This window comes from Macaca fascicularis, chromosome 7 (genome assembly GCF_037993035.2).
Source record: "Macaca fascicularis isolate 582-1 chromosome 7, T2T-MFA8v1.1".
Classification (NCBI taxonomy): domain Eukaryota; kingdom Metazoa; phylum Chordata; class Mammalia; order Primates; family Cercopithecidae; genus Macaca; species Macaca fascicularis.
The window spans coordinates 59587639-59875996 of record NC_088381.1 but is presented as its reverse complement, the minus strand read 5'-3'; the positions used below and the strand labels follow the sequence as shown (position 1 = coordinate 59875996).

At 41.2% G+C, this 288358-nt stretch overlaps 4 protein-coding genes, 1 long non-coding RNA gene and 2 pseudogenes across 10 annotated transcripts; 2 read left to right on the top strand and 5 right to left on the bottom strand.

Moving 5' to 3' along the window:
• Positions 1–34065: 34065 nt before the first annotated feature.
• LOC141407386 (uncharacterized) lies at positions 34066–41509 on the bottom strand. Its single transcript, XR_012416275.1, has 2 exons — positions 41368–41509; positions 34066–36312 (listed from the first exon to the last, which is right to left on the bottom strand). It is a non-coding gene; the product is annotated as an uncharacterized lncRNA (long non-coding RNA).
• Positions 41510–71394: 29885 nt separating this feature from the next.
• LOC135971701 (golgin subfamily A member 6C-like) lies at positions 71395–82386 on the top strand (annotated as a pseudogene).
• A 3716-nt stretch (positions 82387–86102) lies between these two features.
• Positions 86103–101644, bottom strand: LOC141407387 (A disintegrin and metalloproteinase with thrombospondin motifs 7-like). The gene is made up of 2 exons (XM_073998497.1): positions 100094–101644; positions 86103–88885 (listed from the first exon to the last, which is right to left on the bottom strand). The coding sequence occupies exon 1, from the start codon at positions 101518–101520 to the stop codon at positions 101182–101184; it is 339 nt and encodes a 112-aa protein (XP_073854598.1). The 5' UTR covers positions 101521–101644; the 3' UTR covers positions 86103–88885; positions 100094–101181.
• A 464-nt stretch (positions 101645–102108) lies between these two features.
• LOC102130786 (A disintegrin and metalloproteinase with thrombospondin motifs 7-like) lies at positions 102109–114052 on the bottom strand. The gene is made up of 8 exons (XM_073998449.1): positions 113905–114052; positions 112982–113166; positions 111681–111860; positions 110989–111081; positions 108886–109440; positions 107447–107533; positions 102794–102919; positions 102109–102321 (listed from the first exon to the last, which is right to left on the bottom strand). The coding sequence occupies exons 1-8, from the start codon at positions 114050–114052 to the stop codon at positions 102307–102309; spliced, it is 1389 nt and encodes a 462-aa protein (XP_073854550.1). The 3' UTR covers positions 102109–102306.
• On the bottom strand, positions 105190–106196 carry LOC135971871 (A disintegrin and metalloproteinase with thrombospondin motifs 19-like; annotated as a pseudogene).
• A 2044-nt stretch (positions 114053–116096) lies between the features above and the next one.
• LOC107126553 (stabilizer of axonemal microtubules 2) lies at positions 116097–145539 on the bottom strand. Its single transcript, XM_065548293.2, is given in 8 exon segments — positions 116097–116345; positions 116347–116412; positions 116414–116689; positions 116691–117150; positions 136541–136717; positions 136720–136739; positions 142597–142776; positions 145425–145539. Coding segments are annotated over 8 exon segments (1359 nt in total). The 5' UTR covers positions 145478–145539; the 3' UTR covers positions 116097–116218.
• Positions 145540–145663: 124 nt separating this feature from the next.
• Positions 145664–276267, top strand: EFL1 (elongation factor like GTPase 1). Of its 6 annotated transcripts, none has more exons than XR_010588201.2 (20): positions 145664–145747; positions 146558–146667; positions 147214–147281; positions 153967–154051; positions 165699–165832; positions 166545–166682; positions 168572–168786; positions 176313–176436; positions 178168–178244; positions 178961–179097; positions 179702–179824; positions 181991–182090; positions 187053–187204; positions 187451–187617; positions 192401–192539; positions 241808–241939; positions 248319–248466; positions 253779–254751; positions 267375–267559; positions 275939–276267. XR_010588201.2 is itself a non-coding variant. In XM_005560278.5 (20 exons), exons 2-20 carry the CDS (start codon positions 146577–146579, stop codon positions 276125–276127), a joined length of 3363 nt encoding a protein of 1120 aa, XP_005560335.3. In that variant the 5' UTR covers positions 145664–145747; positions 146558–146576; the 3' UTR covers positions 276128–276267. The 6 variants fall into 6 exon arrangements, 5 of the variants coding, with proteins under 5 accessions (XP_005560335.3, XP_065404364.1, XP_045253332.2 ...); XM_005560278.5 differs by having other exon boundaries at positions 253779–254737; XM_065548292.2 differs by lacking the exon at positions 153967–154051 and having other exon boundaries at positions 253779–254737.
• Positions 276268–288358: the final 12091 nt, after the last annotated feature.

Sequence of the window (288358 nt, the reverse complement as noted above, 5' to 3'; positions counted from 1 at the left end):
TTACATTCCAAAAAAAAAAAAAGGACTAGCAAACAGCTCCACGAAATACACCGGTAACTCAGTGAGTTGAATTCACACATCACGGCGCAGATTCTCAGAAAATTCTTTCTACTTTTTATCTGAAGATTTTTCCTTTGTCACCGAAAGCTTCATTGGGCAAAGAAATATTCCATTGTAGATTTGACGAAACAGTGTTAGCAAACTGATCAAGGAACAGAAATATGTAACTCTTTGGAGTTGCATTCACACGTCACAATGCAGTTTCTAAGATCGCTTCTTTTCAGATTTTATCTGAAGATATTTCCTTTTTCACTGTAGCCCTCAATGCGCTCCCAAATATCACTTTGTAGATTCCAAGAGAAGAGTGTTAGCAAACAGCTACATGAACACAAAGGTGGAAATCTGTTAGATGAATTCAGAGATCAGAAAGACATTTCTCAGAAAATTTCTGTCTCATTATTATCCGGGGATATTTACTTTTTCTGTATTCTCTAAAAAGCGATCCGAAATATCAGGTCTCAGATTCCACAAAAACAGGACTAGCAAACAGCTCCACGAAATACAGCTGTAACTACAGGTGTTTGGTTTTCTGTTCTTGTGATAGTTTGCTAAGAATGATGGTTTCCAGCTGCATCCATGTCCCTACAAAGGACACAAACCCATCCTTTTTTATGGCTGCATAGTATTCCATGGTGTATATATGCCACATTTTCTTAATCCAGTCTGTCACTGATAGGCATTTGGGTTGATTCCAAGTCTTTGCTATTGTGAATAGTGCCGCAATAAACATACGTGTGCATGTGTCTTTATAGCAGCATGATTTATAATCCTTTGGGTATATACCCTGTAATGGGATGGCTGGGTCATATGGTACTTCTAGTTCTAGATCCTTGAGGAATCTTCATATTGTTTTCCATAATGGTTGAACTAGTTTACAGTCCCACCAACAGTGTAAAAGTGTTCCTATTTCTCCACATCCTCTCCAGCACCTGTTGTTTCCTGACTTTTTAATGATTCCATTCTAACTGGTGTGAGATGGTATCTCATTGTGGTTTTGATTTGCATTTCTCTGATGGCCAGTGATGATGAGCATTTTTTCATGTGTCTGTTGGCTGTATGAATGTCTTCTTTTGAGAAATGTCTGTTCATATCCTTTGCCCACTTTTTGATGGGGTTGTTTGTTTTTTTTCTTGTAAATTTGTTTGAGTTCTTTGTAGGTTCTGGATATTAGCCCTTTGTCAGATGAGTAGATTGCAAAAATTTTCTCCCATTCTGTAGGTTGCCTGTTCACTCTGATGGTAGTTTCTTTTGCTGTGCAGAAGCTCTTTAGTTTAATGAGATCCCATTTGTCAATTTTGGCTTTTGCTTCCGTTGCTTTTGGTGTTTTAGACATGAAGTCTTTGCCCATGCCTATGTCCTGAATGGTACTACCTATTTTTTCTTTTAGGGTTTTTATGGTATTAGGTCTAACATTTAAGTCTCTAATCCATCTTGAATTAATTTTCGTATAAGGAGTAAGGAAAGGATCCAGTTTCAGCTTTCTACTTATGGCTAGCCAATTTTCCCAGCACTATTTATTAAATAGGGAATCCTTTCCCCATTTCTTGTTTCTCTCAGGTTTGTCAAAGATCAGATGGCTGTAGATGTGTGGTATTATTTCTGAGGACTCTGTTCTGTTCCATTGGTCTATATCTCTGTTTTGGTACCAGTACCATGCTGTTTTGGTTACTGTAGCCTTGTAGTATAGTTTGAAGTCAGGTAGCGTGATGCCTCCAGCTTTGTTCTTTTGACTTAGGATTGTCTTGGAGATGCGGGCTCTTTTTTGGTTCCATATGAACTTTAAAGCAGTTTTTTCCAATTCTGTGAAGAAACTCATTGGTAGCTTGATGGGGATGGCATTGAATCTATAAATTATCTTGGGCAGTATGGCCATTTTCACGATATTGATTCTTCCTATCCATGAGCATGGTATGTTCTTCCATTTGTTTGTGTCCTCTTTTATTTCACTGAGCAGTGGTTTGTAGTTCTCCTTGAACAGGTCCTTTACATCCCTTGTAAGTTGGATTCCTAGGTATTTTATTCTCTTTGAAGCAATTGTGAATGGAAGTTCATTCATGATTTGACTCTCTGTTTGTCTGTTACTGGTGTATAAGAATGCTTGTGATTTTTGCACATTAATTTTGTATCCTGAGACGTTGCTGAAGTTGCTTATCAGCTTAAGGAGATTTTGGGCTGAGACGATGGGGATTTCTAAATATACAATCATGTCATCTGCAAAGAGGGACAATTTGACTTCTTCTTTTCCTAACTGAATACCCTTGATTTCTTTCTCTTGCCTGATTGCCCTAGCCAGAACTTCCAACACTATGTTGAATAGGAGTGGTGAGAGAGGGCATCCCTGTCTTGTGCCAGTTTTCAAAGGGAATTTTTCCAGTTTTTGGCCATTCAGTATGATATTGGTTGTGGGTTTGTCATAAATAGCTCTTATTATTTTGAGGTACGTTCCATCAATATCGAATTTATTGAGGGTTTTTAGCATGAAGAGCTGTTGAATTTTGTCAAAAGCCTTTTCTGCATCTATTGAGATAATCATGTGGTTCTTGTCTTTGGTTCTGTTTATATGCTGGATTACGTTTATTGATTTGCATATGTTGAACCAGCCTTGCATCCGAGGGATGAAGCCCACTTGATCATTGTGGATAAGCTTTTTGATGTGCTGCTGAATCCGGTTTGCCAGTATTTTATTGAGGATTTTTGCGTCGATGTTCATCAGGGATATTGGTCTAAAATTCTCTTTTTTTGTTGTGTCTCTGCCAGGCTTCGGTATCAGGATGACGTTGGCCTCATAAAATGAGTTAGGGAGGATTCCCTCTTTTTCTATTGATTGGAATAGTTTCAGAAGGAATGGTACAGGCTCCTCCTTGTACCTCTGGTAGAATTCAGCTGTGAATCCATCTGGTCCTGGACTTTTTTTGGTTGGTAGGCTATTAATTATTGCCTCAATTTCAGAGCCTGCTATTGGTCTATTCAGGGATTCAACTTCTTCCTGGTTTAGTCTTGGAAGAGTGTACGTGCCCAGGAAATTATCCATTTCTACTAGATTTTCTAGTTTATTTGCGTAGAGGTGTTTATAGTATTCTCTGATGGTAGTTTGTATTTATGTGGGGTCGGTGGTGATATTCCCTTTATCATTTTTTATTGCGTCTATTTGATTTTCTCTTTTTTCCTCTTTATTAGTCTTGCTAGCGGTCTATCAATTTTGTTGATCTTTCCAAAAAACCAACTCCTGGATTCATTGATTTTTTGGAGGTTTTTTTGTGTCTCTATCTCCTTCAGTTCTGCTCTGATCTTAGTTATTTCTTGCCTTCTGCTAGCTTTTGAATGTGTTTGCTCTTGCTTCTATAGTTCTATTAATTGTGATGTTAGAGTGTCAATTTTTGATCTTTCCAGATTTCTCTTGTGGGTATTTATTACTATAAATTTCCCTCTACACACTGTTTTAAATGTGTCCCAGATATTCTGGTATATTGTATCTTTTTTCTCATTGGTTTCAAAGAACATCTTTATTTCTGCCTTCATTTCATTATATACCCAATAGTCATTCAGGAGCAGGTTGTTCAGTTTCCATGTAGTTTAGCAGTTTTGATTGAGTTTCTTAGTCCTGAGTTTTAGTTTGATTGCACTGTGGTCTGAGAGACAGTTTGTTATAATTTCTGTTCTTGTACATTTGCTGAGGAGTGCTTTACTTGCAACTATGTGGTCAATTTTGGAATAAGTGCGATGTGGTGCTGAGAAGAACGTATATTCTGTTGATTTGGGGTGGAGAGTTCTATAGATGTCTATTAGGTCTGCTTGCTGCAGAGATGAGTTCAATTCCTGGATATCCTTGTTAACTTTCTGTCTCGTTGATCTGTCTAATGTTAACAGTGGAGTGTTTAAGTCTCTCATTATTATTGTATGGGAGTCTAAGTCTCTTTGTAAGTCTCTAAGGACTTGCTTTATGAATCTGGGTGCTCCTGTATTGGGTGCATATATATTTAGGATAGTTAGCTCTTCCTGCTGAATTGATCCCTTTACCATTATGTAATAGCCTTCTTTGTCTCTTTTGATCTTTGATGGTTTAAAGTCTGTTTTATCAGAGACTAGTATTGCAACCCCTGCTTTTTTTTTGTTCTCCATTTGCTTGGTAGATCTTCCTCCATCCCTTTATTTTGAGCCTATGTATGTCTCTGCATGTGAGAAGGGTCTCCTGAATACAGCAGACTGATGGGTCTTGACTCTTTATCCAGTTTGCCAGTCTGTGTCTTTTAATTGGAGCATTTAGTCCATTTACATTTAAGGTTAATATTGTTATGTGTGAACTTGATCCTGACATTATGATATTAACTGGTTATTTTGCTCGTTAGTTGATGCAGTTTCTTCCTAGCCTCGATGGTCTTTACATTTTGGTATGTTTTTGCAATGGTTGGTACCGGTTGTTCCTTTACATGTTTCATGCTTCCTTCAGGGTCTCTTGTAAGGCAGGCCTGGTGGTGACAAAATCTCTAAGCATTTGCTTATCTGTAAAGGATTTTATTTCTCCTTCACTTAGGAAACTTAGTTTGGCTGGATATGAAATTCTGGGTTGAAAATTCTTTTCTTTATGAATGTTGAATATTGGCCCCCACTCTCTTCTGGCTTGGAGAGTTTCTGCCTAGAGATCTGCTGTTGGTCTCATGGGCTTCCCGTTGTGGGTAACCTGACCTTTCTCTCTGGCTGCCCTTAAGATTTTTTCCTTCATTTCAACTTTGGTGAATCTGGCAATTATGTGTCTTGGAGTTGCTCTTCTCGAGGAGTATCTTTGTGGCGTTCTCTGTATTTCCTGAATTTGAGTGTTGGCCTGCCCTACTAGGTTGGGGAAGTTCTACTGGATGATATCTTGAAGAGTGTTTTCCAACTTGGTTCCATTTTGCCCCTCAGTTTCACGGACCCCAATCAGACGTAGATTTGGTCTTTTTACATAATCCCATACTTCTTGCAGGCTTTGTTCATTTCTTTTTCTTCTTCTTTCTTTTGGTTTCTCTTCTCGCTTCATTTCATTCATTTGATCCTCAATCGCTGATACTCTTTCTTCCAGTTGATCGAGTCGGTTACTGAAGCTTGTGTATTTGTCACGTATTTCTCGTGTCATGGTTTTCATCGCTGTCATTTCTTTTATGACCTTCTCTGCATTAATTACTCAAGCTATCAATTCTTCCACTCTTTTTTCAAGATTTTTAGTTTCTTTGTGCTGGGTACGTAATTCCTCCTTTAGCTCTGAGAAGTTTGATGGACTGAAGCCTTCTTCTCTCATCTCGTCAAAGTTATTCTCCATTCAGCTTTGATCTGTTGCTGGCGTTGAGCTGCGCTCCTTTGCAGGGGGAGATGTGCTCTTATTTTTTGAATTTCCAGCTTTTCTGCCCTGCTTTTTCCTCATCTTTGTGGTTTTATCTACCTCTGGTCTTTGATGATGGTGACGTACCGATGGGGTTTTGTGTAGGTGTCCTTGCTGTTTGATAGTTTTCCTTCTGACAGTTAGGACCCTCAGCTGTAGGTCTGTTGAAGATTGCTTGAGGTCCACTCCAGACCCTGTTTGCCTGGATATCAGCACAGAGGCTGCAGAAGATAGAATATTGCTGAACAGTGAGTGTACCTGTCTGATTCTTACTTTGGAAGCTTCCTCTCAGGGGTGTACTCCACCCTGTGAGGTGTGGGGTGTCAGACTGCCCCTAGTGGGGGATGTCTCCCAGTTAGGCTACTCAGGGGTCAGGGACCCACTTGAGCAGGCAGTCTATCCCTTCTCAGATATCAACCTCTGTGTTGGGAGATCCACTGCTCTCTTCAAAGCTGTCAGACAGAGTCGTTGGCTTCTGCAGAAGTTTCTGCTGCCTTTGTTGTTGTTTAGTTGTGCCCTGTCCCCAGAGGTGGAGTCTACAGAGACAGGCAGGTTTCCTTGAGCTGCTGTGAGCTCCCCCAGTTCGAGCCTCCCAGCGGCTTTGTTTACCTACTTAAGCCTCAGCAATGGTGGACACCCCTCCCCTAGCCTGGATGCTGCCTTGTGGTTAGATCGCAGACTGCTGTGCTAGCAATGAGGGAGGCTCCGTGGGCATGGGACCCTCCTGGCCAGGTGTGGGATATAATCTTCTGGTGTGCCCGTTTGATTAAAGTGCAGTATTGGGGTGGGAGTTACCCGAGTTTCCAGGTGTTGTGTGTCTCAGTTCCCCTGGCTAGGAAAAGGGATTCCCTTCCCCCTTGCGCTTCCCAGGTGAGGCCATGACTCACCCTATTTCAGCTCTCACTGCTTGGGCTGCAGCAACTGACCAGCACCGATTGTCCCACACTCCCTAGTGAGATGAACCCAGCACCTCAGTTGAAAATGCAGAAATCACCAGTCTTCTCTGTCGCTCGCACTGGGAGTTGGAGCTCTTTCTCGTTTTTATCTGGGGATATTTCCTTTGGCTGTATACTCTTCAAAGCGATCCGAAATATCAGGTCTTACATGCCACAAAAACAGGACTAGCAAGCAGCTCCACGAAATACAGCGGTAACTCAGTGAGTTGAATTCACACATCACACAGCAGTGTCTCAGAAAGCTTCTTTCTACTTTTTATCTGAAGATATTTCCTTTGTCACCGTAATCTTCATTGGACAAGGAAATATCCCATTGTAGATTTGAAGAAAACTGTGTTAGCAAAGTGATCAAGGAACAGAAAAGTGTAACTCTGTGAGTTGCATTCACACGTCACAATGCGGTTTCTCAGAACTCTTCTTTTCAGTTTTTATCTGAAGATATTTCATTTCTCACTGTAGCCCTCAAGCGCTCCCAAATATTACTTTGTAGATTCCAAGAGAAGAGTGTTAGCAATCAGCTACATGAACATGAAGGTGGAACTCTGTGAGATGAATTCAGAGATCAGAAACACATTTCTCAGAAAACTTCTTCCTCATTTTTATCTGGGGATATTTCCTTTGGCTCTATACTCTTCAAAGCGAGCGAAAATATCAGGTCTTATATTCCACAAAAAGAGGACTAGCAAACAACTCCACGAAACATAGCTGTAACTTAGTGAGTTGAATTCACAAATCACAAAGCAGTTTCTCAGAAAGCTTCTTTCTACTTTTTATCTGAAGATATTTCATTTGTCAGAGTAAGCTTCATTGGGCAAAGAAATATCCCACTATAGATTTCTAGAAAACTGTGTTAGCAAACTGATGAAGGAACAGAAAAATGTAACTCTATGAGTTACATTCACACGTCACCATGCGGTTTCTCAGAACGCTTCTTTTCAGTTCTTATGTGAAGATATTTCCTTTTTCACTGTAGACCTCAACGCGCTCCCAAATGTCACTTTGCAGAATCCAGGAGTCGATTGTTAGCAAACAGCTACATGAACAGAAAGGTGGAAATCTGTGAGATGAATTCAGAGATCAGAAAGTCATTTCTCAGAAAACTTCTTTCTCGTTTTTATCTGGGGATACTTCCTTTGTCTGTATACTCTTCAAAGCGATCTGAAATATCAGGCCTTAGATTCCACAAAAGCAGAACTAGCAAACAGCTTCACGAAATATAGCTGTAACTCAGTGAGTTGAATTCAAACATCAAAAAGCAGTTTCTCAGAAAGTTTCTCTCTACTTTTTATCTGAAGATATTTCCTTTCTCACCATCAGCTTCATTGGGCAAAGAAATATCCCATTGTAGATTTGAAGAAAACTGTGTTAGCAAACTGATCAAGGAACAGAAAAGTGAAACTCTGTGAGTTGCATTCACACATCACAATGCAGGTTCTCAGAAGGCTTCTTTTCAGTTTTTATCTGAAGATATTTCCTTTTGCACTGTAGCCCTCAACGGGCTCCCAAATATCACTTTACAGATTCCAAGAGAAGAGAGTTAGCAAACAGCTACGTGAACAGAAAGGTTCATCTTTCTGTGAGATGAATTCAGAGACCAGATAGACATTTCCTAGAAAACTTCTTTCTCGTTTTTATCTTTGAATATTTCCTTTGGCTGTATACTCATCAAAGGTATCCGAAATATCAGGTCTCACATTTAAAAAACAGGACTAGCAAACAGCTCCACGAAATACAACTGTACCTCAGTGAGTTGAATTCACAAATCACAAAGCAGTTTCTCAGAAAGCTTCCTTCTACATTTTATCTAAGAAAATTTCCTTTGTCATCGTAAGCTTCATTGGGCAAAGAAATATCCCATTGTAGATTTGAAGAAAACTGTGATAGCAAACTGATCAAGGCACAGAAATGTGTAACTCTGTGAGTTGCATTCACACGTCACAATGCAGTTTCTCAGAACGCTTCTTTTCAGTTTTTATCTGAAGATATTTCCTTTCTCACTGTAGCCCTCAACGCCCTCCCAAATATTACTTTGCAGATTCCAAGAGAAGAGTGTTAGGAATCAGCTACATGAACAGTAAGGTGGAATTCTGTGAGATGAATTCACAGATCAGAAAGACATTTCTCAGGAAACTTCTTTCTCGTTTTCATCTGGGGATATTTCCTTTGGCTGTATACCCTTCAAAGCGATCCGAAATATCAGCTCTTACATGCCAGAAAAACAGGACTAGCAAACAGCTCCACGAAATACAGCTGTAACTCACTGAGTTGAATTCACACATCAAAAACAGTTTCTGAGAAAGATTCTTTCTGTTTTTTATCTGAAGATATTTCCTTTGTCACCGTAATCTTCATTGGGCTAATAAATATCTCAATGTAGATTTGAAGAAAACTGTGTTAGCAAACTGATCAAGGAACACAAAAGTGTAACTCTGTGAGTTGCATTCACACGTCACAATGCACTTTCTCACAACGCTTCTTTTCAGTATTTATCTGAAGATATTTCCTTTTTCACTGTAGCCCTCAACGCGCTCCCAAATCTCACTTTGCATATTCCAAGAGAAGAGTGTTAGCAATCAACTGCATGAACAGAAAGGTGGAACTCTGTGAAATGAATTCAGAGATCAGAAAAACATTTCTCAGAAAACTTCTTTCTCGTTTTTATCTAGGGATATTTCCTATGGCTGTATACTCTTCAAAGCAATTCGAAATATCAGGTCTTACATTCCAAAAAAAGGGAATAGCAAACGGCTACACAAAATGAAGATGTAACTCATTGAGTTGAATTCACACATCACAAAGCAGTTTCTCAGAAAGCTTCTTTCCACTTTTTATCTGAAGATATTTCCTTTGTCACCGTCAGCCTCATTGATCAAAGAAATGTCCCATTGTAGATTTGAAGAAAACTATGTTAGCAAACTGATCAAGGAACAGAAAAATGTAACTCTCTGAGTTGCATTCACACCTCACAATGCACTTTCTCAGAACGCTTCTTTTCACTTTTTATCTGGAGATTTTTCCTTTTTCACTGTACCCCTCAATGCGCTCCCAAATATCACTTTGCAGATTCCAGGAGAAGAGTGTTAGCAAACAGCTACATGAACAAAAAGGTGGAAGTCTGTGAGATGAATTCAGAGATCAGAAAGACATTTCTCAAAAAACTTCTTTCTCGTTTTTATCTGGGGATATTTCCTTTGGCTCTATACTCTTCAAAGAGATCCGAAATATCAGTTCTTAGATTCCACAAAAACAGATTTAGTAAACAGGTCCGTGAAATAGATCTGTAACTCAGTGAGTTGAATTCACACTTCGCAAAGCAGTTTCTCAGAATGCTTCTTTCAACTTTTTATCTGAAGATGTTTCCTTTGTCACCGTAAGCTTCATTGGACAAAGAAATATCCCATTGTAGATTTGAAGAAAACTGTGTTAGCAAACTTATGAAGAAACAGAAAACTGTAACTCTGTGAGTTGCATTCACATGTAACAATGCCGTTTCTGGGAACCCTTTTTTTCAGTTTTTATGTGAAGACACTTCCTTTTTCACTATAGCCCTCCATGCACTCCCAAATATCAATTTGCAGATTCCACGAGAAGAGTGTTAGCAAACAGCTACATGAGCAGAAAGGTGGAACTCTTTGAGATGGATTCAGAGATAAGAGAGACATTTTCCAGAAATCTTTCTCATTTCTATCTTTGGATATTTCCTTTGGCTGTCTACTCTTCAAAGCGATCCAAAATATCAGGTCTTACATTCCACAAAAAAAGGACTAGCAAACAGCTCCACGATATACAGCTGTAACTCAGTGAGTTGTATTCACACATCACAAATCGGTTTCTCAGAAAGCTTCTTTCTACTGTTTATCTAAAGATGTTTCCTTTGTCACTGGAAGCTTCTTTGGGCAAAGAAATATCCCATTGTAGATTTGAAGAAAACTGTGTTAGCAAACTGATCAAGGAACAGAAAAGTGTAACTCTGTGAGTTGAATTCACACGTCACAATGCAGTTTCTCAGAAAGCTTCTTTTCTGTTTCTATCTGAAGATAGTTCCTTTTTCACTGTAGCCCACTATGCGCTCCCAAATATCACTTTGCAGATTCCAAGAGAAGAGTGGTAGCAACCAGCTCCATGAACAGAAAGGTGGAACTCTGTGAGATGAATTCAGAGATCAGAAAGACATTTCTCATAAAACTTCTTTCTCGTTTTTATCTGGGGATATATCCTTTGGCTGTATACCCTTCAAAGCGATCCCAAATATCAGGTCTTATGTTCCACAAAAACGGGACTAGCAAACAGCTCCAAGAAATACAGCTGTAACTCAGGGAGTTGAATTAGCACATCACAAAGCAGTTTCTCAAAACGCTTCTTTCTACTTTTTATCTGAAGATGTTTCCTTTGTCACCGGAAGCTTCATAGGGCAAAGAAATATCCCATTGTAGATTTGAAGAAAACTGTGTTAGCAAAGTGATCAAGGAACAGAAAAGTGTAACTCTGTGAATTGCATTCACACGTTACAATGCAGTTTCTCTGAACGCTTCTTTTCAGTTTTTATCTGAAGATATTTCCTTTTTTACTGTAGCCCTCAATGCAGTCCCAAATATCACTTTGCAGATTCCAAGAGAAGAGTGTTAGTAAACAGGTACATGAACAGAAAGGTGGAACACTCTGAGATGAATTCAGAGATCAGATAGACGTTTTTCAGAAATCTACTTTCTCGTTTTTATCTGGGGATACTCCTTTTTCTGTATACTCTTCAAAGCGATCCAAAATATCAGGACTTAGATTCCACAAAAACAGGATTAGCAAACAGCTCCACGAAATAAAGCTGTAACTCAGTTAGTTGAATTCACACTTCGCAAAACAGTTTCTCAGAATGCTTCTTTCAACTTTTTATCTGAAAATATTTCCTTTGTCACCGTAATCTTCATTGGGCAAAGAAATATCCCATTGCAGATTTGAAGAAAACTGTGTTAGCAAACTGATCAAAGAACAGAAAAGTGTAACTTTCTGAGTTGAATTCACACGTCACAATGCAGTTCCTCTGAACGCTTCTTTTCAGTTTTTATCTGAAGATATTTCCTGTTTCACTGTAGCTCTCAATACGCTCCCAAATATCACTTTGCAGATTCCAAGAGAAGAGTGTTAGCAAACAGCTACATGTACAAAAGAGTGGAATTCTGTGAGATGAATTCAGAGATCAGAGAGACAGGTCTCAGAAAACTTCTTTCTTGTTTTTATTTTGGGATGTTTCCTTTGGCTGTATACTCTTGAAAGCAATATATAATATAAGGTCTTACATGCCACAAAAACAGGACTAGCAAACATCTCCAAGAAATACAGCTGTAACTCATTGAGTTGAATTCACACATCACAAAGCACTTTCTCAGAAAGCTTATTTCTACTGTTTTTCTGAAGATATTTCCTCTGTCATGGTAATCTTCATTGGGCAAAAAAATATTCGATTGTAGATTTTTTTTAAAATTGTTAGCAAACTGATCAAGGAACAAAAAATTGTAACTCTGTGAGTTGCATTCACAAGTCACAATGCAGTTTCTCAGAACGCTTCTTTTCCGTTTTTATCTGAAGATATTTCCTTTTTCACTGTAGCCCTCAATTCGCTCCCAAATATCACTTTGCAGATTCCAAGAGAAGAGTGTTAGTAGACAGGTACATGAACAGAAAGGTGGAACACTCTGAGATGAATTCAGAGATCAGAGAGACATTTCTCAGAAAACTTCTTTCTCGTTTTTATCTAGTGATACTTCCTTTGGCTGTATACTCTTCAAAGCAATCCGAAATATCAGGTCTTAGATTCCACAAAAACAGGATTAGCAAACAGCTACACGAAATAGAGCTGTAACTCAGTGAGTTGAATTCACACATCACAAAGCAGATTCTCAGAAAGCTTCTTTCTACTTTATATCTGAGGATATTTCCTTTGTCATCATAAGCTTCAATGGGCAAAGAAATATCCCATTGTAGATTTGAAGAAAACTCTGTTAGCAAACTGATCAAAGGACAGAAAAGTGTACTCTGTGAGTTGTGTTCACACGTCACAATGCAGTTTCTAAGAATGCTTCTTTTCAGTTTTTATCGGAGATATTTCCTTTTTCACTGTAGCCCTCAATGCGCTCCCAAATATCACTGTGCAGATTCAAAGAAAAGAGTGTTAGCAAACAGCTATATAAACAGAAAGGTGTAACTCTGTGAGATGAATTCAGAGATCAGAAAGACATTTCTCAGAAAATATCTTTCTCGTTTTAATCTGGGGATATTTCCTTTGGCTGTATACTCTTCAAAGCTATGCGAAATATCAGGTCTTACATGCCACAAAAACAGGAGTAGCAAACAGCTCCACGAAATACAGCTGTAAATCAGTGAGTTGAATTCACACATCGCAAAGCAGTTTCTCAGAAAGCTTCTTTCTAATTTTTATCTGAAGATATTTCCTTGTCACTGTACGCTTCGTTGAGCAAAGAAATATCCCATTGTAGATTTGAAGAAAACTATGTTAGGATACTGATCAAAGAAGAGAAAAGTGTAACTCTGTGAGTTGTATTCCCACGTCACAATGCAGTTTCTAAGAACGCTTCTTTTCAGTTTTTATCTGAAGTTATTTCCTTTTTCACAGTAGCCCACTATGCGCTCCCAAATATCACTTTGCAGATTCCAAGAGAAGAGTGTTAGCAAACAGCTACATGAACAGAAGGGTGGAACTCTGTGAGATGAATTCAGAGATCAAAAAGGCATTTCTCAGAAAACTTCTTTCTCATTTTTATCTGGGGATATTTCCTTTGGCTGTATACTCTTCAAAGCGATCCGAAATATCAGGTCTTACATGCCACAAAAACAGGAGTAGCAAACAGCTTCAGAAATACAGCTGTAACTCAGTGAGTTGAATTCACACATTGCAAAGCAGTTTCTCAGAAAGCTTCTTTCTAGTTTTTATCTGAAGATGTTTCCTTTGTCACCGTAAGCTTCATTGGGCAAAGAAATATCCCACTACAGATTTGAAGAAAACTGTGTTAGCAAACTGAGCAAGGAACAGAAAAGTGTAACTCTGTAAATTCCATTCACACGTCACAATGAAGTTTTTCAGAACGCTTTTTTCAGTTTTTATCTGAAGATATTCCCTTTTTCACTGTAGCCCTAAATGCGCTCCCAAATATCACTTTGCAGATTCCAAGAGAAGAGTGTTAGCAAACAGACACATGAACAGAAAGATGGAACTCTGTGAGATGAATTCAGAAAACAGAAAGACATTTCTCAGAAAACTTCTTTCTCATTTTTATCTGGGGATATTTCCTTTGGCTGTATACTCTTCAAAGTGATGTGAAATATCAGGTCTTAGATTCCACAAAAACAGGACTTGCAAACAGCTCCACGAAATACAGATGTAACTCAGTGAGTTGAATTCACACATCACATAGCAGTTTTTCAGAAAGCTTCTTTCTACTTTTTATCTGAAGATGTTTCCTTTTTCACCGTAAGCTTCATTGGGCAAAGAAATCCCCCATTGCAGATTTTAAGAAAACTGTGTTCGCAAACTAATCAATGAACAGAAAAGTGAATCTGTTGGGGTCCGTGCCGGGGGTGGTGGAGAATGAAAGAACACACAAAGACAAAGACACACAGAGAACATGGCGGCTGTGCTCAGAGCCTCCGCCTCACTTTATTTATACTCCATAAACACCACGTCAGCTGAAAGAATGCAATGCAAAACAAACTTTCTTTTCCCACATGTAACCTTCTACTCAGTTCCTTGTTTCTATGCTCTTTCTTATCTGCCTGCCTTCTTGGCGCCTACGGGAGTTCATTAAAAGTTCAATTGGAGATACTGTCCTTGAGCCCTATCTATTCTCAGCATACTGTTTTCAAAGGCCCCTGCATTTCCCCCCTTTTTATTTTGTTTTGCCTCAATCCTAAAAAGGTAGTCCATATTTGTTCCTATGTTTTCTTTTGTTTTTGGAGGCGACGGAGGGAGCATCAAATCACCAAAAGAAGTAGACCCAATTCAAGTGCCCAAAGCAATATACTTCTAGAGATTGTAGAAATCCATGCTTTTATCTGGGTCCATGGGTTAAAGGCAGCAAGGCGCTGCCCCAGCTCCTGCAGAGTTACGGTTTCAGACAACACATGTAGTTGTTGTCGAAATATTTCGGAAATGTTTTGAGTGAGCTCTTGAATGTCCAAACTAATATTTTTATGGCCTACTAATAATTTTCGGATTACAGTCCAATTTTGAGAGATGTTAAAAGGCACAGGCGTTACACAAAATTGAGCGGAATTCCAATCACATTGTAATGTTACCCAAGTACTGAGTACAGTGAGCTGATTTCCAAGCCATGTCAATGCTTGCTCCATGTTTTCCAATCTTTTAGCAAGTTGAGAATCAATGTTTCGTTGTTGAAGCCATAACCGGTGTAATTGTTTATGCCATTGTTGTACAAATTTAGTATTTTGTATGCTTTGATGAAAAGTGAGCCCTGCTACAGCCGCAGTGGAGGCGATGGCAACAAGACTTATCACCGAGGCAATTATAAGTCCAAGGGCATGGCAGGTTCGTTGAAGAGAAGTCCAAATATAAGTTTCAAGAGGTGATGCCCCCACGGTCACGTAAGGTTAACAGGTAGCCAAATTTTCTTACGAGCCCTGAGGATATAAATATCCCCAGCAAAGTTGTGTCACCATGAATGATTGAGGCAAGACAAAAATGTACATGTATCTGTACAATTAACAATTTCAGTATTATTATCCTATGTCAAATTTCCTGTTAATAATAGGTAGGGCTTACGGACACAAGCAATAATATATCGGGAGGTATTTCGATATAACTGAATATGAAAGGAGTTAGTTGGGTTAGAAAGATTAAGGGACATATTCCCCACAAAAGTGCTAATAGCATCGCCTGTAGCTAACAACTTCCAAAGATGACTTTGTACTTGTAAAGAGTGTTTAAGATGTGGCATAGGTGGCGACAGGCCTCCTTCATGCCAAACCAAGGTTTCATTACCATCAGCAGTAACACTTTTATTTACCCGGTGCCATTTTAAAGGTATGTGACTAAATTTTGTTTGAAAATCACCATGCACACTCTAATCAGTTATTTGCATCCCATTATATTTTAATAAAATCCGGGGTTTATTTCCCCTACATTGTTGCCATTCCAACACCTCTATATTAGGGGAAACCTCTGGAATAGGACAAACAGGTAAAGAACTAGGAATAGTCTTACTACTATATACAATATGATTATACTGAAAGCTTCTAGTTACAATAATAACAGTATTAGCAGCCACGTGACTATGATTATAGCGAACAGCCCAAGCTTCATGTGATTTTTGGAGACAATGAGGACTATTTCCCATACATATTGGAAGTCCTTCCACTCTAAATTGGTATGTGTTGTTTATAATTCCCGTTTTCCGTTCTATATTGTCCTTGTCTATATAGGGGGATGGCATCCAAGTAGTGTCATTGGTGAAAACTTTAATTTCCGCCTCTCCCCAGGCGACTTCTTGATACAAGGGTGGAAAGGAAATATAAGTCCAATATTCATACAAAGCCTCACTAAGAGAAATAAGTCCCCCACCGAGGCACATCCAACAAAGGAAGAAATGTATGTTGAATCCAATTTTCTTTTCAACAGGGTTTCAATCGTCTTGTAGGAAACAACTCAGGTCCGCTCCCTGTAAGGACAAGAGCATAGCCCCGTCCCTGCTTTAGAACTTGCCCCTGAACATACTTACCTTCATCATTAGGATACCAGACCTTTAAATTGTCAGCAGGGACTATCACCGAGGGAGGTGAGGAAAGATGAGTTACAGCAGCGGAGTCTTGCAATTGTCTCCACTGATTCAAAAAATTTAAGGTGAAAAGAACCTTCAAAATCTGGTTTCTGGGGGGCTCATTTCCCCCTTTTTGTTTTAATAGTTGAGTTTTTAAAGTTAAATTTACGCGCTCAATGATGGCTTGACCTTGACTGCTGCCCGGGAAACCGGTGATATGTTGAATATTGTATCGTTGTAAGAAAATTTGTAATTTATGAGAGACATAAGCAGGAGCATTATCAGTTTTAAGTATAAGAGGAATGCCCATGATGGCGAAACAAGCTAGGAGATGTGTAATAACAGAATTAGCTTTCTCGGATGGCAACGGACTGGCCCATTGAAAATGAGAAAAGGTATCAATGGTATGATGAACATACTTTAATCGTCCAAAAGAAGGAACATGTATGACATCCATTTGCCAAATCTGATTAACTTGAGTACCTCGCGGATTAACTCCAGGATGGAAGGATGGAATGCTCAAAGGAGCACAGGAAGGACAAGCTCGAATAAGAGAACGAGCTTGTTTACGAGTTAAATGAAACCGTCATTGAAGGCCAGAACTATTAGTGTGATGTAGAGCATGTTCTTGTTTTGTAGTCTGCAAGTGGCCAATTAGAAGTGAATCAATCTGAGTATTACCATGAACTAATGGTCCAGGAAGTTGAGAATGAGAACGAAGATGAGTGATGAATAGAGGAGCTCGACGTTGGCTCAAAGTAGAAGATAACAAGGAAAAGAGTTTTTGAAGAGAAGAAGTAGTACAAAGAGGTAAAGTGGCCTGAGAAATATAAGAAGTAACATAAACGGCATATTGAGAATCACTAACAATATTACAACTAATAGTAGGGAAATCAAGTAAGACCATGAGAATAGCAAACAGTTCTCCCTGTTGTACCCAGGGATAAGGATAAACTGTAACTCGAGATTGATGAACACTCCAATATTCAGCCTTACCATTGTTACTAGCATCGGTAAAAAAGGTAGGACCTTGAACAGGAAATACAGAAATTGGTGAGAAAGGCAACACAGAATGTTGCCTTAAAAAATGAAAAATGAAAAGATCGGAGACTTAGGATATTGGGTAGAAAATTGTCCAACAAAAGAAGCGCAAGCAACTTGCCAAGAATCAGAAGTTGCAAGAAGATAAGTGATCTGACTATTAGTGAATTGAGAAATAATTACAGAAGGATCTCCTCCCCAAAGTTGTCAACAATGATGTCGTCCTTTGATGATCAGTTTAGCTAAATGATCAATATAAATAGTTAAGCGTTTAGATGTTTTATTGGACAAAAAGATCCATTCTAGCGGCTGATTGGTCTGATGAATCATTCCTGTAGGAGAATGTAAAGTATGAAATAAACAAAGGGAAAGGGGAACATTGGGAAGGATGTAATGTAAATGGGCCTTTTGAAGTTGCTCTTCCACAAGCTGGAGTTCCTGTAAAGCCAAAGGAGTTAAATAACGTGAGCTGTCCAAGTGACTGTCTCCTTCCAGAATAGAAAAAAGATGTTGTAACTGATATGTTGGTATTCCTAAAACAAGACGCATCCAATTAATGTCTCCTAGAAGCTTTTGAAAATCATTTAATGTTTTTAAATGATCATGTCGAATTTGAATTTTTTGGGGTCGAATATTTTGTGCCCCCAAGGTATAGCCTAAATATTGAATAGGAAAATCCAGTTGAATTTTTTCTGGGGCAATATTAAGTGAATAAAAGGAAAGCTGAGTTTGTAATGATACAAAAGCATCTTGCTGCTTTTCTCTGGTGGGTGCAGCAAGAAGAATGTCATCCATATAATGATATAAAAGAACAGAAGGATGACGTTTTCGAACAGGATCCAAGGCCCTATGGACAAATTTTTGACACAAAGTAGGGCTGTTTAACATACCTTGAGGTAAAAATTTCCATTGATATCGAGAAAGTGGTTGTGAATTATTAAAAACAGGGACGGAAAAGGCAAAACGCTCACAATCTTTTTGATCCAAAGGAATAGAAAAAAAAAATCCCTTAAATTAATAACCATGAGGACCCAGTCTTGAGGAATTATAGAAGGATTAGGAAGGCCAGGTTGTAAGGATCCCATAGGTTGAATAAATGCATTAATAGCACGAAGATCTGTTAATAATCTCCATTTTCCATTTTTTTTTATGACAAAGACGGGAATTTTATGTAGAAGTACTAGGCTCTATATGGCCTAAGGATAATTGTTCCTGAACTAAGTTTTTCAAGGCCTCAAGCTTCTCACGTGTTAAAGGCCACTGTTCAACCCATACAAGAATATTAGTTTTCCACTTTAAAGGAAGGGCTTGAGGCTGCTGAACAGTGGCTACATGTTTAAAGACTTTTTAAGGGGATTGTAGCCCATGCGGAACATCATATTCTTGGCAGAATTAGAAACATGAGGAATAGAAACAAAAGCTCCAAATTGTTGTAATAAATCTCGCCCCCATAAATTTAGGGCAATAGGAACAATATAAAATTGGACTTGGGCCATTTGACCATCCGACCCTCGACAATTCAAAGACTGGGAATTTTGATATACCTCTGAAGCGGAACCTAATCCAGTAAAAGACACATTAACAGGCTGTTTAGGCCATTGCAAAGGCCATTGGTCAGAGGCAATAATGGAAACATCAGCTCCTGTATCTACCAAGCCCTGAAAAATTTGTCCCTCTATTTCGAGAGGAAACAAGGGTTTTTGTTGAGTTACTAAAGTTTCCCAAAAAATATGTTTACCGGTGTTTCCAAAACCTCCAGTTCTTTCTTGCCTCCGTGAGGGAAACTGAAAATAGGGTAATAAAAGGAGCTGTGCAATTCGATGCCCCTCTTTAAGGGATATGGGTTTATGAGCCTGTGCCATAATTTGAATTTACCCTTTATAATCAGAATCTATAACACCCAAATGAACTTGTAAACCTTTTAAAATACTACTACTACGTCCTATAAGCAATCCAACAGTATGTGGAGGTAATGGCCCAAAAATACCTGTAGGCAATTTAACAACTCCCGTATCTGGGGTGAGTTCAACAGCCTGTAAAATTGACACATCAGCAGCAGCGCTACCAGAAGTAGCGGAGAAAAGTTGAGTTAGTGAAAATCGGGGGTTAACATTGACTGATTGGCCTGCTGATGTTGGACCTCCGAGCTGATTGGAAATTGCAAATGAAGAGGGCTTGTATTGTTGCTGGGGTCCCAAGCTGAAGGGCCCCTCTGCAAGTTTCCCGATTCGGAGGTTAAAGGGTTACCGTATTTACTTTAGAGTGACATCGATTAGTCCAGTGTCGCCCTTTGCCACAACGGCGACAGAGCTCAGTGGGAAGCTTTTTAAATCCTGTTTTAGGGGAGTCATTCTTATTAAGTAACTTACGACACTCCTTTTTAAAATGACCAGTCTTTCCACATTGAAAACAGACCCCCTTTTTTTCCATGAGTACCTTAGATAAAGCTCCAGTAAACAATTGTGCGTTATAGGCAGCCCCTCCCACTCTGGCACAGGCTCTAATAAAATCTTCTATTTGCAAATTTCCAGCAGCCTTTAGAGGGCGCAACAACCTCTGACATTCTTGATTAGCATTTTCGAAAGCTAGTGTGGTTATTAGGATTTTGCCTGCTGTCCCATTACCCACAGTTTTCATTACAGCATCTTGGAGCCAAGCAACAAAATCAGGGTAAGGTTCGTTAGCACCTTGTAAGATCTTAACAAAAGACAAAGCAGTTTTTCCCGATGGTACTACTTTACACCAAGCTTTTAAAAAAAGTCCTTTAACTTGTGATAATGTTATGTCATCGAGTCCAGATTGAGCCGCTATGGTAACAAACTGACCAGTACCTGTTACTTGCTCCTCTGTTGGTCCTGGAGGATTTCTAGCAGCATTGCAGCAGGCCTGTTCTTTGGCATCCTCCAGCCACCAACTATGTAACTGGAGCCACTGAGAACGGTCCAAAACAGCCTTCCCCAAAGTCTCCCAATCAAGAGGCAAAAATAAATTTTTAGAGGAGAAAGAGTCTAAAAGCCCCATGACAAAAGGAGATTGAGGGCCATAATTAGCAACAGCTGCCTTCATTTCTTTAAGGAATTTAAATTGAAGGACATTATACTGCACATTCACACCTCCTTGAGGAAATTGATCATTAGGGCCAAAAGGTTGCCTAGTAATGGGGAACAATTGTAAAGGATCCTCATCCTCTTGAGAATCCAATACCTTAATTACAGCTTTAGCAGTAGAAGCAGGGACAGTAAAAACCGTGCCTGAACGAGGCAACATTTCCACTGGCGGTGGTGGTGGTGGAAAACTATCCTCCTCCACCGCTTTAGGTGCTGACAGGGATGGATGAACCACGGTAAAAGTAAAAACAGGAGTGGCTGGAGGAGAAGGGTGAGGGGGAGATAACTGCAGTTGCAAAATTTGTTGTAACAATTGAACAACGGTCTGAAGCTCCTTTTGAATTTCTGATTCCTTTTCCTGAGACACATCATTATGCAAAGGACCTTCCCCCTCAGTTACAGAATTATCTAAAGGAGGGGAAATAGCTATCGGAGACTTCAAAGATTCCTCATCTCCACCCTCCTCTTTTTCAGAATCTGTCTCTAAGAGCTCCAAAGCCTGAGTAATAGAGGCACAGAGGGCCCACAAAGGTGCCGGCATTACATCACCGCTCTGATGCGCTTGACGAAGGGTCTTAACAACCTGTTGCCAATCTCGTTTATTTAATTGTACTTCAGTTTAATATTGAAACCAATCACAATGTTGTTCCACATGAGCAAACAATTTCCACAAAGTTCTCTCTTTTGTATCAACTCCAATTGAAAGTAAAAGCCCTTGTAATAATCTTAAATATTCTGAGGCCAAGGAACTGGAATTCCCCATAATGAAAGCTTAAGAAGGTTCCCCTTAACAATATCCGGGCCTTACCCGCCCCTAGGGGGTCCCCCTTCTTGTTCTCCCCTACTCACCCGTGCTGACCCTGCTCGCTGCGCCACTTGTTCGGGTCCGTGCAGGGGGTGGTGGAGAATGAAAGAACACACAAAGACAAAGACACACAGAGAACATGGCGGCCGCGCTCAGAGCCTCCGCCTCACTTTATTTATACTCCATAAACCCCACGTCAGCTGAAAGAATGCAATGCAAAACAAACTTTCTTTTCCCACATGTAAACTTTTACTCAGTTCCTTGTTTCTATGCTCTTTCTTATCTGCCCACCTTCTTGGCGCCTACGGGAGTTCATTAAAAGTTCAATTGGCAATACTGTCCTTGAGCCCTATCTATTCTCAGCATACTGTTTTCAAAGGCCCCTGCAGAATCTCTGAAAGTTGCATTCACACGTCACAATGCAATTTCTCAGAACGCTTCTTTTCAGTTATTATCTGAGATATTTCCTTTTTCACTGTAGCCCTCAATGCACTCCCAAATATCACGTTGCAGATTCCACGAGAAGAGTGTCAGCAAACAGCTACATGAACAGAAAGGTGGAACATTGTGAGATGAATTCAGAGATCAGAAAGACATTTCTCACAAAACTTCTTTCTCATTTTTATCTGGGGATATTTCCTTTGGCCATATACTCTTCAAAGCGATCCGAAATATCAGGTCTTAGATTCCACAAAAACAGGACTAGCAAACAGCTCCACGAAATAAAGATGTAACTCAGTGAGTTGAATTCACACATCACAAAGCAGTTTCTCAGAAAGCTTCTTTCTACTTATTATCTGAAGATGTTTCCTTTGTCACCATAAGCTTCATTGGGAAAAGAAATATCCCATTGCAGATTTGAAGAAAACTGTGTTAGCAAACTGATCAATGAACAGAAAAGTGTAACTCTGTGAGTTGCATTCACACGTCACAATGCAGTTTCTCAGAATGCTTCTTTTCAGTTTTTATCTGAAGATATTTCCTTTTTCACTGTACCCCTCAATGTACTCCCCAATATCACTTTGCAGATTCCACGAGAAGAGTGTTAGCAAACAGCTACATGAACCGAAAGGTGGAACTCTGTGAGATGAATTCAGATATCAAAAAGACATTTCTCAGAAAACTTCTTTCTCGTTTTTATCTGGGGATACTACCATTGGCTGTATACTCTTCAAAGCGATCCGAAATATCAGGTCTTAGATTCCAAAAAAACAGGACTAGCAAACAGCTCCATGAAATACAGATGTAACTCAGTGAGTTGAATTCACACCTCACAAAGCAGTTTTTCAGAAGGCTTCTTTCTACTTTTTATCTGAAGATGTTTCCTTTCTCACCGTATGCTTCATTGGGCTCAGAAATAATCCATTGCGGATTTGAAGAAAACTGTATTACCAAACTGATCAATCAACAGAAAAGTGTAACTCTGTAAGTTACATTCACGAGTCACAATGCAGTTTCTCAGAACGCTTCTTTTCAGTTTTTATATGAATATATTTTCTTTTTCACTGTAGCCCTCAAGGTGCTCCCAAATATCACTTTGCAGATTCCAGAAGAAGAATGTTAGCAAACAGCTATATGAACAGAAAGGCGGAACTCTGTGAGATGAATTCAGAGATCAGAAAGACCTTTCTCAGAAAACTTCCCTCTTGTTTTGTCTGGGGATATTTCCTTCGGCTGTATATTCTTCAAAGCAGTCCGAAATATCAAGTCTTAGATTCCACAAATCAGGACTAGCAAACACCTCCATGAAATACAGATATAACTCAGTAAGTTGAATTCACACATCACAATGTAGTTTTTCAGAAAGCTTCTTACTACTTTTTATCTGAAGATGTTTCCTTTGTCACCGTAAGCTTCATTGGACAAAGAAATATCCCATTGTAGATTTGAAGAAAACTGCGTTAGCAAACTGATCAAGGAACAGAAAAATGTAACTCTGTGAGTTTCATTCTCACGTCACAATGCCATTTCTCAAAACGCTTCTTTTCAGTTTTTATCTGAACATATTTCCTTTTTCACTGTAGCCTTCAATGCGCTCCCAAATATCACTTGGCAGATTCCAAGAGAAGAGTGTTAGCAAACAGCTACATGAACAGAAAGGTGGAACTCTGTGAGATGAATTCAGAGATCAGAAAGATATTTCTCAGAAAACTACTTTCTCGTTTTTATCTGGGGATATTTCCTTTGACTGTATATTCTTCAAAGCGATCCGAAATATCAGGTCTTTCATTCCACAAATACAGGACTAGCAAACAGCTCCACGAAATACAGATGTAACTCAGTGAGTTGAATTTACACATCACAAAGCAGTTTCTAAGAAAGCTTCTTTCTACTTTTTGTTTGAGTATATTTCCTTTGTCACCCGAAGCTTCAATGGGCAAAGAAATATAACATTGGAGATTTCAAGAAAACGGTTTTAGCAAACTGATCAATAAAAAGAACACTGTAACTCTCTGAGTTGCATTCACACATCACAATGCAGTTTCTCAGAACGCTTCTTTAAAGTTTTCCTATCAGGATATATCCTTTTCCACCATAGCCCTCAATGCATTCCCAAATATCACTTTTCAGATTCCCCGAAAACAGTGTTATTAAACGGCTTCATGAAGAGAAGTGGGTGACTCTGTGAGATGAATTCACACATCACAAAGCAGTTTCTCAGAAAGCTTCTTTCTGGTTTTTATCTGAGGATGTTTCCTGTGTCTGAGGAGTCTTCATAGCGATCCAAAAAATCACTTCTCAGATGCCACAAAAACAGGGCTAGCAAAGGGCTCCACGAAATCCATGTGGAACTCTGTGAGATTAATTCACACATCACAAGGCAGTTTCTGAAAAAGCTTCGTTCTGGTTTTTCTCCGAGGATATTTTCTTTTGCCGTGTAGTCTTCAAAGTGATTCGAAATATCCGCTCTCAGATTCCACAAAATCAGGGCTAGCAAACGGCTCCACGAAATGCAGGTGGAATTCAGTCAGTTGAATTCGCACATCACAAACAGTTTCTCAGAAAGCTTCTTTCTTTTTTCAGCTGAGGCTATTTGTGGTCTGCAAGCAACCCCGTGTGTCTCATCGCACAGTCTGCTAAAACACTCCTAGCAAGCTTCTCACTGAAAACAATGATGTCACTCTGTGAGCTGAATTCACCCACAACAAAGCAGTTTCTGAGAAGGCCTCTCTGCAGTTTTTATCTGAGGATATTTCATTTTTCACCATGGGATTCAACGATATTCAAGCTATCACTTCTGAGATTCCACAGAAATGGCACTAGCAAACTCCTCCATCAAAGAGTGGTTTAACTCCCTGAAATGAATTCACACATCACAGAGCAGTTTTGCAGAAAGCTTCTTTCACGTTTACAATAGAGGGTATTTCCCTTGTCCGTATAGTCTTCATAGCGAACCAAAATATTCCTTCCCAGATTCAACAAAAAGATTGGTAACAGAATGCTCCATGAAAGGAAAGTGTATCTCTGTGAGATGAATTCACACATCAGAGAGCAGTTTCTCAGAAGTCTTCTTTCTAGTTTTCATCTGAAGATATTGCCTTTTTCACCACAGGCCTCAATGCGCTCCCAAATATCATTTTGCAGATTCCACGAAAACAATGTTAGGAAACTGCTTCATGGAGAGAAACGTGTAAATCTGTGACACGAATTCACACATCCTAAAACAGTTTCTCAGAGAGCTTCTTTCTCGTTTTAGTAGGAGGATATTTCCTTTGCCACGGTAAGCTTCATGGTGCTAAGAAATATCCCATTGCAGATTTCAAGAAAAGAGTGTTAGCAAACTGCTCAATGAAAAGAACACCGTAACTCTGTGAGCTGCATTCACACATCACAATGCAGTTTCTCAGAACGCTTCTTTAAAGTTTACATCTGAGGATATTGCCTTTTTCACCATTGCCCTCAATGCGCTCCCAAATATCACTTTTCAGATTCCACCAAAAGAGTGTTAGCAAACTGCTTCATGAAGAGAAAGGTGTAACTCTATGAGATGAAGCCAGACATCACAAAGAAGTTTCTCAGAAAGCTTCTTTCTAGTTTTTCTCTGAAGACATTTCCTTCGTCCGAGGAGTCTTCATAGCGATTCAAATGATCACTTCTCAGAAGCCACAAAAAGAGTGCTAGGAAATGGCTCCACGAAATAACAGGTGTAACTCTGTGAGATGAATTCACACATCACAAAGCAGTTTCTCAGATCGCTGCTTTCCAGTTTTCATCTGAGGATATTTCCTTTTTCACCACAGGCCTCAATGTGCTCCCAAATATCACTTTGCAGATTCCACGAAAACTGAGTTAGGAAACTGCTTTATGGAGAGAAAGGGGTACCACTGTGAGATGAACTCTTTCACCACAAAGAAGTTTCTCGGAAAGCTTCTCTCTAGTTTTCCTCAGAGGATATTTCCTTTGTCAACGTAAGCTTCATGGCGTTAAGAAATATCCTATTGTAGATTTCAAGAAAACGGTTTTAGCAAACTGATCAGTGAAAAGAACACCGTAACTCTGTGAGTTGCATTCACACAACACAATGCAGTTTCTCAGAACGCTTCTTTAAAGTTTTCATATGAGGATATATCCTTTCCCACCATAGCCCTCAATGCCTTCCAAAATATCACTTTTCAGATACCACGAAAACAGTGTTAGCAAACTGCTTCATGAAGAGAAAGGGGTAATTCTGTGAGATGAATTCACACATCACAAAGCAGTTTCTCAAAAAGCTTCTTTCTGGTTTTTATCTGAAGATGTTTCCTCTGTCTGAGGAGTCTTCATAGCGATCAAAAATATCACTTCTGAGATGCCACAAAAACAAGGCTAGCAAACGGCTCCACGAAATCCATGTGGAACTCTGTGAGATGAATTCACACATCACACAGCAGTTTCTCAGAAAGCTTCTTTCTCGTTTTTATCGGAGGATATTTCCTTTGTCACGGTAAGCTTCATGGCGCTAAGAAATATCCCATTGCAGATTTCAAGAAAAGAGTGTTAGTAAACGGATCAATGAAAAGAATACCATAACTCTGTGAGTTGCATTCACACATCACAATGCAGTTTCTCAGAACGCTTCTTTAAAGGTTTCATCTGAGGATATATCCTTTTTCACCATAGCCCTCAATGCGCTCCCAAATATAACTTTTCAGATTCCAGGAAATCAGTGTTATCAAACTGCTTCATGAAGAGAAAGGTGTAACTCTGTGAGATGAAACCACATATCACAAAGAAGTTTCTCAGAAAGCTTCTTTCCAGTTTTCATGTGAAGATATTTCCTTCGTCCGAGGAGTCTTCATAACGATTCAAAATATCACTTCTCAGATGCCACAAAAAGAGTGTTAGCAAACAGCTCCACGAAATACATGTGTAACTCTGTGAGATGAATTCACACATCACAAGGCAGTTTCTAAGAAAGCTTTCTCGTTTTTATCGGAGGATATTTCCTTTGTCACCGTAAGCTTCATGGCGCTAGGAAATATGCCATTGCAGATTTCAAGAACACAGTGTTGGCAAACTGATCAATGAAAAGAACAGTGTAAGTCTGTGAGTTGCATTCACACATCACAATGCAGTTTCTCAGAACGCTTCTTTCCAGTTTTCATTTGAGGATATTTCCTTTGTCACCACAGGCCCCAATGCGCTCATAAATATCACGTTGCAGTTTCCACAAAAACAGTGTTAGCAAACAGCTCCATGAAGACTAAGTTGTAACTCTCTGAGATGAATTAACACATCACAAAGAAGTTTCTCAGAAAGCTTCTTTCACGTTTTTTTTTTTCTTTTTTTTTTTATTATTATACTTTGAGTTCTAGGGTACATGTGCATAACGTGCAGGTTTGTTACATATGTACACTTTTTTAATTGAAGATATTTCCTTTCTCAGCGTAGGCTTCCGTCCGATCCAATATAGCCCTTCTCACATTCCTCAAACACAGTAGTAATAGACTGCTCCATGGTGTGAACGTGTAACTCTCTAAAATGAACTCACACATCATAAAGCAGTTTCTCAGAAAGCTTCCTTCTAGTTTTCATCTAAGGATATTTCCTGTTTCACCATAAGCCTCAATGCACTCCCAAATATCACTTTGCAGATTCCACGAAAACACTGTTAGCAAACTCTTTCATGAAGAGAAAGGTGTAACTCTGTGAGATGAATTCACACATCACAAGGCAGTTTCTCAGAAAGCTTCATTCTGGTTTTTATCCGAGGATATTTCCTTTGGCCGTGTAGTCTTCAAAGCGATTAGAAATATCCGCTCTCAGATTCCACAAAATCAGGGCTAACAAACGGCTCCAAGAAATACAGGTGTAATTCAGTCAGTTGAATTCACACATCACAAACAGTTTATCAGAAAGCTTCTTTCTTTTTTCAGCTGAGGCTATTTGTGGTCTCCAAGCGCCCCCGTGTGTCTCATTGAACATTCTGCGAAAACACTGTTAGCAAGCTTCTCACTGAAAACAATGATGTCACTCTGTGAGCTGAATTCACCCACAACAAAGCAGTTTCTGAGAAGGCCTCTCTGCAGTTTTTATCTGAGGATATTTCATTTTTCACCATGGGATTCAAAGATATTCAAGCTATCACTTCTGAGATTCCACAAAAACGGCGCTAGCAAACTCCTCCATCAAAGAGTGGTTTAACTCCCTGAAATGAATTCACACATCACAGAGCAGTTTCGCAGAAAGCTTCTTTCACGTTTTCAATGGAGGATATTTCCCTTGTCCGTATAGTCTTCATAGCGAACCGAAATATTCATTCCTGGACTCAACAAAAACAGAGGTAACAGAATGCTCCATGAAAGGAAAGTGTATCTCTGGGAATGAATTCACACACCAGAGAGCAGTTTCTCAGAAACCTTCTTTCTAGTTTTCATCTGAGGATATTACCTTTTTCACCACAGGCCTCAATGCACTCCCATATATCACTTTGCAGATTCCACGGAAACAGTGTTAGGAAACTGCTTCATAGAAAGAAACGTGTAAATCTGTGAGATGATTACACACATCATAAAGCAGTTTCTCAGAAAACTTCTTTCTCGTTTTAATAGGAGGATATTTCCTTTGCCACGGTAAGCTTCATGGTGCTAAGAAATATCCCATTGCAGATTTCAAGAAAAGAGTGTTAGCAAACTGCTCAATGAAAAGAACACCGTAACTCTGTGAGCTGCATTCACACATCACAATGCAGTTTCTCAGAATGCTTCTTTAAAGTTTTCATCTGAGGATATTGCCTTTTTCACTACAGGCCTCAATGCGCTCCCAAATATCACTTTTTAGATTCCACGAAGTCAATGTTAGCAAACTGCTTCATGAAGAGAAAGTTGTAACTCTGTGAGATGAAACCACACATCATAGAGAAGTTTCTCAGAAAGCTTCTTTCTAGTTTTTCTGTGAGGACATTTCCTTCGTCCGAGGAGTCTTCATAGCGATCCAAATGATCACTTCTCAGATGCCACTAAAAGAGTGTTAGGAAACGGCTCCACGAAATACAGGTGTAACTCTGTGAGATGAATTCACACATCACAAAGCAGTTTCTCAGATCGCTGCTTTCCAGTTTTCATTTCAGGATATTTCCTTTTTCACCACAGGTCTCATTGCGCTCCCAAATATCACTTTGCAGATTCCACGAAAACTGCGATAGGATACTGCTTTATGGAGAGAAAGGGGTAACTCTGTGAGATGAACTCACTCATCACAAAGCAGTTTCTCGGAAAGCTTCTGTCTAGTTTTTCTCGGAGGATATTTCCTTTGTCACTGTAAGCTTCATGGCGCTAAGAAATATCCCATTGTAGATTTCAAGAAAACAGTTTTAACAAACTGATCAATGAAAAGGACACTGTAACTCTGTGAGCTGCATTCACACATCACAATGCAGTTTTTCAGAACGCTTCTTTAAAGTTTTCATATAAGGATATATCTTTTTTCACCATAGCCCTCAATATGTTCTCAAATATCACGTCTCAGATGCCACAAAAACAATGTTAGCAAACAGTTCCACGAAATACATGTGTAACTCTGTGACATGAATTTACACATCACACAGCAGTTTCTCAGAAAGCTTTTTCTCGTTTTTATTGGAGGATATTTCCTTTGTCACCGTAAGCTTCATGGCGCTAAGAAATATCCCATTGCAGATTTCAAGAACACAGTGTTGGCAAACTGATCAATGAAAAGAACAGTGTAAGTGTGTGAGTTGCATTCACACATCACAATGCAGTTTCTCAGAATGCTTCTTTCCAGTTTCCATCTGAGGATATTTCCTTTGTCACCACAGGCCCCAATGAGCTCCCAAATATCCCGTTGCAGTTTCCACGAAAACAGTGTTAACAAACTGCTCCATGAACACTAAGGTGTAACTCTCTGAGATGAATTCACACATCAGAAAGCAGTTTCTCAGAAAGCTTCTTTCTGGTATTTATCTGAAGATGTTTCCTCTGTCTGAGGAGTCTTCATAGCGATCCAAAATATCACTTCTGAGATTCCACAAAAACAGGGCTAGCAAACGGCTTCACGAAATACATGTGCAACTCTGTGAGATTAATTCACACATCACAAGGCAGTTTCTCAGAAAGCTTCATTCCGGTTTTTATCCGAGGATATTTCCTTTGGCCGTGTGGTCTTCAAAGCGATTCGAAATATCCGCTCTCAGATTCCACAAAATCAGGGCTAGCAAACGGCTCCACGAAATGCAGGTGTAATTCAGTCAGTTGAATTCACACATCACAAACAGTTTCTCAGAAAGCTTCTTTCTTTTTTCAGCTGAAGCTATTTGTGGTCTCCAAGCGCCCCCGTGTGTCTCATTGAACATTCTGCGAAAACACTGTTAGCAAGCTTCTCACTGAAAACAATGATGTCACTCTGTGAGCTGAATTCACCCACAACAAAGCAGTTTCTGAGAAGGCCTCTCTGCAGTTTTTATCTGAGAATATTTCATTTTTCACCATGGGATTCAACGATATTCAAGCTATCCCTTCTGAGATTCCACAAAAACGGCGCTAGCAAACTCCTCCATCAAAGAGTGGTTTAACTCTGTGAAATGAACTCACACATCACAGAGCAGTTTCGCAGAAAACTTCTTTCACGTTTTCAATGGAGGATATTTCCTTTGTCCGTATAGTCTTCATAGCGAACCAAAATATTCCTTCCCAGATTCAACAAAAAGAGTGCTAACAGAATGTTCCATGAGACGAAAGTGTATCTCTGTGAGATGAATTCACACATCAGATAACAGTTTCTCAGAAACCTTCTTTCTAGTTTTCACCTGAGGATATTGCCTTTTTCACCACAGGCCTCAATGCGCTCCCAAATATCACTTTGTAGATTCCACGAAAACAGTGTTAGGAAACTGCTTCGTGGAGAGAAATGTGTAAATCTGTGAGATGAATTCACACATCTTAAAGCAGTTTCTCAGAAAGCTTCTTTCTCATTTTAATCAGAGGATATTTCCTTTGCCACGGTAAGCTTCATGGTGCTAAGAAATATCCCATTGCAGATTTCAAGAAAAGAGTGTTAGCAAACTGCTCAATGAAAAGAACACCGTAACTCTGTGAGCTGCATTCACACATCACAATGCAGTTTCTCAGAATGCTTCTTTAAAGTTTTCATCTGAGGATATTGCCTTTTTCACTACAGGCCTCAATGCGCTCCCAAATATCACTTTTTAGATTCCACGAAGTCAATGTTAGCAAACTGCTTCATGAAGAGAAAGTTGTAACTCTGTGAGATGAAACCACACATCATAGAGAAGTTTCTCAGAAAGCTTCTTTCTAGTTTTTCTGTGAGGACATTTCCTTCGTCCGAGGAGTCTTCATAGCGATCCAAATGATCACTTCTCAGATGCCACTAAAAGAGTGTTAGGAAACGGCTCCACGAAATACAGGTGTAACTCTGTGAGATGAATTCACACATCACAAAGCAGTTTCTCAGATCGCTGCTTTCCAGTTTTCATTTCAGGATATTTCCTTTTTCACCACAGGTCTCATTGCGCTCCCAAATATCACTTTGCAGATTCCACGAAAACTGCGATAGGATACTGCTTTATGGAGAGAAAGGGGTAACTCTGTGAGATGAACTCACTCATCACAAAGCAGTTTCTCGGAAAGCTTCTGTCTAGTTTTTCTCGGAGGATATTTCCTTTGTCACTGTAAGCTTCATGGCGTTAAGAAATATCTCATTGTAGATTTCAAGAAAACAGTTTTAACAAACTGATCAATGAAAAGGACACTGTAACTCTGTGAGCTGCATTCACACATCACAATGCAGTTTTTCAGAACGCTTCTTTAAAGTTTTCATATAAGGATATATCCTTTTTCACCATAGCCCTCAATGTGTTCTCAAATATCACGTCTCAGATGCCACAAAAACAATGTTAGCAAACAGTTCCACGAAATACATGTGTAACTCTGTGACATGAATTTACACATCACACAGCAGTTTCTCAGAAAGCTTCTTCTCGTTTTTATTGGAGGATATTTCCTTTGTCACCGTAAGCTTCATGGCGCTAAGAAATATCCCATTGCAGATTTCAAGAACACAGTGTTGGCAAACTGATCAATGAAAAGAACAGTGTAAGTCTGTGAGTTGCATTCACACATCACAATGCAGTTTCTCAGAATGCTTCTTTCCAGTTTCCATCTGAGGATATTTCCTTTGTCACCACAGGCCCTAATGAGCTCCCAAATATCCCGTTGCAGTTTCCACGAAAACAGTGTTAACAAACTGCTCCATGAACACTAAGGTGTAACTCTCTGAGATGAATTCACACATCAGAAAGCAGTTTCTCAGAAAGCTCCTTTCTGGTATTTATCTGAAGATGTTTCCTGTGTCTGAGGAGTCTTCATAGCGATCCAAAAAATCACTTCTCAGATGCCACAAAAACAGGGCTAGCAAAGGGCTCCACGAAATCCATGTGGAACTCTGTGAGATTAATTCACACATCACAAGGCAGTTTCTGAAAAAGCTTCGTTCTGGTTTTTCTCCGAGGATATTTTCTTTTGCCGTGTAGTCTTCAAAGTGATTCGAAATATCCGCTCTCAGATTCCACAAAATCAGGGCTAGCAAACGGCTCCACGAAATGCAGGTGTAATTCAGTCAGTTGAATTCACACATCACAAACAGTTTCTCAGAAAGCTTCTTTCTTTTTTCAGCTGAGGCTATTTGTGGTCTCCAAGCGCCCCCGTGTGTCTCATTGAACATTCTGCGAAAACACTGTTAGCAAGCTTCTCACTGAAAACAATGATGTCACTCTGTGAGCTGAATTCACCCACAACAAAGCAGTTTCTGAGAAGGCCTCTCTGCAGTTTTTATCTGAGAATATTTCATTTTTCACCATGGGATTCAACGATATTCAAGCTATCACTTCTGAGATTCCACAAAAACGGCGCTAGCAAACTCCTCCATCAAAGAGTGGTTTAACTCTGTGAAATGAACTCACACATCACAGAGCAGTTTCGCAGTAAGCTTCTTTCACGTTTTCAATGGAGGATATTTCCCTTGTCCGTATAGTCTTCATAGCGAACCAAAATATTCCTTCCCAGATTCAACAAAAAGAGTGCTAACAGAATGTTCCATGAGACGAAAGTGTATCTCTGTGAGATGAATTCACACATCAGATAACAGTTTCTCAGAAACCTTCTTTCTAGTTTTCACCTGAGGATATTGCCTTTTTCACCACAGGCCTCAATGCGCTCCCAAATATCACTTTGTAGATTCCACGAAAACAGTGTTAGGAAACTGCTTCGTGGAGAGAAATGTGTAAATCTGTGAGATGAATTCACACATCTTAAAGCAGTTTCTCAGAAAGCTTCTTTCTCATTTTAATCAGAGGATATTTCCTTTGCCACAGTAAGCTTCATGGCGCTAAGAAATATCCCATTGCAGATTTCAAGAAAAGAGTGTTAGCAAACTGTTCAATGAAAAGAACACTGAAACTCTGTGAGTTGCATTCACACATCACAATGCAGTTTCTCAGTACGCTTCTTTAAAGTTTTCATCTGAGGATATATCCTTTTTCACCATAGCCCTCAATGCGCTCCCAAACATCACTTTTCAGATTCCACCAAAACAGTGTTAGCAAACTGCTTCATGAAGAGAAAGGTGTTACTCTGAGATGAAACCACACAACACAAGGAAGTTTCTCAGAAAGTTCCTGTGTAGTTTTTCTGTTAGAACATTTCCTTCGTCCGAGGATTCTTCATAGCGATCCAAATGATCACTTCTCAGATGCCACTAAAAGAGTGTTAGGAAACGGCTCCACGAAATACAGGTGTAACTCTGTGAGATGAATTCACACATCACAAAGCAGTTTCTCAGATCGCTGCTTTCCAGTTTTCATCTGAGGATATTTCCTTTTTCACCACAGGTCTCATTGCGCTCCCAAATATCACTTTGCAGATTCCACGAAAACTGCGATAGGATACTGCTTTATGGAGAGAAAGGGGTAACTCTGTGAGATGAACTCACCGATCACAAAGCAGTTTCTCAAAAAGCTTCTGTCTAGTTTTTCTCGGAGGATATTTCCTTTGTCACCGTAAGCTTCATGGTGCTAAGAAACATCCCATTGTAGATTTCAAGAAAGACAGTTTTAGCAAACTGATCAATGAAAAGAACACTGTAACTCTGTGAGTTGCATTTACACATCACAATGCAGTTTCTCAGAATGCTTCTTTAAAGTTTTCCTATGAGGATATATCCTTTTCTACCACAGCCCTCAATGCTTTCCCAAATATCACTTTTCAGATACCACGAAAACAGTGTTAGCAAACTGCTTCATGAAGAGAAAGTGGTATCTCTGTGAGATGAATTCACACATCACAAAGAAGTTTCTCAGAAAGCTTCTTTCCAGTTTTCATCTGAGGATATTTCCTTCATCCGAGGAGTCTTCATAGCAATTCAAAATATCACTTCTCAGATGCTGTTGGGGTTCACGTGTTTCCTAAACAAAGGAATGAACACACAAGACAACACAGGACAAGACATACATGGTGGCCACCCCGAACAGCACACTCTGCTTTATTTTATCCAGCCGTTTGTGGAATTTTGCCAAGTCACGGGACATGTGTTGCTTCTCTGACCTTTCCTTGACTCGCAAGATCAGTAAACATTGACCAGTTCCAGAGCCTGCTGTTTACAGCTGGCTCCTTTATCCTTCTTGTTTGCAGAGAAGGAATGTCATGTTTTGTTTGCAAGAGCAGGGCTTATCGGGAACATCTCATTTGCGAGCACACAGTCCTCTACATCTCCCCCTTCTTTATTTACAGGTTTGAATTTTTTAAAAAGCCATCATTACATGTTGGGCTCGCTGGAATTTGGTGTTTGCCCTTTGGCTCCATTTCCAGTAGACTGTGAAAATGACCAGGGCAAAAACAACAATCAATACATTACTAGAAACAGAAGTCAGTAAAGTTTTTACAGGACTCATAGGGTTTAAAGATTTCAGGCTTTGTGCAATACCAGTCATTAAATCTGCACCAGTCAACAATGGTAACTGATTATGAAACGTTTTAGAAATATTGTGGGTGAGTTCTTGTATTTCCAGGGAAAGATTGTTATGGCCAATTAAAAGCCTTTTTATCTCTGTCCAGTTATGTACAGTGTTGTTAAAAGGAACAGGGGTAATACAAAATTGAGTAGTATTCCAGTCACATTTTAACAAGGCTCGACTATTTAACACTGTCAGCTGATCCCCTATCCAAGAAACCACTTGTTCTAAGTTATTTATTCATTCAGTCAAATGAGCATCGATGTCTCGTTGTTGTTGCCACAACAAGTGAGATTGTTCGTGCTATTGTTGCACGAACTCTGCTTTTTGGATACTCTGATGTAATGCCAGTCCAGCAACAGCAGTGGTGGAAGCAATGGCCACAAGTCTCACTACTGCTATTACGACAATCCCAACCGCTCTCCAGCTGTGGTGGACAAGATCTTGCATTACTTTGTAAATTTGAATAACCCTAGCAGATTCACTCCAAGTTTGTGTCAAGTTTATAGGTAACCAGGTTTCTTTTTCAGTTCTTAAAATATATATATCGGAGTGAGTCTCATTCCAATTATTATGCCACCAAGTAGTATTTATACAGCTTAAAAATGTACAATTGTCCGTATAGTTAACTACTCCTGTATCATTATCTCATTTAAAGATTCCTGCTAACAACAAGTAAGGTTTTTTTTAAACACAAACAATGACATTTTTAGATCTGTTTCGATGTAAAGATATATGGAAAGGATTAGAAAGATTAGTGGTATTTAAGGACATGTTTCCCATAAAAGTAGACATTGGTTTGCCAGCAGCTAGTAACTTCCATATATGACTTTGTATTTGTGAGGTGTTGGCCAAATGTGGCATAGGGGGCGACAAGCCACCATCATGCCAAATAATAGTTTCATTACCATCAGCATAAATGCTGTGATTATTTCTATGTCATCGTAGGCTAATGTGGCTAAACTTAGTCTGAAAATCTCTATGCACACTCTAGTCAGTGACAAGGTATCTGTAATTCCTACCTTTTACCTCTAATAATAAATGTGGTCCATTTTCTCTACATTTAGTCCACTCTAATTGGGAAACACCTCCGGACACGTCAGGAATAGGACATAAGGATAATATAGTAGGCAAGGTTTCATTAAGCAGAGCAGTATGATTATATTTAAAACTCTGAGTAACAACAATCATAGTAAAGGCAGCAGTGTGACTATGATTATAGCGCACAGCCCAAGCCTCATGAGAAGGATGTAAACAATGTGGACTATTCTCAAGACATATAGGTAACCCTTCTATTCCAAATTGATATGAACTTTTTACTGCACCCATGTCTAACTCAGGATCCTAATTTTAAAAAGGTGATGGCATCCAAGCATTATCATTAGTAAATACTAAAACTTCTTTGTCTCCCTAGGCCACACCTTGATATAAGGGTGGAAAGGGAATGTAAGCCCAATATGTGAAATTTTCAGCTGTTATCTGGCAACTCACTACAGCTAGCATAGCCAGAAATAAGGTCAGTGAGGTTTTGGGCTGTCCAGCTTGTTGAACAACCCCTTCAGCTTCTTGAGTAAGTGTTTTCAGCTGACCCCATGTCGGGGGTGCCGCTCGACGAGTTTTGAAGGTGAAGGTTCTCTGAGCACTCAGATTTAATTCCTGAAATGCCACCAGGAAGTCCTCCGGCCGGCTCCTCTTCACCATGGCACTGCTTCAACCGTCGGGATGGGAACCACTCATCTCCGGCACCTGTATGAACGAGAGCATAACCTCAATCCAATTGTAAAATTTTTCTTTTAAATGTTGGCCTTGTAGTGAAGGATAGTACACCCACAAATTGCTAGCTTGTGGCTTTTTTAATGGTTGTTGAAAATGTTTCACTGCTGCAGATTGATGTAATTGGTACCAATAGTTAAGAAAATTTAAAGTAAAAAGAGCTTTCAGAATTTGATGTTTGGGGGAATCTCGTCCATTTCCCCCTGTTTGTTTTAAAAGTTGTAATTTTAAGATAGCATTAGCTCTTTTAATAATTGTTTGACCTTGACTGTTAAATGGAATGTCAGTGGAATGACGAATGTGGTATGAAGAGAGGAAGGCACCCAATTTATGAGAGCAATAAGCAGAAGCATTGTCAGTTTTTAATTTAGTAGGAACTCCTATAACTGTAAAGCAAGTAAGTAAATGAGTAATAACAGAATCAGCTTTTTTAGAGGGTAATGGTGTAGTCCATTGGAAGTGTGACCAAGTATCAATTGTATGATGAACATATTTTAAACGACCAAAAGAAGAAACATAAGTTAAATCTATTTGTCAAATATGATTTTGTTGAGTGTCTTGGGGATTTATATCTGGACTTAAAAAGGGTGTAATAATAGGAGCACAAGATGGACAAGCTCTGACAATAGCTCGGGCTTGACGGCGTGTTATAGAAAATCGCCACTGTAATCCTAAACTGTTAGTATGATGTAATTGATATTTATTCTGAATCTGTTGGACATTGTTAACAAGTAAAGAATCAATTTCGCTATTGCCAAAAGTTAAAGGTCTCAGTAAAGCTGAATGTGAATGAATACGAGTGATAAAAAGGGGGGTTGTATGGGAAGTAAGAATCAAGAACAATAAGGAAAATAGTTTTTGTAAAGGGGTTTTTGGGAGTAATGGTAAAGAAGTTTGAGAAATATACTTACTCACATATATAGTATATTGGGAATTACTAATTATATTACAAGGGGTTTGAGGCCAATCTTGCAGTACCATAAGAATGGCAAAAAGTTCTCTTTGTTGTACAGATTTAAATGGATAGTAAGAAATTTTTGAATTATTTGATGCCCAGTATTTAGTTTTTTCATTGTTAGAAGTATTAGTAAAAAAGGTGGGACCTTTAACTGGAGTATAAGAAATAGGATTATAGGGCAGGAAAGAATATTGTTGTAGAAAAGTAAATAATCTATGACTGGGATAGTGCTGAGAAAAGGAACCAGTATATTTAGTGCAAGTCACTTGTTATTGTTTATGAGTTTTTAGTAAAGATTTAATGTATTGATTAGATAATTGGGTAATAATTTTTACAGGGTCAGTTTCAAGCAATTGACGAGCTCTATGTTGTCCTTTAATAATTAATTTAGTCAATTTATTAATATAAGAGTAAATTTTTTAATGGCTTTATTAGCCAAAAATAGCCACTCTAGAATGTTATTATCTGATGTAAGATGGCTGTTGGTGAATGAGGAGTATGAAAAAGACATAAAAAGAGTGGAAGATAGGGTATAATATAATCAAGGTGAGCTTTACTAATTTTATTTTGTATAAAAGACAATTTCTTTTTTGTATTGGGGATAATTGCCAAGAACTGTTTAAATTTGAATTTCTTTTTAAGGTAGCAAACAAATGTTGTAATTTATAAGTAGGAATATTTAAGATGGGATGAAGTCAATCAATATTTTTCAAAAATTTTTGAAAATTATTAAGAGTCATAAGTTGATTTCTCTTAATTTGAACCTTTTGTGGGCGGATTTATTTTTGAGTCAATAGATACCCCAAATATTGAATGGGGAACTGAGTTTGTACCTTTTTAGGAGATATTTGTAAATTATAATGAATTAACTGTTGTAAAACCTTAAAAACTTAATTTTGGAGGGTTACGTCAGGGGTAGCCAATAAAATATTATCCATATAATAATAAATTAACACAATTGGAAACTGATTTTTCACAGGATTTAAAGTCTTATGTATGAATTTTTGACATAAAGTAGGGCTATTAAGCATATCCTGGGGAAGAATCTTTTACTGATATCTTTGTGTGGGCTGCCCATTATTACATTTAGGAATGGTAAAGACAAACTTCTTACAATCTTGATGTTGTAATGGAATAGAGAAAAAACAATCTTTGAGATCCATGACCATTAATTTCTAACTTTGTGGGATAAGGGCAGGATTAGGAAGACCAGGCTGCAAACTCTCTATAGGTTGAATGTAAGCATTTATAGCTTTAAGATCAGTTAATAAATGCCATTTTTTTTACTTTTTATTTTATTTATTTATTTATTTATTTATTTTTATTTTTGTATAACAAAGACAGGGGAATTCCATGCGGAAGTACTTGGCTTTATATTCCCCTCAGCCAATTGTTTTTTGACTAACTCTTTTAAAGCCCCAAGTTTTTTGTTTTTTTTTTTTTTAGATAATGGCCACTGTTTCACCTAAACAGGAGTGGTAGTTTTCCACTTTAATTATAAAGCTTGAGGCTGGCGAACAGTGGCTATAAGTTTAAAGGATTGTTGCCCATTTTGAACATCATATTTTTGGCAGCTGAAGAAATATGAGGAATGTTTTAAAAAGCACCAAATTGTTGTAAAAGATCTTGTCCCCAAAGATTAATATTGATAGGAACAATATAAAAAAACACTTGACCTTGTTGACCTTTAGGACCGACACAGGTTAAAGGTTCTACGCTTTGATAAACCACAGAAGCAGCACCCAAGCCAGTGAGTGTAACTGAAACTTGTCTTTTTTTCCATTGCATAGGCCACTGATTTAAACAAATGATAGACACGTCCACCCCCGTGTTAATTAACCCTTTAAAAATTATTTTATTAATGTGTAATGAACATAAGGGCTTTTGATCAGAAACTAAAGTTTCCCAAAAAACAGTTTTTCCTGTGCTATCGAACTCTCTTTGTCTAGATGCTTCTCTAGATAGGAACGAAAAAAAGGCAACAAAAGTAATTGTGCAGTACGCTCCCCTGCCTCTAGGCACATAAATTGTGAGACTTGTACCATAATAAGAATTTCACTAGTAAAATCAGGATTAATGATTCCTGGAATCACCATTAACCCCCATATAGCACTGTTGCTTTGACCTAACAAAAGTCTTACATGTCCTTTTGGCAAAGGGCCACACACTCCAGTAGCTAATTTATATACTCCTCCATTAGGAGACAAGGTATAAGGCTGAGTAATAGCTAAGTCAGCAGCGGCGCTCTGCTTAGTTGCCGCATAAAGCTGGGAAACTGGGGTAAGGTGTGGGATCCTTAAGGAGGACTCGAATTTATTTCTTGATGTTGTAGGCCATTGCTCACTGGGTATTGTAATAGGTTTGCATTGTAATTGTTGGGGCCCCAAGCCTGTGGGCCCCAGCTCCCATTTCCCAGGAGAGGAGACAGTAAATTTCCACTTTTATCAGTTTTGGAATGACATTCACTTGTCCAATGTCAACCTTTGCCACAACGTTTGCACACCTCTGAAGGCTTTCTGTCTTGAGGGATAAAAGTGTTCAATTTTTTACGACATTTTTTTTTTGAAATGTCCAGGTTTACCACATTGAAAGCAAACACCTTGTTTGTTATTTTCTTTTAAGGCTTTAGATAGGGCTCCAGCAAATAATTGAGCATTATAAGTAGCCCCTCCAACACCAGCACAAGCCCTAATATATTTATCTAAATTGGCCCCACTGGCCTTTAATGGTCTCAACAATTTTTGACAGTCAGCATTAGCATTTTCAAAAGACAATGTTTGTAACAAAATTTTTGAAGCAGGGCCAACACCCACAGTTTTCAAGACAGCATCCTGAAGACGGGCTACAAAATCCGGATATGGTTTATTTGTGCCCTGTAAAATCTTCACAAAGGAGAGGGAAGATTTTTTTGCTCTCTCTACCTTATTTTAGGCCCTTAAAAACAAAGTCTTGATTTGAGTAAGGGCGACATCATCTAGGCCAGCCTGAGCATTAAGAGTAGCATATTGGCCCATGTCTGTGAGTTGTTCCTCAGTGGGCCTTGGGGGATCACGCATAGCATTTTTCCTAGCCTGCACATGTGCCACGTCATCCACCAGCTGCACAATTGTAGCTACTGAGAACGATCAAGAACAGCCTTCCCCAAAGTCTCCCAGTCTATAGGAATCATCAAATTTTCTGATGAAAAAGCATCAAGAAAACCAAGGACAAAAGGAGATTGAGGTCCATAGTTAGAAATGGCAGCTTTCATTTCTTTCAAAAATTTAAATTGTAAGGCATTAAATCGGACATTATTGCCACCATTTGGAAACTGAGCATTAGGAGCAGAAGGAGCAGGAATAATTGGAAACAGATCCAGGTCCTCAAATTTTCTTATCTTTTCCTTTTCTCCCTCCTCCAATGGCGGGAAAGGCACTGAGAAAACTTTGCCAGAAAAAGGTAAGGAAGCTGGCGGGGTTGGAGGCACTGGAAAATCCCCTTGTAATGGGGCAGAAGGAAGAGAAACAGGGAAAGCTCGCAAAAGTGAATTAGAAGAATGTATCTGTAATATCTGTTGAAGCATTCCCATAATACGCTGCATGTCAGAATTCCCCTTAGATGAAGGAAGAGTTGGCTCTTCCTCTTCTCCCCCTTGTGCTATCCCCCCATCCTCTGTTACCCTGGCATAAATGGGCTCCATTTCAGATTCATTTTTTCCCAAATCCTCAGATGCCCTTCCTCCTGTGGCTATATCACCACACTCTGAATCAGTCTCAAGTAACTCTGATGCCTGAGTGATAGAGCTACACAAGGTCCACAAATTTAAAGGTATAGTATCCCCTAACTGGTGAGCTCTACGCAAAGCTTTTACTACCTGTAACCATGCTCTCCGATTCAGCTGCACTTTAGTGTGATACTGAAACCGGTAACAATGTTGTTCCACATGGGCAAACATCGCTTCAAAGTCTTTTCTTTCACTTTTACTCCTATAGACAGCAACAGTCCTTGAAGCAGCCGTAAATATTCTGAGGCTTGAGAGGTGGAATTCCCCATAATTTTCCCATGGGTCTCCCTTTTTTTTACTTACATACCCGGGATGCTCCCCCTCCGGTTCCTTGCTGTCTTGGAGCCACGGACCCTGCTCACTTTGCCAGTTGTTGAGGCCTGTGTGTTTCCTAAACAAAGCAATGAACACACAAGACAACACAGGACAAGACATACATGGCGACCGCCCCGAACGGCACACTCTGCTTTATTTTATCCAGCCGTTTGTGGAATGTTGCCAAGTCACGGGACATGTGTTGCTTCTCTGACCTCTCCTTGACTCGCAAGATCAGTAAACATTGACCAGTTCCCAGAGCCCGCTGTTTACAGCTGGCTCCTTTATCCTTCTTTTTTGCAGAGAAGGAATGTCCTGCTTTGTTTGCAAGAGCAGGGCTTATCGGGAATATCTGGTTTGCGAGCACACAGTCCTCTACAAGATGCCACAAAAAGAGTGTTAGCAAACAGCTCCACGAACTACGTGTGTAACTCTGTGAGATGAATTCACACATCACACAGCTGTCTCTCAGAAAGCTTCTTTCTCATTTTTGTCACAGGATATTTCCTTTGTCACCGTAAGTTTCATGGCGCTAAGAAATATCCCATTGCAGAGTTCAAGAACACAGTGTTGGCAAACTGATCAATGAAAAGAACAGTGTAAGTCTATCAGTTGCATTCACACGTCAAAATCCAGTTTCTCAGAACGCTTCTTTCCAGTTTTCTCCTGGGATGTTTCATTTGTCACCACAGGCTTCAATGCGCTCCCAAATATCACGTTGCAGTTTCCAAGAAAACAGTGTTAGAAAACTGCTCCATGAAGACTAAGGTGTAACCCTCTGAGATGAATTAACACATCACAAAGAAGTTTCTCAGAAAGCTTCTTTCACGTTTTTAATTGAAGATATTTCCTTTCTCAGTGTAGGCCTCCATGCGATCCAATATAGCCCTTCTCACATTCCCCAAAGACAGTGGTAATAGACTGCTCCATGATGTGAACGTATAACTCTCTAAAATGAACTCACACATCATAAGGCGGTTTCTCAGAAAGCTTCCTTCAAGTTTTCATCTAAGAATATTTCCTGTTTCACCATAGGCCTCAATGTGCTCCCAAATATCACTTTGCAGATTCCACGAAAACACTGTTAGCAAACTGCTTCATGAAGAGAAAGGTGTAACTGTGAGATGAATTCACACTTCACGAAGCAGTTTCTCAGAAAGCTTCTTTCTGATTTTTATCTAAGGATGTTTCCTCTGTCTGAGGAGCCTTCATAGCTTTCCAAAATATCACTTCTGAGATTCCACAAAAACAGGGCTAGCAAACGGCTCCACAAAACCCACGTGTAACTCTGTGAGACGAATTCACACATCACAAGGCAGTTTCTCAGAAAGCTTCATTCCGGTTTTTATCCGAGGATATTTCCTCTGGCCGTATAGTCTTCAAAGCTATTCGAAATATCCATTCTCAGATCCCACAAAATCAGGGCTAGCAAACGGCTCCACGAATAACAGGTGTATTTCCTTCAGTTGAATTCACACATCACAAACAGTTCCTCAGAAAGCTTTTCTTTTTTCAGCTGAAGCTATTTGTGGTCTCCAAGCGCCCCCGTGTGTCTCATTGAACATTCTGCGAAAACACTGTTAGCAAGCTTCTCACTGAAAACAATGATGTCACTCTGTGAGCTGAATTCATCCACAACAAAGCAGTTTCTAAGAAGGCCTCTCTGCAGTTTTTATCTGAGGATATTTCATTTTTCACCGTGGGATTCAACGATATTCAAGCTATCACTTCTGAGATTCCACAAAAGCGGCGCTAGCAAACTCCTCCATCAAAGAGTGGTTTAACTCCCTGAAATGAATTCACACATCACAGAGCAGTTTCACAGTAAGCTTCTTTCACGTTTTCAATGGAGGATATTTCCTTTGTCCGTATAGTCTTCATAGCGAACCAAAATATTCCTTCCCAGACTCAACAAAAAGAGTGGTAACAGAATGCTCCATGAAAGGAAAGTGTATCTCTGTGAGATGAATTCACCCATCAGATAGCCGTTTCTCAGAAACCATCTTTCTAGTTTTCATCTGATGATATTGCCTTTTTCAACACAGGCCTCAATGCGCTCCCAGATATCGCATTGCGGATTCCACAAAAACAATGTTAGGAAACTGCTTCATGGAGAGAAACGTATAACTCTGTGAGATGAATTCACATATCACAAAGCAGTTTCTCAGATCGCTGCTTTCCAGTTTTCATCTGAGGATATTTCCTTTTTCAGCTCAGACCTCAATGCGCTCCCAAATATCACTTTGCAGATTCCACGAAAACTGCATTAGGAAACTGCTTTATGGAGAGAAAGGGGTAACTCTGTGAGATGAACTCACCGATCACAAAGCAGTTTCTCAAAAAGCTTCTGTCTGGTTTTTATCGGAGGATATTTCCTTTGTCACGGTAAGCTTCATGGCGCTAAGAAACATCCCATTGCAGATTTCAAGAAAGACAATTTTAGCAAACTGATCAATGAAAAGAACACTGTAACACTGTGAGTTGCATTCACACATCACAATGTAGTTTCTCAGAAAGCTTCTTTAAAGTTTTCCTATGAGGATATATCCTTTTCCACCATAGCCCTCAAAGCGTTCCCAAATATCACTTTTCAGATACCACGAAAACAGTGTTAGCAAACTGCTTCCTGAAGAGAAAGGGGTAACTCTGTGAGATGAATTCACACATCACAAAGAAGTTTCTCAGAAAGCTTCTTTCCAGTTTTCATCTGTGGGTATTTCCTTCATCTGAGGAGTCTTCATAGCGATTCAAAATATCACTTCTCAGATGCCACAAAAAGAGTGTTAGTAAACAGCTCCACGAAATACATGTGTAACTCTGTGAGATGAATTCACACATCACACAGCAGTTTCTCAGAAAGCTTCTTTCTCGTTTTCATCGGAGGATATTTCCTTTGTCACCATAAGCTTCATGGCGCTAGGAAATATCCCATTGCAGATTTCAAGAACACAGTGTTGACAAACTGATCAATGAAAAGAACAGTGGAAGTCTGTGAGTTGCATTCACACATCACAATGCAGTTTCTCAGAATGCTTCTTTCCAGTTTTCATCTGAGGATATTTCCTTTGTCACCACAGGCCTCAATGCGCTCCCAAATATCACGTTGCAGTTTCCACAAAAACAGTGTTAACAAACTGCTCCATGAAGACTAAGGTGTAACTCTCTGAGATGAATTAACACATCACAAAGAAGTTTCTCAGAAAGCTTCTTTCACGTTTTTAATTGAAGATATTTCCTTTCTCAGTGTAGGCCTCCATGCGATCCAATATAGCTCTTCTCACATTCCCCAAAGACATTGGTAGTAGACTGCTCCATGATAGGAAAGTATAACTCTCTAAAATGAACTCACACGTCCTAAAGTGGTTTGTCAGAAAGCTTCCTTCTAGTTTTCATCTAAGGCTATTTCCTTTTTCACATAGACCTCAATGCGCTCCCAAATTTCACTTTGCAGATTCCACGAAAACAGTGTTATCAAACTGCTTCATGAAGAGAAAGGTGTAACTCTCTGAGATGAATTATCACATCACAAAGACGTTTCTCACAAAGCTTCTTTCTGATTTTTATCAGAGAGTATTTCCTTTGTCCGTCTGGTCTTCATAGCGATCCCAAATATCCCTTCCCAGATTCAACAAAAAGAGTGGTAACAGAATGCTCCATGAAAGTAAAGTGTATCTCTGAGAGATGAATTCACACATCAGATAGCAGTTTCTCACAAAACTTCTTTCTAGTTTTCATCTGAGATTATTTCCTTTTTCACCACAGGCCTCAATGCGCTCCCAAATATCACTTTGCAGACTACCCGAAAACAGTGTTAGGAAACGGTTTCATGGAGAGAAACGTGTAAATCTGTGAGATGAATGAACACATCACAAAGAAGTTTCTCAGAAAGCTTCTTTCTAGTTTTTATCTGAGAATAATTCCTCTGTCTGAGGAGTCTTCATAGCGTTCCAAAATGTCACTTCTGAGACTCCACAAAAACAGGACTAGCAAACGGCTCCATGAAATACAGGTGTAACTCCGTGAGGTGAATTCACACATCACAAAGAAGTTTCTCAGAAAGCTTCATTCTGCTTTTTATCCAAGGATATTGACTTTGGCCGTATAGTCTTCAAAGCGATTGGAAATTTCCGTTCTCGGATTCCACCAAATCAGGGCTAGCAAACGGCTCCACGAAATACAGGTGTAATTCCGTGAGTTGAATTCACAAATCACAAACAGTTTCTCTGAAAGCTTCTTTCTTTCTTCAGCTGAGGATAGAGTGGTAACAGAATGCTCCATGAGGGGAAAGTGTATCTCTGAGAGATGAATTCTCACATCACATAGCAGATTCTCAGAAACCTTCTTTCTAGTTTTCATCGGATGATATTGCCTTTTTCACCACAGGCCTCAATGCGCTCCCATATATCACTTTGCAGATTCCACGAAAACAGTGTTAGGAAACTGCTTCATGGAGAGAAATGTGTAAATCTGTGAGATGAATTCACACTTCACAAAGCAGTTTCTCATAAAGTGTCTTTCTAGTTTTTAATCTGAGGATATTTCCTTCATCCGGGAAGTCTTCTCAGTGATCCAATATATCATTTCTCAGATTCCACAAAAACAGTGCTAGCAAATGGCTCCACGAATTACCTGTGTAACCCTGTGAGATGAATCACACATCACAAAGCCGTTTCTCACAAAGATCCTTTCTCGTTTTATCTGAGGATATTTCCAGTGTCACCATAAGCTTCATGGTGCTAAGAAATAGCCCATTGCAGATTTCAAGAAAACAGTGCTGGCAAACTGATCAATGAAAAGAAAACTGTACTTCTGTGAGTTGCACTCACACAACAGAATGCAGTTTCTCAGAACGCTTCTTTCCTGTTTTCATCTGAGGATATTTCCTTTTTCACCACAGGCCTCAATGCGCTGCCAAATATCACGTTGCAGATTCCACAAAAACAGTGTTAGCAAACTGCTTCATGATGAGAAAGCTGTAACTCTGTGAGATGAATTCACACATCAAAGAGCAGTTGTGCAGAAAGCTTCTTTCTGATTTTTATCTGAGGGTATTTCCTTTGTCCGTATAGTCGTCATAATGATCCCAATTATCCTTTCCCAGATTCAACAAAAAGTGTGGTAACAGAATGCTCCATGAAAAGAAAGTGTATCTCTGTGTGGTGAATTAATACATCATATATCGTTTCTCAGAAACCTTCTTTCTAATTTTCATCTGTGGATATTTCCTTTTTTACCACAGGCCTCAAAGCCCTCCCAAATATCACTTTGCAGATTCCACGAACACAGTGTTAGCAAACTGCTTCATGGAGAGAAACGTGTAAATCTGTGAGATGAATTCACACATCACAAACTAGTTTCTCAGAAAGCTTCTTTCTCGTTTTTATCTGGGGATATTTCCTTTGTCACGGTAAGCCTCATGGCGCTATGAATTATCCCATTGCAGATTTCAAGAAAACAGTGTTAGCAAACTGATCAATGAAAAGAACAGTGTAACTCTATCAGTTGCATTTACACATCACAATGCAGTTTCTCAGAACGCTTCTTTCCAGTTTTCATCTGAGGATATTTCCTTTTTCACCACAGGCCTCAATTTCCTTATAAATATCACGTTGCAGATTCTACGAAAACACTGTTAGCAAACTGCTTCATGAAGAGAAAGGTGTAACTCTGTGAGATGAATTCACACATCACAAAGAAGTTTCTCATAAAGCTTCTTTCTCATTTTTATCTGAGGATATTTCCTCCATCCGAAGAGTCTTCATAGCGATCCAAAATATCTCTTCTCAGATTCCACGAAATGAGTGCTAGCAAACGGCTCCACGCAATACCTGTGTGACTCTGTGAGATGAATTCACACATCACAAAGCAGTTTCTCACAAAGCATCATTCTTGTTTTTATCCAAAGATATTGACTTTGGCCCTATAGTATTCAAAGCGCTTCGAAATATCCTTTCTCAGATTCCACCAAATCAGGGCTAGCAAAAGGCTCTACGAAATACAGGTGTAATTCAGTGAGTTGAATTCACACATCACACACAGTTTCTCAGAAAGCTTCTTTCTTGCTTCAGCTGAGGATTTTTCTGCTCTCAAAGCGCCCCCGTGTGTGTCATTGCAAATTCTGTGGAAAAACAGTTAGCAAGCTTCTCACTGAAAACAATGATGTCACTCTGAGAGCTGAATTCACCCACAACAAAGCAGTTTCTTAGAAGGTCTCTCTGCAGTTTTTATCTGAGGATATTTCATTTTCTACCATGGAATTCAATGATATCCAATATATCACTTCTGAGATTCCACATAAACAGTGCTAGCAAACTCCTCCATCGAAAAGTGGTGTAACTCTGTGAGATGAATTCATACATCACAAAGAATTTTCTCAGAAAGCTTCTTTCTCGTATTTCAGTTCTTAAAGCACTGCCGTATATCTCATTGCAGATTCTCTGAAAACACTGTTAGGAAACATCTCAATGAAAGCAATAGTGTAACTCTGTGAGGTGAATTCATACACCACAAAGCAGTTTCTGAGAAGGCTTCTTCCCGGGTTTTATCTGTGGATATTTCAATATTCACCATGGGATTCTATGATATGCAAAACATCACTTCTGAGATCCCTCAAAAACGGAGCTGGCAAACTCCTCCATGAGAGAGTGGTGTAACATTGTGAGATGAATTCAAGCATCATAAAGGATAAAAACACATCACAAAGCAGTTTCTCAGAAAGCTTTTTTCTCGTTGTTATCTGAGGATATTTCCTTTTTCACCACAGGCGTCAATGCTCTCCCAATTATCACTTTGCAGATTCCACGAAAATAGTATTAGCAAACTGCTTCATGAAGAGAAAGGTGTAACTCTGTGAGTTTAATTCAGGCATCACAAAACAGTTTCTCAGAAAGCTTCTTTCTGGTTTTTATCTGAGGATATTTCCTCTGTCTGAGGAGTTTTCATAGTATTCCAAAATATCACTTCTGAAACTCCACAAAAACAGGGCTGGCAAACGACTCCACGAAATACATGTGTAACTCTCTGAGATGAATTCACACATCAGATAGCAGTTTCTCAGAAACCTTCTTTCTAGTTTTCATCTGAGGATATTTCCTTTATCACCACAGGTCTCAATGCAATCCAAAATATCACTCCTCAGATTCCACAAAAAGAGTTCTAGCAAACGGCTCCATGAAATACTTTGAGATGAATTCACACATCACAAAGCAGTTTCTCAGAAAGCTTCATTCTGGTTTTTATACGAGAATATTTCCTTTGGCCGTATAGTCTTTTCAAAGCAATTTGAAATAGCCATTCTCAGACTCCACAAAATCAGGGCTAGCAAATGGTTCCACGAAATACAGGTGTAATTCTGTTGGTTGACTTCACACATCTCAAACAGTTTCTCAGAAAGCTTCTTTTTTTATTCAGCTGAGGATATTTCAGGTCTCAAAGCGCCCCCGTGTGTCTCATTGCACATTCTGCTAAAACACTCTTAGCAAGCTTCTCACTGAAAATAATGATGTAACTCTGTGAGGTGAATTCACCCACAACAAAGCAGTTTCTGAGAAGGTCTCTCTGCAGTTTTTATCTGAGAATATTTCATTTTTCACCATGGGATTCAATGATATCCAAGATATCACTTCTGAGATTTCACAAACACAATGCTAGCAAACTCCTCCACCAAAGAGTGGTGTAACTCTGTGAAATGAATTCACACATCACAGAGCAGTTTCACAGAAAGCTTCTTTCACGTTTTCAACTGAGGATATTTCCTTTGTCCTTGTACTCTTGAAACCGATCCGAAATATCAGTTCTCAGAACCCACAAAAAGAGTGCTAGCAAACGGCTCCACGAAATAGTGGTGTAACTCTGTGAGATGAATTCACATATCACAAAGTAGTTTCTCAGGAAGTTCTTTCTGATTTTTATCTGAGGGTATTTCCCTACATAGGCCTCAGGATGCCACCTAATATCCTTTCGTGGATTCCTGAAAGACAGAGTTTCCAAACTGTGCAATGCGATGAAAGCTTTATCTTGATGAGTCGAATGAACATATCACAAAGGAGTTTCTCAGAAAGCTTCTTTCCAGTTTTTATCTGAGGATATTTCCTTTTTCACCATCGGCTTCAATGCGCTCTGAAATATCCCTTGGTAGCTTTTTCACCAAAAGTGTTTCCATCCTGCTCTATGAGGAGAAATGTATAACTCTTAGAGTGGAATGCACACATCACAAAGCAGTTTCACAGAAAGCTACTCTCCAGTTTTTATCTGGAAATATTTATTTTGGAAGGTAGGCCTGAAAGCGCTACCAAGTATCACTGTGCAGTTTACACAAAAATACCGTCAACGAACACCTCAGTGAAAGGCATCTGTTAACACTGCGGGATTGTTTCTTAGTGTGGAATGCACACATCACAAAGCAGTTTCCCAGAAAGCTTCCTTCTAGTTTTCATTCGAGGACGCTTCTTTTTCCACCATATTTCTCATAGCATTCCCAAATGACCCTTCCTGGATTCCACAAAAACAGCCATTTCAAACTGCTCAGTCCAAAACGTGGTTTAGCTCCATGAGGTGACTACACACATAACAAAGCAGTTACTCAGAAAGCTTCTTTCCAGTGTGTTTCTGAGGTTATTTCCTTTCTCACCATTGGTTTCAAAATGCTTTGAAATATCCCTTGTTACCTTTTACACAAAAAGCGTGTACACAGTGCTCGATTAAAAGGGTAGTATAACTCTGCGAGTGGAATGCACACATGACAAAGCAGTCTCACAGAAAGCTTCTCTCCTGTTTTCGTCTGGAGTTATTTCCTTTTTCACCAGAGGCCTGAAAGGGCTCCCGGTTATCCCTTCTCAGACGACACAGAAACAGTGTTATCAAACTGCTATGTGAAAAGAAAGGGTTAACTCTGCGAGAAGAATTTACGCGACCAAAAGCAGTTTCTCAGAAAGCTTCCTTCTAGTTTTCATCCGAGGACGCTTCCTTCTCCACAATATTTTTCATAGCGTTCCCAAAGTTCCCCTTTCAGATTCCACAAAAACAGCGATTTCAAACTGCTCAATCCCAAGGGTTGCTCAACTCTAGGTGACAAATACACGCATCGCAAAGCAGTTTCTCAGACAGCTTCTTTCCAGTTTTTCTCTGAGAATATTTCCCTTCTCAACAGAGACTTCCAAGTTCTCTGAAATATCCCTTGGTACCTTATACACCAAAAGTGTTTCCACAGTGCAGTATGAGAAGAGAGGTATAACTCTGTTAGTGCAGTGCACATATCACAAAGGAGGCTCATGGAAAGCTTCTCTCCAGTTTTTATCTGGAAATATTTCTTTTTAGACCATAGTCCTGAAAGTGCTCCCGAGTATCGCTGTGCAGTTTACACAAAAACACCGTCAGCGAACGCCTTAGTGTAAAGAATCTTTTAACTCTGCGAGATTGTTTCACACGACACAAAGCAGTTTCTCAGAAAGTTTCTGTCCAGTTTTTATTTGAAGATAGTTCTTTGCTCAACATAGGTCTCAGGGCGCCACCGAATGTGCTTTTGTGGATTCCTCAAAGACAGAGTTTCCAAACTGTGCAATGTAAGGAAAGCTTTATCTCGATGAGTCAAATGAACATATCACAAAGGAGTTTCTCAGAAAGCCTCTTTCCAGTTTTTATCTGAGGATATTTCCTTTTTCACAATAGGCTTCAATGCCCTCCGAAATATCCCTTGGTAGCTTTTTCACCAAATGTGCTTCCATTCTGCTCTATGAGAAGAAATGTATAACTCTTAGAGTGGAACGCACACATCACAAAGCAGCTTCACAGAAAGCTACTCTCCAATTTTTATCTGAAGGTATTTCCCTTTTCATCATAGGCCTCAAAGCACTCCCGAATATCCCTTCGCAGATTACACAGGAAGAGTCCCAGCAAACTGCTGAAAGAAAATTATGCATTCACTCTGTGAGGGGAATTCACACAACAGAAAGTAGTTTCTCAGAAAGCTTCCTTCTAGTTTTCATCCGAGGATATTTCCTTTCACACTGCATTTTTCATAGCGTTCCCCAATTTTCCTTCCAAGATTCCACTGAAACAGTGATTTCAAACTGCTCCTTCCAAAGAATGGTTTAACTGTATGAGATGAATAGACCCATCACAAAGCAGTTTCTCAGAAAGCTTCTTACCCATTTATCTCTGAGGAGACTTCCTTTCTCACCACAGGTTTCAAAGTGCTCCCAAATATCCCTTGGTAGCCTTGAAACCAAAAGTGTTTCCACACTGCTCTCTGAAAAGAGAGGTATAACTCTGTGAGTGTTCAATGAAAAGAAAGGTTTATCTCTGGGATAAGGAAAATATATTATTACTGTACTGTTAAATATCACGAGATAAGTTGTTCCCCCACCAATTTTCTTTTTCTTTCTTTTTCTTATTAAAACTATATTTTATTTATTTATTTATCTATATTTATTAATATTTCCATATTATTTTAAAAATTAACATGCTATGTTAAAACATAACAAAAATTAGCCGGGCATGGTGGCACATGCCTGTAATCCCAGCTACTCAGGAGGTTGAGGAAGGAGAATCGCTTGAACCCCGGAGGTGGAGGTTGCAGTGAGCTGAGATCAGGCCAGTGCCCTCCCGCCTGGGTGACAGAGTGAGACTCTGTCAAAAAAGAGAAGAAAAAAGAAGAAGAAGAAGAAGAAGAAGAAGAAGAAGAAGAAGAAGAAGAAGAAGAAGAAGAAGAAGAAGAAGAAGAAGAAGAAGGAGGAGGAGGAGGAGGAGGAGGAGGAGGAGGAGGAGGAGGAGGAGGAGGAGGAGGAGGAGGAGGAGGAGGAGGAGGAGGAGGGAGAAAAGAGAAAGGAGGAAGGAGGAAAGAAGAAAGAGGAAGAGGAAAGAAGAAAGAAGAAGAAAAAATACAAAACCAACTATTTATAGTAGACAGTTTATCCCCCAGAAAGCATTTCAGGCTGAAAATATTTCTGCAGATTTCAGATTTCCTTCTGATAGCTAAATTTTTTTTTTCTGTGTAACAACAGAGTAGTGCCCTATAAGCCAATTCAGTGCACATTAAATGGCTGTTCTTAGAATTATGAATCTGAGGCTTGCAAGGTGAGGCTGTAGCTCTCTGGAGTCAGTTGGCCAAGTGGGATTCCTGAGGACTGAGCAAACACATGCTCAGCAGGGTTTTTCCTAAGTTTTCTTAGGGATCTTATCCAAAAACACCATTACTTGAATTTCCCAGCTTCCTTTTACAAGGAGATTTCCTTGCTAGGTGTACTCCCACCTCTGTACATCACATCATTTTCTCAAAGGAAGTACAGCATAAAATAATAACCAACGTTTGTAGAGCACTTCTTGTGGGCCTTCTTGGGCAAATAGACTTTCTCGTGGAATGCACTAAAATTGTTAAGTTCTCGCACTTGCTCTGAAGTCATTTATAATCTAATTGCTGGTCTTCCTGGTATGAACAAAGTTGTTTGCTTGGTAATAAATTCTTACCATATGCCCAGACTTGTGGGGTTTTTTCTATCTAACTATGGAAAACACTAAAGAGTTTTCTAACAAGGAAGAATGATCTGAGTGTCTACCTGCTTTGGAAAAGATGTCTGCTGTGGATAGGAAATGATAAAAATGATTTTGTATCCAAAAATCCTAGTACTAATTTCGAGTGTTGTAAAGGTCAGAGCAGCAAATGCTAGAGAATGGTATTAATGAAAGGTGATAGTGTTCTGCATGCCTTTGAATAATGAATTTTTACTCCATTTTGACTAGCTTGCAACAAAGTAGGTTAAGTGCTGTACTTTTAAGGAAGTCCGTGTACAAGTCTGTGCCTTACAATGCTCAAGTGGTTGCTCACTAACCAATGGAAATAAGTGACTGTTGTTTCCACAAAATTGCTTCACAGATTCTAAATGCTGTCTCTGGGACACTGGATTGTGTGCCCTTCAAGATAAATCCATGATCAAGGGCTTGGCCTTGAATAAGTTGGAACCCCAAAACCTCACTGAAGCAAACAGATAACAGGCCAGTAAAGAGTCAGAGACAAACACTCCTGGAAAAGGAATCCACTACTCACCTTTATTTTAAACTGATATATAGAAATTTGTATTATTACAAAATGTACACATTTTAAGTGTTAAGTCTGATGTTTTGACAATTGCATACATCTGTGTAATAACTACCAAAAGAAGACATAAATCATTACAATTCACTCAGAAAGTTCTCAAGTACCTTTAAATCACCCCTGAGCACCTCCACACTCCAGTGATCACTTCCTGATTTTTGTCACTAGAGTTGCTTTACCTGCTTTGGATTACATATAAATGGCATCATATAATAATGTACTCTTTTGCATCTGGCTTCTTTCACCAATAATGCTTTAAAGACATCCGTATTGTATGTATCAGGACATTGATCTTTATTGCTGAGTAGTATTTCATTCTGTAAATATACCACAATTTGTTTATTCATTTTCCTAGTGAAAGACTTTTAGGTTGTTTCCAGTTTGGAGCTTTTATGAATAAGGATGCTATCGATATTGTTACACAGACTTTTGTTTTTATTTTTTGTGGATTTATGTTTTCATCTCTCTCGGATAAATAACAGTAGAAAATTACTGGGTCATATGGTAAGTGCATGTTTATTAGAAACTGCCCTCTTGTTCTCCAAAGTGGTTTCACCATTTTGTACTCCCATCAGTGATGTATGAGAGTTGCAGTTGCTTTACATATCTGTCAACATTTACATTGTCAGTGTTTTTTATATTAGCCATTTTAGCACACATGAAATAAATGATTTTAATTTACATTTCCCTGATGATTAATAAATGTTGAGCACTTTTTCATATGCTTTTCACTTGTCTATCTTTCATGAAATGTCTTTCATGTCTTTTCTCATTTTAAATTTGGGTGTCTTTTTATTGTGGGTGTTATTCTTTGTATTCTGGGTATAAATCCTTTGATGGATAGATATGCTATGATTTTTTTTAAAGACTCTGGTTTGTATACTTATTGGGATCTTTTGATGAACAATTTTTTTGATAAAATTCACTTTATCAGTTTTTTATTTTATGGGTTTATGACCTCAAAGTCACAAAGAACATATTTTCTTCTAGAAGTTTTATGGTTTGGGATTTTATATTTAAGTCTGTGATCCATCTCAAATCAATTTTTGTGAACAGAATGAGGTTCAGTTTTTTTCAACATGGATGCACAGTTTTTTCTAGTAAGTCTTTAAAATAGTAAATCCTTCCCTTTTGTTCTTTTTCAAGATTGCTTTGGTTATTCTTGATACTTTGGATTGTCATAAAAGTTTTAGAATTAGCTCATCTTGTTTTTCAAACTTAGCTGTGCTGGGTGAGCTGTGATCATGACACTGCATTCCAGTTTGGGTGACAGCAAGACCCTGTCTAAAAAAAAAAAAAAAAAACTGCTAGAATCTTGATATGGGGTTTTGTTGAGTGTACAGGTCCATTTAGAATGAAAATTTTAAGAGTATTGCATTAGCTAATTCATGAACACATTATGTCTTTTCATTTATTTAGGTATTAATTTTTTTCTCAGGATTGTTTTGTAGCTTCCCTTGTATAGAACTTGCATATTTTACATTAGACATTTTCTTAAGCATTTGATTTTTTAAATATTTTAAATTTTCTTTCTTGTTTCCTTTTTTTTTGCAATGGAGTTTTACTCTTGTTGGGTAAGCTGGAAAGCAGTGGCACAATCTCGGCTCACTGCAACCTCTGCCTCCCAGGTTCAAGTGATTCTTCTTCCCCAGCCTCTAGAGTAGCTGGGATTACAGGCACGCACCATGACCGGCAAATTTTTGTAGTTTTAGTAGAGACAGGGCTTCATCGTGTTGGTCAGGCTGGTCTCGATCTCCCGACCTCATGATCTGCCCATCTTGGCCTCCCAAAGTGCTGGGATTACAGGCATCAGCCACTGTGCCCAGTTAATTTTCATTTTTAAGTTGTTTATTGCTAGCATCTAGAAATACAATCGATTTTTTTGTTTGTTTTTTAGAGCTGGGTCTCGCTATGTTGCCCAGGTTGGTCTCAAACTCCTGAACTCAAGGGATTCTCCTGCCTCAGCTACCCAAGTATCTGGGACCTTAGGCAAGTGTCAGTGTGCCTGACTGATTTTTGTATGCTAATCTTCAATCATGCCAACTCGATAAATTCATTTATTCTAGAAATAGTTCTTGTAGATTCCATAGAGTTTTACATTAAATACATGCACAACAGTCTAGTCTGCAAATAATGTTTTTACTTCTTTTTCTGATTTTCTGATTTTATGCCTTTTCTTCTTCTTCTTCTTCTTCTTCTTTTTTTTTTTATTTTTTTTATTTTTTTTTTATTTATTTTTTTTTTTTTGCCTTTATGCACTGGCTACAATATCTAGTGCAATGTTTAATGTGTGCTGAGGACAGACACCTGGCCTTGTTCTCTCAATCTTAGGGATAAAAGTCTTAACGTTTCATCACTAAGTATAATGTTAACTGTAAGTCTTTCATAGACCAGCCCAAAGAAGTTCCTTTCTATTCCTAGTTTGTTGAGTTTTTATTAGGCAGGGTTTTTAAATTTTGTGAGTTGCATTTTTAGCTTCTAATAAGATTATTACGTATTTCTCTTTTTTATTTTGTTAAGATGGTATGTTATAGGGGTTGGAAAACAAGTGGGGCCCATGGGCCAGATCCAGCCCATGGACAGTTTTGTTGTTGCTGTTTTAGAGACAGTCTTACTCTGTAGCTCACGCTGTGAGGCTGGAGTACAATGACACGATCATATCTCACTGCAGTCTTGAGTTCCTGGACTCAAGCGACCCTCCTGCCTCAGCCTCCTTAGTGGCTATGTCTACAGGTGCATGTCACCACACCAGGCAAATGTAAGAAATTTTTTGTAGGTCCTGCTGTGTTGCCCATGATAGTTTCAAACTCCTGGCCTCAAGCACTCCTCCTGCCTTGGCCTCCCAAAGTGCTGGTATTAGAGGTGTGAGCCAGCACACTCGGCTCCCATGGACTGTTTTTGTTTTTGTTTTGAGATAGGGTCTCTGTCACCCAGGCTGGAGTGTAGTGGCATGAATGTGGCTCACTGCAGCCTCAACTTTCTCGGCTCCAGCAATCATCCTGCCTCAGCCTCCTGAGTAGCTGGGATCACAGGTGTGTGCCACTACACCTGGCTAATTTTTCTTTTTCTTTTTTGTAGACATGGAGTCTTGATATGTTGCCCAGATTGGTCTGGAACTCCTAAGCTCAAGTGGTCCTCCTGCCTTGCCCTCCCAAAGTGTTGCCATTACAGTCATGAGACACAGTGGCCAGCCTATTGCAGTGGTTTTTGTCTTTTCTGTTTTTTTGTTTTATTTTTGTTTTTGTTTTTGTTTGAGACTGACTCTTGCTCTGTTGCCCAGGCTGGGATGCAATGGTGCCATCTGCAACCTCCACCTTCCAGGTTTAAGTGATTCTCCTGCCTCAGTCTCCCAAGTAGGTGGGATTATAGGCACATGTCACCAAGCCGAGCTAAGTTTTATATTTTTAGTAGAAATGGAGTATCACCATATTGACCAGGCTGGTCTTGAACTCCTGACCTCAGGTGATCTGCCCGCCTTGGCCTCCCAAAGTGCTGGGATTACAGGTGTGAGCCACTGCACCTGGCCCTATTGCAGTTTTTAATACACATGAGTTCTCTCAGCTTTTGTCTATCAGAGAATGTCCTTACTTTTATTTTCGAGGGGTATTTTAGTTGGATATAGGACTCTATGTTGACCTTTTATTTCTTCTTTCAGTACTTTAAAGAAGTTAATGTATTGTACTCAGGCCTCATTTATTTCTGGTGAGAAATCATTCATCATTTTAATTTTTATTTCCCTTTCCATAATGTGTGGTTGTTCTCAATGGCTGCATCTGGGCATTATATTTACTTTTCAACAGATTGACTAGGATATGTCCAGGTATGTTTTTCTTTTTATAGAGTTTACTGATCTTCTTGGATCTGTGTTGATGTCTTTCATTAATATTGGTTCTTTCTTGGCCGTTGTCTGTTTACATTTTTCTCTTGTCTCATACTCTCTAGCTTCTCTTCTTTGGAGATTCTAGTTACATACTTGCACTGAATTATTCATTTCTAATATTTTTATTTCTAGAATTTCATTGTATTTGTATGGTTACCATTTTCTGCTGAAATTTACTATTTCTTCATGCATGTTTTCCACATTTTGCACTCTACTTTTCAGCATTTTAATCGGTTATTTTACTGGGGATTTTTTCCTTTTTTTTTTCCTTTAATCAGTTGTTTTAAAGATCCAAACTGATAATTCAACATCTGGATCTTTTCTAGTTCTGCTTCTATTGAGCCTTTCCTTTCCCTTACCGTGAATCTTATTTTCTTGATTTTGCACCTCTTGTATATTTGATTGGATGATGGACGTTTTTTGTTGGGAAAAAAAAAAAGAAATTGAAGCAAATATTTACTTCTAAAACAGGGCATACACTTTGGTTTTTGTTTTGTTTTGTTTTGTTAGGCCAATTTAATGGTGGCTCAATCTGACGTATAAGAGTTCTAGTTTGGGGCTTCATTGCAGTTTCAGTTTAGTTTGATTCAGTCTGTGTCTAGCTTCAAATATATTGAATGAAGATAGAATCAGAACTCTCATCTCATCAGGGCCTGAATTTGGGGCTTTGGCAAGATTCCAGAGATCTGACTTTGCTTCATAGCTAAGCCACCAGCTTTCATCACTGTGGGAGATCTTTCCCTGCTTTACAACCTTGCTGCCAGGATTTTTTTTTTAATCAATGGGCTGGGAGACAGAAGGATATTTTTCTCAGCTCTCATGTGTGTCCTGTCCTTTTGGAGAGGAATGCCCACAATGCCTAGGAGACAGGTTTCTCAGCATTTCTGACCCCACTTAGCTTCCAAGAGTGCCTCTGTTGGATTTCACAACAATCCTGCCTCTGCTTTCATTTTTAAAGGGCGTTTTGCCCTTGGGAGATGTCAAACTCTCTCAGCTTTCCTTCTATTATCCACACATTTAGTGTACTACACCTTGCTATACCTGGTCATCATTTAAGGGGTAAGATTGGTTAGAAGCCTTCATCTGTGAATTTGGGTCCTCTAGGTTCTAATGTCAAATCAGCCTCCAAGGGGTTGTGAAAATTTTGTTAAATTTCAACAGGTTTCTCTTTTCTCCCCCATAGTATTACTCCTCCTACCATAGTTCAACTCGAAATAACAAGAGCTAGGGGATTTCTTCTCTCCTATGAAGGACTTGGCAATTTCTGGAGTTTGGATCATTTAGGTTTCTTGGGTTTTGGTTTTTGTTTTGAGACAGATTCTCACTCTTACCCAGCCTGGAGTACAGACTGTAGTGATCTCAGCTCACTACAGTCCCTCTGTCTCCCTGGCTCAACTGATCCTTCCACCTCAGCCTCCTGAGCAGCTGGGACTACAGGTGTGTACTACCACACCCAGCTAAGTTTTGTATTTTTTGTTGAGACAGGGTTTTGCCATGTTGCCCAGGCTGATCTCAAACTTCTGAGCTCAAGAGATCTGCCTGCCGTGGTGCCCCAACTTCCTGGGGTTACAGGCATAAACCACTGCACCCAACCTAGATTTCTTTGTGTCCTTAGCTTTCTGATGAGTTAAACATATTTTTTATTTTCTAGCTCATCTGGCCTGTTGTTGTTTGCTAGAGTGGGAGGTATATTCCCTTGTGACTTCATATCAGTAGTGAATTTCAGAAATAGGAGTTTATTTTCATAATAAAAACTTTTTTGTAGGTCAGGTGCAGTGGCTCATGCCTGTAATTCCAGCACTTTGGGAGGCCGAGGCAGGTGGATCACCTGAGATCAGGAGTTTGAGACCAGCATGGCCAACATAGTGAAACCCTGACTCTACTAAAAATACAAAAATTAGCCGGGTGTGGTGATGGTCACCTGTAATCCCAGCTACTTGGGAGGCTGAGTCAGGAGAATCACTGGAACCTGGGAGGCAGAGGTTGCAGTGAGCCGAGATAATGCCACTGCACTCCAGCCTAGGTGACAGAGTGAGACTCCCTCTCAAAAAAATAGAAAAAAATGTTTTAGGAACAGGTCTCACTGCCATACTGGCTGTGGAGTGCCATGACATGATCATAGCTCACTGCTGGCTTGATCTTCTGGACTCAAATGATCCTCCTGCCTCAGTCTCTTGAGTAGCTGGGACCACAGGCATGGGCCACCATGTCTGGCTAATTTTTGTATTTCTTTGTAGAGTTGGGGTCTGCCCTTTTCTCCCACTGCCATTTTCTCACTCAGATGGGGACACTGAGGTCTACAGGAAAAGTCACCTGCCCAAGGTCACATATGTGGGAGGTGATCCAGGTCCTATCATGCCATCAGGACACCTATCTAGTCAGTTTTAAATTTTTTGGAGATAGGATTTCGCCCTGTCAGCAGGCTGGAGTACAGTGGGTGAGATCACTGCTCACTGCAGCCTCAACCTCCTGGGCTCAAAGTGATCCTCCAACGTTAACCCGTTGAGTAGCTAGGACTACAGGCATGTGCCACTACCACGGCCAGCTATTTTTAAAGTTTTTGTATAGAGATAGGTCTCACTATGTTGCCAACATGGTCTCAATCTCCTGGGCTCAAGAGATCCTTTTGCCTTGACCTCCCAACGTGCTGGGATTAGAGACATGGGGCACCCTGCTCAGTCCCATGTTATATTTCTATAGGACAGCTCTGGTCTGAACTGTGCCACTCTCCCTGGACCTGGTCCTATAGGGCTGGTCGGCAGCTACCCTACTCCAACATGGCCACTTGCATCCCCAGTGCCACAGGAGCCCCCTGCCCCCATGAGGCAGTGCATGCACACTGTTGACCATGAGATGCATGGTGGTCTTTGGTATGAGACCAATCATGAGGTCACACACAGTCTTGTTGACAATGGCCATGTAGGAGTCCACCAGGCTCTCTGTGGTCTCCATTTGCTGCACCAGCTGTGGGTCCATGGAATGCATGAAGCTGTCGGAGCCATTCTCCTTGGCCTTGTGGGCCTGCCATGGAGAACACAAGGGCATCAGGATGGCCAGGCCATGCAGCCAGGTTCCAGGAATTCCCAGGATCTCAACCCCTCCAAGGGTACATGGAACATTGAGGCACAGAGAGAAGAGACTGGACTGAACACAGACCCAGTTCCCCAGATGCTCTAGAGGGTTTCAGGTCTCTGCATTTCAGGACCCCAGACTCCCCTGATCAAGCCTCATCTTAGTTCTCACTCTAACACCCAGAATTTGCCTCCATTTCCCAATCCAGAAATTAGAAAAGAACATCTCCAGGTCCCTTGCTTGACTTCCTGGCCAGCTGGTGCCAGGCTGCAGACACCTGGCAGGAGGCAAGAGAAGGGCATACTCACTTTCTCCTTGTCCTGGGAGGCCCACGCACCAACATTTTTACCACCACTGCCACTAGGAATCACAGCCAAAGTAGACGCACACAATCCAAGGAAGGGTTGAGTGAACCTGGGACACTGCACCCCAACTTTAATGTGTTGTTGAATTCAATTTGCTCATATTTTGTGGAGGATTTTTGCATCAATATTCATCAGTGATATTGGCCTGTAGTTCTCTGTTTTGGAAGTATCTTTGGTGTTGGTATATTGGGGTAATACTAGCCTTGTAGAATGAGTTTGGAATGGTTGGGTAAGGTCTCTAGTTTTGGAATAGCTTGAGTAAGGTTGCTATGAGTTCTTCTTTAAATGTTTAGTAGAATTCAGCAGTGAAGCACCAGGTCCCAGGCTTTTCTTTGCTGGGAGACTTTTTATTACCAGTTCAATCTCATTATTTGTTATTGGTCTGTTCAGGTTTTGGATTTCATCATGGTTCAATCTTGCTAAGCTGGATGTGTCTAGAAATGTATCCATTTTTAGTAGGTTTTCCTATTTCTTTGCATATAGTTGCTTGTAATAACCACTACTGATCCTTTGAATTTTTGCAGTATCAGTTGTAATGTTTCCTTTTTCATATTTGATTTTATTCACTTGGGTCTTCTCTCTTTTTTTCTTAGTCTTAGTTAGGCTAAAAGTTTCTCAATGTTGTTAATCCTTTACAAAAACCAACTTTTCAATTCATTGATGCTTTGCTTTCTTCATTGTATTTATTTTGCTCTGATCTTTATTATTTTTTTTCTTCTACTAATTTTGGGTTTGGCTTGTTCTTGCTTTTCTATTTCTTTAAGGAGCATTGTTAATTTTTTTATTTGATGCTTTTCTACTTTTTAAAAGTAGGTGTTTATAGCCATAAACTTCCCTCTTAGTCTTGCTTCTGTCATGTCCCATAAGTTTTGGCATGTTGTATTTCCATTATCATTTGTTTTAAGAAATGTTTCAGTTTCCTTCTTAATTTCTTCATTGACCCCCTGGTCATTCCAGAGCATATTATTTAATCTCCATGTGTTTGTATAGTTTCCAACATTTCTCTTGTTACTAATTTCTAGTTTTATTCCATTGTGGTCAGAGAAGACATTTGATATTATTTTAATTTTTTTCAATTTTTTAAGACTTGTCATTTGACCTAAGATATGGTCTATCCTTGAGAATGATCAATGATCCGTATGCTGAGGGAAAAAAAATGTGTATTCTGTAGCCCAAGGGAGAAGACACCTGCCCCCACTCTGTGGCAACACACAGCGCTCTGCTCAGGGATGGGGCAGTGGTGTGCTGTTGTTATACAAGGGGTTCTGTTGGAGAGGGAACAGAAGTCTGTTCTGTAGTGTTTACCATTTTCCATGGTGCAAATATTCCATGGCTCATGTCAAGCTGCCACCATCTTCTCAGCCTGAGCTTGTTTGTACCCACCCTTGGGAAGGCTATCCAAGTATTTGAAAGGAGGTGGGTGTGGTGATCTAAAGTGTATCTTTATTAGATACACTCCAAGCCCAATTATGCTATGGTTCTTGCAGACTCATAGAGGAGCTACTTGGTGGTCTTGGATAAGATCTGGAAGAATTCTCTGGGCTACCAGGCAGTAGAAACTCTTATTCCCTACCTGTAATTTCTCTCCAAAAAAAATTGTCTGTGTGTCTGTCTGTCTGTTTGTCTGTCTCTCTCTCTCTCTGTTGAGCCACTCGGAGCTGGGCCACTTGGGCTGACACAGCATCCCTATGGCCACCACCACTGGGACTGCACTGGGTCAGACCTAAAGCCAGCAAAGCACTGGGTCTCACTCAAGGCCCACTGTCAACGCTACCTGGCTATTGCCTATGTTCACTCAAGGTCCTGGGGCTCTACAGTCAGCAGGTGGCAAAGCCAGTCACGCTTGTGTCTTTCCCTTCAGGGCAACCAGTTCCCTCAGGCCCTGGTGCATCCAGAGATGCTGTGTAGGAGCCAGGGACTGGAGGCAAAAAGCTTAGAAACTTACCTGGTGCTTTATTCTACAGCAGCTGAGCTGATGCTGAAACCATGAGACAAAGTCCTTCCCACTCTGCCTTTCCCTTTCCACAGGCAGAGGAGCCTCGCCCTGTGACCACCACCACAGGCCCACAGGGAGTGCTGCCAGGCTACTGTTGATGTTTACTTAGGGCCCAAGGGCTCTTAAGTCACTTGTGATGAATGCTTCCAGGCCTGGGACTCACCCTTCAGGGCAGTGGGCTCCCCTCCAGCCCAGGGCAGGTCAAGAAATTCCGTCTAAGAGACAAGGCCTAAAATCAGTGACCACAGGAGCCTATTTGGTGCTCTGCCCCACTGTGGACAGGCAGGTACTTAAGCTGCAAAACAGAGTCCCTTTTACCTTTCCCTCTCCTTTTCTCAAGCAGAAGAGGTCTCTCACCACAGCCACCAAAGCTGGGAATGTGCTGGGTCCCACCTGAAGCCAGCATGTCTCAGAGCCTTATTCCAGGCCCATAGCAGACTACCTGGGTACCACCATTGGCTGTGCAGGGTGGTGCAAGCATTTGGACTTGGGAAGAGGGAGGAAAAGAACATGCACAGGAAGGTCACAGTGTAAGCAATAGTATGGAGGTGGGAAAGTTCAGCTCATGGATAGAAAAAGTTGATCCAATTTGGCAGGGCCCACAGGGAGATGTGGTGGGGTGGTGAGAGGTAGACCACATCAGAAAGAACCTTGAATGCCAGGCTGAGGTGGGAGGCATTTCCTGTTGTATAGAAGGTGCCATGAAGTGGTGGGGAGGGTAACATGATGAAAGGATATTTGGGAGGATGGATCTGGCATCAGTGATGGGTAGGGGTAAGCAGTGAACAAAGCCAGAGGCCAGGAAACTGGACAAACAGCCCAGAGTTCAGGCTTAGCTGTTCAAAGGCAGTTTCTACACTGAATTTCAATGTGGATCCAAGCATGCATGGAGTCGATGATTTGGAAAAGCAAAACCATTCCCTTCCCATTACAACACAGTTTTCCAGCTGAGCTCATCACCAGAGTCCTACAATGCAGACAGTTGAAGTACCCCAAACTCTGTCCCTAGAAGCTGTGACTCAGAGGGAGCCCTTGTCCAACTGTAGCCTGAGGACACTGCAGCCTGGGCAGGACTGCACCTGTTCCCTCCCAGGAGCCTCATCTCTGTCTGGCCAGGCTTTCGCTTCAAATGTCCTCAACTTTGGCTTCAAAATTTGTTGGGTCAGATTCATGAGAGCTCTGGACTTCTTTGGGTTAGGGATTTTTAAATAGTGTTTTCAAGCAGGCAGTAGATCAACTCTGCTTGCTTACTTCTGTGTGCATCTACTGTTCCCTGGCCCCAGATCTTCTTTTTCCTTGTTTTATCCTCTCATTGTGTTGCAGCACATCTTCCAGTAGCTCCCTGAGACAGAGTGAATGGAAGCCAAGCTTTCTGACATTCACGTAGTTTAGAATGTTACTGTTCTACCCCAACTTCTGATTAATAGTTTGGCTGGATATAATGCTGTAATTTAAATGTAACATCTCATCACATTGGGAAACATTGCTCTATTATTTTCTAGTTCCCAGTGTTGTTGGGAAGAAGTCGGTGCCATGTGGAGTCTTGGCTCTTTATATATGACCTGTCTTTTCTCTCTGGAAGATTTTAGGATTTTCTCTCTGTTAGTTTTCTGAAATTTCCCAATTATGTGCCCTGTTGTAGATCCTCATTCACCGTGCTAGTCACTTGGTAGACTCTTTTGAACTAGAAAATCATGTCCTTCTATTCCAGGAAGCCACCAGAAGGTTTGTGTGAGCTCAGTAATCACATTATTTTCTTCCAAGGACAAGAGGTATCAAGGCTCTGAGGACCTTACAAGTGGATGTGGGGAAAGTGTGCCTGAAGTGAATCCAACAAAGCTGCAGCACCCACTGAGCTCATGTCCTAGGGCCAGGCTCTGCCTGAGGACAGTAGACATGGGTGAGACCCACTTCCTGCCCAGTCTCATGGTAGGGCTCAGGACACACATGGTCCAGGAGGCCCCCAGCCCCGGGCTACATTTACATGCAGCTGCCTGCATGTAGCAATCTGTGAGCCACAGGACAACTTAGGGGAAAGGGCAGCACCAGAGAGCAGGATAGGAGGGAGGTAAATAATCACAGGGTGGGGAGTGGCCTTGTTGGGAAGGGACAAAGGCAGGACCATGGTGTGTGTGTGTGTGTGTGTGTGATATGTATTTTGGGAAATGGAGAGAACAATTTTTCTGCCCCTTTTCTGGCCACTGCACCCCATTTTTCATGAAGTTTTTCTTCCCATCATGGACTGAGCATCTCTATCTCCTCTAAATTCATATGTTGAAGCCCTAACCCTCTGCATGGCTGTATCTGGAGATGAGGCTTCTCAGGAAGTCATTAAGGTTAAATGAGGTCCTAAGGGTAGGGCCCTGATTCAGTAGCATTAGTGTCCTTATAAGACGAGACACTAGAGAGTGCAGTCACTCTCTGTCTGCATAAATACAAAGAAGAAGTCACGTGAGCACACAATATGGCAGCCAGCTATGGGACAAGAAAAGAGGCCTCAGAATGTAACCTACCTTGCTGGCACTTTGGTCTTGGATTTCCCAGCCTCCAGAACTGTGAGAAATAAATGTTTGTGGTTTAAGCCACCCAGTCTGTGGTATTTTGGCATGGCAACGTGAACTAATACATCTCCCTACCCTACTTCAACCACATGACACTAGAGGGGTTGGTAGTTTTAGTGTCCCAGCTCCCCAGCCAACCCAGACCACACCAAGTAGAAACTTTCTTCTGGAGTTTTCTGAATAGGAACTAATGGAGGGGAGCACCATCCTTTGTTGGGGGCAAAGCCAGGAAGACGGAAGTCTCATGCTACCAATAGCCTGACTCCAACCTTGTGGGAAAAGTTTCTCTGAGAGCACAAAACTGATCTACAGACTGAGGTGGAGACAGAGACAAGGGAAAGAGCCTGCAAATCCTGACAGCACTGGTGACTCTGAGACCAGGTATTCCTGAGGCCCAGCTGTTCCCTGCCCTGCATGTGGCTAACTTACTAACCAATGAACTTCCCTTCTTGCCTAAGGCAACTCAAGTGAATTTTCTGTCACTCACCCCCAAAGAGCCCTGACTGCAATGGGAGGGCATGGCAGGGCTGGGCTGGCTGTGGTAGAGGACAGTGTGGGTGGAATCAGCTGTGACAGGCACACAGGAAGTGCAGTTATCAAGTGGACTCCATGAGCTCTTCCTCCAGCCCTGACTATGAGCAAGGCTAGGCTCATACGCTCAGTAGGTCAGAGTGAGGAATTTGGTCAGAGGTGCCATGCTCAGGGCCATCTTTCTATGAGTCAGACTCTTCAGCATCAAAGGCTTTGCCATCAGAGATAGTTTTAGTCATATCTTGGGTTCACTTTATCAATTGCTGTTCCCCTATTTTCAGGATCTTTACACTAGGCTGCCCCACGTGGGTGTTAGGAAGCCAGAGGCATCCTGGCCAGAAGCCCAGACCACAAAAAGGACTTCCACCAGCCTGCCCCGGGCTCCAGAGGGCAGGACCAAGGGCTGGTGGGAGGATCCCAGCCTGGGCAGTCATGACATGTCCACCACTCTTAATCTGTCTTCTGGAACTTTTCACCTCTCCAGTTTGGGTCCTGGTGGGGCATACATGGTAAAGACAATGAATGTCCATGACTCCGATTAGTTTTCCCATCAGAAGTGGTCGTTGCACCAATCACCCTCCTCCACTAAAACTGGACAGACCAAGGGCCACTTTCCTAGTGGATGGGTCTTCTTAGTCCATCTCATGCTCCCAAAAGAGTTCCCTCCCTACGATGGGAATGTGCCATGCCAGGACAGCCCTCTTGACCCAGCCTCCAGCCAAAGCCAGTCCACCTGCCAAGCAGGCCCTGAAGTTACACTGGAGGGTGACAGGCCTCACCTGGAAACGTCTTGTTGAATATTGTCAGTTTCCCACACAAGTGCAGCCTGGCAGTTTAATTCAAATTAAAAACAGAAGGAGACAGCTGCTTCAGTCTCAACTGCTTGAAAATTAGGCAGTGTAGAGCTTTTGTTTGCTGGAAATTGTGGAGTCAGACATTGTGCAGATTGACCCAATAGCTACAGCAGGTACACACATAGGGCGCCAACCAAGGACAAGTGTGCACACGCACACATGCACACAGCAGAAAATCGAGAAATAAACTCTTTTAATTTCAGCTGTCATGGCAGTTTTGTGTCATTTCCCCAAAATATACAAATTTTATTTTATGATTTAGTCTTTTTATTTAGAATTACTTAAGGAAAAGGAGATGTGAGTGCAGTGGCTCATATCTATAATCCCAGAACTTTGGGAGGCTGAGGCAGGAGGATCACTTGAGCCTGGGAGTTCGAGACCAGTCTGGGTAATATGGTGAAATCCCATCCCTATAAAAAATATGAAAATTAGCCAGATGTGGTAGCATGAACCTGTGGTCCCAGCTACCCAGGAGACTGAGGATCCCTTGGGCCAGGGAGGTGTAGGTTGCAGTGAGCTGAGATCACATCACTGCACTCCAGCCTGGGTGACAGAGTGAGATCCCAAGTGAAAAAGAAAGAGAAAGAAAGACAGAGAAAGAGAAGAGAAAAGAAAAAGAGGAGAAGGGAAAAGAAACAAGAGAAGAGAAAAGAAAGGAGAAAAGAAAATAGAGGAGAGAAGAGAAAAGAGAGGAAAGAAGAGAAAAGAGAGGAGAGAAAAGAGGGGAGGGGAGGGGAGAGGAGCAATGGGATCCTGATATCTGGTATGGGGAAACTTAAGTGGATACATCTGAGAACTTCGAACTTCCAGTTTCCACTCAATGCTCTAGGCTAAAAGAAGTAGCCTCCTTTCCTTACTAAGAGAAGCACAGCTGTCCCTTGCCTGGAGACTAGGCAAAGAGCCTCCAACAAGGCCTTACAGCAGGATGAAGTGTGTCATCATTGCTGCCCCACATTGACACCAGGCTACGGTCATTCCTCATCATGGCCCAAGGTCACAAGCACAGTCTGCTCTGGGAGAATGATTTTTTGCCAAAAAGGTTGCAGTAGCTTCCGAGTGTGTACTGGCAGAATCTGGGAGAGGAGGTGGAGGACTGGACATAAGGATGTTGGACCATGGGGAGACTAAAGGCTGTATACATGAGAATACACTGAAGTGGGAGCACTCTCAGGATTTAATGGCTTGGCAGGGACACCTGGGGCTCTAACATGCTGCTGCAGTGGCTCCTTGAAATGTGGATGGAACAGTTGCTGCAGGGAATTAGGTGGAGATTATAGAACTACATTTGCAAAGCATCAAAGAAGCTGGAAAGTACAGGGAGGTAGGAATGTTGGAATGGTTCATTATATGCCAGCAGATTCGGAATCTACCACTTCACTATGTGCCCTTGGAAACCTCACAGCAACTCCCCTCTCTAGGCTAACAAGGAAGGCACTAGTGAGAAGGGCACCTGAATCTTTCAGAGACTATCCTTTTTAGGCCAGGATTGACAAGAGGAGATGCTGCCGTTAGACCAGGCTTCGTGGTGTCAGTGGGAATGGTGGAAGGCCAGAACAGCAGATGCCAGGTGGTGGCACTTCACCATCATCAACAACGTGGATGTAATTAACTTAATTGGTAGGAAGGCTAGAGTGATAACCAGGATGAGTTGACCTCCAGGGATCTGTTGTATTGGGTAAAAACTGATGGCAGGCCGGGCGCGGTGGCTCAAGCCTGTAATCCCAGCACTTTGGGAGGCCGAGACGGGTAGATCACGAGGTCAGGAGATCGAGACCATCCTGGCTAACACGGTGAAACCTCGTCTCTACTTAAAAAAAAAATACAAAAAACTAGCTGGGCGAGGTGGCGGGCGCCTGTAGTCCCAGCTACTGGGGAGGCTGAGGCAGGAGAATGGCGTGAACCTGGGAGGTGGAGCTTGCAGTGAGCTGAGATCTGGCCACTGCATTCCAGCCTGGGTGACAGAGCCAGACTCCGTCTCAAAAAAAAAAAAAAAAAAAAAAAAAAAAAACTGATGGCATTCCTGGGGAGAGTTATATAGGCAGTTGACTAGGATATTTTGTTGTTTGGAGACAGGATCTTACTCTGTAGCCCAGTTTGGAGTGCAGTGGCACAATCATCTCTCTCTGCAGCCTCAACCTCCTGGGCTCAAGTGATCCTCCCACCTCAGCGTCCCAAGTAGTTGGGATTACAGGCATGCACCACCATGCCTGGCTTTTTTTTTTTTTTTTTTTTAATTTTTAGTGAAGATGCGGTCTTGTTATGTTGTCTAGACTGGTCTCAAACTTCTGAGCTCAAGCAATCCTCCTGCCTTGGCCTCCCAAATTGTTGGGATTACAGGTGTGAGCCCTAGGATATTTCCTGATTTTTGTATTCAGGAAACAACAATAAGATCTGGCACGCAGAAGGCTGCAACAAAAAGTTACAATTTCCTACCCAGTTTTCAGACTGAGACAATTGAGACCTATAGCTCATTGATTGTTGGGGAGGCTGGGTATTCTTGGAAAAAGATCCTGCAACATTACCACATGGTATTCATTAATTATTCTCCAAAGGGATGTGGGGTCTTTGATGAAAGTAACTGTAGCTGATGAAAAGGGAATACCCAGACTGTTTGAGGGCCGTTTATATAGGATTACAGCTGACCCTGACCCCAGAAGACCCACAATGCCACGATGTCCCCTCTCCAAAAGACTGAGGATGTGTGAAGATTAGGTAATAAATGAATCCCTGGATTAAGAGGCTGCAGCCCCATCTGGTGGTCATTTATCTGTCCCTAAATATGCAATTGATATAAGTATGCTTAGAAGGTAACAGAGCTCTCACTTTACTCCCTGAGCTGTAGGTATGAGCCACTATAGTAGGAAGAGCCCGGGGGAAGTCTCTGAAACTTCCTCTTCCCACTTTCAAGAGCAACGCAGTATTCCTTATTTCTAGACATCAAAAAATGAGAAAATAGGATCTTTCTATTTATCCACGTATTTATTATGTCAGTGGTCTTCATTCCTTTGTGTAGATCCAAATTTCTACCTAGTGTCATTTTTCTTCTGACCAAAGAACTGTTTTGAACATTTCTCAGAGTGCAGGCCTGCTGGTGATTATCCTGGCTTTTCTTTGTGTGAAAAAGTCTGTATTTTGTCTTCACTAAAGTTTTTGAAAATGTTTTATTCCGTTTTTCTTTTTCTTTTTCTTTTTTTTTTTTTTTTTTTTTTTTTGTAGAGATGAGACCTCACTATGTTGATCAGGCTGGTCTTGAACTCCAGGCCTCAAGCAATCCTCTTGCCTCAGCCTCCTAAATTGCTGGAATGATTACAGGCATGAGCCACCCCACCTAGCCTCACTGACTTCAACTGCTTTTAATCCCATATCTGCAGAGGTAACTATTTCATCTCTAGTCATTCTTTTTGTTTTATTTTGAGACAAGGTCTCACTGTGTTGCCCAGGCTGGAGTGCAGTGGTACAATCACAGCTCATGGCAACCTCGACCTCCTGTGTTCAGGTGATCCTCCTGCCTCAGCCTCCTGAGTAGCTGGCACTACAGGTGTGTGCCACTATGCCTGGCTATTTTTAAAAATTGTTTATAGAGATAGGTCTCCCTATGTTGCCCAGGCTGATCTTGAACTCCTGGGCTCAAGCAATCCTTGCATCTAAGCCTCCCAAAGTGCTGGGATTACAGGCGTGAGCCACTTCACCCAGCCAGGGTTTATTTTTTATTTTTTCGTCAATATATCTTCCATTTCTCTCTTCTCATCATGATCAAACATTTTAGCCTTCTTGAACATATGGAGCATATTTATAATATGTCTTTTAATATCCTTGTCTGCTAATTACATCATCTCTGTCATTTCTGGGCCTATTTCTATTGATTTATTTCTCTCCTGGTTATAGGCACAATTTTACCTGTGGGTTTTTTGTTTGTTTGTTTGTTTTTTGGGACAGGGTCTTACTCTGTCACTCAGGCTGGAGTGCAGTGGTGTGATCTCATCTCACTGCAATCTCTGTCCCCCTGGTTCAAGTGATTCTTGTGTCTCAGCCTCCCAAGTAGCTGGGACTACAGGTGTGCACCACCATGCCTGGCTAAGTTTTATATTTTTAGTAGAAACAGGATTTAGTCATGTTGGCCAGGCTGGCCTTGAACTCCTGACCTCAGGCTATCCACCCAACCCAGCCACAGATCCCCTCCAATGACAAAACGGTTACCAGAGTCCATACCACTCCTGAGGAATACCGGACTGGGCCACCCAACCCTGGTGCCTCTGGGCTCCCCTCACCAAAGTCTTGTCAGTCAGCCCCCCCCTTCACCAAGCAGCCAAGCCCCTGACCTCGCCAATCACCCCAGGGTGATGTTGGGCGGGTGACTCCTGGGGCTCCCTGTTCCATATTCAGCCCTCACATCCTGCTATGCCAAGCCTGACCTCCCTGGATTTTTTGGACTCACCTCTCCAATGACCTGGGTCCCCCAGCCCCAGCCCCAGCTCCCACCCCCATCGCCAGTCATCCCTTGGTGACTTTGGGCTGGTGACTCCTGGGGTTCTCTGCTGCAGACTCTGCTCTCCCCTCCTGCTGACCCAAGTCCGACTTCCCTGGGCTCTTTGGACTAGTGTCTCTAAGGACCTGGGTCCCAGCCTTATGTCACCTTCCCACATCGTGGTTCAGTGACTCAGCCATTGCACTGATGTGGTTCCTCCCACCCCCAGGAGGAGTGGAATGTAGTGATGTCACAGTCCCCCTAGAAACTTTCATTACTGCTGCAAGACCAGCCTTTGATCTTACGACCCAGTCCTCTGAGCATTCTCACCCCATTTCTGGTTCCTCTGGTTGCAGCACAAATTTCCAGCTGGAAGGGAAATGGGGAATATGGGACCTAGGAACAAGAGGTTACTGGTTGTCTTATTCCCTTCTCATAGACATTGACAGTGGGAAAAGCCTACTCATCCCCCATGAACTCAAAACGTTGACAGTATCTCTGGGTGGCAATGGGGAAACGGGTTTGGTTTGGTTTTCTCCCAGGCTTCTACTCTCCAGAGAGACTTTAACATGTTTTTCTGAGTTCTCCACCTCATATTCTAATTCTCCACAGTTCTGGGACCCGACTGCCCTTCAGTCAGTGGTCTCTGAAGTGAGATTTGCTCATCTTCTGTGGAATAGGTCCTGGGAAACTGAATTTGACAGCTTGAATCTTCCTCATATCATCTCAACTTGGGGTACTTTGAGTGCCATGGGATAAATGTGGGAGATCTTTCTGAAGCATCAGTTTCCCTCAATTCTCTTGAGAGAGAAAAAACATTAATGTACTTAGAGATGACAGTCACATAGGTTTCTAAGAGTATACCAGACCTCTCTCTGAAATGAGGCTTGGGTTGTCCTCTTTCTGAAAAATTTCCAGATTTAATAAAAAAGCTGCCTTCTGCCATGAGGACACATTGATATAAAAGTTTGAGAGGTACTGGTGCACTTCTTCACACTAACAGACATGAGAGGATGTATGACTAAACCACAGAGTGCAGTTCCTGCCTACTTAATGTTTACCTTTCTACCTCTGACTCTGGATTTGGTCCCTGGCAGCTGCTGATTCATGGCAAAACCCCAGAGCTTGGAGTCAGAAGACCGAGTTTAAGTTCCATTATTGCCCCCCTCTTTTTTTTTTTTTTTTTTTTTTTTGCCCATAATATCCATCCCTCTCAGTCACTAAGTGACTGTGACAACACTTGTACAGTTGTTGGTGGCATTAAATCAGATGGTGTATAAGAGTATTTTGAAAAACTGTAAAGGAGGATGTGGCTGTAGGGGCTGGTAGTTCTCATGAGTATTACTGCTCTTCTTTCGCACAGCTTTAAGAATATCAGCAGAGGAACAGCCCTGGTGTTCCGGCAGGAGCAAAGACAAAAAAGAAAAAAACTGGAAGTAGCCCTGAGAAAACCATTTCTGGTGGTTGTCACTCACCTGGGGATGTGAGTCTTGGCTGGCCAGGCTCCTGGGTAATTGTTGAGATTGCTGGGTAATTGTAGAGAATTCTGTGTTTGAATCCTGCCTCTCCCTCTGCTAGGGATCTGATTTATGGCAAATTGCTTGAGCTGTTTGGGCCTGTCTTTTCACATCTATAAAATAGGGGTAATATTGTTTGACTTCCAGTTGTGAAGTTTAAATGAGATTCCTTGTTGTTGTTGTTTTTCTGGTAATCCCTAGTACATGGCCTGCTGTAAACACCCACGATACCCAGGAAATGGTCATTGCTGTTTGATTTTCCTCAACCCCCGTCTCAAGGGGAAGCTGGGCCAATGAGGACAGCCACTTGCCATTAGGCTGTCGCTTTAGGAGTCACTGAAGGGGGCCCAGGCTGTGGTGAGGAGAGCCACAGGCACTAGGAGTAAGAGAAGATCTAACTTGCCACCAGCTTGCTGGGTGATCACAGAAAAATCACTTCTTCCCCTGGGCCTCAGTTTCTTCCTCTGTAAGATGATACTGGAGAAGATCAGTGTCTTTCAAACTTATTTTTTAGCTGGAGCCCCCTTAGTTCAAGTGAACCCTTACTCAGAAGTCTGGTTTTTTAATGGAGGTGGAGGTCTGGAGCTCTACCAGATTCATCACCCACATCCCGGGCCTGAGAAAAGGGAGCCAGTGAGCGTATTAAGAGCTGCATTGGTCAGGTGACTCCACTCTGTGACTGCACCACTCAGGGGACTTTTCCATCTATTTGTTCCTGCCCCTGGCAAGGCAGCAGGTGGCCGTTTGGAAGAATGGCACAGGCCATGGTTTTAATCTCCTCTGCTCTTCTTCAGCATTTCATTTCCTGAACCCACATCTTCCTCCCACGCTGACTTTCTTGTTTCTCTCTAAGCCGCTTCTGTCTTTCTCCCTGTCCTTGTTTCTCCCTTGTCATCTCCTATAGATTCAGGACATTCAGAAGGTGCTTGTGTCCAACCTTAACCATTCCAACGGGGTAGCACTCCCCCATTGGACAAGTGGAAGGTTAGGCAGTGCTGAGATCCCTCTCTGGCTTGCTGTCTCCAGCTGTGCATGCCCCTGAGGCTTCTCTAGTTTGGGGAATAGTTTGCCTCTGGCTTATTTTATGTTGCTGCCATTAATCTTTGGCCTGTTTATGTCTGCTTCTTCACCTGCTTGATTGATTGGGTTTTTTCCTTCCCTGCATCTTTTATCATCTTGGAAATGGTGAGACCTTAAAGTTTAAAAGTAGTTTGGGAATAACATACAGCGCAAGCATGTGGGATTTGGGGCTTTTTTTTTTTTTTTTTTTTGACAGTCTCACTCCGTCACCCAGACTGCAGTGCAGTGGTGCGATCTTGGCTCTTGCCTTAGCCTCCTGTGTGGCTGGGATTACAGGCAACTGCCTCCACACCCGGCTAATCTTTTTGTTTTTAGTAGAGTTGGAGTTTCACCATGGTGGCCAGGCTGCTCTTGAAATCCTGACCTCAAGTGTTCCTCCCACCTCAGCTTCCCAAAGTGCTGGGATTACATGTGTGAGCCACCGTGCCCAGCCCCTTGCTGTTTTTATAGTTTCTCAATATCTATAGTTGTTTCCCATGTAAGTTTCTGTTTTTTTGAATTTCTCATTTTTATCACTCCTGCATCATCTGTTATCCTGAAGGATCTGGAGGTAAGGGGCCCTAGGCCAAGGTGCAGTGACACTACAGGCCAGCCCTCCAACCTTCTCTCACCAGCAGGGGCTGGGTGACCCTCTGCCAGCTGAGACAGCTCACATACACCCCAGCCCTAATGATTGTTCTCTCTACCTCTCCCTGCAATCCTCCTCCAACTCATCTTCTTGGCATGCGCCTCAGAGCCGGTACCAAGAACTAGCAGTAGCTCTGGAGTCAAGCTCCACAACAATCAATCACCTCAATGAAAACATAGAATCATTGGTAAGAGTCCAGTGGGGTCCCCTGATTCCATGCTGCCAGTCCTAGGCTTTCGTTTCCCCATGGGGCCCTAAAGAAAAGGGCTGGGGGCCCCTGGTGCCAAGGGCAAATGGGGAGCTGGAGCACCCAGGCCTCACCTGGAGAGACCCCAGAACAAGGAGCATGCAGCATGGCTCTTCTGTCACTGCCCTTTTTGCCAACTCTCTCTCCTCCAGATACCCCTGCTCTAGTCCTTTCCACACACACACTGGGGTTGTCACCTGTCAGGGAAGCACTAGCCTGACTCATTGTCAAGGGCCCCGAATTTCTGCTCTGACTCTGTCCCTAATTTGCTCTTTGATTCTGTACAAGCCACCTCTTCTCCTTGGGCTTGTGTTTCGCGGGGAGGTATGGCATCAAAGGTCTCTGTTAGCTCTGAGAGTCTGAGATTTAAAGGCCCCTAGAATGGAAACCTCACGGTCAAGGGCTCCTGTCTGTCCTTTTCCATCCTATATCTGCTGTGGAGAACCATACCTGGCCCATATGTGCTCAGTAAATGTCTGTTGAATGAACGCACCTTTCTAAATCACAAGCTGGCAGATGGGTGGGCCTTTCTCAGACTCCATCTCTAGAGATTTATGTTACTGTCCTTTCAAGAGAATCCAGATTCAGACTTTGAGTTCTGTGTCTATGGGCAAAAACCAACAAAGACCCAAATCTTCTGTCCTTGGGAGCTTGAAGAGAGTTGACCAGTTCGTGTTGCCATTGGGTCTGAGAACATTGCCTTTAAAATCCATTCCTGGCCCCGACTACTGCTTCCTGGTCTGGGGAATAGAGTTGGAGGGGCCACCCTTAGTCACCTGAATTTGACTCTCTCCACAGAAACAACAGAAGAAACAAGGGGAACATCAGTTGGAAGAAGTAATGTGATTTCTTTGTTTACTCACAACATGACTCCTGGGTTTGGGGGGCACTCAGATGTAGAGGATGTAGAGGGGCCAGTCTCGTCTCACCCACTCCCAGCCTGGGGAAGAAGGCTCAACCCTCAGATTCCATCCCATCCCCATAGGGTCCCTGATAACTTAGTCCCATGAGTGGACCTGTCCTGGGGCATTGGTGGCATTCTTGGGGTACTATCTCTACCTCCCCGCGGTAAGAGCTCTGTATTCCTCTTCCTACAGGAAAAGAAAGCAAACAATGACATACACAAAGCACAGACGGAGCAGTTAGAGATGAGTGGAGGGTGGGGAGTTTTCTCCTGTCTTTTGGAGAATGTTTCTTTCCTTCTCTTTCAGCACTTGCTTGGTTTTTCTCCCAAACGTTCAATTCCAGACAATCAACATCCTCACATTGGAAAAGACAGACTTGAAGACCACCCTTTACCATACTAAAGGTGCTGCCAGACACTTTGAAGGTGGGAATCTGGGCACCCCATCATCCTTCAACCTGGCACTTTGACAGGTCTTTAGGGGGAGTCCTTTTGGGCCCCATCTCAACCTCTGTCGTTACAGAAGAGTCCAAGGATCTGGCTGGCCACCTGTAATCCTCCTTACAGCGTATTCAAGAATTGGAGCGGGCTCTCGCTGCTGTGTCTACACAGCAGCAGGAAGAGGACAGGGTGAGTCCAACCAGCTGCCCCATCCCTTGGCAGCCTGGCTTGCCAGATGGAGGAGTGAGCCTAAAGGTCCCTGCTGCAGGATGCAGTGTCCTGCCCAGAAGGCAGCAGGATCATTTCAAGCTGCTTTTGTGTACGGTTGTTAGAGGCAGCCTGGGGCTGAGTCAGCTGCTGTGGGTAAGTTGGGGGCACTGTGGGGAGTAAGCACTGGACACAGAGCTCAGAGGCCAAGTGCCTGCCCTGCCTTTACCTGGTTGTGGCCTTGGCCAAGTCCTAGGTGGGGTATTGGGTACCTGTACTGTGAAGGTACAGAAGAGTACCTTTACTATGTTACCATTTCTGTAGAGAGAGGAAAGGGGTGTGTGTGTGTGTGTGTGTGTGTGTGTGTGTGTGTGTGTGTGTGTGTGTGTACTATGATAATGTACATAAAACATGTCTCCAAGTGTTTGTAAAAAACTCAGGAGAGAGTAACAAGGTGCTTGGGAGACACTTCCATGGTATACCTTCTGAGTTTTGGACTAAGCGAATGTATCATCCTTTCAAAAAGCAAACAAAAGATTAATTTCCCCCTCCTACCTGTGTCCCCACCCCCAGCAAGAAAAATGGGCTTAGAGAATGGGATAGACCTGGGTGTTCAAATCCCAGCTCTGTCTATGTGATCTTAGGCAAGAACTTAACCTCGAATACTCCATGTTTTTCATCTACACAATAGAGGTAATCCTAGTAACTGTCTCATATGGTGGTAGTGAGGATTAAATGGGATTGTTAGCGTGGTACCTGGTGAAGCACTCCGTAAAGGTTAAAAGTGGTAGTAATAACAGTAATAACAATAGCAATATTATCTGATCTCTCTGGGCCTCTCTTAGCCAGCTGTAAATTTGATCTCTTTCCTTGTGCCTTCCAACTTTACTGAGTTCTTTAAAAACCAGGACATGGGCTTGGAAATGCCTTGATCTTTACTGACTGAGTTGTATATTGAGTCTAGCCCTAGCCCTTTTAAGGGGCACTGCCCCAGCTCCCCAGATCGAAACTTCTCACTCTTCACCATCCAGTCCTCGAGCCACAGTGAAGCAGTCCTTCAGCAGCAGTTAAGGCAGTCCTCAAAGGAGCAGGCGCTGCTGAACGCACACGTGACACAGGTGAGGCTTTGCAGAGGAGGGATGTGGAAGGATGATGACCCCAGCTGGCCAGGAGCAGTTGAGGACCAGTGACAGCCCTTCCTAACTCCTGTGCCCATTCTCGCAGATGACAGAGTCACTTAAACAAGTCCAGCTAGAGAGAGATGAATATGCTCAACATGTAACAGGAGAGAGGGCCCAGTGGCAGGAGAGGATGTGGAAAATGTCGGTGGAGGTGAGACCTGACCCTTCAGCCCCCCACCTTAGATAGGTCACCGGATCTTTCTGGGCATCTGTAAAATGGGAATAGTACAGCCAGAGGTGGTCATGGTGGGCTTTGTGGAGGTGGGGGCAGAGAGGGAGATGGTAGCTTTTCCAGCCACCAGCCCCTCTCTCCAGGGCCCTTCCCCTCTGTGCTTTGGGCAGGCTTGCACATTGAAGGAAGAGAAGAAGCGTGACATACATCAGATACAGGAGCTGGAGAGGAGCTTGTCCGAACTCAAACCCCAGATGGGTAAGATGGGGCTGGTGTGACGTGGGAGGAGGACCGGCATCAGAGGACTGTGGGGGTGGCTTAGAATGCCCCAGGGAGATGGGTGGATGGAAGGGCTTTGAGGCAGAGGGAAAGAGGTCTGTGCCAGGAGACAGCAAGTTTTGTCATCTCCATGAGCCTCAGGGTCCCCATCAGCAAAGAGGGAGGAGTGCCCGTTGTCAGCCACCCATAGTGCTCTCTATCTGAAAGTGACTTGGCAATTGGCTACCATCAGGTTCAAGGAATCATTAGCAGTGAGGCCAAGTTTGGAAAGCCTGAGAGGAGCTGTGCATCAAGAGGAGGGCTTTATTTTTTTCTTTTTGGGTAGGGGGTGGTGGTTGTGGAATCCAGAGGCCCTTATTGTCTGCTTCCTTTCTCAGCTGACCCCCTGTCCCCAGCACCCCCAGCAGAGATATCTGAGGTGAAGCAGCTACAAGATGAGGTCAGGTACCTGAAGAAGAATTCCCAGGTGGAAAACAATCAGGCCTTGAGTCTCCTGAGCGAGGAACAAAAGGAGAGGCTTCGGGATCAGGAGGAGAGCCTCTGAAAGCAGGAGGAGAGGAGGCTGCGGGAGCAGGAGAGGCTGTGTGAGCAAAAGGAGAGGCTTCGGAAGCAGCAGGAGAGGCTACAGGAGCATGGTGAGAGGCTGTGAAAGCAGGAGGAGAGGCTATGAAAGCAGGAGGAGAGGCTGCGAAAGGAGGAGGAGAGGCTACGAAAGCAGGAGGAGAGGCTATGGGATCAGGAGGAGAGGCTGTGGGAGAAGGAAGAGAGGCTGTGGGAGAAGGAGGAGAGGCTATGAAAGCAGGAGGAGAGGCTCGTGCTCTCCCAGAACCACAAGCTCGACAAGCAGCTGGCTGAGCCACATTGCAGCTTCGAGGTGGGTTGCCCCACCTGGGGAGCCTGCCCTTATCCCTAACCCTCCAGGCCTTTGTTTCCCCACCTGTAAAATGGGGCAGTGTAGCCCTCACATGAAATGGTACTTCTAAAGTCACCTGTGAGCCAGAGCTCATCAGGCCCTGCTCTGATGGCTGTTGGGGAGACGGGATGGTTTTTCTAACCTGCCTCCACCCTTCCCGGTGACATGGGAGGTAGACACCAAGTTCTGGGGTCTCCAGCTGCAGTGGCTGGCCACTGATTGCTTCTCTCTGTCCAGAACAATGAAAACCAGAGCGCACTGCAGTTGGAGCAGCAAGTAAAGGAGCTGCAGGAGCTGAGCGATGTGAGGCAGACGGTAGCCCCCACCCCATCCAAGGAGGGCTGGGAGGCAGACACCAGCCTCTGGGGAGGGGAGGTGCCAGGCCAAAGGCAGCTCCAGCTGCGGGGCAGGTGACCCCAGCACTCTCCAGGGCAGCCCTATGACTGTTTCTTGCTTCCCGCCCTCTGACTTTTAGAGGTGGGTAGCCCTGGGCTCCTCCCAGGTCTGGACATCATCATCCCAACTAGAGGCTTGGATTCCCCCAATCACAGGGGAAGAGACAGTGGTATGAAAGGCTTCTTATGCCAGGCAAGGTGGCTCATGCGTGTAATCCCAGCACTTTGGGAGGATGAGGCAGGAGAATTACTTGAGGTTAGGAGTTTGAGACCAGCCTGGCCAGCAGGGTGAAACCTCATCTCTACTAAAATTACAACAACAACAAAAAATAATCCAGGCATGATGGTGCATGCCTGTAATGCCAGCTACTCAGGAGGCTGAGGCATGAAAATCGCTTGACCCCAGGAGGTGGAGGTTACAGTGAGCTGGCATTGCACCACTGCACTCTAGCCTGGGCCACAGAGTGGCACTCTGTCTCAAAACAAAACAAAACAAAAAAGCCTCCTTAGATTCAAACTGGATTCTGGCCTCAGTTCCACTGGACACCATTCAACTACTTTTCATCTCTAAGTCTCTGTTTCTTTAACTTCAAAAGGAAGTTAGCATTTTCCTTACGGAGGTGCTGAGGATTAAATGAGATAATACATGGAAAGCATTAGGCATGTAGCACACGTAGCAGATGGTGGTTGGCTCCCTCTGCTTTTCCACCAGTCTGTGGCCTACAGTTTAAATGGTGGGAAGAAGGACATGAGATTTGAGGCTGGGGAAGGAGGCACGAGGTTCTAGGCAAAGTGGGGAGTCTCTTAGGCCTGGAGCAAGAGGCCAGGGGCCTGGGCAGGTGACAGAGCCCCACAGTGCCCTCGCTACCCTATTAATGGAACCAGAATCTGGAAGCCAACCACCACATGCCCTCATTCCCAGGGTCTTCCTGCAGATACAGCTGAAGACCCAAGAGTCTCAGAGTCTGCAGCAGCAGTGAGACTAGTACCTGGGTCACCTGCAGCAGTATGTGGCCACCTATTAGCAGCTGACCTCTGAGAAAGAGACACTGTACAGGCAGTTACTGCTGCAGGCCCAGCTCATGGACCAGCTGCAGCAGCAGGAAGCTCAGGGTAAAGCGGTGGCTGAGATGGCCCACCAAAAGTTGCAGGAGACCAAGGGGAGGGAGTTACAGAGGATGGAGTCCTGAGGGGGACGACCTGGCAACCTCCGTGCCTTCTCACTCTGTTTGTTTTCCGTCCCCTTAGGAGCACCTAGAAGCTGCCAGCCAACAGAACCAACAGCTAGAGACCCAGCTGAGCCTCATGGATTTCCCTGGAGAAGGTACAGGAGACCAGTTAGAGGAAGACGAGAGAGCCCTAGGAGGAAGGGGGGATTGTTAGCAGCATAGGATTGAAGAGTTGGAAGAGACCTTTAGAACAGCTGATCGTTGTGCCAACCGGGTGTCTGCACTGAGTTCGGCATCAATATGGTAACTTTCTGGGAGCAGGGGGCCACCAGGTTGCCTAAGGATGAGTGAACTGGCCCAGATCAGAGAGGGAGCAGGTCAGAATTCCCGCACTGACCGGTAATGTGACTGTGCCTGGGCAATATAGCAAGATCTTGGTTCTTAAAAGGAAAGATAAAGAACAGCAGCTCATTCCCCTCTGGGGAGGGGCTGGCTCAGGGTTACACAGTGAGGGTGGGGACAGAGGTGGGCCCACAGTACTTCCCTTGTTGGGTTGTCTGAGGACCCCTCTGGCCACCTCCCCACAGGAGATGGAGGAGGACATCTGGACAGTGAGGAGGAGGCACCTCGGCCCATGCTGAGTATCCCACAGGACCAGGAGAGCTGGGAGGCCATGGTGAGCCTGACTTTCCCCGCCTCCCCTTTGCCACCTTCCTCTGTGGTCCCTCCCAGACTTCCTTATGCTCTTGGTTTCCCTACCTTCTGATTTCTCTGGACCCTCACCCCTTCTGGGAGCCAGTGGTCAGACACCATTTCACCTGTGACCAACAGGTGCACTCTCTGAAGCCCCAAGGGAAGGATTCGCACTCCACCTCCCTGCCCCGTTTGTTCTATGTATGCCCCTACAAGAATACTCACTTCTTGCCTTCAAGTGACATTTTCAACTCCCCTGGAGCCAGTGCCCAGGAGGAGCAGGCACGGCCATGTGGGCAGCAGTAGGTGGAAAGGCTGTGTTGCCCACACCTGGTTTACCTGATGGCCTCAGCCTGGAAGGAGCCAGAGGCAGAGGACCCAGCTCCAGGGACTGGGAGTGAGTTTGTGTGTGGGGAGAGTTACCGGGCCCTGAAGAAGGCCATGGAGAAGGTGAAGGTGAGTGATTCCTGGCATGAGCCAAGAAAAGTGGTAGCGGGACAGACAGGTCACTCTCGAGATGTGACCCCATTATTTTGGCTCCAGAGTGGCTTTATGGACCCCCCGAAGGAGAAGGCAGATGGGAAGGAACAGGTGGAAAACCTAGAGCGTGGATTCATCCAGCTCTCTGGAGCGACAGATGGCATGAGTGATCGGGAGACCTAGGCATGGCAGGGGGAGCTGCAGGGCCATTGGAGGGGCCCCAGTGTCTGAGCCCTGTCCTCTTGCAGGAGAGTACATCACAGTATATGAGAGCCAAGGGGTGGTGCTAAACATGTGGCACTGGGAGATGGAGGATGTCATCAGGCTGGCCCAGAACAAGGAAGAGATGAAGGTAGGGTGTGCAACACCTCTACAGGGGTGGGGGTGGGCATGGGCACTGGCACTGTCTCTGGTGTGGCAGCTGAGCACCCTTCCATTCAGGCGAATCTTCTGGAACTTCAGGAGCTGGTGTTGCCGCCCGTGGGCAACCATGAGAGGCATGGCAAATTCTTCACTGCTGTCCAGAACCCTGCTAATGAGCCCGCTCCAGGGGCTCCGGCCCCCCAGGAACTTGGGGCTGCTGTCGAGCAGGGTGGTGAATAGAGCCCTCAGGTAGGGTGGGCAGGCAGGAGCAGGGGAGGCTAGCCCTGCACTGAGATCCCCGCCTCCCTCTCTCCGAAGATTTTTGTGAGGTGAGCCTGGACGACAGCATGGAGCCTGCATCAGGAGAGGCCAGGGAGGGTTCTCCCCATGACAACCCCACTGCACAGCAGATCGTGCACCTGCTTCCTGTAATGCAGGACACCCAGGAGCACTCAGGCTTGGCCAGCAAACCCTGCATGCCATTCTTTTACTGGGCAACTGAGAACAGGGAGATAAACATCATCATCTAAGACCTGGACGAGAAATTGAAAACAAAACAAAACAAAACAAAAAAACAAAAAAGAAAACTTTGGGGTTAGTTTCCTACACAATTCATTTACTTCATTTGAATGTTAGAGCCACTCATGTTTATTTGTGTTTCTAATTTAATTTAAATTTATTTGTAAAAAGGTAAGGGAGAGTGGATCTTTTCCTGATGTTCACTCTGACATCCTTTAGCATTTTTGTTTTTTAATTTGATAATTGTAAGTCATTAGCTCACATATCGAGTTTGCCCTTACCTGGTGGGAGTTCAAGCACACAAAGACCCACTATTTGCACAAAATTATTCTTGCTGGTTTGGAATAGGCTGCCATGCTTTTTTTGATGTTATTGCGGCATGTATATTCATTATGGAATTCAGATAAAATTTGCTTATGCTCTGATATTATGTTTGATCGGATCCTAATCACAGTGAGCTCTTCATTAGTTCAATATGTGGTTTTCCCTCAAGTGCGCACTGTTTCTTACTTTGTAATATGCCACTGTGAGTACTGACATTTAGAGTTGTTTAAAGGCCGAGAACTGGAAACAGCCTTTCCCCCTTATTCTGTGTGTTGGGGATGGGACTAATAACATTTTGGGGAGCTTTTTAAATCTCACAGAAGAAGAAAGTGGCCTGCTCTGGCAGGTGTGTGCAGGATAGAATATGTTTCATTTGTTTCGTTGCCAAAAAGGAGCGCAGTACTATGGTAGTTCCCTTAGGATTTGTGTGTGCTCTGGGCTTATGAAGATATTGCATCATGATCTGCAGCAATTGTACTCTTTGCCGATGACCTAAAAAGAGATCTTATCTGAGGAATGAAAGACTCCCATCATTGACTGTGGATGTAGAAAACCTTTTCCAGCCTAGAGCATTTTATGTCTACAATACGTTTTAAAGTCAGAGTCCATGTTACCTGTTTTAATCACATGACTACATGTCCCAGTACACAAAAGGGCACTGGTTGGCTTTCTTCTTAATGTACTTAGTAAAGATCATAAGAAATCCTTTCAGAGTTTAAATGTCCCTGGAACAGGCATACAGGCTCTAGTCAAGAATGAATTCGAGTGAAGGAAAGCTGTGTGACACCTGGCATTCCTCTATGTTCATGGAGCTTCTTTGAGGCTAGAAGATTGATTTTACCATCTAGACCTCTCTGGCTATTCTTCAACCACATTGGTTACTCTGACAGAGGAATTTACTTCTTTTCTTTGAATGGAAAACACTTTAATAACAACCATTATTATAAACCAATATATGTGAGAGTACTTAGTTGAAACAAAAAGGAGTTTTTAGTAGACAGTATTATACTACATTTAAAAATCAAGGAGATGTTTATGCAACTTAAAATGTTTACAAACTGCAGTGCAATCTACTGTTTGTGAATATCACAGTATCATGAGGAAATGTGTCTACACATTCACAGAGTTATATTTCCTCACAAAGTTCTTTATGAACAGTGAAATATGTTTTTATACCTCTCGATTTCAGTTAGAGGTATATTGTGCCATATTTATGTTAATGTGCCTATACATGATGAATGAATTATTTCAGTCATATGTTGCCTAAATAATAACTTTATGATGCTTGGGAAAGAATTAACAGCTAAAACTTCATGGACTTAAGTTCCTGTTCTTGCCTTCTATTTTGTGAACTTGCCGTTTTCACATTATTTGAGTTCACTTGAAAGACAGTTACTTCAAGTCCATTTTAAACCCTCGGGCTAGAAAGCGTACCACTGTTAATTAGCCATTTTATTTGGTCTAACAGTTTTTCTTTATCATTCTGAAACTGGTTTTACCTAATACATTGATATACTAATACATTGATGTATTATTTCAAAGGCATTTTTATAGTTCCAATCACTTCACTTTTGCTCTGACACATATAAATGACTAGGAATGACCTTCAGATCGCGTTTAGCATCTGTAACCAAACTGACAATAATGTGTTCATCAGGGACCTATGGATTAAATCACATACTGTCATATTGTCATATTTAAGTTGAATGTCAATCTGGAAAATAAATGTACTGTATTAGCTGAAATACTGCTCTTTGTGTAGGTATACTGTCGTATGTTTAAGACAAAATTAAAAAGAATGGAAATCATATCACAATAACTTAAGTCTTTCATCAAAGTGCATGAAGTCTTTTGCAATACCTCATTCAGCAAGTATTTGTTCTCTTCCTCACTCAGTATAACGCAGCTTTCAATTTGCTTAGAAGACAACATTAGAAGTTTAGAGATCATCAGAAATATAGAATTTTAAAATGTGAGTTCAACTGAATAAATTTGAATTTCTGTAGGAAGTAAAGAATCAAAATACCTATTTAAAGATTGCAATATATGGTCATTATTTTTAAAGTATCTGATTAAACCTGATAGGTTTTCCAGAAATGAAAATAATCAGTTCTAAAACCAATGCTGATTTTTAGAAAATGTGAAAACGTGCATCAGCCCTATCCATAGTAGTTTCTCTAAGACTTTATGTTACAGAGTCACTTTAAAATAATATAACTATTCAAAAATGTAACTGCTATGTTAATATTTTGAAATAAGTTACAACATTTTAAAATATGAATTCTGTTGTTTAAAACAAAGAAACTGGGGGAAGGAAAAGTAGAGAAAGAAATGGCAATTCCAGTCCAAAGCTTTATTTGCCAAGTTTTCTTAGAATGACTTTTACCAATTTATGAATTCTTGTAAACAGAATGTATAATGGAAATACTGAAAGACTGTTGTCTAAAGTGCCATTATTGACAGCTGCTGTGATGCTACTGTAATGTAATAAATTATGAAATTGTTGCAAACTGCCATTTTTGCCTTAAAATTTAGTGTGTCTGAAAACTATAGTATTAAAGGTATTGAGACTGTGCAAATGCTGGGCACTCTTGGCATGAGCACATCAGTTTTTATTCTTACAAAATTGTAATTATGAAAGTGTGTTTATTAAAAGAATGCAAACTAAAAAGAAGTAATGGGCATTTTAAAAAGTTGTGGGATGAAAAAGTTATAGGGTGAAAATGCTGTGGAAACGTTGTGACAAAACAAAAGTGGAAAAAAGTTTTATGAAAAGTGTTTTTTAAAAGTTATGAAAAAAGAGTTATGGGATTTCAAAAAATGTCATGGGATAAAAATAAAACTAAATAAAAGCAGGCCCCTATCAGCATAAGCCTAGAGAAGTGGGTCTGGAGTCTTTGCCCCCACCATGTACCAACCACACCTTTACCATTAGGGTCTCAAGACAAGACCCCTGTCTAATGGAGGAAGACAAACAGACCCTTTGCCACCTTGACCAGGGCTGAGTCATTAAATTTCTGGATGATGTTTGTTATTTAAGAGCCAGAGGCTGGTGGAGCTGGTTTGTTTGGAGGAGGCCTGATGGCCTCTCTACTCTCACCAAAGCAACTTTTCCCTCAGGGGGCTCCCATCTTCTTATTCAGGGAGGCAGCTGAGGTGGGACAGTGGGGACCAGGTAAGGGCACAGGCTGCTGGGGTGACCCCCTTCCCCAGTGTACATACAGTATCTGTGTAACATTTTGTATATTCCAGGGGGTAGGGCCACCCCCTGTACCTTACCTAGTGGAGGTTGGAGCTAGCATATGAGGAGGAAGTTCTAAGCATTTGTGGCTGGGAAACTTATTTATTGCTAGCATAGGAGGGAGGAAGGAGGCAGGTCGTGGCTGCCTGGTGATGTGACTCCTGTTTTTTTGTTTGTTTGTTTGTTTGTTTGTTTGTTTTTATTTTGGAATAAACGGATTTAGCCATACTGCTCGGCCTGGTATATTTCCGTTTCCCTCACTGGGTCCTGCAGTTTGTCCCACTGAACGAGGAGCCCCAGAATGTCTGAGCATGTCCAGATGGCTGTTGGGGACCTTCCAGGCCTGTTACGTGTATGCTGCCTGGTGACACCTGGTGGATTTCACGAGGACTGCCATGGTGCCTATGGGGCACAGTCCAGCCCTGACAGCCAACAGGCTCAGAAGCCTGATATAGTGGTGGCCAGGAAGACAGACACCAGCACCCAAGGCCACTGACTTCCATCCACCCCAGGCATCTTCCGTTCTGTCCCCTTGCCTCCCTCTCCTGTCTGCACTGGGTGGCCTGTTGTGTCTCTCCCTCCAGAGTGACAAGTGCCCTTCAGGCTTCCTTCAGGCTGAGTTCATGTCCCTGCTTGCTAATGGCCAGAGCTGGCTTCACAGGATAAGAGTCAGCTAAACTCCAGGGGCTTTCCAGGAAGTGTCCCTTGGAAAGGGTTTGGCCTTTTCAGTGCTCCCAACAGCACCCTAGAAATGGCTTGACCTTTTCCCTCCCCTGAGCTCCACAGAGAACACAGCCAGCAGAGGACACATTCCCCGTCATCCAGAAATGGGTTTGATTCTCAGCCGAGGGACAACAGGACTAGTAGAGACTGTCAGGCCACACGGCTGCCTGCACAGCACCCTCATGCTTGGTGGAGGGTGGGAGGGATGGTGGGGGCTGGCTGTCCACAGGCCGGGCATGACAGGGAGGCTCACTGGAGGTGGTGCACTTTGGAGGGGTGATATTGGGGGACAGCTTTCTCTTGATGAGCCACAAGCCTCCAAAATGACAGCACGGTGACTGATTCCCAGCTCTGGAGGTGAGGCGGTCAACCACATGTGTGTGTGTGTATATATAGCTATTTATAGAACAGGGCAGGGACATACCACGGGGGGGGCACAAGTTTTCAGCAACAGTCATACCTGGATGTGTCAGCTCAGCACTACAATAGACTAAGTCAAGGATGAAAGGGGCTGACTTTGGGGCTGGGGAGCCACTGTCAAGTCACAGGACACCTGCCCAGGCAGGCTTGGAAAGGGAAGCCTCCGAGAAGAGGAGGATCTGTTCGGAGATTGAAGGGGGGCCTTGGGCTCTCCAGACAGGATGGACTTGCCTGACCCATTCAGCTGGTAGTTGGAGAGAAAGCAGAGAGAAAATGGGTTAAAGAAAAGCCAGAGCTGGTGAGGCAAGCACAGAGCACTGGTGCAGGAGCTGTGGGAGGGCCAGGGAGGGAAGGGCGTAGGTGCGGGTTTGGCAAGGATCCTGGAAAAGAGGGGCTGGAAGTGAAAGGGGAGGAAGATGGAGGGAGGACCCGGAGCTTCACAGGTAGTGCTTGGGGGCTACAGCAGCCCTCCACACTCCACACACGCCTCTCCCATGGCATCCAGGCAGTGCACCCACAGTTCAGACCAATGCTCAGTTCCCTTGGGCTTCTTTCTTCTCTGGTCATCCTGGTCACCATGGCCCGGGGCCACATCTTGCTTGGGGAACCCCACCCAACAACCACCAGGCCTGATAGAGAAGGAACACTGCTTGAACTAAAATGGTGAAGCTATAAGGGATGGATGGCTGGAATGAGTGCCAGAGGCCTCTCTCTGTGCAGTCAGAAAGCCTAGGGCCCTCTGAAGGGAGCCTGGGGAAGGCAGGGAGGAGAGGTAGCTGGATGCCACTGGCCATAGACTTATAAATCTAAGAGGGGAGCCTCAATTAGTTGGGCTCGGAGGGGCTGCAGGTTGCATAGGTGAGGTTGGGCCCTTCCTGCTGGGAAAAGCAGAAGAGGGAGAGTCTGTGGCAGAAGTGGCAGGTAGGCTTACTAGGTAGAGCTCAGCTGGGCCAGCAGGCACTGTGGTCCCCTTGGCTGAATAGCACAGGTGGCCCCTAGGAGCAACAGACCAAGGTGCGTGAGCCCGCTGGCCAGTTGTAGTACTTCAGTGGGGGCCAGGGACCCTGCCTTTGGTCACATGCTAGCAGCTATGATGGTACCTGGGAGAGAGGGAAGGGGGCTGTGTGTCCCTGCCTGGCCTGTGGAGTGTGTTGTGGGATGACCATGTGCATGGGACTCTCACCTAGATCGCCACTGGATTGCCAACAGATAGAGGAGGTGGGACCCTGACAATCACCCCTCCTCTGCAGTGGATTTGGCTCTTGGCACTCCCAGGTTGGGAGCTGGATGCCCTGCCCTGGCAGCATGACTCAGACTGCACGACAGGTACGGCATGCCCAGGATGATGTTCCTAGGTGTCTGGCCACCTTAGAGTGCAGCCCCACACTTAACCCCCTCCAAGCTCCCAGCCCCTATGCCATAAACCACAAGCTCTCTGCCCTCTCTGACGGCTCCAGAGAGCACTCACATTTGCTAGCTTGGGCACAGCACCTGTTTCAAGAGCCCCCAGGCCCAGTCATGGAGGCTGGGGGACTTTGAGCTCATGGGGTCCAGCCCTGGTACCTGCGTCCGGCCAAGACACTCTGCACCTGCAGCCAGAAGACATCCATGGGCCCCGTGGGCGTTCTGATGGTGGTTGTGTTGGTGTCACCGATGATGCTGGGTGCCTCCATCAGCATGTGGTACATGTACAGCATCTCATTGCCCCACTGTGCCTGCTCTGCTGACTCCTCCATCAGCGTGTTCTGATCCCCATGCAAGTATAGGTTGGACAGCAGTTCTGAGAAGATGAGCTTCTTGGTCTGAGAGTGGGCAAAGAGGGAAGGAGGTTGGGACCTGATGCCTGTGCTGCCCTGGCCGTCCCACCGGGCTCTGCTGATGTTGTGTTATAGAATGAGACCACCACTTCTCCTGCTGTCTTTCTCAGCTTTTCCCCATCTCCCCTTTTCCCTAGTTTATAAGACAGGAGAAGGGGGAGAAAGCAAAAAGTTGGAAAGAAACAGAAGTAAGATAAATAGCTAGACGACCTTGGCACCACCACCTGGCCCTGGTGGTTAAAATAATAATGATAATATTAACCCCTGACCAAAACTACTAGTGTTATCTGTAAATTCCAGACATTGTATGAGAAAGCACTGTAAAACTTTTTGTTCTGTTAGCTGATGCATGTAGCCCCTTGTCACATTTTCCACGCATGCTTGATTTATCATGTCCCTTTTACATGGATCCCTTAAAGTTGTAAGCCTTTAAAAAGGCCACGTATTTCTTCTTCAGGGAGCTCGGCTCTTAAGACGCGAGTCTGCCGACGCTCCTGGCTGAATAAAAAACCTCTTCCTTCTTTAATCTGGTGTCTGAGGAGTTTTGTCTGTGGCTCGTCCTGCTACAGTGTGCTGGACTTGGAGCCCCAAATGTGGCTTTTCAGATGTGGTTTCTACACTGCTTCAACTCGAAGATTTGCCTCCCCACCACCTTTTCTCACTCAGATGGGGACACTGAGGTCCAGAGGAAAAGTCAGCTGCCAAAGGTCACAGATCTGGAAGGGGACCCAGGATCTATCATGCCACTAGGACACCTGTCTACTCAGTTTTTAAAAATTTTTTGGAGATAAGATCTTGCTCTGCCACTGGGCTGGAGTACAGTGGGCAAGATCACCACTCACTGCAGCCTCAACCTCTTGGGCTCAGAGTGATCCTCCAACGTCAGCCTGTCAGGCAGCTAGGACTACAGGCACGTGCCACCACCAAGCCCAGCTAGTTTTAAAATTTTTGTGTAGAGACCAGGTCTCACTGTGTTGCCCAGGCTGGCCTTGAACTCCTGGGCTCAAGTGATCCTTGACTTGGAAGAGCCCTGGGTTTCTGGCCTGGGTGGCCAAGTGTTCAGGAACCCTCCCTGGCCACACGGTCTTTGGCTGTTCTGGGCCACCTTCGTCCATATGTCCACAGCTGTTGGCTGCGCTGACCCTGACAGCTGATTTGGACACAGGGAGCTGAGGTGCTGACTGAGGCCATGCTGGAGGTCATCACTATTTTCAGGGTATTTTATTGGGAGAAGGTTTGTAATAGTTTCAGGCTTACTAATAGCACCAACAACAGTGTCCTGATTTCTGCCAAATGAGGAAGGATATGAGAAACATATTTGCTGGGGAAAGTTTGATTCTGAATTGTGGGGTGAGCCTGGAGAGTTTCTGTTCATCTCATGTTGGGTCAGGATTGCTGAGAGTGATATGGAGTAAGCTCACCCATGCCGACAGCTGCAGCTAGGGCTGCTGCCCTCAGTTCTGTACTGGGTCCCAGGTGCTGCCAGGAGGCGTGGAGGTGAGTGGGCGTGGCTCTGGTGAGTGCCCGCCCCTTCCCTGGCACCACAGGCCGACCTGGCCCCTCCCACACTGCTAGGCCTTGCGTGCTCCTGCAGTGCCTCTTTGTGAGTGGCTCCTGGTATGGTCTCCCCTGCAGCTTGCTTTAGAAAGTGGGCTCGCCAGACCAACAGGTGCTTTAAGGAGTGCCAGGCTATGGCATCAGGCTCCCCAATGTTATCAAGACTGCAGGGGTCCATAACCCGCCTCTGGGCTGGAGCCTCAGTGTTTTAATGCAACCAGACTGGTGGTTGCAAGGAGGCCAGTCCTGCAGCACAGTGAGTGGCCTTCAGAAGCACAGGGAGGGAGTTTTGTGGTCAGCTGCATTCAAGAGACAGGGGTTAAATAGGATTGAACCAGGCTCTGCAGCAGGACTTCTGGGAGCCTTTCAAGGTGCTGAGCATCGTCTCCCAAATTTATCTAATCATGAGGCACCTTCTCATCTCCCAGCAGAACCTTCCAGGCCTGAGGCAGAGGTAGGGTCTGGCTTCCCGGGTGCCAGCCTGGGCTCAGAGGCCTCTGTCAGCTCCTGACTGAGGAGCAAAAGAAGAATTACACTTCGGGATCATGTTCTGCAGCACAGAAGGGGTGAGCGCTATAGGTTTGGGGTTTGTGGGGGCTGTGGGCTGACAGCTATCGGGGAGAAAGTGTTGGTGAGTGGGGACCCCGTGCCCCATTCACTCGGAGCCTCCTCCCACCTGGTGGGGCTGGCAGCTCAGTCTGCAGAGCCAGGCAGGAGGCGGAACCTGAGAAATCCACATGCAGGGACCCCTGTTCTTGGGCCTTCCCTGTTCTCTGATGCTCCCATGTACTAGAACACATGCTGGGGAATTCAGAATTTAAATAAAGCTGGCCTTTCTGACCTTGAGCCTGTGGACAAGAGTGAAGCCTGTCCAGGGAGCGGTGTTAGAAACATAAAAGGCTGCGCCCTCGTGTGCGCCTGGTGTTGACAGGAGCCCAGGCAGCTGACGGCAGCAGGAGCAAATGGCCTGCTCTGATGGGGACAGGCAGGAAGTCCTTCAGGGCATTTCTGTTTCATCACAGCTTTTCTTGGGACTGGTGTGTCTGTTGGGGCTTTGGATGACAGGAAAGCGAATGAGACCCTGTTGCTGGATGCAGAGCATCTGGAGCCTGGCAGAATCGAGAGAGGGGAAGATGGTGGCCCCGTGTTGGAGGAACTGGCTTATTTTGTGATCCCCAGAGACCAGCATGGCTGACCCCTTAGTGCTACAAATCCATAGCCAGGTCTCAGGACAGCTTTTGGTTTTGTTTTTATTAAGCCAAATAAATAAGTGGTTAGGAGCAAGTGATCACAACCTTAACATTTTTATTGTAAATTGGAGCCATGACCTGGGGATAATTTGAAACCCACAAACTGCACATTTCTCTGTAGTCTGCATCTGGACACTTGTCACATCTGACAGTCATCGCCAGGACTGCCTGGGCCTGTGCTCATTCCCAGTCAATCAGTCCTGGGACACAGACATCCCGGACTCATGCCTGGTGCCAGGCCTCATGCCTGCCAGAGGATGCAGACACACCCGCACCCACCATCACCATGCAAGTGCTGGGCACTCTTCTCAGTGCTTATATATGGGAACTCAAGTAATCCCACACCCTAGGAGGTGGCAATACTGTTATCCCAGTGTGCAGATGAGGAATCAGAGGCCAGAAAAGGTGGTGACTTCAGTCACACAGCAAGCATGTGGCAGAGCTGGAGTCCAGGCTGTCATTCTGAGCCTGCCCCTGGCTGGGCCATTGTTCCTTGTCACCTCTCTGCAGAAGGTGGGCCTCATTCCCTACATCAGACCCCCAGCCTGGCCAGCGCTCTTCCCACCCTGCCCCAGGCCACCTGCTGTGCCTGTGAGGGCTGTGTGTGAGCACTCATGCAAGCGCTGCTGATTCTCTTGTCTCTCCCCTGTGTCCTGCCAGGAAGCTGATCAGCATCTCCTTTGGGGACCTGAACCCCTTTCCCCTATGCCAGATCCGGAACCGACGCACCTACCACTTGGAGAAGGTCCAGGTGGAGCTGACCAAGCTGGAGTCCATCTGATAGGACTTCCTGCATGAGCAGGACACCAGCCCTGACAAGGGTGAGCTGGTCAGCGATGAGGAAGAGTATACCTGAGTGGGCTTTGGGACACTTCTCTTCCTACCTTCACAACCAAAATGTGCCCAAAGGTTGAACGCGTGCTTAAAAGCCAGAACATAACATGTATGGCCTCTGGGACATCTGCTGGGCAGATGTCCAAAGCCAGACTGCACTTCCTCATTTCCCACTGTGTGGGGGCAGGGGTGGGAGGTCTCATCTGTTTACAGCCATTTCCATGCCACGCTTTTGGTTACACGTATCTCAGTCATGCTTTCTGCCTGATTGGTGGATCCCCAGGCTTACCAGTGGCTATTTGCAAGAGCCTGTTTCCAGCCTCCATCAGCCTGTCGGTGCTCTGACCCCAAAACTTTGCTTTTCTGGGCATCTCTCCATGTTCTCTCTCCTGTCCATGATGGGCAGTGGTGTGTGGTTTTGAATGGCAGTGCTGTGAAGGATGCCCACTGTGCTTCAGGCACCTGTAGGCCAGAGGGTTGCTGCCTCAGGCATAAGGTCAGTATGAAAAGGGACTGCCTTAGAAAAGCAGGCACATCCCTTGTTCAGAAATGGCCACTGTAGAAAGCCCATGAACCTCCCACCAGTGGTTTTAAGCTGTTAGCCATGCCCCATTTCTAGAATAGCCTTTGCTCTTCCACACACAACTCTTCCAACAGTGGCTCCCAACCTGGATGGGGAGGGCCTGGCTGCCCAGACACCCACCCTCACTTCTCATGGCCAGCCTGCATTTGCAGATCACTGGGTTGCTCTGCCCCAGCTTGCCGCGTGCCTGGCGTGGCTCAGTGAGATTCTGTGGAATGCCCTTCTTGACTTGTGGGAATCATTCACCAAGTATGACGGTTCGGGATTCCAATTCAACGGTGGAATGCAATTTTGAGGTACTTTTTTCCTATTATATTTTGCTGTCAACTTTCTAGCAGTGCCACAGCAAAGCTGGCATTTCAGCACACTAGATTGAGCCCCGGCTTCATGTCTTTAGTGGAGCTGGTTAACATTTCACTGGGTAGAGGGGCTGGCCTCTATATTTAGCCAAAAGCCTTTGCCTCTTTTCAGGCAATAAAAATGGGTTTTGCCATTGTCTTTGTCTTTGAGAGCAGCAGTTTGAGGTCTGACTCCTTCAGGAAGTTGTCCTGTGAGCTGAGCCTTGCAGTCTGCTCAAATCAAGTGTTGGAACTTCCCACTCCCTCAGCCCATCAGAAACGACAGCTGTCAGCCTGGGGGGCAGCTGCTGAGGAGGTACAGCAGGAATGGGGCTGGGCCCATGGGCCAGCACCAGCTGCCCTCAGGTTTTACTTTCCAAGCTGATGGCCCCTAGAACATGCCAACACACACTGCCATGTCCTGGGGCTAAGACGCTGCCTTTAGGGACAGGCTCATGTTGTCCAGTTTGCCGAGAGATGCACCTGACCAGGGTCCCATCATGGCTGCAACCCATGGTAGTATGTTCGTGTTTCCAGGCAGTTGTCAGCAGCTGCCTGGCAGTGTGTGTGTGAGAGCAGGAGAGTTCCTGGAGGAAAGGGACTGGGGACACTTTCTCAGCGGTTCTCCTACCTGGAATCAAGTGCCGCATGTCCAGGAGGCAAGAGAGGGCAGCTCTCCCGGTGCCGGATGGGGAACAGGATGGAGCCAACTCCTCCTTCCAGGACTGTGGCCTCAATCTTTAGCGCTAACACTTCCCCACTTCATGTCACTGAGGAAAGAGCTGTTCTGTCCCCTCCAGTGCCCTGAAGGTCCCTGGCCTCCACTGGCTGCCATGGCAGGGGGCCCTTCTGGCAGGGGCTGCCCCACACTGCTGTTCCTCCTCCGAACCTTCGCCCCAACACCCAGCCCATGGCCCCTGCAAGGGGGACTTTGCCAGCTGGGAAACCCAAAGTCCTGTCCAAATACACGCACAAGGACCGATGGGAGCTCCCTCCCCACACCTGCTGGTAGTTGCCAACCTTTAAATGGATGGGGTTTTTTGATGGGTTGAACCTCTGTTAATACTTTTGTGTGCTTTCACTACAGTTTATATTTTTATAGGCTATTTGCCCAAGATGTTTCTGGATTCCACATATCTATTTTATATAACAAGTGCTTATGTGTGTGACTCCCTTGTATCTGTGCCAGCCTGAGCCTCCGAGTTGCTCTTCCCTCTGGCCCTGACTCTCACTGACTTGCTGATGTGATGTGCGGGCTGGCCCACTTCTTACCTCAGGTAGCCTGCGGCACTGCTGATGGCTACGGTAGCCGCCATCATTTCAACTACAGTATACTGATATAGGAAGTATCCTAGACAGATGCCTGGTTGGGTTTTCTAACTACATGTTGGTATTGCACAGATCCCCACCCGCCATCCTATAGTGTTGTCTCCCTGCATGTTCCGGGGCTTCTGGGCAGCTGGGCCTGCCTGGGGAAGTCCTTGCAGGTGGAAGGCCATACAGAGACCTAGTGTGTGCCACTGAGCATCCCACCACTGCTGGGCAACTGGAGGACTGCAGGGGGCACAAGATGACTCTATCTTTTTATGTCACAGCAGCTACTTTGCTGACCTTCCAGTTACATTTTGGAACTGTAATACTAAGGAAGAAATAAACTAATTTGTATGATATTCTGCACTGAAATTCCATTATAGTCACTAGTGATGAGGCTCACCCCAAGGGCTTGGAGGGTGGGCCAGGGCTTATTGGTGTTGGGGGGCGAGGAGGGGCTCTCTGACCTTCCAGCATGGCATTTCTGGGTGTCCCTTGGTTCGCCCTGGGGCAGTTGCATCAGGATGGCTTTGCCAGCAGGGACAGCCTTGGGAGGCCCCAAGAACCATGACCAAGCTGCAGGTGTGGGCTGGGGGCACTGAGGTAGGAAAGCCAGGAGCTGGAGGTTCCCTATGTCCTGATAACCCCCCACCCAGCCACAAAGAACAGGCACGCCTCCTTCCGCCAGCTGTGCCATGCCCTGTCTGAGTCACAGGCTTGTTTGTCTCCTGCCTGGGCTGACAGCTCAGGCCCAGCTGCCACTGGGACAAGCCCAGGCATCAGTGGAAAACACCCAAGAATGATGATCAAATGTCATCCCATAAGGGTGTTTTGGGGTGGCTCCAGCATGGATTCCCAGACAGGGCAGGCCAAGGCCTGACAGGGTTTTCTCTTCTGGGGACATGGATTCAGCAAGGCTGGGGGTTCCTGAAGTCACACAGCACAGCAGTGGTGGCAGAGTTGGGACAGGGACTGGCTCAGTGTGTGGGTCAGAAGCAAGTCAGCAGGCCCTGCTCCCCACCCCTTGGAAGGGATTGCCACCACGGGCAGTTCTAACTAAGGCCTGGGAAGCCATGACTCAGAGAGTGGGTCCCCAGGGTCTCTTTGGGCCAGCCGGGCTGCTGTAGACAGACAGGAAGCATGCCTGACACTCCTCCACCCGCGGGCAGCGCAGCGGGGCTGGACTCACGCTAGCTTGCCCAGCAACTTGCTTTCCTGTGTGAACTCTGGCAGGCTGCCTCTCTGTGCAAAGCCACAACTGGGGCCTGCCTGGGGTCCTTTCCCTCTTCCACCTGCTCAGGGTGGCCTGGAGCTTGGAGGTGGGCAGTTGGAGCCTAGGATGGGCCTGTGTCAGCAGGGCATGTGCCCTTGGGCCAGTTACTTCTTCTCAGAGCCTTGGGCTCCTCCTCTGAGGATGGGGCATGTTGGTGTGAAATGAGTTGAGCATGTTGAGTTGGGGAACAGCAAGACAGGCACCTTCAGGCAGCCCCCCTGGTCACGCTCCCTCCCTCCCTTCCAAGTCCTGGGACAGACATTCATCACAAAAGGGTTCAGCCTCTGATACTGTTTCTTGGTCTCAGTCCTTAAGGAGTAATTTTTTTTTTTTTTTTTTTTTTTTTTTTGAGATGCAGTCTTGCTTTTTTGCCCAGGCTGGAGTGCAAAGGTGCAATTTCAACTTACTGCAAACTCCGCCTCTCAGGTTCAAGCAATTCTCCTTCCTCAGCCTCCCAAGTAGCTGGGATTACAGGTGCCCACCACCGCAACTGGCTAATTTTTGTATTTTTAGTAGAGACGAGGTTTCGTCACATTGGCTAGGCTGGTTTAAAACTCCTGACCTCAGGTGATCTGCCTGTCTCAGGCTCCCAAAGTGCTGGGAGCCACTGTGCCCAGTCAGGAGTGATTTTCAGTGGTGTCCACTCCATCCTCAGCATACACCCAGCCCTGAGTGTGCGTGGCTGCCACATGCAGACTCCAGGGCCACACTCCCCTTTTGTCCAGGGATGTCATATGCTGGAGAACAGAATGTGGGAGGTGACCCCTGTAGGCTGCAGGGCAACCTCTCTGAACCTTAGTGTCCCCACCTGGAGAAGGGGTGTAACACCTTCCAAGGGGAGAGCTGAGGAGGAAATTGTCAACGGCTGAGTCCAAGGCTCACAGACAGAGGGCAGGGTTGGATCCAGGGCTGGGCCTGGGCCTGGGCCTGGGAGGACAGTGTCTGCCCCTTCCCCAGCCTCCCACCCCTGGCCAGGACAGGACCCTTTTCAAAGCACATTCATGCCCCTCTGTTCCCTGCTGTGGGCACCACTGTCTGGCTCCATGGGACTAGATTTTATGGGAGGGGAAGGGGCTGTGGGTAGGAAGGTGCCAGGTGCTGGACCATCGATCAGCGTGGTAGGAACCTGTTGCTGGGGCTGGTGGTGGGAAAGGGGCCACTCTGAGGTGGTAGCAATTAGCCCAGCCCTATCTCTGGGCACAGAGATGAAGGGACACGTGGGGACAAGTAGGGCACAGCTGGCCAGACTGCTCTTCCCCTCTCTGCCTGCTTTTTCCAGAAGAGTCAACAGATAGAACAGACAGGGTCAGGGAGGAGCCCACGGGGGACCCAGTCCCCACCACTCCAAGGGGCAGTCCCTGCAAGTGACAAAGTGGGCTCAATCCCTGTGGAACAGGTCTCGGAGGACCACAGAGTGGGGCCCCAGGGGAGGCTGGGAGCCTGAGCTGGAGGCAGGCAGCAAGTAAGGGCCAAGCTGTGCCCCTGCTCAGAAGACCTTCCTGCCCCCAGCACCCCACCCTCTGCAGACAGGCCTCCCTGGGCAGCAGCCCCCCAGCTTCCAAGGCGCTCCGTGCCTCACCAGATGCCACGCTCTCATGGACTCGATTGCTGCTCTGCCCCCTGCAGATCTGCCCCAGAGGAGCAGGTGAAAAGCCACACTGCCTGCAGCGGCCTCTGCCCCCAACTCCCCCCACTGACCCCTGCCCCAGTGCATCTGTACTGCCAGGCCTCCGTGACCACCTCCAGCCACAGGGACTGTACTCAGCCTCGAGTTCTGCGTCACAGGGTCCCATCTCCCAGACCAGCCTCCCACTTCTCAGGTGGGCCACGAAGCCTAGAGAGAGTGGGCCTTACAGGCTGTCAGTGGAAACCAGGGACTGAGCCCAGGCCCACTGGGGAGGGAGGCCAGCTCCAGGCTGTGCTCGTCAGGGCTGAGGCTTGGCTGGGCCCTCCTGCCCCAGGTTATCAGAGCTATTCTGGGAAGTGGCTTGTTTCCAGCCTCCTGGCCTTGCTCCTGATGCCACTGCCACTGCTGACAGCCCCCAACTGCTGCCCGGGCCCTGCTTACTCCAGCAGACCTCCCTGGGGAGGAGGAGCAGGAGGGCAGCAGACATCCCCCAGGCCCAGCAGAGGGCACGAGGCAGCAGGCAGGGTCCTCCACCAAAGCTCCAGGCAGAGCTCCAAAGCGCACATCTGCAGGCTTGCATCTTGGTCGCCCAGGGTGACTTCAGACAAGCTGCTTCACCTCTTGGGCTTGACAGACCTCCTCTGTCAACCCCACCTCCACAGCAAACAGATGTGGCCATGCTGTGTCACTGCAGCGACCACACACTCTGGAGTTTCCCGGCTTTCCACATGTCCCACCAACTGTCCCACAGACCAGCAGGACATCCTGGGAATTCCGGGTCTCAAAGTCCAAGACACCTTCCCAGCCGCCCCTCCACTGTTCACTGGTGGCAGAAAACTCCTCACATAGGACAGCTTCTAGTTCAGCCACCTAACCAGCCCCCATAGCCCACTCCCTGCAGCCCCCTCACACCCGCCCCTGGGAGACCTTGCAAGCCCAGGGCCTCCTGGGCCATCCGTCCTTGGTTCTAGGCCCCCAGGTGCTTCAGTTCCTGTTCTCTGCCCCATCTGGTCCTCACCCCCAGGGATCATAACCACCCCACCACCCTAGCCCTGAAGGTGAGAGACATGGTGCCAGCACCCAGCTCAGGCAGCACACAGGAGTGCTCTGAGATGCTGGCTGGGTGCATGCTGAAGGCAGGCAGGACAGGGTGGGGGCACTGCCACTGGGCCTTGAGGTAATGGAGTTTGAGGCAGGAAGGCCACCCTTGCCAGATGCAGGGTAGCGAGGCATGGCAGGGGCCACGCTGAGCCCGAATGAGGGCTGCCCAGGAGCCAGCACAGGTAGAGAAGTCTGCGTTGGACAAGGGGAGAAGGCAGACTGGAGAGATTGCAGGGGGCCCCGAATGCCAGCTTGAGTGCCCTGGCTGAGGACTCTGTCCTAGGGGCAGAGAGCAGACAGTCAATAGCACAGGTGCCGAAGCTCCTCATACCACAGCTTCTGGATTCCTTAGATTGGCGGGGGGGGGGGGGGGGGGTCCCAGGCCCTCTCCCTGACCTTGCAATTGGGGATGACAGTGGCTTTCGGGGAGAGGAAAAAGTCACCTTTCCTGAGCCCATGCAGTGCTGGGCCCTTCATGCCCAGACCCCATTTATGGAAGGATGGGGCTTGGTGGCCCCTTTATTCAGCACATGAAGGCCCTGAGAGGGAAATGGAGCCCAAAGCCACTCAGCTGGTGAGGGGAGCCTAGATGAGACTCCAGGGCCACCCTGTTTCCTGCCATCAGCACTGCTGAGAGCGGCTGGGACTCAGGAAGGAAGTGTGTGAGAGTGTGTGTGTGTGTGTGTGGGTGCGTGTGTGTGCGTGTGTGTGTGTGTGTGTGTGTGTGTGTGTGTGTGTGTGTTGGAGGCGGGGGGGCAGTGGGGTATCCAGAACCACCTCTAGCTCAGGCCCTTCCACCAGGACCCAGCTGGCCAGGAAACCCCCTACTACTTGGATTATCAGGACCCTGGAAGGGAGGCCCTTCCTGCGGGTCCATTGCTCACTCTAGGCAGTCCTCTGGCTGAGGAATGGACAGGCCAGGGCTGGGGACAGGGACTCACCCAGGCCCAGTTTTCACACAGCCTCAGGGACATCCCTGGTCTCACTATGGGAAGACTGAGACCCAGAGGGGGAAGAGCTTACCCAGGTTCACACAGCAAATCAGGGGCCAGGGCCACTCCCTCTACTCCCCCGAGGTCAGACAGCTGCCTGCGGGATGTTGTGTGACTGCGACTACCCTTGACTGACTCCCAGCACAGCCCAGCCTCCGGCATGGCATCCTGTGGCATCAGGATTTTCAGTGGCCACGTGGCTCCTGAGCCCAGACTACAGATGGAGCCAGCCGGTGCGGTGGATGCAATGGTTTGACGACCCCATTTCCCCATCGCCCTCCCCGCCCCACCTCACTTCAGCAGAGATCCTGGGGTCAGGGGACTCACGGTGATGCAAGACAGGCTCACAATCCTCGGTGCCACACGGCTGGGAGCTCTCAGGCCAGGCCTCGTGGCCACACTGGTCGCTGTCTTCCTCGGGCAGCCCCGTCTGGGTGTTGACACACTTGACCAGGCGCCGCTGGACACCACCGCCACAGGGGGCTGAGCACTGTGAGACACAGGGAAGGAATGAGTGTCTCCCAGGCCAGCCCTAGCAGTGGCGGCAGTGGGGGCCTCTGGGAAACCATCCCTGTGCCCTGTGCCTGACAGGCCTGCCCTTGCTCCCAGCCGCCCCCTCAGTGCCTCCTGGAGGACCTGGTCCCACTCCTAGAACCCACTTGGTGCTGGAACCCCACTCTCACTTGTGGGATCGGCTCCTGCAGAGGGGAGGGGCATGAGAACAGTGGGACAGCCCATGGGGCTGCCAGGCAGTGAGCCCCTCACATGGGACACACCTGAGAGGCCTGGGCAGGGGCCCTGGGATGGAGCCCTGATGTAGTAGTGGGCAGAGACGTGGGCAAGACAACGCTGTGCCTGAGGGACAGGGCAGAGGACCTGCAGCAGCCCTTGGGCAGGAGGGGAGGAGACAGGTTTCACAGCCAGGGCCCAGCCCACCAGGCTTCGTTGTTATTAGGTGTGGGTCTGAAAACCCTAAACTGAGTCTGTGCCAGTGTCGTGCTGTGCCTGGCCCTGTGCTTCATTGAGTTCCTTCATTTAATCCTCCCAACCCTCCTCTCCCAAGCTGTCCCAGTTTTGCAGATGAGGAAACAGGGTCCCAGCAAAGCAAAGCAACCTGCCCAGAGTCACTCAGCAGCCAGTGGGACAAAGACTCAAATGCTGGCCCAGCTGACTCCAGGACCCAGCTCAGGGCCCAAATCTGAGATTTCTGAACCCCTGAATTCCAAACAGGCCCAGCAGAAGCTGTCCTGCCCATCTGAGGCCCTTCCTCCACCCGCTTCTGCCACTGGCCTTTGCTGGGCTCCCTTATCCCCCCAAGCTCATCATTCCTGCCTCAAACTTCACACCTGTAGGGCAGGCTGGGAACCCAAGATCTGGGGCACCCCTGGGGGCATCTTCTTCAGGCAGGAAATTGATCAAAGGGTTCCCAGGGGTCTGCTCTGAGGGTGGGGGTGGGGAGCAGCCAGCCTGGCTGGGTCAAGGGCTAGGGGACCAAGATCCCGGTGCCCCCTCCCCTTGGCTGCAGGAGGCTCTGTGGCAGGCACGGGGCTACACATGGAAGGCACAGTAGGACGGCTGTGTGGTCGGGGAGTCCGATCCCCTGTCCACTCCAGGTCTAGATATGGCTCCTCAAAGGGCCCATAGGACAGATCCTTGTGGAAGTTGATGAAATTGTAGTCATAGTAGAAGTTGTCCACAAACACGGGCCCCGGCGTGTCCAGCTCTAGGGCCTCCTCCTCAATGGCGTTGCCCATGGTGGCTGGCTTGAGTGATGAGGCAGGTGAAGGGCATGGGGCCAGGTGGCACAGGATGAAGTCAGCCTCATTGAAGAGCTCATGGCTGGAGGAGCCGCTGTCTGAGCCTTCAGGGCACAGTGTGTCCAGGGGCCACCGACAGGGTGGCAGAGAGCAGATGACTTCGCTGGCTGGCTGCTGGGCCTTGTTACAGGGGACACCAGTATCACTGGTGCAGAGGACATTTCAGTGCTGAGTGCCCTCCCCACATGTCACTGAGCACTGCAGGGGAAGCCAGGGTGAGGGGCTTAGGCTGGGAGGCAGGCTGCCAGGGGACACTGGGGCATGGCTGGGTAACCTGTCCACTACCCTATGTCAGAGTGGCAGAGACCCCAGCCAGCCCTCTCTGGTCCTGCCCAGCTCAAGGCCATGGCTGTGGACATGGTTGCCAGGGGCTTCCTGATCCCTGAGGCTTTAGAGTCAGGGGCTGGACCCTGGAATGCCCAGGCTCCCTCCCACCCACGAGGGCTCCAGGAAGGCTGTCTGCCTACCTGTAGCCAAAGACCAAGGGTGGAGCTGGAGGCGAGCCCCCTCCCATCCCACACTCACCTAAGACCAGTTCCCCACAGCCCAGGTGGCCAAACAGGGCACATGGCGGTTTCAATGGGTTTCAGTAGGGGTCCAGGGAAGGTGTTCACAGGCGGGTGACTCCAGGGCACTCTGCTCATCCAGCCCCATGCTGGGATGCAGAGCATAGCCCGGCAGGAGAGGCCCCCAGGCCCACAGGAGCTGGAGCACAGCTGCCACTCACCTGCCCACCATCTGGTGAGGGCACATGGGTGGCATCACCATGGCATCAGATGAGTGGCATCAGCAGGCTCACCAACAGGGAGGGCCAGGCTGGGCTTCCAGGCCCTCAGGGTTTGGGCAGAGCTGGGACTGAGGCCAGTGGATGATTCTCCAAAGCTCCAAGCCCAGGTAAGTGTCCTGCCCTCAAAGCCTGGTGACATGGCACAGCCCCTCCACTCCTGCCACCCTCCCCTCAGGGAAACTGAGTGTGACCTGAGGCCTATTTCCACATCCAGGGGCCCAAAGAGGAGGACCACAGGTGTCCAGGCTGGCCCAGGCTGGGGTGACGGGGACTGGGGGCTGGGGTTTCAGCCTTGGGAAGAGAATGAAAGCCCGGCTCCCTCTGCTCCTCCCCAGGGCCCCCGGGGACCCAGATGTAGGGGCCTGTGGCAGACCCAGGATGCCTGGGGGTGGGGAGTTGGTGGCGGAGTGGAGGCGGGCTCACCTGGCAGGGCAGGGCTGCTACTGCACTTCCTCTGGCGGTCATCGGGCTGGCCCAGGGGGGCACAGTTCTCCTCGTCCACGGGCCCTGCTTGCTGCTCCGAGCAGTATCCATTCTGCCTCTGCACACCTAGGGGCCATGGGGCTCAGCCTGGGACTGGCACCCAGGTGCCCACCGCCCAAGACCCAAAGACACCCTTTCTGCCAGACCCTCCCAGCGCCTTACTGCCCATGTCAGGATGAAGGCAGACCTCCACCATCGCCTCCTTGCTGTCCTGGTTCTCACTCACACCCTCTCCTATGTAGCCTCCCCTCTGACTGCCCCTGGACGGGTGGCAGAGTGTGGAGGTTTCGTGGGTTGGGTGCCCAGACCCTCTGCTTCCTAACTGAGATGCCTGGACAGCTCATTTGGCCTCTCTGAACCTCAGCGTCCTCCTCTGGGAAGTGAGAGCAACAATCCTGCCTCCTCCAAGCCCTGGAGGGAGGACTGCGTGTGTTCTTGCATGTGCAGGCTCGGCCTGTGCCCCGCACATCCTAAGAGCTCGATCCGTGCCAGCTGCTGCTAGCATGCAAACCCAGTCATGGCATCAAGGCCGTCCCACCGTCCACACCTTTCCCAATGGCTCAGAGAATATCTGGAAAAGAAATTGGGCAACAAGGGGCAGCCCCTGCTCTCCACCCCTGCACCAACCTTGGCACTGCTCCTGTCCTTCACACTCTCCGCCACTGCCCATCCTGGGGCCTTTACATCACCACGCTCCTCACCTCAGACACTCACTCCCATACTGCCTGTTGAGGCCCAGCCACAGGACCCCCTCTGCAGGTGGCTCTGCCTTCGTGGCTCCACCCCCACCCTGTGGTCCAGAGTGTAAGTTGTCCCTCCCCTGAGCTGCCAGTTCCACACCCGTCCCCCTCTTTCCTCACCAACAGATTCTGATTTTGTTCAAGGAGCAATGAGACCAGCTGAAAACACAACTCCCTGACACTCCCTTGCAACTAGGGGGTTTTGGGACACAGTCCTGGCTGGGGAGAAAAAGGCACAAGTCCCTCACTAGGAGTCAGCCCTTTCCCCTCTCCTTCCTGCCCAGTACAGGATAAGAGCCCTGGAAGGGAGGAAACCATCTGTGACAAGCAGGAGTGAGGGGAGGCTGCTGTAGCAAGGACAGTATGGCTGAGGGCCAGTCAGCTCCAGATCCTGCCAGCTTGGACTGTGCACCTGGGACTTCCTGCCCGAGACAAAGAACCCCTGTCTGTTCCAGCCACCATGGGGCACTTGCCTCTGCAGACACTCCCAAGTGGTCCACCTGCGAAGCAGCCAATTTGCTGAAAGACAATTCCCCGAATGTCTAGTGCTGTAAATGTATGTGTTGGTTTTCATGTTTGTCCAATTAAAGACACCTGTGTTAGGCCAGGCGCAGTGGTTCACGCCTGTAATCCCAGCACTATGGGAGGCCGAGGAGGATGAATCACCTGAGGTCAGGAGTTCGAGACCAGCCTGGCCAACATGGTGAAACCCCATCTCTACCAATAATGAAGAATTAGCCGGGCATGGTTGCGCATGCCTGTAAATCCCAGCTACTCAGGAGGTTGAGGCAGGAGAATCACGAACCTGGGAGGTGGAGCCAAGATCGCACCATTGCACTCCAGTCTGGGCGACAGAGTGAGACTCCATCTCAAGTGAAATAAAATAAAATAAAATAAAATAAAATAAAGACAGCTGTATTAGATAACATGGGTTTCCTAGCTTTGGAAGGTATCTGTCCAGTTCTCCATTTTCGTTTTGTCATCATAATAGCATTTTAAGGAATGCTCAAATGTCTGCATCTCAGACTCCTGATCCTGAGACCCTGAGGACACTGAGTGTCAACGATGGGAAGACCGAGGGGAAAAGGGGAGGACTAAGAGACAAAGGGGGAGACTGAGGTGTGGGGAGACCGAGGAATGGCGGGGGAGACTGAGTGGGGGGAGGAAGATTGAGGGGCATGGGAGGGACTGGGGGGTGGGGGAGACCGAGGGGTAAGGGGGGAGACTGAGAGGCATGGGGGGAGACTGAGGAGTATGGGACAAGACAGAGGGGCAGAGGGGGAGAACAAGGAGCAGTGAGGAGGAGACAAAGAGACAGAGAGGGGAGACTGAGGAGCACGGGGGGAGACTGAGAAGTATGGGAGGAGATGGAGGGGTAGAGGGGAAGCCGAGGAGCAGTGAGGAGGAGACAAAGAGAGAGCAGGGACTGAGGAGCATGGGGGGAGATAGATAAATATGGGGAGGAAGAGTCGGAGTTAATGAAATTGCCCTGCTTTTTACAAATAGTTCAGGGAAATAAGTCAGGGTGGTGAGGGGACACTGGGCTGGTCTCCGGGACACAGCAGAAATGCAAGCATAAGACCTGCCAGAGGTGAGCAAGGACACAATCGAGAGGGAGCTGTGTCTGCTGGAGGGAGAACACCAAGAGCTGGAGCACACTGAGCACGCGCCGCGAACCAGCACCCACCTGCCTCATCCATTTACCCTCCCAGTGGGCCTGGGACATAGGGCAGTTGCCAGCCTCATCTCATAGATGGGGAACTGAGGCTCAGAGAAGCCAACTTCCAAACCCGTGGTGGCCCAGCAGTGAGCTGGAAGCTGAAGCCAGCGTCCCTGTCCACAGACGAAGCCCCTGCCGCCGGGGCTGTGCCTGCCCCACTTCTCACCTCTGCCACAGGTGACTGTGCACTTGGTCCAGGGCCCATAGTGCCAGGAGAACTCGGGCGGCAGGACCTTGCCATGGCCACCTGCCTCCCTGTGGATGGTGTACTCGTAGCGCACCCCGGGGTTGCTCTCCTGCAACAGCAGCTGGGTGGGCAGGCAGGAGCCCGTGAGCACGAGGTGTCTTCTCCATCCACCCAGTCCTAAAGGAGCCAACCCCAGCCACCTCTGTGAACTGTAGCTACACCATTGGGCCATTTTAAAGATGAGAAAATTGAGGTAGAGGCTGCAGCAGGAGGGCCTCGCTCAGAGCCAGGCTCTGTGACTGACCCAGGGCTCACTCTTCCAGGACGACACCTGCCATAAGGGGTGCTGGGCCTGGGGACTGCGCCTCCGCTCCCCCACCCTGGGCCTTGGGAGGCAGGTACCTGGATCCAGACAGGCTTGTTGGTGGGACCCAGGGATGTGAGGTTCTCCCGGTTGCCCCTGCGTGTGTATGTGAAGGTGATCCCTGCCACCTGGTAGTCCCCGTCCCACTGGATGGTCCAGCCATCACTGAAGAAGTACTTCTCTGGGTCCTCGCTCTGCAGTGCCAGGAAGTTGGCAGCCTTGGCCACCTCCTGGATGCAGATCTCACGTGTGCCGGCTGGGATCAGCCCCACGTCCACATACCCTGTCAGCCAAGGGTTGTGGGTAGGTTGTGCCCAGGATGAGAAGGTTGCTTATCCCCACCCGCTTCCCTCACGTCTCTCCCCACTTGCCTCCGCCTGCTGATGCCAAAGATTTCGCCATTAGCTTTAAAGTCTGAGCTCCCCAAATTGCTCAGATCTGTCATAGACCACCAAAACCTCGCAGAGGTGCCACAAATCCTGACCCCGTGGCCATGCCCCATCACCCCTCACTTGGGGACCTAAGCTGGTCTCATCACAAGGCTGGATCCATTCCCTACACTAAAGGCCAGCTGGCATTCTCTTTCTGAAAAAACCAAAGAGCCCAGGCCTTTCTCCTGGGACACCCTCCTCATCCCCATGCGGCCTGCTTTTATTCATTCACTTCCATCACACCCGTCACATGCCAGGCACTACTCTCAGCACTTCATATGTGTAAGCTCATGGGTAACGGCCCTATAGCCTAGGTACTATTGTTATCCCCATTTTACAGATGAGCAGAGTGAGGCAGACAGGGATAGTAACGTGCATGAGCGTCCTGCTGGGATATGAGCAGCCTCCAGGGCCAGTGCTTTATCCAACACACTGCACTGCTCTCTGGGATGAAGTCTAAGCTTCTCAGCCTGGGGCTCGAGGCCCTATAGCTGGTCCTGCCTTCCCTTCTTGCCTCCAGGCTCTGGTACAAGCTCTTTCCTCCATTTGGAAGACCACTTCCATCTCTTCTGAGTTTTATGATTCAGCTCAACTTCCACCTCCTACAGGAAACCTTCCCTGACTTCCCCAGGCCAGGACCTTCTTCCTCGGTGCTCCCACAGCCCTCTGGGCCTACTTCTACTGCACTGGTCACACCAGAAGGTTCTGTCCCCTTGCAGGACTGAGCACTTCACCTGCATGTCCCCATCACCTAGCACACAGTCAGTATTTGAGCAACGTGTGCAAAACAGACCAAAGGTGAGGGCACGGAGGTGGGCATCTCAGAAGCTTCAGGAGGAGACTACCATTCTTTGAAAGGCCCAGGGGCCACACGCAAGCCGAGCTGGCCCTGCCTGGGGTCTCTGGGACAGGAGGACTCCCCGTGGGGACAGCTCTCTGCATGTGGGCCAGGGGTCCCCTGACTCCTGCAAGAATTCTACCCCAGCAAGGCTTCCCTGCTTAGCCATCTCTAGTCTAGGTGGGGACCACAAGACGAAGGACAGGGGCCCAGGGGAGATGGGGAAGGGGCCACCAGGTGAAGAGCACACCCCTCCCCAACAGCGGTTCCACCCCATACCCAGGCGCTCGGCCTCCTCAAAGGTCCCACTCACGGTGTGGCAGGTGGAGTCATTGCCGTGACACACGCCACAGTGATCCTCCATAGCACCGGAGTCAATCTTGAAGTCACAGCCCACGTTCTGCAACACACAAGGAGGAGAGGCCCCTGGTGCTGGTGGTCAGCCCTGTGTGGCCCCAGTCCCGGGGGCCAGCCAGGGTCAGGAGGAGAAAGCTGGGAGTGGGGGTCAGGAGGCCTCTCTCTGGCCCTGCCCCATCCCAGCTGTGCCTCTGACTCAGGCGAACTTCTCTACCTCCCTGAGCCTCAGTTTCCTCACATGTGAGATGGGGAGATCCACCCCTCCCTTAAAGGCATGTCGTGAGCATCACATAAGACAAGAGAAGGGAAGAGTTCTGCAAAGGCTGTAGGCAGGCAGGGGATCTGATGCACTCCTGACCAGCGCATGCAGGGAAGGCACTGGGGGTTGGCACCTCCCTGCTGGTCCTCTTCGGAGCCCAGGCCTTGATACACCAGTGGCTTAGAGGGCAAGAAGCAGGGAAAAGTAGGTGGCTGGGGACATGGGCAAAGAGGAGAGGCCATGATTGTTATTAAAAATAAGAATAGAAATTGTTACCAAATACTGAGTGCTACTCTTTGGGGCTCAGAGCCCTTCAAGTCACCTATGTCACCTCATTTAACCCCTTCTATCAGGGAGCAAACCACTGCCTGGGGTCAGCCAGCCAGCAAGAGGTCAAGTCACTGCCTGGGCTCCAGTTTCCTGTCTGGGGTGGTGCTGGTGCAGGCATCCAAGGAGATGCAGGGAAGTGAGTCCTGACTGGGAGGGGTCCCCAGTGCCAGGAGGTGTGGCAGGGGCTTTGCCTTAGAGATCATAGAGGGTGGGGGCTGGGAAACCCAATGGTAGAACATGGGGAGGGTGGCCTGAAGAGGACCAGGAGGGACCCAGGAGAGAACCTGGGGCCCGCCAGTGGGGCTGGGGGCAGCCAGTACTGGGAGAGCCTCTTCCTAACCAGGCACACCTTGCAGATGCTGTTGATGCAGAGGTCCCAGCTGGCCTGGACCTGGTAGCAGGGGGTGCCATCGACCACGGCATCCCACAACTTCTTGGCAAAGTACTTATTTGAGGGCCAGCAGTACAGCTCACAGGGGTTCACTGGAGGCCCAAGTAGAAGAGCCATCAGCAACAGCTGGGGCAGGAGTGTGGAGGCCACCAGGAAGACCCCTCTGTGACACACATCCATAGCAGGCTAGAGGCTCCCAAGCAGCACCAACATGCTGGAGGCTCCGGCTGGGCTGGTAGCTATCTGCAAGGTCGCAGACTGGGGAGCTAGGGGTGAGCAGCAGCCCCAGGGGACAGTGGGAGTGGCCCAGGCTTGGGGTGGAGACTGGGCCTCCTACTTGCATCACAGGGTAACCTTGGACCCACACATCCCCAGCCCTCTGGGCCTCAGCGTCTCCATGGGAGGCAGCACTCACCGTCATTGACCACGGGCACCCTTGTGTGCAGCTGGCCCTCGTAGAGTGTAGCGTCAAAGTGGCTGCACTGGACGTGGCAGAAGGAGGGGCGGCCAGTGGGGCAGGCCTGCAGCTTGCAGAGGTGGAAGTGCTTCCGCTCACCCACACAGTATCTGCCTTTGTATTTGGGTCAGTGGGGATGAGAGGGGTGGGCCCCAGGGCCTGGTGAATACTACTGCCTGGCCACAGCCCAGAGCAAGCGGCTTCCTCCTGCACCCACACCCCGAGATCCCTGCCACCCAGCTTTGTGCACAATGCTTCCCTCCCTTGGGCTGCCCACCCTCTGGCCCAGACACACCCTCCCTGTTTGTAAGGACCTGTGGGGAGGTGGCAGCAGGAAGCCTGAGCTCTGCCCCCAACCTGCTGTGTGACCATGGGCAAGTCTTCGGCCAGCCTCTGGGCCTCAATTTCCTCCTGTATAAAGTGAGGTTTGGGCTGCCTCTGCAGAGGGCTGTTGAAAAGCTGGGACAAGTTGCAGGCATGACTGGCACTGGCTGGAGGGACTGCACCGAGTCTCTAGCCCATGACACCAGCATCCTAACGAGCCCTTGAGTCCTCAGCCTCCCTCCTGGTGGCAGTACCCCAGCCCGGGCCTAAAGGAAGTGCCCAGGGCCCCAGCCAGGTGAGAGGTCTGACCGAGCACAGCTCCTGAAACCCTCCGCATCTAGGCCAGGGTTGCTGGCCCCCACCCAGCTCAGACCTGGAGGTCAGGAGGCAGGGAGGGCCACAGGCCAGTCTTGGATAAGCATAGTGCCCTGGCTGGGGCTGGCTGTGAACCCCATGTCTGCCCCAGGTGGCCTCCTGAAGTGAAGATTAGCCGGGTAGTGCCTCAGGTCTACGGTACCACTGGCATCTGTGTCTCAGCAGATCTTCACACCACCCCGTTTAGACGGGAAATAGAGGCCCAGAGAGGTGAAGTCATTCACCTCAGGCCATCCCTTCAGCGCTGGCCCATCCTCCCAGCTGCCCCCAGTCTCATCTCAGACTCTTGTTGTGCCTCTGAGGCCACCAAGCCCCTCCCGCTGAGTGCCCCCTACAGACGAGCTGCAAGACTGAGGGCCTGGCCTGCAAAAACTGTATTTGCCCCTGACTACAACTTTACTGGATGGGTACTGCTGTTATATAGATGGGGAAAACGAGGCCCAGAGAAAGGATGAAGATGGGATTCGAACCTGGAACCATCTAAGGTCTGGGACCCATGCTCTTCCCCACTGCCCTCTCCTGCCTCCTTCCAGCCAGCAGCTGCTTTGCCATGTGGCCTCTGATGAGTCTCTCCAGTCTCTGGACCTCAGTGTCCCCCTCTCTGGAAAGAGGTCAGCAGTGGGGACCCTGTCAGCCCCCAGAACACTGCTTGAAAGTGACTCAAGGTGGCCTGGACACTCGGACTGACCATTATGAGGACATTTCTCAGAGCCAGGGGCTGGGACAGAGCCAAGCTCCTGCAATCGGCTGACTGCTTGGGTCCCTCTGTCCCATTGCCCAGGGCACCCTGGGCCCCACACTCACGTAGGCTGCGTGCACTGCCGCTCAGCGCTCTGTACGCCCACGCCACAGCTCCGGGAGCAGATGGACCAGGCACTCCAGCCGGACCAGCCACCATCCATGGCCTTGAACCAGAAGCCCACAGACATGCACTCCTCATTGAGACACCACTACCGAGACAGATGGAGGTAGAGCCACCCCACCCCCCAGCCTATCAGTAATCCTCACCCTAGTGAGAACAAGGTGGGTGGGAAGGCTGCGAAAGGCACAGAGGGGAAGGATGGAAGGTGAGAGAGGCCCCTTTACAATCATCACAATCATCTGTGACCCAGACCACAGGGAGGAGCTGAGCAGGGAGTAAAACGGCCCACATGCTGACTCAGCTGAAGACCTCCGGGGGAATCATGGAATCAAGCCCTGGCCCCAATGCCTCCGCTTTGCAGATGGGGCCTTGGGCTGCAGAGAGTGCGGGGCTCTGCTAGGAGCACAAGCAAGACTGTGAGCCAGGGCTGACCTCAGGGCCTGGTTACAGCAGGTCTGGCGTCTCACACACCCACCGCCAGGACTGGGGACATCCCCTACCTTATTCTCCCCACACTGGGTGCTGTCCACGGCTGCATCCAGCTTGGAGTGACAGGTGGTCCCCACAGAGCACCAGAGTGTGTGGCAGACATTCTGTGAGGAGGAGGGCATGGGCCATACCCTCACCCTCTCCCAGTGCTGCCACCCACCCTGCCCCCTCCCTGTCCCCAAGGGTCCCCTGGGCACCCCTCTACATGGCAGGGGCCCACAGACCCCCAGAGGTCCCTTCTTGTGTGTCTGCTCCCACCTTCCTCCCTGGACCATGTGGTGGTGTGGGGTGCTCGGGGCTGCACTCCTCAGAGCGGTCCCCAGCTGTCCCCACCTCTCCCAGCCTAGCCCCTCCTCTGGAAACACTCCCGTTAGAAGATCACTTCAGGCAATCTTCTCCAGGATAAATAGACCCTCCCCACTGGGGTTCCTTTTCCCTCTCATGAGCCAGCTCCAGAGAGGCTAAGGGACTTGCCCAAAGTGTCACACTTTGTCCATGGTTGACCCAGAATTCAGAGCTGGGTCTGTGGCCGCCCATCCCTGGCCTCTCCCACAGGTCACTTGGCGTCTCACAGTATCACTCGGGGGCGCAGCCCAGGCCAGGTGAGGTTACTCTCAGGCTGGCATCCATGGGCTGGTGAGAGCTGTCCCCGAGCCCTCCTGCCGGGTCCCCACACCCCCACACCCACACTGGCCCCACTCACATCCATGTCCTCGCAGAAGGCAGAGTAGGCCCCATACTGGAGGCGGCACTGGTGGCTCACATCATAGAGGATGCCAGGTGGCACTGAGGAGAAGTCGATGATGTCCTTGGCAGGAGGGTCATCCAGGCATAGGCCCCACCCATGGCTAGAGATGGGATGGGAGGATGGAGGGGGCGCAGCCTGGGAGACCCATTGGAGAAGCCTTGGTGGGGCGAGGAGAGGTGGGAGGGGACACAGAGTCCTACAACTGTAGGAAACTCTAGCCTCCCCTCTCTGCTCAGCCGATCTTCCACCCACAGCCAGCAGCAGAGGCCCTCCCAGCCTCTCTCATCTCACCTCCTGGGCACTCCAGCTAGCTAAACAACCCCAACACCAATCCCAGGCCTCTGTACACACTGCCAGGGTCCTTCCCTCAAGGCCTCCTGAACCACAAAGTGTGGGTGGCAAGTCATCCAGGTGCCGAGGCAAGAGATCGAGGGTATGAGCTGTTCCAGTATAATAAAATATATAAAATAACAATAGTTATACTAGATATAGATAATAGATATGACTGTGTATGAATATCATTAATCATCAGTTTGTAGCAATTACTCTTTACTCCAATATTATAATAATCCTTGCTCTACAATTATAACCTAGGAAAAACCAGGCCATACAGAGACAGGAGCTGAGGGTACATAGTGAGAAGTGACCAGAAGACAAGAGTGTGAGCCTTCTGTTATGCCCGGGCAAGGCCACTACAGGGCTCCTTGGTCTAGCGGTAACGCCAGCATCTAGGAAGACACCTGTTGCCAAGTGGACCATGGTCTAGAGGTAGCATCAGTGTCAAGGAAAAACACCTGCTACTTAGCAGACCAGGAAAGGGAGTCTCCCTTTCCCCAGAGGAGTTCAAAGAAGACTCTACTCCTTCACCTCTTGTGGAGGGCCTGACATCAGTCATGCCCACCCACAATTATCCGGAGTCCTAACCATCTCTCTCTGATGCTGTGCTTCAGTGGTCATGCACCTAGTCTGCCTTCATGTTCCATCCTGTACACCTGGCTCTGCCTTTTAGATAACAGTAGTGAATTAGTGAAAGTACTAAAAGTCTCTGATATGCAGAAATAATGGTGTAAGCTGTCTCTTTGTCTCTCCTCTCTTTCTCTCTGCCTTGGCTGCCAGGCAGGGAAGGGCCCCCTCTCCAGTGGACACGTGACTCACGTGACCTTTTCAATCATTGGAGATGATTCACACTCCTTACCCTGCCCCTTTTGCCTTGTATTCAATAAATAACAGCACAGCCACGCATTCAGGGCCACTACCGGTCTCCGCGTCTTGGTGGTAGTGGTCCCCCGGCCCCAGCTGTCTTTTGTCTCTTTGCCTTGTGTCTTTATTCCTACAATCTCTCGTCTCCTCACATGGGGAGAAAAACCCACTGACCCTGTGGGGCTGGACCCTACATACGGCACCCAATGTGGGGCTCTCTCTCGCTGTGTGAAGTTGCACCCTGAGTGCGGAATCAGCGGAGGATTTCGACCAGAGATTCCTGACGATTGCGGTCAACAAGCTTGGTGGTAAGCTTGAGCACTCACAGTATTCCGGGGACACCATGGGACAGGCCAGTGCTAAGTACTTGGCTTATTTAAACTTTATGAAAACCCTCCTGTATTATCTCAACCCTGTCCATGTTCAACCCTGCTGTAGGCCTCTCAACCTTCTGCCTGTTTGGCCCAGTAATGAGGCCTGCAACCCTATCCCTCCACAGCCTCGTTTTCTCATGCCTGTTTCTTTTCCTCCGAATCAGACTTGGCTAGAGTCACAGGCTCCCTTGAAGCCTGGCTCTTTTCCTAAGTTATAGTTGTAGAGGAAGGATTATTATAATATTGGAGTAAAGAGTAATTGCCACAAACTAATGATTAATGATATTCATACATAATCACATCTGTTTATATCTAGTATAACTATTCTTCTTTTATAATAATTTATTGTACTGGAACAGCTCGTGCCCTCAATCTCTTGCCTCCGCACCTGGGTGGCTTGCTGCCCACACAGCACTGTTAAAATGTTTTTTGTGTGACTTCCTGCATAGTATTTCAAGGTGGCCTAGCAGGAGAATGAATCAGGGATTGCTAGCTTTCCACCAACATAGCTTGGAAGTTCCTTTAACTCTTTCACAGAGATAGAGTCCCTCTGTACCTAGTTTTATGCTGTTCCCACCTTCCCATTTTTCTTGGAAATTTCCTACTTATCTTCGAAGATTCAGCTCCCCTGTCTATCCTCTCCATAAGGAAGACTTTCCTGAACTCGTAGGCTGAATGTCTTGCATTGTTCTCTGTTTCAATCTCTATTTTCACACCTGTTATATCGAGTGTTAGATTATGGGGAAACACCATTATTCATCTCCAATCTTTATCCCATGGCAAATTGCCTCCGGAAACTCTAGTAGATGTTTTATTAAGGGTGACCTTCGTCCGGAAAGGAGACCACCCCCATTAAATTACAGAGGAATTTGAATATCCAGCATTGGAATATAGGCCAGGATGACAGAATGCTGTAGTATTTCCTTATTTTTAATTCTGATTATACAATATTGTTTTGTATTTTAAAAGTAAGAACATCTACTTATGTATAGGTTAACCTAGACAAGATTTTATTAAAATGCTCTCTTTGAAAAAAATTAGGTACAGAAATGATTTCTTGAAAATCTATTCCTTTTATTGATTTTATTAATGTTGCATAGAAATATAAAGTTTCACACACCATACTTTTGCTAATAAATGTAAATAAGAACAAATTACTTTTGAACAATTAAAATAATGAAATATTGATGATTTTCAATAAAGTAGTTTTGGAATAATTCTGAAGCCATAAAAGACTAAAATTCACTTTATGCTAAAATAAATAATATTCTCCCATAATGCAATTATTTAATTTTTTTTAAAAAAAGAAACCACCCAATAAGAGTTTAATTCATTAGGAAATTTTTAGCATTTCTCAATGCAATAGAGTGTTTCTACTATACTTCCTGGCATCATTCCTTTCCTTAGCACTTATCTTCACACTGGAAGAGGTGAACCAGGTGATTATGCCCCCTGTAGGGGCTGGTTCTGCCTCTGAACAGTGACTTGGCATGACAATTAGGTTCAAAATTACCTACATTTACCCTACAGATTTCTTCAGAGCTGTCAGTCTTCCTGAAACTTCCTAAAACTACCCTAGCAAATACTTTTTCCTTTCTGCAATACTCTTACTCAAACCACTGTATTTATCCCATTCCAAGCTTTCCATTCTCTGTTAACAATTTCTCAGGTGCTCATGAAGTTTTAAAGGACAAGACTCCTCTCAGAAGCACATACTACTCAGAAGCTCAAAGCAAATTAGGTTAGTTTACAATCCTTGCTACAGGCCAGAAAATGAGGATTGAGTAAGTGATTTTCCTCATTTGAAAAGGAGAAAACAAGTACAAAAAGAGATTGAGTGATTTTTTTTAACAATCCTCTACACTTATACTTGTACTTTAAGGACTAAAATGTACCATATAGTCTGATGCTCAAAACAAACTCTTTTTGAGAACAGACATCATTTTACAAATAAAGATACTGAGGCTCAGAGATATGAGTCACTGTCTAAGGTAATAAAAATAGAAATCTATATTATTAGAACTTAAACTCAGGCTCATCCCTGTAATACCAGTGCTTTGGGAAGCCAAGGCGGGATTCAAGAGCAGCCTGGATAATATATTGAACAGCCTGGCCAATATAGCAAGAACCTGTCTCTACAAAGTATATTTTTTAAAAAATAGCCAGATGTGGTGGCACACCCTTGTAGTCCCAGCTACTTGGGAGGCTGAGGTAGGAGGATCACTTGAGCTCAGGAGGCTGAGGCTGCAGTAAGCAGTGATCACATCACTGGACTCCAGCATGGGTGACAGTGAGACCTTGTCTCTAAAAATAATGATAATTAGTTAGAACTTGAACTCAAGTCCTTTGATTCCCAGCACACAGAGCCTTTCCTTGCCACACCACAGTGCCTCTTGCTAACCTGAACATGGTGAGGAGCAGTGCAGCAGTCTATACCACCAACCAAAACTTGACTCAGTAGATGCTATGCAGATGCACAAAGTCTGAGTAAAATGAATCCTATTATCTTGGAAGAGGAATCCATGTATCATTTTCAATGTCGTTCTAGATAATCTTGATGTGCTTGATAAATGACAACTGGTATGTGAATAACCATACAATTGCCATAATTATAAACAGAATTACAAATGATAATAGACTGGGGACAAGCTACTAAGCAGTATGTTGAATATTAAAAGAGTTCACATGGGAATGTATATTATTGAACCTTCTGAAATGCATATTAAAGAACAATCTTGATTAAAATATCAATACAAAATGGTTTTAAGATTCTGAGTTTTTATAATACATTTTCCAATTTTCTTGTTTAAAAATATAAAAAATGATTTATTATATCATTTTTTTTCACTCCAAAAATTGAGTTTTCTCTTGGAAAAACAATTACTTGCTAGTAGCTTCCTTTTAAGCATATTTTGGTTATTAGAAGGCCTTCACTGCAGGAGAAATCTTGCGAAAGAATTTATGACCTTGGGAACTGGCATTTTCAAAAATATAACCTGGAGGAGACGAGTAACTCGCTGGACAAATTTCCTGTTTTTTCGGTGTTTACAGAGTAGATGGTCACATCATCAAATGGAACAGAACTCTTAAAAGCAATATTTAAAGGTTTGCAACTCTGTTGGAATCAATTTGTGTGGCACATAGTGAGATCTGAAAGTGCTCAAACCATCAAATTTTCCAGATGGGTTGGGAATCTGCTCCTGCTTCTTAATAAGTCCTTGACGACAATTTTCCCATGCTGGAAAAACTTCCTTCATGGTGCTTTTTCCTTGGAAAGGAAAATTATTACTTCTTCTATGAGAAACTGGCCTGATGGGAACTACACGATTGGCCTGATATGGAACATAGTTAAGATGGCTTGTGATGTTTAATAGCATGCTACCTGTAGGAGTACTCTGGTACTTTCTTGACCTCAGGTGGTGGGATTTCCCATGGTTGAAAACATTCATGGAATTCAGTGCTTCCTTCAAACCGATCATTCTGGGTCACTCTGGTGTGTACAGGTCTGCAAATTTTTGCAGTTTCACCAATAAGACCCTGAAAGTCATACTGGTGAGTTGTGAGATCCTCAAAGCGTTGGTCAGTTGGTTTGCAAACTTCTTTTGGCCTTTCAAACTTGAGTTCAAGCTGATGAGGTATATAATCAAGGCGATGACTTGTAATGCCATTAAAAGGGGCTGTAGAACGTCTGACCACAGAGGAGGTTTTAAAGATTTGCCTAGGCTTTATCTCCTGAGGAACAAAGTCATCCTGAAATGTAGTTTAATTTCCAAATTTCACAGTAGGGGGGTGGAAAGTTTGTTCTGGCTTATAAAGTTCACTTTTATGAAGGTCATAAGCTCTATAATCATCTTGAAAATTAAAACAAAGTAAAAACATTTTTAAATGCTGAAGAAAACAACCATCTTCTAAAAATCATAACTGATTTCTCTCATTGCCAAACATCTTTCCATTTCCTTTAGAAATCTAAACAATAGTATCAGAATACAGTTTCTCTGATTCCTTTCAGATTTGTTCTTTTTCTTCATTTCCACCTTCCTCTACCCATCTCCTCACTTTAATAGACATAACTTTCCACTTTCAGATTCATCTGATTACATAACAAAGGAAAAGCATATCTGAGCCTGATTGTGGATAGTTCTTGAAAGCCAAAAGGACTGTGTTGTAGGTGAGGACAGAGTTTAGGAGATTAAGGTTGTATTCCTAGGAAGTGGTTGGGATTTTAAGTACAACTCACAAAATGCTAAAGTATGTCTAAAATCCAGGGCTTGAAATAAAATCAAGTGCCCTCATGTGTGGACAAAAGTAATACAGACATTACTCCTTGCTTTGGAGAGACTCATCAAAGGAGAGAAAATTTTAATTCTGGTATACTCTAGGAAGCTACAGAAAGAAGTCCTTGAGCAAAGATACAGGGTAACTTGTGCTATCCCAGAAAGATCTCTGGCTTCAACTTTCCCTCATGAAATGGACTTTAAGGCATTCCCAAAAGATAGAGGGCCATCTAGAGGCCAGAGGCCTTAACTGAATGCCTTCAAAGGTGTTTGAAATTGTAGAATTTGAAGTGACCATCAGAGCAAAGATCTGGGGTTTGGAAGTTAAATAACCTTAAGCCTACTTCCTGCAGTTTACCTAGACTGTGGAGCATTTTCGTTCACTCTGGTGTCTACAGAGTGATGACTTGTAATACCATTACAAGTTGGTAATGGTACACTTCACTAAAACTGAAATGTTTATATTTCAACTAAGGATTATTTGTGTTTTCTATTTCTAGATGAGGACGATAATAAGCTAGGAAATACCATAAAAGTGACTTCACCTCAAAATATGTATTTCTAAATACCAAAAATTAATTTATAAAAGATATAAATTTATTATACAAGATAACATACTAAAATCAGAACTAAAGTCTAAGCAGTATTTACAGGAAAGGTCAAACCTTGAAAACTTATTATGTGGATATCTTCTTCAAAGAGATAAAATGTTTATCCATTTCTGCCAAAATGGCCAACTTTTGGACTAAATGATCAAGTTACTGATGTTTGGATGAGAGAGGGCACCTGACTCAAGAATAGGTGACCTTCAGGCCAGCAGAGACCTTGAAGACAAACTGACAGAAAAGATAAGCTAGATCAAGCATTCTTATTCCTGTAAACCCAAAATTGAAAATAATGAGTGAGATAGAAATGGGAGAATTGAAAAGGATGCCAGGAGGTAGTGCTGAAGAGCCATGGAAAGCTGAAGTTACATTCAAAACAGACCTGTAAAGAAATAGAAATGATAACTAGGCAGAGGCGGCCAGTTAGCAAAGTGGCAATCAGAGCAGATGAGTGAAGGGAAGTGAAGGTGCTGTGAGAGAAATCATGTAGCTCACTGTGGAGATGAAGGGAAAAGCTCTTCCTTGAAGCTCCCTGGCACCTGAGAGGTTTTCATTTTCAGTTCACCTGAAGCTTTACCAGAGTCTTTTTTTCTTGAGGTACCATGAGGGAATCTCTCTTCTTTGCAAACTAAAGTATAAAAGTATAACACCATTTTTCACTAGCTAAAAGAAATCACAGATGTTATTAAAGATCTACAGTTCCACACAATCATATAGGGAGAATTCTTGCTACCACACAAGAGAAAAAAGAATTTCATTGTAAGAGAATAAACAGAAGACAATATTTTCCCTCACCAAACCAGCTTTGGTTTTCAAAATGGAAGCAAGAATTTGGACACTGAGAGATGGATGTAATAGCGTACAATAGTACGAATGTCAGTTCTAGCTAATTGCAGAAAATTGATTTTCTCCCCATAAATATGCCTATGCTCATATACCTGGAATACTTATTATCTGTTCTGGAATATTTATTGACAACATTCTAGCAATACCTTTAAAACAGCATAATCTTTATCATGTGTTTTTAGTGTTTCGTGATACTTAAAGAAAAAACAAACATTTAGTAATTTGCTGTTTAATTTCCAAATATTTGGGGATTTTTCTACATTTTTTCTATTATTGATGTCTAATTTAATTCTGTTATGATCAAAAACACACATTGCATGATTTCAATTCTTTTATATTTGTTAAGGTTTGTTTTATGACTCCAAATATAGTTTATCTGGATGAAGCTTTCATGTGCACTTGAAAAGAATGTGTATTCTGTTATTGTTGGCAGAAGTGTCAATTTGGACAAATTGTTGATAGTGTTGTTCAGGTCTTTATATTCTTACTTATTACCTGTCTATGTTCTACAGATTACTTAAAGAGAGTGTTGAAGTGTCCAACTACAAATGCATATTTTTACATTTCTTATGTTAGTAATATAAGTTTTTGCTGCTTTGTATATTTGAAGCTCAGAATCTTGTGTTTGGGAAGTAGAAGGTGGGTGTGTGGTGGTTTCTCTGTTGTCCCAGTCCAGCTTCAGTCTTAGGCAGGCCCTGTGCCCCTGGGTCTCAGAAGCAGGGCTCTCTCAGTGTACCTGCCCCTTCACTAAATGTAGTAGGTCTCTAATTGTTGGTCCCAAGACCGTTTCCTGTTCTTTCTTCATTTTCAAGGTTCAGTTTTATTTTGCTCCTTGTTGTTGTTTTTCTTTATCTTTCAGCAAGTTGCAATACATCTTCACCTATTCATTGTGGCTGTCACAGTGATGCCTCTCCTGCAGTGGATTTTTTATATTATTATTATTATACTTTAAGTTCTAGGGTACATGTGCATAACGTGCAGGTTTGTTACATATGTACACCCGTGCCATGTTGGTGTGCTGCACCCATCAACTCGTCATTTACATCAGGTATAACTCCCAATGCAATCCCTCCCCCCACCCCTCTCCCCGTGACAGGCCCCGGTGTGTGATGTTCCCCTTCCTAAGTCCAAGTGATCTCATTGTTCAGTTCCCACCTATGAGTGAGAACATGCGGTGTTTGGTTTTCCGTTCTTGCGATAGTTTGCTGAGAATGATGGTTTCCAGCTGCATCTATGTCCCTACAAAGGACACAAACTCATCCTTTTTGATGGCTGCATAGTATTCCATGGTGTATATGTGCCACATTTTCTTAATCCAGTCTGTCACTGATGGATATTTGGGTTGATTCCAAGTCTTTGCTATTGTGAATAGTGCCGCAATAAACATACGTGTGCATGTGTCTTTATAGCAGCATGATTTATCATCCTTTGGGAATATACCCAGTAATGGGATGGCTGGGTCATATGGTACTTCTAGTTCTAGATCCTTGAGGAATCGCCATACTGTTTTCCATTATGGTTGAACTAGTTTACAATCCCACCAACAGTGTAAAAGTGTTCCTATTTCTCCACATCCTCTCCAGCATCTGTTGTTTCCTGACTTTTTAATGATTGCCATTCTAACTGGTGTGAGATGGTATCTCATTGTAGTTTTGATTTGCATTTCTCTGATGGCCAGTGATGATGAGCATTTTTTCATGTGTCTGTTGGCTATATGAATGTCTTCTTTTGAGAAATGTCTATTCATATCCTTTGCCCACTTTTTGATGGGGTTGTTTGTTTTTTTCTTGTAAATTTGTTTGGGTTCTTTGTAGGTTCTGGATATTAGCCCTTTGTCAGATAAGTAGATTGCAAAAATTTTCTCCCATTCTGTAGGTTGCCTGTTCACTCTGATGGTAGATTCTTTTGCTGTGCAGAAGCTCTTTAGTTTAATTAGATCCCATTTGTCAATTTTGGCTTTTGTTGCCGTTGCTTTTGGTGTTTTAGACGTGAAGTCCTTGCCCATGCCTATGTCCTGAATGGTATTACCTAGGTTTTCTTCTAGGGTTTTTATGGTATTAGGTCTAACATTTAAGTCTCTAGTCCATCTTGAATTAATTTTCGTATAAGGAGTAAGGAAAGGATCCAGTTTCAGCTTTCTACTTATGGCTAGCCAATTTTCCCAGCACCATTTATTAAATAGGGAATCCTTTCCCCATTTCTTGTTTTTCTCAGGTTTATCAAAGATCAGATGGCTGTAGATGTGTGGTATTATTTCTGAGGACTCTGTTCTGTTCCATTGGTCTATATCTCTGTTTTGGTACCAGTACCATGCTGTTTTGGTTACTGTAGCCTTGTAGTATAGTTTGAAATCAGGGAGCGTGATGCCTCCAGCTTTGTTCTTTTGACTTAGGATTGTCTTGGAGATGCGGGCTCTTTTTTGTTCCATATGAACTTTAAAGCAGTTTTTTCCAATTCTGTGAAGAAACTCATTGGTAGCTTGATGGGGATGGCATTGAATCTATAAATTACTTTGGGCAGTATGGCCATTTTCATGATATTGATTCTTCCTATCCATGAGTATGGTATGTTCTTTCATTTGTTTGTGTCCTCTTTTATTTCACTGAGCAGTCGTTTGTAGTTCTCCTTGAAGAGGTCCTTTACATTCCTTGTAAGTTGGATTCCTAGGTATTTTATTCTCTTTGAAGCAATTGTGAATGGAAGTTCATTCCTGATTTGGCTCTCTGTTTGTCTGTTACTGGTGTATAAGAATGCTTGTGATTTTTGCACATTAATTTTGTATCCTGAGACTTTGCTGAAGTTGCTTATCAGCTTAAGGAGATTTTGGGCTGAGACGATGGGGTTTTCTAAATATACAATCATGTCATCTGCAAAGAGGGACAATTTGACTTCTTTTCCTAACTGAATATGCTTTATTTCTTTCTCTTGCCTGATTGCCCTAGCCAGAACGTCCAACACTATGTTGAATAGGAGTGGTGAGAGAGGGCATCCCTGTCTTGTGCCAGTTTTCAAAGGGAATTTTTCCAGTTTTTGCCCATTCAGTATGATATTGGCTGTGGGTTTGTCATAAATAGCTCTTATGATTTTGAGATATGTTCCATCAATACCGAATTTATTGAGTGTTTTTAGCATGAAGGGCTGTTGAATTTTGTCAAAGGCCTTTTCTGCATCTATTGAGATAATCATGTGGTTTTTGTCTTTGGTTCTGTTTATATGCTGGATTACGTTTATTGATTTGCGTATGTTGAACCAGCCTTGCATCCCAGGGATGGAGCCCACTTGATCATGGTGGATAAGCTTTTTGATGTGCTTCTGGATCCGGTTTGCCAGTATTTTATTGAGGATTTTTGCATCAATGTTCATCAGGGATATTGGTCTAAAGTTCTCTTTTTTTGTTGTGTCTCTGCCAGGCTTTGGTATCAGGATGATGTTGGCCTCATAAAATGAATTAGGGAGGATTTCCTCTTTTTCTATTGATTGGAATAGTTTCAGAAGGAATGGTACCAGCTCCTCCTTGTACCTCTGGTAGAATTCAGCTGTGAATCCATCTGGTCCTGGACTTTTTTTGGTTGGTAGGCTATTAATTATTGCCTCAATTTCAGAGCCTGCTATTGGTCTATTCAGGGATTCAGCTTCTTCCTGGTTTAGTCTTGGAAGAGTGTAAGTGTCCAGGAAACTATCCATTTCTTCTAGATTTTCTAGTTTATTTGCGTAGAGGTGTTTATAGTATTCTCTGATGGTAGTTTGTATTTCTGTGGGGTCTGTGGTGATATCCCCTTTATCATTTTTTATTGCATCTATTTGATTCTTCTCTCTTTTCTTCTTTGTTAGTCTTGCTAGCGGTCTATCAATTTTGTTGATCTTTTCAAAAAACCAACTCCTGGATTCATTGATTTTTTGGAGGGTTTTTTGTGTCTCTGTCTCCTTCAGTTCTGCTCTGATCTTAGTTATTTCTTGCCTTCTGCTAGCTTTCGAATGTGTTTGTTCTTGCTTCTCTAGTTCTTTTAATTGTTATGTTAGAGTGTCAATTTTAGATCTTTCCTGCTTTCTCTTGAGGGCATTTAGTGCTATAAATTTCCCTCTACACACTGTTTTAAATGTGTCCCAGAGATTCTGGTATGTTGTATCTTTGTTCTCATTGGTTTCAAAGAACATCTTTATTTCTGCCTTCATTTCGTTGTGTACCCAGTAGTCATTCAGGAGCAGGTTATTCAGTTTCCATGTAGTTGAGCAGTTTTGATTGAGTTTCTTAGTCCTGAGTTCTAGTTTGATTGCACTGTGGTCTGAGAGACAGTTTGTTATAATTTCTGTTCTTGTACATTTGCTGAGGAGTGCTTTACTTCCAATTATGTGGTCAATTTTGGAATAAGTGTGATGTGGTGCTGAGAAGAATGTATATTCTGCTGATTTGGGGTGGAGAGTTCTGTAGATATCTATTAGGTCTGCTTGCTGCAGAGATGAGTTCAATTCCTGGATATCCTTGTTAACTTTCTGTCTCATTGATCTGTCTAATGTTGACAGTGGGGTGTTGAAATCTCCCATTATTATTGTATGGGAGTCTAAGTCTCTTTGTAAGTCTCTAAGGACTTGCTTTATGAATCTGGGTGCTCCTGTATTGGGTGCACATATATTTAGGATAGTTAGCTCTTCCTGTTGAATTGATCCCTTTACCATTATATAATGGCCTTCTTTGTCTCTTTTGATCTTTGATGGTTTAAAGTCTGTTTTATCAGAGACTAGTATTGCAACTCCTGCTTTTTTTTTGTTCTCCATTTGCTTGGTAGATCTTCCTCCATCCCTTTATTTTGAGCCTATGTATGTCTCTGCATGTGAGATGGGTCTCCTGAATACAGCAGACTGATGGGTCTTGACTCTTTATCCAGTTTGCCAGTCTGTGTCTTTTAATTGGAGCATTTAGTCCATTTACATTTAATGTTAATATTGTTATGTGTGAACTTGATCCTGCCATTATGATATTAACTGGTTATTTTGCTCGTTAGTTGATGCAGTTTCTTCCTAGCCTCGATGGTCTTTACATTTTGGCATGTTTTTGCAATGGCTGGTACCGGTTGTTCCTTTCCATGTTTAGTGCTTCCTTCAGGGTCTCTTGTAAGGCAGGTCTGGTGGTGACAAAATCTCTAAGCATTTGCTTATCTGTAAAGGATTTTATTTCTCCTTCACTTAGGAAACTTAGTTTGGCTGGATATGAAATTCTGGGTTGAAAATTCTTTTCTTTAAGAATGTTGAATATTGGCCCCCACTCTCTTCTGGCTTGGAGAGTTTCTGCCAAGAGATCTGCTGTTGGTCTGATGGGCTTCCCTTTGTGGGTAACCCAACCTTTCTCTCTGCCTGCCCTTAAGATTTTTTCCTTCATTTCAACTTTGGTGAATCTGGCAATTAAGTTGCTCTTCTCGAGGAATATCTTTGTGGCGTTCTCTGTATTTCTGACTTTGAACGTTGGCCTGCCCTACTAGGTTGGGGAAGTTCTCCTGGATGATATCCTGAAGAGTGTTTTCCAACTTGGTTCCATTTTCCCCCTCACTTTCAGGCACCCAAATCAGACGTAGATTTGGTCTTTTTACATAATCCTATATTTCTTGCAGGCTTTGTTCATTTCTTTTTCTTCTTTTTTCTTTAGACTTCTCTTCTCGCTTCATTTCATTCATTTGATACTCAATCGCTGATACTCTTTCTTCCAGTTGATCGAGTCGGTTACTGAAGCTTGTGCATTTGTCACGTATTTCTCGTGTCATGGTTTTCATCTCTGTCCGTTCGTTTATGGCCCTCTCTGCATTAATTATTCTGGTTATCAATTCTTCCACTCTTTTTTCACGCTTTTTAGTTTCTTTGCACTGGGTACGTAATTCCTCCTTTAGCTCTGAGAAGTTTGATGGACTGAAGTCTTCTTCTCTCATCTCGTCAGTCATTCTCCATCCAGCTTTGATCCGTTGCTGGCGATTAGCTGTGTTCCTTTGCAGGGGGAGATGCGCTCTTATTTTTTGAATTTCCAGCTTTTCTGCCCTGCTTTTTCCCCATCTTTGTGGTTTTATCTGCCTCTGGTCTTTGATGATGGTGACATACTGATGGGGTTTTGGTGTGGGTGTCCTTCCTGTTTGTTAGTTTTCCTTCTAACAGTCAGGACTCTCAGCTGTAGGTCTGTTGGAGATTGCTTGAGGTCCACTCCAGACCTTGTTTGCCTGGGTGTCAGCAGCAGAGGCTGCAGAAGATAGAATACTGCTGAACAGTGAGTGTACCTGATTCTTGCTTTGGAAGCTTCCTCTCGGGGGTGTACTCCACTGTGTGAGGTGTGGGGTGTTGGTCTGCCCCTAGTGGAGGATGTCTCCCAGTTAGGCTACTCAGGGGTCAGGGACCCACTTGAGCAGGCAGTCTGTCCCTTCTCAGATCTCACCCTCCGTGTTGGGAGATCCATCGCTCTCTTCAAAGCTGTCAGAGTTGCTTGCATCTGCAGAGGTTTCTGCTGCTTTTTGTTGTTGTAGTCGTTGTTGTTGTTGTTGTTTAGTTGTGCCCTGTCCCCAGAGGTGGAGTCTACAGAGACTGGCAGGCCTCCTTGAGCTGCTGTGAGCTCCACCCATTTCGATCTTCCCAGGTCTTTGTTTACCTACTTAAGCCTCAGCAATGGCAGGCGCCCCTCCCCCAGCCTCGCTGCTGCCTTGTGGTTAGATCGCCGACTGCTGTGCTAGCAATGAGGAAGGCTCTGTGGGCGTGGGACCCTCCCGGCCAGGTGTAGGATATAATCTCCTGGTGTGCCCGTTTGCTTAAAGTGCAGTATTGGGGTGGGAGTTACCCGATTTTCCAGGTGTTGTGTGTCTCTGTTCCCCTGGCTAGGAAAAGGGATTCCCTTCCCCCTTGCGCTTCCCAGGTGAGGCGATGCCTCACCCTGCTTCAGCTCTTGCTGGTCGGGCTACAACAGCTGACCAGCACCGATTGTCCGGCACTCCCCAGTGAGATGAACCCAGTACCTCAGTTGATAATGCAGAAATCACCTGTCTTCTTTGTCGCTCATGCTAGGAGCTGGAGACTGGAGCTGTTCCTATTTGGCCATCTTGCTCCGCTCCCCCGCCTGCAGTGGATATTATTAATCCATTTTTGTTCTGTAGGTTACAGGCATCCAAATGGAGCTTCCTGCTTTTTTTTTTTTTTTTTGTCTTTGCAACAACAACCATTCTTCTTTCTTTCTTTTTTTTTTTTTTTTTTTTGAGACGGAGTCTTGCTCTGTCGCCCAGGCTGGGGTGCAGTGGCCGGATCTCAGCTCACTGCAAGCCCCACCTCCCGGGTTTATGCCATTCTCCTGCCTCAGCCTCCTGAGTAGCTGGGACTACAGGCGCCCGCCACCTCGCCCGGCTAGTTTTTTGTATTTTTTAGTAGAGATGGGGTTTCACCGTGTTAGCCAGGATGGTCTCGATCTCCTGACCTCGTGATCCACCCGTCTTGGCCTCCCAAAGTGCTGGGATTACAGGCTTGAGCCACCGCGCCCGGCCTAAGCCTGCACTATGAAGGAAATTTTCTGTGGTCTCCAGCCTTTCTCCCAATCTTCTGATGATCACACAGTGAACTCCATAGGGAACAGTCTACGAGTAGTTTTGAACTCCCCCTTTAGTGTCTGAAGTTCTCAGAGCTTCTATGCTCTCACAGTAGCTCACACTCAAGTCTTTAGCAAATAATATGTAAATTATTTGATACACTTGTGTAACAGCTCGTCTTCATTCCATGCCCAGCTTTGGGTGAAACAGTGCTTGTCTCCTGTCTCAACTGGGTGGAAGTTTTTTTTCATTAAATGTCAGGCTAATTGGTTAACGTGTGATCTCAGCTTTCTAAAGGATTCATACACATTTATGATTTTGTAGATTAGCTGCCTTTTTCTTATTCTTATGTTGGGAATATAATCTTTCTGGCCTTCTGCATCTTACACAGAATCTGAAAATTCTGGATTTCTTTAAGGCGAGGTTTAAAATTACACCTTGAATTCTACAAATTCAATTTCCTTTACAGATATAGGGCTATTTTGACTTTTTATTTCTTCTTGAGTTACTTTTGTTAAATTGTATTTTTCAAAAAATTTATCCATTTTATGTAACTTGTAACTTATTGGCATTTTTTAAAAATATCTTTTAATGTGTGAAAAATCAATCTTTGAGTTTTAATCACAATATTTTGTTCATTTACACTTAATGTAATGATCTAGCTGGGCTTAAGTTGACTGTATTGCTATTTGCTTTTGATTTTTCCCTCCTTTGTTCCAATAACCCTTATTTCCTGCCTTCTTTTGTATTAATAAATGGCATTTGTATTATTCCACTTTACTATTAGAATTTTTTCTATATTTTAAAAATAAAAAATGAATGTTTGACTTATTTTGAGATTTTTCTGGCTCAAACGTAAATGGATATTTTTGCCATTTCTAGCATGGAAGAACCTGTAAGCAATTTAATTCTATTTAAATCCTCTTGCCTTTTGTACTACTGTTCTAACATACTTTACTTCTATATTTGTGTAAAAACATAATATAGTAATTTTAAGTTGTCAATATTATTTTATATTTACCCACATATTTACCCTTTATGTGTGCTTCATCCCTTCCTGCATTTCATGCTTCTCTCTGGAATAAGTTTCCTTTTAACTGAAGAATGTCCTTTAATACTTTCTGTAGTAGGTATCTCAGCTTTTTCTTTTTTTGTCTGAAAACATTTTTACTTGGCTTTAACTTTTCAAGGCTATTTTTACTAGATACACAATTCTCAGGTTTGCTGGCTTTAAAATTCTAGACCCTTCTCACACCTTCAGCACTTTTAAAGTGTCATATCATTGTCATTTAACTTCCATAGTTTGTGTTGAAAAGTCATGTATCATTCTGTTTAAAAGTCAGATATAACTTTTTCTTTTTGTAGATAATGAATAGTTTTTCACTTGCTACTTTTAAGAATTTATCTTTACTTGGTTTTCAGAAGTTTGACAATAGTTGTCTAGGATGGTTTTCTATGTGTTTATTTTGGAGTTTGCTGAGCTTCCTGAATCTGTGGGCTGATTCTTTCAATTTTGGAAAAGTCTTGACCATTATCTCTTCAAATATCTCCTGATTCTTCATAGGCCTCATAACATTTTACTATGTGCTGGATGTTGTGTATAAGAGAATCATAAAAACTAAAATCAATGTTATTTTCAACAGGAGACAGTTTACTCTTTCCTATGTTAGAATATGGGGGAGATCACCTCATTCTTACCAGAATCTGAGCTAGATCAGTGCTCAATGGCACCTTCAGTTAAACATAGTCTTACTCGAGTTTCAAATGTCTCAAGAGCAAGACTCAAGGTGTGTTTGTAGTAAGGCCCTCATTCTAGTGGAGCTTTGTCTCCTAAGCATTTACTCCCAAAAAAGACTGTGGGATATTCCTCTGGAATTTTTCTGGCCCAGTCTCCCAGCACACCATGCCCCCTCCCCTACAAACTCTCAGTGAATGTCTCACATTGAAAACCAGCCATGTATCTGGGGCTCTTCTAGATTTCAATTAGTCCTATCAGCCCAAATTCAAGTGTTCCACTGCTTTCTTTTTCCTCTACTAGAGTTTATCTGCTTATGCCAAGCTCAATCCTCAGCACAAGCCTAGGACTTGACAAGTGTTCCCAGAGAAGTAAATGGCTGGCCATATCGACTCACTGAGGAAGGGCTCCTAGCTCTCTGAAATTTTTGTATTTTGCTTCTACAGCTGTCTGATGTCCTTCCAAGAAGATTTTTAAAAATCTATACTTATGTCAAGTCCCCTCAGCCTGGCACTCAAGGTTCTTCCCAAACTGATCTCAATCTACTTTCATGGAATTACACCCCAATCTCTCATCCCTGAAAATTTCTGGTCCTCACTATGTCTACTGAATAACTGTTTTATTTTTCTGATTCTATGCTTTTTTACTCATTTCGTACTAGTTTTCAGAATATCCCTCCTCTTTCTACATCTCAATACTGACTAGTGTCTGATGCATTCCCAGGCTGGCCTGAAGTGATAACTTACCAAGTATAAATTCTTGAAGCACTGTTTGCTCCACTATTTTTGTAGTAAATAATGTCTTCCCCTGAGGATATCTCATTTTGGTGTCTAGTATGGCAATTTCATTTTTCATGCTATTGCTTTTTAAATTCTCAATTATAAAGTTTCTTTTTAGATAGTCAATTTTATTTTTAAATAAACACTGTATATATTTAAAATGTACTTGGTCTTTAACGTGTATACACACACAGTAAAATGATTACTAAAGTGAGAAACATATTCATCTCCTCACAGTAACCTGTGTGTGTGCATGCATGTGCGTGTGTGAGTGTGTGTGGTGTGAGCACCTGAAATCTATTCTCAGCAAATTTCCAGTATATAGTACAGTATTATTAATTATAGTCATGATGCTGTACATTAGATCTCTAGATTTACTCATCCTATACAACTTCAACTTTATACCTCTTGCCCAATATATCCCCATTTCCCCCAGTTCCCTGCCCCTGGTAACCATCATTCTATCTTCTGCTTCTACGTATTCAACTCTTTCAGATTTACACATTATTATGCATATTATTACTTAATATATAATAGAATATATGTGTACTATATATATGTTCATACAAATATTTACACATCACATTTATTCATTCATTGATGCACATTTAGGTTGTTTCTTATCTATATTTTTGTGAATAATGCTACAATAAATAAAAGTGAAGATATTTCTTCAAAATACTCATTTCATTTCCTTTGGATATATACCAGAGAAGTTGCTGGATCACATGAAAATTCCATGTTTAATTTTTTGAGAAAACTTCATATTGTTTTCCATATAGCTATACCAATTTACATTCAAACCAACAGAGTACTAGGATTGCTTTTTCTCCACATCCTCACCAACACTTGCTGTCTTTTATCTTCTTTATAACAGACATCCTAACAGGTGTGAGATGATATCTCATTGTGGTTTTCATTTGCATTTATCTGGTGATTGGTTGAGTATCTTTTCATATATCTATTGGCCATGTGTATGTCTTCTTTGGAAAAAATGTTTATTCAGGTACTTTGGTCAATTTTTAATCCCCCCCTCCCTTTTTTTGCTATTGTCTATGTTCCTTATTTTTTAAAATATTAACCCCTTATGTGATACATGGTTTGCTTATATTTTCTGCCAATTCATAAGTTCCAATTTTCTTTTGTTGATTGTTTCCTTGCTGTACAGACACTTTTTAGTTTGGATGAACCCATCTGTCTATTTTTACTTTTGTTACCTGTGTTTTGGGAGTCATATCCAAAAAACCACTGGCAAGGTCAAAGTCAAGGACATTTTCCATGGTTTCTTCTAGGAATTTTATGGTTTCAGGTCTTGTGTTTAAGACTTCAATTCACTTTGAATTGATTTTTGTTTATGGAATAAGGCTCCAATTTCATTCCTTCACATGCGGATACTCAGTTTTCCCCATACCATTTATTTCATTTATTTGAATTTCAGATTCAAGGATTATATGTGAAGATTTATCACTTGGGTATATTACGTGATGCTGAGGTTTAGGCTTTTAATGATTCCATCATCCGATTAGTGAACACAGTACCAAACAGGTAGTTGTTCAACCTTTGCATGCTCCCCTCCCTCTCTCCTTTTGGAATCTCCAGTGTTTATTGTTTCCATCTTTGTGTCCATGTATACCTAATGTTTAGCTCCCACTTATAAGTGTGAACATTCAGTATTTGGTTTTCTGTTTCTGTGTTAAATTGCTTAGAATAATGACCTCCAGTTGTATCCTTGTTCTTGAAAATAACATGGTTTTATTTACTGTGGCTGCACAGTATTCCATTGTGTATATATACTGCATTTTCTTTATATGATTCACCATTGATGGGCACCTGTGTTGATTCCATGTCTTTGCTATTGTGAAAAGTGCTACAATGAACATACAAGTGCAGACAGAATGATTTATTTTTCGTTGGTTATATACCCAGTAATGAGATTGTTTGGTTGAATGGTAATTCTACCTTTAGTTCTTTGAGTAATCTCCAAACTGCTTTCCAAAGGGGCTGGACTAATTTGTATTCCCACCAACAGTACATAAGTGTTCCGTTTTCTTTGGAACCTCACCAGCATCTTTTTTTTTTTTTTTTTTTTTTTTTTTTTACTTTTTAAATAATTGCCATTCTGACTGGTATGAGATAGTATCTCATTGTGGTTTTCATTTACATCTCTCTCATGATAAGTGATGTTGAAAATATTTTCACGTGTTTGTTGGTTACTTGTACGTTTTCTTTCAAGAACTGTCTTCTCACGTCCTTTGCCCATCTTTTAATGTTATCTTTTCTTGTTGATTTATTTAACTTAGTTATAGATTCTGGATATTAGTCCTTTGTTGGATGCATAGTTTGTGAATATTTTCTATTATGTAACTTGTTTGTAACTTTGTTGGTAGTTTTTCTTCCTGTGCAGAAACTCTCTAGTTTAAGACCCATGTGTCAATTTTTATTGCATTTGCTTTTGAGCACTTAAAATATAAATTCTTTGCCTAAGGCAATATCTAGAAGAGTATTTCCTAGGTTTTCTTTTAGGATTTTTAGAGTTTGGGGTCTTACATTTAAGCCTTTACTCCATCTTGAGTTAATTTTGGTACACAGTGAAAGGTAGGAGTCCAGTTTCATCCTTCTGCATATGGTTAGCCAGTTTTTCCAGCATCATTTATGGAATACGGAGTCCTTTCCCTATTGTTTATTTTTGCCAATTTTGTTGACGATCAGGTGGTTGTAGGTGTCTGGCTTAATTTCAGGGGTCTCCATTCTGTTCCATTGGTCTATGTGTCTATGTTTGTACCAGTACCATGCTGTTTTGGTTAGTGTAGCTTTATAATACAGTTTGAAGTTGGGAGATGTAACGCCTCTGGCTTTATTCTTTTTGTTTAGGATTGCCTTGGCTATTCAGGCTCTTTTGGGGTTCCATACAAATTTTAGAATAGTTTTTCTCTAATTCTGCCAAAAAAAAAAAAAAAATATATATATATATATATATATATATATATATATATATATATATATAGGTAATTTGTAGATTGTTTTGTGTAGCATGACATTTTAAAGATATTGAATCTTCCTATCCATGATCATAGAATGCTTTTCCATTTGTATAGTTTATGATTTCCTTCTCCTTACAGAGATCATTCACCTCCTTCATTAGATGTATGCCCAGGTACTGTGAGTGTGTGTGGCTATTGTAAACGGGATTATGTTCTTGATTTGATTCCCAGCTTGAAGATTACTGGTGTATAGAGGTGTTACTGATTTTTGTGCATTGATTTTTTTATCCTGAGACTTTGCTGAATTCATTTATTAGGTCTAAGCGTCTTTTGGTAGAATCTTTAGGGCTTCCCAGGTATAAATTACATTGTCAGTGAAGAGACATAATTTCCAACACTAGCATTCCCAACACTGTTAAATATGAGTGATAAGAGTGGGCATCCTTGTCTTATTCCAGTTCTCAAAGGGAATGCTTCCAGTTTTTTGTCAATTCAGTATGATGTTGGCTGTGGGTTTGTCATAGATGGCTCTTATTATTTTGAGGTATGTTCCTTTAATGCCTAGTTTTTTCGAGAGTTTTTATCATGAAGGGATGTTGGATTTTATCAAATGCTTTTTCTGCATCTACTGAGATGAACATATGATTTTTGTTTTTAATTCTGTTTATGTGGTGAATCACATTTATTGATTTGCATATGTGGGACAATCCTTGCATCCCAGGAATAAAACCCACTTGACTGTGGTGAATTAACTTTTTGATATGCTGCTGGATTTGGTGTGCTAGTATTTTCTGAGGATTTTTGCATCTGTGTTCAGGTACAATGGTCTGTAGTTTTCTTTTTTGTGTCTTTGTCAAATTTTGGTATCAGGATCATACTAGTTTCATAGAGTGAGCCAGGAAGTAGTCCCTCGTCCTCAATTTTTTGGAGTACTTTCAGTAGGGTTGGTACCAGCTGTTCTTTCTATGTCTGGTAGAATTCAGCTGTGAACCCATTTGGTCCACGGCTCTTTTTTTTTTTTTTTTTTTTTTTTTTTTTTAACTGATTCAATTTCCTTACTCATTATTATCTGTTCAGGATTTGTTTCTTCCTGGTTCAATCTTGGGAATTTGTGTTTCCAGGAATTTATCTATTTCCTCTAGACTTTCTAATTTGTGTACATAGAGATGTTCATAATATTCTCTGAGCATCTTTTGTATTTCTGTGGGATCAATTGTGATGCTACTTTTGTAATTTTTGATTGTGCTTATTTGGATGTCTTTTTTTGTTAATCTAGCTAGTGGTTTATCCATCTTGTTTATCTTTTCAAAAATGAACTTTTTGCTTCACTGATCCTTTGAATGGTTTTGGGGGTCTCCATTTAATTCAGTTCTGCTCTGATTGTAATTATTTCTTCTGTTAGCTTTGGGTTTAGTTTGTTATTATGTTGCTAGTACTTTTAGTTGCAAGGTTAGGTTGTTAATTTGAGCTATTTCTATCTTTTTGATATAGGCATTTAGCACTATAAACTTTCCTCTTAACCCTGCTTTTGCCACATTCCAGAAGTTTTGGTATATTGTGACTCTATTTTCATTTATTTCAAATACTTTTTTTTTTTTTTGAGACAAAGTAACGCACTGTTGCCCAGGCTGGAGTGCAGTTCTTGGCGCACTGCAATTCCACCTCCCAGGTTCAAGAGATTCTCCTGCCTCAGACTCCTGAGTAGCTGGGATTACAGGCACCTACCATCACGCCCAGCTAATTTTTTGTATTTTTAGTAGAGATGGGGTTTCACCATGTTGGCCAGGCTGGTCTCGAACTGCTGACCCTGTGATTCACCCACCTTGGCCTTCCAAAGGAGGACAGTGAGAGTACCTTCCCACTGTGACTTCTCTTCAGCTGCAGAATTGTTCTTAAATAGGTTATCTACAAAACCTGCAGTACAATCATACAGAGTATGGAAGTAGAACCTTGGCTCTTAGTGTTTTTGTTGTCTCATGCCTGAAAACCTGAAATACAAAACATCACCTTTGCTGACTAAGAAAGTTCAGTAGTGAGAATGCCAGAGGAACTCAAAATTCCTTATGCTTGAACTATAACCACAGGAGTGGAAGTATCGGAATCTACAGGAAACTCAGGTCATGGAAAGCTAGTAGTGTTGGTATAAGTGTGTACGTGTGTTGTGTGTCCATGTTCCCAGCATCAGGGGACAACAGTATTACTGGTATATTTCTTATGGATCTTGTAGAAAAAAAGAAAATCTTAATATGATTGTATAAGAGACCAAATATCATGGCTCATGCCTGTAATCCCAGCACTTTGGGAGGCTGAGGCAGGTGAATCGCAAGGTGAGGAGTTCAAGACCAGCATGACCAACATGGTGAAACTCTGTCTCTACTAAAAATATAAAAATTAGCCAGGCGTGGTGGCTCATGCCTGTAATCCTAGGTACTCAGGAGGCTGAGGCAGGAGAATTGCTTGAACTCGGGAGGCGGACGTTGCAGTGAGCCGAGATCGTGCTACTACACTCTAGCCTGGGTGACAGAGCAAGACTCCATCTCAAAAAACAAACAAATGAAAAAAGACCAAATTCATCTTCATCAATTATTCTTTATGTCAAATTTTACACAGTACATTCTCTCCTGTGCATATCAATCTATATCAGCAATTGCTCTATGCTACATTTAATTATACTTCTTCAACATTCACAGTCTTCACAATTTGTTCTTTGTGTAGTATGTTATGTGCTCAAAGATTTAAAAAACAGAAAAAACATTTTCTTGACCTCCCTAATGGGTAGGCTTATAGATGAAAGTATATTGATATCCTGCACTTTAGTTACTCGTTGAACAGGTAGGCATGAAATTTAAAGAAAAAGTATGCATTTAACTATTACCTAAATAAAGTATGAATCATTACTTTGATTATTGATGGTATCACTCTTACAAAAGTGTTTTATATTAGGACATATCCATTCAGCTATTTTACATAACCAATGGAAATAATGTAATCCTATATATGTAATTATATCATTAATAAAAGGATATAAAAATAATACCTACTATCATAAATCAAAATCAATATAAGCCTAAAATAGCCTATTTTTAGGCCAGGTGCGGTGGTCACGCCTGTTAATCCCAGCACTTTGGGAGGCTGAGATGGGTGGATCACTTGAGGTCAGGAGTTCGAGACCAGCCTGGCCAACATGGTGAAACCCCATCTCTACTAAAAGTACAAAAATTAGCCAGGTGTAGTGGCGGATGCCTGTAATCCCAGCTACTCAGGAGGCTGTGGCAGGAGAATTGCTTGAACCCAGGAAAAAGAGGCTGCAGTGAGCCAAGATTGCACCACTGTACTCCAGCCTGGGCAATAGAGTAAGCCTCCATTTTGGGTTGGGGGGGGAAGCCTATTTTAAAAAAACAAAGACCCCACTCCTCAAAAGTATTAGAGTATTTTAAAATCAGGTTTTTGGACCAGATGCAGTGGCTCACGCCTTTGATCCCAGCACTTTGGGAGGTTGAGGTGGGTGGATCACTTGAGGTCAGGAGTTCGTGACTAGCCTGGCCAACATGGTGAAACACCATCTCTACTAAAAATACAAAAAATTAGCTGGATGTGGTGGTGTGCACCTATAATCCCAGCTACTTGGGAGGCTAAGGTGGGATAATTGCTTTAACCCAGGAGGTGGAGGTTGCAGGGGGCCAAGATCATGCCATTGCACGCTAGCCTGGGCGACAGAACAAGACTCTGTCTCAAAAAAACCCAAAAACAACCACAACAAAAAAAACAGGTTTCTGGAAAGAAAAACATACATGGCTCAACTCGTACTCCTCTAAGTCAGTTGCCTGCAAAGAGAAAGTATTCACACCCTTCCACCATGCCAGAATTCTTAGAGGAGCAGGACCCAATTTGGCACTGTCTATCATGGGGTAGATAAGCCTATCTAATTCTGAGGTTCAGTATCAGGAATCGCCTGCATACAGATGAAAGCTTCATTCTCTATTTTATCCTTTATCAGTGTAAAAGTAACATTTTGCTTCTCTATCTGGTAACTCTTTTGCTTTATAGGTTGGTTCAGGACTTGAATGCAGAAAAGCATTGATATTTATTTGACTTCAAAGATCCCAATACTCTCGGAAGCATTTCAACTTTTTCTAGGATAGGAAGAAAAGAATAATGCCAAGTAAATGTGACATGAAGTGACAAATGTGACATAATGCTTGTTTAATGGCATTCTTTGTTTTTCACGTTTTGAGACAGCGAAAACTAATAAAGTAGATGAATTTGGATGGGAATGTGGGTCTTTTACCTCTCAATCAGACAAATGGTTTACTTTCTTTTGTTACTATACAATACTATTTTGCCAAAGAGAGAAATGTTCTTTCCTAAGCCATGGAGGCTAAGTTTGGCAGCACACCAAAGTTATAATTTGATACTAGATGTTAAAGCTGGAAGTGAATTTTAGTTTTTTGGCTCCTTCATTTATGAAATGGCAAGTTACCTTTATAAGTTGGGACAGTGTCCAACCTTCCTTTTTTAACTTGTTGTCTCTCCAAAGGCCGGACTATTGCCACAGGCTGCACTTTGTATGAATTAAAATCCCGTTTGTAGGTAGTACCAAGATCAATCTTCTCTTGTTTTGGTTTATATTCTTCTGGCACATGGTGAGGCTGTTTATTTCATAAGGATGATAATCCAACCTGAAATATATAAATTTGAAACATAGCCTCACAAGTTCTTTTATTTCTAATTATTTCAATGAAGTATGGAAAATGTCAAGGCTTTTTTTTTACTTGGAAAGTCTGAGAAGATATTAAAATCATAATAGTTGATAAACTACTTGAAAGAAGTAAATGAATTTTCATAAGGTCCTATCCAGTGACTAAATATCTTCAGAAAAGTAAATATATCAAAAATCCTAGTTTTTAAAACATCATTACAATAGATCTCAGTTAATTGGATCTTCAGTAAACAATATCCTCAAGTATTTGATTGTTTTCTAACCTGGAAGGAAATTTCAGGTAAACTTTACTAAACCTGAAAAGTTTAAAAAATATATTCCCCCTGAGTCCACTTTGTCAAAGTCCTTATTCATCCTACTTAAAGTCTCCAGCAAATTATTTTGGCATACTTTCTTCTTTTTGAATTCATGCTGTTTTCTCGCTTATTGTTAAATGATTAGTAACTCTCGTCTTTAGACATAAATCACATTCAGATTATAGATATGAATGTTCCTCATCTTTGGATCTCCCAGAATTCCTTGTCATGGATGGATGCCAGCTGGTAATGCAGCCAACCTGGGTGCTATATAACATTATGTGACAGAAGTAGTACTGCAGACCCTGAGGTAAAAACTGAGGAATGGAGAAGAACACAAACTTAGACTGATCAGACCACCTACGTCCAAATCCTGGCTCTGTCATTTACTAGCTGCAGGACCTTGGATAACTTCATTAACCTGTTTATGCCCCAGTTTCTTTATATATAATATGGGACAATAATATCTTCTATCTCACAGAGTTGTTTTTAAGGATATACACACATGCTTTTAAGACTGCTTGGTACATAGTAAGATCAATATGGTAGCCACTACTGTTACTACCCCAAGACTTCATGGATTGCTTTTTTCTTCTGGACTCTATTGGCACATCACTCATTTTGTGATTAAACTATCTTGTATTAATCAATATTTGTTGCATATGTCTGGAAGTTCTCCAAAGAACCCAAACCCCTCACTGAATTCTTCTATTTACAACATAACTTCTTAGACTAATTAACTGTTTTCTCACCACTTCCAATCCATTTCACTCTGGTTTCCAGGACTGCCACTTCCCTAATACAGCTCTAAGGTTCGCCATGTCTTCCATGTGATTAAATTCATCGAACATTTTTAATCCTCATCTTACTTGACCTCTCCAGTAGTAACTGACATTATTGTCCACACTGTCTGTTTCTAGGAAACTTGCTCTTCCTGACTTCCTTATTATTTCTTGCCAGTCTCCTATACAACTTCATCTACCTTTACTCGGTCATTAAATACATGTTAGCATTCCTCAAGACTTGGACCTACCTACACATACTTCTTTTCATCCACTGTTCACTCCTGAGGATAACTCTTCTACTCCCACTGCTTCGATTACTACCTAGATTGAAATAAGCCTCAAATTTACATCTCAGCTTAGACCTCTTCTCTGAGCTCCATACCGGCATCTATGATGGTCTCTTGGATATTCAGTGGCAACTCAAAACTTAGTATGTCCCAAATCAACTCATTATTTCCCCTTAATAAATGTGGTCCTTTTTGCTTGCTCTCTATTTAAGTGAATGCTATCACCATCGCTTCAGACACAGAGTCAGAAATCTAGGACTCTCCCTTCATACTTCAATTCTCTCCCCTATCTAGTCCATCGTCAACTACTGTCAATTTTGCCTCATAAATCTCCCTCAAATCTAACCACTTTTCTCCACATCTGCCACTACCATAATATGCAAAGTTTTTGCAACAGCTCATTTGAATCACTTCAATAACTTTCAAAACTCATTTACCCACATCCACTCTAGTTCTCCCTCCAATCTTTTCTCCACATGGCACCTGAGTAACTCTTTCCCGTGTAAATCTCATCAGGTCATTCTTGCCCTTATCTCCCTGGCCTCTTCCTTAACTTCCTTCCTCCCCAACTCTACCCTCTACCAAAAAAACAAAGCAGAAAAATTTTCATGGCTTCTTATTACTGTAAGGACATAGACGACACTGAACATGGCTTAAAGGCTCTGCCTGGTCTCCTTCACTAGCCTCAGCTCTCACCACGCTTCCTCTTGCTTTCTCTGCTCCAGCTGGCCCTCTTTGATACTTTTCTCCCTTCCATGCTCCTTCCTGCTACATGTTACTCTCTCTCTCTCTGCTTGGAATGCATTTCCTTCCCCCTCTTAATCCAGCTAATTTAATATCCTTCAGGTTTTGACTTATTTTTCTTATTTCCCTGATAAAGTCAAACTCTTGTTCTGGATGTCAAGGTACCTGTGCCTATCCTTCATAGATCTTATCACTGTTGCAATTTTAGACTTATTTTGAGTAATGTTTTTGATTACCATCTCTAATAGGTTGCAACATCTGTCAGCACAGAGATCATGACTGCTTTTGATCACCACTGTATCCCAGGTGTCTAGTATAGTGCTTGATGCTTAACAAATGCTTAATAATTTTTTATTTAATGAATGAAGAGTAGTAGAAATCACATACCTCTGCCTCCCAAGACATGTCAGTTGTTCTTTGCTCTTCCCAAATACTAACTAGAGGGGAATAGGCTAAAATGCAGTCAGGAAGTGAGAGAATCAGGAAGGGAAAAGCAAAGCAAAAGCTTAGAACTCTCAGTTTCTCTGGTTAGACTAGTTAAGTGTTAGAAAGTATACCTCCAAACCCAAAGCCGCTTTCTATGTAGTAGTAGAGGGTGAATGCAGTCTTATTCATGTGATATATCCTGAAACATTTGATGTGTCTAGAATCCTACTCCTTCAGGGCAGGCTTCCTGCCAACTCTGGCAGTCATCTAAGTGAGCTACAACAGTACTGCTATAAAGGATCCAAAATCTTGTACAAGTTCAGACACCTCTTTACACAGTCACTTCCTGTACTATACAAAGGTACAGAATGCTTCTTTGTTTGTACAGATAAATCCACTTCCTACTGCATAGTCAACACAGTCAACATGAGGGAGTCAAGCAAGAGTTTCAAGCTTCTAGATTATGACTCTTAGAAATACTGCTAGTTTCCCAGTGAAAATATAAAGAAAAGATCCAATGTTGTACTAAGTGAAGAGATGACAATTTAAGAAATGAATATTTTAGTTTTATTAGTATATTTGGACCTTTGGGACATTTCTTGCTTTTTTTTTTTTTAATTATTAAAGCTTATTTGAATAAGTCAACTGGGGAAATTCAGAATTGAAAAGCAATTGCCTTTTAAAAGAAAGATATGGCAGGTTAAATTTTCTCAATTTCTACATTTAGAACTGGTTAAAAGCAAAATCTTTGTTCAATAAACACAAATATTGTAAAATTTATTTCAAATCTCTAATATGAACCATTATGGCATCAAGAAAGAAATATTAATAAAGTGAAGAAAAAAGAGCAACCATTCCCATTTAATCAGTCTCAACCAGTTATTGAATATCCTCATCTCACTTATTATAATCCATAATTATCTTAGTTATTTATCTGATATTTTCATATCTGGACTTTCCCACAACACTATAAACAACAGTAAAGCAAAGACCGTCTCTGTTTTATGTTCCATGTTATCCTCAGTGAGCAGTCCAGTTCCTGACCTACTGCACTGAATCAGTGGCAACAGAATCACTAGCAATGCCGGTTAAAAATGCAGTTTCCTGAGACCCACTCTATTATCTACTGGCTCTTTTAGATGGAGACCTGGAATCTGCAATTGCAACACTTCTAGATGGCACTACTGCATACCAAAATCTGAGGACTAAGTAAAATCTTCCATCTGTGGAAGAGCCATACACCTACACAAGTAACTAGAGTCACCAAAGTATTATTACTGCAAGGAATGCCTGAAGTGTTAAAAATAGAAATATTAGACTAAAAGTTTGAAAGTTTAAAGTATAATAATAATTTTAAAAATAAATAAATAAATAAATAAGAAAGTTTGTATCTTTGCTATATAAGAATGAGATGCATCTGAAATGAAAATGGCTAACATCAAAATCTAAAGCTGTTACAGATCATTTTTAAAACTCTAAATTATAGAAATATGATGTACAAGTCACTAGGAAGCAGGAACTTCAACTTGTGAAAGGAAGATAAATCTTGGGGCCCCAAAATCACTAAGCTAAGGGGAAAAGTGAAGCTGGGAACTGCTTAGGGCAAACCTGTCTCCCATTATCTTCAAAGTCACCCCTCTGCTCACTGAGATAAATGTGTATCTGATTGCTTCCTTTGGAGAAGCTCATCAGAAACTCAAAAGAATGCAACCATTTGTCTCTTATCTACCTATGACCTGCAAGCTCACTCCCAGCTTCGAGTTGTCCCGCCTTTCCAGAACGAACAAATACTCATCTTACATACATGTTGATTGACGTGTGTCTCCCTAAAACGTATAAAACCAAACTGTGCTCTGACCACCTTCGGCACATATTATTGGGACCTCCTGAGGCTGTGTCACCAGCACGCACCCTCAACCTTGGCAAAATGAACTTTCTAAATTAACTGAGACCTACCTCAGATATTTGGGGTTCATAAACTTATTGACATTTTTATACTTAACACCAAGATTGTACCTTGAATATAGTATATACATTAACAGTTTAAATAAAATAATGAGTAAATATAATACATAATCTAGCTAACTGACAAAAATACAGAGATCAAAAAAGGTCAGTCCAAATGAAAAGTATAGGCTTAAGAAGATTTGTGTTCATCACTCACTGAACAAATATTGGGTACCTACTATGTGCTAGTAGGCATTGTTATTAGTTTTCTAAAAATAGAATGCTGAGATAACAAAAGACTTAGTTCCTGCTTTCATGAAACACTGAAACCAATCTAATGATAAATAACAGGAAGGTGCTTTGGGAGCTTACATAGAAGAATTTTACCTAATCTGAAAACTGGATGAAGTGTCAGAGAAGGCTTATTCAAGTGATAATTTAGTTGAGATCTACAGATTGAATGAGCATTAGCTAAGAGAGGGAAGGAAAATTGCAGGTAGGGAAAATAGTATCTTGGAAGACTCTGAGATAAGGAAAACCTGGCACTTTCAAGGAAATGAAAAATGGCCCATGGGATGGAGCATAAAAGTGAAAAGGGCACTACAGTGAAAATGAATTAGAGAATTAAGTAGTGAGCAAACCATGCCTCTACATGGTTTTGATAAGGATTCTGGTTTGTGTTAAACACAATGGGAAAGTTTAAGGGTATTTTAAGCAAAGAAGTGATAGGGTTTGGTTTGCATTTTAAAATCATTTGGGCAGGCTGAAGTATTGAAAACAGATCAAACTGCAAAAACTAGAGTAGATTCAGATATTATTATAACCTCTAGGTTAAGCTTGTCCAACCTGCAGCCTATGGGCTGCATGCGGCCCAGGACGGCTTTGAATGAGGTCCAACATAAATTCATAAACTTCCTTAAAACATTATGAGATTTTCCTGTGATTTTTTTTTTTTTAGCTCATCAGCTGTGGTTGGTGTTATTGTATTTTACATGTGGCCCAAGACAATTCTGCCAATGTGGCCCAGTGAAGCCAAAAGATAAGACACCCTGGTCTAGGTGGTGGTAACAGTGGAAAGTAGATAAATATGAGATATTTTAGGAAGTTAAAAAAAAATAGAACTTTTTATATCCCTTTTTTCTTCTCACACTTTGTCAACCTAACTTAATTCGTATTTTTCTGTTTTTTTTTCAAGTTGTGACTTAACTAGTCTGTTGCCTATTAAATTGGTTCAACTTAAGTAAACAGTAATTTAAATAGCTAGAAAACTTTATTGACACCAGAAGAGTTGAGAGAAAAATAAGTAAAGCAAATAGTTACTAAATATTTACTTAAATGTAGTTATTCCTTCCATTTTACCACAGCATGCTTGAATTTCTTGCTTGGGTTTAAGACTCTGAGCTGGAAGAACATTGTCATACATAGGATATTTTTCCAAATATTCAGTTGTAGGGCAAAACACCCCAGAATTTTCATAAATCCTTGTGATTCCATGTGGACAATGATGTCGGCTGTGCAAAAAATCAATGGAAAGATTAACCTCAAAAAACATTTTGTGTTGTAATTGCATTTTAATCAGAGACCTCCAATAAACTCACAGTTTCTAAATTCTAGAGCTTTACTGAAAAACCAAAAACTGGGCTGGGTGCAGCGGCTCACGCCTGTAATCCCAGCACTTTGGGAGGCTGAGGCGGGCGATTCACAAAGTCAGGAGATCGAGATCATCCTGACTAACAGGGTGAAACCCTGTCTCTACTAAAAATACAAAAAAAATTAGCCGGACTTGGTGGCAGGTGTCTCTAGTCCCAGCTACTCGGGAGGCTGAGGCAGGGGAATGGCGTGAACCTGGGAGGCGGAGCTTGCAGTGAGCCAAGATCGTGCCACTGCACTCCAGCCTGGGCAACCCAGCAAGACTCTGTCTCAAAAAAAACAAAAACAAAAACAAAAAAAAACCAAAAACTGTTTCCTCTGTAATGATGTTTACAAAAACAATCTATAAATAATGGTCTATCCCTATGTGGTGGAAGCACAGCAATTCAGTGTCTCATAACAATTTAGTGTCTTGTTACACTATAGAAGCTGAAAAACTAATAGAGTTTTTCCTATTAGTCCTAAAAAGCCTAGGGTTTTTCCCAGGCTCTTGCAGAAAGGTTCCACATAGAAATTAGGTTTCACCTGCTACATGTATTCACATGATACTTTGACTCAGAACAGAGCTACATAAGGAGAGAGTCAAGGCACAACATTTTTTTTTTGCTTGCATGAACGTAATAGAGGCAACAAGAGATTGGAGTTAGAAGTTGTTAGGTGGCATCCTGATTTGCAAGCTGGTTTCCTAACTTGGCAGCTTCTTGACCATGGAAGAGACGAGTGATTCTGGAGTCTACAGCTCTGTTGCAATTTTCTGATTATGGCAGAGGCAGTGGCCTCTTGTCAGTCCTGTTCTGTGGTAAAATTTTTGGAAGTTTTTCCTGGAAGCTTATTTTGAAAATGATTTCTTAAGTTCTTCCAAGTGACCTCTCTCTCTCTATATATAAACACGCCTTAATAAATTCCTTTTTGCCTAAACTAATGAAAGGAGGTTATGTTATCCATAACTAAGAACCTTGACCAATATATCATATAAGCTAATAGTATACAGTTATTTAAGAGAATGAGGGTGACCTTTATGCATGGTCACTGGAAGATGGTGAGATTGTAAATAGTAAAAAACTGGATTGTAGAATAGTATGCTCAGAATATTCTCTTTTTAAAAAAATAAAATAAAATCGATGCAGGCCAGGCGCAGTAGCTCACGCCTGTAATCCCAGCACTTTGGGAGGCCGAGGCGGGTGGATCATGAGGTCAGGAGATCTACTAAAAATACAAAAATTAACTGGGTGTGGTGGCATGAGCCTGTAATCCCAGCTACTCGAGAGGCTGAGGCAGAAGAATTGCTTGAACCCGGGAAGCGGAGATTGCAGTGAGCTGAGATTACGCCACTGCACTGCAGCCTGGCGATGGAGTGAGACACTGTCTCAAAAAAAAAAAAAAAAAAAAAATCAATGCACATGTAAAACAAGTCTTAAAGAACATTTGTTATCTGTGGAAGATAGAATTATGAAAGTGTTTTATAATATAGATATTTTACAATATTATGGATTTTTATGACACCTCTTGTGTATTTATTGCATTATCCAAAAATAAAAATAAAACCCTTAAAAAACAAAACAACCACAACCAAAAACAAAGAAAAAGTAAAATCACACCATTCCAAGGGTAGCCCTCAACATAATGAAGACTGAATTTCCTAACAGTTGAATGAGAAAGGAACTTGCGTTAAATGTAAATTAGGAAAAAAGTAAAAATTGTCTCCTGCACACCAGTCTGCAGATTCATACACCCAAAGTTAATTTGTTGATATTTTAATCTACTTCTAATTACGAACTGTGTTTATTATGAGGCTATCAAAAAAAACTGCTTTCCATCAACATGCAGGTGTTTTCTTTGAAGGGGATTACAAATACGAAGGGATTGACACTTTCATATTTACTTAGCAAATAATGATCTAATCCCTGGGTCAACAGTGAAGCTGAGGAAGGAGAAGACTGTGTTTCTAGGTGATGGAAGGTTGTTAGGCAAGACTCAGTTGGATTCTAGGTTTCAGGGTGGGGACTACTATACTGCCTTTTCAGTCAGGCGGATCCCAAAGAACGGGACGGGAATGCGAATATGGTCTGGCTGGGAGGACAGAAAGCAGATGAAAGAAAGTGTGATATGGGTTGCAGACTCAGGGCCTTGAGCACTGTTCTTTCTCATCTTTGTGGTGAGGGATGACGGGGTGGAAATGCATTCTCCCAGTCGGATCACATCCCACTACTCACCAGTCTTATATCCCGTCGCTGCTTCACATATATTATTTACCCGGCCTGGGTGGCATTTTACTTTGCATCCTTGATTGGGAGTCTCAGGGGCTACAAAGAAACGTTTTACCCCCAGGTAGCCGGCGGGTGCGGAGCGAGTATTCGTGGAACGGGATAAGTGGGGATGTCGCTGCGTCCTCGTCCCTTGATCTGCGGGGGACGGCCATTCTCAGGGTTCCCGAGGAGCCAGCTCCGTGCACCTAGGCCCTAGGTCGGCTCCCAAGCCCCGGCCCGCCACTACACCAGCCATTTCTTACCCGCAGGTACAAATCTGACACAGACACCAGCTCCTCATGCTCTTGGCTCCCATGCCTTCCTCCACCTTGCCTCAGCACTTGCGGCTTCTCCACTCCCATAGCGCCCGCCGTAGTCAAGGCAACAGAGGAATGCCTGGTGACAGACCCGGCGCCGGCTTCCGGTGGCGTCAGAGACACGCGGGTGAAAGGTCGAGCGTCAGCCGGCCCCGCCCCCTGGCGCGCGGGCGTGCAGAACCCGCAGAGATCTTTGTGTTTCGGAAGCTCTTGGTGTGGCTGGCTGTGACCCGAGAGGAGAAGCTGGGCTGGTGGGGCTGCTGCCGCCGGTGAGTGCGGGCTCGCGCTGGGGACTTGCATCCTCCTCTGCCAGCCTCTGGGCGGTGCTTGGAGGACCCCGCTCGCTGCGGCTCTGAGGCGGGAACGGGGCCTGGGGCCGAGCCCTGGCTGGGAGCGGTGGTCCCCGGAGTGTCGCTTCCAGTCTGGGGCCGGGGCGGTGGCCTGTCTGTGTGGACCAGCGATTCTCAAAGAGAACGAATCCGGGACCCTGCCGAAATGAAGGGCATGTAGTGTAGAGGTTTTTCCTTTTTGTTTAGAAAGGAATGAAAGACCGGCAGTGCACCTGCTTGGATAATAAGCACGTGACCCAAAACTTTGTTCGGGCTCCGTGGGCAGGAATAAAGCTGGGTATTCGACCTCCCGCGAGGACTAGCGAGAATGTCAGAATGAGGGACTTGGGGGAAGACTGAAGAGAGAAAGGGAGCATCATCTTCAGCATCTTCTCTCCCTCCTGCATGCAACCCTTCCTGTACGTGGTCATTGGCCTGGAGAAGTTTACCCGAGTACTTCTCCACCGGCAGGGTTACTGGTGTCACTGCGCACCCAGCCGCCTCGAGCTGCGTGATTCATCGCAGCCTTCGGATCCGGAAGGATAAGCAAACTCCTTAAGTGTAATCGTGCTAGGATATTGACTTTGGTGCTCGAACGGGACTTAGGCCTAGGTGGTGTGTCTCATCAATAAACATTCACTGGGTTCTTAGTTTAAGGGGTTTGAGAAGCCTTGCCACCTCCTAGCGTTTATTTTTTTTTTCTTTTGCCCCGACCTTTAGCCTCTGGGCTAATAATTACTTAATTTTTAGTCACAGGAAATAAGTAACCATGGTGCTCAACAGTTTGGATAAGATGATTCATCTCCAGAAAAACACTGCCAACATCAGGAATATTTGTGTTTTGGCTCACGTTGACCATGGTAAGAATCCTTTTTAAGTGCTTGTTTTGATAAATAAGGGAGGTGTGTCTCTGTATGTCTCAGTGGAGTGAAGCTGTGGGCAGCTGAGAGTGGTGTTTGCTAAGAAGCAAGTCTTCTTTCCTTTAAAAGTTTTCTGTGATGTTGGGGAAGCCTGCCTTGCTATAAAGCGATTGAAATGAACACAGTTACCTAGTGAGTAGCATTCTTCTTTATAGTATGTCATGTTGTTTTTTAAACCAGAACTTGAATTTTTTGTTTTTGAAATGGCTTTAAGTTGCTTCACAACTTTTCAGATGAGGGTGATTAGATCCACAGGGTTGGAGATAAGATTACAGCATTATAGAGTGCTAGCATCTATGTCCTTCCTGATGATATTCTGTTCAAAAGTCTAATAAATCTCTTTTGTCTTTTGTTACCTAGCATAGGTAAATTGAAAATCTTTACTAAACCAATTCTTCTGGCCAGATTTAAAATCTATAGGTATGATCCATGACCCCTTTTAAGAAAGACATATATTTGAATTGATGTCCCTATTTTATTTAACAGGAAAAACTACTCTGACTGACTGTCTTATATCTAGCAATGGAATCATCTCCAGCCGCCTAGCAGGCAAGGTATGTTCTTATTTTATAAATACTTGTTGCATTTCAGTCAACAATGTGATGAACCATTTCCTGTGTTCTTTAGCGATCCAAAAGGGTATAAAACATTGTTCTTGCATCTAAAAGCTGCCAATCCATTTTGCAAGATTAAATGGCTGATGAGAAAATAGTTACTTCTATATTGCTTTGTATTGCTTTATATTAATATTTTATAAGTGCAAAAGTGAGTTTTTGCAACAAGCAAATGATACACAATTTTGGAAGATTTCACAGTGAAAGAGATTCCTTGTAGGTGAATAAGTTGCATGGTTTGAGGAGAAGACAGAAAAACTACCAGGTGGTCAGAAATAACACAGATAAAGGCTAACTTGTGTGTTGTGCTTTATTTGAGCGGAGCATTTGCCTAGAGGCTAGTGACAGAGAAAACATACTGGCAGGGAGAATAGATTATAGAATACCTTAAAAGGTAACCTAAGTATCAAAGGAAAGCTGCTTGTGCCTGAGGATTGTGATGAAAATAGCGGCTTTTTGATTTTTGTTTTTGAGACAGGATCTCTTTCTGTTGCCCAGGCTAGAGTGCAGTGGTGTGATCATGCACGGCTCACTGCAGCCTCGCCCTCTTGGGCTCAGGTGATCCTCCCACCTCCTCCTCTTGGGTACCTGGGACTACAGGTGCACACAAACACACATGGCTAATTTTTTGTAGAGACAGGATTTTGCCATGTTCCCCAGGGCTGATCTTGAACTCTTGGGCTCAAGCAGTCCTCCTGCCTTGACTTCCCAAAGTGCTAGAATTACAGGTGTGAGCCACCACACCTAGCCTGAAAATAGTGTTTGAGGAAATAAAATTAAAGAGATCTTTATTTGTAGCTATGAGTTTTAAGGGCTTGGAATAATTTACTTGCCAGTAGGAAAATAAAGATGTATTCGTTTCCATAATGAATTTAGGATATGATCAATAGGGTTTATCAGGTGACAGAGAACAAAGAGAAGAGGAGATGGAGAAGTAAAATTGAATCCACAGAGTAGACCCAGTAGAGTTGAAGGTCGATTTGGGAATTGATGTGTGGGTTGGGAGGGAAGCTGGCCCAAGATACTATCTAGAGGAGGCTGAAAAAACTAGGTTGAGTGAAATAATGAAATACTTATATTTTCCCCACTTGAGAATTTAGAGAAGGTACAATAACTCTAAAATAAGTAGATGAAAGGAAATAGTAAAGCATAAATTAATGAAATAGTAAATAGACATTTTATAGAAAGGATCAATGAAGCCAGAAGTTTGTTTTTGGAAAAGATTAACCCAGCTAACAAAGAGTGAACCCTAATGTAAACTATGGACTTTAATTAATCATAATGCATCAATATTGGTTCATCAGTTGTAACAAGTGTATCACACCATATACTAATACAAGATAGATATAATAGGGGAAACTGTGTGGGTGGAAGGAGAGAGTATGTGGGAACCTTCAGTCGATTTTTCTGTAAACTTAAAGTTGCTCTAAAAATATAATGTTATTAATTGAAACAGTTACTAGCAATATAGATAATTTTTGATTATCTTGACTAGGAAACGTTTTTGTTTTGTTTTTCATTGACATTGTTGAGGAACATTTGACACTTTTGACCTGCTAATGTTCCTAGTGTGGCTCACTGTACTTTGGACATATACAAAGCATAGTATATATAAATAAATATTTTTGAATGAATGACTTTAAAGAAGAGTAATACAGCTGACAAAATACCAGCAAGATGATCAAGAAGAAAAGAGAGGGGGCAGATATAAGTGATACCAGGAAAGAAAAATGCTACAGAAGTTAATAAGGGTATTAATAGGATATAATGAACAACTCTGTGCCAGTAAACTTAAAATTTAAAAGTGCTAAACTGGAAAATTGTCTGGAAAACATAACTTACTAAAATGGAGTCAAGAAGAAATAGGAAACTTGAATTATTCTATAGTCGTTTAAGAAATTGATGAAACCCTGTCTCTACTAAAAATACAAAAAATTAGCCAGGAGTGGTGGCGGGCGCCTGTAGTCCCAGCTACTCAGGAGGCTGAGGCAGGAGAATGGTGTGAACCCGGGAGGCGGAGCTTGCAGTGAGCCGGGATTGCGCCACTGCACTCCAGCCTGGGCGACTGAGTGAGACTCCATCTCAAAAAAAAAAAAAAAAGAAATTGAATTGGTTGGCAAAAATCTTTCCATAAAGAAAAGACCCATATGGTTTAACTCTCTAGTTCTGCCAAACATTCAACGAATAATTTCAGTCCTACTTAAACCATTTCAAAATATAGCAGAGAAAAACCCAACAATTGGCAGTATTCTCCAAATCATATGAAGATAGCATAACTTTGATACCAAAAGTCTGTTAAGGATAATACAAGACAGGAGAATTATATACCAACCTTATGATTATGGATGCAAAAATTATAATCCTCATTAAGAAACAGAATTCAGCATAGTATAAAAAGCTGATTATTCATATCCAAATCGAGTTTGTCCCAAGGAATTCAAGATTGGTTTAACATGTAATTTCACTATATTAATAGATTAAAGGAAGAAAATCATGATCATTTCAACAGATAATAAAGACATGTAGTAAAATTCAACATCTATTGTGATAAAACCTCTTTGCAACGTAGTTACAGAAGAGAACTTCTGTAATCTGATGTGGGATATTTATAAAAAACCTAGAATGAAGATTGAGCTCAATGATGAAGTGTTAAAAAAACTTTTCTATTCATAGCCAGAAATAAGGGAAGAATGGCCATCACACCCTTCTGCTCATTGTGTTATAACTTCTCCTTTACGTTGTACTGGAGGTTCTAGTTGCAGTGATAAAGCTGGAAAGAAAAATAAAAAGTGTGAATTTTGGAAAGGAAGAAAACAAAAATGTAGATAAATTGCTAGGATATTAGTAACAAGTTGGCAGGTTTCAGGATGTGAAAACCGTTGAAAAGAAGTATACATGAGCAATAAATAGATCAATATTTAAATTATCTATTTAAAAACATAAACCATTTAAATAGCATAATCAATGTTCCTGTGCTGGGCATGGTGGCTCGTGCCTATAATCCAAGCTACTTAGGAAACTGAGGTAGGACAATTGCATGAAACCAGGAGTTTGAGGCTGCAGTGAGCTGTGACAGCAACTGCACTCCAGCCTGGTAGATAGCACAATACCCTATCTCTTAAAAAGTAACAAAACAACAACAACAACAACACCTATGAGATATTGGAGAAAACTTAAATAAATGGAAGGATATTCCATATGTATGTATTGGCTGACTCAGTATTTTTTAAATGACATTTAAAAAATATTGATCTATAGATTCAGGAATTCCAGTAAAAATTCCAACAGATATTTAAAAATTTCAACTTGATATGCTGATTTTAAAATATATACAGAAGAGCAAATAAACCAATTAATAGCTGGGACACGGCTAAAGAAGAGTAGGGTATGGAAATACGTCTTACCCACTGGCAAGACTTACTGTGAATGTATTGATGTGTTGTAGCCTGTGGCCTGGAATTGACTGAGGCATGAAATTGACTGGATGGCTCAGAATAGTAAGCCTAGAATAGTAGGCTGGCATTTCAGATCTGTGGGAAAAAGATGAACCATTTGGCCAGGCGCGGTGACTCACACCTGTAATTCCAGCCGAGGCAGGCCGAGGCAGGCAGATCACCAGGTCAGAGGATAGAGACCATCCTGGCTAACACGGTGAAACCCCATTTCTACTAAAAATATAAAAAAATTAGCTGGGCATGGTGGTGCGTGCCTGTAGTCCCAGCTACTCGGGAGGCTGAGGCAGGAGAATGGCATGAACCTGGGAGGCAGAGCTTGCAGTGAGCTGAGGTGTGCCACTGCACTCCAGCCTGGGTGACAGAGCGAGACTCCACCTCAAAAAAAAAAAAAAAAGACGAACCTTTCAAATGGTTCTTGTGCAATTGGTTATCCATGTGGGAAAAAAAAATTGGACCTCTACTTCACACACAAATCAATTGCATGGTTAAGATATTTTTATTTAAAAGCAAAACTATAAAGCTTTTAGAAAATAATATGGGCTAATATTTTTATGACTTTAAAGGAAGATTTCTTAAGATAAAAATGTGCAAACTTTTTTATAAAAGGTTAGTAAACTACTTAAAATTAGAACATACTTATCAAATATGCCAGAAAGAAATGGAAAAAACAAGCCTGGTAACTGTGAAAAATATTAATAACACAGATGTAATTGACAAAGGACTATAATTCAGAGACTATAAATAACTCCTATTCAAAACAAAATAAATCTGTATTACAACCAGTAGAAAGGTAGACAAAAGCCTTGTATAGGCAGTTCACAGAAAAGGAATGTTAAATGGCCAATACAAGAAACTTGTAAAAGGATACTTAATCCCATTAATAATAGGAGAAATGTAAATTAAAACCATGAGATGCTATTTATCACCCATCTTAAAAAATAAAGTCCAGCAATATCAGCTGTTGAGGTTATGAATCAAAAAAAGTAATATTCCACTGTGGATCAGTCCAACTATTTGGAAAATAATTCGGAAATATCAAGTTAGGTTTAGGATGTACAGATTTAATAACTCAGAAATTCTACTGGTAGGGAGTGTACAAGAGACTCGCAACTGTTCATATCAGCTCAGTAATAGTTACAGAAAACTGGAATCCGTCTCCATGTCCACCGGTAATACAATGGATGAATGGGTGTGGTAGATTTGTGAGGTGGAGTCCTACAGTAATAAAAATGAATGAATTACATCAATAGGGGTGAATCTCAGGAAAACAATATCGAGCAGAGAAAAAGTGACAGTATAATAGAGTAAGCGTGAGTCTTATACAAGGCTTAAAACTTGCCACTCTACATGATGTATTGCTTAGGGACACACTCATTTTTAAAAATTATAAAGAAAATAAGGAAATGATCAAGATAAAATTCAGGATAGTGGTTACCTATAAGCCAGGAGGAGCACAGGGTACTTCAAAAGTAACAAACTTTTTTTTTTTTCCTTTTGAAATGGGATGGTGCATACATAGGGGTTCATTGTGTTGTTATTTATGTATTACACATGTTTCATACCAACCCAGTGCTTAAAAACATACGTTATAGAAGACTGATAAGGGACTGAAACTTTTTGAAGGACTGAGAGGTTGGAGAGGTGAAGGGAAACCAGCAATGGGATCTAAGGAGAGATGGAGGTAAATTAAGATATTTCAGACTCTTGGAAGAATTTCACATATGCATGTAACACACATGCACACAAAGGGTGACTGTTACGCTGCACTGGAATCAAGAAAAGTGAGGATTGACAATTATTACTGTGTTTGGCCAGAGGTCATTGATAGCTTTTAGGGCTTTGATTTTGCCAGAGCTGCGGAAATGGAAGCCTTTCTGAAAATTTCAGAATTAATGTGGATGAATACATGTGGCAGTTCATATCAACAGATAATTCTCAGTGCTTTTGAATGAAAGAAAGGAGTAAATAGAAAGGTTAAAAATTTTTCAAAAGTTTGACAGTGGAGAGAATGAGGTAGGGTAAGGGAAAATCATTCTGGAGAAAGGAGGAGGAAGTTAGTCTGGTGCTTAGGGCTGAGGAGTTGGAAAGGGATGGAATCTTATTTAAACAAAACCACTGTCAATACTGATGCACTGCAAAGTCTAGAGAATGAGATGTAGATCCTCATTGGTGGATATTACGGTGTTATGAAAGTCATCAACGAAATGGTCATACTACAAATATTTTCTACTGTATTCTTTTTTTAAAAAAGATGTATTCAAAATCTATTAATTTGGGAAAGGAATAAAGACTTCTCTTGCCTCTAGAGACCTCTGTTTCAGTCTCTGCTCAGAATTTGTCAAACAGCTTGTAAATAGGAAAAGAATGGCTATGTTCTTGATATTTAGAAAGAATTCTCCCAAATGTTGCTGTCTGTAAGCTGTTCTTGACCTGCCCCATCATTCATTGCTGATACTTGGATGAGCAACACTCTGGGGAGGGTATGCAGTATTTGAATACATTTATGAGTTCCTAGTGGTAATGTTTTTCAATTTGTCATATTCCCTTCCCCTCAACCAACTTCACTTCTCCAGACCCCCATCATCTTAAAAAAAAAAAAAAAAGAGAGAGGGCTAGGTGTGGTGGCTCATACCCGCAATGCCAGCACTTTCGGAGGCCGAGGTGGGTGGATCACCTGAGGTCAGGGACTCAAGACCAGCCTGGCCAACGTGGCGAAACCCCGTCTCTACTAAAAACACAAAAATTAGCCAGGCGTGTTAGCACATGCCTGTAATCTCAGCTATTTGGGAGGCTGAGGCTAGAGAATCATTTGAACCTGGGAAGCAGAGTTTGCAGTGAGCTGAGATTGTGCCACTGCATTCCATCCTGGGCAAAAGAATAAGACTCTGTCTCAAAAAAAAAAAAAATAGACTCTATGTAGTTTAAAATTTAAGTATTGGTGGGCATGGTGGTTCACACCTGTAATCTCAGCACTTTGGGAGGCCAAAGTGGGAGGATCACTTGAGGCTAGGAGTTCAAGACTAGCGTGGGCAACATAGCGAGACCCTGTCTGTGCAAAAATAAATAAAAATAAAAATTTAAATATTTAAAACAAAAATCTAAATTAGCAAATTTTAATGTTATATTTTAATTCTTTGGGAAGTGAAGATGCATATGTTGCATTTTTCCAGTTAAGGTACATGGACAGCAGAGAAGATGAACAGATCCGAGGGATCACTATGAAATCCAGTGCCATTTCACTACATTATGCAACAGGTAAATCAATCTGTTTTACAGAAACACAGCTTTGCATCTTTCATGTCCTCCTCTCTCTTTCTGAATTAATTGCATGCCTCAGTTTCTTTGCTTATATTCTACATATTTTATTCTGGCCTTTCCACATGATCTGTTGTCAGAGTCAGGCTGTCCAGGCTTGGAAGCAAATGGAAACCTCTGACTGGCTTGAGGGCAGAAGAACTGGCAGTTCACACTGGCCCCCTCCACCAGGTGCTTGTATGGATTTCTTCACAAGGAAAGTCAGGAGCCCTAGGACTTTAGCTGGTTCAGCCCTACTATTCTGCCTCATGGCCTAGCCTGCATGTTAGATTTGGAGTCTTATTTACTTAAAAGTAGACTGGCATGATCAGGACCAGCTTGCTATCCTCAAATGAGGATGCTACTTTGATAGTAACACTTCTAGGAACTTATCTGACAGAAATAGTCATGTCAGTGTGTGAGATACATGTCACTGATATTAACTAAAATGTTTATATTCGTGAAAAAAATACCAACAACCTGAATGTCAGTAGGAGAATGGTTAAATAAACTGATACATCCAAGCTGTGAAATACTGTGCAGCTGTTAAACCTACTGTTTAATATATATGCCATTGTATAGGGAAGAATGGTATGTTAAGAGACAGAAAACAAATTGCAGACTATTTTTGTAAGATATGAATGTGTTTGGGTAATAAAAATATATATGCGGATAAAGGTGTCTGGAAGGATACTTACTAAACCCTTAACAGTAGCTCTCTGCAGGGGCTAGATTATGGCGAAACTTGCACTTTTCAAAATATTTATTTTGAAATTTTTACACAATTTCAAAATTTGTATTTGAAAATTTTACACAAAATGTATATTTTTGTAATTAGAAGAAAATAATAAAGATAAATTTTATTTCCCTAATGGACTTACCTGTGGTTCATCCTTCACAAGTGTCATATCTTTGGCACTGCCACCAAAAGATGTACTCTGTGGGGCATGGCTTGTTGTGCCAAACCCGTTTTGAAGGTCTTAGGCACATGAATTCTCAATGTTTAATGTTTAACGCTTCATTTTTTTTAAACTACTTCTCACATTTTAAAGGGTATGTTCTCATCCTGTGATCCAGAGAATGGGGTCGAGAGTCTATTGATTTATCTCATTTTATAGACTTCAAGAGATTTGTAGGCTGCCTTCTTCCTTACTCATACTATTAGTCTGTTTTTATTTGAAGATTTCTCGGGTGTCAATTTTAGTTGTTCTGCTCTATACTTTGTCTCTAGTCCCCCTCTCCTGACCCCTTTAACCACTTTGTTAAGGTTTAATTTATATACCATAAAATTCACCCACTCCAATTCACATTTGTCTTCCTGGTGTAGTATTGTAGGAGAATTTGCTATAGCACCCTGGGAATTGAATGGTCTGACCTCTATTTTGTTGAGCTCTGTGACCTGGACCTTGGCTGCTCACAGATCAGATTGTTTTAGGTACGCTTTCTTTTTTATTTTTTGAGACAGAGTCTTGCTCTGTCACCCAGGCTGGAGTGCAGTGGTGCGATCTCGGCTCACTGCAGCCTCTGCCTCCCGGGTTCCATCAATTCTCCTGCCTCAACCTCCTGGGAAGTTAGGATTGTGGATGCATGCCACCATGCCTGGCTAATTTTTGTGTTTTTAGTAGAGATGGGGTTTCACCATGTTGGCCAGGCTGGTCTTGAACTCCTGACCTCAGGTAATCTGCCCGCCTGGGCCTCCCAAAGGACTGGGGTTATAGGTGTAGCCACTGCGCCCAGCCAGGTATGCTTTCTTGATTGCATAGACCAGAGACTTAAGCTAGCTTGGGTTGGGGTGGGATAGATTATTGAAAGCATATGTGTGAAATGATATTGGAAATAATATCCATGAAAATTGAAAAATAGGAGTCTTATTGGAGTGGTGTCTCATAAAAATTGGAGCCAGATTTTGATTATGGATCCAAGATAGCTCTAGAGACCACATCAGTAAAAGTTTATGGATCCTTCCTCTGGAACTTCACTGTTGTCCTTGGATTTGAGTGTCTGTTTGTATCTCCACTATTATCCTGTGTGTCTTTTCTCTGTCTCATAGCTTTTGCCTACTGTCATGTCTTCATCTTTGTGCATTCACTTTGCCCTGACTTCTTACCCTATTATCCTGTCTGTTTTCACCATATTTCTGTTGCCTACTGCTTTGATCTCTTGTGTTTCTAAACACACAGTCTTAAGAACAGGATGCGGCTCTGCTTATCTTTTCATGCCAACCCATCACAGAGGTTGCAGGTGTGGATTGGCTGCCCTTAGTTGGTTAGTCATCTCCTAGTCCAGTCAGTGGTGATTGGAGTGGAGTCACAAAGTGTCAAATATGTTTCTTGTGAGCATGGGATGACTTCCTAGAAAGGAATTTGGGCTGAGCAGTCAACACACTTGACAATTCAGAGCCTTATGGGGATAGAAGTTAGGAATGTTGACTGGGACATATCCTCTCAGATCACCTGAGAGATGAGATATGTTTTTATCCATATCTTAGTGCTGATTCTCCAGAATGGGGTATTTCCTGCTATGAAGGTGGGACAGCCTGAAGGGGAACCTAGATGGGAGAAAAAGAGAAACCTGATGGTTGAAGAAACTCCACAGGTGACTTTTATTTATACCATGCCTTCCCCTTCTTCTCACCCACTTTGAATGCCCTCTTATGCAAATTAAGCCCTTTCTCTGGTTCTGACTCTTAGTTTACTAAGCTTTCAAAAGTATTTTCAAATCTTTATTTGGGTTGAAATATAGGGTCTTATTCTAGTTTAAAGTAAACAGATAAATCATGCATGTTATAGAAGTGGTATTGAAAACCATCAAGGTCATACACTATCTTAGCATTTTCCAGGAACCTAATTCTTCTTTGAGAAAATGGAGCCTCTGTTATCTTTACGTTTGTGACCAAAATTTGCTACAAATGTTGGGATCATATTATTAAATGTTATTTGCCTGTTTCTTACCTCTCTTTGTGTCCCACCCACAAGGATACCATACATTTATCTTGTCATCTCAAGAGTTAGGAAGTATTCCTAGCAATACACGTTCTGTAAAATATCCTAAGGGGATGTAGTGCCTTTGAATCCTTTAGCCTAGAATCCAGATACATAAGACAGAAATAGATTCACATGGGTTAAATAATATGAAATTCATCAAAAGGAATACTGCTGTCATTTCTACTGTATAACCATTTTTTATATCTGAGCAAATATTGCTGTTCCTGAACTTTTGAATTTTTTATCTAATTCATCTTTTAAAATATTTTAGATAAATGTAAAAGTTTATGTACATATGTGCATATTATATATGTTGAATATATAGTATATATGTATATATATTTCAATTTATTTATTTATATATATATTTCAAATGTTTTGTAGAGATGGGATCTTGCTATGTTGCCCAGACTGGTCTCAACCTCCTGGGTCAAGCCTTCTATCTGTTTCCTAAAGTTTTGGGATTACAATTGTGAGCCACCACACCTGGCCCAAGTTTATATTTACTATAGAAAATTTAGTGTGTGTTATAGAATATACAGTAAAACACAAAAATGAAATAAAAATCACTCTCAGTTCACCACCAGTTATTTTATAATTTCAATTTTTATATTTAATGCAAGTTACATGCGTGTGCACACGCTGTGAGGTAAATATCTAACTTTATTCCCTCCCCCCAATAACTTACTTATTCTAATACCTGTCAGATGTGATTATTAAGTACAATATTATTAGTTCCTGACATGTTGTTGACACCTCTGCACAAGTGAGGCAGTTTGGGTGGGGCTCTTAAGGACTAGAGAGTGAATTATGCCCACCCATGGAATACTCCCCCGATTCCTGGGGTAAGGGCCAGTATCATTCAGCTCCAGTTGATTGATTGATACACAGTGGGAATTTTTTTTTTTTTTTTTTAAGAAAAGTTGGCATCAGGATGTTTGGCAAAATCTTCCAAATATCAAAATGCTGCCAACTTCTTTAAAAATTGTAAAACACCTTGTGGAACACACTGCAGTGGGCTTTAGCTTACAAACTTTTAGTGTGTAACCTTAGCATATAGTCTAGCTATTAGCCTGGGTCAGTGGTACACTTGGGATTCACCAAGAGTCAGTCATATGCAGTGAGGATGTCCTCCAAACGTGGAGACCAAGGATACAGCAGCCTTCTGCAAAGAGGTCCATATGCAAGTTGATCACTTTGTAAATACCTCTGTTAGGGTTAGTGGTTGTGGGCAGATGGAGGATTTATGCATGTGTTGATTTCAGCTCTGTGGCTCTCTGGTTTTATACTCCAAAGACCAGGCCATGGAGACACTGACTCATGCCATCTAGTTACAGACAAGGCCAGCTTGTACCAGAAAGTCATCTCTTTCATTCAGAGGCAGTAGCTTCCCTTTCCTTCTGGCTATGTGAATGTTTACCCATGGTCCTAACTTGCCTTATTCTTTCTAGAGTGAGGCTGGGAGGGAAGAGTTTCATTACCCCTCATTTGACGGAAGGGTAGATTTTGTTCTCATCAGACAATGAATGCTTTACTTTGTGAAGCATTCAGTTGATGCCAGGCCTAAGAAACTAGGTACACGATAGTTCACTTCTGAGCTAGGTGTCTCATATGCCTGATTTTGTTTCATCTTTACAGCAACTCTGTGATGGGTATTACTCTTACTTTACACATGTGCAAAAATGGAGTTCAGAGAGGTGAAGATACTTTCCCAAGGACAGAGTAATTTCTAGCATGTGGTAGTAGTCCTAGAACCAACATTTCCAGCCTATTCACTTGGACCATTAGTCTCTTGGAAGTTAGGCCACAAATAATTTCTCCTGAGGCTTAAGTATCTCCTTTCCACCAGGGATTGCTATGGACATCTTGTGGCCAGCACTACCTACATCCCTGTGGTCTTCAGTCATTGCCCACCATGTGGGCCACATGATCTGGCCTCTCTTATAGTCTCTTCCCCATGTTTCTCTGTGATTCTGACACCCTCTTTCAATCTCCTATTATTCCCTTCCTTACCAAAACTTACTCTAAAAACGTTCCAAGGTAAACAAACATCCCTACATCCTCAATGCCTTTTTATTGACGTTTCCTCCTTCTGCCTGGCTGTCTTCTGATGACATTGCCTACCGTGTACCTTTTTCAAGTGAATGCTACTCGTCCGTTCATGTTCCATGAATCTCTGGGTTAGGATATGGGATTGCTATTCTTTTTGTTCCCAGATCTGATGACAAAAGTTAATTCTTCTACCCTCGTTTTCAAACTTCTCCTTTCAAGACTCAGACCATCCGGTTATTCACCTTTCCAATCATTGTCAGCTCCTGGTGATGGTTCCTATTCATTAATGACTTTGGCACCCGGCCTCATGAATCTTCTAAGATGGCTTTTACCATCCCTGAAAATGACTTCTTCAGCATCTTATCCTCTCACCAACATTGATTCTCCACTTCACCTACCCATTGTCATGACTGCTTTCTGGATTTTAGCATCACCTTGAGCTATCCATCTTCGACATTTCAAACTTAAATACTTCCTTCTCTACATTCTTTGATTCTCCCAGCTCTTTCTTTCACCTGACTAATGAGGTACCCATTCTTTGACTTCATAATATTCTCTAGTTTTTTGACTCCCAACAGCCTCTTTCTTCATTCACTTCCTGCCTCGTACAGCCCAGATTTGTCATTTCACTGACAGTCTTGCCAGCGTCTTCAGTCTCTTTGGTTCTTGACCTTCTGTCATATTTTTCCCAACAAAACTTGAACTCTTGATAAAGCTAACTCTCTACACTTCTTCGTCCTTGTATTTGGACTAGGTTCTCAAGTGGTCCTCCAAACTGCTGGCAGACTTTCCATCTGTCCCTGTTGGGTCTTGCTCATTCTTCCCAACAGCTATTTTGAATCTTCTGGTCTCTTTCAGCCTATCTGTCATCCCCTCCTCCACAATCTCAGCAGACATTCTTACCTTCTATTTCTCAGAAAAGGAAAGAATTCTCACCTGCTTGCCACTGTATCTCAAAGCGTAATGGTATGGGCATTTTTTGCTTGCCTCCTGTCACTGGCAAAAACCTGTGCTCCGGACTTAACGATCTTTTCTTCAGTATCTTCCACCTCTCTGTACTGGCTTGTATCCATCAGCTTTTAAGCATGCTCAAGTCTTTCTTGTCTTAAAAAATACATAAATCCTTTCAGCCCCACATTCCTCTGCATGTTCTCTCTCTTCCCCCCTTCTTAGTCAAAGTTATACTACAATTAGTCTCTCAATTACTCTGATAATGAGACCTGCACCTTATAGTAATGACGTGCATTAGCAGTGTGAAATTGGTCCTTGATCTATGACCCTCTCTCCAGGGTGATGCTAGGCATAGAGAGATTATAAGAAGCAAACATCAACCTTTTTTTTAACTCCAGGGTTTCTTATTCTGGTTCTTACACCCTTCCAAGCAAAACTGCCAATGATCAAAGGAATCAAGACAATGTGGATGTATTAGATTTACTGTCTATGCAGCAGGCCTTCAAAGGTGGAGAAGTTCTCAGTAATGTCAGAGTTCAGGGTGTGGCCACAGTACTGGGTGGCAGATGTGGACTGGCATCATACTGAGAAAAACCAAAAGTGGGTGAGGCAAAATGTAATCAGAAGTGGTCTGTATGTGGTCTAGTTTCATGTTGGAGGAAGGTCTGGAGAGGCCTTCAGGTTGGGTTTGTGCAGCAAAAGAAAACTTAATCAGTTTGCTATTCATAGTTGTTTCTAGATAATTTTTCCCTCTTTCTTTTCTAACCCATGTCACTTTTTTTTTTTTTTTTTTTTTTTAAGATTAAGAGTCTTGTTCTGTCACCCAGGCTGGAGTGCAGTGGTGATCATAGGTGACTGCAGCCCAGACTCCTAGCCTGAAGCAGTCATCCTGCCTCAGCATCACGAGTACCAAGGACTACAGGCATGTACCACCATGCCTGGCTAATTTTTAAAAATTTTTTGTAGAGATGATGGTCTCACCATGTTGTCCAGGCTGGTCTTGGCTCAAGTGAGCCTCCTGTTTTGGCCTCCCAAAGCACTGGGATTATAGGTGTGAGCCACTGTGCCTGACTCCATCTCAGTTTTGACACATACCATCAGAGTCAACCACCCTTCACCTCTCCTTGTGGCAGGCTTCTCATAAAGATAGTTACCCTGTTACCTGTGTCAGCTTTACAATTGTGCTTTACAATTCTGTCAAATAATAAGCCGTATTAGTTGATTTATAACTTATAATGTTATACATTGACTTAAAATATAAAAGGATAGTGGTGATTTAAGATATAAAAGGAAACCAGGTGCAGTGGCTCACGTCTGTAATCCCAGCACTTTGGGAGACTGAGGCAGAAGGATCACTTAAGGACAGGAGTTTGAGACTTGCCACGGCAACACAGTGAGATCCCATCTCTACAAAAAATAAAATAAAAATTACCCTTGTGTGCCTGCAGTCCCTGCTACTCTGGAGGCTGAGGCAGGAGGATTGCTTGAGCCCAGGAGTTTGAGGCTGCAGTGAGCTGTGATTGTGCCACTGCATCCGGCCTGAATGTTATAGTGACACCCTATCTCTTAAAAAAAATAAAAAATAAAAAATAAAAAGTGGTATTTCCTGAGGAGGGAGACTTGTGGTTACTTTATAGTTGGGGTACAATTTATGTATATAATTGTTATAAGTTCATACATAAGGAATTTAGGAACATATCTTCAGGTAACTCAGGTTCTGCCTGTATTTCTGTTATTTTTGTTGTCAGGCAAAATATTCTACCAATACACTGAAACAAAAGACACTTTCAGGAGGTTCAGATCTTCATCCATAACTTCAGTTTTTCTTTTTTATTTTACGGAAAGTTTTCTCTCATCAGCTTTCTATGTATGTGTTAGTGAACATTTCCAATGTTTTGGAAGTCGAACGCTAAATTCCTTATATGAAGTTTTACTGAATACAGAGGTGTTTTGGCAGGTACTAGTGACAAATGTGCACCTTCTGTGAGACAATTATCCATGGCACTTTAAAACCATGGGCAAGGGAGGAATTCTTTTCCCGTAACTCCCTATTAGCAGCAGAAATTGTCAGGAAGATATCTCCCATAATTAACTTTGGTTCTTCCAACTTTTTTTTCAGCCCCCTGGAACATGAAAAGATTGGATTGTTGCTTGACTGATTATATCTGTGCCTTGAAATGAAGCGGTTTAGTTTGGAATGCCTGGGAAGTAAAGCAGCAGAAGCTTATGTCCCTGAATGCTATTACAGGGATTAATTCAACACATAGCTTCAGGACTTTGTTACAAATTGGAAAGATCATTTAGCATGTAAAAAATTTTGTCTCCTGAAAAGTGTTATGCGTTCTCTACTTTTAAGATAATTTCCACTAGCAATAGTAATATCTAGCATGATAAACCCTGTAACTGTTTTTATATTTTTTTTAAATTTGATCACACACACACAAAAGTGGTAAGTGGCATTTTTTAAAGATACATAATGTAGCTGAAGTCACAGCAGAAGAGCTGTGCTTGTGGACTTTTTTTCTCTAATGGATATGGGACTTCTTTCTCCAACCTTTGAAAATTTAGGTTAAAGTTGTTTGCAAAGGGTTAAGATGAAAAAGGCATTGAAAGAGGAATTGGGAGGCCTGACTCAGAGCTGAGCCAAGCCTTTGTCAGCTGTGTAACTGACCATGGCATTTCCTCTTTCTCACCGTTAAATACATTTGAGAAACTCCAGGTTAAATAGAGTTGGACAGACTTCTGTCACAGGGCTTCTCTGAACCTTTAATATGTATGTGTGATGTGAGCTCCAAGGCCGGCTGTATTTCTCAGCTGTATTATTTGATCAGACACTTATTTTTTAGGATGTAGATTTTCAGACAGAAACACTTGGTGTATCTCTAGCTTTTCAGTTCCTCTGTAGATCTGAACTTGCCCTTCCTGAATGAATTTCAAAGAATCTGGAAATGGATACATAATTAGAGGAGCATAGATAAGTAGATAGGTATTCATTTTTCTGAGTATTCCCTAAAAGGTCTAACTCCAATAAAAGGTAAGAGCACTGTTATATAGGAAGCCTGAAATTTCTGTACGAGTGCATTTTTAGACTCTGTAAAGGACTTGACTGGAGACCCAGTCTCTGAAACTTGTGTATCAGGTCCAGGTCATATCACAAAGGGTGGGAAAGTGCTTGAAGTTCTCCCACTCTCAAGTCTGGAGTTCAGCCGAATGAACAGGCTAGTGTGGTTTCCCCAGTTGCAAAGTATGAAGGCATCTAAGACCCGAGAAATGACTAAGATCATTCGATAGCCCGGGGTGTATTTCTGGCTTGCTTCTTTTGGGACCTTGGGTGAGTCTCTTACCTTTTGAGGGCATTAGCATGTTTTTCTATGAAATAAAGGCTTAGGCTGAGAAGATGCTGAGTGATTCTAAGAATCTCACGACTTTAATTTTATATACTAGGACCCTAGACCACCACTAGACATGCTCCTTTTTTTTCTGGTGTACTTGGTTGAGACCATGGTACTTATTGAAAATGTTGGGCCGGGCGCGGTGGCTCAAGCCTGTAATCCCAGCACTTTGGGAGGCCGAGACGGGCGGATCACGAGGTCAGCAGATCGAGACCATCCTGGCTAACACGGTGAAACCTCGTCTCTACTAAAAAATACAAAAAACTAGCCGGGCGCGGTGGCGGGCGCCTGTAGTCCCAACTACTCGGGAGGCTGAGGCAGGAGAATGGCGTGAACCCGGGAGGCGGAGCTTGCTGAGATCCGGCCACTGCACTCCAGCCTGGGCGGCAGAGCGAGACTCCGTCTCAAAAAAAAAAAAAAAGAAAATGTTGGCTAGGAAAACTGGTGTGAGATCTGACAGTGAAAGGCTCAATTGAGGTCCAGTGGACCATTGCTCCAGGGCTCTGATTATTTGACTTCTTGGATTTTCATTGGAGATCTCCGTGGTCTTCTCTGGTTAGAGCCTTCTCCGGTGGTTTCAGCGGAGCAATGGTTCCTCATAAAGCAGTTTGCATGAAAAGACCAGGAGGCAGTGGGGAGGAGTGATTCTGAAGAAGACAGTCTGTTGCTAACTGATGGCAGTCTTTCCCACTGAGCCACAGTACACTTGGGAATGCTTCACCCAGTGTTTTAGGAATTCATTAGCAGTGGAATCTTGGCATGTATGGTAAAAGTTACTGCCTTCTGAGTGTAGTGGTTAGAGGTATGGTCTTTGGAGTTAAATGGATCTGAACTTCTACTCTATCATTTTGAATTGTGTGATCTTAGTCAGTTAACCTCAGAGTTGGATTCTAACTGGATGTCCTTCAGAAAAAAACTTTTCTGTGCCTTAGTTACCTGCTGTATAAAATTGGGCTAATAGTTGTAACTACTACAGGGGATTGTTGTAAGTAAACATTAGATAATTTCTGTAATATGCTTAGAGCAATGCCAGCCGTGAATAGGCAGTCCACAGATGTTAAGTTCTGGTTGTGGTTATTGTTGTGGTGGTGTTTTATAATCTGTATCACCTAGGGCACAAGCGAAGTCATTAAAATTATATTGGGGGAAAATTCTTTAACTGTCCCATACATTGCAGGTTGAGCATCCCAAATCTGAAAATCCAAAATCTGAAGTGCTCCCAAATTCAAAACTCTTCAAATACCAACATGGCACAAAAAGGAAATGCTCATTGGAGCATTTTCGATTTCAAATAAAGGATACTCAACCTTGTAGTCATTCTTGAGCACATTCAAGTTGACACTCTGAGTTAAGGGGAGGAGCAAAAGTGAAGTATATGTTTGAGCATTCAAATAATTATTCTGTCTTTAAAAGAGAATTATCAAATTTATCAATAATGGGGAATGAGTATAGAATTCTATAGCATTACTAATTTTCTGCATGGTATACTAAGTTATGTTTAATGATAACTCTCTATAACCTAGGATGATCTTTTTTTTTCTTGTTTGCGTGGGACTAAGGGCTTTGATGGGATGTGGAAGTTTCAGTGTTAAAACCAGACAACTCAGGATGTGTCATCACCCTACTATAAGTTTAATACATTTGTCTGTTGAGACTATTGAAGGAGATATTAATGGGCAAGCACATAGCACACTGCTTGGCACATAGTAACTGCTCCTTAAGTTTTTGTAGATTTGAGTCTAAATCTTGATTGAGCAGATTCATACACTGCTCTTTGACAAATTGTAGGGAAGAAGTTGGCCAACTGCTTTGTTAGCCCTTTGAACAGCTCTTACTGTTAGGCCCTTGAGCATTGATTTCTTTCAGTTTCAATTTCCTAATCTGTAAAAGGAGAATAGTAATATGTATCTCATAGGGATATTGTAAGGATTCAATAATATGTGATTAGCACATTAAAAGTGAGTATCATAGTGGCTGGCTCCCATTAAGCTCTTAAGTGGTAACTATTAGAATAATGAAGTCCTTTAACATTTTATATAGATGCTATTTGGAATCAGTAGTCCCATCAGTGGGAAAACTTGGAATGGTAGCTCTGGATTGAGCTTTCAACTCCTTTAGCTTTGTTCAGTTTTTTCTTAGAAGCTTTCAGCTTTCTTATTCTAGAATGCCTGAGGAAGAACATTGTATACCTGGAGAACTGAAAATGTGTGTTTACAAATTGTGTTTTAGGTAATGAGGAGTACCTGATTAATCTGATAGACTCTCCAGGACACGTGGACTTTTCCTCAGAAGTATCAACCGCTGTTCGCATTTGTGATGGATGCATCATTGTGGTAGATGCTGTGGAAGGAGTCTGTCCACAGGTAGTGGATTGTGATGAGAAAATACTTAAATGGTTAAGGGTGAGGAAAGAGGAGGAACTGACTGACTTTAGGCATTTCACTGACAATCAGAACGTTGGTTTTATATTTCACATTTGGTAACGTTCCAGTCTGTGATGGAGTTAAATCACCAGAGTTCTGAAGGAATCTTAGAGATGATGACTTTAATTTAACATACTTTGTTTTTGTTTTTGTTTGTTTTGAAACAGTCTTGCTCTGTCACCCAGGCTTTAGTGTGGTGGCACGATCTTGGCTTACTGCAACCTCCATCTCCTGGGTTCAAGTGATTCTTATGCCTCAGCCTCCACAGTAACTGGGATTACAGGCATGTGCCACCACACCTGGCTAATTTCCGTACTTTTAGTAGAGACGGGATTTCGCCATGTTGGCCAGGCTAGTCTTGGACTCCTGGCCTCAAGCGATCCACCTGCCTCAGCCTCCCAGAGTGCTGAGATACAGGTGTGAGCCACCATGCCTGGCCTTATTTATCCTTCATAACTGTCAGTTGTGTAAAGGCAATGATGATTTCTTGTCTATAGTTCTTTGCTACTGTGCTGTATACATAGTTTGTGAATGCCTAATGAATACCTTTGTCTGACTGGCGTTGTCTAGAGTGGTTATTAATCAGTATTTTCTAATGTGCTTTACTTAATTCAAATCATGAGTTTTACATTCTTCTTTCTGTTTTTATCAGACACAAGCAGTTCTGCGACAAGCTTGGCTTGAAAACATCCGTCCAGTTTTAGTGATTAATAAGATAGATCGCTTGATAGTGGAACTGAAATTCACCCCACAAGAGGCCTATTCTCACCTCAAGAATATTTTAGAACAGGTATTTTAATTTTTAGTATTTAAAAAATTTAGTCTCAAAGAAGAGTTATAAGGAAGTTACTAAGCTTGGTATGAGCCATTGCTACAGAAAAATGAACTTTTCCACTTCATATTCATACATGTTGGTGGTATTCTACAACAGTGGCTACAGAATAAGCATGTTCTCAGTAGTCCCTTCCATCTCTTGGAATCACCCATCATATAAAGCTTAGAGAATAGGCTCTCTTGTTTAAAACTGTATCTTGGTTCCAAAGTGAAGCAATATTAGGATTTTATTACCTGTCTATAGTATTTTATTACCTGTCGTTAGAGGAAATTTTACCCAAGCATTCATTCATTTATTTATTCAGCAAATATTTCCTAGATATATGTTGAATAAATGAATTATCGAATGTCCATTGTGCATTAGGGATTGTGAATATAAGATGGACAGGTCAGAATCCCTATTTTCAAGGAGCTCACAGTATAGTAGGGGAGACAAAGAGATACTTGGAGAACAATGAGATAAGCCCTGGGTGTGATATGACAGCATAAGGGCCATCTAACCCAGTCTGGGTCAAGAGGGAAGAATGAGTTAGAAGTCGTACAATGGAAACCTTGAGATGGAAGTGAAGTAGGTGTTTGCCAGGTAGAGAGGAAAAGGACATTCAAAAGAGAAGGAATATGATGGGCAAAGTCATAAAGGCAAGAAAAAGCACAGTACAGTGTTTCATTTAAGGACTACAAATTGTTTTATAGCTGAAGAATTAGATTATGTTAAACAGTGACAAGAGATGGGAAAAAGGATATAGGATTTAGATGTTGGTGAACCTTGTATGCCATGCATAAGAGTTTGAAATTTTTTCCTCAACATAGTGGAAAGCCATTGATGAGGACAGCTTGAGTATATTTATTTGCTAAAGGCAGGAAACAATAAAAGCAGAACTGTGAAAAAGAATGAGGGATGGATATCATTCCCTGTAGAAATAGGAAGACGTAGGCCGGGCTCGGTGGCTCCTGCCTGTAATCCCAGCACCTTCGGAGGCCGAGGCGGGTGGATCACGAGATCAGGAGATTAAGACCGTCCTGTTTAACAAGGTGAAACCCCGTCTCTACTAAAATTTGCAAAAAATTAGCCGGGCCTGGTGGCAGGCATGTGTAGTCCCAGGTACTCGGGAGGCTGAGGCAGGAGAATGGTGTGAACCCGGAGGCAGAGCGTGCAGTGAGCCAAGATCACACCACTCCATTCCAGCCTGGGCGACAGAGCGAGACTCCACCTCAGAAAATAAAAAAAAAAACATGAAATAGGAAGAGGTAAAATAACTCCTGCCCTGCATTGGCAGGAGAAAGGTCAGTGGTATTTGCAGACATAAGTGAGCTTGTAGATTGGAATGTGGGGCACTTGAAGGAAATATGAGTAATAGGTTCCATTTTCTTTCTGAGGTAGGACATAAGATTACTGCCTATTTGGGAGTGAAAGTAGTTGAGGATTAGGAGTTGGGAAGAGGGCCTGAAGAGGGTAGTGAAGATTTCAGACAACCGATGTGAGAAATGGCAAGGCAGTGGACTAAGGTTACAAACTAGGATTGTGGGGTTGGAAATCATGAGTACTTTGTGATAGTAGGCCTCAGTGCTGAAAAACAAATTAAGGGTATGATATTAACATTTACATTAAACTAATAATAATCAAAAAATGACCTTCCAAAAGCCTTAGAATTTAGTTATGCTGAGTTTAGAGAATGGATACATGTAAGTTATTTACTGATTGTAAATGCCACCTCCATTCGTGTATGCTTAATGAGCCCAAACTGACTGGTGATTCTAGTCCTAACACAGGTTAAACAGTGTTTATCCTTCCGTGAGTGTGCTAAGCATCTGAATGACACTCTGCCATTTCACCATCTCTCCTAGATTAATGCACTCACAGGAACTCTTTTTACTTCTAAAGTCCTAGAAGAAAGAGCAGAGAGAGAGACTGAATCCCAAGTGAATCCACATTCTGAACAAGGAGAGCAAGTATATGACTGGAGCACTGGCTTGGAGGACACAGATGATTCTCAGCTTTACTTCTCTCCAGAACAGGGAAATGTGGTGTTTACCAGTGCAATAGATGGGTGGGGCTTTGGGTAAGTCTGTTTGAATCTGATTAAATCTCTTTGTGGATTTTATATGCCATTGGTTTTTTTAGTGAAACTTTTTATTTTGAGATAACTATAGATTCACCTACAGTTGTAAGAGATAATACAGAGAGTTCTCTGGTGCCCTTTACCCAGTAACTGCCTCCTATCCATAATAACATCTTGTATAACCATTGGTTGAGTACAATACCTCAACCAGGACTTTGCCATTTGCCATCAATATACAGAACATTTATATCACTACAAAGCTCCTTCACGTTGCCCTTATATTGCCACAGCTACTTCCTTCCCTCCCTCAAACCCTTTTTAACCCTTGACAACCATTTATCTTATCTCCAAATTTCTCATCTCATGGGTGTTATAGAAATGGAACCAAAAAATATATGATTTTTTTGGATTGATTTTTTTCACTTAGCGTGGTTCTCTAGAGACTTATCCAAGTTATTGCATGCATTAATACTGTAGTCGGTTCCTTTCTGTTGCTTAGTAGTATTCCATGGTGTGGATGTACCCCAGTATAACTATTCACCCATTAAAGGACATCTGGTTTTTTTTTTTCCTTTTTGGGCCATTATGAGTAAAGCCGCTATAAACATTCATGTGTAGGTTTTTGTGTGAACATGTTTCATTTCTCTGGAATAAATGCCTATGAGTGCATTTGCTGAGTCGTATGGTAGTTGTATGTTTAGTTTTTAAAGAAGCTATCAAACTGTTTCCAGAGGGACTGTACCATTTTATATTCTCACCAGCAATGCATGCGTGAGTGATCCGTTTTCTCCAAATGTTCACTTTTGGTGTTGTCACTGTTTTCATTTTAGCAGTTCTGTTGGGTGTGTACTAATATGCTATTGTGGTTTTAATTTGCATTTTCATAATAGCTGGTTACCTCGAACATCTTTTCATGTGCTGATTTGTCATCTGTAGGTCCTCTTGAGTGAAATGTCTTTTCACATTTTTTCCCATTTTGTTATTGTGTTTTTTTCATACTCCTGAATTTTGACAGTTTTTTCTATTCTAAACAGTAGTCCTTTGTCTCATATGTGTTTTGCAAATATTTTCTCCCAGTCTATAGTTTGACTTCATATCCTCTAATAGTGTTTTTCAAAGTGAGCAAAGATTTTTTTTTGTTTTTTTGTTTGTTTTGTTTTGTTTTGTTTTGTTTTTGTTTTGTTTTTTTTGAGACGGAGTCTCGCTCTGTCGCCCAGGCTGGAGTGCAGTGGCCAGATCTCAGCTCACTGCAAGCTCCGCCTCCCGGGTTTACGCCATTCTCCTGCCTAAGCCTCCCGAGTAGCTGGGACTACAGGTGCCCGCCACCTCGCCCGGCTAGTTTTTTGTGGTTTTTTTAGTCTTGCTTATTGCCCAAGTTGTAGTGTAGTGACGCAATCTTGACTCACTGCAACCTCCGCCTCCCAGGTGCAAGTGATTCTCCTGCCTCAACCTCCTGAGTAGCTGGGACTACAGGTGCACACCACCATTCCCAGCTAATTTTTGTGTTTCTTTCAGTAGAGACGAGGTTTCACCATGTTAGCCAAGCTGATCTCAAACTCCTGACCTCAGGTGATCCGCCTCAGCCTCCCAAAGTGCTGGGATTACAGGCGTGAGCCACCACTCCCAACCATCAAAGTGAGCAAAGTTTTTAATTTGACCGAAGTGTCCTTTATCATTTTTTCTTTTTATGGATCTTGATTTTAGAGTCAAGTTGAAGAACTCTTTGCCTAGCTCTAGATCCTAAAGATTGTCTCTCATTTTTTTCTAAAAGTTTTAGTTTTACTTTTTACATTTAAGTCTGTGACCCATTTTGAGTTAATTTTTGTATAAAGTGTGAGGCTTGGATTGAGGTTTTCGTTTGTGGGAGAAGAGGGCCTTTGAATTTCCATTTACTCTAGAACCCTTTGTTGAAAAGTTTATCTCTTCTCTGTTGAATTGCTTTTGTGCCTTTTTCAAAATCAGTTGGGCATACTTGTGTGGGTCTGTTTCTGAGTGTTTTGTTCTGTTCCTTTAATCTATGTGTCTGTCTTTCCAACAGTACCACATAATTTTGATTAGTAGAGCTACATTAATAAGTCTTGAAATCAGGTAGATTATTTCTGTCCACATTATTTTTATTTTTCAAAATTACTTTTGCTGTTCAAGGCGTTTGCCTTTCCATGTAAATTTTATAGTAATCTTACCTATATCTACAAAAACATCTTGCTAGGATTTGGATGGAAATTGCTTGGTAAACCTGTTAATTTGGGGAGAATTTTGACATCTCTGCTGTGTTGAATCTTTTCTATTCCATGCCTCACACTATACCTCTCCATTTATTTAACATTTTAAAAAAATATTTTGTGATCATTTTATAGTTTTCAGCATACAAGTGTTGTACATGTTAAGGTAGATTTCCACTTAATTTTTCATTTTTCTGAATGATTATAAGTGATATTTTTAATTTTGGTGTTCACACATCTAGTATATAGAAATACAATTAATTTTTATATGTTGATCTTGTATACTGTCACCTTGCTGAACTCACTTGAAGTTCTTTGTAGATATTTTTGAATTTGCTGCGAGACAATCATGTCTGCAAATAGGAATTGTTGTATTTTTTTTCCTTTTCTATCTCCATGCTATTTTCTCTTTTGCTGATTGCATTAGCTAGAATTTCCAGCACTATTTGACTGACAGTGATGAGAATTTCCTTGCCTTGTTCTCGATCTAGGAGGAAAGCATTAAGTCTTTCACCATTAGAAATAATGTTAGGTCTGCAGGCTGTTTTTAGATGTCTGTTATCAAGTTGAGGAAGTCCCCTAATATTTTTCTGAATGTCATTATTATGAATGTGTCCAGTTTTGTCACATACCTTTTCTGTATTGATTAATATATTTGTATGAGTTTTCTTCTTTAGCTTGTTAATATGGTATATTACATTGATTGATGTTTTTGAATATTGAGCCAGTCTTGCATTTCTTTACATATTTTATATACAGTTGATTTTTAACTTTATTCTTGAGTAAATTGAAATGTGTACCACAAATGGATCCCACCTTATTCCTTAGCTCAGTTTATTTCCTGTCAGTTTTTTTTTTATCTTCTTAAAGTTATTTATACATAGATGAACAAATATATTTATATCAACTTTTATACCAGCAGTAGCAAAAGTTAGTCTAGCTTTAATGAAGATGTACATGTGCAAGATATTGAGTTAGTCACTTTATTTAAATTATTTCGCTAAATTCTGACAACACTCCTTTGAAACAGATACTACTATTTATTATCTAAGTCTCAAGAACATTGAGTAAATTTTGTTCAACATCACTCGACTAATAAGAGGCAGGCTGATATTAAGATTAAAGTCTGCCTGACTCTGAATCCTGTCTTTTTTTGACATGGTTCTTCTCTAGTGTCTGCCCTATGGGGTATAAGGATTCTTATTTCTTCTTATTGCCTCTCCCGGATTTGTACATGCTGAGGCCGTGTTAACAGTGATATTAGATTTCAGAATGGAGTAGGTAATTGATCACATTTTTTTAACTATAGCAATTTCTGACTTGTGGAATCAAAAAATCCAAATGTAGTTAAAAGATTATTACTTTGAGAAAAATGTCTGTGGTTTGGATAAGTAATAGTGGGACCATAACGACCTTTACTTTAGTTGTGGGCTTGATATTGCATGTAATTTATGGGAATCATAGAACTAAAACTGATGCAGTAGGAGAAAACAGAGTTTCTTCATGAAACATGTATCAGTATGACTTAGAATTGGAAAGAAAGAAAGGATCAGGAGCTGACTAGAATGCAAGGCTTGGAGTAGCCTAACAAATCTCTGGCTTCATTTTTTAAAATATATTTTCCTTTTTACAGGAACTTGTTCTCCAGTTTCCCTTTGACCAGATTTTGTCTTGGGCAGTGTAATATAATATCATAACTTTCTGTTTATAATAAATGATAGATACCTTAGTCCATTTGATGCCCGAAAGGTCATACCAGACTTAAATAAATTGAGGTAATGTGTATATGATAAAAATAGAAATTGTGAACCTGCTGAGAATTTGCACTTTTCATATATGGTTGATGGGTTGTCATTATCACCTTTCTAGGCCTCAGTTTACTTATCTGAAAAAACAAGAATATTGGGCTAAGATGATTTCAAGACTTTCTTCAGATTCATTCACAGTGATTCATTCAGTCGTGTAATAGGGTCAGACCTGTTGATTTCCTGATTTGTGAGCATTCTGGTAGTAAACCACAAGGTGGGAGGCTTGTCCCTTTCTTACAGTGATTTTCATAAGTAATTTAATGTTTTATGCCAATTTTAGTCAATCACTAAAATTGGGGGAAGTTTATTGTGGAAGGAAAAGGAATGGGGAGAAAGTTGAATGGATAGAATAAGGGAAATTTACAGAGCTCTTACTTCTGACATTTTTAGATACTGTCAGCCAATAAATGAATGTTCCCCTGTGTTAGACAAGGTCAGATTTAGAGATCGGCTAGTGTCTGTTCTCAACAAGTTGATATGTGAATTTATGGGAAAGTAGTGGTGGAAATGAAAGCACCAGAGACTTTTTCCTTCCCTTTTTCCTCTAAAATGTCAGTGAATAGGCCAAGTTGACGGCTGCATGTGTCACAAAAGTGGAAAATGAGCACATTTCAGAATTTGCAAGATGATTCTATAAACTCTCTGCAGTGGGAAAGGATTAAGAAGTGTGACTAGAGGCTGAACCTAGGTCTTCTGCCTAAATCTGTCCTGTTAATTGATGTTAATCTGGGAGAGTCTGCACTGAAAAGCAGAAACACATTGACTTGGATGGGTAGCAGCAAGAATCTAAGTTCTTGCTTTAGATACATAGAACTGAGTCCCCAAACTTATAGCATAGGAACAGGAGAAAAGAGACAATGAGAAGCCCTTTGTAATAGATTTACTTGTCTTTGTGTAACCGTGTCTTAGAATTCTGTAGTTAACAGTAATCCACTTCGTAGCTTGGAGGGCAAAAGGGTGTGTGGTTCAGTAATTTCATACTTGACTGAGTTGTCATTCATGAAGATAGGCAACGAATAGATCAGTAGTCTTGGAATATAAATCGGTCTGCAGGTCTCTTAGACTCTTGTTTGCAGTTACTCTGTAGAGGAAACGAATTAAAATAGAATTCAAGAATGGAGAAGTGCTAGAAATTGTCAGTGTTTAAAAATTGTAACTGTTTAATGACAAAAATAAATAAAAGCACTAGCAGTAATGGGGAATGGGTTGGTGTTAAGCAAATTTTGTGGGAAGTATGGAATAAAAAATAATGAAAAGGATAAGAAACAAGATTTTGAAAGATTTATGTACCCATGTGTGTACACAGGTGTGAATATTTTATGTGGTGGACTAGAAGAGCCTAGCCTAAGCAAAAGGGCAAATGTCTTACTATAATTTATGATTTTGATAGGGGTTTTAGAGTGTTTATTTATAAAAATCTTTAAGTTTACCACTTTCAGAATTAAGAGCAGGGTATTTATCTGACATCATTATAAAAGATAAAAGAATGTATAATACAGTCTGGGTAACACAACTCAACATTTTTTTAAAAAATCCTGAAAGAATAGAAACCACACTGGAAATCTAACTGATCAAAACAGTTGTACCGATAAATGATTGCCCCAATAAATGTATCAAATCCCCTGTTAAGGAGATATTTTTTAGAAAGGAAATTTTATTAAAAAAATAAATCCAGACGTTTACTACGTAAAAGAGATAAACATAAAGCGTAATGGACAGAGGCTAAATACCAAAGCTTTAGATCAGATTATGTCAACCAAATGTGAATGAAAAGAGAGAGGTTTGGCAACATTAACAATAAAATAGGATTTATGGTAAATGAATTATGGCATAAGGATCATTTTCGCATAGATAATTGACACATTTACTAGTGAAGAGATTAGCTATCAATTATCAGAACAACAAAGTGCATGAGACAAAAATAGAACTATAAGTAGAACTCTGCAGGCACATGGTTTAGGGGAGATTTTCACAGGTTAAGTAGACAGGAACATGAACCATATGAATAGAATAATTAAAGTCAGAATGTAAGTGTCAGTTAAAGATATAAAAAAATTGGTTCTATATCAGGTGAAAAAATAATTCAAATTTAAAAGAAAGAAAATGTCACAGGTTTCATGTGTTCATCACTCAGTCATTAGCTCCGGTTTTAACCATCTAAGAAGGACCCAAGTTGCCAATGTGGAGAGCAAAGCTTCAGCTGTATTTGTTGAGGCCCCAGGGAGCATCACTGCTAAAGAATAGGGCTCCCTTCTACAGTTAGGTTGGAGAATGCCTGGGAAGTCAGTCCACAGTAGTTGCCTCCTATTGTTTCCTTCCACGTGTAGACCTTGGACCTGCCTGTAGGTCCTGAATTGGATTTGCAAATCTGCATGGCAGGTTGCAGCCTGCCTAGCAAAACTGGGTGTTGACAAATGAAAAGCCGCAGAGATAAGGGTATCCTGACTTAACATCTGGAAGTAAGGCTCTGTGCGCCATTCTGGGTGTGCAGAAACACAGGAAGCCAGGAGGAGGCCTGACTCTTTAGCGATCCACTGGTTAGGCAACAAGGCAGAGCCTGCTTTCTTTTTGAGGCATAGGAACTCTACCAGTGGTTGTCAGCCTTTCACATTGTGTTCATTTGTGGAGGAGTGATTAAAGAGTCACCTGTGAACAAAGATAGTTTTATTTATTCTTTTCTAATCAGTATACTTTTTATTTCCTTTTCTTGCATGATTGCATTAGGTTGGGCTTTTCAGTATGGTGTGGAAAAAAACTGGGAATATCCTTTTTTTTTTTTTTTTCCTGAGCAGGCATCTTTTAAGATGCTGGTACTTTGAAAATTCTAATCTCAAACCTTAGATTAAATTAGGTTGTTCTCTAAAGACAAGGCGTTTCTTAGGTCCTTTATCCAGACAATGCAGATGCTATATGTAGCACCCTTAGTTGTTGTTGACTGTCCTCCTGTGATGGGAGGCCATGGTGGTAACTGGTTTCTCTGTGGGCTGATGCGAGTTAAGTCAGTGTGTGTATGTTTATCATTAATCTAGGATAATAAACACCTTGTTTTGGCAGGTTGTGGCTCAAGAGTTTCTTTCATTTGTGAGCAACTGTCACAGCAGTGAGTAGCTGAAATAAAATTTTATGGCTGGCATAGTTGTGACGGGCAGCTGGAGCTTGCATTTTCTTGGCTTTGGCCCTAGTTTTATCTTGTTTTACACATGCAAAATTAAGAAACAAAGCTATAGCATGTATTACAATTCATATTAATGTAGACCTGAACATGGGCTTTGGAGCCAGACCGCTTGGATTTAAAGCCCCACCTCACTTCTTCCCTGCATGATATTACTGTGCTTCATTACCCTTTTCTGTAAAATGGGGAAGTTCTGTAGGATAGTGGATTAAGTTTAGTAATACACGTGTAAACAAGTTTGAACAGTACCTGTCACAGAAATGTTCAAATGTTACCTATGCTAATCGTTGTTATTAATAACGTGAACATTTGGTCTTCTTTCAGAATTGAGCACTTCGCCAGAATCTACAGTCAAAAAATTGGCATCAAAAAGGAAGTTCTTATGAAAACCTTGTGGGGAGATTACTGTATAAATATGAAGGCTAAAAAGATCATGAAGGGTGATCAGGTAATGTGGTGTATGTCCCTTTTGATTGCTGGTCATGTTCTTGCCCTATGAAAATCTATCCTGTAATATCTTTAATAAATGTAATTCAGCTTTAATTTATTCAGGTGAGTTCATGAGGGAATTTTTACTGTATATAATTGGGAAAGGCTTACACGTCTCATATACAGGTATTATTCATATAGAGTTCTTAGTCCTTTTAAGTATAGTGAGCAAAGAACTGCTTTTTCTTTTCTTTTCTTTTTTTTTCAGAAGACCAAAAATCTTAGATCTTGGGCACCTGAAGACACACGTTTTGTGCCGTGCATTTGTTTGTCTCTGTCACCATAAAGAGATGTCTCTTCTAGACATCCCTGTATGGTTCACACTGTCCTAGTCTCAGTTGAAGCCTTATCTCCCTGCATGCTGGTCATCGTGCAGTGTAGATCGGGAGAGGTGGATGCTCCCTGAAACTCCTTCTATAGATAGAGGTGGTGTAGGAATGCTGTCATATACCCTCAAAGGATACTTTTCTTGGAGCTTTATTTTTTGATATAAAACCAGGATTTCATAAATTTATTCTCACTGAAAATCATATACATTTCTTTTTAGAAAGTACTCACAAGTATAAAGCCACAGCAAACAAAAAACTCGAAGCCAGCACTGCTAGTAGATGTTTGTAATTTCTTTCATTCTTTTTACATGGATATATACATCCCTCAGTTGAGATTATGCTGTTTATACAATGTAGCTGCCCTTTTGCTTTTGTCATATCATGAACATCTTCCCTTGCCATTAAAAGCTTTTTTATAAACCATATATTTTAAAGGGAATGAATATAGCTAAGTGGGAAAGAGCATGCCTTGAGAGTTGACTCTGTGTTTGAATTTTGGCTCCACCATTTACTGGCTCTATGACTTTTATCTCAGTTATTTCATATGTAAAATTAAGATAATAGCACTTATAGGATAGTTATGATGATTATATGAAATAATTCAGTGAGCACTCTGTTATTTTATTTTGTGAGACCACTATGATTTATGTAATCATTCTCTTAAGATTGGACATAGTTTTTTTTCAAATGTTTTGATATTGTACGATAGATATCTTTGTGGATAAGTTTTATGTCTTCATGATGCTTTTTTTTTTTAAACTGAGCATTCTAAGCCAATGACTTTTAACTTCTTAATACTGTTGCCCGTAGTTCTTCAGAAAGGAGGTTTCAATTTATTAATATATCCCCCTTCATGTATATGGGAGAGTATACCCCTCAAGGTGCTCTTGCTAGTAACTTTTTGCGTAGTTTGGTAAGAGAAATGATGCAGTTTTTTGGGTTTTCAAAATTTTCCTATCCTTGTGAACTTTTAGAAATATGTTTAAGAATGCTTTATGTTTCTTCTAACATAATTTTAGACTGAAGTCCATGGAAAGAGCCTGCACGTGCAGAGTGAAGTTTTAGCTCTTGGCTTGGGTGCTGTGTGTATTTGTTTGATGGCAGCCGTGGTAATATGACCCACGAATGGTCATGTCACTTGTAAAGTCTATGGTTCCCAGAGGAAAGAACAATGGATTATTATTAATTGTGGATTATTGGCTGTTTAAGTGCATTCTTATAACTACTTTCATCTACTTTATTTTTGAATAATTATTTTCAAGTAGAAATGAAACACATTGAGAATAAAAGCATGTCAAGAAGGAATATATAAATGCCTATTAAATGTTCAGGAACTTAAGCCCGTATATTCTTTTGTACAGGCCAAAGGAAAGAAACCTTTATTTGTGCAGTTGATCCTGGAAAATATATGGAGTTTGTATGATGCTGTCTTGAAAAAGTAAGACTCTTATGACATTGTTTACCTTTAGGCATCTTTAGGCAGTATAATTTGTCTCACTTTCCAGTTTGATGAGTCATACTTCAGAAAGCTGAGATGGACTGAGAAAGTGAACAGAGCTTCTACAGATGAGTTGATTACAGGGCTTGGAAGCAATTTAAAGAAGTCTGTGTAACCCAGCTAAAGGGTGATGTTGAAGGAACAGGATAGCAATATTTTATAGAGTGCTGAGGTGAAGAGATAAAAGGATAGAAAGAAACATTGGGTCTTTTTTTATGCAAACCCAGGTTTAAAAAATAGTTATTAAAGTAGAAAAGGTGCTTGATAGCTAGGATCATTAATGGGGAAGTGAGGAAATAACTTTTCTGGTATAAGTTTGCCTTAGTAAATTTATTTTCTGAGTTATTCCTGTGGTGCAATAATGACTTATTAGTACTTATTTGTAAGACTGCTTTACCACTTGATATAGTCTGCTTGAGGAGATTGGGGAGAAGTACTTCCTGGGAAGTCTTAAAGAAGGATTCACTTGAAAGTATAAGAGTAGAAGTTGAGGAGGCTTTTTCTGTGGCAGAATTCCCTTCAATCATTTTTAGCTTTTTTTGAAAAAGTAACACATTAGGATAAAAATATGCCAGATAATGTTGGGTTCCTTTTCCCCACTGCCTGTTTTTATGTGCATATGACATTTCCGCCCTCCAATCTTGTGTTTACTATAGGGACAAAGACAAAATTGATAAAATAGTGACTTCTTTAGGATTAAAAATTGGAGCCCGGGAGGCACGACATTCAGACCCTAAAGTTCAGATCAACGCCATTTGCAGTCAGTGGCTACCCATATCCCATGCTGTTCTTGGTATCCTTTATTCTAATGGTTTTTAATGAAATAGTTTTGATAAAGCAAGAAAAAACAATGCGTTATGGCAACCAGGAAATTCTCTGGAAATAACATTCAATCCAAAATAAGTCTTCTCTGCTTATTTGGTGTTCTACCATGAAACTGTATTAAATACTTTAATAATTAATACACTAATACTAATTTATGTTAACATTACTAATAGTGAACTTCTTTAAGAAGACAATTCTTTTTGTGTTTATTTAGTAAACTGTAAAAATAAAAATGTTTACACTAAGATTTAAATAAGATGTTTGTGTTAGATAACTGTTTCATTTCAAGGTCACCGATAGCCAGCCTGCTAAGCTCTGTTCTCATTTGTTCCATGGGTCTCAGTGTTAAAGTATCTGTCATGAGGATCCTTTCTGAGCTTTTAGGAGTTTGTGAACTCCCTGAAATCGTGTGCATGTTTTGAGATGTGATGCATAAAGCAGTGTTGCCATATAGCACAGGCATTTTCTGTATGGACAGACTTTGTTACCTCAATATTTAGAACATACAGTGAATCTTCGCCTTGGTGGGAGGCACTGGCTCAAGGTTTTGAGTCCTTAACAACAGACTTCAGCGATGGTGTGTCAGAAACTTCCTAGTCCCCTTGATATTACAGCCGAGAGAGTGGAGAGACTGATGTGCACAGGATCACAAACCTTTGACTCTCTTCCACCAGAAACTCAAGCACTGAAAGCAGGTAAGGAAAGATGGACCTGTTGGAATATACCATGTCATTGACTGTCCTCCATCCAGGCTGCTCTAGACCAATTTGCTGAATGCTAGTTTGCTAAATGGCCAATTTGCCAAATGTCCACTTCCACAGATGAACAGTTTCACAAATGACCATTTCACCAGTTTTGCCTCCCACCCCCACCCCAAAGGTTTTCTTGTTACAGCCATTTTGCTCAGCCAGTACGATGAGAGACCAGCGACTTCCTGTACACATGCTCCTCGTGAGAAAAGAAGCTCCCATTCTGGACTTTGTAGGTTCCATGAAATTTGTCTCTATGTATTTTCTTTTCTCTAATTCTTTTCCTCCAGTTCTATTGCTTTTGTAACCCTGCCCCCAAACCACTACACTGTTGTTCTTGGCATCACTATTGACTTTTGGTTCATTAAATCTAATGACCAGTTTTCAGTCTTCATAGGACTAGATCTTCCACTCGCATTTGATGCAGATGATCACTCCTCCTTGAAACAATTTCTTCCCTTGACTTCTAGGCTTCCATTGCTTCCATTCCCTTGCTTCTGCTTTTCTTCCTGTCTCCCTGGCTGCTTATACTTAATAAGGTCTTTTTGTGATTCCTCCCCATCTCCCTGGCTTTTTAACTTTGGTGTGCCCCAAGTAAGGTTCAAGTCTTTGATCGTCATCTATTTTACCTGCAGTCCCTCTTTTGATAATCTCATCCAATCTCAAGACTTTAAATGACAACTACATACTCATAATTCACACAATTGTGTATCTTCAGAGCATGTCTGTTTTCTGGACTCTGGACTGATATCTAGAACTCCCCCTATACTGTGTTTTCTAAGAAACATCTCAACTGAACATATCCCAAACTGGACTTTTTATCTTATCCCCAAGCCTGCTCACCTAGTCATTCCCATCTCAGGGGGACCTCAATCTTTTCATTTACTCAGTCCAAAAACCGTGGAGTTATCAATGGCCCTTATATTTATCTCACAGTCCAACATGCAGTCCATCATCCTGTTTATTCTTCCTTTGAAATACGGAATTCAGCTATTTCCCAATGTTTTCACTTCCTGGCCAACATGGTGAAACCTTGTCTCTACTAAAAATACAAAAATTAGCTGGGCGTGGTGGTACACGCTTGTAGTCCCTGGTACTTGGGAGGCTGAGGCAGGAGAACCACTTGAACCTGGGAGGCGAAGGTTGCAGTGAGCCGAGATAATGCCACTGCACTCCAGCCTGGGTGACAGAACGAGACTCCGTCTGAGAAAACAAACAACAACAACAACAAAACGACTAGTATCCCTGCTTTTGCTCTTGATTCCTGTTAGTGTTTTCTCAATATTGCAGACAAAACAGAGTGATCCTCTTAAGATAAAAGTCAGGGCATGTCATTCTGTTCCTCATTCAAAGCTTCCACTGGCAAGACTTCTGATATATGTTTGATTCTTACTTCCTGTGGCTTTCTTTTTCCTTCTTTAAATTTTACTGTTGAATTCTTTGTATACAAATTATTTTAACGTGAGGTGATGGAGTTGTTTTAAAAAATTCAGTAATCAATGGTTTTTTACTTCCAATATAGGTTAAGGAAAATGTTCATATGTTAATACGTAATTGCGTTAAAATTTGTATATTTAAGGAGAATTGGTATCTTAATAATATTGAATCTTAATTTATTTCTAAGAATTTGTTAATATCATAATACAGTATTTTTGTCCATTTTATTTTCTAACTTGTTACTGTGGGGGATTGGAAAAGCTATTGATTTTTATATATCTTATTAACAAGCTACCTTGTTGATCGTTGGCCTTTGGTAACATTCCTCAATTCTATTTTTTCTATACTTGATACAGTGAAAAATGTATTAGTGCTTATAGTAGATGTTTAACCTCATTGCATAGCTTTAACTTTCATATGGGATCCCTCACCCCATCAAATTTGCTTGCTTTTCCTTCCTTATTTCTGCCAATTCTGTTTGCTTTTGCTCTGCTATTCTTTCCTAGCAATCTTACCCTTTTCTAATTAAAATTCTTATCATAGTTGGAAAAAGTTATGGACTTCTGATGCATTTAGATAATGCGATGTTCTAAACATTTTAATTGTTTTCCAGAAAAATATGTGTTTTTTTAGTAATGGGAAAAATAGTGACATTTTTACTTCCTATTTGTTTAGCTTTTATGAAATGTGGAAGTGAGGAGACTGCTCCAGTTATCATATTTGTTTCCAAAATGTTTGCAGTTGATGCTAAGGCCTTGCCTCAGAATAAGCCAAGGTAAGGGAAGTGGGAAAGTTGGGCTGGGCTAGGAATATGGTATATGTTTGGTAGGATGTAGTTGGGGTGTGGATGGGGGTGAGGCACAGATAATGCTTTTCCTTCTTAACCCAGAATTCATTTCAAGCCAACCCCCAGGGTAACATACAATTTGTACAGTAATATATCCTTTTGTGATACCTCTGTAGGAGAAAGCTGTTGAAAGCAGCTCTGGGATTTTGAATTGAAGTGACGTAAGTTTGAAGAGTGGCGTTAGTAGCAGTAGCAACAGTTAACTTTTGTTGAACATGTTAGGCGAGTTCTAATCTAAGCCTCCTGCCTTGTCTCATCTAATTCTGTCTACCTCAGTAGAGATTATGAATGTATGAGTATCTCTGCTTCCCCGTGTGTATTATGTGTGCCCGGGTGTGGTGGGTGTAGGAGAGGGATATTTCTCAAGTTCCAGAGTCTTGGGGAATCTGTCTCTTCTACATTTCCTGTTTTTTATGTGAGTTCCCCTACTTCTGTCTCTGCTGCTTTCCCTACAAGTTTAGATTCTGATCATGTCTTGTGGATATTGTTGCAGCAACCTCCTAGCTGGTTCTCCTGCCCCATCTTTAGTTCCACTGATGCACTTGCCTTTCTTCCTTTAGAGTGATCTTTGTAAAACTCAGCTATGAAGATATGTCTCTTGCTCAAAACCCTTAATGATTCTCACTGCTTTGAGCAGTTTTGATTCAAGTGTGAAGTGTTGGTGATGATTTCAGTGGTACTTAGGGAAACAAGTTTTAGTTTACTTAGTTGGCATATTTATTTTAATGTTTATTTGTGTGTATTGCCTGTGTATGTCAAGTGATAAAGCCTTTACTGTGATGAGATTTTAAAGTTTTATTGAGTTCAAAATGTTTGTGCATTTAAATAAGCATTAAATAAATAATATGCAGATATAGCAGAAATCATGAAAATAATATGTGAGTGACCGAAGGTCAGATCATCAGCCTGTGAAATAAACTTGAGCTGTCTTAGTGGCATTTCAGACCCACCGTGACCTGACCCCAAAACATGTTTTGACTAGATTTTTATTTCTGTTTCTCTAATATACTAGTGTCTGAACAAACGTCATATCTTTACTTGTGCTGTTCCTCCATCTGAGAAGGCTTCTTTTCTTCTGATAAAATTCTGTTTGTCCTTCAGCAGAAAGGTTATGCATTGTTTTTTAGTACTTCCCTAGTGATTTGGACATAGGTGTAGTCAATAATTTTTGCCCTGGGGATAAGTAAAAGAATAGATGGGTGAGTAAATGAAGAATGAATGAGTGAATATCTGAATGGGGGAATGAACAGGTCAGTGAATAGGTGAATGAATGGCTAAATGAGTAAGTAAATGAGTGAATAATGGAACGAATGAATGCCCAATTATGTATCTAGGCTACTCCCAGATAATATTTCAGTGCTACATGTAGTAGCAATTTCTTGTGCTAACAATTTTAGGATACTGAATGTTTTTTGGCCATTGGGAGTATCTGAGAGATTCCAGTAGAATCATAGGGAATATCAGAGAATTGGAAAATTTGCTGTTAAGATTTGAAATATATGTATTTATATCATTTAAAATTCCTACCTCTACCTATCCTTCATTTCTTGCTGATGAATAATAGTATTATTATGCCTCTACTATTAATTACATTTTCTGTAAACATTTTTCTTAATAATTCATCATATGTTTTTCTGATTTTTAGTATATTTCTGATAGTGCAATCCATTCTATTCCGTGAAGTTGTTTTATTGATTTTATTTTTGTCATTTGTTTTTTAACCAGTATATCAGGTTCAACAATTGTTACGTAATAATACAGTGTTTTCAGGTATACCTGGGTAAGGTCATCACCATTACTTTGTTCTTTTCCATCTTCTAGCTGATAGTTTTTTTCATTTAAGTTTTATTTTTTAAATTTAGGAAAATGTACCTTGGGAAGTTGGTTTGATAGCGTTTTCATCTCCATTGTATTAGATACCCAAGCCAGGAATAACAGAGTATTATTTTCCTTTTGTATAGAGTACAATGTATTAGTGATATGCGCCAGGGAGAAAAGTAAGGCAGGAAATGGGATTCGGCATCCGCAAAGCCTAAGAATTTTTCCCTAACTTACTGAAGACACTGACGTTTACTCACTGCTCAACAGTGCCGCTTTGGGTGTAAATGAAGTGTGGGACTGTTACAGGACTTTATCCTTTGTTCTTGTGTTCTTGCCTCTTTTCTTTGCTTCTTCAAATTCACCTTCCAACATGACATTTGAATCTTCAGTCAACATTCTCACCTCTGGTCTCCTTCATCTCAGTATTAGTGACTATTGTCCCTTCAAGAAGTCCATGGTTAGTTTATAGCCTAAATAACTTCCCAGTCACAGCTGTTTCCTCACTAGTAGGGCCCCATTTTCTTGTAATTACATTTCTTTTTGTTCTTAGCAGATGCTGGATACACAGTGGGTACTTTTTACACATCCTTGCTGATTACTATCTGCTTTGTTCCCCTCTACCATCATTCCCAGTGCCCACAGCAGTGCGTGGCACACAGTAGTTGTTAATTGGATGGATGCATAGAAACATAGACAGACAGCAAGCATCTATACAGTTGATGCTTACTTAATGACCATACATGCTGATTATTCCAGATCACTTCATGAACTTGGGCACATGAGGATTTAATCTGCAAGGTGAACAAATACACTTCCTTTTTCACTAAAACTAAAGTGAAATCACATTTATGTAAGATGACGATTTTATCATCTTTAATTCCTCCTGAAGGAAAGACATAACCTGGTGATAATGAGCATAGACCTCAGAGCCATACAGATCTGGATTTGAATGATGGCTCCTCCATTTAAAATCTGTGTGACTTTGGGTCGAGTTACTGAAGTTTTCAAAGTCTCCCTTTTCTTGTATGTAAAATAAGAATATGATATCTACTTCATTGAATGGTTGTGATAAATTATGTGCTATAATATATGTAAAGTGATTAACACAGTCTCTGGATCATAATGATAAACCCGTTGGAAGAGACCATTTCTCTGTAGATACTAGCAGATACCTCTGGTATTTTTTCCCTTCTACTCTAACAATAAAAATGTGTTCTGCATTTGTATTTTAATTCACATTTTTCAGATATTCTTATGAGTTTTTAGCAAAAGTCTAGAAACAAGGAAAGTTGTCTTAAGGATTGGTTGAAGGAACAGCTAGAGTGCTCAGCCTGGGGAAAAGAAGGGAGGCAGGGAAGGCATGAATGCAGGTGATTCAAAGGAAAGGGGAGGGAAGTAGGTTTGTTAGATGTTGCTCCAGAGGAGAGAACTGCGGCCATAGCTAGAAATTGCGAGGAAGCAGAGTTCATTCTGTATTTGAAAGTTCTGACATTTAGAGCTTCCTGTAATGAGGAGCTTGTCTCTTGCAGTGGTAGTGTGGCCCCTTAGTGCCAGCAGTTTTGATTGCCTAATGAGGCACCTGACCAAGCCAGGCTCAAGGATTGTTTCTCATGTTTTTGTATTCTATTGCACAGCCCAGTGACCTGCAGCAGAGTGGGTGTGAGTGGAAGGGCCTGCTCTTGGAACTAAACCATTGATTTTGAGGGACAGGTGCTAAGGAAGGCAGAAGTAGTGTCTAGTCCTGGACACTAGGACTAGAGAAGTCTTGTCTAGCAGGAAGATATCTGAAGAGTATAGCAGTGGACAGTCAACGATTTAAGCAGTCACCTTCCAGGTTAGCTTACATGAACTAGAAAGGTAGAAGGAGTTAGGCCACTTTGAATCAGGAGCCCTACCTGTATGTGGCCATTTGGAAGGCAAGTAGGCAGAATGGCTACCTGCATGGCTTCCATGGCTTATAGAGAGGGGAGGGGAATATGGCATGGCAAGATGGGGATGAAGGTTATCAGTTAGGTGTGAAGTCTGAGCTTGGGAAATAAAGCAGGAATCATAATGTAAAAGGTGAAGGACAACATGGGAGAGAGGCACAAAGTGTTGGGACCAGGAAGAGTTGTCCAGCTTCCAGAGCTGGAGCATAAAGTTAGGACCATAGGATTAGCCTGAGTGCTTTGATGCTCAGTCCCAGAGTATCAGGAGGCTAAAGATGCTGTTATTCTATCAGCCTTAGGACATGGATTGGTCTTGTTCATGTGCTGGGGTTGAGCATGCAGGTAGGTTCATAAGGACCCCTACATGGGAAGGGAGCCAAGTCCTAGGAAACAGTCTACCTGCCTGGTTTCTACCTTCCAAACCCAAACTCCCAAACAGAATTTGTGTTCGACTTAGTGCTCCCCTTTTGTCAACAACTTTTTGGTATTAAAACTCTGAATGCCTTCTCTATATCCTGACAGACATGAGGGTAATTCTTCAGGAAAAATAGCTTAATTACCTTCTCCACGCCCTCTCATTCTCATCACCAGGGAAAACCACATATACACACCCACACCCTGCCTTTTCTGTGGTGGTACTTCTTGGGTGTAACACAGTGGCTGATATTTCAGTTTGACCTTCTAGTCCTGATGAATTGCCAGTACTCATCCTGACCTTGAACCCTTCCTCTTGAACCCCGGTTATTGAGGCCTTATGCTTGTTTCCCTGCCAGGGTTGTTCCAAACCCTGATATCTGTCACTCTTTCCCTTCCTTCTTCCTGTTCTTTGCCTTTTCCAGAAGGAATATAGACATCTGAGAAAGGTTCCATACTATTGTACATTGCTTCAGATAGGGACTTGGGCTCTTGCATGTCAGTTCATAAGCTCAAAATAGTTGGGACACAGCATTATTAGAGAGAAGCTGATAGGCCCTCTCCTGTTGCTACAGACAGGGAGAGGACTTGGAGAAAACTGCCTGGAATGGAGCTGGGACCAATCTTCATCTTACCCAGCCATATCAATACTTGCTGTTTCCCTGCTTGACTAAACTGAGAGATGCTTAATGTTGCCAGATGATAACATATTTGTGATATCCTGTAGGCCTCTCACTCAAGAAGAAATTGCTCAGAGACATGAGCGTGCAAGACAAAGGCATGCAGAGAAGCTTGCAGCAGCACAGGGACAGGCACCCTTGGAGCCCACCCAAGATGGCAGTGCCCTTGAAACATGTCCAAAAGGAGAGGAGCCAAGAGGTATAACTTTCCTAAGTGGGCTCTGTTGCAAAGTGTTTGCCTTTTTGCTTAACTTGGGACACTCATCCTTTAGTTCTTGAGCTTTTTAAGCTTTAATCATCGTTTTTATCAATATTCTTTCCATTCTTGGTGTTTTGGTTTTGTTTTTTTTCTGAAACTGGACCAAACATACCATATTCGTGTTTCCAGACAGTGTTTGAATTAAGAGGGCATTCTTGGCACTAATTATCTTTTTGTTTCTGGCAGGTGACGAGCAACAGGTGGAAAGTATGACCTCTAAACCTGTGCTCCAGGAAGAAGACAACCAAGAGTCTTTTATTGCATTTGCTCGAGTGTTCAGTGGTGTGGCTCGAAGAGGAAAGAAAATTTTCGTCTTGGGGCCCAAATACAGTCCTCTTGAGTTTTTACGAAGGGTAAGAATTGAAAGTAAAATATTTAGATATTGTTTCTCAAGGGTCTGATATCTTTTCACATTTTGTTGGGACTGGCGATGATCTTATTGGTAGATTTATTTTGTCTCTGGAAAGGCACACTTGAGTGACTGTGTATCTCCGTTTGTGTTGCTTTGATAACGTTTGTCATGTATGTCTCAGTAACATTAAGGAAACCAAATCAGTGTGTGGACCAAATTTTCAGGCCTTATTTAATTATAAGGCTTTTCTCTTCTAGGCAAGAATCACCTTGTGGTTAGAGAAAAGGACTGATGAGAGCAGAAGTCATGCTGGAGCCAGGGCAATGGCGAATCTTTGAGAAATAGGAAGATCCAAAAACTAGCTGGCTCAGGCCAAAGGTTGGGCCGTGAGCAGGGGATAGGCAGGAGTTGCATGGCACACTGACCCTGAGTCTGGTCAGGAGGGTCTGTAAGTAGGTGAACAGGCAGCATCTAAAAATGCCTGAGCCAAGGGGCAAACAGAGATCACAGGCTAGAGATGTCTCAGAACATTTTTGGAAGTAAGCAAGATATATACATTGTAATTATATTTAAATAATAGAGGTCATAGGATGAAGACAGTGCCAGAGGTCCAAGTAGCCAGTCTGGATCAGCACAAAGCAGTAAGCTAGGAAATTGTCAGCTGGCACCGTGGAGCATCATGAGCAGAGAAACACATGCTCTTCTCTGTCCAGGAAGCAGCCTGTCTGTAGATAAACCGCTTTGGTACTTGGCTACAAGTGAGAGAGAAGGAGGTAGCAGTTGAAGAAAATCTGTCATCGGTTTTTCTTTGCCTTGAATGCTTATTCCATGAGTTTTAGCAGTTTAATCCTTGGAGAGTGCAGTGCTGCATGGCAGTTAAGCAGTCCTTGTTGAGCATGTTCTGATTTAGCAAGAAAGATCACAGCACTTAGTGTGTATAGGGTTATATTTTATGGGAGTCTGAAAGTGAGAATATGTATAAAAACTTATCTGTGATTATCTTGGCTTGGACGTAATTGATAGTTTGCTGTTTATCAGTAAGGGTCAAGTATCAGTTAATTTTTTTCTTTTTTTGTGAAGGTAAATGAGCAAGAAATTTTTATTTAGTGAAACATTGATTTATTTTGCATTACAAATTCCATGAACAATCCAGTTTATCTCTGCATAGTGTTTCTTTGCTACAGGTTGAAATCAGTTGCTTATGTGTCTCATGTCTTAAGCAGGAATGATACAATACATTGACAGTTCAAATAGCTTCTTATTTCAGTAATCAGAGCACCATAAAACCTAATTCTAACTGCTTAAAAAAGAAACCTGAAATATTTCAGACCTACCCTCAAAGTAACCCCTACCCAGAATTTGTGTTCATCCTTTGTGTTAGTTTTCTGTTACTGCATATTACAGATTACAGCACATTTAGCAGCTTGAAACATTACACATTTTACCATCTCACAGTTTCTGTGGGTTAGAAAACCACACATGGCTTAGCCACATCTTCTCCTTAGGGTCTCACAAAGCCGTGACCAGAATGTTGGCCAGGGTACATTCTCATCTGGAGGACTGACTGATGAAGAACCTGCTTCCAAGCTCACTAAAGGTTGTTGTCAGAATTCATATATTTGCACCTGTAGAACTGAGAGTCCCAGATTTTTTCTGGCCTTTGGCTGCCCTCAGCTCCTAGAGGCCACCTTCAGTTTCTTGTCATGTGGACCTTCCCAACTTGGAGGCTTACTTCATCAAGCCGTATAAGAGACTAGAAGGAGTCTTCTAGCAAGACAGAGTCCTGTATGATGGTATAGAATCACAGTGTGACATCTCACCACCTTTGCCATATTCTGTTTTTTAGAAGAAGCACGTCACAGGTCCCACTCACACTCGGGAAGGAGGCTTCAAAACAAAGGTGTGAACATCGGAAAGCAGGCATCATGGGAGGGGCACCTTTCATCTGTCTGCCACATCCTTCTCTTACTTTTCTTTATAGTTTTACAACCTGAGTGTGCGTTTCTAAAGAGTATTGTCACATTTGCATGCTTTTGAAACTTTGTATAAATGGAATTTTACTGTAACTATTCTACAACTTGCCTTTTTTTTTTTAACTTAACATTGTGAATTTAATCTATGTTAATGCCTACTCCCATAATTTGTTTATTGTTCAGTGTGGCATAGGATTCCTTTACTTAAATGTACATTTTATATATACAGTTTTTTGGTCACTATATATTTGCTGTTTTCGGTTTTTTGTTTGTTTGTTTGTTTTTCAAATCTAAGCAATGCTACCTTGATTATTTTTGTATATGTCTCCTTATGCAGATTTACAAGAAATTCTGGGGAATATACCTATAGTGGAGTTGCCTTGGTAATCTTCTGCTTATCAAGATAATTCCAATTTATTGTCCAAAGTAGTTCTGATTTACACTCCCAATAGGAGTGTTTAACAGTTCCAGTTGTTCCACATGCTCCCCAAAATGTGGTTTTATTAGGCTTTTGATTTGTGCCAGTCTGATGGGTATGATATGGTGCTTTGCAGTTTTAGTTTACATTTTCCTTATTACTCTTTTAATATGTTCATTGATCAAGCTTGTGTTCTTATGTGAAGATATTAATAGTTCTTGGAGTCATTTCCCTGTTTTTCTATTATGCTACTTTATTGTTTTAAATACTGCTTTTCAGATGTCCTTTGTATATTTTGGATACTAATTCCTTGTCAGTTTTGAATTTTGCAAATTTCTTCTCCAGTGTAAAACTTGTTTTTACTTTCCATTTGGTACCTTTTGATAGGCAGAAGTTCTTAATTTAAATGTAGTCGAACTATCATTATTTTATGGGTTTCGCTTTTTATATCTTAGGAAAATTGAAACTAAGTCTGTATTGAAGTCTCAAAAATTTCTCTTATGTTTTCTTCTAAAGTTTATTATTTTACCTTTCATGTTTAAATATATAATTCAGTGGTTGTGAAGAAGGGATCCAAGTTCATTTTTTCCTCATTTAAATGTCCAGCTGTTCCAATGTTATTGAATAGTCCATCTTTATCCACTAATTTGCTTTGTCCACTCTGTCATAAATCAGATTATTACCTATGTACATAGATCTGTTTCTGGACTAATTTTATTTTTTCTGGTTGTCTCTGTCTCTGTTCAGTGCTGTCTTCATTTTTCAATGTTTTGACGTCAAAAAGACCAAGTCCCTTTACCGTGTTTTTCTTTGTTAGTGTCTTGTTTGTTCCTGACTCTTTGCTCCTATATATCAAGTTTATGGTCAGCTTCTTGCTTCTATGAAAAGCCCTGTTGAGGCTTCAATTGGAATTACTTTATGTCCATACACCTGTTTGGCATGAATCAACATTTTGTAATACAGCATCTTTCCATCCATGAATGTATTAGGTTGATTTATCTATTTAGGTCATTTTAAATGTTTTTCATGAAGTTTTATAGTTTCATTTATAAAGGGTTTTGAATCTAACTTTTGTTAGATTTTGTTGCTATTCTAGAAATCATTTTAAATATACATATTTTCTATTTATTGCTATTCTATTTATGCATTTTCTATTCCTAATTATAGAAGTATAATTAACTTTTGTATATTGATCTTGCATTTTTGCCACCTTGCTAAGCTGTCTTACTAATTATAATTTATCTGTAGCTTGTAGCTTGTTTTAAGTGGATGGTCATATTGTGTAGATAATTCCATTCAGTTCTTATAATCTTTCTATTTCTCAGCCCATCTTTAGAGCTACTTTGAGAGTTGTCATTGTGTCAGAACACATACATTTAGATGTAACATGTGCCTTCATTTTCATGAAGTTTCTAGAGTCTACCCTAGCACAGGGGCCTCACCTTCCTCTAAACCTTTATGGATTTACTTGCCTATACTACCTTTTTGTTGGTCACTCTGTGCTTGTGATGTTAGTAATCTTTGTACATGTTGTATCTCAGCCATTTTTTTTCTTCATAGCATTAGGGCAGCACCCCAGGCCTATGAGCATCAAAGATTGATTGCTTGGTTAATTGAAATGCTTTCTGGGTACTTGCATTTATATGGTAGATATATTTCTGAAGACTTCACACAATGCAAAATTTGAATCGTTTGAGACAGTGTTTCAGTAAGAATAAATATGATGTACGGGGAGCTAATACATCTAATGTACTTGTACTTGTATACTTTTGCTGTAAATGTACTCTGTCCTCTCATTAATGTGTTCCTAATATGTCACAGCATGCTCTTCCATATGAACAATATAACATATAATAACAGTCTGACCTTTTTTTTTTTTTTTGCATTTTTATCACATCTAACTACCCTTCCAAAGTTATTTTTATGTGTTACTTGGCACTAGCACCAGCCCTTGCTGAATACTTGAAGAACATTGTACATAAGAGTAAAACAACTTTAAATAATAATAGTAATAATGAGTGTTCAAATAATAGCACAGTAGTCACCAGAACTGGTGTATGACATGGTTCATATAAATAATTTAACCAGGGGCTATGGAGAACAGCTAAAGTGACAATACCAGGTCGCAACAGAATTTATATTACTTAGCCATAAAGCTTATGATTAAATAGGAATCTAGACAATTTTTTAGTGTTTGAGAAATTTCAGTATTTCAAATTTTATTCATAAAGTGAGACTTATATTTTATCACACCATTTCAAATGTTCTTATTTCAGGTTTACATGAAATGTTGCTATACCGTATGTTACTGTTGAATAAAAATAACTTTACAAATACCAATTAATGCTTCCATATGCCTCCTAACTTGTCTTCAATCATTTTTCTTTGCCCAGGTACCATTAGGTTTCTCAGCTCCACCAGATGGCCTCCCCCCAGTCCCCCACATGGCATACTGTGCTCTGGAAAACCTGTATCTTCTGATGGGAAGAGAACTGGAATATCTAGAGGAGGTACCTCCAGGAAACGTGCTAGGTAGGGTGATGCTGTTTATTATATCCTTATTCCATTCTAGGAGATTATCTAACATGTCACTGAAAATTTAGTGAAATTTTTGAAGGGAATAACTTTATTCTTTAGTTTGATAATTTTTTGTTTCTGGTGTCTTTAACTTAGTACATTTGAGTAACTAACATGGAGATCAGTTACTTTCTGTGAATTATAGGAGCTGTTTTAAAAATGTGTTGCTTAAGTAATTTGTAAATGCTCTAGCCTAAGCTGGAGTTCCATTTATTTCAGAGTGAGAGGAGAAATTCCTGCTCACATCAAGTCAATCTAGATGACTAAGGCATTTCTGGTTCTACAGATTAGATTCTAAATTGTTGGAAACTATTCTGATGTAAAGGTCTATTTAAACTCATTGCTGGCCGGGCGCGGTGGCTCAAGCCTGTAATCCCAGCACTTTGGGAGGCCGAGACGGGCGGATCACGAGGTCGGGAGATCGAGACCATCCTGGCTAACACGGTGAAACCCCGTCTCTACTAAAAAATAAAAAAGTACAAAAAACTAGCCAGGCGAGGTGGCGGGCGCCTGTAGTCCCAGCTACTCGGGAGGCTGAGGCAGGAGAATGGCGTGAACCCGGGAGGCGGAGCTTGCAGTGAGCTGAGATCCGGCCACTGCACTCCAGCCTGGGCGACAGAGTGAGACTCCGTCTCAAAAAAAAAAAAATAATAAAATAAACTCATTGCTTTTTTCCCAATGCTTTTATCCTTTGAGCATTGCTTTGCTAAGATTAGTTGATTGTCGGTTTATATCTGTAAATATTATTCTTCATCTCCTTAATGTTATCACTTGTTTGACTTCTGCTCCTCATGTGCAGAATTCACTTTTTGAGATTCTTAGTGCAAACCTATAGACTCAGATGAAGAAATTTCTCTTGGATCCAGAGTATACTATTGAATACTGTATCCCATTGTACTGTTAGATTCTGAACCCTTAGGGTCATTGTCAGCTATAGAGCTATTTATTGGGTGATTGCTTGGTTTGGGAATCCTCAGCTTTTTAGAAAAAGGTTTAACTTTTTAAAAAAAGGTCTAGTCTGTTGGTCCAGAATATCTAATGGTTTCTCTGGATTTTATAGACTTGAATCCAAGAAATTTGCCAAAGCATGTTGCCATTCACCTACAGAGATATATTCTTTTCTTTCTTTAATTTTTTGGCATGAAATTTGTAGAATGCTTAGCTTCTCATCAGTGTTACCTATTTTCTTCTATCCCTTTGCAAAATGCCATTTAACCTTAACAATTGATGTATCTTTGTAAGCTGCCACAGCCAGCTTTATCCGAAAAGGACATTGGAAGAATGGAAAACACTCTACTTTTGTTCATAAGCCTTCCTTGAGATTACTGTATTGCTCAGATTAAATGGAACATGAGGTATATCTCCAGCATGATGCTCAAGGGAAAGAGAAAGTATTCTGCTGAGTGAATGGTTTTTATACGATCTTCTCTAATTAAGGCCTGGTGCTTGTGTTCCTTCCCTAGTAGAGGATGAGAATGTGACATGCATTAGTTTCTGGTTTTCTTTTTTCTTCCTGTTGCTGAATTTCTAGATGCTGTCCAGGACTGAGGTTAAGTGATGTATAAGGAGAGAAACCATTTCTCTCTCTTCTGTTTTCCAAGGCAGCCTTTGCTCTGCTATATGGTACGGGGAGACAAACCTACTATAAGCTAAAATTTTTCATTTATTCTTGGAGAAGAGATATACCTTGATGTCTTTTATTGACCTTTTAAAAAAGTGAGATGATAGCACAACATGGGGTAAGAATGAAGGTGACTAAATCTTTGTTTACCAAATTGACTTACATAAGACTGAACCAGATGGACAACCAACCACTTTGGAACAAAATGGATTGAAGAGGAAAAGCCAGATTTATTTCCTGTAAGAGTTAGGATTGTATTTAGCTGCAAGTAACCAGAAAACCAATTGCATAGTCTTAAACTTCACTCAGTAGGAAGCCCAAGGGTGGACAGTCCAGGGCTGGTGTCATGACTCTTCTGTGTCATCAGGGAGCCAGTGGCTCAGCATGTGGCTTTTGTACCCATAGAAGCAAGATGGCCTTACATGTCTGAGAATCATATCCACATTCCTTACAGGAAGAGAGTACAAGGGTCAAGACCTTCTAACAGGTTTAATGTTTTTATTTGGAAAGAAATGCCTCTCTAGTGACTTCTGTATATATTCTCATTTTTGTAGTTTTGTCATATGTCCGCTCCTAGCTGCCGGGGAGGCCTGGGATTGAGTGTTTTACTCTTTCAGCCTGTGTAGTTAAGGCAAAAGATATTGGGGTTGTGAATGGCTTTTGAATAGCCAGTCCACACTCTTAGAGCTGCATTTGCCTTCCATTCACCTGGTGATGCCTGAGGTGCCTTCATTAAGGTTCTGTTTTCTTTACATTAAAGAGAAAGGTAGTCCACCAGAAGGATTTTGAGCATAACATTGAAGGAATTGGAATGCAACCAGCCACTTTGATGGGGCTTTTTGAATTGAAACATATAGTAATTGTGTTTCTTTTATTAATTGAAATCTAATTGAGTGCCCCGCATGACTAGAAAGGATGAGTATACCAAAATTACGGCCATAGTTTTGCCACTAACTAGTTATATGGCCTCAGGCCAGTTATGTAACCTTGCTGGACTTGTTTTCCCAAGTGATTTGGACTAGAGCAATGATTACTAATATTTCTTATGATAGAAATAGAACAGCCACTTTTAATTTTTTTATAAGAAGACTGTGGATTCCCAGGGATGTTTTTATTTGTCCTAACTGGGATTTGTCATATATCCTAAACTTTAAAGATAAAGCATTAAATAACATTGCATGGAGTACATTTTTCTACTGTAGCTATAAAATACCAACAAAATTGTATTTGTAATTTTTTTGGTAAAATACAAACAGAATTGAAGTTTAAAATTGTCATTATATGATGGCAGGTTGACCTCCTAGGTGGAGATGGAATGAGGTAAACCTTTTTTACTTATGTCATGAAGATCTTCCCTGGATTTTGTCAGTTTCCCAGTGACTTAAAAAAAGTTCTAAACTAGATTATCTTCAAGATTGCTTCTAGCTTTTAACATTTAAGCTGTGTTTCTTAAAGAAAAACCTTATTTCAGTAGTTAGAATATTTCCCTCCCTAGTGTTTATTAGGAGGAACAGTAAATGTTTTGATATGATTGCTTGGTTTGATTGCTAACCCATTTTAATGGCTTCATTAAAACATCTTGAACTGGTTACCTGCCTCAAAGTCATAGAATTACCTTTTTAGGCAAAGTTTACTTGTTCCTTGATTAAAAATATGTAGCATATGTTAGCAGTAGCAGCAGTCTCATAAGCCAGAGTGTTTAAAAAAAGCAACTTTTTCAAAGCTAGGAGTCAGTTTAAGACAGAACAAAAGAGGCCAGAGAGTCGTGTGTGTGTGTGTGTGTGTGTGTGTGTGTGTGTGTGTGTGTGTGTATAGATATAGATTTTTTTTTTTTTTTTTTTTTTTTGAGAAGAGTCTCACTCTGTCACCCAGGCTGGAGTACAGTGGCACAATCTCGGCTCACTGTAACCTCCGCCTCATGGGTTCAAGCGATTTTTCTGCCTCAGCCTCCTGAGTAGCTGAGACTACAGGCGTGCGCCACCATGCCCGCCTAATTTTTTGTATTTTTAGTAGAGATGGGGTTTCACCATGTTGGCCAGGCTGGTCTCGAACTCCTGACTCGTGATCTGCCCACCTCGGCCTCCCAAAGTGCTGGGATTACAGGTGTGAGTGACCGCACCCAGCCAAGAGTCTGGTATATTAAGGAGTGAGAAGAAAACTGCCCAAGAGAAGGCTAGCTGGCAGCCACAGGTAATAAATACTGGGGTTCCAGCTTTTGGCTTTCTAGGGTGAGTTGACTGTGACCAGGTATGTCAGCGCGTTTTTATTTTTCTTTGAAACAGATTTGTCTTCTCAGGTAGTTTTGAAATGGAAAGAATAAGATGGCTGCATTTGGCTGAAATAATCTATATACTCCAATTACCTGTTGTTGCATAATAAAACACTCAAAGCCTAGTGACTTAAAATAAAGACGGTCCTTATTTTTTCAAGCATCTGCCATTCAGGCATGGTTTGGTGGGAATGGCTTGTCTCTTCCACGTGGTGTCTATTTTTTTTTTTTTTTTTTTTTTTGAACAGAGTTTCCCTCTTGTTGCCCAGGCTGGAATGCAATGGAGCAATCTCAGCTCACTGCAACCTCTGTCTCCTGGTTCAAGTGATTCTCCAGCTTCAGCCTCATGAGTAGCTGGGATTACAGGCACCCACCACCACGCCGGTATTTTTAGTAGAGATGGGGTTTCACCATGTTGGCCAGGCTGGTTTCGAACTCCTGACCTCAGGTGATTTGCCTGCTTCTGTCTCTCAAAGTGCTGGGATTAGAGGCGTGAACCACCGTACCTGGCCCCACGTGATGTCTATTGATACGGCCCAAAGCCGGGGCTAAAGTCATATGGAGGCTATTTCAAGCACATGTCTGGAGGCTGATGCCAGTTGTTGTCTGGAACCTTGACTGGGAGTGGAACTAAGGCCTTTCCATATGGCTGCTTGGCTTCCTTACAGCATGGTGGCTAAGTTTTACGGATGAGCGACCCAACAAGGAGAGCCAGGAGGAAGGTATATCATGTTTTTATGACCTAGCCTTCAAAGCCTTCAGCCCCACTTTTGCCACATTCTGTTTATTAGAAGTGAGTCACTGCACCTGGCCCATGTTCAAAGGGAGGGAACTGACTCTGCCTTTTGATGGGAGGCATGTCAAAGTATTTGTGGATATGTTTTAAAACAACCACATTGCTAATCGTAGATAATTTCTTGTTTCCTTCTGCATTTTAGCAGACTTATGACAGGACACATATAAAGAGATGTTCATAGCGATCAGGGCAGGCCTGTAAACTTCATCTTTTTTACTTTTGTTAAACTTTGAGAAAAAGTTGTAATTCCTATTTAATAACAAAATAGTGGAGACCAATATGATTGGTACCCATATGCTTTTCATCATAATTGATATGGAGTCAGTAAATTTATCAAGTGCAGATGAAAATTTTTGTTGGAAAAGGAAATGAAAACATTATATGGCCTTCTTGGACAATTCAGCATTATTCAGTCAAAGTCCAAAGGAAAGTTCTTTTATTGGCACTTGAAAAATGCAGATTTCACATTTGAACTCAGCTATAAATCACGTAGAGAACTTATTGTGCTGATAAGTGTAGAATAGATTTTGTGGTCTGGAAATAGTTGATTTAAAGTTTAAAGTTGTTTAATTCTAACCTGATGTTTATAAAGTTGGTATAGATGGGATCAGAGAGACCTCACCATGTTTAGCACACAATAGCCTTTTGTTCAGTTCCCTGCTGAGAATATCTCTAAAAATAAATATTTGCTACAGGCTCCTATTAAAATGTGAGGGGAAATTGAATTAGGATTCCAAATCTTTAGCCTTTTCATATACTCCTTTAGATCTCTTCCATATGGTTAAATCTTTAAAAGTTGAGAGACATATTCTGAGAGGAAACATGATACTCTTCTTTTCACAGCATGAGGAAAATAATAAATATTAATTAGCCTTTTTCTGAACTGGTTTTAGTTCTGCCATGGTGGGTTGCTGGGTCAGTAGGAATTCCGTCAGTGTTGATAATCTGTGTGTGTGTGTGTGAGAGAGAATCCTTAGTCACGTGGGGTAATCTAGGAGTGAGAAACCTTTGAAGGGTTTTTACTAGCAAATCTGATTTAATTTATTTCAAGGGAAAGCTCAGTAGAATTTGGTTCTTAAGACTTTGTGATACTTTTATTATGTTTTTAATTCAGTTAGTAGTGAATTTCTTTTAAATGTACTTTATTATCAACATTTCCATTTGGAGATAATCTGTTTTAATCAGTGAAAACCTAATAGTCATTTCTTAGTTTTAAGAGTTTCAACTGATTTTAATGGCTTTTCTCTTACAGATAATAATGATTTTATTCTCTTTTTTCCTTATAGTTGTGTGCCATATTTTTTTTATTTTCATATTGCTTATAAGAATATGGTAAATAATAATAATTATAGTTGCTATTTTGTCTAGTTCCTTCTGGACTTTAATGGGAATGCTTCTGGTGTTTTAGTTTCAGGTTTGCTGATGCCTGTCAATTCATGATATCTCTTATTTATTGTGCTGGGAAAGAATTTTTTTTTTTAATAATCAGGAATGGATACTGAATTTTATTGATGCATTCTTAGCCTCTGAAGACAAAGTTATAGAGTTTTTCTCCTTACTGTAATTGATGTTGTGAATTATATTTAATTTCCTGATTATTAATGCATCCTTGCATTCCTATGTTAAAAAAATAGCACTCGATCATTGCATATTCGTTTCAACCCCTATTAGGTTCAGTGTACTGGCATTTTGTCCAGCATTTTCTTGCATTATAAGTTAAAATGGCCATTCTTTTCTTGGTATCATAATACTAAAATGGGAAGCTTTCAATTTTTTTCTACCCTCTAAAGCTGCACTCTCCATTTGGTAGCCACTAGCTACATTCACTTACTTAAATTTAAATAGATTGAAATCAAATAATATTAGAAGTTTACCCATCAGTTGCACTAGCCATATTTCAAGTGCTTAATAGCTATGTGTGGCTAGTGGTTACCGTATTGTATAGTGCTGCTCTTGAGAAATTTGTATATGATGTAAGAATTACCTTTTCTTCAAAAGTTTTGAAATAGTTCACCTTTAAAACTAACTGGGCTTGATGCATAAAATACTTGATTCTTTCTATCTGGTAAACTTTATCTTTTTCATTTTCAGTTCTGTATATTTGTGTTTTCTTGTTCGATTTCTTTATTACAAAATTTGTCTTTTTATTTTAATACAGTTGTATATATAGTTAATGTTTTAAAGTTCTTTTTAAAAGATAACTTTCAGTATAGTGCAAGCCATAATATTTGTCCACTTGAAAATGCAGATAAAGCCAGGTGCAGTGGCTCTTGCCTGTAATCCCAGCACTTTGGGAGGCCGAGGCAGGCAGATCAGCTGAGGTCAGGAGTTCAAAACCAGCCTGGTCAACATGGTGAAACCCTGTCTCTACTGGAAATAGAAGATTAGCCGGGCGTGTGGTGGATGCCTGTAATCCCAGCTCCTCAGGAGCCTGAGACAGGAGAATCCCTTGAACCCAGGGGACACAGAGGTTGCAGTGAGCTGAGACCACGCCATTGCACTCCAGCCTGGGTGGCAAGAGCGAAACTCCTTCTCAAAAAAAAAAAAGAAATCAATTATTCTCAACTTTGAAAATGCAGATAAGCTAAATAAGAGTTATTGCTTACTGTAGGGGTAACCATCAGTCTTTTTCTGTCCATATATGTGCATATTTTTTTAAATTGTGGTAAGAAAACACAACACAAAATTTACCATCTTAACTATTTTAAAAAGTATACAGTTCAGTAGCATTTTTTATTTAAAAATCATACTTTCTGTACTGTTTTTTAACCTGTATATTTTTCTCTTGGAGACAATCCCTTCTCTGAATATAGCTTTCCCCGCCTTCATTTAAATGCATTTGCTGCAACTTTCAGAACAGTGTTAAATAGTGATGCAATAAGAATCTTTGTTTCATTTGTTAAGTTAGAGGAATTTATATATACATGTTATCTATATATGTTATATATGCATATATATACACATAAATATATATATATATGTTACCCTGAGATTAGGGCTAGTTTTTATAATGAAAAGGAAGTATCCTTCTTTTTCTATTTACTAGGTTAATTTTTAAAATGTGGGCAATGAGATTTATCAAATGGTCTTTTCTACATCTTTCAGGTGACATATATGAGGTTTTTATTTTGGATCCACTTATGCCGTGAATCATATGAACAGATTTCCTAATATTAAGCCAGTTTTTATTTCTGGAATACAGTATTAGATGAGTGTGTTTCAAGTATGTTATTGAGCAGCAAACTCAGTCTGTCAGTAGTTTAGTAAAATGTTTATATTTGTAAGTTTGGTCTGTAGTTTTTTGTGTATATTTGTGTTTGTGGAGTTTTGATATCAGCATTATACCAGGTACATGAAACAAGTCACAAATTAGGGGATGGTTTTTATTGTTCTCTATTCTGTTTAAATGGCATAAGAATTTTCTGGTCCCTAAAATTTTGGATATTAGCACCCATGAAATCAGCTATATTTGGTTAGTTGTTAATTGTTATTGTCCCTTTCAGGTTCTTTTTACTGCTTCTTATGTCAGTTTTGGTACTTCACACTCATAGATAATCAGATTGACTATCCAGTTTATTTGTAATGGAGACCAGTATTAATACTGATTATATTCATGACAATAATTAATGTCAGGGCTTACTGTGTGCTAGAAATTATACTAAATATTTGGAAGTGATATCTTCTTTATTCCCTGCCAAGTGAGATACATACATTTCACAGATGGGAAAATTGACACAAAGATTAAGTAACTTTCCATGATCCCATGATAATATTTATTAAGACGACATATTTGTCTACTTCTGTATCTGTAGTTATTTAATCTCTGTTTCCATATTACTTGAATTTTTTTCCTTTTCTCTTGATGTCTTATTGATGACTTGTTACATTGTATCTTTCCTTCTACCCTTAAAGAACCCATTCTTTATATATTACAGTCTTCTAGTATATTATGTATTATCTTTAAGTCTTGGTTCCTGCTTATCATAGATGGCTTTATATTTTAATTTTTAATTTAGATTTGATTTGTTTTCTTCTCAAAGGAAATCATTTATGGTCTGAATCTTAGTATAATTTGAACTGAATTTCTTTGATTTGATATGGTATATTCTCTTTATCATATTTTTATGTGTACTGTAATTCAACGCTTTGCAACCAGAGGATTACAGTTGCCTTTTACAGATGTGACATGCTACTGATTTCTTCAGCCCTTGAAGCTGCTGAGAAGGTTATGAGAAGATGGGAGTCCCCTTGTCTATCACCCAGAACAGGTTGTTAGCATACAGGTTGATAAAATGCTTATTTTACAACTTAAGATGTGTCTGTTAATTCTCATTTTCACTGTCTGAAGTAACTGGCAATGACTATATAAGTTCTTTTGAATACATGGATTAATACAGCTTCATAATCTAATAACTGTTTATCTACTAATAAGCCCATTGCTGCTATAGATAGTATATAAGAACAAAGGATTATTTAATGGGAATTTTCTTCCCCTCCATCTTCTAAGAGTATATTCCTCTTTTACTCTTAAATGACATTTAACAATGTAGAGGCCAGATAATTAGGAAAGATGAAATAAGAGATAATTGGAACAGTTTTTGTTGAAATTTGTCAGTTAAAGAAAGGAGCAAAATGGGTTAACAGTTTGAAGGAGTAGTTGAGTCAAGGGAGTGTGTGTGTGTGCTCATGTGCGTGTGCGTGTGTGTGTCCGTGTCTGTGTATTTAATGGAGTTTGATTCTACTTGTTATATCAGTGGAAAACAGGTAGGAAAAGAGGAAAAATAAAAGATGCAGTGAACAACTTAAATGATTAATAATACAAGGTTTATAGTCTCTCCCAACTCAACAATGTAGAGAGCATAGCCATCTGCTAAGAAGAAGGAAGGTTTGGGAAAGAATAAGATTCTGAAAACTGGTAGATGCGTGAAAAAGCCACAACGAGCATTTGCTAGCAAATCATCAGATGATACCTTGACTAAATTGGACAGTAATGCGGTTCTGGGAAGAAGTGGAGATGAGGAGTCCAGTGAGTATTACACAGACACTGAAATATAAGACTGTCTTGAGTCAAGTGCCAGAGGGACTATAGGCTGTTCATAGCTTGAGGCTTCGCTAGTTATAAGCTTGGAGGAAATGCTCATGAGGCCATCTTTTCTCAAGTGTTAGGTCCTCTTGCTTCTTGTTGGGAGAGAGAGGACAGTCTCCCTGCCATAGAGCCACCTCCTGCAAACTCAGCTGATAGACTTGTTGCAGTTTCTTCGTTTCCATCTGTGGTTTTGGCCCTACTAATCTACTGTTTCAGATACAGTAGTTGAAAGAGTAAACAATTGTATTTAGAACTTACATATAATAATGAATAGACTTCAGATCATATTCTCTTCCAAAGATATGCTGGAAACATACTTCATGAGTTGAGTATTTAATTATCAGCATAGTTGTCATGCCAACACTGGGCAGGCCAGAGAGGCCAGAGCCTGGAACTCAGCTAAACTAATACGACACTAGCAGGTCAAATGTCAGATATAGGAAGCCGGAAAGAGTAGGTGGGTGGTAATAGGCCAAGCAAAGGTCATGCTCAAGGAACCGATAGTGAGACGTTTGACCTCTATTCTTAGTATTTTTAGCACATGACAGAATGGGGAAATAATTTGACTTTTACGTGGTTTTGTGCAGGTTGGGAAGATATCCTTGATGGTTCACACAATAGTCTTCTTGTTGATAAGTTTGGATTTGATTTTTTCCAACAGAAAAGCAAGTGATTGTCAAAAGGGCTTTGAAGAAGGTGGAAATATACTCTCTTATGCCCATAAATTGATATAGTCCAGTTGGAGTGCAAGTTGTAAGGCAGGGGTAAATTGGTTAAGTAGATTTTTTTTTTTTTTAAATTTCCAAAAATAAAGGATATTTTTTAAAGGCTATGAAGATAGCTTTTGGGAAAGGTGATTTTCAGTTATAACAGTAAGTATGAATTTTGAGTAGTGGCAGTTATTGTAAAGACCTGACAGGTCTTTTGGTCTTTCCAGAAAATGTAAAGTATATGATTAGGAGAAAGGTGATATTGGATAGAGAAACATGTTTCTAGTATGACCTGAAGCATGACATGTGGCAGACATTAGATGTAAAATAATCAAGGAAATGCATCTTAAAATCTCAGTGAGATGTCCTTTCATAACCATTAAAATGACAGAAATGTTAAAATCTAAGAAAATTCTGTGTTACAGATATGGAGCAGTGAAAACATGTGTAAACTGTTGTAAATTGATACAACCACTTTAAGGAATACTGGACACAGGGTGTAGCAATCCCACTTCTCGGTGTATATCTTAGAGGAACTTTAAGTACCCTCTTAAACAAAGAGACAAGTACAAGGATATTTATAGTAGCACTGTTTGTGAATACAGAAAAAGGGAAGCACCCTAAATATCCATTGACAGAAGAATGGATAAGTAGATTATGGTGCAAAATGGAATATTATACATTCGTGAAAATGAATGAAATACATTATATGTATCAACTACAGTCAGTCTCACAAATAGAATTAATTTTGAAAACAAGCAAGTTTTATAAAACTTTTATCATTTATATAAAGGTTAAAAACAGATGGCTGGGCGCGGTGGCTCACGCCTGTAATCCCAGCACTTTGGGAGGCTGACGGGGGTGGATCAGGAGGGTGGGAGTTCAAGACCAGCCTGGCCAACATGATGAAACCCCATCTCTACTAAAATACAAAAATTAACTGGGCATGGTGTTGGGTGCCTGCAATCCCACCTACTCAGGAGGCTGAGGCAGGGAATTGCTTAAACCCGGGAGGCAGCGGTTGTGGTGAGCCGAGATCGCACCACGCGCCACTGCACTCCAGCCTGGGTAACAGAGCAAGACTCCATCTCAAAAAACAAAAACAAAAACAAAACAAAACATGGACATGCCATATATTGTTTAAGAACAGATATATATGTAATAGAAAATAAATGCACAGAGAGATAAACAATAAGTACAAGATAATGGTTATCTTGAGAGAGGACATGACTGAGGAGAAATACACAAGTATTGGTTAAGGTCTGTTTCTTAAGGTGAGTGGTGGACCTATATTGTCTGTTTTAGCTGTTTTTATATCTTAAATATTATTTACCTGTTTTTATATCTTAAATATTGTTGAATTTTTTCTTTAAAAAATTAGGGAACTGTCCGGGTGTGGTAGCTCACGCCTGTAATACCAGCATTATAGGAGACTGAGGCGGGTGGATCACGAGGTCAGGAGTTCGAGACCAGCCTGGACAACATTGTGAAACCTCATCTCTACTAAAAATACAAAAATTAGCCGGGCGTGGTGGCATATACCTGTAATCCCAGCTACTTGGGAGGCTGAGGCAGGAGAATTGCTTGAAACTGGGAGGCAGAGGTTACAGTGAACTGAGAGTTCAGTGCACTCCAGCCTAGACGACAGAGCAAGACTCTGTCTCAAAAAAAAATTAGGAAACAAAATTAATATCTTTCCCTGAGATTGTTGGTGGTGTCCTGCAGAATTTATCCCATATAATTGAGTAGAGAAGTTAAAAGTGTTTAATTTGGAAATAGAATGTTTTATGTTAAAATTCTAGTTCAACTAACTTTTTAGCCTTGTAGCCCTGGGCAACAAGCCTCTCTGATCCTCTCTTCAACCTCTCTTCTACCTCACCAATCCTTGGTTTCTTCTTTGTGAGGTGAGGATCATGGAAATCAGCTCTGAAGATCCAGTGGGATGATGCACATTATTTTGTTTCAAAAAAATATCAAAAGGCAAAATGTTAATTAAGCAACATCATTGTTATCATTGATTTCCTTGGGAAATATTGTCATTAACAAATAGACCTCCAAAGTCACACATAAAGAAAATGATAAGTGAAGCACTTAATTATGAAGATTAAAGAATGCTTTCCACTTTTAAAAAATATGTCATTTATTTAAATGCAAATTTTTTTATCCAAAGAATTTAAGTAGGCTACTCAAAAAATAGGAAAAGAGTACTTTTCTAGGGGAAAAGGATTCTTTTGTTCTAGTGAAGTTGATCTGAAAGAGGTCCTCCAAGCAATATATGTAGAAAAGAAATCAGATTCACTGCCTGTTGCTGAAACTCTGACTTTCCCTCTCCATTCCTAGTTATTCAGTGTTGCAAAGATTCGAAACTTTTTGATAGCTTTTAAGAGGAAGTTTGAGATGGCAGAGTTGATAGAGGGAATTAGTTTTTCTGAGAACCAAGGCAAAAGGAGTGATCCTTAAAACTCCTGAATTGTCAACATTGATGTTGGAGCCCCACTCCAGATTCGGGTTGAAGTGTGACTCCACGAGTAGACGTTTTGGAGAAGGAGGAGTGGCTGATGCAGGACCTGTGGCTTAAGGTAGGAGGAGGGAGAGAGTTTTCTACTGAGAAGCATATGTGTTATACAAGCTTAGAGACAAAGTGGAGAAGGAAACAGTAGTAACCATATTGTCCCGGATTCTTCTATGACAGGCCATAGTCCTAATCAACAAAGCCATGAGCTGTGTGGGGTAGACTCAGAGTGAAAGTTTGAGTTCTTTTTTTTTTTTTTTTTTTTTTTTGCAAGAAGTTATTAACTATAAAAATGGGCATATATTCTTCTAAAATGATATTCTAACAAAATAATGGTTCACAAATACAAAGCAGCCCACACAATTGCAGTATAATTTGTTTTATTAAAGAATATATATATATTTTTTCAAGGTATCATTTACAAGGAAAATCCTCAACTGAACCTCCAGAATTATGTTAAGAGCAGTAGGGGGTGAAAGCATGTAGATTCTTCCCTGGAACACAACATATTAGAGTCTTTTAAAAAACACTTGGCCTTTTTCCGGTTTTGTACATGGAGTGAGGAGAGTTAGTTCATCTTTGCCTAGGGAAGAAAGTCCCCCTCTCCTTTGTAGATGAGCACAGAGCTTTTACCTTCCTAACACCCAGACCTGCTGATTTGAAGAGGACTAACTGCAAATTCCCCAAGGACTGGGCCTCCCAAGTCTTCACACTTAATTATTCCTGGTGAAGATCTCTTGGGTGTTCAGTGTATATTGGTTGAATGCATGAATAAATTAATCACTTAATAAGCTTAGGTGAGGGAATACATGGGCAGCCAGAAGCTATTTAGTGTTCATCATTTATTTCTTCAAGGTTTAAAATATTCTCAGGCAGCCTGGGCAACATAGTGAGACCCCATTTCTACAAATAATAGAAAAATAGAAAAACGGGCATGGTGGCACTTCATGTAGTCTCAGCTACCCAGGTGGAAGATTGCTTGAGCCCAAGAGGTTGGAGCTACAGTGAGCTGTGATCGTGCCACTGCACCCTGGCCTGGGTGACAGAGCGGGACACTGTCTTAAAAAGGAAAAAAATTCTCAAGTACATAAGGGAGATAGAAAGTATAGAAATATTTTTTAGAAGTAAACACATTGGCTTTTCAGTGTAAATATACTGGAATTTTAGGTGAAAGCAAAATAATTTCTTAGTCTGAAGATTTCTTATTAAAGAATATCAGGGTAGTGATGTTTTAGTATGTTAAGATTATTCAGCTCCCAGAGCCAAGATGATGTTATCACTGGGGATGTTTTGTTTAGCCCAGAGAGTACACTGAAACTAACTGGTTCTTCCTGCCCTCAGTGTGTTCTGGGAGGCTCCCAGCTACATCCTGGACTGAAAAAAAAAAAAAAAAAAAAAACAAGGCTGTTTGATGTTAGAGAAGCAGAAATATTCTGAGTATCTTTCTGTTCTTTTCTATGGGCCATGGTCCAGTCAACAGGAGGGGAGAACATTGTCCCAGGCTTTTGTAAAGCCAAGATTACCCCGCAGAAGCTACTTGGAGCCAGTTTCCAGTCTCCTGAGCTAAGGTTGCTACCAAGGGAAGGCAAGACTCAATTGCCTCTGCCTGAAGTTGTTGTTTTGTATAGTATTCTCATAGGTGTGTTGTATAGAGACTTAAGCTCCACTAATGCTTTCCCTCTTTTTTTTTTTTTTAATTTCTCTTAATTTCTACCATTTATTTTGGCATTTGTACTCTTTCTTGCAATTTTCTTTGAATGTTTTATGTTATATAACTCTCATGTGCCTGGCTAAGCCCTTCTGGGGTGTGAGTCAGGCAACCCCTAAGCTAGACCTATTCAGGTTAATTTTTTTCCCAATGCATAGGTGTTGTGCCAGCACAGTATATCAAATAAACTTGCCCCTGCCCCTGCTTCCTTCCCCACTGTTTCACTACCACATTTCCCACACATACTGTAGTTGGTTTCTGGACACTGTTTTCTATTCTGATGTATTTGCCAGCCTGTATTGTTTGATTTTGAGGGTATCAATAATTCATTTTTGAATCTGGTTCTTTCACTTTTAGCTTTAATTGGGGGCTATTTTTAAACATTTATTCTATATGAATTTGAAATGATTTTATCTCTTGTGATATATTAAATGTCTATATTAAGACACCTTACATACAGAGGTAAATTATGACCACTCTTTTACTGTAAAGGTAATTATATAGAAAAAGCCAAGTAAGTTACCTTGCTAGGGCTGGTTCCTATAGGTGTTATCGGTGTATTCTTCCAGACTTCTCTGTATGCATAATACATATGCATGTTCCTATAGTAAGAAATAAATTCATGTGTGTGAATTTAAATAAGTTCACTGGGGAGCTAAAGCTGGGACTGCAGCTTAAACCCAGCATTATGTTTTTCTGGTTTCCTTATTATTACCAAATATATGATTTTAAACAGTTAAAATTATCCCAGTACTAGTCTCTTTGGGGGAGCAGCCCTTTCCATTTTCATGCAAGGTCTTATTTTGCGGACCGCATTCCTAGCCGTCTCCAATTGAGCCAGCAGGCAGCAGCCAGAACTACTTTTGCCTGAGGGTCTTCCCTGAGACAAAGACTTCTGCCCTTGGCCTTCTTACTTTCGGATATTTGTGAAGCCCAGGATCTCTCTTTCTCTTTCTCCCTCTCTCTCTCTCCAAAGGCTTCTGCCCTTGGCTTTCTTACTTTTTGATATTTGTGAAGCCCAGGATCTCTCTCCCTCTCTCTCTTTCTCTCTCTCTCTCCCTCAACTTCTGGAGCAACAAACTGCTATCTTAGTGGCATAATATACCTGGGTGGCCTTTAGTTCCATTTTTCAAAGTTTTCGGCTTTTGGATAAGACCTTTTCCTGTGTTGACATAGCCTCTCCCTAATTTTACCTGTTTTTGAACTTAGAATTTGGAGGTGAAGGGATGTGAGAGAGGGAGGAAGGAATATAAGGTGTCTTTTATAAGCCTTCCTTTGTCAGGATCCAAAGATTTTTAAAAAGAAAAAAACAGATTTTGTTTTTGTTTTTGTTTTTGTTTTTTTAAATGCAGTGAACTATTTTTTCCTCTGTAAAGTGAAATCTTTATTGGCTTAATTTTGTATCCTGATCATTTACTCAAATTTATTTTTTGCTTACTGTTTGGTTCTATATTGATCACTAGGTTACATTTCTCATACTGGGTGCTTAGTCTTCCAAATTATTTATAGGTGCTTCACAGTTTTGATCACAAACTAGTAAATAAGGCATCCTCTGATAGGAGAAGCAGCACTGGTTTTACTGGTGGTACCTCTGGCAAGTTGGTCACTTTGTGGGAATTTCCAGACCTGAATCTGCATTTGTATAAAAGGAAGTTGAGGTAGATGAATCTCTATGGCCTTTCTTTCTCTCCTAGTTGGTTTTCCAGGATCCTTCCTCACCTTTTCCACTGCCCATGTCTTGAGTTTTCCTTTATTTCTTAGTTATGTTGCTGTTTTCAGTACCCTCTGTGCCCTCTTCTCTATCTGTGGATTGCTTTAAGTGACATTCAGACAGGCAGAGGTCCAGAGGCCATTTGACATAGAGCAATTCCATCCTTCCAAAGATCTCTTCTCATAACCAGGAGTTTTTTGTTTTTTAAACAAAACAAAACAGTTATCCTGATTGGATCCATGAGGACTAGCCTCACTTGGCTGTGCCTCAGGAGAGATCCAGAATGGCTTTCGTGGACTTGAACAAGCTCAGAAGTATTGGCACTTTCTCGTTTACACTGGCCTTGATTTTGGGTAGAGGTTGAGCAGGCTGAAGTCCCCTCTCTAAAGCCATCATGGGATGGTAAAAGGCATCTGCAAAGTTCCAGCTCTAGCAGGGTCACAACTGCACTGAGATGAACACAAGGGGGCAGCCTTTCCCACAGATTTTCGTCAGATCACCAAGGAACAGAGTGCGCGATTTCAGTGTAAGCGCATGCGTGAGCCTGTGCTCTGTCCACACCAGTGCCTGTGTGTAAAATGTTTAGCCGATAATTCTGTTTATAAAGAGCTGTAGGGTGAAGGGCATATGAATGCTAAGTAGATTTTGGGCTTCACTGTGCTAAAGTTTCGTTAACACAATCAAGGCCGCCTCAATATAGGTTATAGACTATATCCCCCTGCCAAGCCCAGAGTCTTACACATGGCAGGCAGGCAGGCAGGCAGGCAGGTTGGCAGGCAGGCAGGTAGGCAGGCAGGCAGGCAGGCACTTTTTATTATTGGAGGCTTAGAGATGACCGAATCATTAATATAGAGGAGTTGAAATTCATTTAGCCTACTGTTTCAACCTGAAGAATGACTTCACAACAGTCATTTAAGTTTAATTTGGCCCTTTGTTTTTCGTTCTCTTGCCCCTCCTACCCCTCTTCCAACTACTAAAGGCATTGTTTCAACTGTATATATTTTCTTTTATTTTTGTTTTCTCTTCATCTTGGAAATTGAGTTACGACACCTTTGGTTGTTTCTAGTTGGAAAAAGCGTTATTATGAAAAGGTATGCTGTTTGGTGAGCAATGAAGCAGAATATAAAATATCACTAATATCCTGAACCCCCTGCAATTAGAAGCACATTGTCACTAGTTTTGTTTTATGTTTCCCAGATGACTGTTAATTTAGCAGTTCAGCACATAATTGCATTGATGATGATCATATTTCAAAGGATTTGAGTCTATTGATTCAAGTGTAGAATTGAAGTAAAAGTCATTATTCCTTCACCATTGTATCTGAATTTGTCTTATTATTTGACTATGTAATGGCTGGAAGAAATCAGATATGCTTGGAATTCAAAGGTAAATTTTCTATCCCCTGGGGGTAGGGGTGGAAGGGAAAGAGGAACATTTTTTTTTTAGCCCTAAACAAAATGAGCAATTAGTAGATTTGTTGTATAATGATTGTTTTTCTTCAAAACCACAAGCCTTTGATTTTCTAAAATGACAGTAGTAAATTTTCACTTTCCAGTTTACATAATCAGTTTCACTATATTTGCATATATTTTGTTAACTGATACTAACAATGATGCCACAGTTTTGTTTTGTTTTGTTTTTTTGTTTTGTTTTGGTTTTTTTTTGAGATGGAGTTTCGTTCTGTTGCCCAGGCTGGAATGCAATAGCACAGTCTCGGCTCACTGCAATCTCTGACTCCTGGGTTGAAGCGATTCTCCTGCCTCAGCCTTCCGAGTAGCTGGGATTATAGGCACCCACCACGCCCAGCTAATTTTTGTATTTTTAGTAGAGATGAGGCTTCACTATGTTGGCCAGGCTGGTCTTGAACTCCTGACCTCATGATCTGCACACCTTGGCCTCCCAAAGTGCTGGGATTACAGGCGTGAGCCACTGCTCCCAGCCAGTGCCACAATGATTAATGCACTTGAAAGATATATCAAATTAGATTTAACCAATGTTTATTTAGTACCAGCTGCATGGGAGGTGTTCACTGAGTCAGTTTTGTTTGTTTTCTTAAGCCTTGAAACAAACTTTAGTGGTAAATTTCTCTTCATTTTGCATATTAAAAAACTGAAAGGGTTTTGACTTGCTCAACAAATTACACTATCCCAGCCATTGCTTGTTAGCTATAATTTTATTTTCTGTATAGTTGTGTAGCTGAAATTATTTGAAATACTGTTACTGATTCTCCTCACTTACTATGATTATTAAAAATGAAAATATGCTCTAATGATTTTTGACACTCTGCATATAGAACCCTTGAGTTTCATAGATTCTGTATGCCCTTTCTCCTGTAAATAATCAGAGACTCACAGAGAGGCTGGGCAGCTGATAGTTTGAGAGTTGATCTAGAACCCAGGTCTTTCACTTTGTAAGGGGCAAAACCATTGGAAAGGACAGGCGGAGAAATAGCTGGCTCCTCAAAAGGAAGAGAGAAGCTGACATTTCCCAAGGCCACAAATCATTACCAAGTTTAAATTTATTTTAAAATGTAGCAGATCCATAGTTTTGTTCTTTGTATTCTTCATATAGTTTTTTGTGTATCCTATTTTGTTTTCTTTGCCTCATTGATTACTTAATTCCAAAAACAGGACTGTGGAAAAGTAGAGACGAAGCTGAGCATTTGAACCCGTTAACTCCATGTCTCGTTTTGAGTAAAACAAGCTATTTATTTTCATAACTAGGGAGGCCTCACAGCCTGGGTTGCTGAGGACGTCTGGTTTATGCCTGTCGTCTTGGAGAAGTTATTAATAGTGTCTCCTTTCACTGTTTAAAATCCTAACTTGGACAATAAGCTCTATGTGGTCACCCTTATTATCACTGATATATTTTGTCCTTGATTATTTTATGCTTTGATTTTAATAGTTCTGTAAGTGCATTTTTGACTAAACTTTTCTGCATTTTTAAATTCTCTGATGTTTTGGAAGGTATATCCTATTTTATTTCGATTAATAGCTGCTTTTTGTGTTTTTCTGATCATTCTTTAAATGTAAGTCAGTACTGAGATGTTCTCCTTTGTGTCCTACCAATTTAAGACTTAGATATTATAAGTTCTTTGAGTATGGCACTGGATTCATTTTTGTGTCCCTGACAGTATTTAGTAGTCTGCTTTGAACAAAGTACTCAAGAAATAAGTATGGAATGAATCTTGGGAAGCAGTTTGGTTTTATCAAAATGAAGAGCGAAGTTTGGTCTAGTCTGGAATGGTATAGGTGCCTCCTAGTAAAAGAACTGGGATTGCACTTGGGCTGAAGATCCAGTCAGCCCAGTGGCTCTACTGACCAAACCCAACTGTGGAAGAGATTTCAATGATCTGTTTTCACCTCCCCTAGGGACTCCCAAGTGAGTTTTCAGTAAAGTCTTCTCCAATTAAAGATCTTTCTCTAAGATTACACTGCTGCTAAGTATAAAGACAAAGGAATTTTCCAGTGTCAAGCAGAGACAGACAGAGAGTAGCCTGGTTCAGCCACTGTGGCTGCTCACAGTGTTAGCGACAGCACTGTGTTCCAGAATGAGGAGAGTGAGGCCCCGAGTTGGGTGGGAGAGCCCAGATGGAACAATAGTTTGCATGGCATGTAAAGAGTTCTTGAAAGAGGTTGAAGATTTCTGTGAGCACCTTCAGTTGATTGAGCCACGTGTATTTCCAAATAATAGATTTGGCCTCTTAATTTAAAGTAGACATAGTAATAGAAAGCTAGGTGTAGTCAGTAACAACCAATCACTTATGAGGCAGGGGAGGGAAGAATGACCTTTTTCAGAATTTAAGTTGCAAAATACACCTTATACTCTGATAGGCAGTTTACAATGCCTGACAAAACGAGTCATCTTTTTGTTTTGCCAAATTTTACTCTAGCTAAGTGCCTCCAAGTTTAGGCAAAATAAGGACAAATTAACTGTTCTTAAATGTAATAATGCCATGGACTGTCATGAATGGAAGTACTTGATAAGTAGGAAATAGTTATCTTTGACTTTGTGTTCAAAGTATAGGGGTTGCTTATGTGTAAAGCTGAAAGGGGATATAATTGGGTATGTATGAGGAAGGCTGTGCATGAATTGAGTATAGGTGCTTTCTAAGTCCTAAGTTACTGCAGAGTTGCTTAGTACAGTGTCTAATACCTGACGGTGCTCAATACAGAGTAATGGAATCTAAATTTCTTTCTCCACCAAGATCTCTGTCAAGTATATGTGATCATAAAGTTAACTGTTCTATTTTCAGGATCCCGTAGTCACAAACTATAGCATAATCCTAGGGTATTTTATCTTTCATTTTTAAAAAACACATAATTCGAATTTTTTGTTTTAAAAGCAATACCCATTCTTTGTTAACAAATTTAGCTGGCACATTTTTATTTTGGTTTTACTCATTTGAATTTCAAAAGTTATACATGCTTATTGTGAAAATCCAGACAATAAAGAAGTGTTAAAATAAGTCTCCTCATCTTTGCCACCACTTCTCTGATATAACCATTGATCACAAATCACCTTATAGCCTTCCATAGTTTTTCCTATAGTGCTTCTCTCACACACATGCTTTTGTACTTTTTTTTGCCTACCTCTTTCTTTCTTATATATTTTTTTTTAATAAAAGTGGTATTGAATATGTTATCAGTTTGGTGCAGTTCAACAGATATGTATTAAGCTCTTGCTTACACAGTGTCAAGAGCCACTATACTATAAGTGTATATAATCTCTGTCCCTGGGCAGTTTCTCACATTCTCTTTTGCCATGTTTCAAATTCATTACTGTTGCTATTCTCTTTATAAGTTCACAGGGCTTTCCACCTCATGGTGTTGTGAAACCCAAATAATGTAATGTTTATTAAAGCACTTAGTTAAGCTTAAAGCAGTGAGTATGACTGCATGATTACTAAGAAGTGGTTATCCCTGAATAATTCTAATTTTTGTCACTGCCAAATCTGCTTCATCTGCTTATATTTTAATTATTTCAGTAGGTTCCATACGTTTTCAAAACACCTGATTTTACTTACTGTATTTTTATTTTATTTTATTTTATTTTATTTTTTGAGACGGAATTTCACTCTTGTCACCCAGACTGGAGTGCAGTGGGTCGATCTCGGCTCACTTAAACCTCCACCTCCCAGGTTCAAGCTATTCTCTTTCCTCAGCCTCCTGAATAGCTGGGATTACAAGCACCCATCACCACATACGGCTAATTTTTATATTTTTAGTATAGATGAGGTTTCGCCCTGTTGGCCAGGCTTGTCTTGAACTCCTGACCTCAAATGATCTGCCCACCTTAGCCTCTAAAGTGCTGGGATTACAGGCGTGAGCCTCCGCGCCCGGCCTGTATTTTTACTTTTACATGCAGTATGCCCAGCCTTCTTTGTCTCAGCAGATGTTTTTTAAAAATTCCTACTAGGCATATCTTTAACAATTTTTTTCTTCCATATTCTTGGCTATATTTGATAGATGAGATATAATAGCAGATATTATAAATTTCATTCTGTTAACGTGTGTTTTAGAGTCTTAAGATTTCTTCTAGCTTGTATTCCATATTCATTATTGTTATTTTATCACTAATTAGTTACAGCCAGAGATTTTAAGTCAGTTGCAAATATAAAGTTCTTCTTTGTCAGAAAGACCACACATACCTCTTGAAAAGTTACTTTCAGATTTGATCACATAATTTCCAAGTGTCTTCCAAGAAAGTGAGCATGATGGCCTTGAGTGAAAAACCTGTGGCACTTGATCAAAACCTTAGTTTGTTTCTAATCATGTCTGGATGGAGTGTAATTTGATTACAGCTGACTGGCCTGAAATGATCCCAGTAAGATGCTGAACTGAATCTGGATGAAAGTCTCACTATTTTCTGCCCTCATCCAAGCCCTATGGAATCACTGAAATGAATGAGTTTGGGATTTCATGTCCAAATCAATTTTTAATACTACCACCTTATGTTTTCGTAGTACCGTATGCTTTTCAAAATGCTTTTATCTGTAGTATTTGATCTGTGCAGTCTGTTTTTAGCTTCTATATTTCAAAGGCCAGTAATGGTTAGGTTGGAAGTAATACCTATTAGAATAGTGACTTTGAAAACTTTGAAATCATTTCCAGGTGTTTTAGATAGGCTACATTTGAATGATGAAACTTTAAACTTTCTTTTTTATAAAATAAAACTTTACTGCTTGAAGTAATCTTTTTAGAAATTAGTAGCCCCAAAGATTTCAGGGTGTGTTGTATTGTTCTTCTTTTTTATATTTAATGGGTGTAACTTACTGCAATGTGAATAATGCATAATATTTGTAGGGAAAAGTAGGGAAGTAGCCAAGGAGAAAAGATGGGACAATGAAAACTGTGAGTTTTCTTTAAATATCTGAGGCGATGGAAAGGAATTTTAAGCAATTACTTGAGAAAATAAACTCCCCTTTTTTTGGTTACAGTAGGGATGGCAATGAGATGGAAAAAAAATCAAGGAATGTTGGAGAATAAAATAATACCCGCCCAGTGTATATATATATTGGGGGCATTGTTGAGGTTGTACTTGTGATCTGATATCCATATTTAAGTAGATATTAAAGTTAATTTGCATACATACATATATATCTGTATATATACACATACAATAAATCCAGATATATGTGAATTATATATATATAATACACATACGTAACACCTGCATAATAGATACTCCTATTTATCAGTATTATCACTTAGATTACTCAAGACCTGGAATATATATTTTGAACAAAAGTAAAATCCCTTATTCTGATTCTACTTGCCAGCCCCTTATTATTTTATACAAATGTTGGATCACTAACATGGCAAATAAATTTATAATAAAACCAAAATCTATCCTCCTTTTTTTTATGGAGACCACCGATTTGAACACTTACACACTATCTGGCACAACTCCTTATGACTCACAAAACAAACATGGATACTTCCCTCTCTTGGAATGAACATAGACGAATCCATGGACATATAGAAAGATGTAGTATTCAAAAGTAAAGACCAGTTTGACCAACAAAGGTGATATTCCTGTCTGAAACAGACTTCTTGTACAAAACAGGAGAAAACTGAGAAAAATGAGTTGTTACTCAAAGCAGAATTAAGAGGGCATTGCATTGATTCAAATCAGAGCAGATAGTCAAGAAAAACAAATGAACTGAGAAGAGAAAAAGTTAGTGGAAATTAAAAACTTGGTTACAGAATTTTAAAACAAAGCAGTGAGGAACAGATTCAATACTGAAGAAACCTGAATCACTGAGTGAGAAGGAAGATAAAGGAATTCTGATAAAACTCAAAGGAAAATAACATGAATTTTTTTTTTTTTTTTTTTTTTTTTTTTTTTTTTTTTTTTTGAGACAGAGTCTCACTCTGTTGCCCAGGCTGGAGTGTGTGATCTTGGCTCACTGCACCCTCCGCCTCCCAAGTTCAAGTGATTCTCCTACCTCAGCCTCCCAAGTACCTGGGACTACAGGCACGCACTACCACGCCAGGCTAATTTTTGTATTTTTAGTAGAGACGGTTTCACTATGTTGGCCAGGCTGATCTCGAACTCCTGACCGCAGATGATCTGCCCACCTCAACCTCCCAAAGTGGTGGGATTACAGGCGTGAGCCACTGTGCTCAGCCCAGAACATGAAAATTTTAAGTGAAAAGACTGGAAACATGAAAAATATATACAGAGAATTCAACATAAATAAATGTATATACTAATGTATATATGCGTGTGTGTTTATACTGGAAAGAATAATAAGAGAGAGTTTTTAAGGACTTGCACTCTCATTGAAAGAACACCCTTAGTAACAGGCATAGTTGGAGTACAGGGAAGACATTGGGAGAAAGAAGACCCTTAACCTAGACCTTGAAATAATCCAGAGAAAAATATGAATTTGAAGACTAAAGAAAATATTCCAGAACATCCAGATGGTTTGAAGCAGGATGCCCACTTTAAAAAATAATAGTTAAAAAAATAATAATAATAATAATAGTTAAAAGAAAGAAAAGAAAGTGAAGTCAACATCAAGCATCTCTTCTTGGCTGCAGAATTTTGAGAGGAAAAAACATGTGATTCATGAATTGTCTAATCTTCTAGACTCTTGGAATGTAAGCTCCATATGGGTAGGGATTTTTTTCTACTCTTCCCTACTGTACCTCTTGTATCTAGAAAAACGTTTAGCACATGATACATACTCAGTAAATACAGTCATGCATTGCATAACAATGTTTCATTCAGTGAAGGACTACATATATGATGATGGTCCCATAAGATTATCATACCCTGTTTTTAGTGAACCTTTTCTATGTTTAGATACAGAAATACTTCCCATTGTGTTACAGTTGTCTGTAGTACTCACTACAGTAACAGGGTGTATAAGTTTGTAGCCTAGGAGCATTACACACCATATTGGCCTAGGTGTGTAGTAGGCTGTACCATCTAAATTTGTGTGTCAGTATACTCTGTGTTCACAGAGTGATTAAATTGCTTAAGGATGCATTTCTTAGAATGTGTTCCTGTTGTTAAGTGATGCATGACTGTATTTGTAGAATGATTGGATGCATGAGCAAAAAAAAAAGAAAAAAACATAAAGGCCTTCTCTAACATTGCAAAATCTCACCAAGTTTGCCATTGATACACCTTTCCTTTTAACAAAGAACTACTTAAAATAGTACTGCAGCTAACCAAGAAATGAATTATAATGTGAAACAACATAGAGGAAAGAATAGAGAACAACAAAATTATTAATGTGTACTGGTTAAGCCAACTAAGTGTTTTTATAGTTTCTCAAGCTTAGGTCTTTTTAAAAATAATTGTTGAAAGGGAAGATGCACATTGTTTTAAAAAATCTGAATGTAGAATCTTTGTTTTAACAAAACCTAGAAAGTAGATAGAGTAGGGTTGTAAGGTAAAAGAAAAGTTAACTTAAAAGATAGTGAATTTTTAACTTTTCCCAATGAGGAAGCAGCAGTTATAGCATTGTTCTTGATACAGGTAGAGACAGATAGATTTAGATTTTCTTTAAGGAACTCACTAGTCAGAGAGAGAAATAGGATATGTAATTTCCTACTAAGTGAAGATTTCTAAAAAAGAATGAAGAAAACTTCATTTGGTAAAATAAAACATAACGAAAAAACTAAGATGAAAAAAGATAAGAAAATGGAAGTATGCTAGACCCAAGATCAAATATATTACCACAGGAAATGTGAGGGAACTTAACAACTTAATTAAAAGAGAATGACTCTTTAGATTGGGCACTCCAAACAACTCAAGAGAATCATGCTGTTTGCAGGAACCATGTGAAATAAAGCAGTTCAAAGTTTGAAAATAAAGAAAAGATAAAGACAACAATTGTTTCAAGTAAACAATTTTGTAAAGATAAAGATACAAATTTAGTGTTAGGTAGACGAAATTTCAAGAGGAAAAGCATTCAACAGGACAAACAGTTATATTTTATTAAAGAAAAATATAGTTGGAACTAAAATTATAATGTTCATAAGTCTTTATGTCCCAAGTAAGGTAGCACTGAATTAGAGTATCCTAAAAGTCTGGAAACACAGGGCCGTTCACTTCATTATTATAGTTATTACCGTGAAATATAGAACAAAATCTCAGTGTATATTGCTCCAAAGAATAACCATAGAATAATATGACTGAGATTAAGTTAAAGTAGATTAAGTAGGTAAAAAAGAGCAAAATATAAAAATTTAAAAAGTATTCCCTCCTCCAGATGTTTTAGATACTGTGCATATAAAGCAAAACATTAAAATAATTAGAATTTACAGAATAGAAATTGTATGAGAAGACTTGGACATGCCTTCCAGAATTTGACATGTAAATTAAGTAGAGGATAAATATGAAAATAGAATATTTAAATAATATAAACAATAAGCTTGGTGTAATAGATAGATATAAAATTTTGTACTCTAAGTGGAAATTAAGTTTAAAAATTGAATTTACTAGGTCACAAGAAAAGTTTTAATCAAATCTCCAAAATATAATCTGCATAAGCTATTATTTATTTTCTGACCAAAATAAACTAAAACTCAAAGTTAATAATAAAAAGATGTTCAAAATAATTCTAATCAGCTAGATACTAAAATACAGTCTCCTAAGTCACTCTTAGAGCAAAGTAGAAATTAAGTTTGCAGTTACAGAGTAGAGCAATCCTTTGGTTTAAAACATTTACATTTCACTTTAACCGAACAGCTTTAGGATAAATTACACCTATTTTACAATATTTGTTTTCCCTATTAGAAAGAAGTGAAACTGAAGCTCCAGGTATTTGTCACAATGTTGGCCTCTTTGCTCATTGACAAGTGCCTCCTCTGTAGGAAAACACTACAGTAGCACTAGCGCTTATCATCCCCTGCAAACTTCCTTTGTAAGATGATGTATAATAAAGAACATTTTTGCAATTACTCTTAAAAATTGATAAAAATAGCTTCCGTAGGAAGGTATAACAAAATATCCAAAGGGCATGGTGATCTCTACTCAGAGTTCAAGGAAATGAAAAACAACATACCTCTAGAAATTAGTCTAAAATCACTACAGGCTGAGGTTCCAGTGAGGGAGTGCTCAAAAGACTACTTAACAAGCACCTGAATCATTGGAATTATTTGCACAATATGAGATGTCAGTTCCAGGGGACCTGCAATTTAGAGCAAAACAAGCCTCGATCATCAAAGAGGACTCAAGTACTGTGGAGTTTGTAGACTAGAAACAGATACAGGAAAAAGACCAACACCAAGTCATGTGGGACTAGAACCTCCAAAAGGGTGGAATAGAACACTCAGGTCTGGAAATGGAAAAGGAAAACTGTTGGCTCATAAGAGCAGATCGCTGAATTTTCAGGAAATTTGTTAACCAGTTGTTAAACTTGGCCATTATTAAAGATTAAATCACATAAATTTATAATCGAGTTAATTATATTAAAAATAAAGGTAATGAATGCTTAAATGGACCAAAAAAAAAAAAAGTGGCTGACATTTCTGACAATATCAAAACACAGTGAGACTGGAACACCTAATATTTGGAAATGATTCAGTTTGTGAGAGAGTGTTTAACTGCCAGAGCACCATTCTTTTGCCGTTTTATATGGTTAAGAGATACGCTTTTCAGGTTGGGCTTTACTAAAAAGCCAGACAATATAGTACTTTAGGCTAGAATATTTTTGTGTTATGTTAATGGCCTTTCCCCGCTATTGCTTTTTGGCCTTACTCCCTGCATTTTATAGATATTAATTAAAGATGGAAAGAAGTGTGCCTATGTGGATTTAAAAATTGACAAAAGTAAGAATTCAACATATCAAAGCCTTTAGATGTGATTCCCAAACTCTGAGTATAAAAAGCTAGCCTTTGCTTTTATTATTTAGTGAGGAAAAAAAATCAACTATTCATTCCACTGAGGTAATCAGGGAAAGAATGACAAGTCCCCCCTTACAAAAAAAAAGAAGATACTAGTAAAGAAAAAAGCAAAAATTAAATTTTATACAACAAAATATACTAGAATTGATAAGTAAATAGCAGATATATTTAAAAAGATGTATTTAAAAATAGTTAAATGTCTCACTGAGGAAAGGGGAAAACAAGCAAGTTAGGAATTAGTGGGAATGAAGAGATTTTAAATTGAGATTTAAAATAGAGATTTTAAATTGTAAGAAAATACTGTATAATTTTCAAGGCTAATTAATTTCCATATGCAAATAGGCCCTTTGATTTTCTAGGGAAAAAATGCTGCAAAACTGTTTCAACAATAGAGTCCTGAATATGTCAGTAACTAAAAGTATTGAGTTTTAGTTTAAATTTGCTTTTACTATTAAAGAGGTTGAACACTACCTTATATCTAAGTTGGCCACTTACATTTTTTTTAATTGTATTCTTTGGCTGTGTTTTTAAATTGTGGTATTCATTTTCTGATTTATTGGTAAAATCTTTTTATTTGAAGCTATTCATCTGTGTTCTGATAATTCTTTTACATTTTTGACTTGCTTTTTAACTTTGATTTTTTGCCATAAAAGTAAAAATTTATAAGAAAAGATATAATTTTAAAAAATTTTTTTCTGACTGTCTTTAAAGTATTTACAAGTTCGATTTTTTGTTTTTGGATTTTTAGCTTTTTTCTTCTTTACTTTTTTCATTTATGAAGACATGCATTTTAATTTTATTTAATAGTTACACATATGTGTCACTTTTTAATCCATCTAGATTTTTATCTTGGTTTACGGTATGGAGTAGAGATACAATTTTAACTTTAATTTTTTAGTTTTGAAAGTAGGTGACCCAGTGTTTTAACTCTATGAATTGAGGAACACACACACACACACACACACACACACAAAACATTCCTAAGAATTTGCATGTCTTATGGGTTGGGGTAATATGTATGTTGTGAGTTCATTTGTAAATAGTCAGAACTTAGCTTTATCTCTAAGAGACAAAATCCATTGTAGCATTGGATATAAAAATAGATTTCTTTCTTTTTCCTTCACTAAAGGATTTGCTTCATGTTAGCACAGCCTGGGGAAATGAAGGTCTCCTATTTGTTAGCTAAACAATGGACTTATTATTCACACTACTCTTTAAGTTGTTCTTGTCTCTAAATCCTCAGATAATAAAACTCTACATTTCTTTGTTTTTATGATTGCATATGTTTTCACCGTAGATTGTTTCACTCTATGTCATCTAATAATCCCTTATCTGTCAAATTGTGAGGAATTTGGGAGTTGGAAGTTTTCCTCTTCTTCCTTACAGTTTACCTAAGTATCTTTTTTTCCACCACTTCTCCAAATTTGGGGGGGAAATTCCCAAAATAACATGAACATGAAATGCCGGAGAAACCATTTAGTAGGGCACTAGAGAGCACTGAAAAATATCTATGCTAACTTGGGCAGTTTGTTCTTCGTCTCATTTTAGACTATGCTTTTAGTTTCCTTTGTGGTTGGTCCTGCTGGGAAGGTACAGGTGGATGCTGCTTTAATGTGAAATGTGACAGGTGGGTGCTGCTTTAATGTGAAATGTGACTTATGGGGTAGTAGAAGGAACAGGTTCCTTCTCCTTCTCAGGGAGAGGACTCACTGTGGTAATTAACGCTTACTTCCACCAGGCAACTGAGCTTATGGTTCACAGGTCAACCTCATTGCAGGATTTTGTCTATTCCATTGTTAGAATACCTTTCCTGGAGGTAATTAATGCTTCTAAATCACTCTTTGAGGTTGCTGTAAATGTGTGCTATCGTTTGCTTTATTACTTACCTCACGCTTCTGCTGTTTCCTGTGGGTACCAGGACTATTGTTTATTGTCCAGAACTTTATGTATCTCAACTACAGATCTTTTGCACAGTAATATAGCAGTTGGACCTTTCTAAGATAGACATTTATAATGACTTTTCGAACAGGTTCAAATATGATGAAATATTTTGGCTAAAAATAATTATTAACCACTGATTATAGTGATAGCTAGTAAGACTAGGTCACTTTTCTTAGCCACTCTCTAGCCTGCTTCACATCTTTACCCACCTCTGAGGTCCCAGAGTTCTGAAACCCCATAGAAAGTAAACCAAAACCATGGACACAAGCATGAAGGCATGACCAGTTCTAGCCACCGTTGAAAGGTGATCCCTCTATTACTAATATGTGCTGCTCAAGTATTCTGCTCTTGGACTTGTAAGATGACCTGATATTGTTCTAGGCAGACTTCCCAGTGCTTTGCAGTTTTTAGGGACTCCTGTGTTTGGTTTTATTTTAATGCTGACTTCAATAATTCCCTAAGAAACGTAACTAGCTGCCAACTGACCCTATTCACAAACAGAACACAAGGGCCTATTGTAAATCCAGTGATAATATTCAAAATGGCTAACTATTCAGTTCCTCAGAGCTACAGAATACATTTTGCTAGACCATCTTTAGAACCTTTATTATTACATTTCTCTCAGCTCCTTCCGTCAGATTTAGGGGACGGTGGTGCAAGTTATCACCAAACAAACCTGTTCTCACCTGGCCCCTGTTGCTCTCTGTGGAGCGGTAGTGTGACATATTCAGCAGAGCAAGGACAATTGGGCCAGTGATTATTAATCCTGAAAGATGCCCCTAAGTGGTGTCTTATAACCAGATCCGGAGGAGGCAAGGATTTCCCCCCAAAATAAGGAGATTAACATCCCAAAGGAGAGAGTGAGAAAGCTGCCTGCTAAAAAACAAACTTTGTTGCCAAGTTCATTTTTATCTCATGTGTTTGAAGATTAAGCAGATGTACCCTGCAATATGCAATGCTTTGTTTGAGTTACTCAAGAACACAAAGTTTACTTTAAGGACAAAATTATTATAAAATATGATTATCAACTTTTCTTTCTCCCTACATTTGAAAAAGTTGGTACTTTTTGCTGCTGAGTATATAGCCAGAGGGCTTCTGTGGTAAAATTCTCTGGACAAATCCCTGGTTTTGCCATCTCCTTCTCAGTAAACCTTGGTATCAGGTGGGCTGTCACCTCCCAGTTCCCTTTACTCCTTGCTGGGCTTTTTCACCTGCAAACTTCCTTGTTGTCTTTCCACCTCATACCCTCTAAAAATGCCGCAGTACCAGAGCAGCTCCAATCTTGGCGTAAGGTTGGATGCCTAATTTTCCTCCTGATTGTACGCTGGTGCCTTCACTGGCTGACTGTTCTGGTGATTAAATCTGACTTCATACCACATATTGGCTCCATGTCCTTCATACCTGTAAAATATGATATACAGGCAACTTGCCATCCTCTTTGGCCCAACCTGTCCTTCCTAACAGAATAATACTTCAGATATAAGTGACCATTAAAGGAACCTGTTACTTTGTAAACTGTCCCTGTGCTTCATGAAAGAAAACCTAAGATTGAGTTAGCAGCTACTTCAGACTATTAGCTCACACCAAACCTATTGTCAACCACAAACCGAAGAGCTTTTCCCACACAAATAGCTGCCTAGAAACATACCTGTTTGTGCAACTGGTTTTTTCTTTGTTTGTTTGTTCTTTGAGACAGAGTCTCGCTCTGTTGCCCAGGCTGGAGAGTGCAGTGGCGTGATCTCAGCTCACTGCAACCTCTGCCTCCTGTGTTCAACTGATTCTTGTGCCTCAGCCTCCTGAGAGCTGGGACTACAGGTGTGTGCCACCACAGCTGGCTAATTTTGTATTTTTAGTAGAGATGGGGTTTTACTATGTTGACCATGCTGGCCTCAAACTCCTGACTTCATGATCTGCCTGCCTCAGCCTCCCAAAGTGCTGGGATTACAGGTGTGAGCCACTGTGCCCAGCCACAGCTGATTTTTTGACCTAAGTGCAATATTTTATTAATTTTGTACATGGAGCATGGAGGGAACTGGAAGTTTTTAGGGGACCGGAGGTTATGAAAAAAGAAGTATTTGGGAAGATGTGATAGCCAGCTTTCAAGAATTTAAAGGCTTGTGTTATTCCAGAAAGTAAAACTAGAAGCAGTGGTGTTATAATACAGAATATGATTTGAATATAACACAGGAAAACCGGGAAGAGCCTGAGGGATAGAGGCAGTGTCATGTTCATTGGCCTACCAGAGAACTTGTTATGCAGGAGATGTTCATAATGAATAAGTGAATTCATACACACACACACACACACACACACACACACACGCATACACACACACATGGACACACATAAATTAGAATTCATGACCATCTTCTCTTGGGGATATTATGAAAGAGATTCCACATTGCAGGCAAGTTGTTTTAAAGCAAGTAAATTGCCAAGCTGCTTCCACTTCTAGAGCTCCGTGTTCACATGGTTGTGTTTTTCTCTGTTGTTACTGAGGATAGTAAATGTATATCAGGTAACAGATATTTTTCTGTCCATCTCATGTCAAGTATAATCACAAAGTTTGTCTGAAATGATTTTCAGAAGCTTTAAAATTTATTTTTGTGGATATGCAAAATGCAGAAATATAAATTAACTTCAGTCTTACTGGTCATCTGGAGATCATTTTGTCGCAGTCAGTTACATTTAGGAAAAACTATATATTGAGTTACAGAATGTGCCATAATGAAAGGGAAATTTGCTAGTAGAATCATAAGACCCTATGTATTTAGAGCTTAAAGTAACTTGGGATACCATTTTATCCATTCAATATTTTTTATGAAAGACTTTTTAAGAATCTAGCTGATATTCGTGATAACTGGTCAATTAAAAAAAAATTTTAGGCCAGGTGCAGTGGCTCACACCTGTAATCCCAGCACTTCAGGAGGCCGAGGCAGACAGATTGCTTGAGCCCAGGAGTTCGAGACCAACCTGGATAACATGGTGAAATCTCTTCTTTACAAAAATACAAAAACTAGCCAGGCATGGTAGCCTGAGCTTGTAGTGCCAGCTACTGAGGAGGCTGAGATGAGAGGACCCCCCTGAGCCCGGGAAGGTGGAGGCTACAGTGAGCCATGATTGCACTACTGTACTCCAACCTGTCTTTAAAAAAAAAAAAAGAAAAATTACCTATACCATGTTTATCTTCTTACCAAGCTACCAAGAAGTATACCTTTTTATGTTAATAGGGGAGAAGAAAGGATCTTATATGATTAATGTTATTTTATTCTACTTTACTTTTTATAAAAATCAAAATTTATCTTAGTAGTTTTTACTTCTGGATCATAGAATTTGTTGTCACATTCAGATTGACTATATTTTTTCTCATGGCTGAATGAATGTTGTGTTTTTCTAAAACCAGTCCCTTTTAATGGATAATTAGTCTATTGCCATGGTCATTGTGTTTCCTGTTTGAGGCAGTGTTCCAGTGATAATCAGTATATTTTGTTGTGGTGGTGGTTTTTTCTTTTTTTTCTTTTTTCTTTTTTTTTTTTTTTTTTTTTTTTTTGCCAGTTTAATCACAATTAGTGCTTCATTTTTTCATTTTAACTGATCGGTAACACAAATTGGGTTCACTCATTCATTCAACAAATATCTATGGAGGATCTACTAGATGCCAAATACAGCAATTCTGGTGAGTATCTGAGTAGAGAGACAGTAAGGCCATAGTGAGTAGGAGTTGGGGAGTGGGGATGGGGAAGAGTTAATAGATTAGAAGAAAGAAGATAGCAAAGCCGGAGGTGCTGAAGCAACACCTGAGGTCTTCCTATGTGTGGTAGATAGAGGTGTGGAAGCTGGGATAGAATAGAGTTAGTACTCTCTCACAGTTTCCTTGCCTGATTGTATTTAGATTGTCAAGGTACTTAGTCCCTCATTTTTCCTTTCAGGGTTCCAGTTGATGTTAATTTTAAACCAGTGTCACCCATAGAGAGGTATTTGTAGACAAGGGACCTAGTATTTATTTGCCCAACCCTTTTGCTCTTCTGTAAGGATGATTCTGGGTTTAGACACTGGTCTTTTTGGAATTATTGCTTCACCCTCTCCACCTTGATGCCCCCCTTCCCGTTTCTGTGCATAACCAGCTGTATAGAAGTGAGGGTGGACCCCTGCCTCTTTGTTCCCACCAGTTAGTCTGCCTCCCTTCTCCTTCTCTACCAGCCAGATTTGGCATTTTTACTTTTCTTTCAGTGGAGGGAGGGCCACTGTGAAAGAGATTTCAATGATTGTGAAAAGAAGAGGATATAATATGACTTGGCCTTAGAAAATATAGCCTTCTTATCTGGGAGATATGAGGAAACATGGCACAGAGGAAAAAAAACTGGCCTAGAAGTCAGGAAAACTGGACTCTCTCCAGAACTGCCTGACATTATCTGGTCTGGGATGTGCCTTTCCCCACGCTACCCTCAGATTCCTCATTAGTAGAGTAGGTGAGATCTGAGGACTTGCTGGAGTTTACATTTTTGTCATTCTATCTTTAAAATCAATCAGAGACAGTGCTATTTTACAAGCAAACTATAAAACTTGCTTGCACAGCTTTAAAAAAAAATTCATGTTGACTAAAACAGACCATTTTAGAGATGATTTTGTTTACCTGATAAGGTACTGGGTCTGGAGACCTGACTGCTTCCATATCTCTCTGAAGGCTTTTCTCATTACCTGAGTGTACTAGGAAGTATTGCCACTTCTTCTGCCACATAAGCCAAATCCTATGAGCCATTCTGTTTTTTATTTGTTTAATTTATTTATTTAGAGAGAGGGTCTCACTCTGTTGCCCTGGCTAGATTGTGGTGGCACGATCATAGCTTACTGTAACCTTGAACTTCTGAGCTCAAGTAATCTTCCTGCCTCAGCCTCCTGAGTAGCTGGGACTACAGGCACATGCCACCATGCCTGGTTAATTTTTACTTTTTCATTTTTTTTTTATTTTTATTTATTTTTTTTTTTGAGAAAGAGTCTTGCTGTGTTTCCCAGGCTGGTCTTGAACTCCTGGGCCTCTTTCCTGAGCCTCCCAAAGTTCTGGGATTACAGGTGTGAGCCACCATGCTAAGCCCATTTTCTTTATGGAGAATAGTAATGCAAATAGTTTAGCTTCAGTATAGACTGTATTATTTTCTAGGGTTCAGAGGGGGGCAAGTCCAGAGAATTGGTAGAATGAGCTCTTGAAAGTGATTGGAGTACCTCCTGGAATGAAATTCCTCCTAAGGGAGAAGAAACCAGACATGACAGGGTAATCCAGTAGTCAAGCTTTAGTCTCAAGAGGGAGGAATGATGTGCTGCCTGTCACTTGATTTGCCTTTTGGCCCAGCCCTATGGCTCCCCTGATTGAGACCTTTGGAAGATAAGAGTAAAACCTGGAAGAACTGACCTCTGTAAGACATTGGATCACAGCAATGCCTTTTTCCCTCTAAGAGAGTGAGGCAGAAGAAAGGAGCATTTCCACTATTCCAGAAACCATTGCAGAGTTTGGGCACCCTGACATACTTAAACCTAAACTTAGTGTTTAAGTATCTACGGCAAGTATGAGCTCTTGGGCCCATGAGGAATCTCCACTAGGATGCCCAGATTAGTTGATGAACACATTCCAAATAAGGCCCCGTATGAACTGGTGGGAACAGAGAGCCAGTGTGATTTGATTGTTGTTATTAATCTAACTTCACTGGTAGTCATAGGCTGGGAAGCCTTGAAAAAATTCTTTGCGTTAGTCTGTCTTATGAAAGCTTCTTCAAAGATGCTCTATCAGCATGTTTGCTTTGTATACAGTGGAATTCTTTAGTCTGTTGCTGATAAATCTAAAGAACGCTTGTTGAGAAGACACACCTGAGTACCTCAATAGAGTAAAGGGGATTCCCGTGAAAATCCCTTATGAGTCTTCTACTTGGGGTCAATTAAAAATGATAATCTTACCTCACAGTATTTTTGGGGTCTTTATTCAGAGAGTCACATATACAAGACCATCACGTTCCACATTGTGGAAATCATCAACTTGAAATAACTTTTACGTTATTTTCCTAGCCTACATTTTGCAGCACTTTCTCTCTGGTTTTCTCAGAACCAAAGAAATATTTCCCATGATGTGAGCTGAGATTATTTTATTCTGCTAGTGGTTAGATTTTGGCAGTGGTAGATGGTAAAAATGGAAGGAGACACTTGGAAATTCTTTGAGTAATGTGTTGGATGTTTTTAAATAAATAAATAAAGGCAGCTGTAGAGAAGCATGTGGTGCTGGGGATTGTTTTGCTTTCCCAAAAAATGAAGCAGACCAAAATCAAAGAACAGTTTTCTGAGCCTTTTTGAGCATCTTCCAATGGATATTTAAAAGACCAAACTTGATGTGAACCACAGTGTCAGGAGCCAGAGTGTAGACAGAAGTATGCAGCCAGGAGGAGGCTGGTTACATGCACTTGAGTAAGGAAGTGATTTGATTGAGGACAGACCTGGCCGGGAGAATCAGTGTAAAGACTTCGCAGTGAAAGCCACATTTTATCAGTCATTAGAGGATGTGGAGAAAATTGATACCAGGAGACGAACCATGTGCTCTCCCCTTTGCTGCCAGTTTTTTTTAATAGGTTCTGAAATGGTTTATTTTTATTAGTTGCAGTTATTAGCATCTCTAAAAGACTCAGAAACACTTAAAATACCCATGTAATTTGTGTCATACAACATTTTAAGTAAACTTATTGATGCATAATATGCATATAGAAAAGTATGCAAATCTTAAATGCACAGCTTGATGAATTTTCATAAACTGAATGTATGCCAGTGTAACTAGTACCCAGACCCAGAAACAGAACCTTACAAATATCCCAAAAGCCAAGCTCCTTTCTCATTACTGCCACTGCACCCCTTCACCCTATTAGATTTACCTGATTTTAAGCTTTATATATAGAATGTGCTCTTGTGTTGGGCATTTTTCATTTAGCATTCTGTTTATGAGGTTCATCCATGTTGTGGCACATGGTTGTGATTTGCTCATTCATGTTGCTGTGCTGTGTGACTACCACAGTTTATTTATCCTCTCTTCTGTTGTTGGATATTTAAGTAATTTCCGGTATTTGACTATTACGAATATTGTCGCTTTGATATTCTTATATGTGTCTTTTGGCTAATATGCCTATGCTTTCTGATGGAAAGAAATTGCTGGGTCATAGAGTAGGCATATGCTCAAGCTTAGTTAATGTACCACTTTATGCTTCCCCCAAGGGTATCTGAAAGTTCCAGTTGCTCTATGTCTTTGTTCCTACTTGTTTTTGCTTTCATTTGAGTCATTTTTGTGTGTATGGGGTAGTATCTTACGTAGATTTTGCTGTGACTAGAGAAGCGAAAAGTCCTTTTCATTTATATATTGACCTTTGTTGTTTACTGATTTGTGGAATGCCTGTTAAGTCTTTACCCACTTTTAGATTCTCCGCCTTTTTTGTATTGATTTATAGGCATTCGTTATATATTCTGCATAAAAGTCCGTGGTTGGGTATATGTATTGCAAATATTTTCTCCTCTACAAGTTATCTTGCTGCCCTCTAATGATGTCTCTTGATAAACGGAAGTTCTTAGTTTTAATATAATCTAATATTTTTCAATTTTTTCTTTTAAGATTGGTGCTTTTTGTGTCACGTTTAAGAAATCTGCTTATTCCGAAGTCATGGCGATATTCTATGTTGTTATTCTGTAAGCTTTTTTTGTTTTACTTACCGTATTTAGATCTGCAGTCCATCTGACACTGGTTTTTGTAACAGATGTAAGGTGGGAGTCAGTGTCAATTATTTTTTTCAATCAGGTATCTGGTTGACTTAAAACCATTATCACATCCCCACTGTACTGCAGTGTCGCCATTGCCATTTATCAGTTTGTGTAGTTTACATCCTCAATAATGGCAGCTCTTTAATTCAAAGGTTATGGTAGCTTGTGTCTAATAACTTTTCCGGGTAAAAATTACAATTCTTTTATTTTAAAAGATTACTTGTAATCTCAATACTGGCATTCCTACAGTTTACATTTTAGTTATTATTATTCTATTTTTATTTATATAATCCTATTTACATTGAATGACATATTCTACTTTATTTCTAAGTAGTCTTCAAAATTCAATTTTTAAGATGTAGTCTCGCTCTGTTGCCCAGGTCTTGAACCTCCTGGGTTCAAGCAATTCTCCCACCTCAGCCTTCCGAGTAGCTGGGATTACAGGTGCCTTTCACCTCACCCAGCTAATTTTTGCATTTTTAGTAGAGACAGGGTTTCACCATGTTGGCCAGGCTGGTCTTTAACTCCTGACTCCCAAGGTGCTGGGATTACAGGCATGAGCCACTGTGCCTGGCCAATACTGTGTTTTTATAACATAAAATCAAAACCCGTAACTGCTATAGTATAAAACCCCATTCATATTGAAAATGGTATTAAATGGAATAGGAACAGCTCCAGTCTCCAACTCCCAGCGCGAGAAACACAGAAGACCAGTGATTTCTGCATTTTCAACTGAGGTACTGGGTTAATCTCACTAGGGAGTGCCGGACCATCAGTGCTGGTCAGCTGCTGCAGCCCGACCAGCGAGAGCTGAAGCAGGGCGAGGCATCGCCTCACCTGGGAAGCGCAAGGGGGAAGGGAATCCCTTTTCCTAGCCAGGGAAACTGAGACACACAACACCTGGAAAATCAGGTAACTCCCACCCCCATACTGCACTTTCAGCAAACGGGCACACCAGGAGATTGTATCCCGCACCTGGCCGGGAGGGTCCCACGCCCACGGAGCCTCCCTCATTGCTAGCACAGCAGTCTGTGATCTAACCACAAGGCAGCAGCCAGGCTGGGGGAGGGGCGCCCGCCATTGCTGAGGCTTAAGTAGGTAAACAAAGCCTCTGGGAAGCTCGAACTGGGTGGAGCTCACAGCAGCTCAAGGAAACCTGCCTGTCTCCGTAGACTCCACCTCTGGGGACAGGGCACAACTAAACAACAACAAAAGCAGCAGAAACCTCTGCAGACACAAACGACTCTGTCTGACAGCTTTGAAGAGAGCAGTGGATCTCCCAACACGGAGGTTGAGATCTGAGAAGGGACAGACTGCCTGTTCAAGTGGGTCCCTGACCCCTGACTAGCCTAACTGGGAGACATCCCCCACTAGGGGCAGTCTGACACCCCACACCTCACAGGGTGGAGTACACCCCTGAGAGGAAGCTTCCGAAGCAAGAATCAGACAGGTACAGTTGCTGTTCAGCAATATTCCATCTTCTGCAGTCTCTGCTGCTGATACCCAGGCAAACAGGGTCTGGAGTGGACCTCAAGCAATCTCCAACAGACCTACAGCTGAGGGTCCTGACTGGTAGAAGGAAAACTATCAAACAGGAAGGACACCTACACCAAAACCCCATCAGTACGTCACCATCATCAAAGACCAGCAGCAGATAAAACCACAAAGATGGGGAAAAAGCAGGGCAGAAAAGCTGGAAATTCAAAAAATAAGAGCACATCTCCCCCGGCAAAGGAGCGCAGCTCATCGCCAGCAACGGATCAAAGCTGGACGGAGAATGACTTTGACGAGATGAGAGAAGAAGGCTTCAGTCCATCAAACTTCTCAGAGCTAAAGGAGGAATTACGTACCCAGCGCAAAGAAACTAAAAATCTTGAAAAAAAAGTGGAAGAATTCATAGCTAGAGTAATTAATGCAGAGAAGGTCATAAACGAAATGAAATAGATGAAAACCATGACACGAGAAATACGTGACAAATGCACAAGCTTCAGTAACCGACTCGATCAACTGGAAGAAAGAGTATCAGCGACTGAGGATCAAATGAACGAAATGAAGCGAGAAGAGAAACCAAAAGAAAAAAGAAGAAAAAGAAATGAACAAAGCCTGCAAGAAGTATGGGATTATGTAAAAAGACCAAATCTACATCTGATTGGGATGCCTGAAAGTGAGGGGGAAAATGGAACCAAGTTGGAAAACACTCTTCAGGATATCATCCAGGAGAACTTCCCCAACCTAGTAGGGCAGGCCAACGTTCAAATCCAGGAAATACAGAGAACGCCACAAAGATACTCCTCGAGAAGAGCAACTCCAAGACACATAATTGCCAGAATCACCAAAGTTGAAATGAAGGAAAAAATGTTAAGGGCAGCCAGAGAGAAAGGTCGGGTTACCCACAAAGGGAAGCCCATCAGACTAACAGCGGATCTCTCGGCAGAAACTCTCCAAGCCAGAAGAGAGTGGGGGCCAATATTCAACATTCTTAAAGAATTTTAAACCCAGAATTTCATATCCAGCCAAACTAAGTTTCCTAAGTGAAGGAGAAATAAAATCCTTTACAGATAAGCAAATGCTTAGAGATTTTGTCACCACTAGGCCTGCCTTACAAGAGACCCTGAAGGAAGCACTAAACATGGAAAGGAACAACCGGTACCAGCCATTGCAAAAACATGCCAAAATGTAAAGACCATCGGGGCTAGGAAGAAACTGCATCAACTAACGAGCAAAATAACCAGTTAATATCATAATGGCAGGATCAAGTTCACACATAACAATCTTAACCTTAAATGTAAATGGACTAAATGCTCCAATTAAAAGACACAGACTGGCAAACTGGATAAAGAGTCAAGACCCATCAGTGTGCTGTATTCAGGAGACCCATCTCACATGCAGAGACATACATAGGCTCAAAATAAAGGGATGGAGGAAGATCTACCAAGCAAATGGAGAACAAAAAAAAGCAGGGGTTGCAATACTAGTCTCTGATAAAATAGACTTTAAACCATCAAAGATCAAAAGAGACAAAGAAGGCCATTACATAATGGTAAAGGGATCAATTCTACAGGAAGAGATAACTATCCTAAATATATATGCACCCAATACAGGAGCACCCAGATTCATAAAGCAAGTCCTTAGAGACTTACAAAGAGACTTAGACTCCCATACAATAATAATGGGAGACTTCAACACTCCACTGTCAACATTAGACAGATCAACGAGACAGAAAGTTAACAAGGATATCCAGGAATTGAACTCATCTCTGCAGCAAGCAGACCTAATAGACATCGATAAAATGGTGAACAGCTTGTTTTCAGAACAAGTTCATACTTCCTTTGATTTATGTGGTAATTCCATTTCTGAAAATTCAGTGTATATTAAACTACAGAAAATTCTGTTATTAAAATTGAATTAGATTTAAACTCAGATTATTATGAACAGATTTTTCCAGCAGAATATTCAAAAGCTATACAAAGAGGGTAATTCTTTGTACGGGAGGACATTTTCACACATGCAAAGCACTGGCCCCTGCTCAGTAACTGCCAGTAGTAGGCCCCAGTCAGAAACGCCCCCACCACTCACTCACTAAATCACCTAGAGAGGGGTTGTATGGTTGTGGGTGGTGTGCTGTTCTCAACACTGCTGGTACACAGTTGTGCCTGTTCTCAACATTGCTCTGGGATATACAACTAGAAATCACCTTGGTGAGTTGAATAGTCATACTTTAATGAACATTGCAGCTTATTCTCCCTCATAGTTGTAACAATCTTTGTTCTCATCTACAGTGCGCAAGACCTACTTTTTCTGCACATACTTGCCAACACATGGTTTCTTCAGACTCATACCAGTTGTATTGGTGTGAAATAGTATCTGGTTTTAATTTGCATTTACCTTATTATCGATGAGATTCTTTTTTTTTTTTTAATGTTTTTTGGCTGAGGCTTTCTTTTCTTTTAATGTCTTTTCTTGGACTATTTATATTCTTTGCCTAGATTCCTATTGGGTTGCTTTTTTTCATTGATTTGTACTAGTTCTTTATATACTTACAATTTTTTGTCTCCTTTAGACATTGAAAGCATCTCTTACTTTGCAGCTTTTATCTTTGCGGGATGTGTGTGTGTGTGTGTGTGTGTGTGTGTGTGTGTGTGTGTGTGTGTGTATAAATTTCAACTCTTACTTTAGATGTAGGAGGTATGTGTGCAGATTTGTTATATGAGAGTATTGCATGATACTGAGGTTTGGAGTACAGATTCCATCACTCTGGTAGTGAGCATAGTACCTGATAGGTAGTTTTTTAACCAACCTCCCTCCCCACTCTCTAGTAGTCCACAGCGTCTGTTGTTCCTATGTTTCTTTGGTATCTTTTATTTTGAAGTTTTTTAAAGAATATAGTGAGTCTTACAAATCTTCAGTCTTATGGTATCATATGATTTGTGCTTTCAGGTTTTATGTTTCACATTTAGGTCTTTGATCTATATGAAATTTCTTTTTCTAGATGGTGTATGACACAGATGCAATTATATCATTTTTTCCATTGCATTGGCTAATTGTTTCAATGCTGTTTACCGAATAGTCCTACCTGTCTGCCACTGTTGCCCCTTCGTCATTCCCACATGTGTTGGTCTTTTTCTGGGCTCTTCATTTTTTTCCATTGATCTGTTGTCTAACAGACCACTGTCACTACACTGCCTATGTATTTTTATCCCCCTGAGGTTGTGCCACTTGCTCAAGAAGAGAGTTATGAACTGACCCTTAATATTTTCCTTTAATCTGATCCATGACTAACAGAAATAGCATACAGTTCAAGGTGCCCTTCTCTAGTTTCACCTACTCATTCAGGTTTTCTTTAGTTTTCTCTTTCTTTGATCATTTCAATCAGGACCATTTGTATACCTGTGCTGAAGTTGCCATTTCTTCCAGAAGTGACTCTGTTTCCTGATTTTAATTGAAAATATTTAGGGTTTAAAGGCAGAAGGAATTCAGTTATGATTTCCTGGTTGTGTAAAGCTGTATCTCTTCTTCCCCTTTTCTTTTTGTCTTAAAACAAATTTCCAGCATTGTTTTCAACTATACTAAGCATTTTGTGCTTCTGACTTGCTGAATCTTGTGTGTTTCCCCATTTATTTAAATCATTTGAATTGGAATGCAGCACATGTTAAAGGACTATCACTTAAAACCATGTGTTACTATATAAAATATAAATTTAGGTAAATGGGACAGGATACAAAACTCATAAATGGATCTGATCCTGAATATGAATTTGCGCTTCATAAAGAAGTTATTATAATTTTCCTTATAGTTAACAATATATACAAAAAATTAAATATGCAATTTATATCATACTCCAAAGGAACTCTTAAATCTGATTAACAAATCTATGAATAAAACCACTGCTACTCTGACCGTTATAACCACCACTGCCACTACTTGCATTTATTGCAGAAGGTTAGAACTTTATAACTTTCAAGTTCCTTGGATTCCAAATCGAACATAACAAGAAAGCATGTTGACTAAAGAAAAGAAAATGAATGGGATGGAAAAGTCTTTTCCCTTGTGCCTTAAGCCTCCACCCTGAAGCTGTCAATAATGACCTTGGTTTCTCACTTAGACATCTAGTGGTGCCGTTTCCACACCTCATCACTCCTTCTCATGTCCTCTGTTTGGTTATTTCCATACTCCTGAATGCTAGTTTCTCCAGGAGGCCCATAACCTTTTCAGTTTCTGTCTTCACATGAACAAAAAGTGTACTTTTCCTGTTATAAGATGTGTCACATTGTGTCGTAATTAACTGTTTATTTGCCTTTGTCCCTCACCAGATTTTAAACTCTGTGAAGATGGCAACTGTGTTCATGTGCACTCATTCATTGAGGAACCTATGAAGTGCCCATTTTGGTCCTTGCCCTTAAAACTGAACTCATTGAAAGACTAACAGAAAGTTGAATAACTGTTTATCAATTATTTGAAAGCACAGCTTCCTGAGCTTTGAAACTTAGACACCAAATGGAAAAAGCTCAAAAAGTTACTATAGGGAAAAAAATAGAAGCAAAATATAAAGGGAAACTATAGGCTGGAGGAAGAAATGTGAAAGAGTTCAAATGTTTATTACATAAAACTAATATAAATAATAAAAATTATAAACCTGAAAGAAGAATAGACAACTGCTTTGAACTAGTAATTTATCTACCTCGTTGTCCATGCCAGGAATCTGGATTTTATTCTTGTTTCCTTCTTGTCCCTTCTTCTGAGCTCCTAACAAACCACCAAGACTTGGCAGTTCTACCTCAGTTCTCTCTAATTCCTCTTTAAGATCCCAATTTATGCTCCAAGAAAGGATCATAAGAAACCCAGACCACCACCATTCTATTAAGAACAGACTGACCCAATTGGAGCTTTATTCTCACCAAGAAAATCATACAGTTGTGAGTGTGGGTAGATCCTTTTTGGGTAGATGCTCTGTAGATTCTTTTTGTCCTGTTAGGACACACCAAGAGATGATAAAATACCAGGCCCCACTCAGGCATTCTACTTTGCTTCCAAGCCCCAGATGGAATTTCTTCCACTATTTCAATTCTATACCCCCACACTGAAAACCATGTTATTCCCTTGGTGAGAACCAAGCTCCATTGGGTCAGTCTGTACCTAATAGAATGATGGTGGTCTGACTGTCTCAGGATCCTTTCTTGGGGCATAAATTGGGACCTTACAGTGACACAGTTATAAAACTTTTAACTTGTTCAGGACACTGATAGTAAAGATAGTAAGCCAGCATATCTCCAGGAAAAAAAGAGTTTTGGTTCTTTAGGTGTTACTTTTTCTTCTCATTTCCTGTGTAGTTTCTCTTCTGAGAAAAGGGCCCACAGATCTTGAAGAAGTATGTGTAAGAACTATTATTACACCTGTAATCCCAGGACTTTGGGAGGCCAAGGAGGGTGGATCACTTGAAGTCAGGAGTTCGAGACCAGCCTGGCCAACATGGTGAAACCCCATCTCTACTAAAAAAACAAAAAATTAGCCAGGTGTGGTGGTGCGTGCCTGTAATCCCAGCTACTCTGGAGGCTGAGGTGGGAGAATCGCTGGAACCTGGGAGCTGGAGCTTGCAGTGAGCTGACATCACACCACAAGCATTCCAGTCTGGGCAACAGAGTGAGACTCCGTCTCAAAAACAAACAAACACACAAAAAACTATTAGCTCAGTCTGTTCCTATGAGAAGAAAAAAATTTGTGACATAGTGATGTCATTGTTGCAAGATTTTTCCCAACGGCCTACTATAACACCAAGAAGTTAAAGGGCAGTTGATTTAATGGACTTGTTTAGCATGATGGACAGACTTGACCCATCTTCTGAAAACTTTAGCTAAGCAATACTGATCCACTTTGGAGATACTAGCCAAACAGGCTTGAAAAGGGTGACAGCAGTTATAAAGCATATGGATTCCCTGTTATTCTTTGTAGTTGAGTCAAAGAGCACGGAATCTGAGTTTTGATGAAAGATACAGAACCAAGGCATAAAACTAGAAACAGAGGATATGGGCTGCTTTGGTATCCAAATGCAGCGGGGCCTAGAGCAGAAGATGGTCTTTCAAAACTAAGGGTTCTCTAGATTCCCACTACCTGGGGAACTTGTACTTTAAAAAAAAATCCTCATCTCTCTTCCAAAGTGATGTTCATTTCTTTCACAGGCATGAGGCTGTATGGATATTCATGACATATGACTTGCATTTACTGCCAAGGTTTAAAGAGATCCATTAATTCCAGCCTAAACAGGTTAACAGGAACAGGTTGATGGTTCTTGGGTGAAGAATGTTAAAGTCAGTTTGAAATAAAACTTTGGTGATTAAGAGACCATATTTTAATGTTTTTTCCCACAAATTTTTAAAATTATAATAATGTTAGAATTAAATTATAACAGTTCAATGAGAGAGCACTTTACAAATCCAAATTTGCCTGAAGAGGGTAATTCTGTTCCCTATCCAGACAGCTAACAGGCTCACCCACAGAAAGCAGTGTTAGTATTCACTGTTGGTTTTACCGTCTTCCTACTTGCCAGTATCTAGTTTAATCATCCTAGATTGATTAAACCCGTGCAACAGGGAGTTGTTAAGAATAGAAAAAAAGTTTTCAACAGAAGGTGAATTCATCTCTCAAGCCCCACACAGTTTTTTTCAATCTCATATCATTCAAGATACTCTCCTTAATATTTGTTTCTGGAATTCTTTTTAAAGGGAAATATTAGGGCACAGCCTAGAAAAAAAAATTTGGCTCAACAGTCTTTACAAAATACTGGTTTTTGATTATGAGGAATTTGAAGGGTATAGTGTACAGTCTAGCAAGGACCTATGTACTCAGTTGTCATTCCAGTCTGTAACATAGAGTTCACATGCCAATTTATTTAATTTTATTTGTTGTATAGAGAAAAATCAGGATCATAAAGGGCTTGGGTTTGATAATTTATCTTCAATCAGACAAAAGTACTGGTGTTTCTATAAAAAGTAGAATTCTTGGCATCTAGTAAATTGCTTTAGCTCCATGTTCCTCAACCTGCTTTCTCTTTTATTTCTTGTAAATTACATGTACTTTTTTGATAAACAAAAAAAATACTGGTGCCCTCTATAATCCATGAAATGTGAAAATAAATATAGTGGCTAAAAACAAATCAGTGGCACACTAATTTTGGATTTTATTCCCCCATGCTGTCACTCTTCCTACCCTGGGAATTCTGAAATGATTACCCGGAGGGAACATACTTCTCATCCCCCAATTCCAGTTGAAAAATGCTTTAGCAAATGTGCTTTCTGTGAAGGAATTCTTTGTCCCTAATTGTTATAATTTTCACTAAAGTGACTGAAGTGAAAATCACATGATTTAATTAGAAAAAAGGATAAGAAATTTATGGTTATTACAATACTGTAAATTATGTGTGACAATAAAGAAGACAATAAAGAGAAATATAAAAAGAAAATAGTGGCAATATTAGAATGGTGGAATTGTGGGTATAAAGTCTTTTTTCAAGATTGTACTTGCTGATGTTATTTTTAAAAACAAAAAGTTGCTTCAGACTGTATTTTGTGTAAAGAACAAGTTGTGCAGTTAATAATTGATAGCAAATCAAGAAATTCTCAAAAGGGATTTTAAAGTTACTTTATAGTGATTCATCTAGATCATCTTAATGGTCTTCCCTGTCGTAGGTTTTTAAATTATATTTAAAAATAAGTTAAAATGTTGACATGTAGTACGGGTAGTGAAGTTTTTACTATCTTTGGAGCATTGCTTTTTCCATAAATTCTAATATTAGCTATGAACATTGTGGTCTTGACTTTTTGTTTTTTGGGAGAATTGTATTCATGTTAGCAAATCTGGGCATATCTAAATAGCAAGAGTAGATTCGGTAATTGGAACAGCAAATGTAAACTAGAAGTTCAAAGAGACAGTGTTTAAAATATACTGACCATCTGCAGTCTGCATACCTGGCAATACGGAGGAAAGACCAGCATTTATCTTTTCATTGAAACCATGTGCTCTGTGTGCAGGAAGGAAATGCATGCTGGTCAGAGGTCAGAAGCAGGATAGATGAGGTTTGAAAGGGAATATTTACTATTGGGTTTTCCTAAACCCTTAGCCTCTTGGGAGATGTTATTTCTAGCAGACTTAGTGGAAACGTGGACAGACCCAGATCTATTACATCATAGTACCAATAGGAGATGTAAACAAGAAGCTATAGCTAGGTATCACTATGTGTGCTGAGCTAAGAGGTACAATAATAAGAAATTTAGATTTTGACCAAAGAAGTACACTGGAGGCACAGGAGGAATTTAACATCCTGGAAACTTTAGTTTGAAGAGGATCCCATGCACACAAAAGGTCTGTAAATCATGTCCTGTGCTGAATAGTTAAAGGAGCTACTGATATTTAATGTGAGGCAGAAGAGAGTTAAAAGGATCTGACAAATGCTTTCAAAATCTAAAAGGTAGTTTGTGAAAGTAGAAGCAGCACATTTTCTGTGAACCTTTGGAGAATTGAACTAAAAACAATGTGTGGAGATGGGGAAAGACAGATTTTAGAATAATGCAAGGAAAATTTTCTTAAAGTTGGAGCTATCTGTTAATGTAGTGAGGTGGTAAATTCTGGTGGATGTCAGAGGGTAGATGTTCAGGTGGATGTTAAGAGGGAGGTTTCCATACTGTGTGGTCAGACAACAAAAAACATCTAAATTATCCTCCAAGTGTGTGTACCTGAAGCCTCTGCTTCAGTTCCCCTCCACCAGCCTGGATGTGTGATTGGGTGGCCTCCCATTGCCCTGTACCTTTACATCAATTGGTCAACTAAAGGCAGCAAAGTGGTTTTCTTTGTTTCCTTTCCTCAACTCAAAAGCACAAAAATGGCCTGTGTGTGTGTGTGTGTTCCCCTCTCTCTCTCGCTCACTCATTCTCTCTCTCTCTCTCTTTCTCCTGTCCTATACTTTCCTGTCTTTTTTGACAGGGCCTTAGTCTGTCACCCAGTCCTGAACTCCTGTGCTCAAGCGATCCTCCCACCTCAGCCTCTCAGGTGGCTGGTACTATAAAAAGGTGTGCACCATCATGCCTGGCTAAATTTTAAATTTTTTGTGGAAAGAAGTCTCACTATGTTGCCCAGGCTGGTCTAGAACTCCTGACCTCAAGTGATCCTCCTCGACCTCCCAAAGTGCTGGGATTACAGGCGTGAGCCACTGCATTGGCCCTCTGTATGTGTTTCTTAATTTGTTCTAAAATGTTGTCTACTCATACTCTGGGTGTGAGATTCAGTATACCTCTTTATCACTCTTTTTTTTTTTTTTTGAGACAGAGTCTCGCTGTGTCACCTAGGTGGAGTGCAGTGGCACTATCTCAGCTCACTGCAACCGCCACCTTCTAGGTTCAAGCAATTCTCCTGCCTCAGCCTCCCAGGGAGCTGGGACTACAGGCACCCGCCATCATGCCCAGCTAATTTTTTGTATTTTTAGTAATGATGGGGTTTCACTCTGTTAGCCAGGATGGTCTTGATCTCCTAACCTCATGATCCGCCTGCCTCAGTCTCTCAAAGTGCCGGTATTACAGGTGTGAGCCACTGCATCTGACCCCTTATCACTCTTTCTAAGACATTCTTTTTGCTTCCATCTGCTCAAAGACAAATATGCAACCTTCAGAGTCTCATGCAATCATCAGCCAAAAGCCTGAAGTGAGTGTATGGCAGGGGGAATGGGTTGACTAGGATTATCTTCTAAAATACGGGAAGTATGGAGGGTGGCTTAGGGTAACATACTACATAGCAACATCACATTTTAAGTTCCTGAATTCCCTTTACTCATGCAAATGGACTTGGCAAAAGATTATTTCAGTAGAGACCCATCTTCTTCATCAAATTAATATATTTTTTAAAACCAACTAAGTGTTAGAAATAATCGGTGTTTTCAGACAGATAAGTCTGGAAGTGATCATTTCTGTGGTCGAAGTAGGTATGCATTAGCCCAATCTGATGTAATAAGATTTGTACATGTGGGACACAAAAGGCAGAATTTCTGTATTTTGACAGCAATCAAATGGTATCCAGGTGTACCAAAAAAAAAAAAAAAAATGGTGCAGGTCTGCCTCATTTCTTGCAACATTTTGGAAGCATTTGGCTCTGTGACACATATACTGGGTTGATGCTGCTGTTTTTCTAACATAAATACAGAGTTTATCATCCTTTATTGACCGTGTGGATCTTTTCTTCCTACAGGAATAGGAGGCCTTCAAGATTTTGTGCTGAAATCTGCAACACTGTGTAGCCTGCCCTCCTGCCCACCATTTATACCACTCAACTTCGAAGCCACTCCTATTGTGAGAGTTGCTGTTGAACCGAAACATCCAAGTAAGATAACCTTGTTTTTAAAAGCATATGTTTATTATTCTTTTAAAGCATAGCGTGTATTTAGTATGTGATTCCTCATGACTTGTTTCAGCAGTATATAATGAATTTTCATTGAGGTGTATAGTAGAAGCAACTCTTCAAAGGGCATCTAACTTCTGTCTTAGGAACATGCCGTGGTTACAGGTACCTTTGCTGTCCGGGAGACTGCATCTTCTTAATGGCAAAGACAGGGACATCTCTACATCCTCCACAACCCTGGCATAGGATTGTAGCTTAGCAAAGCTCATGTTTTGTTTTGTTTAGTTTAGTTTAGTTCAGTTTAGTTTTTGAGGTGGAGTCTCACTCTGTTGCCCAGGCTGGAGTGCACTGGCGTGATCTCGACACCACCTCTAATACCTTGGTTCAAGCGATTCACCTGCCTCAGCTTCCTGAATAGCTGGGATTACAGGCATCCACCACCACGCCTGGCTAATTTTTGTGTTTTTAGTAGAGATGGGGTTTCACCAAGTTGGCCAGGCTGGTCTTGAACTCCTGACCTCAGGTGATCCGCCTGCCTTGGGCGCCCAAAGTGCTAGGATTAAAGGCATGAGCGACTGTGCCCAGCCAAAGCTCATGTTTTAGGTGACTTCTTAGTTGGAATCTTATCTCAAGCTCCTTGGGTCAGAATCCATCATTTGCCTGTTCCCTCTAGGTTTGACAGATTATCTGGACACTGAGAATTTCCCATCTGTTTAGAAACCACTTTCTGCACCTTTCCTGCCGGCCACCTGACATTCGCATATGCCTGACCATATAACAACAACTCCTTAGTCTTTGGCTTATAGTATTTACCTAGTCAATCCTTTTGCACTTTTGTATTTCACGTCCCTTGACTATCGCTAATCCTAAATCACTGTGACTTTGCTATTCCAGTGCTAGTGATTGTCAGTGAAGAATCTCCAGACCATGCTTTAAGGAAACCAAAGAACAAATGGTAAAATGGTAGTTTTCTGTTGAGGTATATAATGGCCTCATTGCTCCTGAACATATGTATCCCTCCTCTCCCCAGAGCTAACCCTTCTGAACTCATCACTCTCTCAAGTTCTAAGACATACCCCTAGCCATTAAGGATCCCTGGAGCCCCAGGGCAGATACTTGGAGAACTGGACCTCAGACCTTTGGGGCCAGCCCTAGTAAATAGCCATCTGCCTTCAGCCTCGAGATAGGAATTTTTTGTGGCCCATCACTGTGGACTGACACAGTGCCTTGGTTGCTGCACGGATTTATCCCAGTCTATGTAAAACATGCTTCCTCTTTTAGGCTTGTCCAGATCCTGACCTTTCGTGATTTTGTTCTTTTATTCTACTCACTAGGCTGGCTCTGTCTACTGTGTTCAATCCTTCGAAATACACTGTCTACTGTGTTCAATCCTTCGAAATACATACAAGAAAGCTCAGTTTTATTTAAGTTGTGATATTTGAGTCTGGCAACCATGGCTTATTCTTAGATGTGTCTACTATTTATTCGTATCCTCTTTCTTACTTAGTTTTTCTCTATTGCATTTGCACATGCATTTTACAAATAGGAAACAATAATAATTTAAGCCATAATTTTACTTGTTTGTTTATTTCTTTATTTTGAGACAAGGTCTCACTGTCACCCAAGCTGGAGTGCAGTGGCTCAATCACAGTCACGGCTCACTGCAACCTTGACCTCCTGGGCTCACGCGATCCTCCTGCCTCAACCTCCCAAGTAGCTGGGACCACAGACACATGTCACCATGCCCAGCTAATTTTTTTTTTTATTTTATTTTATTTGTAGGTTCTCCCCATGTCACCTAGACTGGTCCTAAACTCCTGAGCTTAAGCAGTCCTCTCACCTCAGCCTCTTAGAGTGCTGGGATTACAGGTGTGAGCCACTGTGCCTGGCCTAAGATGTGATATTTTAATAATAGAAATTTATAATTTTTAAAAGCCTTTGTTATGGTTATGTGCTACTCTGTGGTGTCTGTTATAGAAGCTAAGTAAAAGCCCAACTCTAAAGAACCAGCTTCTTTGAAGGACTGGCTACATGAGATGAAGGGTTCTGTTAACCTAGTGTATTTCCTGTCCTAAAGCTGACTCATAGTAAGATTAAGTTCCTTTCCTTTCCATAAATGAGATAGTCTAATAAATAGAATTATTCAGGATTATCAATTTGGAGGCCAAAGTGTGCTTCCTCATGTGTGTTTTCATTAAATTTATCTGAACTTTGTGAAAAATAAACTTAAATGGTTAGACGGGGCCCATAATTTTCTTCATAATTTTAAAAGGAGTATTGCTATTTTTTTCCCATTAAGTATATTATTTTTACTGGTTTTACCATGCATTTATTGACTGTGTTACTGAAGCACCCCATTTGATTTTTCAGTGTCTGAACTTTGTACTCTTTATTTTGCCTTCTTGGTGTTTTCACATTGTCCATATGTTATTTTACATTCAGAATGTCTGGGGAAACTTCCCTTCCTTGTTCCTATGAGCTTTCAGAAGGTATTTATTGTCTGTTTACTCTTTGCCCTAGTAACTTATATCATCCTTATTTTGGGGCAGTGACCCCTTTATTCATAGGTTACATGTCTGACGACTGTTGGGATATTTCACTCTCTTATAAGACTTTCCAGTAATACTGCCTCTGAGAGGCACTGGACACATCCATTGTTTTTCTTGAATAGACCACATATCCCCAGGTCCTGTCTTTTTTTGTGTGTGTGTGTGACAACTAGATTAATCCAGAAGACAACAATTTGCTTCTTTTCTTTCGGAGAGAAGCAAATCATGAGTATTTGTTCTTCCACTTTTCTTTCTCTAATTTCCCAAGTGGGGATCAAAATGTCATGGCAGCCACCCTCTACTTCATGCCCACAGGTCAACTACAAACTCAACACAGAGAACTACAAATGTTCCAAAGCAATTATTATTTTCTTCATTATAATTGATCCTTACTGTATTCCACACACTGTACTAAGGATTTTACATTGATTATCTCATTTAATCCTCCCAAAAGCCCTGTTCATTAGGATACTCTTTTTATTCTCATCTTCACAGGAGGGAAACTGAAGCTTAGAGAAGTTAAATTAATTTGCCCAGGGCCATACAGTTAGGAAGCAGTGAAGTCAGGATACAGATCTCTGCCTCAGAAACAATGCTAGATCTTCATTTGTGGGAATCCAAGAAATCCTATTTATCTGAGATCAGAGTAATTTGTTTCTGGAATTGTTTTATCCTTTATCCATATTAGTTAAAAAAAATTTTGACACCTATGCTTATATAGATAGATGAATTTTTGTGCTAATGTTTTATATGCATTATGAAACACAAAATAGAAATTATTTAAAAATTGAGTTGAAAAATCAAATACCTAATTTTATTTGTATTTGATGAAGATACATACAGTATGTACATATAAGTATATATAGTATTTATTTGTGATTGTGGCCTATAATTATTTTAGTTATCTAATACTGTGTAATATATTACTTCAAAATTTAGTGGCTTGAAACAACACTTATTTTTCATAGTTCCCTTGGTCTGGAATTTGGAAGGGTTTGGCATTGTGTCTCTCAAGTAGTGGTAGTCATACATCACCTTGGGCAGTAGCCATCTGAAGGTTTAACTGTACTTCCAAACATGAGCTCACAAGTTAGTGCTGGCTGGGGACCTCAGTTCCTCTCCACATGACTGTTTGAGTGTCCTGCAGCATAGCGTGGTGATTGGCTGCAGCCAGCGTTCCAAAATACTAAGGCAGAAGCTATAATGCCTTTTGTGAACTAGCCTTGGGAATCACACATCATCCTTTCCACAGTGTTCTGTTGGTCACACAGACCAGCCATGGTTCACAGTTGGAGAGAGCTGCACAGGAATGTGAATATCAGGAGGCAAGGATGATTGGAGCCACCTTGGAGACTGGCTACCACAATAATGCTTCCTTCTTTTTGAAGGTCTTGCCTGAACACTTTGTGATATAGCCATTCCAAGTCCAGCTCCTAGGTTCCATTTGTTAAAACACTTGATTTTAATGACCATTATCACTGGAAAAGCCACCTCACAAAGTTACATAGTCCAAAGGGAAGAATGATTCATTGGCTTCCTTTACTAAATCATGGTATCCATTTTAGATTCCCATTTTCCCAATTATTAAAAGGTTTTGGTAAAATGTAGCTAGTGACTATCTAGTTTTCCTGATGGCAGTCCATTTTTCTTATACTAATTAGAAGCTTTGTTAATTCTTATATCTTTATTGAACTATCTATTTGGTGATTTTAAGAACAGGTTAAGAAAATCACCCTCCAAATTTTAAGAGATTTTTATACATTATACATGAAGTATTTATGTTATCTTCAGCAACCAAATGACTGTCAGTGGCAACATTTTCAAACACCTAATTTCTAAATGTTGTCTCCATGTTTCAAATTTCTTTTGGGAAAAAAAAAAAAATTTCTTATTGTTAAACTGTTACTTTTATTTTACCTTGAAGAGACAAATTTAAGTGTATATATTTTTTTTCAAAAATATTTGTTGGGATCTCATCTTGGTGGTAGCCATTGTTTTTACTTTATAATTTGTTTGATGGAGAGCTGACAAAAAGCCTTGCCATTTCTTTTTTTTTTTTTTTTTTTTGAGACGGAGTCTCGCTCTGTCGCCCAGGCTGGAGTGCAGTGGCCGGATCTCAGCTCACTGCAAGCTCCGCCTCCCGGGTTCACGCCATTCTCCTGCCTCAGCCTCCGGAGTAGCTGGGACTACAGGCGCCCGCCACCTCGCCCGGCTAGTTTTTTGTATTTTTAGTAGAGACGGGGTTTCACCATGTTAGCCAGGATGGTCTCGATCTCCTGACCTTGTGATCCGCCCGTCTCGGCCTCCCAAAGTGCTGGGATTACAGGCTTGAGCCACCGCGCCCGGCCTGCCATTTCTTTTTTTATTATTCCCATGTGCTTGTGTTATTAGTATTATAGTATTGTCAGTGATATCTTTGCGGGAATCCATTTAAGCCAGGTTTAAAATTCTGTGAAGCCTTAGTTAACACTAGATAATATCTGTAAATCCACTTACTAGGCAAAAGAAAATTACAGTATGCCAAGAAGGAACAAATGAAGGTGCCTCTGTCAACCCTGGACACAGTGAAATCCTACTTCCCGTCTTCCCTTGGAATTCTGTGCATTCCATATGTGGCTTTTGATCACCTGACCTACAAGGGTTCTGACATTCATCCACAGAGCATGAGCTCTGTGGCTGGCTGCCCAGCTTCTAAACCAGGTTCTGCCATTTAGTTAGTCTGGGACCTTGAACACAAGTTTATTAGTTTCTCTATACCTGTTTCCTCATCTATTAAATGAGAACAATAATCATACCACCTAATTGTTAATGAGCTCATATATGTAAATTGCTTGTCTGGCACATTGTTAGTGCTGTGAAACGTTAGTTATTATTAGAACTTTATTTCAAAAATAAATAGGTATAGAAGTTCTAATATTCCTGCTCCCAGTTAATCAACTTTTATAAGGCATGTTGAAAATCATTGCATTGCAGAAAGTTCCTGTGATTTTGTCTTTTTGGCATGCTGAAAACCAAGCATTGAAGGATTGCTAAGTCTTTTCTTCAAATGTAGAACTGAAACAAGACTGCATAAAAATGTCTTCAAGACCAAGGCTTCTGCTAAGGCCACTGCAGGAGACTTCCTTGGACCTGCCTTGAGGGAGCAGTAGCAGTTGGGTATGTGGAAAGGGGGTGAAAAAGTAGCTAAACCCAAGATGTAGGTCATAGTCCCCATCCCTACTCTCAATTCCCAGGAACTATAGGGTAAAAGCAATTATATGTGAAAAACACGTGCAGAATACAATGCAGAAGATGCCTTTAGCTCACTAGGTAAAGTAGCTAGTTAGGGTATTCTAAAACCCAAGTTCTATCGAGCAGTTTCACAAATAATTATTTTTAATATGAGGCTCTGGTACGGTTTCTTGAATATTATATTAAATGTTTCTGTTGCTTATTTGTTGATTTTATAGGTGATGTTTGAAGAAATGCTCTGTTTATTTTCTAGGTATATAATGTGTACATTTGTTACAAGATTTAGGTGAATTCACAAGTAGAAAGATGGAAGCTTATATCTGCAGAGTATTTGAAGAAGTAATATAGATGAGCTTTGGGAGTCTTGATGATAAGCTTGCGGATGTGTCATGTTTGCTATCTGTACAAAAAAATTACTAGAAGGTAGTTTTCTTCATGTCACTGCACTATCTGGAAGAAAAATAAATTGTTGTTTTAAGAGTTTATTTCAATGTAATTTTCCCTTGAGTAGCCAGAACCATTGTCTTTGAATTGTGTTAGTTCTTATATCATATTTAATCTATTTCATTTTTTTAACCTAGGTGAAATGCCTCAGCTCGTAAAAGGAATGAAACTGTTAAACCAGGCTGATCCCTGTGTCCAGATTTTAATTCAGGAAACAGGAGAGCACGTTTTAGTCACAGCAGGAGAAGTCCACCTTCAGCGATGCCTGGATGACTTAAAAGAAAGGTTAGGTGAAAATGATAGTGATGGAGAAATGATAGCTCTCAATCAGTGGGATGTTTTAGTGTTTCCTAAACCAGTTGAACTTAGACTATGGCTTATTTTTGGAGAAAAATGAAATACCCTCAATTCAGACGTGAACAGTTATTCGATTGTAGACTTAATTTTTAATAACTGAAAACTGGCATTCACTGCCTACACTTGAATAATTTTGCATTTTTAGCTTAAGTCATAAAATGTTTTTCTGTATATGTATTTTACTTTAAGCATGTACACAAAACACAAAATACCACGACAACAAAAACAAAATATTATTTTGTAAATGTTGGCTATGTAATTAGGATAGACTTCTCTTATTGATATGGTCTTTACAATGTAAACCTTCTGGAAATCTTTGTATTTTTCTATAAAGACAATATGTGTTATAAAATGGGCATCCCAAATTTTTATAACAGGCATTTTTCCTCTTTGTTGCAAAGGTAATGTATGTTTATTGCAAAAATTAGGAAAATACAGAAGAAGAAAAAGAATCATTCAGTTACCATGCAGAAATAACCACCATTACATTCAGATTCCTAAATCCACACTGTTCTATGCATATTAAAGTATACACAAATATCTATATACACAGTTCTGATTATTTGGTTAACATAAACTTCCAGAAGTATTATAGCTAACTCAAAAAGTATGCTTATTTTTAAGTGTTATGATCCATATTTTCCTCAAGAAAGGCTGTTCTAATTTACATTATAACTAGCAATAAATATTGGAAAGTGCCTCTTTTCTCAAACTTTTGCAACTTTGCATAGTTTATCATTTTTTTAAAATGTCGTCAGTCTTGAAGACAAATGAAAGATATTCACAATTAATACACATTTCTGTGCTTACTAGTAGAAAAAATTAGAAATTTCCCTGTAATTGCTGTCCTTCCTTTTGTTTTTAAAATTTCTGGGACTATAATCATAATCATAACAAATAATAATTATAAATGATTGATATATATTAAATATTATATAACAGTCACTGTGTTAAGCACTATTTATCTCACTTAATCTTTATACCACAGTAAAATTGGTGGTAGTAGTAACTATACAACAACACCTGGCACTAATAATAGAACAAGAATAACTGCTGCTGGCCGGGCGCAGTGGCTCACACGTGTAATCCCAGCACTTTAGGAGGCCGAGGCGGGCAGATCATGAGGTCAGGAGATCAGGACCATCCTGGTGAAACCCTGTGCCTACTAAAAATACAAAAATTAGCTGAGTGTGGTGGCATGCGCCTGTAATCCAGCTACTCAGGAGGATGAGGCAGGAAAATCACTTGACCTGGGAGGCGGAGATTGTGGTGAGCTGAGATCGTGCCGCTGCACTCCAGCCTGGCGACAGAGGAAGACTCCATCTCAAACAAAAAACAGAATAACTACTGCAGCATTTATGTAGGATTCTGTAAAGCTTCTACCAGATGCCAGAAACTAGACCCCTACCTCATAATGTACTCAAAAATTTATTTCAGGTGGATTCTTGGTTACAATGTAAAAGGCAAAACCATAAAGTGTTTAGAAGATAGTATAAGAGAATATCTTCAAGACCTCAGGGTAGCAAAAAGCTTCTTAATAGCATATTAAGAGCACCAATGACAAAGGAAAAGCTTGATCATCAAAAGACACTATTAAGATAATAAGGAGGCTGACCACAGGGTTAGAGAAGACCTTTGTACTACTTGTAACAGACAAGAGACTTATATCCCCAATAGAGAAGGAATTCCTACAAATAAATGAGAAGGGCAGCAATCCAGTAGAAAAACTGTACAAAGACTTGAAGAGCTACTTCATAACAGAGGCTTCCAAAGGCCAATAAACATGAAAAACTATTCAACTTACTCAAAATCAAAGTGAGATACTTCTGCATACCCACTAGAGTGGTTAAATATTTTTTAAGTGATGTTATCAAGTGGTGGCAAAGATGTGGAACAACAAGAATTCACCTACGCAACTAGTGGGAATATCAACTGGTACAACTATTTTGGAATATAATTTGGTATGGTCTGCTAAGATGAGAGATAGGCACTTCCTGTGGCTTGGTAAATCTCCCATTTGTACTCTGTATATACACAACACAGAGCTAGGCAAATGTGCACCAAGAATACTCATAGCAACAATTTTTTTTTTCTTTTTTTTTTTTTTTTTTGAGAAAAGGCACTCACGTCGCTCAGGCTGGAATGCAGTGGTGCACTCTCAGCTTACTACAACCTCCACTTCCTGGGCTCAAGCAATTATCCTGCCTCAGCCTCCTGAGTAGCTGGGACTACAGGTGTGCGCCACCACGCCCAGCTATTTTTTGTGTTTTTAGTAGAGATAGTGTTTCAGCATCTTAACCAGGCTGGTCTCAAACTCCTGACCTCAAGTGATCCACCCACCTTGGCCTCCCAAAGTGCTGGGATTACAGGCATGAGCCACCTTACCTGGCCTCATAGCAACAAAATTTTAGTAGCCAAAAGTTGGAAACAACTCAAACATTTAAATGCATAAATAAATAAATAAATAAATAAAGATATATTCATACAATGGAATTCTATAGAATGATCTCAGTGAACAAAACAACAGGTATATAAAACATAGGTGAATCTCACAATATAATGTTGAGCAAAAGAAGCCGCTTCACTTCCCCCAAAAAGTGTTTGTTTGTATTTATATGAAGTTCAAAACGTACTGCACCAGGTTGGATAATATAGCAAGACCTCATTTCTAAAAAAAAAATAAATAAATTATTCAGGCAGGGCAGGTGGTGCATGCCTGTAATACCAGCTACTCGGGAAGCTGAGGCAAGAAGTTTGCTTAAGCCCAGGTGTTCGAGGCTGCAGTGAACTATAATCACACCACTGCACTTCAGCCTGGGTGACACAGTGAGACCCTGTTTTAAAAAAAGAACAAAAAGAAACACAGTCCAAACCGAACTGTGGAGTATAAAGGGTTACATGTTTAGGTGATTTAAAAAAAAAAAAAGAAAGAAAAGGAGGATATTACAATAAAAATCAGGATAGCAGTTACCTTCATACTTCATGGCATTGGGAAAAGGCAGCCTGGGGCCCTCTGAGGGCTAAGAATGTTCTGTTTCTTGACGATACCATGTAGTTTACATGGGTGTTCACTTTGAGGTAAGTTATCATAGATCAGTAGATTTTTGTTTTGTGAACTGTTCTATATGACTATTACATTTCATAATTATGCTTACATTAAGAATGTGTATAATGTTATAGAATTTTTTTAGTTCTCATAGGACAGAGCCTACCTTTTGGTAGTATATAATCTTTTTCAACTTCTACACACTTTTTCAGGAATAGACTATGTCCAGGAATGGGAGACAAGGAGACTATCTGTTGTCTCCAGGCCAGAGAAACTGTCAGAATTCTTAGCATCCAGATCTCAATGTAGTAATAATCAGAGCAGGAAGCCACAGGAAATTGCCATGATGTAGCCTGAGCCTACTGCACTTTTTTTAGTGTAATCAGAGGCTCTGTATTGCTAGGACTTAAAGAACCTTTGGTCCTGAGGTGCTTTGTAAATGTGGCAACCATCACACACTTCCTTCTACAGCTTGGAGTGGTTTTAATTAATCATATAAATGATTACTACAGGAGACTTCTTGGGAGCCTCAGGAATTAGAACGACTAAAGTAGCTCATAGCTTTTTTGACTGTGTTACAGGAATAAGAGGGCAGTGTCGTAGATGTGTACTCTGTCGTAGTTTCAGTAGCTTTGCAGTTGATTTTCTTGAGTGTTGTAAGTATATGAGCATATTTTCCCTATGTAATGATAATTTTAGAAATATTTTTCTTTTCCTAAGATTTTTAAGTGACTTTTTTCTTAAAATCAAGAATAGGTATTGAATCTTATTGAATGCCAATTTAGCATATTTAAAAGTGGCTACATAGACTATTTGACATTTTTAATGTGGTATTATTTTAACAGATCTTCTAATACAAATTAATTTTCATATAACCTATAATACAAACTTTGTAGTGTTGTGATAAATTATTCCTTTAACGTACTGTGTAACTCCATTTTTCAGTATGGCATAATGACCAAGAGTGTGGATTCTGAAGTCAGACCTAAATTTGAATCCTAGCTTCTCCACTTACAGGCTATTTGGAGAAGTTACTTAATATTTCTGATCTGGTTTCCTCTTCTACAAAATTAAATAGTACTAGTGCCTACTAAAGAAATACTACATGTAAAACACTTAACACAGTGCCTCATACATAATAAGCTTTTTTAATGCACACACCTGCATATCCTTAGTTTTTGTTATTTTATCTTAGATTTTATATCTGAATTCTTAGGTAAGATTGAACTACAGTTTTGTATATGTATACTGTCTTTGTCAGGTTTGAATATCAAAGTAGTTTTAAAAACATACAATGTCCAGTCCATCTTGTTGTATATCCTGTGAATATATAACAAGATTGTAAATATGCAATATACAACAGTATCAAACTTGATATTATGTGGAAAAAGGGACTTTCTGAACTTGATGGCAGACTGGGGCTCAAGAGCTATGATGTCCAGAAGAGTAGCTACTACCCACATACAGCTGTTTAAAATCAAATACAATTAAAAATTTAGTTCTTCAGTCATACAAGCCACATTTCAAATGCTTAGTAGCTATATGTGCCTTTTTAAATTTAAATAAAATTAAAAATTTATTCAGTTGTACTGGACACATTTCAAGGGCTCAGCAATCACAGTAAACATATAGAACATTTCCACCATTGCAGAAAGTTCTTTTGGAAAGTGCTACTCTAGACAAACTCATAGATCATGCTAGCCTTGCTATAAGCCTCATTATCAAAACCAAATACATTGTGAAGATTTGACTAGCTATCCTGAGGTTCTGTGATTCTATGTCTATTTAGAGTTTTAATCATTGAGCTTTTCTTGTCCACACTCTTAGATTGGCAAATACCGTTTTAAAGAATTCATATTTCATATATTAAAACGTTTATTTTCTGCTCAAAACTTTCTTATCTAAAGGGGTAGTTTATATATCTTAAAAATGAAAAAAAAAAAAAAAAAGAGTGAAATTCCAGTACATGCAAGGATTTCCCTGGAGGTATATTCCCATTAGAAGTAGTCTTTTCAACCAGAAAGAAAGCAGTTTTTGAATTGTGATATAATGTAAATTGCAGATCTTTCATAGTAAGATAATTTTTATGTTCCTATGTTTTTACAGAATCTCCACTGTGTGATAATTTCTACACAGGAGCTTTGATGCTGTTTTGATTTTAACCTTCTGTTATTTCTCTTGAATTTGTCTGTAGGTTTGCAAAGATTCATATCAGTGTATCTGAACCTATTATTCCATTCAGAGAAACAATCACAAAACCCCCAAAAGTTGACATGGTCAATGAAGAAATAGGCAAACAGCAAAAAGTTGCAGTCATACACCAAATGAAAGAAGATCAAAACAAAATCCCTGAAGGAATCCAAGTTGACTCTGTTGGGCTAATCACCATAACAACTCCCAATAAACTTGCCACGCTCAGTGTTCGAGCCATGCCCCTTCCAGAAGAAGTCACCCAGATTCTGGAAGAAAATAGTGATTTGATTCGTTCTATGGAGCAGTTGACATCCTCTTTGAATGAGGGTGAAAATACTCAGGTGATTCATCAGAAGATCCAAGAGAAAATTTGGGAATTCAAAGGAAAACTAGAGCAACACCTAACAGGGAGAAGATGGAGGAACATTGTTGACCAAATCTGGTCATTTGGCCCAAGAAAATGTGGGCCCAACATACTAGTCAATAAAAGTGAAGATTTTCAGAACTCAATATGGACAGGTCCAGCAGCCAAAGCTTCAAAAGAAGCTAGTAGATACCGAGATTTGGGCAATAGCATTGTGAGTGGCTTCCAACTGGCAACCCTCTCTGGCCCCATGTGTGAGGAGCCTCTCATGGGTGTCTGTTTTATTCTGGAAAAATGGGACCTAAGTAAATTTGAGGAGCAAGGAGCAAGTGATCTGGCAAAAGAGGGACAGGAGGAAAATGAAACCTGTTCTGGTGGAAATGAAAGCCAAGAGCTACAAGATGGCTGCTCTGAGGCCTTTGAGAAGAGGACATCCCATAAAGGAGAATCTCCACTCACTGACTGCTATGGACCTATCTCAGGACAGCTAATTGCCACCATGAAAGAAGCATGTCGCTATGCACTGCAAGTGAAACCTCAGCGCCTCATGGCAGCCATGTACACATGTGAAATCATGGCCACCAGTGATGTTCTCGGTAAGGAAGAAAAGGTAAAGATAGTAAGAAATGCCCTGAATAACAGTGAAGTCTCCTAGACTCAAAATCTTGTTTTTGAGACAAAGTCTCATTCTGTCACCCCAGCTGGAGTGCAGTGGCACAATCTCCACTCACTGCAGCCTCTGCCTACCAGGCTCCAGCAGTCCTCTCACCTCAGCCTCTCAAGTAGTTGTGACTACAGGCACACACCACCATGTGCAGCTAAGTTTTTTGTATGTTTTGTAGAGATGGAGTTTCACAACGTTGCCCAGGTTGGTCTCGAACACCTGAGTTCAAGCGATCCCCCCACTTTGGCCTCCCAAAGTGCTGGGATTATAAGCGTGAGCCACTGCACCTGGCAGACCCAAAAATCTTAAATTCGTTTAGTATGTTTTGCAGAAGCTATACCATCTTCTGATTTACTAACAAAGTAAGATCTTTGAAAGCCAGATGTCATAAATATTAAAATCTTGAGAGGGGAAAAACCTGACTACTAAAGATCTTTTCTTTTGCAACAAATAGAATCCTTTCTGTAATGAGAGGTCTGCTAAATGAAGTTTAAACTGCTCATATGTGTTACCATCCAAACCTGTGCCGTATTTTATCTCAAGCAAATAAGCATATCAGTCTGGGTAACCAAAATTGTTCTGAAAATGATCAAAGAATAAGGCAACATTCTTGTACTCATAACACAAAAGGGTTTTTGTGAATTCTGGGTTCTTTCTGAAAAAGAAAATTATTTGGGGCTTTAGTCACTACTAACTATTATATCAAATCCTATTCCTGATTTTTTTCTCTTTGGGAGAAGCAGCCTTTAAGATCTCAGGAGATGTGAAGCCCTGGCACTTAGTAGCTCTTTGGACTTTTGACTGATATTAGTTCACTGAGACTTACTTTGTTTACATATAATGAAGAGGATAATCATACAGATTGTGAAGATTAAAATAACACAATTTTTTTAAATACAGTTCCCAGAACAGCACCTGGCACACAGTAGTTCTCTTATTCTCTTGAGATCATGGAACTGTTTCAGTAGTGAAGAGAATATAAAGGAGGATTGAGCCCTGGATGAGAGAGTCGGCCAAATTATTAAGTTTCCTCTAACCCTGAGGCCCTTTGAGTCAATATGTGGTTAATTACATTCTTTTTAGGAAGGTTCTTTTGCTGATTAATTCCTGAAAGCAGAAATTTAAGCTTTTTTTTTTTTTTTTTCCAGAAGAAATTTAGGCTTGCATCACATTAAGGTTTTTGTGAGACTAACTGAGCATCAGTAGCAGCATTTGAAAAATAGCTGGGTTAAGGCCAGTGTGCATTGTGAATCAAATCTCCAAATACGGCATGTCATATACAGTGCTTCTCAACCTTATTTGAATACAGCATTCGTATTAACAGCCATGGAATCTGTAGATTTGTTTGGGAAACACCAATCTAGACTATTCTCAGATGCTATTTTTCATTTTCATTGAGAACTTTCTTAATTTAAGAAGGCGGAAGTAAGAGTTAAAAATCAAGAAATCTTAATCCCTCACATCTTTGAAGAAGACCTAAGAGCTTTTCTCCAGTCTCTCCTACCCCGACAAATGCTTATACCACCACTGTTTGAATACTTCTGTTGATGGGCAGTGCACAGCCAGCTTCATGATTTAATGGTGTTTTTTCCTATATTGAGCAAAATGTCCGTCACCTGCTACTTTCCAGTCATCTGTACCACCATTCATCTGTCTTCCATGCAATAACACTTCTATGTATTTGAAGGAAATCATTAGTTTTCGAGTTTTATATCCAGGAGAAAAACTCTCCAAATCCTTCACCTATTTTTCTGTTATGATTTCTGTATCCTTTCACCATTTCAGTTGCTGTCTTTTGGACATAATTTATTTGGTCAGCATCCCTCTTAAAGCAACTGTATTTGAACACAGCACCTCACATACCGTCCAACCAGTAGAGAACACGTCTGTGTCTACACTGTTACCTCCTACGTGAAATACAGCATTCTTCTTTTAATGAAATTTAGCAATTACATCTTCTCATTAATTCATGTGAGAAGTCAAATCAATCCCATTTCTTTTAAAAAAAAAAAAAAGTTATGTTTTCCTACTCTGTTCCCCAAAGAGCAGAATCAAATTTTTGGTAATTGACTAGACTGTAGAAATTATGTAGTTGTATGAACTCCTATATTTTATGTATGAGTACTGAGTCTATATACTTAATTTTTTTCTTAAGTTATATAACATAATTAGCGTTACAACAGTAAAAAGGAGAAAAATTTTAATGGCAAGAAAAAGAAGTCACATCATCACCATCTTAACACATTGACTTCTTACTCATTTTTTTCATGTGTCCTTGTCTGATGAGAAATAAAACTCAGGTAGAAAATCAAATGTTTTGATGAAGTTAAGGTCCTTTACATCTTCAACAGTCCCTGATAATTGGTAAATTATCAGCTTACCAATCATGTTAGAGAAAAAAAAAAAGCTTAGGTTAATGTTTTGTATTAGAAAGTTCATGTTGCCTCCCAAGATTTACCTCATACTTGTATAAACATGAACAAATGCCTATAATGCTTCTTTAAAATTCTACAGAAAATTAGCATATGGCTTTCTAGTCTGCAATTTATGGAACCCAGTGTTTATATCCTCAAAAAGTTTAGTCATTATTTACCTTTTTCCTGTAGTCTGGTACCTACCTTACTATTTCTAATTTCTCAAAAGGGCAGATTCTCTTAACATTGTGAGATATAATTCTGGTCCTGGAGACTTGAACTCATTTAAGAAGGCTAAGTACTTAGTCATCAACTTCTGAGCTATCCTGAACTTCAGTGTTCTCCCACTTCAGCTTGTTCCCCTTGCTGTAGTTTGTTCACCATTCTCCTTACTGAAGAGAATGATAGGTAACATAGGTATTGTGAACCCCTGTTTTCATGCTATCCTCTGTAACATGATACGAGTTTCTGTAAGTTGTACATAAGACATGTCTCCTTATTTTGAAAATATAGGTTGAGAATCCCAAATCTGAAAATCCAAAACCCCAAATGATCTGAAATTTGAAACTTTTTTTTTTTTTTTTTTTGAAATGCAGTCTCAACTCTGTCACCCAGCCTGGAGTGCAATGGCATGGTCTCGGCTCATTGCAACCTCCACCTCCTGGGTTCAAGCAATTCTCCCACCTCAGCCTCCTGAATAGCTGGGACTACATGTGTGTGCCACCACACCTGGCTAATTTTTGTAGTTTTAGTAGAGACGGCATTTCACTATGGTGGACAGGTTGGTCTTGAGCTCCTGACCTCATGATCTGCCCGTCTCAGCATCCCAAAGTGCTGGAATTACAGGTGTGAGCCACCACGCCCAGCCTTAATTTTTTAATTTGAGATGCTCAAACAGTATATAATACAAATATGCCAAAATCTAAAACAATAAAAAATCTGAAACACTTCTGGTCCCACTCATTTTGGAGAAGAGATATTCAACCTGTGTTGGAAAAAGCTCTTTGCACTGTCTTTAGCTCTTTTGCTTGGGTACATACACTCAGCTTGTTCTGATTTTGAGCATCTTGGACATGCTACTGATCCACCTGAGTTGGTATCCTCTTCTTCCGTCTACTGTGCATGTCCTCTTAAAATAGGGGTTGGGGATGGGCTTTCTTCCTTTTTCTGTCATTGTAATCATTCATGATTGATTTCTTTTAGACTCTCATTACTCTGTAAAGGAATTTTATTTTAGGGACTGTTATCCTAGAACCCATGGTGTGTATTGGTTGTATTTTTTTTTTCTGTGTTTGAAATGATCTTTCCTTTTTTTCCTTTTTTTTTCCTGTCCTCTGTTGCCCCAGCTGGACTGCGGTGGTGCGATCTCGGCTCACTGCAGCCTTCTTCTCCCAGGTTCAAGCAATTCTTCTGACTTGGCCTCTGAGTAGCTGGGATTACAGGTGTGCGCCACCACGCCCAGCTAATTTTTTTTTTTTTTTTTTTTTTTGGTATTTTTAGTAGAGATGGGGTTTTGCTGTTTGGCCAGGCTGGTCTCGAACTCCTAGCCTCAAGTGATCTGCCCATCTCGGCCTCCCAAAGTGCTGGGATTACAGGCGTGAGTCACCACACCCAGCCAAAATGATCCTTTCTGAAGTCCAGGGCCCGCATAGGTCTGTGCCTATCCTTTCTCTCAAGATAATGGGAACATGTATTTCCTCCCAAAATAATGGGAACACCTGTTTTCTCCCCAGATTGCCATCTCTTCTACATTATTCATTTGGAGTGGCATTTGTCCTTTGTTTTCTGAGAAGATGAATTTTCAGTACAACACGTGAAGCCAGAATCAGCTGTTGGTGTTTATCAGACTGAATTCCTAGCAGAGTGTTGAGTCACCCCTGTTGAGTCACCACTCTGTGTTCATTTTCTCATTTCTATTAGGAAATCACCACCTGGATACAGCATGTGACCAGGCCACCCTGGGATAATACCTCAAAATATCATTTGTCATCTTATCCTTATATTTTTATCCTGGCACTCCCCACCTGGCCATCAGAGTCAGTTCTGCCGCTTTCCAGGAAGAAATATGTATTTTAACCCTCTCTCTCTGGAGCAAAGGATCATTTTGACTTGCCTCACCCAGGTACAAATGTCACTGTATTGGGCCTCACTGCCCTCTAAGAAGCCCCATTTATTTACCTTCTGTGTGGCAACTGTGTGTATGTGGGTTGGTATGCAATCTCTGTACCATTATCACTGGTCAACTTTCTTAATACTTTGCCCCTGAGACCAACCAACTACCACATCCACTGCCTTACATTTGGAGACAGTCTGGCTTTTTTTTTTTTTTTTTTTTTCCTCTCTCTCAAATTGATTTGAAGTCCTCTTGCTTAGACTGGAGAATCTCCTCTGAGGCCTGTTTTCTTTTTGTTTTTGAGGGGCTCTTTTATATTGATAACCAATTTCTAGTGTCCAGGGTCTTTCAATGCAGTCAGCTGTTCACTTGTGTTTTCCTTTTTCTTTCTAAATCAACACCTTCAATTGGAAAGAAATGAAAAGAACTTCTGTGTTCCTAAGGCCTTTTGCTTCCTGTCTGGATATTTAGAGATCTTCTGAGAAGACTTTAGACTTTGCTGACTGTTGTTTTGATTCTCCAAGAATCGGCACAAGTTGATTTCAGGTCTTTTTTATTTAGCAAAATGAATTTCCTTAGTCTTTTTTTAAAACTTAGTTTTTTCTATATAGATTGTTAAAACAAGAAATCCTTCTATAAATGGATAGACTTGCATATGGTCAAAATGGGACATTTTGTAGGAAAATAATCTCAAAATCATTTTATCTGGGGAAATAATTTCAGGAAAATGCCCTTCTATACTTCTAAAATCCACTTTTCTAAAGATGCAGTTTATTATCATTTTTTACCCATGAAATTTCCCTGTAATTAACTTGATTATTGCTGAGCTTTTACCTGCTTGTCATTGAATTCTTTTTGTATTTTTTCCTTCTAATCTGTTAATCTTTTTTTTTTTTTGCTCTTCATTTTTTTAAAATCTTTGGTAATAACCTCACATTTTTAAAATACTTCTTTTTGTTAGACAGTACTAGTTAAGAGTTTTTTGGGTTTTTTTGTTTTTTTTTTTTTGAGATGTAGTTTCGCTCTTGTTGCCCAGGCTGGAGAGCAATGGCACGATCTCGGCTCACTGCAACCTCCACCCCACTGGGGTTCAAGCAATTCTCCTGGCTCAGCCTCGCAAGTAGCTGGGATTACAGGCACCCGCCACCATGCCTGGCTAATTTTTTGTATTTTTAGTGGAGATGGGGTTTCACCATGTTGACCAGGCTGGTCTCAAACTCTTGACCTCAGGTGATCCACCCAGCTCGGCCTCCTGAAGTGCTGGGATTACAGGCATGAGCCACCATACCCAGCCTAGTTAAGAGTTTTAATTACAGCTATGATTATTGTAGTTCTTCCTTTTATTAAATTTTTATTTTTGAATAATTTTAATTTTTATGGGTATGTAGTAGGTATATTTATGGAATATATGAGATATTTTTAATCTTTTATTTTTACACATAGGAATAAATGCCAATATTGTTGGAACACATGTACTTTAATTTATCAGAAACATTCTTAATAAGTGTCACTGTTCACTTTTTTTTTTTTTTTTGTGAGACAGAGTTTCGCTCTTGTTGCCCAGGCTGGAGTGTAACGGTGTGATCTCGGCTTACCGCAACCTCCACCTTACGGGTTCAAGCTATTCTCCTGCCTCACCCTTCCTAGTAGCTGGGATTACAGGCATGTGCCAGCACGCCTGGCTAATTTTATATTTTTAGTAGAGATGGCGTTTCTCCGTATTGGTCAGGCTGGTCTCAAACTCCTGACTTCAAGTGATCCACCCGCCTCAGCCTCCCAAAGTGCTGATATTACAGGCGTGAGCCACTGTGCCCGGCCTCGCTGTTTCCTTCCCCCCCCGCCCCACCTTTTTTGAGATGGGGTCTCACTCTTGTCACCCAGCTGGAGTACAGTGGCGCAATCCCGGCTCACCGCAGCCTCTGCCTCCCGGCTTCAAGCGATTCTCCTGCCTTAACCTCCGGAGTAGCTGGGACAACAGATGCACACCACCACACCCAGCTAATTTTTGTATTTTTGGTAGAGACAAGGTTTCACCATGTTGACCAGGATGGTCTCCGTCTCCTGACCTCATGATCCTCCTTCCTCGGCTTCCCAAAGTGCTGGGATTATAGGCATGAGCCACCCGCCTGGCCTTTAAACCTTTTCTTATTCTATACTTAGGGCTCTTTTTACATTTCCTCAGCATTTTGTAATTCAATTCAACAAAGATTTAATGAGCTGCATGTGCCAATACTGTGTTAAACATGATTCCTGCTTTGAGAGATAAGGTGACAAATCTTAATTATATAAAATAATTGGAAAGTAAAATACAGTTGAATTTAGTGCACAAACATGGTTTTCTAGGGAAGCTTTAAGAGAAATTGGGATTAGCAAAATTTGAAACAGTAGGTCTCTGGAAATGGGCTTTGATTGATGGAATAATTTTGATTCAGCAACTTAGTATTAAGTTGACTTTCTTTATACCATAGCACATTGAAGACTACTATTAAGCCTAAAGTAAACTCATTTCTAGTTGGTTTTATAGGAACTGCTGTTCAGCATGACCTTCCTTTTTTTTTTTTTTTTGTTTTGTTTTGTTTTGTTTTGGAGACAGGGGCTCACTCTGTCACCCAGGCTAGAAAGAACAGTGGCACAAACATGGGTCACTGCCGCAGCCTCAACCTCCCAGGCTCAAAGCGCTCCTCCCACCTCAGCCTCCAGGAACCACAGGCATTCCACCATGCCCTGCTAACTTTTTAATGTTTGTGGAAATGGAGTCTCACGATGTTGCCCAGGCTGGTCTCCAGCAGCTTGACCTGTCAAATCCTGGACACTTGATTGGTTTAACACAATTTTCATTTCGGGTCCTAGCCAGGCATTGCTAGTGTATGCCTATAGTCCCAGCTGCACGGCCGAGGCAGGAGATCGCTTGAGCCCAGGAATTCAAATCTAGCCAGGGGAACATAGCAAGACCCTCTGTCTAAAAAATAAAAAAATTGGGGTCCTTGCCCAGTTATCTTGACTGTGTCACAGTATTTGTTACCTGCCAACTTCATGTCCACTTTGGATTTGATCATTGTGCCTTCTTTTTTATTTAAGTCACTGATTATAATAGAACACAGAGTTGCTAGCAGACTCACTAAGGACCACTTTCCAGAGTGGGTTTGACCTGTTAACATCAATTATCTATAAACTTGTAGCTGATCTATCTATGTAGTAGCAACCGGCCTACATTCCCCACTGTGTCTGAGCATGCTTTATCTCCTATTTGATTGAAGCCCATCTGTATCCTGTCAACCATGTTGGTCTGATTCAGAAGTCATAGCTCTGTGACAAAAGGAAGAGGTTAGTGTGACCTGGTGTATAAGAATAAGTACCTACCAATTTATTTGTGTGTGTGTTTTTAATTAAAGTTATTGCAGAAGTGTTACCAACCATAACAAATCACGAGGTGAAAGAAAGCTCTTTTTTCTTGGAATCCAACTTTATTTCCCATTTCCTTTTACAGCGCTTGTCCGTAATAGTACATTTTGCATATCTGTAACCTTATGATAGAAATGATTTAATATTTTGCTTTTTAGGTTTATTTATTTTATAGGCATGCTTTCATTTGGCTACTTAGAATTTGTAATTTTCATTTTAACCTCTGCATGTGATCTTATCAATTGGATGTGATATAGTTTACTTAACTATCATTCTGAAATTGGAAATTTGCATTGTTTTCTGATTGTTTACTGTTAAAGAAAACATTACTGTGAACAGCTACTCCCTTTCCTAAATTCTGAAAAAAACAACATACCTTTAATTGCCAAACTTCCAGCTTTCAAGATTATACAATCTACGGGGTTAATTGTATTAATTAACCCCGTAGATTGTACTAAGGTTAATCTTAATATTATGGAAGAAGAAAATGTATATATGAGAATCCATAAAGCCATACAAGAAGAATGTTCCCAAATGGTAAAGAGATTTTTTTGAGCTTGGGTATCAGAGAAGACTTCATGGAACTAGTTATTTTTGAATGGGCCTTGAATGATGAAAAGGATTTGAATATAGCATTGGACTAAGAGTATTCTAGGTTGAAGAAACTATGAGCTCAGAGTTGGCAAAACCTCAAATGTGTACTGTGGACAGTGAGTGATATACCTTGGCTTGGAGCACAGAGGCTGTACCCTGTGTACTCTAGGGTCTGGCAGTTAGAGAAGCTGAAGGGGTGGGTTACTGCCTTGAATACAGGCTGAGATATTTATAGTGTAGTCATTAATAGTTGAGCCCTGATCAGAACTGTTTCAATTGATTAAGCTTTTTGTTGCTGTTTTTTTCCTTGATGAATTCCTCTTCCCTGGTTCCTTTCATATAGTAGGGTACTCTGCTACCTCCCTCTTTCGCTTCCTTCCTGCCTCCATCCCTCCCTCCCATGGGGTCCTGCCTCGTCACCCAGGCTGGAGTACAGTGGCACAATCATAGCCCACTGCAGCCTCCAACTCCTGGGCTCAGATGATTCTCCTGCCTTAGTCCCATAGCTACTAAGGTACTAGCTACTTAGTGCCTTAGTACAGATGCACACCACTACACCTGGCTAATTTTTAAATTTTTTGTAGGGACAGGGTCTTGTTTTGTTACCTAGGCAGGTCTCAAACTCCTGGACTCAATTGTACCTCCCGCCTCTGCCTCCCAAAGTGCTAGTATTACAGTGATGAACCGCTATACTCAACCAACTCTGATATTTATTTAAGTGACTGAACTAACGAGTGATCATGATGGAAAAAATATCCAATGGAAAGGGTCTGAAAGTATTTGCAGTCAAGGGCCACATGATCAGAAATTCTTATTGATATGGCTATGTTAATTTCTTAGTGATAACAGTGGCACATTTAGGGTCTTTGAATGCATCCTAAGCGTTGGACACACCTATCATGAGAGCCAAGTGTATTTGGAAGGTTTTATTATAGTATTTTCCAGTGTGCCCCAGTATCAAGATATAGTTTTCATGGAATTAAAATTGAATGGATCAAAATTACATGTTAACTACATTCAGTTTCAATTACAATTATTGATCTAAGCCTGCTGGCATGACCCATGCAGCAGCAGTCAGGCAGCTTGTCCCCACTGGTCCCTTATTCATGGTCTGTTGGCCCCACTTTCCTCATTCTTTTTTACCCCTGTTGTTTTATTGTTGTGTATTGACTTCCGCAGACTACCTTCAAACTTCCTTTTTTTTTTTTTGGAGACCAAGTCTCGCTCTGTTTCCCAGGTTGGAGTGCGATGGCACGATCTCAGCTCACTGCAATCTCCACCTCCCAAGTTCTCCTCCAAGCGATTCTCCTGCCTCAGGCTCTGGAGTAGCGGGGATTACAGGCATGCACCACCGTGCTCAGTAGTTGAGAAATAGTTGGAATGGGGAGAGTGGAGTTGCCTTTTGAACTAATTTTTGTAGTTTTAGTGGCGATATGGAGACCATATTGGCCAGGCTAGTCTTGAACTCCTGACCTCAAGTGATCCTCCCACCTCAACCTCCCAGAGTGCTGGGATTACAGGTGTGAGCCACTGCTCCTGACTGTTAAAACATTTCTTCAAATGAGATAGGGGAGTAAAGATTACTAGTTCACACATGTTAGGTGTTATGGTAAGTTTTTTTTTCTATATATCTCAAATAATATATAACTAAAAGGGATCACTAATGAAAATAATAATTATTCTGCTGTTTTGGGAGCTTTTCAGACTGTACTTGAAGTATTGTTTTCATTTCCAGGTACCAAATACCAAGAGGGATGTAAATAAATCATAGTAGTTCAAGTAGTTCAAGTAGGCCACGATAAAACAGGAAATACAGGTCTAGTCACTGCAAGATTGGCCTGGAAAAGTGAAGACAAGATAGCTGTCTTTGGGTAGCTTACAGGGTAATTTGTGGGAGAGGGATTAAACTTGTCACATGTGATAAAAACTAGGACTGATGGTCAGAAACTTCAGGGGAACATATTTGGGACTCAAGAATTCTCTAGCTGTTATGGTTATCCAAAGATGGAATGGGCTGCCCTGGGAGGAAGTGAGTTTTAGAGTGTACAAGGAGAGCTTAAACAGCTACTTTGGTAGAACTTCTTAACCCTCAAGTTTCCTTCTATCCCACTGTTGTGTGATTCTGTAACTATGAGGTTTCTGGTATGAATGACGGGGGAATAGTTAGAATGGGGAGAGTGGAGTTGCCTTTTGAAGTGGATAATATATTCTTAGATGTGTTAATTTTAAAAGGAAGTTGGCTCTCACAGCAGAGATGCCCTGGCATCCATTGTAAAGTGGTATTGTAGATCCAAGGAGAGGCCTGGCTTAGATAAGATGGTCTTAGGAGTCCCAGGCATAAAATTAGTTTAAACCACACAAATTATAAATTAGTTGGCTTGCTGAGTAGAGAGTTTGTTCAAAGAGTATGAAGCTTCAAAGAATATCCATAAGAAGAAGTTCAGGATACTGAAATAAAGAGAATGATGGTCAGAAGGGCAGGAGTGTAAGGAGAATAATACTAAGATTGGAGACAGTTGACAGAGGAGATACTAATCAGTGGCTTCTGATTAGTACCTCCTACAGAGAAATCACAGAGAATGAAAATTGAGAAAAAAAAGCATTTAGGTTAGGAATATGAAAATTATTGTGAAATTTCAAGGAAGCAGTTTCCTGGAGCACAGGAGAGCCTAGACGTTAAAGAAAGAGCACATAGTGAAGAAATGAGAAGCTACCTGTTTAAGAGATGTGAGGAAGCAAGGAAGGAGAAAATGTAGTAGCTAGCTGGGGAAGTAGACAAGAGGAAAGGGGGTGCCTTTCATTACGAATGGAGTGTTAAGTTGTTTGTTTTTAAGCTAAACCTAAACATGGTGAAGGCTCATCAGAGATTTTAGTTTAGTTTTTTTTTCCTTGAGGCCTTGTGACACAATAGATTTTCTGCCATTTGTTTCCTATTACCCTTCCTAATAACCGCCACTAGGGGGAAATCTGAATCAGAGAGAAAAGTTTGGGAGTCAGACAATTTGGCTTTGTTCCTCAGTTTCTAGTTTAAAAAATAAATAAAGGTGAGTGGGTCGTGGACACTCCAGACTCATCACCTTGGCAGTTAGGAGAGTAGGGTCCAGGACTCAATGGTGGTCAAAGGATACTTTAGCTCTGCTTAACAGCAGTGTTGTAAATGTTTAAGGATAATATATGCAATAGATCACTTATGTAACTAAAATTATTTTTTAGGCAGCAGGTGAAAGAGGAGGCTTTAGTGAGAGTATCTGCTACTTACATGATTGTCTTTGATTTTCAATGTATCTCTATTCTTTGCAGGGTCTCTTCTCCTTACTAGTTGAAAGAATATATTGCATTCCCAGAGACACTCATACAGAACACCAGTCAGAGGGGAAGATATTTCCCTCCTGAGTATGAGGCAGAATTGTGCCTAAAGACGAATTAAAAGAGTCATCCAAGAGAATTTGCTAGTGGAATTCTATCAGTTTTCAGGGGAATAAAACACTTAATACTCGTGCCACTTAAATATTACCAATTTAAGAAAACTATGAGCAAATATTTATGTGTGTGGTTTTAATTTTTGGTATAAAAATGCCAGTTGCTTCCCTACTAAGCCCAAATAGCCTATGCCATCTTAATTATCATTGGCATATCAATAAGGTCTTATAATTATTAAAATATTTTAATATTTAATAAACTTTAACAAAGCCCAGTCACACTCATATCATTGGATTTCAGACCCAAAGATAGCTCATAGGTGAAACCACATTGAAAGGTCCTTTTACAAATCTCCCTCTTCTCATGCTGTTTTGTGGAGTTTGTCTATGAGCAGCAGTGCAGTTTGGGGTGATTTAATTTTTGTTATTTTTTGTTTCTAATTTTTCTAAAAATCTCATGCTTTTTAAATAAACACTTAAAAAGTGTTCGTTACTTTTGTAAACCAAAATTATTGAGAACGAATTTAATCATTAGTGGATTGTTACAGAGTATATGGGTAATCATGTCTTGGTGTGGCTCAAGCCATATGACTGATCCATGATTTAAAAATATTTATGGTTTTACAGGTCGAGTCTATGCTGTCTTGTCAAAGAGAGAAGGTCGAGTACTTCAAGAAGAAATGAAAGAAGGAACAGACATGTTCATCATCAAGGCTGTGCTGCCTGTTGCTGAAAGCTTTGGTTTTGCTGATGAAATCAGGAAGAGGACAAGTGGCCTGGCCAGCCCGCAACTGGTATTCAGCCATTGGGAGGTAAAAATCCAAGTTCCCATTCATTCCTTTCCTTCTCATCTATGGATCCATTCCCTATGGAAAAGGCCAAGAGTAGCAAACAACACAGATCATGCCATTTGGCGTTCCTATGGCTCAGTCAAATGGACAGGAGAAAGCAAATGCGTTTTTCATCCACATTGAATGAGCCTGAGATCATCTGTGGTTTTTAATAAACACACACACACATATATACACACACACTCACTCTCATTTCTTCTTTTTATTCAATATAAAATTTAAGATGCTGAAAATTTAATCCTTTTTTATCCAAATATATATTTTAGATTTTTAGAAGAAAATCACAGGCCTTTTGAATGTGAAATTTTAAGAATATTTTCTTCTAGGGAAAAAAAAATATTTCCAGCATTTAGAGGGGAATAGTTATACTTCTTGCAAGGGGTAGCTTTAAATTATTATGTATTGTGTATTCTTCAGTCCCCATTATGGAGATTCAAGGTTTCCATGGCTTTCAGGTGTTGTGGAATGAGAATGGAATGAAATGGCTACTCAGAACCCTTCATTGTCAGTGTAGGTAAAGGTAGATGAAAAGGCAAACCTTATCTGTAATCAGAAAGGAAAACTTAACAGATCCACATTGCTGGGGAGAAAAGGAAAGATTGTGAACACACTGTTGTAAGTTAGAGAAAAAATAATAACAAGAGGTAAAGGTAAGGTCAGACCAGCCATCCTGAACATATCCGTAAAGTAGACGTTAACTGGCTAAGAAGAAGGACATTCAATTAGAAAGTGCCGCATGAGAAAAGGCTGGTAAAAGCAAACTGCAGGGCATGTGCAAAAAACAATTTACTTTTCAAGAAAAAGCCTAAGGTCAGGAATCAAATTGTAAACTCAAGGATGTAAGTAGAAAGATTGTTTTAAGAAAGCAGTTTTTGTTGTTGTTTACAGAGAATTGAAATGACTTCACATTATTCCCTTTTACCATGGAGGCTTGTAAGGTAATGGAAGTAGCGTTGACTTTGGAGTCAGAAAGTCCTGGTTTCAAATATTCTTCTACTTATTTGGACAAATCATGGACCCTCCCTGAGTTTTCCTCAGCCCTAGGTCAAATATCTAACCTAGTGCCTGACATTGTGGCTGACCAGCCCTTGCTGATGCGAAGACTATTTCCTTGTGGATCATTCTCTGAGTCTATACCACATTCCTTTTGGCTTGCTCTCAGCAGTGTGGCATTCATTGCACGGGGCTTCACACAGATAATCCGTGGTTTTTTTTCTTAAACTCTATTTCAGCAAAACTCATGATTTAGCTTCAATGCTAAGCTGTTATCTTTCTCACTTTCTTTAGCCTGATGGGTCCGTTTTTCCAGAACACTTTAAGAAGAGTTTAAGTTTAGAAGAGAATGGAAAATGAGAATAATTGAGGGAGAACTTTCTTTTTAAAACGAAATTTATAATCAAGTGATTCAGTGAAGTAAAGAAGGGTGGCACTTTAGAAAAATTGCCTTTGGACAGGGCAAATTTGATTTTAATTTAGCAAGTTCATATCATCTAAATTGATGCAAGTGAAGTTGCTAGTCCGGAGCACTCCATTGTGTCTGCTTTTCCTCTTTAAAAAAAAAAAAAAAAAAAGTCACATTCTTAATGTTTGGCAGAACCAAGGTTAATACTGTGATTTAGGTTACATTTTTTTGGTCAGTACAAACTCTAGGTTTTAACAGTAATTTACTATGAATCTTTTCTTGACTTTTGCATGTTTGTCTGAAAACTTAATGGTGTTTTGATGGCATTGCTGGCTTATCATATCTGATGAGATATTGCTGAATTTCATTATGTAGAAAACAGTACCCACCAAACATTTGTGTGTTTTGTTTTTTTTTTTTTTTTTTTTTTGAGGCGGAGTCTCGCTCTGTCGCCCAGGCTGGAGTGCAGTGGCCAGATCTCGGCTCACTGCAAGCTCCGCCTCCTGGGTTTACGCCATTCTCCTGCCTCAGCCTCCCGAGTAGCTGGGACTACAGGCACCTGCCACCATGCCCGGCTAATTTTTTTGTATTTTTTAGTAGAGATGAGGTTTCACCGTGTTAGCCAGGATGGTCTCGATCTCCTGACCTCGTGATCCACCTACCTCGGCCTCCCAAAGTGCTGGGATAAACATTTGTTTATTAATTCGTGTGCTTGTGGGTAGTAATTTCTCATTTATCAAAAATTCTAACTTTTTAGTTTTGGTTTTGGTTTTGGTTTTGGTTTTCGGCATTCAGCTTTTATATAAGAACACAAACCAAGTGAGAAATATAAGGGATGGGTTTTAAAAGGCAGTGCCTGAAAAATAGGAACTATGTCTGTAGTGTAAATATATTACTGATGGCTCTAATGAAAACATCATTACAACATCCTCTACCACAGGTTTTAGTGACCAGATGTGTGATTGCAGAGCAATACAGCTAAATGATATTTAGAATCAGAGAGATTCAGTCCACTTCAACCTAATGACCTTGAGAGGAAGAATGCTTTCTTCATTGGCATTACCATTGCTGCAAACTGCCCTCAGAATTCACAAGTCGTGCTTCTGAATATCTCAGAGATGAGAAGTCCATCTCATGAAGATGGCCTTGATTAACGCTTGTGCATAAAACTGGGTTATAGTATGTTTGATCAGAACAAAGAGGATATAGGTTAAGTAATCACTGGGATTGTCTGTAAATGCAGATCCCGAATAGGCATTCAAAGCTGTTGTAACGGCATCATTATTAGAAGAATGATCCATTTGAATTTGTAGATTCTTTTTTGTTTTAAAATCTCATCATTTTATAGTCAGTCTTATCCTCAAAAGTAATTTTTATAAAGCATATTTTTTTAGAAAAATGTATGAAATTCCCTTCATTTCTTAGTTGTCCGATATATTAGGAAGCAGGTAAGACTGCTCTAATAAAGGGATCCCAAAATATAGTGGCTCAAATAAGGCAGAGATTATTTCTCTTTTGAATCTAGGGAGGCAGCTAGGGCTGACATGTGCCTCACTGTGGTAGGAGCCCAGGCCCATTCTGGCTTGCTGCCTTTCTCAACACTTGGCTCCCATTGATTGTCCACAGTGGCTGTTCTACCTCCCCCGTCACATCTGCATTCCAGCCAATAAGAATAGGGATGAGGAAGAGTAAGATATACTCCTTCCCTTTAAGGACACAAACTGAATCTTGCACACATTACTTCACCCTCATCCCAATGCCCAAAACCAGTCATCTGACCACATCTAACAAGGCCCCACACAAGAAGGAGGCTGGGAAATGTAGTCTTTAGGTCTATGGCCTGTTGTCTGTTTTGATAAATAAAATTTGTTAGAATACAGCTGTACCCAATCATGTATGTATTTTCTATGGCTGCTTTTAAGCAGAGTAAAGTAGCTGTGATAGAAATAATATACGGCCTGCAAAGTCTAAGATATTTACTGTCTAGCTCCTTATAGGAAAAGTATGCCTCCACCTTCTGAATCTAGGTGGCTATAAGCCTACCTGAAGTATCTATTACCAAAGAAAGGTAGAGAATGGATATTTAGGAACAACTAGTATAAAAACAGCAAGATTTTACCAAATAGGCAGTTTTTGTTACCTGAAAGCCTTGATGGTTGTCCGTCTCCTTTATCCTTCAGAAATTTTAAAAAAAAAAAAATCTTAAAATTGATCTTACACATTTAATACTTTTAAAAAATATTACTTTCTGGCTTAGCTACATCTTGTTATTAAAAATAAGTCTTTTAATAACTTGAGAGAAAAATATTCTCAAGAAAAGTTTTGCCCCAGTTTTGTACCATCCTTCTGCCACGTCCTTGCCACCTGTCATGGTCCTGTTCCCAAAAGCTTCAAATTTTTGAAATCTTAAAAACTACATTATAATTAAATGTCATTGATCTGATATTTTTTGGCTGTCTTGGTTTTTCCCCCATAGTTAGGTTTAGAAATAACACAGTTGTTGAGATATGGCTTCTCACTCCAAGGCACTTCTTTTCATTTGTATTCTACCACACCATATAATTTACAATCAAGAGCTTTTGAGAGAAAGTGCTTCAAAAAATAGAGAAAATAAAATTACAGGCATTTTTCCATGAGGAAACCTTTGAAGTCAGCAATCTCATAATTTCTCTTTCTATGTTTTACTCTTCTATGAAAAAGGAAGAAAAGGAGCTAATAACAGACACAGAAAGAAAAAATATTACCAACCAGTGCTGTTGTACATATATGTCAGCATAACCTCAAGATTTGCCACTTATTACTGAGATTACCCTGAGGGGTGGGCTAAAGTTCATACCGGGTGAAGTGATTACAATACCACCAAACAAATTTATTTTGGACATGGTATTTTCCACCTGCCAGCAGTAATCATAGTGAAAACTGGGCAAAAAATTGAAATGGAGCACCCAGAGCTTTTTCCTTCTAGGCTTTCTTTTTCCTTAATGCCTAGGGCAACACTTTGCACTTGGGTGCCTTTTTATGATTCGAAAATGGCATCCCCTTCAGGCTGTTGAGTTGCAAAAATACATTCTCACTCTAGGCCGCCGCTGAATTCTGGGTGAGGAAGTGAGGGAAAAAAAAGAAGAAAAAAAAGCACCTTTTTCTTCATTTTGATATCAAGCCCCTCTCTGTGGCCTGGAGGGGCCTTTCTGTAGAGCACAAGCTGGACAACCATAAAAGGGTAGCTTTGTCTTTGCTCCACTAAGGAAATTCAAAACCAGCCTCAAGCTCTCGAGTGTTACTCCATCTCCCCTGTCCTCAGAGTTTGCTGGGCATGTTGAGGCAGGTGCTTCAGGCTCTCCACACAGATGCAAGAGTAGTGAAGATGTCTTCATATAGTCATATGTTATTGGGACTTTTAACATTCCATCCTTACAAATAGGAGAACTCGGGTATAAATGATTGGAAATAAGTTGCCCAAGATCGCACAGCTAAGCGAGTAGAGAACTGGCGTTGAAGGGAAACTGCCTGGCTCCAGAGCCAGTGCAGTTAACCCTCACACCACGTTCACTCTGGCCTCAGTGCCTGCTCCTGGATTCAGTGAAGTGCCAGCCCCCTACTCCTCACTCTCTGGGTTTGATTCCACACAGACTCACTTGGTTCTTCTCACTCATTGCATTCTCTCTGCCTGTTTCCTCACATATGAGGAACAGACCCCACCCCTCTCACCCTGTCCTCCCACCAGCAAAGCAGAATGACCAATTCTGAAAATAGTTTGTTTTCTTACAAATGTTGAGAATTTTACCTTCAGACAAAAGAGAATTATAACTTGTGGCCGGGTGTCTTAAAAAAAAATGTGTTAAAAAAATTACAATAGTTTTTTTTCATAGGAAAAAATTACCAAAAAATATATTACCAAACATATGTTTTTACCAAAAAATATGTTCAGGGAGATCCTATGCGCCATTCACCCCTCCTTCCCCAATGTTAACATCCCTTATAGTACATTGACATTGATACACCCATAGCGCTTGTTCAGGTCTCACCAGTTATAATATATGCACTTGACTTAGCTAGTACCATTGTGCAATTTATGTTTGGATAAACTCAGTCTTCATGGCAGTCTGCAAACATGGCAAAGGGCAGGCTTTGGAGCCAGACAAATCTAGGATGTGCCAGGTGCCTTACCATATGACTTTCATATATCTTCTTCAGTCTTCACAACAACCCTGTATCAGTTGATAGATTATGAGTGTTTTCAGCTGCAAGAACCATAATGCCAGAATAGTAATTGTTTAAGCAACTAGGGCTGGTACCATGGCTCAGGGACACCATCAAAGATGCAGGCTCCCTTTCTTCTGCTCTGTATATTCATGGGAGTTTGTGCATCTGTAGTGCTATAAAAATGTATCACATATGTAGTTTTATGTAATCAAGATACAGAATTGTTTCATCACCACAGGCTCCCTCATGCTCCCCCTACATAGCTACCTACCTTCACCCTGGGTGGGTGGCTTTTGACCAGTCAGGCTGTTTTGAGTAGCAACCACCTTCCCTCCCTTCCTCCTGCCCAGGCCCTGAGGCCACACTGACTCAGCCTGGCTGGTATCATGGTGACATTGTCTGCTGGTGAATGGTCTGGAATGAGCCTTGCTATCCTAGGCCCAGTGGCTAGTGAATTAGAATTGAGTCTCTGGAACTGCTGTGCCCACAAAATTATAGCACACACCCTCTGACCCAGAAGAACTCCCTCAGATGGCCAGGTCCACAGGACCGAGCTTCCTCCCCACTCCTCCTTCTTACTGCAGTTTCTCATCTAAATTCCATCCATTCGCCCTTGTCTGCCACTCTACCTACCCACGCCCCCACCCAATTCCTGGACCTTGTCTCCTTCTCTGCCCCTTGTTGCCCAACCTCTAATGGGGTTCCCTTCAAGACACTGCTTCTGTAGACTTGTTGTCACCCACCAGAATTGTTACTCTAGCGCTGATAATGCCTCTGTGCCCCCCTGGCTGTTCTCACTTCTTACTGTCTGCCCTTTCCTTCAGGGACTCTTTTCAAAAAGATATTTCTAGTTCTTTTGTTGAGTGTCCATGAGATATGTTTTAAAGTCTGTCCAACAGAGGCTTTTTTTGGTTCACTGATAATGGTTTATTTAACTAGATAAAGACGTGTAGGCTCACATTGAGGCTCCTTAGCACTCTGAAGGACTTCATTGTGTACCAGCAACTGCTGTTGCTGATGCAAAGCGTCTCGTTGGTCTGATTCATGTTCTTCTCTAGATGATCTGGCTTTTCTCTCTGATTTTCTCTGTACCTGCCTCAGCACCAGGACACAGGCAGCTGCTTTATTTCCAACCTTTGTTCAAGAGCAAGAAGCACAGTTGTGGCTCACACCTCCCATTCTATAGTGTCTAGTGGGTCAGAATCAAGCCTCAGGAGATGCAGGTGCCCACAGATTTCCAGCATTTCAACACTGTCACAAGGGGTAGATTATTTTATTATCTTGGTCCAGACTCAGTGAGGTTTTTCCATCTGAAGACTCTCATCCTGTTCTCTGTTTTTTGGTTTTAGAACTCCTGTTAGATATACCCTGTACATACTTGATGGCTCTTGATTTTCCTTTCAGACTTTTTTTTTTCTAATCTCCATCTCTCTGTACCATATTGTGTATTCAGGAAGATTTCTTTAAGTCTGTCTTTTTAAAAATAATATACTGAGGTGTGAAATTAATACAACCTAAAATTGAACTTTTTTTATTTTCTTTTGAGACGGAGTTTCACTCTTGTCGCCCAGGCAGTGCAACCTCCATCTGCTGGGTTCAAGAGATTCTCCTGCCTCAGCCTCCCAAGTAGCTGGGATTACAGGCATGCACCAAGCCTGGCTAATTTTTTGTATTTTTAGTAGAGATGGGGTTTCTCCATGTTGGTCAGGCTGGTCTCAAACTCCTGACCTCAGGTGATCTGCCTGCCTCAGCCTCCCCCAAAATTGAACATTTTAAAGTAAACATTTTGCTGCATTTTTTCCATTCACAATGTCATGCACCCACCACCTCCAGAAAAAAAATTAAAAATTCACTGGGCATGGTGGCATGCACCTGTAATCCTAGCTGCTTGGTACACCAAGGGAGGAGGATCAGTTGAGCCCAGGAGATTGAGGCTATGGTGAGCTATGATTGCACCACTGCACTCCAGCCTGAGCAACAGAGCAGAACTCTCTCTCTTCAATAAAAAAAATATGTAATAATAGTAAGAGTTTAGTTACATGTGTTGATCTTTGTTGAGGTTGAAGACAAAGGCAAAATATTGATGGCAAAGATATTAAGACTCAGATATATCCTAGCAAAAATGAAAGCTTTTTAAAATTATATTATTAAAAATTAATAGTTTTCTTCCTTAGTGTTATGAACTGGAATTATGAGCAAAGAATAATAATGTATGTTACAAGTTTTATTGACTCTACTTCCATTTGTTCACACCTCCCATGATTTTTCATGCTTTTTTTTTTTTTTTTTAAAGATGGAGCCTTACTCTGTCGCCCGGGCTGGAGTGCAGTGGCACGATCTCGGCTCACTGCAACTTCCGCCTCCTGGGTTCAAGCAATTCTCCTGCCACAGCCTCCCAAGTAGCTGGTACTATAGGCACATGCCGCCCCACCCAGCTAATTTTTTTTTTATTTTTTATTTTAGTAGAGACAGGGTTTCACCTTGTTGCCCAGGCTGGTCTCGAACTTCTGAGCTCAGGCAATCCGCCTGCCTTGGCTCCCAAAGTGCTAGGACTACAGGTGTAAGCCACCACACCCGGCCAATTCTTCATACTTACTACCATTCCTAGCAAGCTTAGTTGTTCTTTGCCTAACTTTTTTTCATTAGCTAAGACTATATGAATTGGGGAGCTCAGTGAATAAGGTTTGAAATTAAAAATGCCTAACCTTGCACATTCTGTCATCTTCTTTTACAAGATCATTCCCAGTGACCCCTTCTGGGTGCCAACTACTGAGGAGGAGTACTTGCACTTTGGGGAGAAGGCTGACTCTGAGAACCAGGCCCGGAAGTACATGAATGCGGTACGAAAGCGGAAGGGGCTCTATGTGGAAGAAAAGATTGTGGAGCATGCAGAAAAGCAGAGGACACTCAGCAAAAATAAGTAACTATCTACTGTTGGTGGATTCTTTTCCTTATAGTGAATTAAAAAGTATCATCAAGGGTTTAATATTGGGAAAATTTCTTTTTGCCACATTATCTCTGTTTATTCACTTTCAATAAAGTTGATCCATATAAATATTTTAAAGAGGATGTTAGAGAACATGTTCTCCAAGTGTGTTTTTAATTGGTTCTGGTTCAAGGCAAGAAGTTATAAATATTGCAGTGATGATTTATGACTGCCCTGTGTATAACCCCCAGCAGTAAGACGTGTGGTCAGGGCTACCCACTTGGTGGTGGGGAGGTGATGTGCAGACCCACAGTGGGCAGTCTCCTCTGCACTGAGCAGCCACTCCGGGACTCACATTGTCTCTGCCTGTCATCACAGTGTCATAATTCTGAGTACATCGTCCACATAAACATCATGTGTGAATTTCAGAGTGGAAACATTTCATATTTAATCAGTGAATCACAGCATTTAACATTGTTTGGAGAGACCACATACTTGAGAGAGCAGCTGCTTTTTAGTTAAACCAAGTCACTGTTATAGCTCATCCATCTTATGGTGTTGTCTGGCAAAACAGTATCATGTTCAATAGTTAGCCTGTAAATCTTCTGCTTTTACACCCACTCATAAATTTTATCATTCCTATTTAAATCAGTATTAATGGGAGTTATCCGTATACCTTTTTCTTTTTTTAAAAAAAAAGGTAAATTTCTATAATTTTATTTGCTATTTCCTTTTAGCCTTACTTAGCTAATGTGCATGAGGTTATGGCTTTGTTATAAATATTTTTTCTAAATTTCAGTTGCCTCCTTCAGGATGATCTTCATATAAGGAACAAATGCAGTTCAGACAAAAATAGATTTTATATTTTTTGATATTGCATAATTTTTATAGCCACTTAAAAGAAGGATTCCTTTTCATAGCATAAAATTATCAGACCAGACTTTGTTTTTGAAATACTTTAATGAGTTTTCTTAATAAACTAGGTCATTTTTAATACTAGCTGTAGACATTTTATCTTTAAATCTTCAGAGCTGGTCAAATCTAGTTGACCTAGACTTTGGGGAAAATGTGGCTGGATAATTCACTGTCTATTTAATTTCAACAGATTATAATAGCTGAGTTAGTTTAGGAGAGTTATATCATCTATTGGTTTATTTGAAAACTTTGATAACATAGGAAAAACTAGCACTTCAATTTATAGCATTTGTAAATAACATCATTCAAACTGCCAGATGTGCTATAAAATGTATACTTAGACTTAGATCAGCAAATTTTGCATTTAATAGAGAAAAGAGGCATAACCCAGAAAAAGTTGGAGAAAACGATGCTCTTTCTGCAGTCTACTGGGCCCTGACAGATGTGCCAGTGTGGGGGAAGTGACATGTCGAGTTGAGAGATTGTCTCTCTTCCTTCTCCATGTTTGAGGGAGATAATAATGAGCAGGAAAGTGGCCACAAAGAGGCAGACCAAGGGATAGAGCCAATCGACCATCTAAATAATCTACCTTATTGTGTAATTCATGATGAGACCTCAGTCATTGAAACCCCGTCCCCTTCTGTGACAGCATAGTAAGACTACGTTTTTACTGTGTCCAATGCCGTGTCCAAACCCTAGCCTCTGTTTGTTGAATTCAATAGAAACCAACCAAAATGTTGTCAGTCCACAAGTAGAAGTGAGAGTGTTCCTGTTCTTACAGAGGAGCTGGCTTTGTATACTCATTTATAGATAGGCTTCAGAGACAGTAAGGAAGGCTAGGTTGAGGAAGCCACAAAACCAGGGCTCTCCTGGAGAATTTTTTGCCTTGAGGTCCGGAGGTAGCTATCCTTCTACTCAGGGGACAGGCATAGACAACACCAGCATAATGCCTTTTCCCAGCCATCCCTGGAGTCAGTGGGTGAGGGGAGGAGACGCTGGGAAGGGCCTGGGCTCCAGCCCCTACTGGAGGATGAGCTGCAAGCAGTCTGGAGACCATCACCATTGCCCTCTGACAGGGAGGCTGTTTCCTGTGTCAGATTTTCCATAGACTGGAAGGGAAATTCCCTTCTATTGGAACTTTAGTGAAGAATGCCTGGCACCAGAGAGGGCAATTCTCCTGCCTCAGTCTCCTGAGTAAGTGGGATTATAGGTGCGTGCCACCATGCCCAGCTAATTTTTTGTATTTTTAGTAGAGACAGGGTTTCACCATGCTGTCCAGGCTGGTCTCGAACTCCAGGTCAGGGACTTTTTATATGTATTTGATCCTCACACTTGTTGTATGAAACAGGGGTAAGGAAATTCATTAGAGCCTGGTGAAAGTTAAGTTCACAGCCCACGCTCCCATTTTTCATTCCATCGTACCTCTTGGTAAGCCCTGCTGTAGTGCATTACACAAAGATTCCCATGATTATTGTCTGATACATGTTAGGATCAGAGAAGTCATCAGTAGATGCTGAATATTCACTATGGTAGAGGAGGACTTGGGGGCATCTTTATTTCTATTCTGTGCCTTAAACTTAGGTAAAGCTACCAATGTCCAAGGTTCAAAATCATTATCTGGACTGACTCAGTTTTATTGACCGGTAAGTTTAGAAAAATAATGGATTTCAGAAATTAGGTTAACCTTTGTACTTGGAGCTGAGAACAGGGATCTGGATGTAAAAGATCCTTTTCTCCTACCTTAGAAAAGCCAAATAAGGCTCAGAGCTATGGCGAGCTTGTCCCAGGAGTCAAAGCCCTTCAGGTGAATAGATTATCAAATCTGGGAATTAGAAGGTCTTCCGTTGTCAAGCAGTCAAACTGTTCCTTTCTTATTAAGGCAAAGAACGTTGTACACTTTCTGAGCTAGAAAAAAATTCGTTAAAATAAGACAAGAATTTATTTATTTATTGAGACAAGGTCTCTCTGTGTTGCCCAGGCTTATTAAGGCAAAGAACATTATACGCTTTCTGAGCTAGAAAAAAATTCATCAAAATAAAGACAAGAATTTGTTTGTTTGTTTGTTTGTTTATTGAGACAAGGTCTCACTCTGTCACCCAGGATAGAGGGCAGTGGTGCCATCACAGCTTTCTGCAGCCTTGACCTCCCAGGCTCAGGTGATCCTCTCTTCTCAGCCTCCCTAGTAGCTGGGACTACAGGCGTACACCACCATGCCCGACTAACTTTTATATTACTTACAGAGACAGGGTCTTGCCATGTTGTCCAGACTGGTCTGAAATGCCTGAGCTCAAGTGATCCGCCCACCTCAGCTTTCCAAAGTGCTGAGATTACAGGCATGACCCACCGCACCTGGGCCAAAGACAATAATTTAGATCAGGTTCTAAAAACAAGATAATGAATGCATGAAACAGACCATGGAAGCACTAAGACCTTCTTTTGATCCTGTTTTATGTATAGAGGGCCTGCAGCCCAGAGGGCATCTTCTAGTTTTAGGAATAAACAGTGGGAAGGTTTTCCACTTTGTGGCACATCTGTCTTGCAGGTCACAAGCAGAGCGATTTGCAATAGCCTTTAGGGAGCCAAGGTAGCTCCTACCAAAGAAGAGGGGCAAGAAGGAATGAGGGGGAGGAACAGAAATAAAGGTTCCCCAGAAATGCCAGAAAGGGCCTGGCCTCCCAACTTGGACATCTCTGGGCCAGAGGTGAGGGCGCAGACTTGATCGTGAATAATGGGGATGGGATTTTTTACCAGCCGCAGGTCCTCTGGGCCTTCTGGCCTTACTGAGGAAATTCCACAGAGCCAGGCCATTGGATTCAGCCCCACAGGTCCTCCCTTGGTCCACCTCACCCTCACCACCCTCAAGGGCTGGGATTGTTTGGCTTGGGGAATCACATTTAGCCTGTGGGTTTTACACATCTCTGCCAGGTATTTGGATCTGCCTGTGCCTAAGATTATTTTTTATGATTCAAGTTCATGGCAAAAAGGCGTAACAGCTCTAATTCTTCTGTCCCAGATTTCACTGTGATCTCATCGAAAGAATCAACCTTTAATGTGCAGTTTAAAATGCCCTTTTACCTCAGCTGCAGCTTCTGCCTTTTTGCAGAATCAATGATCTTGAATTTGTATTTATTAATTTACAAATTCCACTATTTTCAAATTGTAGAACTTTTTCCAAAGAATTACTTATGTTGTCTTTTTGAGGAAAACATTCAGTTGAGCCACAAAGCCCTGATGTTGTACTATATAGCGATGGGATCAGGTACAAGGAGACAAGAGTTGAGAAGCAAGAGAGTCCTGGGTTCTGTCACTTCTAGCCAATGCGGGGCAACTCAATCTCTTTAAGCCTTACATACCTCATATTTAAGGTGGGGAATAATTCCCCATATGTTGTGGGGAGGAGTAAATGAAATAATCTGTGTTAGGACACAGTACCTGGCATATGGTGCCCAATATATTAAAAAGAATTGTTGTTGCTGTGTTTATTACAATTATTAGGCAGTGCAAATGCACTGAGAAGGTATATGAATTCACACCAATTAAAGAATCAGTTAATCTAGTGTGACAAAAATTCAAACCACATATTTACTTTATTTTTCTATAATGATGCCTTCCTGTCCAGCTAGCCTTGAACAGACTAGGCCTGGGAAGGAGGATGGCCTACACTCTATTCCACTGCATTTCCTAGAGGTCAGATTTTACACTATAGTCAATGCCCCTGTCAGATTAGGAGCTGTCTATCCCCAAGGCATAGCAGGTGGGGCTGGCTACCTCAGGACCCCAAGGCAGTTGGCTTTTGGACAGTGGCCCTGCTACTCAAAACAAAGCAAATAAGCCCGCCCACCCCATGCCAGTGTCACGTACAGCTGCCCTTCATTCATTCCTTGTGAATCCCCAACAGTCACTGGTGACAGCTGAAAGGGGAGCTCCTGGGAAGTGCTTAGCAGCACCATGTGGGCTTGACCTAGCAAGTGTTGAACAAGAAACAATTTCTTGTCTGCATGGCCCTCCCTGGCATTCCCAGTTCCTGAACCAACCCTACCCCCAACTCCGTTTCTCTCCCCTCTGCTTTGGAAGCAGCACCCATGCCTACTCTGGACCTCGCCTCAGACCTGGAAAGTTTAAACTCCACTGTGCCCCATTCTCACCTGTCTTCCCACAACTGCCAGCCCACCATTTCTCTCACTTTTTAACCCCATTTTGGCTTCATTTTCTTTGCTCTCCATTCTGGACCCTAATACCAGTCTGTCCAAAGACTCACCAACACACTGATCTTCATCTTCCCCATCCAGCCACGCCTGCCAAACACAGCCATTCCTCCACACTGACTTTCTTGGAGGCACCTGTTGCCTTCATTGCTAGAGCCAAAGTTTACTCTCAGTCAGTCCCCTGCACCTCTTCAACACCTCTGCCACCGTGGCCCCTCCCTCCTTTCAAAGAGCAGGAGGGACAGGGAACCATAGAGGAAGCAGTTCATAGATAAGCAGCAAGTGTGGGTGCTGCAGTCACTCAGGAACAGCCCCCAGGGCACCCACCATGTGGGGCAGCACAGGCAGCCTGGTGCCCAGTGAATGGAGCCCAGCAGGAGGAACCTGATGAGCAGCACCCACAGGGACAGGGAAGGACCAGAGCCTTCTAGGAAGTTGACAGTGGGCTTCAAGGCTGAGGGGATAAATCTGTACAGTGGATGAACGGCCCCTGCCCTGGCCTGATTGGACATTTGGAGGCAACAGATACATCAGAAATGGCTTTCAAAGCCTAGTCTAGAGGAGCTCGCCTCTGCATATGCCCACCCCACCCCCAAGCTGAACAGTTCACCCTGCAGGATGTCTGCTGCTATAGAGAAGAGAGACTATAAGAGGGGACAAGAGCCAGGGAGCTGCTCTAGACCAGACTCCAAGGGCCAAGTTGTACGAAGTCCATTGGCAAAGGACTTGAGAGTTAGGAGGGACATTTTGTTAAATAGGGGTCCCTCGATACCTGTTGGATCCTAGGTTTGGGTTATTCATATCGACAGTAACTCTAAGTTTTCTCCTGTGCAGTAGGCAGGAGGGAAGACCCTTTGGAAACAGCACCCTGCTTTGCTTTCGGGAAATCACATCATCTCTACTCAGTCCATGAGGTTTGCATGGGTTTGACCATACCACACCTGCATAGACTTGGACAGTCATTGAAGTCCCTTGGCCTCAATGGAATGGATGTGTGACCCAAGATGGTCCAGGGAGTGTCAGCCTCAGGGCTTTTGGGAAAGAGGCACCACAGTTTTGGTTTTCTTGTTTTTGTTTTTTCTTTGAGAAGGAGTTTTGCTCTGTCACCCAGGCTGGAGGGCAGTGGTGCTGGGATTACAAGCATGAGCCACTGCACCCGGCCGTACCACAGTTTTTTATTAAAACTGCTATGTCAGTAAAAACACCTGGGCTGCTGGCAGCCATCTTTGTCACATGACATGATCCTACTAGAGAAGGAAGCTAGCATAGGAAAGTAGAGCTGAGAGATGAGGAGGGACCAATTTCTGATAGCATTGTTTTGAGCATCTGAATTCTGTACCTTACCCCTGGACTTTTAGTTTCATGAGACAATAAGTTCCCCCTTTTGTTTGTTTAAATCAATTTCAATTGTCCATCACAAGTAATGAAGAGTCTTGACCAAGATAACACCTTTGATTATGCCACCCGCCCGCCAAAAAATGTCTGGTGGTTCCCCATTGTCCCCACACCCTTGCCCTGTCTCCTCTTCATCTTTCAAAATCTGTTTCTAGTGCTATCTTCATTAGGATGTCACCTTCCCTATGGCTAACCAAACTTGAGCTTATCTTTATCTGAAGCCCATATTATTTTTATCTCTTTTATGGTATCCAACATGTTCTGATAAGTGGAGTAGTGATTTGTGTATGGGTCTTACCCCATCTACTTATTTGAAAGCCGCTTGAGTGTAAAAATTTTCCTACCAAATCCTAGTAGAAGTGTGGTGACTAGGCTACAAATATACATGTAGTCAGGTAAAACTACATCAAAAACACAGGTCTCCTGGCTCCCATTCCAGTGTTTCTCCCAGTATGTGACTCTTACTGAGGAAAGGTCTGAGTAGTGTGGACAAGTTACAAAGCAGGGTTCTCAAAGTGCGATATCCCCTGACCAGCAACATCAGCATCACCTGGGAGCCTGTGAGTCATGCAGATTCTCAGCCTTCACCTCAGACCTCCCGAATCAAATTCTGGGTGTGGGCCCAGCAAGCTGTGTTTTAACAAGCCCTCCAAGTAACCCTGACATGTGCTCCAGTCTGAGAACCACTGCTGAGATTTCAGTTGACATTTAAAATAATATATTTCACTTTTTGAAATGTTTAACTACTTCGTGATTTACAGATTAAAATGCAGACTATTCATCTTGAGTCTCAAGTAAAATTTGCAAGGCATCATTTGGGTAATTAGTTTTCTTCTACTTCACAGTAGATATAGAAATTCTTAAGTCTTTCTGAATGTATACACGGTTGTTTTAGGATTGGGATTCTCAAACTAAAGGTGAGAGAACTGACAAAAAAAATCTATGTAATTTTTTAAAGAGCATCCATATAGTGTTCATTCTGGGCAGAATATTGATGGACAAAGGAAGGAACTGTTTGCCTTTCAAACCCAGTAGGGACCAGAAAGGGAGGAATGGAGTGTCTTTACCAGCTCAGAGATCTGGGGCACTTATAAAAGTACTTTTAAGGAGAAAGGATTGGATCAAACGGAAAAGGTTGTTTGACATCAGATTTAGATGTTTCCTTTTTTATTTGCCCTAATTCAAAAAAAAAAAAAAGTGACCTTATGAGCTGTCTAGTTGTGAGTTTTTATACCACCCTTCCTTCTTTTATCTTTTTTTTTTAAAGAAAATATCTGGAAAAATCAGTGCTGGGAGAATTTTTCTGTCATGTGTTTCACGTGAGATCATTGAAAATACACACTTTCCACTTCATATGCTTTTTCTTTCAAAGCCATTTTCTTTTTTTCAAACAACTTCACTTTTGAGAATGTCAATTAGATTCATTTGGCCATTTTCAGAGGCTTCGAAGTATTTTTTTTTTAATTGCCAACCCCACCCCCAGTTCTTCCAAATTAATAGGATTTAGCATTTGGAATGGAGTTCAATACAGAAAAAGTGGTGATCACTGGGCAACTTTTTCTCTGAAAAAGGCAGAAGTACTTCAAGTCTGAGACCTCCGGGTCTCTGGGCTTCTCTCTTTGAGAGCTATTTTCCTCCCCTGAAAAGGTTAAGATTTCCTAAGTAATGTGCAAGGAGGCCTACTCACATGTAACCTGAATTTACCAGTCTGACAAGATCACTGGCCTAATGGCCCTGTTAATGTAGGACCTCTAGCCCCTTCCTCCCACTCCCAAATATTTCAGGGGGCTCCCAAGGGTGTCTCACATAGGCTCATGATCAAATCTGCTTTCTCTGGGCACTGTTCTGAAGGGGCACCACTGCTCCTACCCCTCCCCAACCTTCTTCACTATTTCTCACGTGCACCCCAGTCCCCTGCCAGCTTTTGCTATCCCATGCTGCTGCCAGAGCTGTGGAAATGGACTTTTTAAATCTTTTCCCCTTTGCATTTTATTGGTGAAGTCTCAAAGCAGTGGGTCCTGTGTTGCAAGGATTTATGGAGTTTTGAGTGAATTGGCGTCTTGGCACCTGCTGTCTATTAGAATCCAGAGAGGTGCCCTTACAGCCCAACTTGGGACAGATTCAAATAGTATCATCAGCTATACTCAAAATTATTGCTCCCTTCTGTTACTCAACTAATTGTTTGCCACCTTGTCATTGTATCTGTTTCTCCCAGAAGGTTCCTCAGAATCCCCAACGAATAGACTTTTTTAGGTCCTGTCCCACCAACCCATCAGGCAAGGCCAAGCAAGCCTGCTCCTCGGCAATAAACAACCTGAGGTCTCCTAAACCGGTGCGACTCAAATTTGGCTGCAGATTTGAATGACCTGTGGAGCTTTAAAAATCACTGATGCCTGGACTTTACTGCCAGAATTTCAGATTCAATGAGTTTTTGGGTATGGCCTGGGCATACCCAAAAGAGATTAAGAGCTCCACAGATGACTCTAATGTGAGACCAACTTGGAGAACCACTGCCTTAAGTATATGTCCTCTCATTTATCACAGCCACCCCATTAGGTGGCCACTGTTTATTACCCAATCTCCAGAAATTGAAGCCCAAAGAGATGGAGTTACCTTTCTTAGGGTCACACAACCTAGTAAGTAGAGAAATATATCACCTAGAATTCTTGTTTGACTGCATAGAATAAAAACCCAAGTAAGAGTCTTCAGCAAGATGTTTGTTTCTCTCATATAGGAGAAATCTGGCGGAGGCTGTTCAAAACTAGTAGGGTGACTGATTACACAGTCATCAGGGACCCAGGTTCTTTCTGTCTTTCTGATACACTGCCCTACAGACAGCTTCCATCCTCAAGTTTGCTTGTGATTTGTGGTGGCTACTGGAGCCCTCAACTTTACTTCCATGTTCTGGGTAGGAAGGGCAAAAATGTTGTCTTCAGCTTAGACAACCCTCTGTAAAGTCTTCCAGAAGCCCCAACAACAACTTTAATTGACATTCCATTAGCTTCCCAGGTTAGGGTGGGCAAGGTAGGTTGGGAAATATGTCCATTTTAGAGTTCATTAGAGGGGAGAAGGGCAGCATGGTTATTAGCTAACCAGCAGTCTTTGCCCCATTGAGCCCAGTTGTTAACTCAGATCTGACTCTGTCCAGGCTCTTCAAAATCAGTTACTAGGATTTAGTGAGACAAATTAACATTTTAAAATAGCAGCTTGTAGAAAGCGTATTCGGGGATCATGCTCTTGGTTTCATATTTGCTCTGTGCAGTGCCCTGAAAAGTTTAGTCTGGTTCACTTTTAATGATCAAAATATTTTCAGACCTGCAACTTTAACTATTAAAAGGAATCTCAATTTCCAAAGAAAATATTAAGATAAGAGTTTTGGCATCAGTTCTGGAGAGCTTAATCTGGCTCCTTGCTATATCTGTAGCTCCTTCTAAGGAGATCCCCCCGCCCCACCAACTGTCATTATTTTTTATAATATAGTGGTAGCATTGGCTAAATGTCCATTGAGTCCATCCATAGGTAGCGGCAGGGTGAGGATTAACAACTGGACATGATATCAAGGGAGCTAGAGAGGAGCAGACATTGTTGGCAACTGTAGGCTCTGACTCTGACAAGCAGCGTCAGTAAGAGGCCCTGCCCAATTTGGTAATATGTGTTAAAATGTAAGATGGTCATACGCTTTAACCTAGCCATCTTTTTAGCAATCTCTCCTACAAAACCATGTACACAACACAGATATATCCAAACCAGGCTGTGTATAATAGTGCCCAAATGGAAAAACTCCCATGTCTCTCAGTGGAGACTTGCTTAAACTATGATACATTTGAACAGTGGATCACTAATAGCCATTAGAAAGATGGGAGATCTCTACTTAATGATATAGAATTTAAAGATATATTGAAATGTAAAAAGCCAAGTTACAAACTATATTTTGTTTGAATTCATTTTTATTATGTATTTATAATATATGCACACATTGTTAAATGCTTAGAAGCTGGGTGCAGTGGTGCATGCCTACAGTCCCAGCTACTCAGGAGACTGCAGTAGGAGGATCACCTGAGGCCTGGAGTTCAAGGCTGGTTGTGTGCCTATGATCACACCTGTGAATAGCCACAGCACTCTAGCATGGGCAACATAGTGAGACCCCATCTCTAAAAAATAATAAAATGCCTAGAAAAACTCTGAAGACATAGTCACAAGCCTGTTGAATTTATCAACTGTGGGTTTAATTAGGGAGCACTTTTTCTTTCTACATAATTTTTTTCTATACAGTTTTACTTTTGCACATCCAACATGTATTACTTTGGTAATCAGAAAGAATCATATAGTCATGCATCACTTAATAATGGGGATACAGGCAGGCTGCCCACCCTAACCTGGGCAGCTAATGGAATGTCAATTAAAGTTGTTGGGGCTTCTGGAAGACTTTACAGAGGGTTGTCTCAGCTGAAGACAAGGCGGTGGTTCACGCCTGTAATCCCAGCATTTTGGGAGGCCGAGTCAGGTGGATCACGAGGTCAGGAGATCGAGACCATCCTGGCTAATACAGTGAAACCCCATCTCTACTAAAAATACAAAAAATTAGCTGGGCGAGGTGGCGGGTGCCTGTAGTCCCAGCTATTCGGGAGGCTGAGGCAGGAGAATGGCGTGAACCTGGGAGGCAGAGCTTGCAGTGAGCTGAGATCGTGCCACTGCACTCCAGCCTGGGCGACAGAGAGATTCCGTCTCAAAAAAAAAAAAATAATTAATTAATTAATGGAACGCATTCTGAGAAATGCGTCCTCAGGCAATTTCATCATTGTACAAACATCATAGCATGTTCTTAGACAAACCTTGATGGTATAGCCTGCTATACACCTAGGCTATATGTTGTGGCCCGTTGTTCCTAGGCAGAAACCTGTATAGCATGTTACTGTACTGAATACTGTAGCCAATTATAACACAAAGGTAAGTGTTTGTGAATCTAAACATAGACAAGGTAATGTGTTGGACGGCAATGTTATAATGGCTATGGCATCACTAGGTGACAGGGATTTTTTAGCTCCATTATGATCTCATGGGACTACCATTGTGTATACACTTCATTGTTGACCAAAACGTCGTTATGCAGCGCATGACTATATAAGATAAAATACTAATGTAGTCCCGCACCATCACTTATGGATCCTACCAACCAGCGACTGAGGGGTTGTGTGCACTGGCGTCTGCATGTGAAATAGGCTGTGGTAGGTATGGACATTGTTGGAACTGCATCAAGAGGAAGAAGGCCTTGAGAGCCTGGCAAGCAAGCAGTTGAATGTCCTAGGTAGGCCAGCACAATGTCAGTCAGGCTTTCAGGCAAGTCAGTCACGATACCTGGAAACCCTCACAGACAGGATGTCCCAGTTGCCTATATCACCTGCTGCCGTTCCAAGGAAATCTGTGGCCCCTCTACAGCTTCTGCTGGGTTGGGAGCTCCAGGGTTCTTCTGGCACGGGAGTGGTTGCATTCTGAGCCACAGGATTGTGTCACAAGTAAAAAGACCAAGGAAAGCTGATGAACAGACCCTGGCCATGTTTCTCAGGAATTTGAATGGGGAAGCCTAGTGATAATTAGCCAGTTGGAAGAGAGAAACGGAGAGAAAAGAGAAGCGCCCCCGGAAGAGTTGGAAAGAGTTGTTAAGTCACTAGACTGAAGCCATGTGCTCAACTCCTGCTGCTGAGTCCTCTGGCCTC

Excerpts from the sequence above, each read along its gene's own strand:
- EFL1 (XM_005560278.5), top strand. The coding sequence starts at position 146,577 with ATGGTGCTCAACAGTTTGGATAAGATGATTCATCTCCAGAAAAACACT. Across the intron at positions 146,668-147,213 it reads TTTGGCTCACGTTGACCATG|GAAAAACTACTCTGACTGAC; the intron begins GTAAGAATCCTT and ends TTTATTTAACAG. Across the intron at positions 267,560-275,938 it reads TGGTATTCAGCCATTGGGAG|ATCATTCCCAGTGACCCCTT; the intron begins GTAAAAATCCAA and ends TTCTTTTACAAG.
- LOC141407387 (XM_073998497.1), bottom strand. The coding sequence starts at position 101,520 with ATGGGCAACGCCATTGAGGAGGAGGCCCTAGAGCTGGACACGCCGGGG.
- LOC102130786 (XM_073998449.1), bottom strand. The coding sequence starts at position 114,052 with ATGGTGTTTCCCCATAATCTAACACTCGATATAACAGGTGTGAAAATA. Across the intron at positions 113,167-113,904 it reads AGCTGAATCTTCGAAGATAA|GGTGCAACTTCACACAGCGA; the intron begins GTAGGAAATTTC and ends TTCCGCACTCAG. Across the intron at positions 111,082-111,680 it reads CCTTCTGCGAGGACATGGAT|AATGTCTGCCACACACTCTG; the intron begins GTGAGTGGGGCC and ends TCCTCCTCACAG.